This window comes from Apus apus, chromosome 1 (assembly GCF_020740795.1).
Source record: "Apus apus isolate bApuApu2 chromosome 1, bApuApu2.pri.cur, whole genome shotgun sequence".
NCBI lineage: Eukaryota > Metazoa > Chordata > Aves > Apodiformes > Apodidae > Apus > Apus apus.
In genome coordinates, this window is record NC_067282.1 from 202,911,940 (window position 1) to 203,200,297 (window position 288,358).

Below are 288,358 nucleotides of genomic sequence, written 5' to 3' on the forward strand. Positions count from 1 at the left end.
AAGCTGCACTTTAGCAAGACCGAGATGATTTTGTCCCTTGTCTCTGGACACACAAGTCAAGTAGAAAGATATCCCATGGACCCGCATGGTTGTTTGCTCTGTTCCTCTGTCTGAGGGATGTTCAGTCAGTTGGTGGATCTGACACTCACTGCTGCTATTTCAGGTTTCCTCATTGAACCCAGGCTGACTTGTCTTTGCTGGATAATTTCTGCAGTTGGTCACTGTTGAAGAGCACAAGCTTTTGGACTGGGTTGTCCTGGGCACTGAACACAAAGGGCAGGAGGGATCCTGGAGTCTTGCTAATGCTCCAACTCTGAGCATTGGCAATTAGCACTACAGCAGCCCAACTCAATGAAGAAGAAGACAGGCTTGGTGATCTGCTCTGTTGTCCAAAGCCTCCCTTACTATTCTGCATGCCCTTTTATTCTAATTTATGATTTGTAAAGAGGCAGCAACAGAAAGGAACAAGACCCTGGTAGTGCTGCACAAAACCAGGAGCAGGCAATGTCCCTTGTCACAACACTCGAGACCCTCCTGGGCTACATTCTGTTCCCTGAGCCTTGTGTTAGCTCGCTACTGCCCAGGATGAAGGATTTGCATACACATCCCACTGTTTATGGCCTATCCTACAGGTCTTGGTGGACAGGGGACCAGTGGGCTGGCAGAGCTACCTGTAGCAGCAGAACCAGAGTGAATGTGCAAAACTAGCATTTGATTAATTAGGGCTTGCAAAGCATGTTGAAGAGCACAGAAATCCACAAGTGCAGTCAATTGAGTATTTACATGATGTCTTGCTTCCCTCAAAATAATCCCTGTCCCATGTTGCAATCAACTACAAACAACCTGACACTTTTAGGAACTAGCGTATTGCCTCCTCCCCTTGGGGATGGTGACATTAGCACCCAAGAAGAGAGCAGGCACACAGGGTCCAGGTTTGGGACCCAGTGGATCCTGGTCACTCTGGACCCACTGTTTCTCGCATGCTGTGCCTGAGCTCCTCAGCTCTAGGGGTTTGGTGCAGACAGCTCATGAAAGCCTGGGCTGCACTGTGGGTTCCCTAGAAGGAGAGGAGCTGGAGCAGGTTGGGATCTGCTACACCTCTTACTGTTCAGTGCTGTTCATTTTCCAGTGCAGTTTCCCAAAAAAATTGGATAAAGGATGTCTCTAGGATTTTGGGAACCATAACTAAGCCTACTTCCTGACACGGAGATGAATGGGTAGGTGTGTCGGTATTGGAACTGCCACTGTTTAACCTTTTTTTTTTTTGCAAAATGGACGGTGGAATTGAGTTCACCTTCAGCAAGTTTGCCTGTGGCACCAAGCTGTGTGATGTGGTCAACATGCTGGAAGGAAGGGAGGCCATCTCTTTGTCCTCCATCAGTGACTCTAACCAATCATGCTGCCTTTGGTTACCATCCCTTCACCTCTGTCTGTGTCTGGGGAGCCAGCCCTCAGCTGTGGACATTAAAGGCAGCTGAAGAGAAAGAAGGGGGCTGTGGGAGAGGGTGAGCATCCTGGCCTCTGCTCCCTGGAGCTGAGCTGCCTCCTTGCCTGTATCTCGCTCAGAAGCCAAGCTCCAGCTCTCCGGCAGGTCTCCCAGTGCTAACAAACCTTGCTGCTTATAAAGCTGCATGAATGAGACTATGACATCAGGGAAGAAACTGTGTGTGGGAAAAACAGGGCAGGTGGTTTTTGTCCTCCAGCCCCACCCATCTTCACCTCTACCTGACTTCTTCCTTGTCTTCATGCCCCTGCTTTTCATGCTCCCACCATCACCTATAAGCATCCAGTGCTGGACAGCATCTCCACCCCGTCCAGAGCAAAGCTGCTAAAACCCTGGCCTCAGTGTGGGTGATGAGACATCATCTGCTCTGCTACAGCATCTCCAATAACTGCACGTAGCAGCTCCCCTGAGGCTGCTGAAGGATGGTTGTGTCCACCTTGGTCAGCAATGCCTGGCTGGCTCCTGCTTCTCTATTTCTGAGCTCCCTCAGTCCTGCATGCAGCAATGCCCTGCTGCATCCCTCCTTTCCCCATCCATGCCCCACTTCAGTTTTGACCTCCTGCCCTGCTTCTCCAAGAGCCACTCCAGCCCTCCCTGCCTCTCTTTTTCTTGGTGTGGAAAGGAAATTTTATTTCAGTTTAGCATCTCAGCTGGCCCGGGCTGAACCCTGTAGTGAAGGAAAGAAAAGCATATCTGAAAATGGGGTTGTTTAACCTGGAAAAAAGGAGGCTGAGGGGAGATGTTATGGCTCTCTACAACTGCCTGAAAGGAGGTTGTAGTGGGGTGGGTGTTGGTCTCTTCTCCCAAGGAACAAGTGATAGAACAAGAGGAAATTACCTCAAGTCATGCCAGGGGAGGTTTAGATTGGATTTTAGGAAAAAAATTATTCATGGAAGGGGTTGTGAGGCCCTGGAATGAGCTGCCCAGGGAAGTGGTGGAGTCAGCATCCAAGGAGATACTTAAAAGCCATGTAGATGTGGTGCTGAGGACATGGTTTTATGGTGGCCTTGGCAGTGCTGGATTAATGGTTGGACCTGATGGTCTTATAGATCTTTTCCAACAAAAACAATTCAATAATTTTAGTATTCTAAAAATGAAGTCCCAAGATCCCTAACTAACCACAGTACACCTGTTTGGTGCCACTTGTTCTCATGCTGTGCGGTCTATAGGCTCCTAGGCTGCATCTCCTTCTCTTTCTGGGCCATAAAGACCATGGGAAGAAAAGATCTTTTCCTCTGTTCTGCTCACCCTTGACACAAGGATGTTCTAACAGAAGTTTTGGGTACCCCCAAGCCAGCCAGCATCCCTGACGATCAGGAAGGTGATGGTTTTTCAGCCCTCATTTTCAGGATACTTTTGAGCAGGAGCATTTGGAACATTTACCACAGTATTTCTCTTCCTTGAGCAGTGGTAATGCCGGCAGTGTTGGAGGTAAGCTGATGTTTCTTAGTGACTAATTAGTACACTTTTTGAGGTCAGACCATCCTCTGTCCCTTCTCAGCAGGGCTGCTTGGCAAAGGAGGCGAAGGAAGGGCCATTTTGCTTCTTTGCAAGCGGCATCTCCTCGGGCCACCAGATAAATGTACTTTACCCAGGGGAGGGGCCACTAGGGCTGGAGAAGAGCTGGATGTCTGCCCAAGGGAGCAGGGAGGTACAGCTGCCATGTGCTCAAACATCCAGGGCCTCCATCACAATCCCTACGTACCCAGCTCAGGACAAATCCAGTACAAACCTGGGGTGGTATCCGAGTGGCAGCTTTGCCCCTCTGCCCCTGAACCCCACTGGCTGCACCTTCTGTTTTTCGCATCCCCACCAACTCCTTGCAGCGAGGGTTTTTATTTTCCAGCCCTAACCTTTTGTCTCGTTGAGCCCAGTGAGTCATCTCGCTCATTAGCTGAACTTCTGAATATCTCTTTATCCGCTGGATCCCTTTCAAGCTCCGTTCCCTGGCAGCGGAAGCGCCTGCTCGGTCTTCGCTCTGCTCTGGATTGCAGAGGAACCGCCTGCGTTGCTCTTGCAGCAGCATCTGTCTCCCCTGCTTGAGGCACAATAATAAAATCAGAGGGAAGCAGGGATGGATTTCAGGCCTCATGTGCCCCCGGGGGTTAATTGCTAAAAGGCAGCCCTGACCATTTAGGAAGCCCCCCAGGTTTCTGTCTGGTGCTCAGCCCCTGTTCTTCCACCCAACACCTATGTTGTTGCTGCTGTTTGTGTTTGCAAAGTGACAAGGATGCTCTGCAGCTGCTCTCCAAGCTGGTTGTGCTCAGAGCTGGATGCCAGTGGAGCCTGGTGAAAGCTGCCTTGGGGTCCAGTCTCCTTCATGGACCTCTCCAAAAAGTCTAAGTCCTTCTTTAGGTGTTTTCTGTGCTTTCTCCCCCTTGCTCCATGGCCAGACCTCCCAGTAAGAGCAGCGATACCCATGTGGTGAGGGGATGAAATTCAGCTCTTGTGGCTGAATGGACAATCTTAGGAGAAGAGCAGGGAGAGGGTTCGAGTTAGGTGTGAAAGGGCACAGGTGGTTTAAAGGGTTTTGAAGCAAATTGGAGTGATACAGATTACCTAAACCCACTGCTTCTGGTGTGCTCCTGGCTGCTTCAGCATGGGTGAAGACTCGAGGAACCTCTCACCTGATAAAATAAGAGCAGAGGGTGCTCAGTCAGAGGGAGAAACTCCTTCCCCACTGCTCCCCTGAAGGTGAATAGGAGATGAGTTTATCTCCTGGAGAAGACCAACAGCCTTCTCCATGTCCTCAGCTCGTTTTGCTACCAAGTATTGTTTTCTGGTCTCACCCTTTAGCAGCGCTAAGCGCCTTTCCAGATTGCTGGGCAAGTGACTAAGAGCATCTCCTCTGGCATCTCAGCTCTCCTGTGCCTGCTTACGTGCACGCCGGTAATTTGTGCCTCTCCCAGCTGGGAAGCTGGAGAGCTCTTCCCTGTGAGGAGCTGATGATTCATGTCCCCAGAAGAGGGAATCAATAAAGCATGACTAAGGCAGCCCTACATCAGGATGGTGATTAGAGGCTGCCTCCGCATCTTTGTCCAGAGTGGCAATTTACTGATTGTCTTTACGATTTTTGTCTCGCGGGGTCTTTGCCAGGCTTCCAGCAGCCCTTTTTATTTAGTCATTTCTTCATTTATTTTTGAATCAGTGTTTTTCTCAGCGTCTGAGTTTGCTGCCTTCTGCTTTCTGGGGATGAGAAGTCGTGCCGACCTACAAATTTCTTGGAGATCTAGTGAGAAGAGTAATTCACGCTTCCCTAAATCAGCCCAAACAGAGAGATGGGTGTTATCAATCACTGCTAATCCCCTCCCTTGGGGATTGTTTGCCCATAAAAATGCTTCAGGGCAGAAGACTTCTTAAGAGATTTTGATTTATGAACACGCCATCAAATGTGCCGCACACACAGGCAAGATAAGTGCAGGCTGGACATGAAACTAATGATAGGCTCTCTGCAGCCAGCCACTCACAGGAAGGTAAATGAATGCTTGGCCACGAGACAGAGGACACTTTACACCTTTTGCAGCACAGCTCCCAGGGGAATGAGTACACACAGGTAGCCCACAGCCTGGAGATTGGCTCTCATGTGGTTTAATGCCTCAGCACTTCCCCAATCTACTATGTGGTGAAGCCTTCTAGGAGCAAAGTGTGGGTGCAGGGATGTGCCTGGTCACCAAAACATCCCACTCTCCGTGGCTCTGGGAGTGTTTCTCTGATGGCTGTGCTGACCAAGCATGGCCCGGGGAGAGGTTTTCTTTGCAAGGTTATTTTGTGCTGGTTCAGTTCCCTGTCTCATATCATTGCACAGCCCCGCAGCACCAAGAAATTTGGGGGCTGTGGAGCTGTTAAATAGAGAAAGGCAACCTTTGCAACAGGTAATGTGAGGATGAGGCTTGAGGCCACCAGCTGGCACAGGAGGTGAGGCATCAAGGACTTGACTTCTTGCAAGAAGGGGCTGCTTGGAGGACCCTCCATAAGGGTAAGATCCTGGAGGGCTAGGCACAGGGATGGCATCTGTCACCTGATGGCATTTTGTGGGCATCCAGGCTCCAGAGGAGTCATAGGAGTGGAGACCCTGTCTTGGAGCAGTCCTGACAGTCTGCAGAGGTGATGACAGGGAAGAGGAAAGCCAGGAAGGAAGAGATACTTCCCTGCGCCCATGCTGGGAGGATGCAGCATATAGTTCCTGGCACAGAGGTCGCAGTTTCCACAGCAGTTCCCAAGGCTCAGCCTGACCTCCCTAACCACAGGGAACTAAAATACCTCTCTAATCTCTCAAAGCCTGTTATCCTTGCGGTACTGGGGTAATGCTTAGTGGGAGAAAGCACACCCAGGATGGACAAGCACAGGAGGACCAGGACAGACCTCAGCTTAGACACTGAATTTAGGCTCTAATTCATCCCATCCCCAGTCCACTATGGTCCCATCTACCCAAAAGAGCTGTTGCAACATCCCAAAAGGGCAGATTTCTCCCTGCAGCCCTTCAGATGCACTTAAACTTCTCCACCAGCTCATCCTCACTCTTTTTACTATGAGCATTGTTTTTAATTACCTTCATCAACGGTGCGTGGGGCTGCCTCCAGGGGGCAAGCCAGGATGCCTAAATTAGCTATAGGGATCCTCTATAGGTGACTTCAGTCTGCCCAGGAGCGGTGAGGTATCCTGGCAGACACCAAGTCTCCCTGCTCTGCTCAGCCCACCAGAGCCCCTCGGCTCTATTGGTTGTCCTGGGAGAAAGCATCTCCCTACCTGGGCATCTCCCACTGTGTAATTAAGCAAGTAGAGAAAGTATCAGCAGTGCTGAAGCACGTTGCTGATGGAGACCTCAGGTTTTGGTGGTCTCAGTCCCCTTGCTCCCTCCTACTTTCCTCCCAGTTTTGTGACTGCTCTTACAACAAAAATGCAAATAAAATCCAGATCCTAGCCAGGTGTTGCAGGTGTGGGAGCACTGATGTTTGCTTTCCTGCATGGGGACACACTGTGGGTTAGACCCTCTAATCCTGGCTCCAAGTCTTCCTGGGGATGGTGGTGTTGCAGATGACGATCCCACTGGTGACAGCAATGCCACAGCACAGGTGAGGGTCTTCACTGGGGATGGTGATGCTGCAGGTGAGGGTCCCAGTGGTGACAGCAATGCCACAGGCAAGGGTCTTCACGGGGGATGGTGATGCTGCAGGTGAGGGTCCCAGTGGTGACAGCAATGCCACAGGTGAGGGTCTTCACTGGGGATGATGATGCTGCAGGGGAGGGTCCCACTGGGAACACTGATGCCATGGGTGAGAGTCCTGCTGGGGATAGTGATGCAGCAGGCAAAGGTCCCACAAGGAATGGTGAAGTTGGGGGTTTGGTCTTGCTGGAGATGGTGATGCTGCAGGTGAGGGCTCCACTGGAGACAGTGATGCCATGGAGAGGATCCTGCTGGGGATCCCTCGAGCCTTGGCAATACCGCTCCATGCTCAGATGCTGGTCCTTGTTTCAGCCCGCCTGTGAGGCTCCTGCTCCTGGTCAGTTCCCAAAACCCAGTCAGATGACAGGGTTATTTACTGAGGCTGGCAGGAAGGAAAGGCCATAAATTCCCCAGATAAAACGGCTGAGTCAGAGAACAAGACGGCCCCGGCCAATTCCAGTGTGGCCTGGAACAGCAGCTTAAAGGGAGGGGACAGGGTCAGCTGTGGCTTGCGCTGTCCACCACAAACCCAGGAGGTGCCTTGGAGGCTAGAAGGGATGAGATATCAGACAGCAGGTCCCATGGGCTGCTGGTGGTCCCAGAGCTGCTTTCCCCAGGCAGGCCACCCTGAGTTTCCTTCCAGTGCTGGGAGGCAGCAGTTTTCTTTGGTCTCCTGCTCCACTCGAGGATCACAGGTTGGTTGAAAGGCCTTGCAGGTGGCCTGCCCTTCCACCCCAGGAATCACAGCTTCTCTGGCAGAAAAGCAAAAGGTTCAGCCTTCAGGGCTGAAGACCACATAGTATCTTCCACAGGGTTTTTACAACCCCTTGTGTTTTGTTTTTTTTTTAAAGAAAATAATTGCATGCTTCTAAAACTAGCCCTGACTTGCTGCAAATGCAAAATCAACACAATTCATTAAGAAAAAAAAAATCCAACAAACCAAAACCAAAAAAACTAACAACGCCATAAGGAGACATTTGGATCCATTCACATGCATGTCTTCTCCTCTGTTTGTTTGGGAGCAAATTCTCCTGCAGGCTCCAAGCAGCCACAAACCAAACCGGATAAACAGTGTCTCTCTGGAAGGCTTTATCCTGCCCTCTGCAGCAGATGGCCTCCACGTTTGACCCACCCAGACCTTGTCCCAGATAATTTTGTTCCTGGTCCCCTCATCAATTGCTGAATCCATTCTTTCTGCCCTCTCCAGGTTTTTTCCTGCTCCAGCAGACATTTCAAGGCTACTCCTAGGAAGGACTTCCAGCAGGTGATGATGGAGGTGTGTAAGGTTTCCAACCCCCTGCCTGCATCATTTAGGGCTTTGCAAAAGCTCTGGGAATGGCACAATGTGCTGCTTGAGGACTGGAACCCATTGTATCTCCAGAACTCTTGGGTGTCACTGCTGTATTTACCTGCCCTCTTCAGGCCTTCTTTTCCTGTTGTGGTGCTGGTGTCTCAAGACACCAGTATCATGGTGCTGCAGCTCCAAGGACAAGTGGCGATACCCCAACCATGGAATCTGCTACAAGCTGACAAAGACAGGATAGAGAGAGGGTGCTGAGACCTGTTGCAGAAGCCACTGCTGAAAACAGCACATCTCCCGCCATCTCCACCTGTTCCTCCTTTCCCTCTACCCTCAATCCCCAGCAGATCCTGAGAAGGTTGACAGAGGAAGGTCTCCCCTTCCCATCTTAGCTCCTAGCTCTTCCCATTGTTAGCCTGATTGCCTTGCATCGTTGAGTTTTATCAGCAAGGAAAGACAAAAAGTCATGAAACCAGCCCCAGCAACAGCCTGTGTCCTTCTAGCCTGCTGAGAGAAGGCACGAATGCTCCCAGGTCTCTGTCCTCTGATGCTCCCTGTCTCCTGATGGCCAGGAGAGCTCGGCTCAGTGCTCCAGGGACATGGCTTATGCTACTCGAGTGATTCACAACTGTTGCTCAAGACCTCACGGATGGAAAGGTCTTGAGCAAGAGCCATGAATCACCCAAGTAGTGTGAAGAGAAGGCGGTCAAGGAGCATTTAAGGTGCCTGGGAGCATGTAGGCCAGCATGGACCTGGGAGGTTTCTGGTGGAACCAGTTTAAGCCATGCTTGTGGGTGGGAACATCGAAGGCAATGAGGAGATGGGACATGGGTTTGAATGGAAAACACTGTTCTCAGATGGGTTGCTGGGCTGCTCATCACCAGCCTTTCAAGTGGTTTTGGTTGCAGGTGGAGAAAGGAGGCAGGTAGTAAGGCTGGAGAAGGCAGCTCTGTTCACTGGGACACACAGCTGCCATGTTTGCTCCAGAAATGTATCTCTAAATATCAAACTAGCTAAGGGTGAGGAGGGATGGGTCTGCAAAAAGACCTGTGAAAGACACATGTAAGTATATTCAGAGGGTTAAAAAGAGAGACTGAGTGGGCTAAGTGGTGAATAATGAAGATGTCACTCAGCAGGATGAGATCTTCAGAATGCCACTCTGTATTGGATGGAAATTTCCAGGTGTTTGGAACGAAGGAGGATCTAAACCAGAGGAAATGCTTCATTACTTACCACACTGCGTCAACTTCACTATCATCTGTGAATCTCATTCTGGAAGGCATCATCCTTCCAGATCATTAGTATCTGGAAGTCAGAGTCAATAGTCAGACTCTTGTTCTACCCCGATAAACGCGTCTTGCTCAAAGTAGCACACTCTGGTTCAGAATTATTTACTGCACCTCAGTGTGTTTTCAGTTTGTACAAACCACAGTTCAGACCAATGCATTTTTTTCCTAATTTTTTTATTTCCTAAGACAAAGAAGCAAAATACATTAGTCAAAATAAAAACACATGTTCATAAAGGCTGTGCTGTCTTCATCCTCCGGCTGTGCCATTCTGTAACAGCATTCCTCTTTGCACCAAAAAAGAGCTGGAAAAGAAGAAAACCTGGCTGTTTTCTGGGCCCATCATCCCTCAAGTCTGACTCTCGTCTCATGGTAATTTTATTCAGCATCTGGCTTATGCAAAGTTTCTCCCCATTGACACTATTGTGTGGACAGAACCAAGCTCTAAATATTTCATCATGATTTTTTCTTAAGTATTCATTCTATTATTTTTATAGGCTGGTGATTGCCAGAATTGTATTATGTCCTTTTGTGTTTTAAATCACCACTATATTTCCTTTCTTCTGCCTCTCAGGATCATATTGTCCAAAGATTTTAAAATGTAGCCACCCAAGGATCAACATGTTCATTAACTAATCCTGTTATTAGCAGCTAAGAATGAATACCAGGAGATGTCTGCAACCTACACAGACTGATTTCTTAAATACAAAATTTCTCAGGGACCCATTTTTCCTCTTTACCATTCTCCTTTCCTTTTTCGCAGCACTTGGAGGACAAGATTTTAAGGAGCACCCAGAGTACAGTCCCTTTGGGCTTGTCAGTAGTGTTGTCTTCCTCCTCACTCATCTCCCCCTACATTTTTGGTGTAAAAGCCCATCTTAATCCTTCAGAAAAGTCCAACTTGTTTTGCTGCCTGGCTTACTGTCCCCCTCACAGCAATCCTTCACTGTCTCAAAAGGCTTCTGCTTGGTTACCTCCCTCTATTCTCCAGCCATGGGCAGATGTTCACCCTGCAGAGGGCTGTGCCAGCTGGGAATGTCACTGTGTCCCAGCTAATTGTTACTGTCCTTAGCTGGAAAGGACAGTGTCAATAGCAAGTATCACTCTGACCCCAAATCTGATGTGACCACTCCAATGAATGATGCTGTTTCGTGTTAAATGGGCTGAAGCAGCTGTTGGGTGGGGAGGAACAGCTAGAGGGGGAACATGTCCAGTGGCACAGCTGGATCCAGAAGTGCACATCTGTCCACGGCTCCCCATCCTCAAGAAGCCTCTTGAGATTCAGCCTGGGCTGGCTGCAATGTTGGACAATCTGGCATTCAGCCCTGGGTAGATCCTTGCTTGGGATTTCCAGTCTTCCCCCTCACTATTGGCTTTTGCTGTCCCTCCAAGTGTAGATTTAAAAAAAACTAACAAAACAACCAACACATTCCTGCTTTGCTTTCTAGCCCTATGCAATCCTCCCCATCACCCTGCTAAACTCCATTCACAAGCCACATGTCCAAGGTTTCCCATCCGTACGCAGTCTGTAAGCAGGTTTAGGAAAGTCTTCCAAAGCATAACTCATCACATGAGTGCATGCAGCAGACTCTTAACACTGGGATGAGCAGCTGAGTTGGAGAGAAGCTGAGAGGGGGTGAGGATTGGCTGGAAAAATATAAAAGCTCAGTGCAGTCTCAGAGCAGCAAGACAGCACAACCCAGTATTTTTAGGGAGGCTGTGGTGGTCCTTCAGGCTTACAGCAGGAGCTGCCTAGCACTGATGCTGCAGCGGATGGTGCCAATTAGTTATGGGCTCCTTTTCAAAGCATCATGGCAATCTCTGGCTCCAAGGAACTGATGAATCAACCTCATGCCACGCAGCCCTAACCAGCTGTGACAGCTTTGATTCTGCCCGCGTTTGCTGTGTCGCCTCCAGGCTCTGCTACACCAACTGGAGGAATCGGCCCTTGCTGACAGCTTCATCACCTTGGGCTGCCTGCAGCTCTGCGCCCTGACCAGAGATGCTGGTGAGGGCTGTTCCCAAAATAGCAGGGAGGCTCCTGGCTTTGGGTCAGATGTGCCCTGTGCTGGCCTTGTTGTGGAGGACACACTTTGTGCCAGTGTTTCTGCACTCACTATCCATATATGAGTCTATGGAAGGGGGAAAAGAGCATTTCAAGTGCAGAAGCATTTTGGGGGCCCCCATCTTGTGCCTGAATCACCACCCCTGTTACATGGAAAACAAAATAAAATTGGAAAAAAAAAACATTCCACTTTAATCACTACTGTGATTAAACAGGGAACCCACAGTAATTTCATATCAGACTGCAGCCCTGCCATGGGGAACAACCGGACTCGGTGGGCATCGCCTCGTGGGGCAAACAGGAGGGGCAATGTCAGCCTGCAAGCCTTCATCCCTCTATGGGATGGCTCTCGTGTATTTTAGCTTTCAGAGCATTCTTCTTCCATTTCTTTTGTTTTTCCATTCTTCATGTGAATGGATTTCATTGAAAGCAACCCAAAGACTGTGATTTTGGCTGCCTGCACCCAGCGGATCCTGGCGCGCAACGTGCACGAGCTAATGCAAAGCCCTTGAAGGTCTTACTATTTTATCTGCTTATTATGTAGCTAGAGGAGACTAAGCAGTGAGGGAAGGTCACAGGCTTAGGGGAATCTGGGGTTGGCAGGGACAAGCCTGGAGGTTTGCTCACTGCCATCCTGGCCACAGGGCTGCAGAAGACATCCCTGGGGGCAACCACCAGATACGGCCCAAGGCAGGAACTCTACAGCCCTTTTCTCATAAACAAAGCAGTCCTTTCCCATGGAAATACCCCAGACAAACCCCAAACGCCTCATCCCTTCTCCTTACAAACTCAGCCATGAGAGGGACACTCTATTATCTTCCAAATCACAGTGGTTTGCCTTTCCTCTACATTTACCCCATGCCAAGGAGCTCTGTTCATAGAGGTTTATACAGAGGGGAAATGAAGCAGAGAGAAGAAGTAAGCACATTTTCCAGTGCTAGAGCTCTCAGGAGTTGTGGCTCCTCTGGACTTTTCCCCTCATCAGCCTGCCAGGGCTGAAATCGCTGAGAAACAGAGATCCTTGGGCAGAACTTTCCCCAAACAAGCATTAAAACCTCATCCTACCTCCGAAGACTCTTCCCTGCTGCCCTGGGCAAGCCACCAAGTTTATCTGTGAGTCAGAACTAATGACACCTCTTCAGTCAGCAGCGTGAGGGTGCAGAAAGGGGAATATTGCTTAGCAGCACTAAAACCCTAGCACGCTCCTATTAACTGTGGATTTGTGAACCTGCTTCTACTTTGTGAGCTTCATCAATGTGTTCACAGTTGCTGTTTATTTGATAGAATTATTTAGCAGCAAAAGCTTTCCTGGTGGTGTTTTGACATCTGCCTCTTCTCCAAGAGATGCAGATGTGCCAACTACAACCTGTTGCCTGCAGATGTGGAATTGCTGAAGGAGGTTCAGATGAAACAGTTCTGATATGTAGAGCTCTAGGGCTCAATGTACCCCACCTGTATTCTCCACGCTGTAACAACAGTGTTATTTGTACTGAATTCAGTGGTAAAGTTCTCATCAACTCTTACGAAGCTCAATCAAGGCCTACAGATGGCACCGAGCTGAAATATGATTGATGGTTTTGCAAGCACAAGCCAAAGGTGGGTGGAAAATACATCTTGGAAACCAGCTTGGTAGCACTTTGATGCCTTCTGAAGTCTTCCCAGGATGTCAAAATATACCTGGCATTTTGCAGCTGTAAATATGGTCTTCACAGCCACATACAGCACTTCCAGCTGCCCAGATGCTACTTATCTTTGTGTTCTCCTGGAAGAAAACATTGCTTTATTTTTCTCACTTCCAAAATAAACTTCCTTTTCTGCACTCCCACAGAGAATCGCCACCGGGAAGAAAAGCTGTGCAGGGTTTTCTATCCAGATTGCCTCTCTTTTCCCTCTACCCTGAGAACCTGAGAGCAGAGCAGGGCTACTGTTGACAGAAAACTGAAGAGCATTTAAAGATGTCTTGTTTCTAAATACAACCATTTCTGATTGAAAGAAGCTGAGCTAGTCACATGGAAGGAGCTCATTAAAATGTAAGCAGCGTCGCTTTTAATTGCTAGGGCTAAAAATTGTCATTATTTATTTTAAAAGTCGAGGTGCATAAGAATATGTGTTTAATTGCAAAAATAAGGAGGAGGTGAATTTTAAATGTACTTTGGAGATGCTGCAGGCTAAGCTCTGGCTGGTTGTTTCCATGAGAAAATGCAGTGGGCTTTTTCAACCTGCAGATCCTTGGACAAAGACACACAGTTTGTTTTTTAATTTTTTTTTTGTTTCCTCTTTTAACACGTCTGTTTGTTTGGCCTTTCTTTTTTTCAACATCCTATTTCCCACTTTCTGCAGTTCTCCTTCTTGGAGGAGTCTGGAAATCAGTTTTTTGAGGAGATCCAGATCACTTCCAGATCAGTTATTATTGGATGTTTTTCTGCTTGTGCTGGTAAACGGCTCGATTGTGTGTAATTAGTTAAAGATGTGAAGTGCTGACGAAGTGCTAAGTAATGTTACATAATTGTAATGTATGGTAGACACACTCTGCCACAAAAAAACAAACCAAACATGATACTATTTTGCACATAACTAGCACCTTTTTCCCTAGGTTGGCACAGCTCCTTGCCATCGCTGCTGGGGGTTGTCAGCACCCCAGCAAATTAGGTTATTGTTTTCATACGCATTTACAGCTGAGAAAACTGAGGCACAGAGTGTAAGTGCCTTGTCCCTGTTCCTCTGGTGAGTCAGCAGCTGAGTGGCACAGCAAAGACAAGCATCCTGATTCCCACCACTGGATCTGGGTGGGGGTGATGCTCCCTGTCAGGAGCTGGGACTCCATAACCCCTGACTGCACTGTTCCTGCTGTACTGACTGTCATCAAAACCCTGGGGTCATGGCCCGGGGAGAAGCTGGGAGCACTTGGACAGGGGAGGATGTTTTGGATGGGCTCTGCAGGCTTTGCAGCCTTTCAGTGTGTGGGGAAAGGTCTGCTTGGTCAGGGCATGGTCACGGGGGCTGGTTGTAGGTGTGCAGAGACAAGTGGCTTGTGTCCTGAGAAATGCTTGTAGCCTGGCTGTGGGAAAAAAACCCAAAGGATGGACAGCTCATCTCTCCCCTCTTCATGGTCAGCCACTTGTTAGAAAGGCCAATTTCCTTTGATAGTGGCAGGCTTCTGTTTCCAACAATGCCTTTTTGTAGGGATTGCTATATTGAGGAAGGAGAGCAAGAACAGCTTCACCTCTTTCTGCCATTCTCACATCATCTTCCAGCTCATATCCATCCCATGGATGCACACTGGACCAAGCCATCTGTTAACTTGAGGACTTTCTGCCTGCAAAACCCAAGCAGCTGTGCAGTGAGCCAGCACAGGTTGGGAAGTGGTTGAGCCATAGCAGGCCACTGCTGTGTCTAAGGTCACCAGCCAGGAGCTGGGACTTGCCACAGCGATGGTCCAGAGCCATCCATATTGGTCCTGGAGGGCTCGGGCAGGAGGAATATCATCCTCTGCTCTGTCCCCCTTTTGCAGCATTGCTATATTCCCTGTCTCCCTCTTTCTATTGAGCAGAGTCCTTGTAGCTTCTCCCTCCCTCTCCAAAGTGTTCTCTCCAGGCCTTAAATTGTGTTTCTTACTGTGCCCTCTTCAGATTTTCAACATCCTCTGGAAAATTCGATTTCACACTGTATTTGTATGTTTAACAAAAATAATTCCAAACACCCAAAACAAGCCATGCCCTGACTGGCATTACGTGGCATTTGTGATAATTGGATTCTCAGAAAGCCAAGCACTTTCTCCTTTTTAATGAGATTCAAACTTTAATTACTGCATCCCTTTCCCAGGCATGCAGTAGAAGCAGGGAGGAAAATGACCATAATCAGGTCTTTAACATGTTGCAAGAGATGGCCTGATGGATCACGTTTCAGTTGCTTAATGAGGGGCCATTCTTGCCATGCACAGTTGGAAAGCCAGTTTCTCTTGCCTTGTGGCCTACATTTACATCCCTTAGGACTCTGGCCACAAACCACTGCTGCATCCTCCCAGAAGAAGGCACTTCTCCGCTGATGGAAAGCCAGCAGAGATGGACTTGCAGGTCAAGAGGGAGACAAGGACATGTGCACACTTTCACTAAGGTCTTGATGATGATGATAACATAGGGTTATCATGCCCTAGGGCAGGGTCCAGGGTCCCTGTAGGACCAGCATCAGCTTCCTGAAACCCCCTTGCATGGCTCTTCTCCTCCTGCACTGCACAGATCCCAGGCAAATCTTGCCCATAAGGCTAGGATGACTCATTTGCTGGCTTTCTTACTTCCCCGCCTCCATCCTAGAGGATGAGGTGTTTTGCCAAGTCTTATCAGCACTGAGGCTGGATGAATGCATTGGCTTCATGTCTGCAGAGCCATGGCTTCAATGGAGGGATGGGGTCTTCAACAGAAATGCTTAAACTTTTATCTGGAAGGAACCAAGATACCATGTGGTCGTCTGAGAGGACCTATAAATTGCAACATACAGCCTGGGTGATGTTCAGATACAAGAGAAACTTTTTTTTTTTTTTTTTTAAAAAAGGGGCTTTGTTAGACACTACATCAGATTAAGATTCTTCACAAATGACTTGGTATCTTGCCTTACAGCATTCCCACATCCACTCATTTCATTTGACCCTGCTCTGGCAGGGGGGGTTGGACTAGATGATCTTTCGAGGTCCCTTCCAACCCCTAAGATTCTATGATTCTATGATAGAACAATAAGAAATCTCTCCATCTAGGTGTTCTTGATAGCTCCACAGCTCAATTTTCATTATACCTTCAGATGGTCAGAGATCTATGTCATGCCTTGCCTTTCCCCTTGCTGTATTCAGGACCAAATCCAGAATTGCCAGGTAAAAATTTCCAAGATAGCTCTTCTTTCCATTTCCTGACCTCTTTTTCCAAGTTCCCAGCTATCTTCCCAGTTTTCCGTCACTTAGAAAAGGTCATCACTGCTGCCTCTTTTCCTCTCTCAGCAGTCTGGAGTACACGCTGTCCTTGCCTAATACATGCAAGCATTTTCTTGGAATTACCTTCTTTTTAATCGCTGGCTGGTTCTGCATTCAGCCGTGTACTCTAGATGCCTACACAGCGAGATGTGACTGCTTCCTGCTGGCAGCAGGGGAAGCCAAGGTCTGAGGGGGTAGGAGCAGTGGGTGGCTTGAATCACTCTTGACATGAGACAGCCAGGCAGTCACTGTGGGCAGGTTTGACACCTCCAGCCTGCCCGTGGCCACGATCTCCACCGGTTCCTGATGTTATCCAGACACTATCTCCATTGGCTGGGTGTCAGCAACTCATCTGGCTTAGGAAGAGGAAACCCTTTCTCATGGCCACAGGGTTGGCAGGGCAGGAGCTGCATGGAGAGTTCAGGCAAGTGCTCAGGGTGGGGGAGCTCAGTGGGGTCGGTGCTGTGAGGGCAAAGCCTTGCATGGAACCCAGAGCACCCCTGTGGATGTGCTTTTTGTGGCCATCCCCTCCAACCTCACCCAGGCAATGTCAAGCAGAGCAGGTTTGCATCTTCTAGCCCTCATCTTCTGAAGATAGACCTGCCTCTCTACTTTTTGGGCCAGCATTTTTGCAAACTCTTCACCCCCCTTTAACTGTTCTGCAGGATTGATCTCCGGGCTCAGTATTTTGCTGGTGCTCTTCCCCCCACCTAACCTTTCCCCATATAAACCTTGGTTCATGCTTTCTTCTTCACTTGCTTTGCCCTTTTTCATTCATAAAAAGAGTTGTTTTGATCCTTGGAGCTGCATATTCCTGGGGGGGAGCCATGTCTGCTGCCCTCATTTTTAGGGCTCTGCAGCAGATATGGTGATAGGTGTTCTCCAGACATCCAGGAAGCAGGAGGACAGGAACTGTGAGCAAATCTGCAGCTTTGGGACATGTGTAGGGACATATTCAGTGAGGTTATGGCCCACCCTCAAGCTTGTTCCAGTTTTGCATGGAGCCAGATTCCCCATCTTTGACAAAGATGACTGGATTCATAGAATCATAAATTGATGTCAAAGACCATAAGTAAAGGTCTTGGGTAAGATAGGAGAGTGAGCTGGAAGGCTCCCATGGGCTCAGAGCCTCACCTTGCAGAAGGGTACAATCAGCCTTAGGCCCCACTGAGTCAAATCCCAGGAACAAAGTGTCTGCATAAAGGCTCTTACTCTGGGACTTACATAAAACAAACTCCTCTCCCTGCAGTGACCAAAGACCTCAAATTTCTGCACAAACATGAATACATCAGCAAGTAACATGAGATGACCTGAGCAGGAAGAAAAGTCCAGGTTGGAGAAGGGCAAACTGCCTTTTGGGGTAGCCATCCTGTTACACCCAACACCAGGAAAAACTAGGATCTGCTTGGCTTGTAGCAAGGCAGCACCACTTTGGGGCATTAACTGAATGTTGTACTGTCTCCTAGTCTAGATCACCAAGGGGAAACCCATTCTGCATGAGGTTAGGATGTTTCTTTTGGGAAAGAGGGAGTTTGTGTTTTTCCAGTACATGTTTGGTTAATAAGACCTAGACCAGGCTTTTCCAGGTACCTTGTCAAAGGACAGAGTGATGTGATTAATTCTCCTGTCTCTTGCCCTCTGGCTGTGGGTAAGGTATTCTCCATAGCACATCTGGAGCAGGACCCCTCTATCTCAGCTATGTGGGGAGACCCCAGAGCTTTGCAGCAGGTCCATGGATATGGGAGCAGGTCAGGAAAGCAGCACAGACAGAACTTCTGAAGACCACAGCCTTTGGGCTTTGGCTGCTGAGCCTGCACAGATGACTGCCTGTAAGCACGAGTCTATCCCAAGCCTTCAGCAGTCACAGAACCGTTGTCTCCCTCCCTTTCCCAGGAAGCAGATTGCAAAACCACGTAACCACAGAGACTAGCAGTGTCTGAACGGGCTCAGGCACCAATCCACGCCCATCTGTGGCTCCTGGGAAGAAATTCCTTCCTACGGGGTGGGAGAAGCTGAGCTTGGTGAGAAACAAAGCCTCCTGCTGGGTATGTGGCTCTTCTCTCTCCCCAGAAAATGGAAACATTGTCCTGCAATGGATTGAAAACTTCTGGATCTATAGGTAAAAAACCCAGCCCTGTCCCATGTGTCACCCTTCCAGCCTCACCAGACAGCTCTTAAGAGTCAGGCTCTGGACAGAAAAGAGGAGGTCATTTGGGTGGGTTTGCTGCTGGGGCAACCTCTGGACAAAAAAAAAAAAAAAAAGCAGCCTGAGACCCACCAAATTACCTGCACTGAGAAAATATATTTATTCTTTCACATAATATTGTTTTTCTCTTTGGTGGAGGGAAAATTCGTCCCTCTTTATGGAAACACTGGGTCCCACTTCTTTTCCACTTGAGCCTTAGTGCCAAAGAGAGAGTCAGATGGAGCATCTAGCCGTGGCATAGAGGGTGATCTTGATAAATAAGTGTATCATAGAATCACAGAAAGAATCACAGAATCATAGTATGACAGGTTGTAAGGGACCTCAAGGAACATCTGGTCCTTTTGGACTGCTCTACAAAGATCAGGGAATGCAAGTGGTAGAGAGGATCAGTTCCGAGTTATCTGTGTTCCTTCGCTCCTGTCTGTGGAGATCCCAAGTGAGGTGCCCATGCAGGGTGCACCACAGCTGGCAGAAGCTGTGAGGCTGTCTGTGACTGCCTCAACACTGCAGAGGAAAAGAGAAGGGAATTGGAATCATCTCCACATGGCCTGTGGCTGGACACTCAAGAGGAAACAGGGAGGCCCAGCCACTTAACTGGAGAAGTCATCTTTTGCATGGATTGAAGCATGAGACTCTCTCCAGGACAAAAACATAGAGAGCATGAGAAATATCAGCTTTTTTAGAAAAGAGGCAGAGGGATAATGTACTTATCAGACATGGTTGGAAAGTCAAAGAGCCAGGATTGCAGAGGTGGGATAGCAAATCCCAGGGACGGCACTGATGGTTTACTAATTTTCATATACAACAGGAAGAGGTTAAAAACATTTGTTTGCAAATCCAAAGCATAATTAGTAGTGAGTCACAGAAAGTGTTGTTCCAGCTCCTGTAAAAACAAGCTGGCGCTGAAGGGTCTGCTGGTCATTTGAAAGCATCAAGAGCTTCAGCCCAAGATTCCTCTCTTAATTGCACCACTCTTGGGCACTCACTCCAGATTAAGCAGACAGGAGTACAAGAGAGCTAATGCACTGCCCTGAAAGGCAAAGTATTAACCAAAGCATCTCTCAGATGTTTAACTTCAAGAAGGCACAATTGAAATCTCATCAATTATGATCAGTGGACATGAGAAGTGCTTGAAGTTAATCCATAACATAATTTGTAGAATAATACAACTTAAAAGACGTGAAATCTCTTTTAGGTTGTGTTTTCTTCAGTCCCAATGGTGAGTTAGATGGGTCTCTGTGCTTCCCACTGTGCTGCATGCATGCAGTAACTGCAGTGCAAGAAAAGTTTCCCTGATGCACTTTTGTTACTCAAAGGATGTTCCTGTTGAGTATTTACTCTGAAGTCATAGACATAAGCCCTGTCTGTGCAGTCCCAGGCACGTTCTCTGCTTTTGTCTTCATTGGCAGTTTTCTCTCTCCAAAATCCACCCAGCTTTCCTCACAGCTCTTCTGGATCACAAACAGCTCTCTGCTGTCCCTGGCATCCTCTTCCTTTAATCACTTTGCACAAGTCCCCTGCCCTCAGCAGTCTAGTCAATGGGAACAATGAACTTAGGGGAGACTGTGACATTCCCGATTGAAAAACAAGATTGAGTCCTTCACTTCCCACTGTGCTGCTGACAGCAATACCACTTAGCACTCCTACCCTATGACGCATTTACCCAAACATTAGCTAATTATCCTGCCTGACTCCTTAGAAAGTAGGCAATTAAGTATTTAGCTCCGTTCTCCAAATGGGGAAAACCTGGCACAAAAGGAGGTTAAATGGGTAAAGGCTAATCCTGCCGCTGTAGGGTGGAGAGCATTCCTGCTGGTTGGAGGAGCAATGTTGAGTACAGGGCTTGTCTTACCCACCTCAGGTGTCTGCACTAAAGCTGAGGTTTAGAGTTGGGAACGTCAGGGCTATTCAGCCTGGAGAAGAGAAGGCTTTGGGGAGACCTTCCAATACCTAAAAGGAGCTTACATGAAAGATGGGGAGAAACTTTTCACCAGAGAGGGCAGTGATAGGACAAAGGGTAATGGTTTTAAACCGAAAGAGGGTAGATTTAGCTTAGACATCAGGAAGAAATTCTTCATCATGAGGGTAGTAAGGTGCTGGAATAGGTTGCCCAGAGAGGTTGTGGCTGCCCCCTTCCTGAAGGTGTTTAAGGTTGGATGAGGCTTGTGCAGCCCGGTCTGGTGGGAGGTGTCCCTGCTCATGGCCGGGAGGCTGGAACCTGATGATCTTTAAGGTCCCTTCCAACCTTAACTGTTCTGATTCTATGATTCTTCTAGAGTAGGCATAAAAGACCAACACCTTAGGAGAGTGATTCATCCTCACCCAAGACGTGTTCCATTGAGCTGGGCTGAATCAGCCTCTAGAATGAGCACCCAAGGAGTCCACCTTCTCCGTATTTCCAAAGGGAAAGGGAGAACCTGGGAAGGTGAAGATGCCCCAAGCACACAGTGTGAGTCACCCCCAAACCACAGACAGCAGTGTTGCCAGGATCAGTGCTCGAGAGCTCCTGGATCCTGGGAAATGTTTTGCTGGCATCAGTTAAGCCACCTTTGATGTCCATCTTGGAGCACTGCAACAGAAAGCAGGCCGCAAGCTCCATCCTTCCTACTACCAATTTGGTGACCAGGGCTCCATTGCAACCACTAACATGGGCTGTCTTTGGAAGAAGCAAATGTTGAAATCAACTATTCTTAATACAGAGAGAAAGTGTTTAGCAGAAAGGTCTTTAAAATAAAGCAACAGAAGGAGTCCTAATGTAATAACAAGAGCTCTAGCCATTGTGACTAAGTACTCCATAAAATGTGTAATTATGGCACTATAGCAACTGTTGAATTCCAAGGCACAGTTTCCATCTAAAACACAGGACAGAGCATCCTCTTTGGGTGACTCAGAGAAATAATCACAACACTCAAATGCTCCACGTAGAAAAGGGAGAAGCACTGACCTGCAGCGTGCCACGTGTGCCTGGCATGCCAGTGCCATCCCGTGGGAGCAGCCCTGCCCAGGATGAGCCCACCTGCCTGGGGGTTGGGGGGGGGAAGAGCTGAGCAAATATTTTTAGCCTGTGGCCCAGCTGTGAGCATCTCTTTTTGCTTCCTACGAGCAGTCGCTGAATCGTGGAGCGGAGACGAGTGCGGGGGCACATCACACTGGTGGGCCTGGAGAGGGTGGCATGGAGATGACATCGGAAAGACACGTTTTCTGGAAGCATGTAGGGCTCAAGTACGGTTTGTGCCATCATTCCCATCTCAGAAGCTCCTCCTGCCCTTGGGTGCCCTGTTTCAGTTCAGACAGGGCCACGCGTGGAAGGGTACTGAGGAGATCTTCTTTCCTCAGCATGGCTTGGAGCCACTTGCATCCCTTAAAAAGGCATCTTCTGACTCGGATACACTCTCCTCCATTGTCTGGGGCATGTTGTTTTGCAGCTGGAGACTGGTGAATGAAGCTGAGTTAGTGACCTTGATTAGAAAAAAAACAAAAAATGCACACTTGTGCTTTGTAAAAGAAGCCTTTAAAAGCTGTTTTTTATGCAGAGAATTATGCCAATGTGCTTACGGAGGCGCTGGTATTTCAGACCTCTCTCAATCTTCTGGATTGCCAGTGAGCTCTTTCACTGATTTAGGCCTTTTAACCAAAGGACAGATGCTGCAAGAGGTGGTGAAGAGGACTCAAGCAGGTATTTAAGTGCATGGCCTCGGAGCAGATGTTTGGATCAGGGCCCAGATCAGGAGAGGTATTTTATTACATTGAAGGAGGTATTGTTTGACATGTTGTAAGGAGGCACAGATGAACCCTCTCCCCAAATGTAGAAAAATGAAATAACCTGTCCTCAACGCCTGCTCTTACCCCTTTTCAGTGTGAAAATGGATCGAGGCCCTGCGGAAAACGGGGCTCAATCACCTTGGCCACTTTTTTTTTTTCCCATTGTGTCATCAAAACAAGAGATGACGATGAGTAAGGCCACTTTAGGGAGTTTTTTTGGATTTGCCCCAGGTCCCACTCCAGCTTTGCCCACAGGTTTCAGGTAATTTTCTGTGAAGGAACCATGAGAGGGAGCATATGTTTGACGTGGAAAGATGCTCTCCAGCCACTTGTCCAGGGCAGACAGGTGCGTTTATTCCCCCCACACCAGGTACCAAGTTAAAATGAAGCCCTGGCTTTGCAGAGGGAGCTCAGTTAGGTGAGCAAGCATTGCCAAAATCTGGTAGGACAATAGCCTGTCAGTCCAGCACTCTGCTTCCACTCGGAAAACAATAGGAGTTTACACAACTGCAGCCCACTTGAGGTTTTCGCCTTACTTCACGGCTGAGCAATGAGACCCCAAATGTTACGGCTCTGCCTAATGTCCTTGGCTCTGTCCTGCTTTGGAAGGAAACATGCTGTGGCCTGAGCTGCCAATGCTATTTCCTCTCTCTTGTCTTTAAAGGTCTTTTTTTCCAACAGCTGATGGGCTGTGCAGCTCCAGGGAGTATGTGAGATCCGGCTGGCCCACGATCTAGCTGGTATGGCCGCCTGCCATGTTGTTGTTTGTATTGCTTTCATTTTTCTGGCGTTACTTGGCTCCTCCACGCAACTTGTTTTCATCCTGAACTATGTGCTCATTACACATCCAAACACCCACGCAGGTTTTGCATGAGGAAACTCGAAACACACGAGCAGAAGAGGAGCGAGTTGGTGACGGGGAGGGGGGGTGGGATGAGATATTTGTCTCGAGGCAGACACAAACAATTGTCAACCCCCCCGAGCTGCCTGTGGTTGGATTTCAAACTTACTGATGACAAGCATGAAAACACCGTGCGCCCATCCTCCCGGCAAAGAGATGCAGGGGACATCTCTTGTGGTCACCCTGGCCTCTCCCAGCAACTCCAGCTACTGTCCAAGGCACTCATCCAGGGACCTCCTGGCTCTTTGGCAGGCTGTGCCCTCAATGTCAAAGGGACCTATTTCTGCTTCTCGGAAAGCTCTCGCTTCCCCTCTGCGGCCCCATCTTCACAAAGCAGCCAGCCACAGGCAGCATGGATCTACCCAGCTAGCTCAGGTCCAGGAGGCACCAGGTTGTGCTGGATGGTTTCAGTAAAGGTCCCAAGTAAGGAAGTCAGAAATAGGATTGCTCTGCATGGCGTTTGCTTCATAACTGCTCTCTTTGGGGTTTCTTCCCCAAAGTAGCAGGTCTGAGTTGCTGCTGGAGGCAGCATGGGGCAGCATCAGTCCCATTGGGCCCCCCAGGTTGTATGGAACTGGTGTTGCACTAGTGCAGCAAACACAGCACTGCCCTGGACTAGCACAGCAGGGTTCAGACACTCATGCTTTCCAAGTCTCTCCCATTTTTAAGGCCCCACCACCCCTGCAGTTGAGCTTCAGCAGCCGCCCTGATGGGGATGCAGAGAGCTCAGCTGGAGGCTGGCAGGCTGTTCAAACCTGCAGCACACTGCTCCCCTGCACATCATGCTCCTCCACACTCTGCTTGGTCCTCTCAGACTGTGGAAAAAACCCTGTCCCAGTGACTGCCAGTAATTGCACAGCACTGGGGAGGCTGAGCCTGAGGAACCACGGGACTCAGTTTGCAGCTCAGGATAGCTCTGCTTCCTCACCACCTTCCCTGCTGCCTGTGCAGCAGGGATGAATATCTGATGAATACAGATTTTCCAGGGCTGTCACTACTGTGTATTTCACCAGCATTCACTTCACTTGGAGTCCAAAGTGTGCTAAAAATAAGCTGGCTTGGCATCCTGGTCTTGATTCAAGTGGTAACAAGACACTGGGGCAGAGAAACTCCTGGGGTGTTTTCCATAGTGCAGTGGCAAGCAGGGGGCTGCTGGCTTTCCCTCCTCATCCTCCTCCTCTCTACTGCAGAGGTGTCACCCACTGCTTTTTTGCCATCCACTTTTCATCAGATTTCATATTTGAAGGTCACAGGTTTTACATGGCATTGCTCCTTGCGGGCTGCTTGTTAGTGAAGCTCCAAACGCTGAGGTAGCGTCTCTTCCTCTGGGCTTGGGAGCGTATTATTAGTGAGATCCTTAGTAAACTATTTCTTTTAATAATCCTGTGGTAATTTGGGCAGAGGGGATGCCCACAGGCAGAAGTTTGAATAAATGACTTTGTAAAAGCCAAAGGAAGGCCAGGAACTTCAAAAACCTTCACTAGTGGAGGGAGGTGTGGATGTTTGTGCCTCACGCACAGACTTTGCTGCACTGCTGCGGAGCCGCCTGGCTTTGATACCAGTGAAAATGCTGCAAATCCTCCTCCTGGGAAGGCATCCTGAGATGAAGCACTTGTTTCCCCCCCTCTTTCCTTTTGAAATACCCAGTTGATGTTGAGTCTTCAAGGCCGCTGAACGAGTTTTTCATCCGCAGGCAGATTTTGCTGTTGCATCCTCAACTCGCTTTCCTAAAAGAAAGGGGAAAAAAACATCACAAATCTTTGCATTAATTTAATCTAGCCTGGCATTTTCTGTCCTGCCTGGTAATATCTCTCCAATCTGTCATTTCCAGACAGCTGTTGTTTTCGTTTGTTTGGGTTTTTTTTGTTTGTGTTTGTTTGTTTGTTTTTTTCTCCTGGTTTTGAAATACCTCCTCTGCTTCCTCATGCGGCCCAGAGCTGCCCCAGGGATGTCCCAAGCCTCCTTGCTTTGGTAGGGGCTCTGGGTGAAACCACCTCCCTTCTCCAGGAAAAACCCTGCAACAACCTCAGAAAGAGAAACCTGTCAAAGAATATTCAACTTACATACTAGTGTTTGGGGTTTCAGAGCCAGTGTCAGAGCCATGAAGTGAGCCAAAGCGCCGGAAAACAACGTGGCGCAGATCTGGAGATCCCAACAGGAGCTTCCCTCCAAACTGAGCATGGCACTGCAGACCCAGAGAGGAACCAGAGCTGAATTATTCAGCAGCACCAACTGCAAAGGAGGAAATGGTTAAATACAACTTATTCCCTAGAATCCACAGCAAAAGGGAAAAAAAAGGTATTACATATGACAGCACGCAGGACATGGGAAACCACTTGGGTTCCTTCCTGCAGCCCAGACCTCCAGGTTGCCTCTCCATGAAGCATGGAGACAACCTGTTGTACAGACTAAAAAAATGACTGAATGAAAAAACCCCCGATTAATTCTGGTACCCAGGGCTCAATTTGCAATTGGTTTCAAAAGGGACTGTTGTTTAAATGCTAAATCTGGACACTACTCAATCATTCATGTTTTCATTTTACTCACTATTTAGTCTTATTCATCTATGTATTGTTATTCATGGTGACATTAATAGTTTTAACTCCTTCTTGGGAAAACAAAAACAAAACAACAACTCAGCATTTAGAAACTGGCAGAAGTGTCAAAACAAGCTTAGTGGGAAGTGTAAGAATACATGGTCAAATACTTAGTTGATAAAATGGAGCAAGAGAGGGTAAGTGGGCTACACAACACAAGGACCTGGCGTGGGATCAAATCCCACTGGGTTTTCCTAGATCCCTTTCCCAAGTACCCATCTGCAGACAGGGCTGTGGGGCAGGGAAGGGAGATGCCCCCTTTGGAGGTCCCCCAAGGCACCTCCCTTACCTCCACAGCAGCTCCATGGGGCGTTCCCCTCAGACCCACAGCCACCTCGGCCCCATGGGGACATCCCCCTGAGACCCTCAGCAGCGCCATGAGGACATCTCCCTGAGACCCTCACGCCCCCCCCCCCCCGAGCCCCTCAGGACACCCCCTGAGCCCCTCAGCAACCCTCAGGACATCCCCCTGATCCTCACAGCAACCCATCGGACATCCCCCTGAGTCCCTCAGCAACCCCATGAGGACATCCCCCTCATCCCCTCAGCAACCCCACAGAACATTTCCCTGAGCCCCACAGCAACCCCACGGGACCTCTCCCTGATCCCCTCAGCAACCCTCAGGACACCCCCCTGAGCCCCTCAGCAACCCCACAGGACATCTCCCTGAGACCCTCGGGACATCCCCCTGAGCTCCTCAGCAGCCCCACAGGACATCTCCCTGAGACCCTCGGGACATCCCCCTGAGCTCCTCAGCAGCCACACAGGACATCTCCCAGAGACCCTCAGGACACCCACCCCCCTGAGCTCCTCAGCAACCCATGGGACACCCCCCTAATCCCCTCAGCAACCCATGGGGACATCTCCCTGAGACCCTCAGGACACCCCCCTGATCCCCTCAGCAGCCCCAGGGCGCACTCTTCCCCCAGCTGGAGGGGCTGTGACCCCCTGACATCCCCCCACCTCGTACCGGAGCTCCACGGGCCCCTCACACCGCCCGGACCCCCCCCCTCAGGCCGCTGCCCCCCCCAGGCCGCCCCCCGCCCGCGCGGCCCCTTTAAGGAGGCGGCCCCGCCCCCCGCGGTCGCTGCCGGGGCCGCGGCTGCCGCTGCTGACAACAAGATGGCGGCGGCGGGGCCGGCGGGCCCCGAGAGTCGGGTGCTGGGGTACACCCTGCACCGCTGGAGCAGCTTCTCTTCCACCTACCTGCCCGAGTAAGTCCCGGACTCGCTTCCTGACCGGGGCTCCGGCTTCGGCTACGCGTCGCCCCGCGCCGCGGCGGGCTGTGAGGCCTACCCCGGGCCTTTGCCCGGGGCCTGCGCGGGGAGGCCTCGGCGCGGCGGTGACTGCGGCTCCGGGGGGAGCGCGGGGGGGTGCCGGCCCGGGCACTGCCGGTTGAGGGGGCTGGGGAGGCCCGGGCTGGGCTGAGTCCCGGCTTGGTGAGGGGTTGGTGAGGGGAGGCCGCACCAGAAGTCTGGGGGGGGGGGGGGGGGGGGGGAGCGGCGGCTACGACTATGGGTGCAGGAGGAGGTGGTGAGCGGGGTTTTGGGGGGGCTGTGTGTGTGGGAGGGTGGTCAGGAGGGTTTGGGGGGGCTGTGTTTGTGGGAGGGTGGTCAGGAGGGTTTAGGGGGGCTGTGTGTGTGGGAGGGTGTGTACAGCGGGGTTTGGGGGGGCTGTGTGTGTGGGAGGGTGTGTACAGCGGGGTTTGGGGGGGCTGTGTGTGTGGGAGGGTGTGTACAGCGGGGTTTGGGGGGGCTGTGTGTGTGAGAGGGTGGTCAGCAGGTTTTGGGGGGGCTGTGCGTGTGGGAGGGTGGTCAGGAGGGTTTGGGGGGGCTGTGCGTGGGGGAGGGTGGTCAGGAGGGTTTGGGGGGGCTGTGTGTGTGGGAGGGTGGTCAGGAGGGTTTTGGGGGGGCTGTGTGTGTGGGAGGGTGATCAGGAGGGTTTGGGGGGGCTGTGTGTGTGGGAGGGTGGTCAGGAGGGTTTTGGGGGGGCTGTGTGTGTGGGAGGGTGATCAGGAGGGTTTGGGGGGGGCTGTGTGTGTGGGAGGGTGGTCAGGAGGGTTTGGGGGGGCTGTGTGTGTGGGAGGGTGGTCAGGAGGGTTTTGGGGGGGGCTGTGTGTGTGGGAGGGTGATCAGGAGGGTTTGGGGGGGCTGTGTGTGTGGGAGGGTGGTCAGGAGGGTTTTGGGGGGGCTGTGTGTGTGGGAGGGTGATCAGGAGGGTTTGGGGGGGCTGTGTGTGTGGGAGGGTGATCAGGAGGGTTTGGGGGGGCTGTGTGTGTGGGAGGGTGGTCAGGAGGGTTTGGGGGGGCTGTGTTTGTAGGAGGGTGGTCAGCAGAACTGGGGGGCCTCTGTGTGTGTGGGAGGGTGGTTGGTAGGATATGGGTATTTGATGTATTTGCAAGAGAGAGGGTCTGTCCAGCAGGATTTGGGGGAGTCAGCGTGTGTGGGAGCGGGTGGTCAGCAGGGCTTTGTGGCTCTGAGGAGGGGAAGGGCTGGTCAGCGGGGATTTGGGAGCTGTGTGCGGGAGCAGAGCTGGACGGAAGGTTTTTGCGGGGAGGGGGGCTGTGTGTACGAGAGAGGATGGTCAGGAGGATTTAGGGAGCTTTTGAGGGGAGAGGATGGTCCGCAGGGTTGGGTGGCCCTGTGTGTGGAGGAAGGGGTGGTCAGTAGTTTTGGAGGGCTGTATGTGGGGGAGGGTCTGTACAGCAGGTTTCTTTGGGGGGACTGTGTGCATGGGAGGGGGTGGTCAGGAGGGTTTGGGGGGCCGTGTATAGGGGAGAGTCTGTAGAGCAGGATTTTGAGCGGGCTGTGTGTGGCAGTAGGGCTGGGCAGCAGGATTTAGAGGGCTGCAGGGTGGAGGGGGTGATCTGCAGGGCTGGGGGGTGGAGGGGGTGATCTACAGGACTGGGAGGGTGTTTGGAGAGGGAGTTGAGCACCAGCACTGTGGGGGCTGGAGGAGTGGTTGATGAACAGATTTGGGGAGTGATTTGTGTGGGGTGACCAGGTATGGGCAAGGGGGAGATGCATGCAAGGAGGAGAAGCTGGCCCTAGATTTTGGGGGAAAATAGGCACGTTCTGTGGGAGAGGCTGTTCAGCAGGTGAAGTAAGGACAAGTGTAAGTAAACTTTAACCCCAGGGTATTTTCTGGCAGCTGGCCGTCCTGCCCTTGATCTCTTGAACTCTGAAGGCTCACTGGGTTGCCCTCACCTCTTGTGTGTGGCTTTGGAACTTGGGGTTTAGTAAAAGGAAAATATACAAATGTGGACTTATCCTGAACGGGAGACTTGGCTGTGTGGCAGTCCAGCTACAGCTTGTTACATTCCTCTAGTTGCTGAATGTAAATTTTGGAGTGACTATCATGTGCTCTAGGTGTGCTATTGTTGATTCACCTTTTCTATAAGTTAGATTCAATGTCGGAGGTTGGGAGAATCCTTAGGAGTACGGAGCTTGGACACCTTAGTCATTGCCAGCTTTAAGTCCCTGTCTGATAACTGATTGTGCTGAATCTAATATCCTTTGACTGAAGAAGCTTCAAGTCATCCCCTATCAAAAAGTAACAGGATTGCCTTATTTGTTAATAATTAACATAATGATTTATCTCCACTTTCCAAATTGAAGCAAAAATTTAAAAAATGTTTTTCTTACCAAACTCCTAGTTGTCATATCTCCCTGTACATTTGCTTTGTTAGGCATTAAAAATAACTGGATTATTTTCTAGTTTATCATCTTTGGTAATAATTGAGTAATCCTTTTACCTTTTAGTTAAAAGGGCTTGACTTTAACGTGTATTTTTCAGGTCTGTGATCATGCTTGTAGTTATTTTTACCAGCATTTCTGGTTTTGAACATCGTATTAAAGTGTTGGTCCCTAAATAGAAGGGTGACAGTCCATCATTCCTTTCACTGATGAGACATTAAAAGATGATACCATCGTTCTTCTAGATATTTCTTTTCAGGGCTCCTATTAGTTCATTTTGTTATGGACTTGTGTCAGGAATGAATTTTAATGTGGTACCTGCAGTGCTGCCCATAGTCCTTAGTGTCATTGCCTTTTGTGATAAAACTTCCTTTCCTGTAGTAGGGCTGCTGTTTTACAAACGCATGACCTTGCATTTGATTGCTTTTTAAGATGTTGTTTAATGTGCTTATCATCAGTAAAAACAATTTAAATGGCTCTTAAGCAGTGTTCAATAATCCCAGCAATGGGTTTATTCTCTGGCATGCTGACCTTGTTCCAAGGGGTGCTGTTCCTAATGGTTGTGTGCTGATTTCTGTGAAAGTGTTGGTTAACTTTTGAGCCCCATCTTCTGGGAAAGAGTTGAAGTGGAAAGGGGAGGTTTTCCCCTGTGATTTAAGGTCAGATTTTTGAAAACAGAAAATGTATAAAGAAACATATGGGGTGAGGGGCCCGGGGGGGATGAAGATGGAAAACTTGTAAACTGCTGGGAAAGGAACAAAACATACTGAGGGATGAATGTGGTAACAGAGCTAAAAGTTTTCTTGGTATTTAATATGTGGAAAGAATGATGCTTTTCTGCAGTGATATTGGGAATTCTGGTTTTTATTGTAGTTTAAATAACTTTGCTAGTATAACTGGGAAGAAACCACTTTAACCTTGAAGTAGAAGGGGAGCTCTCCCATGATGTATGTAGGGATACACTACTTAATAATGTAGCTTGTTGGGAGCTGTGGTATTGCAAGCAAAGCGCTTGCAGAAAAAGAACAAAATAGATTACACTTGTTCTGTGTCAGCTAAGTATGATTTAAGCACACGTTTAAAGTAGTTGTATGGTTTTAAATGTAAAACAAAGCTATGAAATATAAAACTTTCATCACCACTTTCCAGGGAAAAGGTTAGGTTAGATGTATAGTAACTTGAGTTGCATCTGCTTGTGTGATGCTGAACCAATAACTGAAACTTTTCAGAATACTGAAATCCTCTGATAACTGCTTTTTAATGTAAAAAAAAAAAAATGTTTTTCAAAGACCTTTCTGGTTTAGGATCAGTCATCCATTGAAAAGCACCAGTTTCCTTTCAATGACAGAGAATTTTCTTTTGGTGAATGCCAGCTTCTTTCCTGTTGTGTTCAGTGGTGGTACTAGGGGCTTAGCGTGTGATCCAGTTTCTGGCTGTTTTTCCAAGGCTGCAGCTATCTGCACGTTTGCAAGGACCTTTCCAAACTTTAAATGCAGATTGTCTTTCTCAAGTCTGCCAAAGAATAGTTCCACTGTTTTTCAAACAGCTGGAGTTGTCCTCTATTGACTTGTAGCTACCAGCAGGAAGACTGACTTGGATATTTATTTTAAAAACTCTGTGGGTAGAAGTGAAAGAAGTTGGTCTAGTAGTGGTGTCTAGTTTGGTCTGTGTTGGAGGGGAGGTTGTGCCTTTGGAAAGAAAATTATTCCAGAGGAAATTTTTTCTTGAAACATCTTGTGTTTCCAGAGACAGTCTGCCTGTGCAGAGGCAACAGTGCATTGAGAGGCTTCAGCTTGTCCAACTTGGAAAGTATTCGACTCAGCAAGTTAACCGAGACTTCTCTATCAGATCCCTTCTTCGCCTCTCCGTGCTTCCTCCCCTAAGGAGTAGAGGCACGTGGGAGGCTGCTCCCTCATGTTCCACAAGTGACCATTCTAGGGATTTCCCTACTATCAGTCTCTTCACATGAGCTACACAAAATGAGTACTGGTGTATTTTGACATAGGCTGGGAGATGTGGACTTTATTCCCCTCTCTCCTCTGGCCTTCTGCAGAAGGGGATTAGCTCAGTCACTTATTTTTTTGGACAAAGAGGGAGTAGGGAGTAAACAGTTTATACAAAGTAATGTAACCTTTGTTCAAACTTGGGTGTTTTTTTGGTAAGAAAGGGAACTAAAAGCTATTGCTCTGCATTCTGAGAGAAGCACTTCATACCCTGATTTTTTAATAGCCTGTTTTTGTACCTGTACCAGTTTGAACTGCCTGCTGAGGTGAATAAAAGGTGAAGTACTGTGCTCTGTGCGATGGCAGTCGTGTACCCTTTTCTATTGCCAAATGCTAAATTACTGCATCCTAGGACCGTGGTTTCTACTGGTTGTTGTAGCTGGCTAATGCACTCAGGTCCTTCTGTCACTGTTCTGGATGGCTGAAATACCACTTCAGAGGCTAACGAGTTTTTACTGTGTTTTGTGAGTCATGTAGCTTTGTGATGAAGTTGCATCCCATTTCTGTTGCTTGAATCTTCAGGGTCATTCACGTTTTCCTGTATGGTATCTCTGTAGAGGAAGATCAGTATATTTCCTAGATTTGACTTTAGGATTTTTATTGATATTTTGTTCAATTATTTCTTGTGCAAAGCTAGTTATTGAGAATATAAAATGATGTTGCCTTCTTAGCTGATAATTAAATGTCATTAGCAACCTCCTGCTAATTGGTAGTTGCTTTTTCATTGCAATCCATTTCTATCTGTTTCACTGTAGGGTCCAGTTATTTTGGTAATTCCAGCCTTTTTCAGTTTGGTGTTTTAAGTGGTACTGCATCAAGTGCTGAAGGCTGCGTGGTTCTGTTGTCTCTTTCTTGGAAAATACACTGGAACAGAGAGATCTGGCTAATTGTTACAATATACTTTATATGTGTGTGTTTTTGTTGGTTTTCTGTGTTCCCACCAAACAAGGGAAGTAAACAAAGTGAAAAATACTTTGATGGTGAAGTAGGGGTGACTTGTAGCCATTCAAAGGGAGATTGAAATTGTTCTTGCTTTTCAGAAGAGAGGATGACAGTAAGTCCCTGCCCAGTTTAACAATCCATCTCTTGCTGCATTGTGTTTACTCTGAAATAGAGATGTGCTCTCATGTGTTTTCAAATCTAAGGTATTGCAAAGCATTGGCAAGAAGGTACTTGAGAACATGGGTAATAGACCTTTTGGGGTAAAGTTCATAAGGATTAAAAAAAAAAAAAAAGACTGGAAAATAACCTGAATTCCAGCTGCCCTGTTCTCTCAGACTTCTGTAACAGGAAAAAACATGTATTTGTGGCTAGTGAAATGGAATTCTCAGTTTCTTCTACTACCTGGAAAGTGAGGTTTCCAATCTCTACCTTACAGGTTCATAAATCTTGTTGTAGATGCAATCCAGGTCTCGAAGACTCTCATGTTCAAGTTGAGATCAGTCATGGCTAGTGAAAAGGTTTATTTTTTTCTGTTCTGACACTGAGCTCTTTCCTTGGCAAGGTTGCATATACCTTCTGTTGAGGTCTCAGCATTGTAAAGCTACCTAAACCAGACCAAAGGGTTCTTTAGAGCTTTTCTGGCAACGTGGACTGTGCTTGTTGTCTGCATTTTAGAAGTCTTAGTGATACTGCTTATGTCTCATGGTTTCTAAAATAACTTCAGTTATGTAGCAGTGATGACTTTCATTCTAGTAGAACTGTGGCCTTGGGATTTTTTTTTGTGCATATATGCACCAGTGTATTTTTTTAACTTAAATTGACAGCATTTATAGCTTTACTTGAATGTGTTTTAATGTAGCCAATTCACTTCCCTTGTTTTAATTGCTTTGCCTTTAGCTATAGGAAGACAAACAGGCAGACCTTCTGGCTGTAATTACATGCTTGTGATGTCTTTGCAATATTGGTCAATACTTTTTAAATGTACTAAAATGAGCTGGGCACACAAACACTGGCTAATGAAGTGAGTTGGCTGACTTTCTTCCCTTCCAATGAATCCTGTGTATAGAAAAGTTTCAATTCTGCTTCTCATCCTTTTCAGTATCCAGGGGAAAGTGTTTTTCCCCCCCCACTTGTTTGTGAGGATTTTCTGCATGTTTCTAGACAATCTTATGTCCTGACAGGCATTTTCCCCCTTGCTTTCATCGCTTTTGTAGCCCAGGATTTTTCTCTGAAAGCTAAAACTCAATGCTTAAAAATCACGGTATTTCTGTAGAAAATAAAATTGCCTGCAGATTGAATATATAAGTGCTTCTGTGCTGTCAGATGAGGTGAAGTAGTGAGAAAGAAAAAGGTCAGAGAGTTGGAGGGAGTGAAAAAATCACAAAAGTATGAAGTTGCTCATTCCCAGCTTTGACATTGGAAGTCTGGTAGTTCTTACTTCCCAGGTAAAAGCACAAATGCTGTAGCATGAGAAGAAATTTCTTTAAGCTCCAGTTAGAATACAGCCATTTTTTAGGAGATGAGACAGAGTTTTATTCACTGGTAGAAGGATGAAGGTGAAATGCTAATTGCTGTAGTTCCCTGGTGTGACTAACCTGGCAGAACCTGTATTACTCCAATGTTCAACCTTTTCTGCGACGGCATTTTTGGGGGACATTAAGAATGTAAAATTTTCATAGGAGGTGTTAACATCATCAGATTATGGCTCATTTGTTCTGCATGTGGCTTTATACTCTGCAAGTTTAATAAAGGGTTTTCTAGCTCCTGATTATTAATTACTTGCCTAAAGACTAAAACACTACTTTTAACAGAGCACGGTTTCCTTGGGATAACTTGTTATTGCTGAGACAGCATTCAGGCTTTAATTTTTGTTCATAGTGAAGGATATAGTTTTTTTTCTGCACATTCATCTTTTTTAGGAGCTCGCTGTTAGAATGCATAGTTGGGTTTATTGCCACTATTGATTTTATTATGTGATCATGATTTTTCTGTTTGAGGCTAAGTGGTTTGTGCAGCACTGCTTCAGTCAGTTTTCTAGATGTCAACATTTTCCAAACTTCCAAAGCAAGGCAGTGCTTGACTGGCTTTAACTGCATGTTAATATGAACTTCGAAAATTTAATGTAGTTTTCTTTTATTTTTGACTGCAGCCTGTTGAATTTTATAGGAACAGTGGACTGTAAGTTCAACTGAGTCTGAATTAAATAATGTATGAGTTGCTGGAAGGGTAGGAGGGAAGGCCGAAGATAGAGTGGTTTGTTGCCTTAGGTAGTTGCTATTTTAGTCATGACTTGAAACTCAGTATGCATAATCTTTGAGAAATTATTTCCTGGATCAATTTAAATCAAGGAGCACAACCATATATTTAAGTTGAGGATAACAGCCTGCATGTCTGAATTTAAACTGCAAAAGCAAACTGTTTATTAGCACTTGCTCCTTCTCTGGTGTGTTCTGCAGTTGCTGGAAAGTGATATCATCTTTATAATGGCTGAGAAGTGAGCACAGGTCATTTTGAGTTTGGCATTTTCCTCAGACTGGGTTCATGGCACTCTGAAGCTATGGGAAAGTGCTTGAAAAACACTGAAACTCCACTGAGGACGTTACCTGTATTTTTCTTGAATGCTTTTCTCTAGGTACATACCTTAAGCAGCATTTGGCTCTTCTGGGAACTATTTAAGTACTAATTTGTTAGTCTATTCTACGTTTGAAAGTTGTGTTAGCAAGAGGTGCTGCTAACACAGTGTTAAAATGGAAGAAAAAAATTTTGGATTAGGTCAGTTGAACTGTGAGCAAGGAATTGCTGAATGAGTTCCCACCCTTCTCTTCCATGATGCTGTGGTATTGCTAGCTTTCACATTTTGTCTTCTAAAAAAACCTGCTTTCTGGTACAGGGTTTTGGAAACTGTCAAATGTGAAAGTAGTATTGACTTAGGAACTGGTGTATTCTTTAGCAGGATTTTTTTTTATTGCTGCTAAATAATGAATTATTCCAGAGCATAGCTCTGAGGACAAATATTTCTGACTTGTAACACAGTTCCCCACATAACCAGTCCTTAATGACAAGTGGATATTTCTTTGCTTTCCCAGGTCAGTATTTTGTTTTCTGGCTTCCCTGAGTAGAGCTGTGTTGCACCGAGAGAGAGGCTTAGTTTTGAAGGGAAAGCTAATACAGTGAAAGTTGTCCCACCTGGAACCAGGAGGCAGTTTTCTGAGAATTTTTTGATGAAAAAGCTCCATATCTGATGGTAGTTTGGGCATGAAGGGGCTTTGATCTGTTTTGTTGAATGTAGTCTGCTTTAAATTGTGCTCCAAGCATCAGTTTTTTGGGTGAACTTTTTGCCAAGTGTGAAGTTACAGTGCTAATGAGCATTAAAAGATGTGTTTATAGCTTACATTAGGAATTTATATCTTTGCATGTAGTCACTTAGTCTGTTTTCATGGATTCCTTTGTTGAGTGGGAATATTACCAATGTTGTGGCATGTAAGAGTATTGTTTCAATGTTGTGAAATCATGGAAGACTTAAATCTACTTCCTGGCCTTTGTAAATTTTTTCCATATGTGTTAGTGAAACAAAAGTCCTCCACCAAGTTTGTGATGCTTCCAAAATGCAGCATAAAGTATTTACAGAGATGTGTTGCTAGACATTGCTTTCCTTTAATTTTCTTGTAGTAGGTCTGTCCATTTCTAAGAAATTTATTTTGGAGATGAGAAGTGAGAGCAATGCAGTACTGAAGTGCACCACACCACTAATATTGTGGAAGTTTTGGGAAGTCTTAAGTTCGGTGGCTTTTCTGGCAGTTGCTGGTGGTAGAAATCCCCGTGGTCACACACTGCCTGAATTATTTTCCCAGCAAGATGTGACATGTTTTTAAAATGAAAACTGAACCTTAATATTAAGTAGTCATGGCTGTTGATGTCTTAAACTCTGGCAAATTTTACTGCAATATTTTATTTATTGGCTACAGGTTCAGTGAGCTGAAGAATCTAATACCTTTGTCTTTTTTCCTTGGATGTTAAAGGGTGGAATTCATGCTGCTTCTGCTGGTCTTTCTATCAAACCAGGGATTTATTTCTATTTGTGGAACCTCCTGGAACCTCGCCAAGGCCAGGCTGCATGCATGGCACGTTGCTCGTGTTAGTACTTTGTGGATCACTTAAAAGGCTGCGTTTCAAATATCCTTGGGGCTTACACATGTACAAATGAACACTGAGTGTGAAAAGAATTGGGAAAATAAATTACTCCAGATAATCTTAGATTTGCTAATATCATTTCACCAAGATGATTAGGTGAAGCAGTCTTGAAAATTGCTGACTTCATCAGCATTTTAAGTTACTTTATTTCCAAAAAGTAGTTAGATTGTAAGTACCTGGAAAAGATTTGTATTAGTGATCTAACAGTTCTTAAATTTAAAAACAAAGAAGTACGGGGAGAGAGCAAACCTTGATAATTTTTAAGCTTAAAGTTTCTGCATCACTTACCAGTTAAATTGTATCCAAACTATAGTCCCTAAATATTAGGGCAATTAGGCTGGTAATAATCTGTGTTGTGAAGTTACTGTTACCAGCGTATGCAAATAAGACTTTATTTTTTCTCCAGTTTGCTTTTCTGCTGTGTTAGTGGTGTTGTTACCAACCTGGAGCTGGGAGCTCTTGCTGCTAAGGATTTGGTGCGATACAGTCAAAAGTTTAATCTGTGATTTAGGGTTGTTGAGTGTCACCAGAATAGAAGTTATTTATCTGATAACCTGGTAAGAATTCATTATACTGCTGCAGTTGTAGTCACTATTGGTAACATTTCATTCCTAGTGTGTCAGGAGGAAACACTGATGAATAGAAAATACCTTGTATAAAGAAGTGTTAACTTCTTAAAATAATTGAAAAACTGGTTTTAATGGAACTGTTTCTAGGCCAGAGCTAAGTGATACCTGTTTTCCTATCCCATATAGTCAGCTGTGCTCTGATAGGTGTATTTCTCTAAGGTGATTTCTAAATTCATCAGGATTTTTTTGTACACTGTACTTGCTTAGCTGTTTTACTTTTGATCCAGTGAATTTATAATATACTGAGTGTTTGTCTGAAACTGCTGCTGAGTACATGGAAGCAAATTGGAGCAGTAAGCTGGTGAATCTCATGACAGTACAGTATATAAAATTGCATAGCTTCATACTTGTTTAACTCAAACTTTTTGTTTTACTATACAAGAAGTCTTCCTGTACTTAGCAGTGGGGTTAAGAATTCCTGTGTTTTAAAAAATGAAAAACCAAAAAACAGCACCAGAACACCAAAAAGACCTGATTTTCTGAAAGTATCTGCATACTGCATAGTAATCATGGATAGTTTACTGTCTTTTAACCAATAAATTTTCATGTCTTTGTGTCCTTATATCAATTTAAGTAAAAACATTTTCACTAGAAAGGGAGAGAAACTCTAAAAAAAATATCTAAAAAGTTTATATTTTTTTTAACTGCCGCTTTTTAGCTTTTTAAACATTGTAGCCGAGTGGTTTGAAGTCAGCATTAGTTTTAGTGAATTTCTGGGAGTTGAAGGAGAAAAAAATTCTCTAGTTCTTTCCAGATCCATGAAATAGGGTTTTTTGGTGGTAGGGCTGGTTTTTTTTTGCTGTTTTTCTTGGTTAATACTGTGTGTGCATTCCAGTGTCTAGGCTGGGCAAGAGTATCTCTGTTAATTCATTGTACTGGCTGGTATGATGGTTCCACATGTTTGAAACAGTTGGCTCACCATGTCTTACAGTCGTCTCTGAAGTGGACTTAGTGGAAATTTTAATCCGTGTATTCTAGTGGCTGTATTCTTGCTAGTCTGTTTTGGGATGGGTGTAGGAAAAAAATGAAAAAATTGTCTCATGGGCAAACCTGAAGGAAGTATTTTGTCCATTTTCAGTCAAGCAGTGTATTTGTAGCACTCCAAATGCATTTTGCAGTGTAATGGTGTGATAACTTGTTGGTTTTCTAGATGAGCTGTGTCTGAGTTCCAAGTCTTCTTGGAGATGCTTGTGCCCTTTTCTGCACAGCTGCTTTCTGAAGAGCAATTGGGATATGCCAAGCAAAGCTGGTGTTTTGGATTTGTTTATTCTTAAGGACTTATTCCTGAAGTCACAGATTTCTTTAATAGCAGCTTCATGAAAATATTTAGGTTAGATGCAAATTAGAGCAACCTTAAACCTAATTTGCAGTATATTCTGCAAAGTCATCTTACTTCTCCCCCTCACCCCCTGAGGCAAATTAAAACTCTTCCTTAGTGATGGTAACGGCCTGAAACCACAGAGCTTTTTGCACAGAGGAGTCTGCTGGTAATACCAAGAGTGGGGACATCTCTAATTCCAGCAGAGATCAGCCAGCAGTTGGTACAAGGGATATGACGATATCTGGGTTGGTAAAAGGAAAAATTATCTACTTCCAGCAGTTGAAACAACAGCGTCTGCATGGGTAATAAAAAGAAACTTCCACTGTGTTCTGCCAAGAGGGCTTTCTACACAAAGCATCCAGAACGATCCACTTCTTATTTAGTGGTGGGAATGTTTACAATAAAGGCTTAGCTTCTAATAGTCACGAAAGAAACTAGATTATGGATTTAAGGCACTCCAATAGTGCCCCTGGACATCTTATCGGTTGTGGTGCCAATAAGATGGCTCCTTATGCTTAGCTTTTAGCGTGGGATGGGATTGCCCACAAAGTAGCTGAGGTACCATCAATTTTTTTTTTTTTTAAGTTGTTACTTGCCAGTGGGAAAGTCGTGTTGGCCATGAACACCTCATCTGGATCCAGCTGCTCATCTTTTTTCTTTTTTTGCTGGCACTAGTAATGAGCTGAATTGGAGAACTGAGCTGACTAAAGAAGTTATTTATGTTAATCTTTATTATAGCTGCTGGTGTAGGGAGGGGGAGGATCAGGCGTGAGTGGGTGGAATGGTCGCTCTTGGCAGTGTTGTAGATTTATGCTAGACTAGATTTTCTATCTACAGTTTATGAGTTGTCTCAAACCACATTTAATGGGTTGCTTTTTTTTTTTTTTTTCACAGGAAAACTTGCGTAAAGCTATTTGGTACTTTTGGTAGCTCAAGGGCTTACAAATACCTTTTTTAATGCCTTGTGAAAATTAAGTGGAAAGTCATCGAGTTAATGGAATTTTCACTTACAAAGTTTCTCAGATATTTATCTAGGTGTCATATCTGAAAAGCTGAGCTCCAGGTACTGTGTAAGAGTTTTGTAATGTCCAGAAAAAGGGCTTTACGTGGAAAAAGGCTTCTGTCATTAAGATATGCATTTGATATTTCCTTACTGTCCCATGACTGCTGGAATGCTTGAATTCCTCCAAGCCCATAAATTTTACAAAACCATTACAGTAAATTGACTTTGTGCATATGGACTTCTGTCTATGTTTGTTTAATCTTAGCAAATTAATAACTCCTGTCTTTTAAAACGTATTTAAACTGCATCAACAATGCTTTCTTTACCTTTTAAGTTTCATTTTAGTCTTCATATTGTGTGAGCAGCCTACCCATTTTCTCTGTCTCTGCAGAGGGATTTTTATCTTGTCTAGCTGTACTGATTAAGGTCGTCTTTGGTTGTGGCAAACTGATCTTTGACCTGGAGAAACAAACAAATCTACTTCTAAAAATACGATCTTTGGGATCTGTCCCAGTTATACCTCTTTGCAGTAGGGCATTATCTGACCATGTTACAGTGCCAATTCCTGCAAATGTTGCTTAATGTATGAAGGGCTTATTGTCTAATGTTTAAACAAATGTAATAGCATAATAAATAAAATTTAGGGTAAATTGTATTCTTGCATGCTAGGATAAAGTTCCCTAAAGGATAAAAGCTGTACAGTGTTATCTGATTTTATCTGCCCTAGTGTCCCTTAAGTATTTACTAAAAGATACATTATCTCATTTAAGTTTAGCAATTCTTTCTCTCTACAGATTTTAAAAGGTATTAAGAAATTTCTAAATATCCTTTTATCTTGCCCTTGGCATGGTATAGGGGGATGCAGGTATGATTCTCCTCCAAACAAGTTTGTTTTGGTTTCTAGTGGTGAGTTAGCTTTGAGAATGGCACCTTTTATTAGAACTGTGTGTCTCATCAGTTCCCAAACTCTTCCCTTTGGTTTGGTTGGTTCATTCTGTCCCTGTTGTAATTAAAGACAGGAGCTATTTTTTCTCTTGGAGTTGAGCTTCTTCACACTGTGGACTTAATGTAGTTGGATGTTTAATTCTGCAGACCAATGGCTTGGCCTTTCTTATTTTATAAGATGTGGTTGGAGCGGGAGGGTAGCAATGTCTGTGTGCTGTTAGATGTGTTCTCCCCACTGGGGATGTGTGAATAAACCAGTGGCAGGTTTAGGCCAGTGGTGGCCTTGCTGTGTAAACAGATGCCAGGCTAGGATGGAAACTAGCTAAAGGGAACAATAGTTTTGTTCCTGTGCCGTGTAAAAATCATGACGTGTCTCTTGTAAAGCCTGTACATGGACTAGTCCAGCTCCCTGAAATCTAAGTGTGTTAAGGGGCAACCCTGGTCTAGCTCCCTTCCTCTCCCTTATCAGAGCCAAGACTGCTTGGATACTGTTGCCAGTGCTGTGATTCTGGTTTGCCCAATGTGGAAAAAGCGAGCTAATTTTTCTGTCTGTTAATGCGCAACCTCTGAGTTAACCTCTTTCCCTTCTGAGCTTTTATATGAGTGTTTTTTCTTTCAGTCCTTTGTAGTAATCCAGATGCTTGTGCTCTTTTCCTCCTACACAGCAGATGGAGATGGCATAAGCCTTTTGATGACTGCTTCCTTCTTTTTACATAAGTTTTATGAGCTTGGCGGGTTTGATAGTTGGATGTGGTAGAGCCTGTAAGCCCTGTCCGGCAGGTGGTGCATTGTTATGTCACCAGAGGTTATGTATCTTTTAGGGATTATTTTTTTTTTTTAGTTTTTAGTTTAATCTGGAAGGTGAGATTTACTGCATGATTGTAGAAGAGGGGAAGACAGATCCTTCTTATGATTGTTGTTATAATTGTGTTTCATTTAAAAAAATAAATAAATTTGTGAATGTTATTTACCTAAATGCCGTGCTATTCCAAACTGTAAGAATCATAGAATGGTTTGGGTGAGAAGGGACCTCAATGATCATCTAGTTCCAACCTCCCGGCCATGAGCAGGGACACCTCCTGCTAGACCAGGTTGCTCCAAGCCCCATCCAGCCTGGCCTTGAACACTCCCAGGGATGGGGCTTCCGCAGCTTCCCTGGACAACCTGTGCCAGTGCCTCACCACCTTCACACTAAATGATTTCTTCCTAATGTCTAACCCACAACTCGGAGGTAATTTTGCTATTTGAAGTTCTGCTTCTTCGTGTGTTGTTCTAGGCTTGTATCTTGTATGACAAATACTTGTTAAAATTTGGCATGTGGTAGATGGTCATCTTCTACACTCCAAGATAGCTTGAGTAGGTTAGCAACTCTCTCTCTCCATTCCAGTATCTCCTGTGTAATAAAGGGCAGTTTTTGCTACCAGTTTGCTTCTCATCATTTTAACCTTCTTGAAAAGTTCTTACTTCATTGAGGTGAATGAGACCGTTTTTCCACTTCATTGCTGACTTGGGCCTACATAAATTAATCTGTTTTACATTTGTTTCACAATTTGGATTTTTTTTTTTGTTTTGCAACTTGGAGCTCCATTTCACAACCACAAGGCTCGGAGGCGTATTTTGATGGGTTCAGTAAAATAGCAGTAGAAAATTTTTAATAAAAGAGGGGGAGAACCTTAGTCTCTGCCTAGCGATTTCGGTAGTTGCACAAGAATGGTAATGAACTGCATGTATGATAGATCTTATTGGAGATGTAAAATTTAACGTAGCTGTTACTTAAATTACTTTTGGTTTCTCATTTTTTTAGGAATATCTTGGTGGATAAGCCAAATGATCAGTCCTCAAGATGGTCTTCAGAAAGCAATTATCCTCCCCAGGTAAGCACCTGAATCTCTGCCACTATCCTGTACAACTTAGTGTGTACTGGAGTTTTTATTTGAAATGTAGGCTGCTACTATTTATATTGACAGCCTTTATAGGCTACCTTCTCTGGGTAAAATGCAAGTTGTTTGTACATTAGGTGTTTACATTTCCAGCAATTTAGTTAGATCTTTCAAGAAATGTTTTTTTTTGCAGTGGAAGCTTCACATTTCATCCTTGACAATTGCGGTTGTACTGGAAATAATCTAACCTTATGGTTAGATTAAGCTGCTAATGAGGCATGCAAGTCCCCCTTTGTCAGCACTCCTGGAAACTGTTGTAGATTGCTGGCCTTGAATCCTAGACCTAAGGAGCTTTTATTTGTTTCTCCTAATAGCACATTTAGAAATGTAGACTCTTTTTAAAGAGACATGAGTGTCACCTCTTCTGCTGGTTAAGCACCTTATTAAAATAAGATTTGTACTGATTTTAGCATCTAATTTGTTTTTTTACTATTAATGAGATTGTTAGGTTATCCAGAAATGATCTTTATTCTTTTATTTTTTTCCTTCAGTGAATGTCTCATCCTTCTCTTTATCCTAGTTCTATACCTTATTGCTCTGTTACTGTTTGATCAGCTTCTATATTTCTTATGCTGGTTGTTTTAATTTTTTTTTTTTAGAACATTGATGCACAGCTGAGCGTGTTGCACAGTATCTCTGTCATGCAGAGTTCTGCTTATCTACTTATTTAATCCAAGTATTCCTCATGAGTTAAGTCTCACAGAATTTTTTTCTGGGTAAATCTTGCTATGTTGCTTTGAAGGTGTGTTAAAAATCTGTAGTCTTAGATTGGTGGCTCCCTGAAGCAGTAGATTGTCATCCAGCTTTCATCTTGATTTTTGTGATAGTGCTCTATAATGTTGTGTCTGTAAAAGTGGTTTTTTGTAGGAGGAAAGGGAAAACCGTCCTGTTTTTTCCATTAACATGTTCCATAAACCTGCTTGTGAAGTCTATTAATTTTTAGCCTCTTGATGCCTCTGTATATTTAATGCTCTGATTTTTTTAACATATATGTATTTTTATGAAAGGCATAAGAATTTAATTCATAGCCTGAAGCAGTTTTAGTCTATCTAGGACCTCTCGATTGCAGGGTAATAAATATTGAGCATGTGTTGTATCCCAGTCTGTGCCATCCTCTACTTCCTCTCATGCTGGAAGCATGTGTTTTTTCTTGAGGGTCTCTTGTTGATAAGGCAGAGTTGGCACATGGTGTAGCTTTGGACTGGGTTTTTCACCTGAGGGGTGCTCACAGTTGTTGCTAGAAGTTGCTCTTTTGTTTTTTTGAGCCATCCTGAGTATTTTGAGCTTTTGAAAACCTGATTCTGGATTGAGAATACATCTCCTGTAACTGGATTCTTTAGAATATTCCCAACCTATCCTTAAAGCCAACAAGCTGTTCTATGTGTTATATTCAGGCATGTAGATTAAGCAGGGAATAATTAGAGTGGTGGACTTCTGCCCAAACCACAAGAGTTTGTTAGGGATGTATCTTCCAGTAATTTTATATGTATTGATCATGACCTGAATGAAGGTGCTGCTGCAGAACCACTGAATCCCAACCCTGGAGAACTGGGCATTGCCCCATGTGCAAAACAAGTCATTGAGGTCAAACTTTTTGATAGGAGAGAAATGAATTAACATTATCATAGATACACCTATGTATCTCATCTCTGGATCTATATATATAGCCAGATAACCAGATCTGAGGTCCTTTGATCTGACTTGCAAAAAGTTAGTCTTCATAGTGGCAGCTGGGATTGGCAGGCCAGTATTTGAATTTTATTCTGTTATTTAAAGACAACCAACAGAAGATGTCTGTCCAAGTGGAAGAGACCATCCAGCTGGATTCTTCTTACCCGAATATCTTTATCCAATTGTGAGAATACAAAATGCTGTGTAGTTGCTCATATATTCAGTAAGCCCCATCCTGAGCACTAAGTGAGGGAGATGATGTATTTGTAGTGTCTCTAATATGTACTTTAGCTAATTCTCATGCTACTGACTTGAGTGTTTAATTATTCATGTAAACATATTGTACAGTGTAACTTCTCCTTTGAAAAATTAACTGGAAAGAGGGAACAGGGAATTAAAATTTGCAGAAGAGGCCTGTGTGCAAAGAATGCAGTTTTGGCTATTTCTTTGTATATATAGAGAAACAGATTCAAATTTTCTTGTTTCATACTTGACAGAACAGCTTCAGGTTCGGCTGCATTTTTCTCAAAATAGCTACTTCTTGCACCTTGCCCATTGAAAGACTGCCACATTTGGATTCAAATCAAACTTTTATACAGGTTTGCTGCTTCTCTGTTCTTGCAGATGGCTTAAGTTTTCAAGGTGGATTCTTAGCCTGGGAAACTTCAGTTGAAATAGTGGGTGACCAAATTATAAATGTGGGGAGGAGAAAAGTTACGGGAAAGGAGTTGTTAGCAGCTGGTTATTTCATATTTTAAAAATTATGATAGGTACATATGATGCTTAATCCCCCCTAAAAAAAACTGAAAGCAACATCATGTATCCTATGGAAAATGAAGTAGCAAAACATTTTGTGGCTTGTGTGTAGGCATCACATCAATTGGTCACTTTTGTGGTGACGCACTTATTAAAATGTGTGGGTGGTCATAATAGTCCAGGACAGGAAGTGAACTCAAACTTGTTAGAATAAAGCTCTCCTTGTTTCCAGCTTTGTTAGCTGAAACTAGAGCTAAGACACAAGGGCTAATGTCAGTCATGCTTACTGGAACGTGCCGTGAGGTATTTTAATAAACTCTGCAGCCCTAATCCCTAGTGTTTGTCTCATCAGTGTGTCTCACCTTAATGTCGGGGTTTAGTAATTCCCTGTTGAGGTGGTGGTGCTGTGCTGGCTTAGAGGTAAAAATATGAGTGAGTCCCTAAACATTGATTTATTCCCTTCCTTTATTGAGTGAACAAAACTTCTCCAGGCACTTTTCCTTTCAGAGTGTTCCTCTTGCTAGGATGAGAATGAATCAGAAGAGCATAGCTAAAAATCTGAGAGTGTGTTCAGCAGCTCAACAAAGGTGCATGTTTTACAGTAGTTGTGCAGGGGTCTATATTAAAACTTTTTGAAAAGGCAAAATTAAAATGGAAGCCTAGACACTTGAAATGCTGCCACGTGACTACATTTAGTAAAGGATTTTTTGAGCTTTATGGATATGGTGGAGTTAAATATCTTGTGGCCATGAAAGCCACCAGTTGGTTATGAATGAGTGCCAGTGAAAGGAAATACATATGACAGCTGTTTTTTTGTTTATTAAACTAGATAGCTTTCTTCAGTCTTGAAATAGAATGACCCAGAAATTATATATTCAATAACAAACCTGTTATGTAGTAACCTATTCAGGCAGAAGAGGGCTGATTGTTCTATTTTTGAACTAGTTCTAGGCTTACATGGGAAGTGTGAAGTAATAAAGCTGGTAATGCTGAAGACCATGGCCTTGTCATAAATGCTCATCCTGATGGCTCCAGTGGTGGTATGACTTGGAAGACTGCATGCAGAAGAACGTTTAATTCCTCTGAGTGGCTTGATTAATGTGTAGAACAAAAGGATAAATATTTATTTAGCCACAAGCTTAATTGCTAAAGCAGTGGGTAGGTGGGCAAGAGCAGTCCCTGTTGAGTATTTTGGTTATTTTGTGTTTCTTTGTTGTTTGCTTTTTTTTTCACGTGCAGTACAAGTTTCAGTAATGCCTAATAAAAAAATGTTTGAGCAGAAATAGTAGAGAGAAAGAAGATAGAATTTAACTCTAGTTAAACTGGCAGCTTGCATAGTGCAGTTTGGAATCTGGCCCAGCATATTTAATGTGGAGATGTAAACTTTGAAGAGTTAAAGAGCATATGGATAAAGTTAGTGGCACTGTCCAAACAATCTGTTTCAATTTTGCAGCTGAGAAGACCAGTTTTCCTTTCTTGATTTCCATCCTGCTGTGTAGATTGTATCAGGAACTAATTTAAAGTACATTAATAAAATTTACACTCAGTTGTGTGATGCAGAAGCATGCATATGGTTGTCATCAATTGGTAGCACAGACCAGAGTCTCAAAGAAGTTTGGAATTTTGTTGCAGCTTCCAGTGTGACAGGACTAGATTGGCTTTTTTGGGTGTGCAGTAACCAGCTGTTAAGGTGCTGAAGTGCCATACACGACTTACTCTACTCTTTGTGCGTTTTTGCTTCAAAATGTGTTTAATCATAAAGCAAAAGGTTTACTCTTCTTATGTTTTTCATCGTCTTTTTGGTAAATTTTGGAATTTGAGGTTTAACAGGCTGAAATTTTTGCTCTGCTACTCCGATTAGTGTGTGTGCCATGTCTCTAATGAAAAAAGTCAGCTCATAATTTGGCTTTTTTTGGAATGCCTCTTTGAAGGTTAAGTGTAATGATGTTGCTTATAGTGATAGGATGGCAAAGTGTCAAATATCTTGGTATTTGTCTGAAATCTCAGAGACTTGTTCCCTCCAGGTTTAATAAATCACTTGATCTTATGTAAACTACTGTAACATCTTTTAAAGCTGTAGAGAATAGTCTGTCACATCTGAAGTCCTGGAAGCAGTCCAAAAATAACCATGCAGCCAGCTGTTTGCTGCTCTTGAGGCAACTTTTTCATCTGTGAGGTTTGTAGCCAGTCAGTACCCACAGTGGCAACAGTGTGTATGTTTGCAGGTAAAACCAGAAAGTACACCTACATGTATCGACTTACAATGTGTTTGTGTATGTATTAAAAAAGATATAAAAATGCTTACATAAGTACAGGTATTGAGCAAGAGGCTTTAAAGCAAACATGTCTTTTGTTTCCGTATCAGTCAGAAGATAAATTCATAAAAAGGTTCTCTTTAGCTTTTGTGTTTATATTTTTTTGTTACATTTGACTGACTCAGCTGGCGATGGGATATGTGGAAGGAGGGCTGCAGGGTTCCCTGTTCATAGGTTTAAGAAATCACTGCCAGCCACGGGGAGTAATTGCCATGCCTTGCTCCCTTTTAGGCCTATATGCCAAGATAACTCCAGTCCTGGATTTCTCTCCCCTAATTTAGGGTTAAGAATTGAATAATGCAGGATTAAGTTTGTGCCAAGCTTTTGAAAACCTTGTGCAGCACCTGAGGAAGTATCCTTCATGACCCAAGCATTAGGTTTGTGATTCCAGCAAGATTAAGAATTGCAGTTGCTGATGCTGGTAGCCCTAGCTTCACTTTTTCAACTTTGGGAGAAACCTGCAGGGAAGAAATGGTGGTGTAGGAGGAGTTCTGAGGCGTTGCTGTGTACTGTCTGTTCTGCATGGGAATTTTGGCAGCGAGCTATGCCATATATCAAGTACTGCCGTGCTCATTACAGGGCCATCCTTTTGCTCATCCCTTCCTTTTCCCTGCTTTAGAAACTGCATGGAACTTTGTTCTTTCTGAAGTTTGAGAGATACTTAGAGAGAAAAGCATAGCTTACTCTAGTTAAACTAGTGAGCTTAAAATGGTGTGGTTAAAATGGTGAGTTCTGGCATTAAGATAGATGGTGTTCAAAACTTGAAATTTTTCATCAAGAAAAAATCATTTGGAAAAGCACCAAAGCATTCTTCTGTTGTATTCTAGCAGTGCCAATACTGGTTTATTTTCTTCATTCTGAAAAAAATTTAAGTCGCTGGAAACCTCTTTGGCAGTAAATCTTCCTTACTCTATTAATAATAATAATAATTATTCTATCCAGTCTGCATTACCACCTGTAACTGCTATATGTGCAAATATTTCTTTTAAGATAAGCTTTTTGTCAGTGTAGTGAGAACCAGCTGTTTAACATCACACATTTATCCTGACACTCACTAGAACGATGTCAGCACTGCTCCTAGATTAAGAATTAGTTAATTTATGGAGCCACAACAGAAAGACTTGAGAACTAAATGGATGGGAAAACTTGTGCTGCTTCTTCCCAGAAGATACTCTTCTGGTTTAAGGTTGTCCTACTGATGGAGCATGCTGCATGCAAATACTCTACTTGATGTCAGTAAGGAGACTTGAAAGGAAAGACTAAAAATGTTGAATTGTGTCTGGTTTGGCAGTGCTGCTTCTTGGAGGAGAGGGCCACCAGCAGTGCCTGCAGTGGGAGGTGTCCTACAACGCCTTAGTAATGTGCTTGTACTGTAGCCTCAATCACAGGGTTTTGTAACCAAAACCAGCATGATGAGCAATTTTGATTCTGCACTTGGTCTCATTTTTCTGTGGTGTACTGCTTATTTCTGAGAAGTTAGGGAAGAGAATTAAACACATCGGTTTCAGGTATGAAACTTGATGTATTCTGCAAAACAGGATGTCTCCAGACTCCTCCAGACCCATTTTGTAGAGGAGGGTTAAATAAACTTGATGCTCAGTGGTCCCTGTTGAATGGTGCAAGCATTTCCATGCATATACTCTTCCAGTGGAAGAGATCTCCTCCAGTTGTGGTGGTGAAACTGGTAGCTGGGGCCTGATTGTAAATAATCTGACAATTTGTACACTGTGGGGGGAATGTCTGTTTGAGGGGGGAGCAAATGTTCACAAGGGACAACATTTTCATCGTTTTATGAATAAACTATTTATTACCAGTTAAGTGGTTTGGTTTTATTTGGAATGGTTAATAAGCAGTTGGTTCTTATGTTAGCCACACATCAAACTTAGTCTGTGTTCAGTGGTTAATTAGTGTCAGCCCAGAGAGGAAAAGTAATTTGATGTTCTTTTAGCCTGTGGAACATACTGTGTTTGTCTAATTGTGTATTCAGTTTAGGTTTCATTTCAGGCTGTAGTGGGTGTTTGAATCATCACTCTCTGTAGTTTGATCATATTTGCAAGATTTCAGGAAGTCCTGCATCCAACTTGAAGGAATGTATGTAAGCCCTGAACAGAAGTGGTGGAAATCAGTAGTCAAACTAAAACTTTTTTCCTGGATAACTGGATAAATTAATAAAAAACCCCTTTGCTTTATTCCAGGAACAAAGGGGGTAATATAATAACGGGGAGGAATAATCTTAACTTTCATTCTTTGGCTTTGTAAACTGAATTTTTGAAGGCTGTAGTGCTTCTTCCTTAGTGAGTTTTGCAGCCTAAGCTTTAATGTTAAAATTCACTGTTCTCTCTTCCACAGTATTTGATTCTGAAACTTGAAAGACCTGCCATAGTCCAGAGTATCACATTTGGCAAATACGAGAAAACACATGTCTGCAATTTAAAGAAGTTTAAAGTCTTTGGTGGGATGAATGAGGAAAACATGACAGATCTCTTATCCAGGTAAGATGTTATCTCATCTGCTGTGGTAACCATAAAGGCTGGACCAAAATGCTCTTCCCCTTCACTCCCAAGCAGACCAACAGCTGACAGTGTCATAGAGCTGTGGTTGTGATCCTGCAAGCAGCTGCCATTGTGTTTATGGCCAGGCCAGAGAGTAGCAATCCCAACACTTGCTCCAGGAAGCCTTCCTTATCCTTTTCTAACCACAGAGGGTTTGTGGAGAGCAAACTCTTGGAGATTTGGAAGAGCTGAGAGCAGGGTGCAGTGTTGCTGGATTGCGATTCCTTCCTCCTTTATGCTTGAGGCACAAAAAAAATAGCTCCTTAGGTGGGAGTAACTTAAAGTACCTTTTAAAAGCCCAAGTGACCTGCCTATGTCAAGAACCTTGTTACAGCTGTAAAAGTCTGGACTGGTCAGCTGCTCTGCCATTCTTCAAATGGATAGATAAGTCAGACAAGCACACAGAAAACTGTTTTCCTTTGCTTAGTTTGATTTGGTAGTTGTGCTGTCAGGGACTAATGAAAGAGCCTTTTGGCTATTAAGCTATACAGAGCTTCTGAATAGTTGCAAGTGTAAATTTGCAAGGGCCTTTTAAGGACTTTTCTGTTTCAGAAAGAGAAATTAGATTTAAATATCAAGGAGTACAAGCAAAATGAGTAGCAAGAGCTAGTCTATTTTTGGCAGCCTACAGAAGTAGAGTCAATCTCTGGGGAATGTCTGGGTGTACTTCATCTGTAGTCAAGAAAAATTACCGTGAACATGGGGAGTTCTGTGTTGCAGGTATTCTTCAAGACCATATAGAAACTAGCCAAAACCCTTCCTCCCCTTTTGCCCTCTTTAGATAGACCAGTCTTGAAATTTGATTTATTGTTGCTAGAATTATGGGGAGAGGTCATAGTAGTGTAGTAATTATTGATATCTAATGTCATTTCACTTGTACTGAAGTTTAAGAAAAACTTTCCTTTTGGGACCTGAATTTGCATCTTCAGTAAAAAGGGACTTAAGATTTCTGATAAGTTATACTAAATATTTTATATTTTTTTTGCGAAGTTATGCCCATAAATGGATCACAAAGCACTTTGGCAGTGTGATAATTCTGAGAGCTGGTCCATGGCCCTGTTAGAAACGGAAAAGTGCAGTTCAGGCAGATTGCTTGCTGAAGTCACAGGGCTACAGGTGCAGGTGAGCAGCATTGATCCCATGTCAGTTCCCTCCTGAAACTTCTGGCCAGTGCTGCCTTCTAGGGAGATGAGATGGTGGATAGCAGCCCAGGCTTTGGTCCAGCATGTGTACTTATGATTCATAGTAACGTGAACCAAGCTTCGCATTTCAGGCATGACGTAAATTGCGTTTATTAATTAGCTAGTCCTAAAATACAAGGTAAGATTTAGTAACCTTATTTATTTTTTCCCACAGTGGCTTAAAGAATGATTATAACAAAGAAACATTCACCTTGAAGCATAAAATTGATGAACAGATGTTCCCCTGTCGATTCATTAAGATAGGTAAATGCATTTTTTCAGCATTCTGAGTAGAAAATAATATCTTCTTGTGCCATTCTTGGCACTTGTGACTTCATTGTACCTCAGGCGAAGTATCCACAGTAGCTGTTCCATTTAATGATCTTTTAGGCTGGTTAGATTGGAACACAGTGAAGTCCTATTACTAAGATATAATAGCTTCATAATTTAAGTCCTGGGGAATGGAAGTGAAATACAGTAATTTTCATAAATACAGTTGTTGAGTCAACTAATTGCTGAGAAGCTGCTTACTATCCTACTATAAATTGCTATATAGAGCTTTAAAAAAATAATTAAGGTAAATACTTGTAAAAGTTTCAGCATTGGCAGCCCTAGAGTTTGGAAGAGGTTGGAGTTTTCTGTTCTCAAACACAAACTACATGTTGCTTGCAACACAGAGAGCAGCAGCGAAAGCCTTCCTTGTTCTCTACTTGCTACTCAAATAAGTCTCATCTCTGGCTAAAGTTGACATACAGGGGCAAGAAGAGAACCTTGTCATGTCTAGACTTTTTTCTCTTGTGAAGCTTGCTGAAGAGGGTGCTAATGATGGCTGGTTACTGTGACTTGTGATAGGAGCAGTGAGGATCTCTTCCTTAATTCTTACAGGCCAGAGAGAACAAGTGTCTTAATAGTGGCTGTCAGTGGTACTGGTTGGATTTAATGAAAAAATCTGGAGCATTTCAGCTTTTCATAGCTCAGTAAACGTCTTCCCCTTTCCTACATACTGAGATTGTGAAAGAATGATTGATTTTAAACGTGTTGTTTACGGTTAAAAATAGAGCAAGAAACTAGTTGCTGAGGAATGAGATAAGAACCTGTTGACTAATTTAGATGAATTTAGGAGTGTTTTGTAGTGTTGGGCAATTCCTTTGCCAAGACTTAAATGACAGGAGCTACATAGGGGCTCCCTTTGGAGCCCTTTGCCCTGGTGTCTTCTACACAGCTTTCTGAGTCTCCTCATGTTTGCCTGAGAATTTGAAAGCTTCAGGCTTGGGAATCAAGTAGGCATTTGTGTGCCTTAAACAGTAGTGGTTCCCATTCTTAGAGTAGAGAAATTGGTTGTTCATTTGGTTTGTTTTTGGCTGCTACTTTTGTGGAAGCATCTGTAACATTTGGCTTTAGGACACCTCAAGGGGAGCAGGGGAATAGCTGGAGTTAAAGGCTGACTACATCAGGAAAACTAAATTGATTTTTGAAAAAAAGTATTCTGAAACTTCCCACATTAGGTTTTTGAGAAATGTTATTTTTTCAGTGGCTTAAAAAACAGCAAGAAGCTACTGCATGAATGGAAAGATTAATGGCTACTTCTCTGGATGTATAAATTGTCTTCCAGCAAGAGATGTTTTGATGTTATGAAGTGTAAGTTTAAAACTTGTTAGGAAAGTGAAGTGCTGAATAGTTTCTGCTACCAGTTTTTTTTCTCTGTGTGACATGTAGTATTGACAGTTACATGGCTTGTTTCGTTGAGATGTGTTCCTTATGTTGCAGTTCTGTGTTATATACATCAATATTAGATTTGTCTTTAACTGTCACTTGTTCACTAGATTGAGATTAATTTCCTTTTTAACTCTCTAGCTTTTAGTTTCTTGAAGTTACCTACTTTGAAGAAGTTCCTATGCTAGGACTGAAGTGAAAATGGTATTTTCACCAAAACCTGATAAAACTGCTAGCTGATGGCTAGCGTGCTTTTGTTTATCAAGTTGTGAGAGTGTTTTTTGCTGTGAAACAACTGCAAAACGATGTTACGAAATTCTGTTATTTTTCAGATTCACAGCTTGAATATGTTTCCAGTTTGTTAAAATTTCCAAGCTGCTGGCCAAAGTAACTCAAAATTCGAAATACTGTGCTGTGTTCCTTGTCATGCTGCCAGTAAACACGAGGCCAAAATATGCCCTTTTGGACTCGTGGAGACTGACACTGCAAAGGTTCCTGCTATCAGTGAGGTTTGCATGTTTGGGGAAGGCATTAGTTAGTTCAGAAGTGACTTGCATCAGGCGTTTACTTTATAATTCTGCAGATAAGCATACTGACCTAACACGAGTGAGGTTTATATGGGGGGACGGGGCAGGAGGAACATGATACGGGTAGATCTGTGAGAAAGGAAAATACTTCCTACACCTTCCATTGCTCACGTATGAGAGGAAGTTTAACAGTCATAGGAAGCAGAGAGAGTAACTAGTCTCTTCTTTTGTCAAGACCTGCACTTTTCTTAGTTTAACTAGTTCAACTTCAGCTCCTTAGTACTGAAATGCCCAGTTGTGCAGGTTTTTGACCTACTTGACAAGTAATTTTTACTTTTTGTGTAGTCCCTTGTTAAAGAATTTGAGCAGGGAGAGAAGGTATTTATCCAGATAAAATATCAAGGAATATTCTTATTAGTGTCTGTGAGCTTTGTTTCTGGCTCTGTTTTTATGGTTAATCCAAGCAGAGATTTATTTTGCACTGTGTCCTTGAAAGCAGAAGTGTAAAGACTGATTGTTATGAAAGAGGTTGAAATGCTGGCTGTAATTCCCATGCCAGTTTGTTACTAGCATGGGAGTTACTAACTAGGCATCAAGAATTTTAGGCTTTAGTGCTTATGAGCAATACTTGCTTTATGGATGTTTCCTGCATTTTTCCAAATGTAAGCTGTTGTGTGTGTCTACTGCCTGTAGATGAAGGGCATGGGAATTAACTTGAGAGGGGTCTTTGAAATTAGGTATTTGAAATGACTGTGTTTAATTCCTATGGTACTGTCCTCTCTAGTATATAGGGTTATAGACCTTGTTTAGGTATAGCTTTTGATTGTTGAGAAATATCACTTAAAATCATCCTTGTGTGAGTAAAGAACTGTTTATATTACCTGAATGCCTTCTGCTTCTGTTGAAGGAATATTGATTATTTATTTCTGTGTTTTTTCCTCTGCTGTGAAAGACAATGTGCTGTGTCACCTCTCCCTGGGGAATGACAGCTCAGCTGGTCTGAGCAGTTGTATGTGCTTCAGGATGGATTGCCACAGGACCTGCAGCAGAAAGCCAGGTGGAGGTGTCTTTTTGCTAAAACCTGGAGGAATGCTGTAGGTTAAGGCTTCAGATTCAACACCTTTGATCATAGTGTCTTTCTACCTCAAGCATAGGTGTGTGTGGGAAAAAAACAGCATAGCAAAGAGTGGACAGCCTAAGGTGTGGCCTCTGCAACTGTATTGCAGGATGGTATTCACTGTTTTTCGGAGAGGGACAGTTCTCAGCTCTTGCAGAGACTCTAGTGGGTTTGTGTCTACTTAGGCTGTGGCGTGAAGTCTGAAGTGGGCGAAGGGAAGGATAAATATAAACCAGCAATTGTGAGACCTGAGAAAAGAAACAGAGTTGCACCTAGGATCCTAGACTGCTGTTACTTCTTTGTGCAAAAACAAAAATGAGGTTCCTGTGTCACCGTGACGGGTAATATTTATAGCTGTGACTTCCTGCTTCCTTGCTGTACTTAGTGTTTCCTTCTTCCAGGTCTAAGTTGAATTGTAGCTGCTCTAAAATGAGATTTGTTTAAATAGCTAAGCACACCTGTGGAGGCCTCAGAAATAGAGGGACAGAGCAAAGGATGGGATGTGTTGTCTTTTTGGGACCTGGGAGCCAGGGAAGATGTTAAAAAATGGGGAAGTGCTCTAGTGGGACACTCAGTCTTTCCTAACTGGAACAGAAATCATGTTATCATTTCAACCCTTCTGTTTTGTTTTTTTTCTACTCCTGTGGAGTAGTTTAAAAAGATCAGAATCAGTTTTCTCTGAAATCTGGGGAAGCATTTACTTTGCATTCCCTATACAACTTAATGACTGTGCTTTCCTTAAAGTAGATAACTGCACCATGAAAATCTTGATGTTAAAATCACAATTTCTGGTGTTTCATTTCCTCCTTGTATACAAGACAGCTCAAAGCTCTGAGGTAACTTGGGAGAGAGTGAAAGTGTTAGCAAATCGATGGCTTTGCATTTTTTTGTAGTGATAGCTACACAGGATGCTTACACATGTCCCAGTACATCTTTTGGTTTGTAGCTGGCTACCAAGATAAAGAGGGTGAATTGTTAAATTTTTCTGGGATAAGTTGTTGGTATAAGTTCTGAGAAGAACTGTTAAAAAAGAGGTAGACACCTCCGTGGTTTGTTTCTTTTTTTTTTTCTGAAATGAAGTGGGAGATGGTAATACTTGAGTTTAGTTTTTCACCCAGTAAACTGTTACAAAATTGCCCTCAAGTTCACCATCAGGAAACTTATGGTCTTGGTCCATTTGAGGTGGTCTGTGGTTTGGTTCAGTGTTTCAGAACAAGAGGCTGATGGATAGGCTTTGAGCCTTCATAGTTGAGCAAATGCCAGATTTAACTTCGGTTTGATCTTGGTCTGTGTTCAGGTCAAAGGCGTTACCTTTAAATGTGGTATTTTGTCACTTTGCTGCCTTACTGGTGGGATACCTAGGATTAAATTTATCTGTATACTTGGATTTAAAAGTAATGCTTTATTGTATTAAGGTACTATGTTGGCAGCACTCGTCTTGTTCAGAGGACAAAACTAAGCAAGAGGTTTCTTGGGCAGAGTGTATGCAATGTGGACAGAAGACAGATGACTCTCGTTTTTATTCTGACCAGTTTATTTCTCTCTGGTCTTTATAAAAATGCACCTTCTGCAAGCATCTTGCTCTGTATGCTGAACAATCAAGTAGAAAGAAACTATTTGAACAGGATGTTTGGAGAGCTGTAACATGTGAAGTACCTACTTATAGATATTAAAATCAGTTAAGAAATATCTCTTTCCAAGTGTCTAGATTGTTTTTAAAATTCTCTTCTCCTGGTGACAGTTCTCTGAAGTCTTTACTGATAGGTTTGTAGAAACACCCTTTTAAATTTAGAGAATCATACATTTGAACATATGCTTTGTGCCCAAACACATTGCAGAAAATAATAGATCCAGTTTTAAGTGTAAATACTAAAAAGCATTTAAGAGCTCAGTAACAACTACAACAAACTTTGGTTTTTATTTCCTCAAAGAGTAGGTCAGAAAAACCTTAGTTCAACAAGTTAATTTTAGTGGTATTTTGTAGTGGTTTGAAAGACGAGCAATTTCTCTGTGGCAAAAATAGTTTCTGTAGAAGGGAGAAAGTAGTGAACTCTGTGCTGGTGCTTGTAGCTACTCATTGGTCTCTAATACTGTCTTTTCCTGTTTATCAGTTATGGTCAAATAAAAAGGAAACAAAAGTATTTGAAATGAAACCACTTGATTGCACTGCAGTTTTAGGGAGTCAGAGGTCATACAGTTTTCTGGGGATTGAAGTTGCTCTGAAAAGCAAAACCAAGTCTTAACCTGCAAATTAATCAATAGTTCAGCACCATAGATGTTAACACAGAGTGATAGAGAGGCCTTGGTGAAAGGCTGCACTGTGTTTCATAGGTCATTTAATATTTAAAGTTTGTTCCAATACACAGATAAAACAGTGTTAGCCAAAAAGCTGCACAGGTTTGAACTTAAAAAAAGATATATAAAAAATTTAGGTACAGCTTTTAGATTGGAAACTGACAGTTTTCCCTCCCTCCTCCACAACTTGCAGACGTTACTAATTTAGCGGAAATGAAAACAGCCAAGATTGTTGTCTTCACCATTAGGGAAAATAATTGTTGCTGACAAATGTGCAAATAACTGTACTGTGAGGAGCAAGTGCTGTTGCTAGTATGCTTGTGATTCCCACCCATGTCAAAGCTTGTTGCCTCTGAGCTGTTTTAAATGATAGTATTTTTGCTCTTTTGCTTGTAAGCAAGCTTCTGCTTTGTCATGTTCTGCTGTGTTAATATTGCTTGGCACAGGTTGCTTCACACGACTACTTTAACATGATGCATTTGGTAATTTTTCTAAGCCTACTTAAATGAACTAGAACTTTTGTCAAACCAGAAATACTGAATGTGGTTTAACTGTCAAAAGCATTCTATGTATAGCCTGGTAGGATTAATGCTGTGGTTGGTTGATAATCATGCATACTTTTTCTTCTTTTCCTTTTTTCTCCAGTTCCACTCTTATCCTGGGGACCTAGCTTCAATTTTAGTATCTGGTATGTTGAACTTAATGGCATTGATGATCCAGATGTGGTCCAACCGTGCCTCAACTGGTACAGCAAGGTAGGCCTGCATTTTAGGTGCCTGTTTGTTTGAAGATTTGAAGTCTTGGAATCTTCTGAAACTTTTCTTGCTGGAATTACGTGACCTTCTCATTCCTTGGGTATCAGCTATTAAAACAAGTGTGCATAGTTAAAACTAAAACCACATGGCTGACTTTGACTAAGTGAATCTTTTTGAGTTGTATCTGCTTGTTCTCTTTAAGAAAAAAAACAAAACACCTTCAAAAAAACCCAAAACCACCACCAAAAAAACTCAACCAACCTACAAAAAAACCCCCAAAACCTGCTATGCAGACATCACAAGAAAAACATAAAAGAAAACAACAGTGAGTCAAAGGGGACAATGTTAGTAAAATACTGTTTGCATTGGAAGGGAAATGAATCTTAATGAAACTAGCTTCCATTCTCCCTCTTCTTTCCTTTTGATTAGTCATTCTTTTGCCATACCGGTCCTGTAGAGCTACATGTGAACCTAGAGCTTTTTGGTTTACATATGCAGCTTTTGTTACAGGATATAAAAATGAGCCTTTTTCAAAGAGGATCTGTGTTAGTGTCTTTCCTGTTGCAGCTCCTTGACTTCTGACTCTTACTGTCTCTGCTGAATACTCTGGATCAGAGGGAAGCTGATACCACTGGACTGTGAGATGAGATTTATGCTTTTTGTCACTTTGATAGACAGAAAGTTCAAAGGATTCTAAACATTATTTTTATAAACTGTATTTAATTGAGTACAACAGATGCCTCTCCTGCGGGAGGGAAGTGCACGTTAACAACCAGAATTCATTTTGTTGCTGCTTTTTATGCATACAACTTCTGGAATAATTAATGAAATTCATATTGTGTTGCAGAGGTGTCCTTAGCAGATGAATAAGACTGGGTTAGTGGAGCAGAGTATCTCTGCTTCCAGAAGTAAAGACTTAAAAGGAGATAAGGATTTTGTCTAGTAGTACTGGGTCTCCCTCACCAATTTCTGGTGCTGACAGTACGGTAAAGAAGCGTTGTGACCATGCTCTTTGGCTCATACACAGTTACACCAACAACACAAGCTTCTCCAAGGAGGACTTAAAAACGACAGTAACAGTCGCAGAGAAAGTTGTCTGTAGCTGCTTTATGATTAAAGTGGTATTATGGTCATTAGTCTGCTGATTACTGATGTCCAGTTCTGGAAAGTCCAGTTGGCAGCAGCTGCTAATGGTTTTGTGTGCTCCTTTCTGCCATCTCTGCACATGATGGTGTCTCTGGCATTTTTGACCATTTGTTGCAACCAGGGAGCTCTGATTCAAATGTTTTTTTGGTCAGGAGCCATTTCATGGTGATGTCAACATCTGTTTTGTTCAGTCTTATTCCATGGAATCAACACTTTTTCATGGTCAGCGTGTATGTAGTGGCATCTTCTTCAAGGGGTGCCAGCATTGTTGTTCTAAAGCTTAGAGCCCTAAAGCAGCAAGGGAGAGACTTAGTCATGATCGTTTGGGCTCTGCTAGGATCAGTTGCCAAGTCTTTGGTGATGAGTGCATGTCTTGCTGATGTTCTCCTCTCCCATAGTCCTGAGAAGCCACTGTAGCCAGAGCCATGTAGGAGGATATATGTACTGACCCATGGTAGGGGGAAGGAATAAAAGTTGACCTGTTTCTTTCAGGTCTTTGAGATAATGTAAATATTTTCATGAATGTTTCTTGAAGTTTCAAAGACTTTGAGATCTCCTGCTTGAGATATCAAACAAATTGAAAGCTCTACTCAAAGTCACCTATTGGTTTTGTTGTGTGTGTGCTTCAACCAAAAACCCACCCTTTTCCTGAAAGGAGTGGAGTGGGGGTAACAGATAAGGAATCAAAGCAGCAACCTTGCTCTTTGGTTCCCTCCTTACTGCTTTCTCCTTTCTGTCCAGTTGAGCCTGCAGTCTCCTGATAGCCTTACCTCTGGCTTTTACTGAAGAGTGGGCATACTTCAGCAACTAGGAAGTGGCAGTTTATTGATGGCTATCGCTTGTTTTTTATAATGAACACTTAAATATTTTTAATTCCACTAGTATATTTGACAGTGTTAATACCTTGGTCTCATGCTCATGTTTCATATTTAACTGTAGGAATTATGTACAGCTTCAAATCAAAGCTGTTACTTGGGTTGTCATCTCTTTAAACCTGTATGACAGCATTTAAAAAGGAGCTTTTAATATATTTTTATACACTTTGCATGCAAACATTTTTACGTTTAACTTCTGAAGTACCACTATGGTGTCACTTCAGTACAAGCTTTTATAAGAGTAGGCGGTCAACCTGCATCCAGTCATTTGGTGTTTTATAAGCCCAGTCTTATCATTAATGAGAGGCTCAATGGAAGCATGCCAAGCCTGAATTTTGTCTAATGTCTAAAAAAGAGGAGCTGAAAGTGCAGAAATTGGTTATTACTGGTGTGCAGCTATTCTTTTGCTTGCTATCCCTTTGAGCAATGAAAAATCTAATGTGGGTTTGGCCTTGACTGATGTAAGTGAACATTTGCTTAAATACAGAGTCTTAGGTAGCTCTTACAAAGGAAAAAAAAATATATTTTTTTCCAGTTGTGCTGTAAAACTGTTTTAGCTTTAGTATTCCTTCTCCACAGTATTGCATTTTTATCAGTACGTGTCCTTGGCCTTTTTCATGTGGGCTGGGAACTGATTTTCTAAAAATGCACAGTTCTGGGTATTTGCAGCTGTGAAATACTGATGGATTAAGAACTAAAAATATAGCACATGGCCGTGTTTCTTTTTAGCTGCTTCAGTTGGAGATTCTTGCTATATCTTCCCATTATTTCAAGAGCACTAGTTTTGGTTGAATGTTAGTGTTAGTTCCAGGTTTTCATAAAGATTAGATTAAATACAATAAACGTCACTTTTAACAGTGGTGTCCATTTAAGAATAAAATCTTTTGTCTGTAAGTTGATCAGTCCTACAAATGCTAAAAGTTATATTTGCTTTTTACCATAGTAGATCCATGTTCCAGATGGAAAGTGAGATGATTTTTTCTCTTTCGTGCCTTAGAATTTAGGTTTGAAGAGTCTATTTGAAATAAGTGGTTCTGCTACTTACCAAGTTAAAAATTGGTGTTACTTATGCATCTTGTTAGCAGCTTTGAAAATGCAGTGGATAATTTGGTAGGTTAACAGCACAAGCTGTGTTGCTCTTACTCAGAATTTACTATTTCCTTATGTTTCTCTGCCTGGATGTTTAACCCAGGGTGGGTTTCTCTAGCTTTTCTCACCCCTTCCCAATACTGAGTGGGAAGCTTTGGCTCATCTGTGATAGGAAAGCAGGGGTTCTGTTTCAAGATGCATGGGAAGGTTTGGAAGGTGCATGTTTGGCATCCACATAAATCCTTGGTGCCATTGGTCTGAAACCCTTGTGAACCAGCAGGATTTGGGCTCAGCTCTGCCCTTCTGCCTTTCCCTTGCAGGAGCAGTGGTCACTGAAAGAATTCCACATTCTCATGGCTTTTTTTTTTTTTCTTCTGCTTCTGGAAAAGCTGTGACCTACTTAGTCTTCTGAATTATTTTGTTATGTAAGAGTCATACAATCAAATTATGCAACGCTGATAGCGAGGGCTTTTCCCTGTGCCGTTCTTCATGTAGGCCTTGGACAGCAGAGTCAGGCAGATGGGGGGAGGAAATCATAGTTACTCTAGAGATCTGGGACAGTATGCACTCTTTCTGTGTGCTTGTTAAATCAGAGGATGCAAAGTTTTATAATTTCTATGTTGTTGAAAAGTAAATGCCTACATGGCTTGTAATGTCTTTCATAGAACATTACTCTGTAAGCTTGTGAGAAATTCATGTGCAGCATGTATAAAAGATCCTACTTCTGTCTCCAGTCAGGTTCACGGGTAGTTCTCAGCAGTGGTGGTAAAAGAAAAATCTACATGTCTCATAGGTTTTCTTGTGTTCCAGTAGTACCGTGAACAGGAAGCCATTCGCCTTTGCCTAAAGCATTTTCGTCAGCACAACTACACTGAGGCTTTCGAGTCACTGCAGAAGAAAACAAAGATTGCTCTGGAGCACCCCATGTTGACAGACCTGCATGACAAGCTGGTATTGAAGGGAGACTTCGATGCTTGTGAAGAGCTGATAGAAAAAGCTGTGAATGGTAAGAGAATCTGAGCAGTTGGGTATGTTAATTAATAAAAAGCAACACACAAACATTTAAATGCTTTGGATGTTAATGTACTTAGTAGTAAAATTGATTAGTCCATATGTTATTTCATATCTAATGTGGTGGACTGTCAGCTTTTGGACTTGTATGTGGGTGATGAAAGCTAAAAATTCGTGAAATCATGGAATTGTCAGAGTTGGAAGGGACCTCTAGAGATCATCTAGTCCAACTCCCTTATTAAAGCAGGATCACTTGGAGCACATTGCACAAGACTGCATCCAGGTGGGTCTTGATTATCTCGAGAGAAGGAGACTCCACAACCTCCCTGGGCAGCCTGTTCCAGGGCTCTGTCCCTCTCACAGTAAAGAAGTTTTTCCTCATCTTTAAATGGAGCTTTCTGTGTTCTGCCTTGTGCCTGTTGTTCTGTCAGATATTTCAGTCTTGAAATATCTTTATCACTCTTTTGGAGTCTCTTTCCCCCAGAGATGCCAACCTGGTGCACTTGAGTGGGTAAAGAGAAGTTCTTAACTAAGTGGCTGGCAAGCTGAAGTTGGGCTTGACTGTCAGAAAAGTCACTGGAGTGATGAGCAGGGAAGCACAGAACTTGAGTTCTCAGTAGTGATGTGTATTGTGGTTTCTGATTACCGCTTAGCACCTAGTTGGTGCTTAAGCAGAAGTTTTCAGCTGCATTGAGAGAGAATCCTGTGTTTGCTTATGGGGAGACAGTCCTTGGAGGATGGTGTTAAAGTCACAGTGACTGGATGCAGAGCCTGTCTTTCCTTGCAGAGCAGATGGTTGGCAGCCAGTTTTATTGTAACTTCTATTATTTTTACTTGAAAGTTTTCAGCTTAGAAGCACTTGTGTGTAAACTGCTCTCAACTCCTAAAATAGGGGAGATGTACTTTCTGTTGATAGAATGGAATATAAAAGGGTTGGACTATTGCACTGAACTGTCTTCTAAGACCTTTGCAGTGGTTTTGGGTTGCAATCTGGTAAAACCAAGGTGCTCTTGGGTGTGGGTGTAGTGATTTTTGACTCTTTGCAGTTTTTCTTTATGGAAAACTTGTACTGGCCTAAGAAAAGAACCTTGTGTCTGATGCCAGTAGAGTTAGGGGCTTAGTGGACCAGTTTCATGGATGTCTGGCACCAGAGATCTGTTTTCTAATTCTAGGCTAATCAGTCATTTTATAATACCTTTTGGATAGATACCAGCATACCTTTTTGACTCCATCAGGGTGGTTTGTACCACTAAAGTTGGAAGTGGTTCTTGGGATATGCTAGAAAGGATAGTTTTGAAATCAAGGTTTGTCTTCCATGAAAATCCATTTTCTCTTTGTGAATAAGCTGTTCAACTAAGCATGCTGTGAAGGAGCTTATTGCTTCAGGTTGTCAAAAACTGCAGTAAATGGCTTTCTACAGGTGTTGGCTGAAGGTGCCTTGACTGTGTGGGTAGAACAGTTGAGCCCTGGCCAGTACTGAGCTCCCTGAGCAGGTGCAAGAGTTGAGACTGAGAATTGTCAGTGTTCATCCTCACCCTACTGAGTATTGCCTGGCCTCCTGAGGCAACGTAGTGTTGTTGGCTGGGTTGGCAGCGTGAACGGCTTCCTGCAATGCAGGGGCATTTTGCAGCTGGCAGCTTCCTCCTGAATCTTAAGGGCAAGGGAGGGTTGCAGGATGAGAAAGCAGCAGGGAGTTGTGACTGGCTGCTACTGTCTTTGCAGTGTTTCTCAGACACAAGTGCCTGGGGGGAGCTGATGAGCCCACCAGTGTGAGGCAGGATCTGCTGAGAGCCAGAGGAATGCTATATGCTGATGGTGATGATTTTATCAATGCATCAGTCTGCTGCCTTGGCTGTGGCTGAGTGTCATTGGTGCCTAGAGGCCCTCCTCTTTCCACTTCATTGCAGGCTGTAGTAGAAACTGTTTCTTGAATGGAATTTCACTAGGGCCTAGAATATGCTGAGTAAGTTCTCTCAAAAATGGACCATGTTTTGTTTGGGCACTAATGAAGTGAATGTTTCTGGCCTAATTTTTTTAACTGTTATGTTGATTTCTGTTACTACTTAATATTGAATATATTGTATTTATTTTACCCACTAGTTTTCACCTTGGAATTGAGCTCAGGTAGTATTTCTGTTTCCCCTTGTATATTGAGAGTGGGACTACTATCTCCAGTGCTGAGCTTTCCCAGGTGTGGAAGTACTGGTAAAGGACTCACTTGGTAGAATACTGGAGGTCTTGTATTGCACTGTCTGACAAACTGACACTTGCCTCTTGTCAGATTTGATGTGGATAGTACTGTTTCTCTGGTTCTTGTAGTCATGTCCCTTTTGGGAGGCTGAGGAACTCAGCCTTGCTTAAGCAAACCAGAGAAATGCTTTAGCTTGTCTTATGAGTCCTTTTTTGTTTCAGGGACATGATCTGTGTGAGAATGTTTATATTGCTTCCTTTTAATTTGGCACCTGGCTAGCTGAAGTAAAATGTCAGCGTATACATCTCCCATTGCTCTGTTGCTCACTCTTAATGATTTTGCTTGTTTTTGAATACATTAACCTTCGTTCCCCTATCTTTCTGCATTTCTTTATGCTGTCTTCAGCTTTTGCACCCATTTGAAGCTGTCACCTTCCAGCACCCTTTGAAGAGAAGTGCTATCTATCCTGAGACATGCAGGCTGTATCCCATATTTGCTTTAAGCTGACACAACTTAGGTTTTTTACTAACTGGGTCAATCCTGCCCATACTTAGGACAGTTTGTCCCTTGGCCCCTTGCTGGCTGGCGCTGGTGCACATGCTGCCACATGTCAAACCAGGTCAGGGAGCTTATCAGGCTATGATGGGGGAGAGGATAGGACAAACCTCTTCTGATAGCCACAAAAACCTGAAGCTGTGGCTGGAATTGTCTGGAGTTGTAGAAGACGATGGTTAAATCAAGGTGTTGAATATAGCTGATATTTAGCAGCTGTATCCTTCTTCTTGGTAGGATGGGAATAGATATTTTCAGCCTTCAACACGTTCTCCCATAGTGCTGCTACCATCTGCTCCCTGTGGTCCTCTGCCTGTCCTTTCTCAGTTCTGCATCTCTCTCAAGCTTATCTGCTCATTAAACCGTGTATTTTACCATTTTATTTCTCAGCAGCTTTTGTGTGAAGTCTCCCTAGCTAGCTTCTTAGTCTCTAAGGTGTGGGTGTTCTTACAACTGAACTCCTCTCCGATATGTTGTATTTTTCCAAATAAAAGGAGATTAACTTGAGGCCTGCCTATGGTCTGAGTAGTGTAGTTAATGTGTAGAGTTAATTGAGATATACAAATCCTTAAATTATCCCTGAAATCGTTCAAAGAGCAAACTGTTCTGTAACAGACTGGACATGAATATGTGAACTTCTGACCTCTCACTGATGTCAGAGTTCATTGCCTTAAAGGAAAAAACAGAAGTGCGTGGAGGTTGAGAGATCCTTCATACTCAGTTCAGCCTAAAATATCTTCTGTAGAGGTTAATATTGGAGTGGTAGGTATTGAAAAAAAAGTGAGATGTGATGTGTCTCTCGCAGGCTATTTCCATAGGTTTAGTCATGTAGAAAAAGAGTAGGTGGTCAAGAATTAGTGCTAGCAGAGCTAACTGTTGTTCTTTTGCATTGCTAATGATGAACGCTGTCTTCCACCTCACATCACCAGATGATTTCTTTTGAGAGCTTGGTGGCAGGCAGCCACACTTCTCCCGCAGATTCTTTTGACTTGTGCATTACACTTAGAAAATGGGCAAATGGAAACTCTGGCAGCTGCCTGACTTCCTCTCAAAAATAAAAGGTTCTCTAAATTTCAGCTGGTTCACAGACTTGGTTCAAATGCTTCACATTTGGATTAATTCCTATCGCTTTCAGACGGCCTATATCGTTGAAGATAAAAATCTGCTTAATATTCCTACAGAGAGTATGCAGAATGCAAAGTACTTAGCTGAACTGTTTGCAGTTACTGTAGACATAGAAAGCTGCTTGAAATGGATGAAGATCTGTTAGTTTTGTATTAGTATTCCGGGGATGGAGGTGTTCCTTCTGGCAGTTCTCGTGTCAGAATGTGATATGTGTTTATCTGTTGACAAGCCGGTCCTGTACGCAGAACAAGTTGTGATGCACAGCCTGCAGGCTCTCATGTCTCCCAAAACTTGATGCACAAAGCAGTTGTATTCTTCTGGAAGCTCGAGGCTGACATATATACCTTAATTCTGCCATCAAATATGGTAGGATTCAGTTCTGAGAAAGTATGGATGCTGTTTTGCTGCTTCATAGTACTGCGATATATGGAGGGGAGGGGTTTGCTAAGCCTGGGACAACTAGATGGTAGAGTTTGTATAGCAGAACCATACCTTGCAGGGATTTGGGAGCAAACCTAGTATCCTGTTTCATTTTTCTAAAGAAAGAGGAGTGAGAGCACGTTGCTGCTTTGAGGCTAGAAAAATTAATTTTGTCCTTGTTGCTCCCACGTCTTCAGGAAATTGTCAAGTAGTCGCTGGAATTTTGTCTCGTGTCATCTTTGTTTTCTGCTTCATCTTCTCTTAAGAGGGGTATCTGTGACTGTAAAAACCTCGATCTGCTTGGGTGTTTTGGGTATCTTATCTTTTTTGTTGTTCAAGAAAAATCTTAAGCCAAACAAACCCCAGCACCCAGAAGTTATGGGCTAAATGCCACTCTAAAGTTTATTTGGCCATAGCCAGTGAAGTAAACAGATTTTAGTAATCCTATCTAGAGATGTGTGTTGTCTAAAAAACTTTAACCAACTTTTATTTGTTCCTGATTGGCTTCACCAAGTTAAATATTTTTGTCCACAATGTTTGTCCTAATCCTTTCCAGGTAGCCTGTAATTCACTGACAAAGTGAAGGCTTAGGTTATCAGGGGAGGTAGAATTCACTAAGCTTTAACCACTGTGAACTTCATGTTGTTATATCCAAAATGCGTCACAGCTTGCTGTGAAGGGCTTGAAAATAGTACAAAATAGAAGTACCAGTTTGGGCTGTAATTTTAGAGAGTAAACATGGACATTGAAATGAGAGGCCTCCAGGGCAAAGGGAAAGACTTCCTCTAAACATTTGTACTTAAGGTGGTTGTGTTGTTTTTTTTTTTTTTGTCAACAGGGGTCTTTAAATCATTTTTAAAACTACTTATTCATTGGAAACAGCTGACAAACCTGAGCAGGCCTAGATCTGAACTTCAGTGCCTTGCAGAATCTTTAGAGACCTTTTGGTCAGCAGTGCTAGCCTGGCAAGAACTGTAAGAATAGGGCTGGCATCAGATACAGAATCCACCTAGAAATCCTCCTTTTCTTTTTCCTGATGGTGTCAGACAGGTTGTGATTCAGCTTCCAAAACAAGCTGCTGCTGGTTTGCAGTGCAAGTAGAATGAATGTGGAACTGCTCCCAGCAGAAAGAAACATTTCTGGGAAGCAAGCTGGAGTATTTCCAAACCAATGTCCCATAGAAGACAAGAAGCATTATTAAAAGAGGCTGAAGGCACAGTAGGGGAGAAGTGTCATATCTTGACAAGTGCAGCCTGTGGGTGTTGAGCATAGGAGAGAGGTTAAATTGCCCTTTCATATTGTATGTGGAGTAATTTTGTCTGCTTGAGCTATTTATGTACAATTATCTATTGGCTGCCATAGGGATAAATACAGTTTTGCATTCTGTCTCGAAGACCAAATGCTCTAATGATAACCAAAAGGCTGGATTTCTGTCTAGGTTTGTGGCTAGAAAAATCTGTCTGAGTCAGTATGGGATTTCTTACAACACATGCATTTATTTTGTTGGAAGTTAGCTTTTCTGAATTAGAATTGATGAAATCTCAAGCTTAAAGCCTCTTGCATCTTGTTCCAACTTTAAAAATGGGAGCTAGGAGCTCCAGTCTTAAATCAAAGGAAACCACTTTTCTACATACATGGAACAAACTTTTGACTTTCCTCAGTTACCTAATGCTAGGAGAGAGCTGATGTTTTTGGCTCTAAGACAGGTGAAAGTAAAATCTGCCCTGCTTTCACAGAATATTTAATTTGAAAAACTTGTAGAGTTGGGCTTATGACAGTTGAAAGCAATTTTGTATTTTAAGCCCAAATTCACCTTTCAGCAGCTCTTGAGTGCCCTTATTTTCCTGTTAAGTGGTCTCTAAATAGAGTAGTCATCTTCTCCCAGGAAGTATGTTTTGGGTTGGGTTCTAATTAAAACCTGGATTTCAGTCACGACAAATTACAGGATGACAGGAAACACTTTAAAATATTCTCTAAACATTCTGTCATGCTTAACAAAGCTTTTCACTTTTTTGTAAATAAATAGGGATGTGTGCAGTAAGAATTATTTTTTATCTGTGTGCCTACCAAGGGATTTTCTATAAATAAACAGAGGCATTAATAATCTGTTAAATTCCTACCTCAAAGCCACAATTTCTGGGGTTGGTAGAACTAAAACGTATTAGATGCAACATAGTAATTTCATTTTGCCTTTCTCTGCTGGGGAATGTAAAACTAATTCCTAAGCAAATTTGCCGGGTACCATTTCTAGTGTAGCTGTTGGGTACAGTGTGATTAAGGACCCCTGAATGCATCCTGCATCTGAGCAGTATATGTGCAATGTACTGTTTTAATACAAAACAGTGTAAATCTAGCATCTAGTGATAGGACAAGGGGTAATGGTTTTAAACTGAGAGGGTAGATTTAGGTTAGATATTAGAAAGAAAGTCTTCACCATGAGGGTAGTAAACCACTGGAATAGGTTGCCCAGGGATGTTGTTGATGCCCCCTCCCTGGAGGTGTTCAAGGCCAGGTTGGATGAGGCTTAAGCAACCTGGTCTAGTGTGAGGTGTCTGTGCTGTTAGCAGGGAGGTTGGAACTAGATGATCTTCAATGTCCCTTCTAACCTTAACCATTCTATGATTCCATTTGAGTCCTCACTCTGCTTGCAGTAGTTATCACTGCACTAGTGAGGTAAACTGTGTCTGAACTCCCATTTTTTTTCAGGTAAAGCATAAATGCTTAACAAACGCATCTCACAAACAGGTTGTGTCTTGAGATTGTGGGGTGATGGGTGGGTTATATCCAGGTGAGCATTGTTCAAGGGATCGGCCATCAGCACTCCAATAGTTTGTTGTGCCTGCAGAATGTAAGGTGGGATTTTTCAAGAAGACATTTGAAGAACAATAGCAACAAGTTTCCCAAGTGCTTGGGAAGCTCTTTCCTGACTGAAGAGCGGTCTAGGAGAGTGTGGGTGTTAGAAAACTCCATTTAAAAAAATTAATTTGTATGTCATAGACTGATAGCATGTAACCAGAATTAGGAACTGAACTATTGACAGTCAAGAGATGAAATGTGGTAAAGGTACAGAGGGAGAGAGGAGGGCACAAGGGAGCTTGGGTAGAGTGCTGGAGCTAATGCTTCTTACAGAAGTGCTGCAGTTGGCATATCTGGCCAGTGACCTAATGCGTCTTCTATTTCTCTACTTGCTTAACTCTCTGAAGTGAATGTAAACTATTACTTGGTTTTTCATCCAGTGCTTTGTTGTCCCATATTGTACCATTTAGACAATCTGCTTTTCTTCCTTTTTCTTCTTGGATGAAGCTCTAAGAAGACATGCTGCCTGACCTAGTTTTAACTTTGCATGTACTAAACTAGTTGAATTTTACATGCACCGGCAACTTTATTTTTGCTTAAATAAGGGGGAGTGACTCTATTCTTAATTAAATACACCACACTGGAGATTTATAGACAATTGGCAAGACCTGGCAGGCAAGCTGGGTAATTCTTTATTGGTCTAGTAATGAGTATTCTTATTTGTAGTGTTTACAAGTTTAGTTCATTAACAAGTTGGACAAACTAATCGGCATATATAGATGATTTGTTTAAAATGAAGGCTTTGGAGTAGCATTCTGGGTTGAGTTAGCTAGAAGTTACCTGAGTTAAGTGATTTTGCTATAAAGGTAGTATAAACATCTTATAAAGCAAAATTTCTGTTTTACAGATGGCTTATTCAATCAGTACATCAGTCAGCAAGAATACAAACCTCGTTGGGGGCAGATCATCCCCAAAAGTACCAAAGGTAAGAACATTTCTTAAAATATAACACATGTACTGCCAGTTCTATCATGTTCCTTTGAGAATATTGAGCAAGAAACTGATGCAAGAAAGTCTCCTCTAGGACAGTTCTAGGGAAGGGTTTCATCCCTGAAAAACTTGCATTTGTCTGCAAAGTCAGTGAAATGCAACCTGGTTTCTGGTTGTGTAAGGAACACTGCAGAAATACTAGCTGTAACTTCAAGGGTAGCTAATCAGTTCAGAAACAAATCTCAGAATGTAGGTTAAGCACGAGAGCAAGTATTTGTATGGCTGGATTTAATTCACGGAGTCAAATGTACTGGCAATGTACAGCAGAGAGTGGCAAATAAGTACATTTTCTTAACAGAAAAGTATTTAAAATTGGAGGTGCATCTTTTGAAGTTCTGGTCTGTTAGACAGCAGATCTAAATGGCAGAATATTTTTCTGTTGCTTTCTGCCTTGAGAGGAGACTCAGTGCCAGGTTTGACTGAAGCACAAAAATTGCTGTCATAACAGCAACTGTGGAATTCAAGGTGACAATCCCCAAATGAGGAGCAGTGTACCCAAACCTCTTGGGGAGGGTTATGTGTGAACACAAGCAGATTTCTCATCCAGCCAAATGTGGGTTATCTTTCTATTGTTGCTTCCCATAAATGACACCTGTCCTGAATGCTTAGGAAATCTAAAGTAGTTGGCGAAGTGTTTTATTTAATTGGATAGTTGGAATTCCTTTATGTGAGAAAAATAATTGGTGCAAAGCTGTCTATGGCATATCTACACCATTGCCTATGCTTCCATCCCATGGGTGCATTGCCCTTTCATTTGAGTATCTGTTCTTATTGCTCAGTCTTCAGGCAGGTTTCAGATGGGGAGAGGTGGAAGAGGTGCAAAATGTCTGTGTTCTCACTCGTGTGCACCTGCATGCTTCAGGAACTCTCAAGCTCCTTTCCAAAGCTCTCAGAATTGTAGGGGAGTACTGTATTCACTTCAGCTCTCTGTACTATCAGTCTCCAGATATTTCAATACAAAACTCTGTACAGTACAGTTTTACAATGCACAGAAGACTGCAACTTGGAAGAAGAGTTGTGGTAATGTTTAAAGAAGGGTCAGTTACTAGGTTGCTCTTCTTCAGCATAGTGTTAAGGCCATATGTGATGTATCTTTCTTTGGTTTAAAAATCTTAAAACAGAAAACTCTCCCCTCCCTCTTTATTAAAGGTGATGGGGAAGACAGCCGACCAGGAATGAGAGGTGGCCATCAGATGGTTATAGATGTTCAGACAGGTGAGTACTTGCTAAAATTCTGAACTAATTTAATTATTATGATTTTTTCAGATAAATACGCAGTTAGGTTTTACTTCAGAGACTATCAGCTTCAGGTTTTGGGGGAACTTTCTAATAGTTGGATTAAATACTCTGCTTTCTCTTTGGAACTTTACTCCCGACTGCCTTTCCCACCCCTCCTTCTTTCCTATTAGTTCTCTGTTATGCCTTAGTCATTGTCTTGTCTTAACTAAGAAACCAAGAACAATTGTTTTTAATTTTTTTGTCCCTCCTACCCTCTTTAAGTAGGAGTTTAAACAAAAGAGAAGAGAAATTAGGGATGATAATTTCCCTTATCTGTTACATACTATGCTCTCTGTAGTGCTAAAGCAACGGATCTGACATGTTCAAATATTATTTGTAGTTTTGCTAGAGTGGCCTCTGATTTCCATCCACAGTGTGCAAGACGTTCCTGTTAAAAATAATTTCTTAGGAAACATTTAAAAAAGTGTTTCCCACAGCAATTTAAAGAATGCTTGTTTCGGAGTTTGCAAAGAAAGGAAAGGAGGGATATAATAACAGTTCTGGTGATTGTTCTCCATAATTTTCTGTTGTTTTCTGTTATTTAATCAAGATTTATGTGGTATGTGATTCCTTACCAGAATAAGGAATGCATCTGCCTGCCTCTTTGCTAAGCAAATGGTCTGTGTGGGTAACAGAACTGTTCTTAAGAAAGGAGAAACAAGATCAGGGTGTGAGCAGCAAAGGGGAACACGGGGTGACGTTGAGTGAATTGGCCAAAAAGTTACCCTGGCTGTATCTGTTGTGGTCATATGGACGGGGACTGGAGCATGTGACAGGATAGCACCTTCAGGAGTAATTTGCTAAGTCATAGTGAACAAGCAAAAATGCAGCAGTAGCTGCAGTCCTTGGCTTTTACTCAGAGTGTAGTTACTGCTCTAGAGGAAGCTCTCGAGTTATTTTGTGTATGAGAGCAAACCTTTTCTTTTTTTTTGTTGAAGAGGTTTGAGGTTCATTAGAATAAAAGGCTGCTGGGGGGGTGCTGGTGTTTGCCTACAAAAGAAGCTGTGAACGCTCCCTAGTGGCCTTGGGGAATAAGTAGACAGTGGTTGTTTCACATGCGCCAGGAAATGTGAGGTTTAGCAACTCAGAACCGATAGTCCTTTTAGACCTCCCGAAAATTATATGTTCATGGTAGTGTGAGTCTTTGCTTCTATTCCTGTTGGTTTTCTGAAATCCTAGGAAGTTTATAAGCTCTGCCTTTTGACTTAAGTTTTCACTTTGCTGTAACAAGGCTGTAAAAAGTGTATCTTTTATTATTACTTGCCCAGAACTGACTGGAGAGTATCCATGGAGGTAGAGCCCCGATGTAGGAGAACTAAATTTCCCTTTTTTCATTCTAGTCCTTTCTTGCTGCAGCTCTATCCAGTGGTGGTGGGATACCTTCAGAAGGTTTCTCTCTGGGATATTTGGGAAAATGCCCTTAGTTTAGCTTCTAGGCCCGTCGAGGCTTGTAAAAGAATAAATGTTTTTGCAGTTATCGATGTTGCCATTTTATTTGGCTCATGAACAGGCCAGAGGAGTTCTTGATGCTGTTATGCTTAAAACCAGCTGTTGCCGTTTGCTTCAGTTTTGCTTTTGAGTATAGGTAGTGTTTAATGAGACAGTGGGAATTCAGCCTGTTATGGCAGGATGTGTTTTACAGGCTGGAGCTATAAAACTCCCTGGCTAACTTTGAGCAAATCTAGTGTTAATGGAAAAAGGAGCAGGCAGTGTCCTCACTCCCTCAAAGATATCCTCTTATCCACTGAAGTTGTTTTTTCTGTGTTTTCTCTTGTAACCGAAGAACAACAAGCTTGCTTTGCAGTTCTTTTTAAAAAGGTGATGTAATTTTCAACAATTAATATTTTCTTCAAGTTTATTATTATTTTAGAAATTAAATGAAACACCATCATCATACATATAAAGAGATTCTAAAATTTCATATCACATAGAATAGGTGTTGGAAGCAAATTTTAATCTCTGATGCCCAGACCTGCTGTAGCTATAGCTGAACTATAAATGGTTCTGCTTTTTGATTTGAAGGAAATAATAATCAGTTATTACTGACTACAAAATTGTCACTTTATTTTTAATAAGTTTTGTAATAGTACCAAGTCTGCTGTGTGTTAATGTTAGGACAGAGGATATGGGCTGGTAAGGAGTTGGGCTACATCTCAAGTTACTGATAGCGTCTCGAGTCACTGAGACTGTTTAAGCTTTAAGTTTCAAGTAGAAGAGTTTTAACTTGGTCTAACACAGTTTCAGCATGTGTTATCTTCCAGTTAGGGTAGGCTGAAGGTAACTGAAACAGCATTTCTGGGATCTTGGCTGGCAACCAGTAACTTGTGCTGTACATCCAGTGTTCGTGCTCATAATACCTGCTGCAGCTGGCTTAGAATAATTGCAGAGCTCTTAGTGCTTTGAAAAATTGTTAAAGCAGTTGGAAATGAAAATGTAGGCATTTCAGGATATAGAACAGAGAATGCAGCATGATGTCTTCCTATTATAAAAAAAAAAAAAAATGGGAGTTACTGATTCTGACAATGACTTCTGTGCTTTTAAACATATTAGTACTCAGACTGGAATGATTCTGAATTAGGAAGTTGGGTTTGATAGACATATGCAGAAGCATTAACAAGAGACATTCCCAGTTATACTTGGAAAACACTGTTTCATGTTTTAAAGCATTAGTTTGTAAATATAAACAGAAGACTTAGGTTATTTCTGCTTTTGCCTGCAAGGTGCATGTCTTACGTAGTTCTCCATATGAGACTCGGGAGAGTGTTCTGCACTTTTCTTGAAGGAAATGAAAGCATTTGGGTAGTCACAACCCAGGTGCATAGACTAAAACAAAAGTATCTGTAAAGCACCAAAAGTGGAAACAATTCAAAAACTACACAAAAACATACACAAGTGCATTGAGTGTCAGTTGTGAAAAGCTACTGCTGTTTACGTAGGCCCAGGTTAAATATTCAAGCAGTAAAACACAGGCTTATATATAGCACTGGGTTCCCAATGCGTTAAGCCCTGATGCAGTTTTGGATGAGGTTATAGGCATGTAGCACTGGTACCTTGATTAACATAACTTTGATTATGCCTTCTCAGGCCTTTTTATAGTTCAGGGACGCTGTGCGTTTTGAAATACCAGTGCTCGCTCTGGAAGAAAGTGGGAATAAGTAAGTGGTTTGCCAAATTCAAGTTTGAAGGAATAACATTGTCTGTACTTTAGAGGAATATGTGTACTTTGTTTTGGAGATTAAGTTTATAATGCCTTAATTAAGGTGAAATTGATCTTACAGGGCTAGCACAATTTTAGGTGAGGGACAGTATAGCCCACCAAGCCATATAATTTATTTTAGTAACAGAATTGTAGACTATAGATTTATAGAACTCCTTGTGTTAAAAAAGGACCCTTTTGTTATATACCCTGTTTAAGTGTTCATTTTTTGTTTCATTTAGATAAAGTCTTCTGAAGTTTTCTGAATAAGCATGTTGTAGAAATAAATCTTCCTGGTTGCTTAGCTGTTTTTTTGTCTGTGTTTTTCTTCTCTTTGACAAATGAAACAGTTTTTGAAGGAAAATAATAGTGAAATGGTCTTTATTGGTGTTACCACTGTTCACTCACTGAAATGAAACTACTGTGCAGTGTTGGTGGTACGTTATTTTGCTTTTCCTTTCATAGGAAGGAATTATGTTTACTTCATTCTATTAGATAAGTAAGAACAAATCTGTAGGTTGGAAACAGTGGGAGATCCAGAGAATTGGGTGCAGCACGCCCACAGTGTATATGGGCAACACAGTGGAAACTATGAGGCTGGTTCAAAAGCAGCATGGAGAGATGAAAAAGATGAAGTGAGAGCAGCAGACATGAAGGATGCTGTTTTGCCTGAGGAAAACATTGCTATCCCTAAGATATTTAAAGCCAGGACTTGTGTACAAGATGAAGAGATCTCTCAAACAAAACACAGATGGCTTCTAAGCTCTGAAACACAAACAGATGCTGAATCCTGGAGGTTACTCAACTTAATGGTGCTTTCATATTTGGGAGGAAGACTGTATGCCTGCTCAGACCAGCCCTAGCTGTCTAAAAAAGACATGCAGCTATTGGAGAGTGTCCAAAGGACAGTCATGAGGGTGGTGAAGGGTCTGGATAGGATGACTTAGGAGGAATGGCTGAAGTCACTTGGATTATTCAGCTTGGAGAAGAGGAGGCTGAGGGGTGGCCTCATTGCAATCTGTGGCTTCTTCATGAGAGGAAGAGATGGGGCAGGTCCTGATCTCTTCACTCCTCTGACCAATGACAGGACTTGGGGAAATGGCAGGAAGCTGAATCGGGAGGTTTAGGTTGGATATCAGGAGAAGGTTTTTCACTCAGAGGGTGGTTGAGCACTGGAACAAGCTCCCCAGGGAGGTGGTCACAGCACCAAGCCTGCCTGAGTTCAAGAAGCGTTTGGATGATTCTCTCGGGCACATGGTGTGATTGTTGGGGTGCCCTGCACAGGGACAGGAGTTGGACTCTATGATCCTGATGGGTCCCTTCCAACTCATCATATTCTATGATTCTATAAATCTGTGATTCTAGCTTGAGAAAGCTCCATCCAGCCACCATCTGCATGGAACTGCAACTCAGAAATTGAGTGGTGGGATAGTCCAAGAAAATTTAAGGTCTGGCTTTATACTTGTCCTGTAAGTGCTCCTTACAGAGTGGACAGTGCTGCTTGCAGGTAACTAAATCTACAGTTACTATATTGATAAGTGACATCGTTTTGTAGAAGGCTTCTGAGATACTTTACTCCTAGATTGTTGTTTGTTTTTTTTTCTTCTGAGATGAGGCCTCCTTAGTTCTAAGAACACCAGTTCTCAAATACATCTTCAGCAAGTTTGAGATGATAGCAAATTGGGATGGCAGTGGCTGATGAACTAGTAAATACTAGTAAATACTTCCTTGTGCGACCTGGTTTGTCCCTGAAGTTAGCCCTACTGTGAGGAGTTGAGGAGGTAACTGATGGACCAGCTGACTTGCAGAGATGTTTCAGGTCCATAATTTTTGCATATTCTATGAAGAACTGTTCTAGCAGAGATGTGGAAGTACAGTTTGAGCAAATCGTTGTGTTAAATATGTCACCAGGGTTGGAATGTATTCATTGTCCCCATCCATACATTAGTAGGTAAAAACAGGGATGTTCAGGAAGATGAAGCATCTTTTATCAGTCTGGCTTTAGCAGTTTCCTGTGTGTATATCCTGGTCAGATGAGGAAGACTTGTTGTAATGGAATCCCAGCAAGGATTTCACCACAGTGAGAAGACAGAGTTAACAGAAGAGCTGACTTGGAAAACATATGTGAACTTAGACTGAAACTACCCCAGGATTTTTGTTATTGAACAGGAACTGGAGAAGGCTGCTTTGCACACTCTTTGGAAAAATAGAACCTAGGGAGCGGTTGACAGGAAATATGTTGATTTTTGGAAATGTACATTCTCTAATGATCTGGTACCTTTTAGTCTTCCACAGAGTGAAGGGAGAAAATAATTCAGACATTATAGAAACATTTTTGCCTGAGCAAGCAGTTTAGAAACATTCACAGAACATATTTAATGCAAAGTGTTGATTTTGTATTAAAAATAAATGTTTAGAGGAGGTAAGTTTAAAATGATGGAGGAGAAATTTGACTTCCTAAATGTAGTGGGTAAAAGCTTTGGGTAAATATAACCACTTTCATGTTTTTCATGTTGCCTTGCAGGTAGGTTTGAAATTCTTTTGCTCCGTCCCTAAAGCGGAATAGAAGCTTACTTTAATAAGGTAGCATCGATATTGCTGTGATACATATTGCTTGGATATAGAGGAAGAATTCTTCCCTCTGCCAAAGCAAGATGCCCTGCTTGCATTTTTGGGTTCCCTAGTGCTACTAAAGAAGAAATAGTAATATTGATGTGAGACTGCTGTGCTCCCTTCAAGCTTCCCTGCTCCTGCTGCCTGGGAGTTTGTGGTCTCTTGCCTGTGTTTGCCCTCTTCCTTGAGTGTTTGCTGATACAGTGTTTAGGTGGCAATGCCTGGGAGTGCTGGGCAGGCATCCTGGATGTGTCCTGGTTGGAGCTCTGGATGCAGGGTGAAAAAATAACCTACAAAATTTGAATTAACAAATAGAGCAGAAAGTGTGATAGTGCTTGAGGAGTGCAGTGGAGTTCAGTATGTTTGAAGAAAGAAAAAGAAAAACCAAACAGAACACCAGCCAAAACCCCCCTAATTTTTCTTTACACCACAGGAGAACAATAGCAGACTTTAAAGGAACTATGAAAAACTCTGTTCATGACATTACCAGAAAAAATGCATTTATGTATTAAGAAATATTCCTTGAAAAATACAGAAACTTTCTACAAAAAGTATATAGTTCTGTAAGAACAGTGAAAAATGATGGTGATTCTGAGTCTTGATAGTGATGGAGCCTTTCTTTCATCTGAACTACAGTTTTACATCAAGATGAAAAAGTTTGGCACTAGGCTCTTGTCCACTTGTGTTATCACGGTTGCTCTTGGATGCTGGGGATGCTCATAGTTCACACTAGCTGTATGGCTGTGCTCCTCTTTCAGTGCTTACATGCCACTTAATTCTCTCAGCTCGATTTAGGTAACTTTCAAAATCTGAGTTTTCATCAGATTCATTCAGGTTTGCTATTAAATTTCATCAGAGACAACAAAGCCTTTACAGGCAGGCATGACGTTTTGGCAAGGCTCCAATAGGATACTTAGCTGGTGCCAAGTCTTTTATTTTTCTCGGCTATCAATGAAGCTGTTGTGGTAATGTGGGTTTTGTGAGCTGTGAGAATTTATGCTCACAAAGGGACCTGCTCTTTGCAGGGAACACTGGGAGCCCTGAGTCCAGGAGGAAGGGTAATTAAAGTTAATGAACCAGGGTAACCTTTCCATGGTGATGACCACTATCCTGGTGGTAGGTAAGGGTCAGGGACTATTCCCACTTTATAATCATGCTTCTAACTCTGCTCTTTAATTGGTGTTGGATTAAAAATTGGCCCTTATCTCCATAATAAATCTGGTTTGTGGATTTTAAAGGAGTTTTTCAAAGCTCTACAAGTCTTCAGTGGCTTGTTCTTGGGCTTGGCTTTGTGTTATGTTTTAACACAATCTAAAAATGAAGGGTTTTTTTAGCATTTGAGACCAGATACTGATGTTTTTATAATGGGAGCAGCTTACTTATCTTTTGGTCAGAACAGAGACTTCTTCCTTAAATGCTTCCCATGTTCAGAGGCTTCATCTAGTTCTATTAGCAAGTCTGAGAAGCCTTTAGTCTTTCTGTGCATAGAGTAGTTGTGGGTTTAAAGGAGCAGGCTCTAAAGATGGGCCTGAAACACTGGCTTAAATCTTTTACTCTTCTCTTGACTTGTTTTTTCAGCATCAGGTAAGTTTATGCAAGACATTTCCCTTGAAGAGAATTTCATAGTTGAAGTTTGCTTTTGAAGGGGATGGGCTAAACAGAAAAATATTTGCTGCTGCTATCTCAGAAGTCTTTCTCATCTATGTTTTTTTCACCAAATGGGGTGGAAACCAAGGTGCCGTTGATGGGCTAGTATTCTCAATATCCAAAATTTTAAACATTTTTAATTTGTCTTGAATTTTAATCAGAAGGCTGTGGATTTGATTGCTTCTTATGTAAATATAGAAACAGAAAATCACTCCTTGAGAATTGACTGTCTTAGCAATCCTAAAAATTTCTGTTATTAAACCAAACCACATTTCCTTGTCCTGGTGACTAGTTACATTCAAAGAGGAGCAGTGCTTTCAGTAAGATTTAGTTTCAGTTTCTGTTCTGGTAGTTTGTGTGTTTGTCACAGGTGTTTTGTAGGTGTTGGCCTCTTAAGCAGCTTTCTCTTTTAAAGAAAGAATTAACATGTTCTTCCTTATTTTAACAGAAACTGTTTATTTGTTTGGTGGCTGGGATGGAACTCAGGATCTGGCTGACTTCTGGGCATACAGTGTGAAGGAAAACCAGTGGACCTGTATATCCAGGGATACTGAGAAAGAGGTGAGTTCTACAAACATCCAAATTGTTAATAATATATGAAATCTTGCATAGAAAAATGCCGTGCTTCTGGAATATTTGTATTGATGCACAGTGTGCAGGGAGAGCTAGATATTTCAGGCCTTCAAGTTCTGAAGACTCTTAAAATGCTTACAGTGGGAAGATGTGAGATGGATGGGAATTTGAAGTGTAAAGATTACCCAAGGGGAAAGGTTTATTTCTCAAGAGCAAACTGATCAGCCAAAAAATCAGTTCAGTGGGTAGAACGTAAGGTAAATAATCTAACAGGGCTGAACAGCCAAGACTGACTAAGAAAAATTTCAGACCTGATACTGGTGTTGAGCTTCAGACACAAATAGTTTATTTTTTCAGCTTCTGTCAAAAATGTGAGTAGAAGTAGACAACTAGCAGACGGAAATGTAGAGGACAAGGGTAACTGCCAGAGGCCACACAATCCCGAGAGCTTTTGTGGTATTCATTTGAGCCATTTTTCTTGGCCTGTTTTGCTCAGTATTTGATGTATAAAACCACTGAAATGAATGTAGATTGGGTTACAGGAGGTAACACAAAAAGAAGTCCAAGACCTTTGGCTTGTGTAGTCCATATTATTATATACTGTGAATTGTTTAAGTTCCACGAAGTTGTTGTGAGTTGGTTACTTGCTTGTCAGAGCAAAACTTAGGAAATTCATGCAGCCTCTTCTTGAAGGTATGAAAAGTTTGAAGTTCCACTCCTTTTTAATAAGAGGATTGATTTTCCCAGCTATTTGAAAAAAGTATAAAAATGTCTCATTTCCCAACTGTACTTTTCCGGTTTGTTGTATTTTTCCAGTTTCTTGTCATAGCTTATTTTGTGAGCTTCCGTAGAAGATTAAATAACACTTTAATATTGCCATCTTTCCTGGCAGAGGTGTTCAGAGGTTGTAATCAAGTAGGGCAAATAACCTGAGCTGAAAAAAAATCTCATAGTAAAGCACTTCCTGTAGGCTTCAGATCTGTGTGTGTCATGCAGTTACTGTTCCTAAGATCCTTTGCAAAATAAGCAGTAACAAAAATGAATGTGATATACCAGTTTCTATCATGACAAAGCTGTGTAAAAGTAAAATTGTCCTTACATTTTACATCCTTGAAAGTTGTTTTTTTTCCCTCTTACTGGAAGTTGTTTGTTTTGGTTTGTTTGTTGTTTGTTTTTTTTTTTTTTCACTCTTAGTCATTTCATTCCTGCTCATGGCTACTCGTGTGCTTACTGGTGCAATGCTGAAGCCAGAGTTAGTCTTCTAGGGTCTGGTCCTGTATGCTGAGCTTGCGTTGCTTTTGTATGTCCTGAACCACGGGTTTTACTATTTTTCTCCCTGTTTACCCAACCAATAACCTCCTTAAGGTAAGGAGGGGGGCTGTGATGTGAGTCCCAGTCTCCCCTTGGTACCATCTGTTTTATCAATTATATAGTAAAGACAAACAGCTAGACCTTCCTTTCCTTTGTCTGCCTTTATAAGGAGATTGGGAAAGTGAAGAACAGGGGTAGAAAAGAAAGAACAATGGTTTTTCACTTTTCGTCTCACTTCATATCTGCTTAGTGTGTACTTTTGCCTAGCTCAGGATGCAATGAAATAGGGCCTTCCTGTCAGAGCTGCAGTGTTTTCTTCCTGTGCAAATCAGTGTGGATGGTTCTGGTGTTTAAAGGATTAATTTACTTTCTTGCTGGGATCCTGCCTCATCCAGTTCTGGAGAGCTTGTGAGGCCTGGCTGGGAAGCAAGGCATCAGCAGTGCCAGAAGCAGTGTATATTTTTTCTTCCAAGTTCTTCATGCCTGGCTTTAGCAGGATAAAGCTGTGCTGGGAGAAAGAAGAGATATGCAAAGAAGGGCTGTGGAGATGATGCAGTAGAAGAGTTGTGAGTTCATACAGTAAAGTGACTATAAAGGGATTTGGAGGAAAAAAAAATACAGGGTGCAATGGTAGTAGGTAGTGCAATGGTGGTAGTAGTAGTAGTGCAGTGGTAATGTAATACATTAACATGGAAGATGGGGAGGGTCTTGGACTGAATGGAAACAAGATAGGGGAATTAAAAAAAAAAAAGACCATGAGTTGAATGTATGGGGAATTTTGAAGAAGAAAGATATGTAATAAAGTGCCAAGAAACGTGTGGTTTCAAAAATGAAGTTCTAGAGGGACTCTACATGGTTATAGTCTGCAGTGGAGTTCAGAAGACAACCTGCCAAGGCTTGGTCCAGGATTTTAGTGACTTACTGAGGTACAATGAACTGATGGCTGCTGTACTTTGTAAACCAGCAGTGTTTGGTTTTTTTTTGTGTGTTTTTTTTTCTTTTTTTTTTTTTCCCCTAAACAGATCTGGATAAAACCTGATTTAGAAATGAAAAGGTCAATCTCAGATGTTGAGAAGTAAATTCAAAAACAAAGACTCCAGATGTTTCTCTAATAGGGACATCAACTGTCCAGAAACAAGTTGCAAAAAGGAAATGTCTGTTGACATGGAATTTTAAAAAATATTCAGAGGAGATTCCAGTATAACTTAGTCTTATTTTTGTGTGTTATTGTGCTTATTCTGCTTCTAGCTCTTTGTTGTAATTAATAAGTGACAGTGGTTAAATTAGCCACTGAATAATTAAACTTGGGCAAGAACAGGATATGGTAAAAGTTGCAACTTACCTGGTGTTGTAGGGGTAACAGGCAGTAACGTTTTTGGGATGGAGGTACTTTCATAGCTTCTTCTGTAATGCCAGATTATCATAATTTTCCCGTTGGCATTGCATTATGAAAAGTTTGTGTGACCTTTTTACTAAACTCTCCTTCGGCTGTTTATTTGCCAGTGAGCTGGAGAAAGGTCTCCTTGTCACCTGAAGTTGCATTTGTGATTTCTAACAGACTACCAAAGTTAATTTTCCATAGTTCTTTTTATGCCAGGAAAAATTACTCACAGCACTGCTGGAGGACCTGATCACTTGCAGCCTTAATAAGAGGGTCTAGAAGACCTGCCTGCAGTATTGGGCTGAACCTCCAGTGTATGTACTACAGCTGCAGATGGACAAGCAGATCTGAGTTAGCGCTTCTCACCAGCCCTTCAGTGTGTGGATCCAGCAAGGCTTCTGCAGTCCTTGTCAAATTATCCTCCTCCAAGCCTATTTAATTCCAAGGAGGTGTACCAAGGAGCAGCTCAAGACCTTCCAGCTGTACCCATGACTTCGGTCTCCTCTGTGGAGTGCTGAAGTGTTTAATAGTTCTCCGAATCAGTTGGCATGAGGCACAGCCAAAACATACCAGGTCTAAGAGCCTTTAAGGTTTTTTACCCCAAACCAAGTGGAATGTTCTGACAAATGCTGTTGTCTCCAGGGTTTATTAGTGGTTGTAGATAGCAGACCTTTCCAGGAAACAAAAAAACAAACCTTGCTATTCCTTGGGCATTTTGATCCCAGGCCAGAGTCAGTTAATAGAGAAACTTAACGTGTTTGCTTTGGTGTCTAATATTTCTAGTTTCCAAGCAGCAAATTCCTCTTTTGAAGACTAATTTAGTGAAATTCAGTGCAGGATGACAGTTTATGTGAGCTGTAGGGAAGACTTTGTTTGGTGTAAATGGATAGATGTGTGAGTAACCTGGTCTAGTGGGAGGTGTCCCTGCCCATGCAGGGGGTTTGGAACTAGATCTTTAAGGCCCCTTCCAACTCAAACCATTCTAGAATTTTTAAGTAGGATCAAAATACTGAGGGATGTTGATGCCTTTTGTGATCTCATAAATGAGATTAAAGCAGTATGATAGTGGGCATATTTTGTATATCCCTAGTATTAGTGTACCTTGGTTTAGTAGTTCCTAGATACATGAGATGAGGGAGAAGATCTCTCTTCAAACAAGGCGTTACTGCATGAATTGGGAGCTTCTGTAGTGTATAGTGGAATATATGTTATGGTGACTCATATTCCTTATGGCTGTCTTAGGGGAAAATCCTGCTCACAAATCGTCTCTGTAAAGGACATGAAAATTGTGGAAGTGGGTTAGGTTTAGGTGACACTGTTTTCCTCAGAAACTTTTTGGAGTGTTTCTTGTCAAAGATTCTTAGATAGAAGTGAAGGTTTTGTCATGGGTTAACAGGTTGAGAAGATAAATCATTCCTCACCATGGAGGAACGTGTAGGTCAACAAGTGCCTTCTGCTCATTACATTGAAAATTATCTAGAAATTCAGTGTATTGTAAGGTGATAGTTTGCTGCTAAGGCTAAGTGCTTTTTCAGGATACTGAATGTAAAAGCTGGTTAAGTGTAGAAAGATCTCATAATAGTGAGAGCCAGAGTGAGTTTCACCTGCTAGTGTATTTCCAGTGAAATTTTCTATGGTGTCTGCATGCAATTCTTTGTTGACATGAACTTCACAAATCTTCCAGTGCCTTATTACCACACAAGCATTTTATGCATTTGTAAATGTTTGTGACACCTATGGCTGATTTTTTTTTTTTTTTTTAAGGTGATACTGAAATACCTAAGTTTAATCTATGTAAACCTTTCACCTATGCTGTTTTAAGTATAGGAACCAAACTAGTCTCAAATATTGACTCCTTCCCACAGATGGTGCTATAGTTTGGAAGGTGCTTTAAGTAACTTCAAGGGTTTTATGATTCAAATACTGTGATGTTTATGGACTCGAGATCTGATGTACTGAATCTGCCATGTCTTACTTCTGAGTAGTTCTAGTTGTACAGATGCTCAGTTGTACGAGGTGGCTGGTGCCACAAAAGCACATAGGGAGAAAACACCTGGCCCCAAAAGCCTGCAATAGAAACTTGGATACTGCAGATACACCTCTGAGCCAACTGCCTAAATAGCGTAAATGCCTACAAAAATAGGGACAAAAAAGGCAGATGCCAAAGTGAACCAAGTGAAAGGCATTCTAGGCTGATCCTAAATATTGCATGCTGCTGTTTTATAGTTCTCCCTGATTAGTGGCATAATGGTTTTAAAACATTCTAGCCAGAATTCTTTCTCCAGAATGTTAGAGACTTTCAGATACGCCTGACTAACTTCTCCTGTGGTTTCCACAAAGGCAGCCTAAACCAAAAAGACCCTGTTGAGGGAGGAGTACTTTTTTTGAAAAAGTTTTTAGCTTTTTAAGGTAAAGTCTTACTTGCTCATGCTACCTTGTGTGCCTAAGGAGCTCTGTCCTCTTAACCTTTGTTTGTCTTTTTTGACTTTGACTTTTTCTTAAAGATCTTCTATATTTTCACAGTATCATACCACAGAAACATAGAATGGTTTGGGCTGGAAGCGACCTTAAAGACCATCTAGTTTCAACCCCCTTGCCATGGGCAGGGACACCTCCCACTAGACCAGGTTGCTCCAAGCCCCATCCCACCTGGCCTTGAACACTTCCAGGGATGGGGCAGCCACAGCTTCTCTGCACAACTTGTTCCAGTGTTTTACCCCTCACAGTGAAGAATGTCTTTCCAATATCTAGTGTAAATCTCCCCTCTTCAAGTTTTAATCCATTACTACTTGTCCTCTCACTACAAGCCCTTGTCCTAAGTCCCTCTCCAGCTTTCCTGTAGGCTGACCGCTTCAGGTACTGGAAGGCTGCTATGAGGTCTCCCCAGAGCTTTCTCTTCTCCAGGCTGAAAACAGCTCTGGGCCTAGAGTTAGTCAATTCTGTCACTAGAGGCCTGTAGTTCTTGCTTCCAGCTTGAAAAAAGCACAGAAAACCAGTCAAACTTTAGCTGTTCCTGACACCAGATGTTTTAATGTGTGGGGAGGTTCCTTTCCTCTGTACACTGATACTGAAGTCACTCTTACAGAGAAGGGAGTACTTAAATTCATTATGCATGGTGTTCTGGAGGCTGCAAAGCTTTGGCAGTCCTGGAGCTGGTGCGTGCCAGTCTTCAGATTATATATGGATTTCCCGACCATCATAAAGCCTTTAGTTGCAAAGGATGCAGCTTGTAAACTCCTTTGACACCTTGAGGTAATGCATCATGCATACTTGATTTGTGATGGTCTAATTAAAAATCACCACTTCACATCTAGCTTATTGTGAGATTACTGCTCTGATCTTTGATCTGGGATGCAGCTTTGTTTTACTTATATAACTTTATAAGGAAGTTATTGCATCATCCAGTTCCCTGTAAATTGCAGATGAGGCAGTACAGAGACATGCTAGGGTGGCTGTGACTGCTTCTTGAGGCAGATGACAAGTTGTTCAACTGCTCAAAGTATTACAGAATTTGCATGTAGGGATTTAGTGAAGCGATGGAGGTTGGTATAAGGAAAGCTGACTTAGATCCTTTTAAAGGCACAGAAAAACACACCTGTAAGATGAGCCAGCTGGAACCCTGTATTTCACACTGAATACCTGGGGGGAAAAGTATTTTTAAAGAAATGGTGGAGTATGTGGAGGTAGAAGGTGGGAGGAAAGTTTATCCTCTTGGCAACAAGGTGAAAGTGGCTTCATACACCAGTTAGCTTAGCCTCTTTCAGTCATGCTCTGAAAGACTTCCCTTACATTAACACTCCTCAAGCTGTACAAATACAGAAATCCCTAAAGAAATATCAGTTATCCCAGTATGTAACATAGGGGAAGCATTCTCAAGTAGTATCATAGGCAAATCCTTAGCTAAATTGTCTGGACAATTACGTGCTTGAAAATGTACTAAATGTATGTGAACCTTGCTGCTAATAATGAGTGTATTCTGCCACTGGGTTTGGGAGGTAATTAGGACTTAAGCTTTCTGGACTGTTGAGAGTGTAGACTGGCAGAATGGATAGTGCATTGATATGTTGAGTTCTCAGACCTGAAAGAGCTTAGTTTAATAGGACTTAATCTATGAATTTTCCAGGGACTGTATGTGATGGAGATTTTTCTGATACTGAGCTTCAGGAACTAGTCCTTACGTTGCCTCATGAGTGCTTTGCTTTCTTTAAAAGCTCCTCCACATATGCTTACTGCCATGTTTTGTGCTTACTCTTCTTAATATATAGAAGAGGAGGTTTAGCATGGTTCTTCACAGACCTCCGGTGAGAATACTTGCACTATTTCTTGGCTGACGTTTCCTGTGTGTAGATTATTGCAAAATTGAAAATGCTTTGTTCCTGAAACTATGACACAGCAGAGATGAGCTGTGTGCTGCACATTACCATTCCAGTGGTAATTGATGCACGTCCTGCAGCTGGATAACTAAATTATGTTCTGAGAATAGCTGAAAGGAGATAAAAACAATTTCAGGAGCTACCGCTTTTCTCATCTGTCACTTAGTTCTGAGAAGAAGACATGGCAGTTTTCACTGTTCTGTTTTTTAAAATGCCAAAAATATTCTCTTCTGATACATGTTTTGTTGGGGTTTTTTTGTTTGTTTGTTTGTTTTGTCTTGCCATGTTGCCATAATAGTTAACAGAGCAAGCTTGCATTAAACTGTACTTAGTATCTGTATTCCTGAGATGACAACCCATAGGCATGGGTTAGCTTGAGGGGAAAAATTGTACAGCCACTTTTATGACTTTCTGACAACTCTTGAGTACAAACTGCTTCTCTGTCATGTGTTTAAGACTGTCTTCATTTTCTCTGCAACTAAGAGCCTGTGGCCATCAAAGTGTTTAGACTTACAATTTCATGTTCATTCATCACCAGCTTTTCAAGGAGAATTAGTTTAAAAACCTTAAATTGTAGCCTTGCTGCAACCTCAGCCGTGGCTAAACAATCTGCAAGTGACTAGTTAAATATTTTTAAGCCTGCTAGCCTGTTGGTCTGCAAGTGTGACTGTAGTTGAGCTGAATAGTTTGCCTCCATGGAAAAAAATCTCTCTTGGCTGGACCTTTGCTAGCCATTGTTACTGGTAATGAGAGGACAGCGTGAACTTATCATGCATGAAAAAATGACCTCATTCAACATCCTGCAATTGTTAACGGGGTTAGTTAAATTCGGCGCATGAGGGATGTTGTCCTGAGGGCCCATCTCTGAGCTGGTGAAAGCTCTGGTTCTGTGGTGGGTCGTCTGTTTTATTTCATCAGTGTTACTGAAAGCCAAGCTAAGCAGTTGATGTGTAACAAAGCAACAATTTATTTGTTAAAATTTATGAAGCTACAACTTTATTCATGTTTCATCAGTGTGAGTAATGCTTGGTTTGCAAGTAAATTGTCCCTTGTGTTAGAAATAGTTCAGTATCGATGTCCTTTCACTGCAAGGTTGTCTTGTACTAGAGTATTACTTTGTTCCTTCTCTTGTTTGTGTTTGTAAGCTGAATCACTTAGGCTGGATGACTTATTTTTGAGTGTAAACTATAGCCTAGACAAGACCTTCCGTACCTGTTCCTACCACCTGCTTCACAGAAATGAAATAATTATTTCATGCTGTTTTCATCTTGAAGCTCTGGGAGTTTTTTTTCCCCTTTTCACTCTTCCACTTGCTTGCCTAGAAATTCTCTTGGTCATAGGATGCCTTGATTAACTGCAACATGAGATGCGCAGTGTTATGCATTGTTGGGAGGCCTTGATGCTGCCTTGGTGTGAGAGCATGTAGCTCAGAAATTAGCCAGGAAGGTGGCCCCCTGCATTGGCAGGAGCAGAGGCATGGATTACCCAAGTTGTTTCTGCACTGTGGGTTAACTCATGCAATACAGCTGTCAAAAGCAGAATATCCGTACTTTGGAAAGCTGGTGAGTCAATTCATAGGGCACACTTTATTTCTTGTGTGTTAATTAGGGTTCATCAGAAGCCAGTAGATGATGTGCTAGTTCATTCCTTTGAGAAAATACTCTGGAATTAGTTGTTTCTGCAGGCAGGCCTGTTGGGAGACTAATTCTTAACCAGTAATCTTGTGGGAATAGAACATTAAGCATCCTTTCGTGACAATGTTCATGTGCTGCACGGAGTCCATGTTCCTCTGTGCCATGATAAACCTGCACTGATCCTGTAAGGATGGAGCAAAAGGTCTGCGTAAAGTCCTAGGAGGGACTGAAAGGGATGAGCCCCTCGTGAATCATCAAATCCAGTCCACTGCTGCTATAAGGATCATGTCGTATGATCTCTGAGCTTAATCATTTGACTTATAAGCTCATTGAATAGTCTTTCAAAAATAGAACACCGGGGCATTTATTTTTTACTTCTAGTTTAAGCAGGAAAAGTCTCTTTAGGGAAGGCTCAGCCTAAAGCCATGAAATATCAACAGTGAGAAATTAGGACTATCCCAAATTTGTGCATTGTGCTTTCAGGAAGGAAAAAATAAGTCTTTATCCTGTGTAAGTTTTTGTATTTTACCACCTTAAAGAGATGAATGAAAACTGCGTGCTAAAAGCTGCCTCTGACTTTAATCTGCTCCATCATGGCTGAGTCAGATGCCCAGAGAGGACTTTGCAACTAAATCTATTTAGTTGCACTGCTATAGGAGGGTACTTGTAAGCAGATTAGCCATAGCTCAAATAGTATGTCAGCTTCCTGGCTGAAGGGTATCTTCCTTGTTTTAACTGTGGCTAGACTTCTTAATTATTTGCAAATACTTGTCAGAAACTTTTTGATATCCAAGTCTAACATTTGTCATAAGACATTTAGCTTTTGTGTGTGAAAAATTGTGTAGATCCAAGGCTTTTCAGTACTAGTCCTGGGGAGTTTTAAGCATTGTGATTTTTAGCCAGATTCTGATTTACTTAATTGACTTCACAAAATATTTATTGGCAGAACTTGCATACTCTCTAAGAATATTCCTTATAGCTGGTACAGCAGCATTAAAAGTAAGTTGGAATATCTGTTATCTTTCATAAATAGCAGCAAGAATATCTTAAGAGTGGATATGTGTGGCTGTTGACCTAGTGTAACTCTTAGCTTCAGATGCTATTTTAAGCTTTACTTAAGGCAAATTTGCAGAGTAATTGAATGAATGGAGTGTACATTGGATGTAGAATCATAGAATGATTTGAGTTGGAAGGGACCTTAAAGATCATCTAGACCCAACCCCCCTACATGGGCAGGGACACTTCCTGCTAGATGAGCCTGCTCAGATCCCTGTCCAACCTGGCCTTGAAAACTTCCAGGGATGGGGCATAGCTTCCCTGAGCAACCTGTGCCAGTGTCTCATTGCCCTCACAGTGAAGAATTTCCTCCTAACATCTGACCTAAATCTCCCCTCTTTCAGTTTTAAGCCACTACCCCTTGTCATCTTGCTATATGCCCTTGTAAAAAGTCCCTACCCAGCTTTCTTCTTGGCCCAACATCCAGAGTATGGCTTTTTGGAGCTAGGCTCCCATCTTGTGCTTCTAGAAACATTTGAGAGCCCAGTCGAATCCTTGACTGCGTTTGCCCTGTGTGACATTCAAAGATTTTTAAGTCTAGTGCTAGAGCTGTCAGGTCTTGGACATAAAATGACACTGGTAGCATGGATTTTTGCAATCATACAGATTAGGGATAAGTAGCTGGTATATGCTGTTTATGGGAGGATCTTGCACATTGAATAAGTTCTTGTAGATAGATGGGAGTGTGCCTGTGCTGGGCTGCTCTGGCCATGAGCACTGTCATGATGCTGCTCTTGTGCCTGAACATAGAAGGCCCTTCTCTGTCTTGTGACGTGTGCTCCTGGCACGTGGTTGGTGATTGCATGGGCATTGGAAGCAATACATCAGCCTCCCCTTACTTTGCTTTGTGTTTTGGGCAAGACAAATGCCCTATGCTCCCTTAAAAAACTAAGTATTCAGCTCTTTTGTTAGGTTTCTGGCACCTTAGGTATGAAAAAATCTAAAATGCCTCCTGTGAGCAACTTGTACGGGATGAAAATGTTTTAATCTGCGTATGGCTGTAGTTGTTTCTCTTGCTGAATTTACTACTCAACTAGAGTAAAGCAAATAGTTTAAAGCTATAATGTAAATGTTTGGGGAGTATGCATTAGCTGAAGGCTGGCATTGATAAAGCCCTAACAAGCTCTCATCTTGAAAACTATACAGACTTGAATGAATGCCAAGAATAATATTAATTCACTTTCATTTTCAAGATTGTGGAGAACTTTTTTTTTGGGGGGCAGGGGGGAGGAGGAAATAAATTATACTCTGAAACTGGGAAACGAGAGCCATTAATCTCTGAAGTTGTGTGTAGGCAGGAGGGACTATTTGTTGCATGACAGCTTGCTCTCAGAACTGGAAACAAAGTAGGTTGTTTGTGTCTTTTTATGTCCTCGTCCTAGTTTGCTTTAGGACAAGAGCATTTACCTCATGACGCTTATTTTTGAACTTTATACTGGAGGCAGTGTTCACATTCCATTCAGTCTTTTACAGCACCAAGAAGGGAGAATTAGTCAGCTGTTCTTTGTTTTTATTTCCCTGACTCTTGAACAGGGTCCAGGCTTGCTCCTGAGGTTTTTCATCTGGATCAGCCTGAATAAAACAGATTTTCTTGCAACTGAAAACCCTTTATTCTCTCAAAAGGTTATGATAAGTAAAAGAAGCCAAGTTCTTCCAGTCTTTGGGAGGTGGGATGGGAAGTGGAACTGGCTTCTTACTGTCCTGTTCACATGAAAGTGGGTTCATAGGACATTTGTTTAAAACAAAACAAAAAATGAAAGTTAACCACGTTTGTGCATTAGCGGAATATGTCAGGATGCTGCTGTTCTGTTGATGCATGCTGATCCTGGCATAAACAGCTACTTGAGCAGACCCTACCCTGAGGAGTTGAGTCCCAATCCTTTCTCTCCCCTATAGGAACAAATCAATTATTCGAAGGAGGCAGTGTTGTCTCTTGGTGCTGTTGTGTTGCTTTTTGAAAACGTTTTGTAAGTTAGTCCTTAAGTGGGATAATTGCTTTCGGCATTTGCAAGTTAAATGAAGAAAGCTCTAATTAGATTTTATAAAGTGGCTTAGCATGTTGAGAAGGCTTTTCATAAAGTATACTGTGTATTCACTTGGCATTGCACAATTGAATTTCGTGTAGCACTGACGAAACCAAAAAATCCTATTTGGCCTGGGTAGCTCCTGGGTGCTTAAAGGATTGAAAGCCTGTCTTGGGTGCTCCTACTTATGCATCCTCTATTCTTTTCCATACCATCCCACCCTCATCAGGACATCTATCTGTATTTTAAGACATCAGAGAAGTTGCATCAAGATCAACCTGTTTGAGGAGGGATTTTAGAGTAGGGCACAGAAGCTTGGTATTTTATAGCACTTTAAAATGGGGCCATGGCACATACTGTTTAATCTTTTTTAGCCTTTATTATGCTGTGCTAATTGTATGGTGGTGCTGGGTGGCAGAGAGCCATTTTGTTCAGGTTAGTCTTAGCTCCATGTGGGCACTTACTGAGTTCCACAGAAACTGAACAGAGCCCGTGCTTTGATATTGTTTGGTGTCCTGTAGGTTAGAAATGTGATATGCTAATGCTTCACTATTGCCATTGCGGCCTTGGCATAAGCGGAGAGACTGTCCAAAGCAGCGTAGCACATTGCTTGCCATCTGAATAAGAACTTAGCCTAGTCACAAGCTTCTCACGTGTGGTTTCTGTAGTGTGTGTGCCAGGAGCTTCCTGATGAGAATTGGAAAGAGTCCCCGAAGCTGTTGTTCATGCAGATCATTTGGGCGGTTGCTGGTTGTGACTTAACTGGAGTCTATTTTAACTAAGATGTCTTCTCTTTAGGAAGTAATGCAGTCAATCTGTTCTTGAAGCTTCATCTGCAAAAATGTAGATTCCACATGCTGGCAACTTTGCAGACAGCTCAGTGAAACTGGATCCAAAGAGAAAGCACTTAATGAGAAGTCTTGCACTGATTTGTTAAGACTTCAGATAACGACAGGAGCAGATGATTGCAGACGGCTCAAAACTTTGATTTGCCTTCTGTTAAGCTCAAGACTGCAGCGTGTTTAATCTCCTGTGGTTATCAGTGTACAGGTGAAACTGTCTTTATTAGCTCAGATATGTTTGCGAATGGTAGCTGGTATGCTTAGAAGAGTAGCAAGTACAATAGCTAAACTGCAGACACACAAGAAGTATCTTTGGTGATAATGCCCACATTTGAGTAAGGGTATAGAGATATCTAAGATTCACTCACCTTGGGATGCTGACTCGTGGAACACCAGCCAGCCTATATCCTGGCAGAACAAAAGGTTGTTCTCCTGCTATCTAAGCTTATTTGCTCTCTTCAACTGTAGATTCAAGAGTCATGTCTATTATGGTTGTTTTTTCTCACTTGCTTATCGGTCAAGGTTCTTTGTACACTTCTGGAATCAACAAACTCCTCTTTGAATTTGGTGGGTCACTTTCTCCATGACAAGTTGTGGCAGTGTGTTCTTTGTTGAAGCAACAGGCTTGCCATTGTGTCTGCATGAAGTACACGTCTTTGGATGAATATTTGCAGCCACCCACAGGCTCTCGATTCACTTAACCACATGTGCCTTGGAGTGTTTTATTCATGTTCAGTGCCTGCTCATTTCTGTCACTGTAAATGGACTTAGTGTCCCTCAGTGAAGTATATACATACTACAAGGACTTCTATGGTCAAGTTAAGTAGCTCACAAGTGAACACAAATTTAGGCCTTTTCCCTCTTCTGGCCTCCAATGTCAAATCAGTATGTTCCACTGTTCATTGGGGTTATTTACTCGTGTTGCTCAACATGTAAAATAATTTGGAAACTTTTGGCAGGTTCTATTTGATCTTGTCATTGGTATCCAGGAATAAGTCCAGTTTTCTTTGAGAAAAGGTTCTGAATTGGAACAAGTTTTCTTTATTACAAGAAGGAGTTCATGGTATGGCAGGCTCTGCCCGTTGATGGAAGTTGAAATTCTAAAGTGAACTTAAGGTGAAGTTTCTGTGCCCATGTAGATGAAAATCTCAAAACCTTTAGTAGCCCTTTAAAAAGGCAGATTTTACTGTCTGAGACCTAACCGGTACATAATTCAAGAAAAGATATTGTTCCTGAATTGTTTTCTCATTTTACTATGTCTATACTTAGCCAGTAAAGTACCTCTGCTGTTGATGCCAGTGACTTGAAACTGGTGTTGTATGTGCTGAGTGTCTCAGCCTCATGTCTCTACTCAAATGTCAGTGGACAATGCAGCTCTTCAAGGTAAGGCAGGTCTGGAAATTGCAAACTTGGAGATTTATTCCTGATCGGGCCAAAGACATTATTTGAGCAAATTTGGTAGGATTTATTTTGGCCTCTAGAGCATAGGGAGGTGAGGGAGTGGGGGAAGATATTGAAATTAGTGGCTACAATTAAAGAACTGCAAGGATCTGACAAAGAGGGGAGAGTCAGGCAGCACAGGTATGTCTTAACATTTTTGCCAAGGCAAATATGTGCTCTTTGGCAGGGGAACAATGACATATCTTTAAGTGTCCCAGCTGCGTAACTAGAGCTGGATTTTGTCTACTGAAGTTACTGTTTTGTGAATCAGGGACAATCTTTGTGAATACACAGATGAGTATTTTTCATGCAAAGAAACTACCCTTTGTGTTTAGAACAGGATCCTTTGGAAGATTCTATTTTATATCTTCTAGGAACAAGGTAAAGCATGTTGCTGCCTTTTTTTGTCAGTTTCTTCCATATGACCAGAGGAAAAGAATGCTTTTTTGCTGCATTTTAGGATTTTATGCTAATATTTAACTTCTATCAGTATTTCTTTTTTCCAGAAAATTATCTTAATTACCATGAAGTAACTAATCCTCAAAGCTGTAATCATTGCCAACATAATGCTTCCTATTTGCAAAGTATGAACAATTCATTCCACCTCTTCAGATTGTCATTTGAGTTACTGTTAACAGTTTCTTGTAGCTGTTCTTAAATAAAGAAATTGAATTTAACATGAGTGAAGTGTTGACTATAAAAATGTTTCCTCTCATATTTTATCCAATATAGTGAAACATGTTCCATCAGTGCATTTCAGATTTCAGCAATAATTTCAGTTTGATTCCTTTCATGAAATAGTAGAATTACAGAGATTTGTTTTATGTAAATGCAGTATTTGGTAACACACAGAGCAGATATTGTGCTGATTATTTGGTGTGGTATGACTACTTTTCCTTAAGTCTTCTAACAAATGGGGATTTACATTATGTCTGCATAATCTTTATATTTCAATAGGTTTTAATAGATTTTTTTTTTCCATACTCCAGTCTCTGTACATAGTACCTTTTTTGTCACTTGAAATCTTACAAGATTTCATGCTGTTTTCCAGACTCAAAAAGATAGCTAGCCAGCCTGGTTCTGGCATCCTCATTTATGAATTGCCAACATTATACAAACTAAGGCCAAATAAGCTATATAATTTCTCTATAAGCCTGATGCTAGGGTGTTTTTTTTTCTTTCCTTTGTCTCATATTTTGCAAATAAGGCTTTGCTTATCTCAATTTCTAGTATTATGGAGTACAGGAATATCACTTTCATGCCTCAAGACGAGGCATGAAGGCTCTTAAAATTATCTGGGAGGCAGAAAGGATACTGCTCAGAACTGCATAGCGTGGTTGTAATGTGACTGAATAAATCACTCTATGATTGAGCACTCCTGGATGGATAAGCACATAATAATTTGACAGGGAGCCTCTGTCTTTCTCTTGATAATCATAACTCAGGGTAGTTTTACTTGCCGTGGGAAACTTTCTTGTAGTTGGAGGCTGGAATGGCAGTATCTATTTGTGAAGGACAGGGAGTGCTTTTGTTACCTTAAAAGACCCATTATGGGCTGTGATTGCTTGTGGGAGTGTCTGATTATGATCTGTTAGAAAACAGCCTATTAATAAAACAGGCTCTTGTGATAGAGCACTTCTTAATCTTCTTCCTATGTAGCTATTTATAGGCTTTGACTTCTTAATTTTGCCTCTCATGAGCATCAACTTCTGTTATTTTCAATGATCAAGTAGCTTTCACACACCTGAGAATCACTTCTGGAGGAAACAGTGTTTTCTAAGGAATCTTACAAAAAAACTTCAAGTCCCAAGTTTGTTTTAAAAATGTGTTTAGGTTTTTGCTGGTGACATTATAAAGGACAAAGAAGTTATGAAATGTCCTGTTATATAGATAGTTATGTATTAATCCTGCATTTGTTTGATTACAAGCAGATTTTCTTGAATTCTCAAAGGATATCCCATTGCTGATAGTACTTATTTGCCCTACCTGGAGCAACATTAAACACGTGATGTTCTGTATTTTTCTGGTTGTTTCCTTTATCTTAGAGTGGTCCCAGTGCCAGATCTTGTCACAAGATGTGCATTGACATCCAGCGAAGGCAGATCTACACGCTGGGACGCTACCTGGATTCCTCCGTGAGGAACAGCAAGTCTCTGAAAAGTGACTTCTATCGCTATGACATTGACACCAACACATGGATGTTACTAAGTGAAGACACTGCAGCGGATGGAGGTCCAAAGCTGGTCTTTGATCATCAGGTCAGCTCCATTAATACTCTTAGTCCAAGTGAAACAATCTTGGTTGTAGCCTCCTGCAATTGGGAAGGGCCATACCAGGTAATGTGGCAGTGATGAGGAAAGCTGTGGTTTGCTCTCAGTTAAATTCTAATAGCATTTTTGTCTGATGCCACTGATTACTGGAATTCTAATAAAATCGAGTCAGAAGGATCATAAAAAGCTTTACAAAGCAATTCATTTTATTAAGACATTTTATTAAAGCTCAAAGCACAGTTCAGCTGTTTTTAATCAGTCTTGTTGAGCTGGGTTTGCCGCTCTGCCTATTCAAAGGGCACTTGGGAACAACTTGCAAACCTGTGTATGGTACCTTTGGAAAAAGAGTATGAGCAAGCTGCTGAAATGAGGCTGACAGGGTCAGGATTCTTTCAAAATTTGTTGTCTTTTAAAATTTGTAGAATGTGCTTGCTTTCTCCTTAGGGGAGAAGCTACTAATCTTTTAAAAGCCACGCCTGTCCGTGTGTTTAAACTGAATACTTTTTTAACTTATGTCTTGTTTTTAATTACTTGTGTACTTGAAAAAGGTGATTTGTTCTTAATTGATTCTTATAAAGCACAGCCAAGAAACAGCACATCAGTACTCAGTTTTAAAGCAGCCCATGAACTGCTTTTATTGGTACTAGCTGTTTTGTAACCAAAGCTGTTGTTTGCCAGCACAATGTGTTTCTGCTGACATCAAAAATTAAAGATGTGCCTTGTCTGCAGAACAAAATCCAATAAATCTTTCTGTGCTATTAATAACGAATATCAGTCTCCCAGGTGTTGGGCAAAAGGCAAAAGGCAAAAGTAAATTGTTAGCTGGCAAGGCTACTCTGGGTACCCTGTTTTCCTGCTGCTCAAGTAGTTGCTTTTTGCCCCTGCTGTCTCTTAGGAAAGAATGTCCTCCCTGAATTCTTTTATCAGTCTGCAGCTCTTTCTCTTCTCTCCCTCAGTACCTGCCGTGATAGCAGCTTTTGTTTAACCTTCACAAAAATGTGCTACACTGGAAGTGTTTTGTGTAGGCTTTGCTGAGTAGCATCTCTATCTTACTGTAATCTTGCCTATTTATTTATTTATTTTCTTCTCTGGTGTTTTGTAACCCTCTGTGTTGCACTGTGTCTGAAAACATCACCTGGAGTCAGGGAGTTTTGTTTGATTTGTGCTGCGGTCCATCACTTGTGCCATAACCTGAGTTCAACCTTTGGAAATCAACATATTTCTGTTGCAGAGTCTTAGAATCATAGAAGGGTGAGGGTGGTGAGGCACTGGCCCAGGTTACCTGGGCATGTTGTGGATGCCACGTCCCTGGAAGTGTTTGAGGCCAGGCTGGATGAGGCTCTGAGCAACCTGGTCTAGTGGATGGTGTCCTACATCCACGTCAAGTGGGTTGGAACTGGATGATCTTTAAGGTCCTTTCCAACCCAAACAATTCCATGCTTCTTTTCTATTCATTAGAGGTCCAGGAGGTGTGCAGAATATTGTCTTACTAGGTATCACTTGCAGGGGACAGATGTTTAATCTTAAATCTTCGTGAGTTCAAGTCTGTGTGCTAACTTAAAATTACTTACTTTGTTCCTGCAGATGTGTATGGATTCTGAAAAACACATGATTTATACCTTTGGAGGCAGAATTCTGACCTGCAACGGCAGCGTGGATGACAGCAGAGCCAGTGAACCTCAGTTCAGTGGGTTGTTTGCTTTTGACTGTCAGTGTCAGACATGGAAACTTTTGAGAGAGGATTCCTGTAATGCTGGACCTGAGGATATCCAATCCCGAATAGGACACTGTATGTTGTTCCATTCTGTAAGTATCCAAACCATACTTTGATTCATGATGCCATGCTTTAAGGATAACATCTGGTTTTGATTTTTCTTGCAAGTTTGAAACTTTGTAATCCCTCCCAGTGGTGTGTCTGGATTTTGTGTTCACTGACATTCTGATGCTTCTCTGGTAAGCGCAGGTGGTACTGATTCAAGTCTTGGAGCTTTCATGACTTGAACAGAATAAAGTTTCAAATAAAAAGCAAGGTGAAGTTTAAATACTTGATTTTAATTGAATAGTGGTAAATAGACCCCAAGGGTATGGTTCTGTTTGAATTCTTCTTTTAGAGTTGGTAGAAGAGCTTAGAAGCTTCTGGTCTCGTAAATACCCTGTGTGGTTACTGGAATGGTAAACTTGGCTAGTGCAGGGGCTTGCTGGGTGAGTGTTGAGATGCACAGGTCTCGTGTCCCTCAGTGCTTGAGCACCCAGCTGCTGCTCGTTGTCCTGAGCAGCTGTTAACAGCTGGGCACAGCTGGCATTATGGCCACTTCATTCAGAGCTTGATGGAAAGGCAGAGGGGGCTGTGTAGTACTTTTGTATTGGGTATTAAAAAAATAATAAAATCTTCCATTGCATTTCCAGTTGTGCTCATCAACCATGTTTGCTTAAGTGCAGAATGTGGGTATTTTGGTGACATTAAACTCTGACTTGGGGGTGAGGAGGAGGAGAATTAAAATTAATATTGTGGCATTCAAGTGTTTACTGATACCACCAATTGAAAATGGACCTGTTTGAACAATTTGCTGAGTTTATTTCTCTTTTCCTTTCAAATGAAAGGTCAGAATTTTTATAGTGAATACTGTGCTTTCAGAGCTTTCAATTTAATTTTTGTTTTGAATGGCTCTCTAAAGTGTGGTCAAAAACATGTTGCCTCACAAAATTCTGCACAGGTACCAGAGACTTTCTCAAGTGTGTCTGTGGTAAATTAATGGAGGTTTCTGTAAGCACAGATCATGGAAGTTTAAGACCTTTGCTGTTTTCTCAACCATTAGAAAGAAAAATAATCTTCCTCTTATGGACTTTCCACTTGGCAAAATTGAAAGAGGTAATAAACCTGTTATTCTTGGCTTACTGCTTGCCATTTCCCTGTTCTGAGCTTCGTGAAGTGCTGGTACCTGGATGGTTTCTCTTACAGTCTGTCTGTTGTTCCTTTATTTTTTTTTTTTAATTTTTTTTTTTAAACAGCCAACTTATGATCTAATGGGTTTTAGACATGGAGAATGTTAAACTTGAAAAATGAATTGCTGTTTTAATACTCTGAAGTTACAGCTTGATCAGGCAAGGCTGCAGTAGTTAACTATGTAAAAATGTGCCTGATCAATCTCAAGCTGAAAGTGTGTTGGATCCAGGTTTGTTGTTTTATATGGAGTATGAAAACAAGGTCTTTAACACTGCATGTGTAACAGGCTTTTTGGGGTGGAGAAGCTGTGAGCCCTTAATGGTTTAGCTCTTGAAACTGAGAAATCATTACTACAAGAGTCAAAAAGTTCAAGAATTGTGAGGTTTTTATTGAGTTTGGGAATAATAAAATGCTTTGCATTACTTATCCCTGCTTTGAAGGTATAAAGGTAAATCTTTGAAGAGATAAAGGTAAAAGGTATTTTAAAAAGAAAGATTGGTGGGCTTGATAGTTAAGGCATGATTTTAAACTTTGAAGAAATATATCTGTTACTCTTCAATTCGTTCATGTGTTTGTTTACAGTTGGCCAGCATACTTTCTTGACCTTGGTAAAGACATACTTGTTGTTTCCATTCTAGAAAAATCGCTGCTTGTATGTATTTGGTGGCCAGAGATCCAAGACTTACTTGAATGACTTCTTCAGTTACGATGTAGACAGCGATCACGTGGACATCATATCTGATGGCACCAAGAAAGATTCAGGGATGGGTAAGACTATAACTACATACTCACTTCTTCCTTTTGGCACAATGAGAAGTACATTAAGTAGGTGAAAGGCCAGTCTCAGTGTCTTATGGTATCGGGTTAGCATCCTTAACTAGCCCTGTGTACCCAAGTAAACCCCTCAGTATATAGGTTAAACTTATGCCAGCGCTCTTGTCCTTCCCGTCATTTGACACTCACTGTCTTCAGCACGATACAAATAATTGATGCATGAAACCACATAGCACCTCAAAAGAAGAAAAAAAAAAATCAGCTAAATAAGAACTAAAAATATCTCCTTTGAAACTCCAGCAAAAAAAAAAACAAAAAAAAGACTGAAAAAATAATTCTCTTTAAACCAGGAATGGAGAGAACAGTGTTTTCTAGTTTTCACCAAGTGAAATGTGCCATGAAATAGAAATAATCTGTTTGGGTTGAGATGCAGAAAAGCAGGTAAGATGGTCAGAAACAGAATTGGAGTACAGGGACAGAGGTTTTTTGCCTGGCAGGAGGTGGCTGGAAAGATGAGACTTGTTGTCTTATTCTTGTACTAAATTATTAGGCAGGTAAAAAAAGGTAAGAGGAGGGAGCAAAGGCTTTAGGCCTGTGTGGTTCATGCCACTGGACCTGTATACACAAGGCGTAGTTTTCTATACCAGAAACATCTAAAAACACCCAAAAGCATTGTAACACAACCATAGAAAAACTGATATTTTTTTTTTTACCTCTTTTCCTCAAATGACAGAGAACAAGGTTCTTTTTTTTTGCAAAAGGATTTCTGCATGTATAAGCACATCATTTTCCTGTGTTGCAAATATCCTGATTTTCACCGTGTAGCTCAGAAGTAGATGTTTGTCTTGCAGTGTGTGCTACCATAGGAGAGAAGTTACGAATATTTCTGATATTATGTATATTTAGTCAAGATCTTTTTTTCTCTTTCTCTAGCTATAAAAATCCCAAGAAGTGAATTTATCTTGATTTTTCACCTTCCCTCCTTATTTTGATCAGCCTTCGTTTTTAGCAAGTAATTTTGCCGAGCTTTTGAAGTGAATTATTGGTGGTTGTGAGTTATTGTTTGCTTGTTAATTTAGTTATGCCAATGAGGGAGAAGAGTACCCAAGCTCTTATTCTCTGGAGGCATTTATTTACTTGAGTGCTTCCAAGAAAGAATCAGCTTGTATTGTTGACAGTCTCCTTTATTAAGGTGCCTGCATGTTGCCTGATGTTGCTCTACACACACCCACGCACTGTTTGTTGTCCTTAGAGCTTTTAAAGAATTGATTATTTTTTTTCCCATGTAATTGCTAGTATTCTGCCATTTTGCTCTTCTAGAGCTACACTTCTTTGTAGCCAGAAGCTTTAAAACATGTGGCTTTAAGCTGACACCTATGTCCACTTCAGATTTAAAGATTCTGAGCTTACCTCGTGGCTAGAGAAGACACAAAGCTCTGCTTCTCAGCAAGTACATTAACTGCAACGTTTGATTAGGCAAATGAGACTATAATATTTAGCCATCCTCCCCTGTTCCCACAGGCCCCAAAGTGGTGAATAGTCAACTTTGTAAGAAAATGACTCATTGGAAATAATTCATGAGTAGATTTTCAGTTTACTGCTCTCCTGTGTGTAGAAAACAAACAAACAGATTTGAATGTTTTCCTTGCTTTTGAAAGAAAATGCTAGGATTAATTGCATTTTAACAGGAAGAGAACAAAATGCTTGTGACATTCAGACAGCAAATGCTGACAACACTCTTTTCACCCCCAAAAAAGCAAGTCTTAATTGTGCTCTTGTTAGGTGGTGATATACCATTTTGATCTGTGTGAACAAAGTGATTCCCTGACTGGTTACTGTGAAGTTTAAAGCTGCTCGGTGTGATGAGTCAAGCTGAGAATGCCTGACCTAAATGTTCCTGTAAAATCCCGTGATTACATTTTGTTCCTGGCTCGAATGTGGCATTCAGTTCTATTCTTAGTTGAGCTATTTTGATTTTTTTTTTCCCCTTTCTAGAAGAGCTTAATTGTGCATTTGTTTGAAATTTCCATTAGAGTAGTGAGATTTTAAAAAAATGTAGTAAACTGTAGTTAAGGAGTATCAGTAATATGGAGTTGTTGCAATGCTAGAAAATTATGGTAATGATATGCTGGTTTTGCTGCTCTTGTCTTCTGGATGACATATTTATGCTGTTTAGCATTTCTTTGCTCTTAGTTGTGCTTTTGATGTTGGTCCTGGAACCAGCTCCTTGTATAGGTGATGTGCTTGAGCGAATATTGAGTGATAAGTATCACTTGAATGTCCTTGATTGTGAGTAAGGGGTGATATTCTTAGCAAGTTTATATGTGCTTTTTTCATTCCTGGGTAAAGTTGAAATTTGATCAAGGTAGAATTTCTGAAAGATGGGTTTGCACACAGCTTTGCCTACTAAAAATGTCTCCTGACTTGATCTGCTTTGAACATGGTAAGTCTGGCAGCTCTTCATGTCTGGGAAGTGCCGTTGGCCAGTGAACATGGGTCCTTTCTCCAGCACATTGCATCAACAAACCTGGTCCTGTCTCTTTGCTATCAAAGGAGGGCACTGCAGAAATGATGTTATCTTTCTGCTGCTTCATAACTGTTAGGAGCAAGAAATTTGTTAGTTCAGCTAGAGAATGGACAAAATGGGAGTGAGGAAGAGAGAATGCAGCTGTGTTAATGACTTGGATGTGGAGAAATGCATTGGTGGTACAAATTGGAAGATGTGTAGTACAGTTGGAGAGCTTGTGGTTGGAGGAGAAGCAGAAATGTGTATGTTGATGGGCATACCTTCCTAAAGCAGTCATATACTTTTGTTTACTTAAAAAAAAAAAACCAAACCCACACAACAGGAAAACCCCCAACCCAGGATGCATATGTCAGAGTGTACCTCTGAAGCATACACGTGGTCTAGAGGTGGCACCAGTGTCAGTTGCCTTCCAAAGTCTATCCTGACAGCTTGCCCGACTTGCTTAGCATGCAATCCATGACTAATCATGGGCAGTTATTTCAGGTCTGAGGGAGCTAATGGGAACACTTGTGGTCAAGGTTCCTGTGATAATCCTGTTTGGCCTTGACTCAGGAGCTGTGTTAGAGCTGTTGGTCAGAGAGAGAATTTCCTTCTGCAAGAGAATTGAGATAATCTTATATGCCTTGGCATCAAATAACTTCCAAAGTCTAGTGAGAACAAGCCTTAAAGGTTCTTCTGGCTCCTTTTAGTAATGAAATAGTTCTTATGGGCAAACTGCAAATATTTTTTGAGCTACCAGTGAAATTTCCAGGTCCCTTACTGAGGCGGGTGCTCATTCCAGATCCAGAGCTGTGCACCAGGTGGATGGGAGGTTTCAGGGATAAGCACCACGGACAGAGGCGACAGCCCAGTCCAGGAAACCCTGGTGGAAAACATGATATCTGACAAACAATAATCAAAACAGAAAGCACAGCTAGCCCAACATGGCCACCATCCAACTGAGACAAGCAATCTGAAAATCCTATTTTGATTGTCTTTGTGACACTTGACATATTTTGCCCTTGTTCAATTTAAGAGCTACCTTGCCGAGGGCCAGCATGTCCCTTGCCGAGGAAGCACTTTGTTTTGGGAAGGACCTTACGTGCTCTTCATCTTGTTGTGTCCCTCTCTGAACCAATCTCAAAATTCTTTCTTCCAACTATGAAGTTGAGGGTGAGAGTGGGCAGTCACCTGTTTGGTTTTTTTTTCCAAAATCTTATGTTTCCTGGGAGAGACCTTAGCATTGGACATCAGGTTGTCGCTTTTTGAACATGACAGCCAAACTGTTCAGATGGTCCCTGTAGTTGCTCCTTGGCTGACTGCCAAACGCAGTTTCATTATGAAAAATCCAAGAGGATAATCATTATCTTGCTGTGTCAACAGCTGGCCTGCATGCATCTCTATCACTCATCGAGGTTTGCCCCATTAAAGTTCACAGGAGGTGCTGCTTCAGTTTTGCATGGATTGCACGTAGTGCTATGGAGTAATTTGCTGACCTACCACTTTTTCTTAAATTAATCCATCAGGAAGGTGCCACATTCTAGTGAACAGCCATATCCATGTGATGTAGCTTTTTCCTGTTTTTTAATCACGAGGCATCACCAGGAGGAGGAGAATACTTGCAAATCACTTACAGTGGGATTAGCAATAACGTGTTTGGAGGGTTTCGTAACTAAGGCAGCACTAAAAGTCTGTCAATTAACTTGCTTTCTTTAATTATTCTTCACGAATCCTTCAGAAGTGATCTCTGGAATACAAGTTTTATATCATTGTTTTTTTGCCAGTGCTGTGTTACAAAACATGTTTAAAAACATGCTATAGTATCCCCTCAAATGAGAGAGACGAGATTTAATTTCCCAACTTCTGTCTAGCACTAAGAGAACCACATCTGTTTGAACTCCAGTTTGCTGCCTTGCAAACTGTTGTAAAAAATCTGTTTTCTTGCTTAGATACTGGCAGCAGCCAACATTGTGTTTTAAACAACTATAGCTGTTTACACTTACAAGCCAAAAAAATATTCAGCTTGTTGAAATGGTCACCAAGATCAAATAAGCACCTGTAAGCAGAGACTGTGGTAGGGGAAACATAACTGTTGTAGCATTGCATGTCACTTCTGTAGAAAGTGCCTTATATTTAAGTGGAAATTATATTGTACAGGGTTGCACAGCGTCTTCTCAAAGCTTTCTCAATAATTACTACCTGGTTATGTAACGGGCTGCTAACTCAAGGCCCGTGTGGCTGAATATTGGTTTAAAATATTGAAGCTATATGCTTTTCATTTTCACTATCTAAAAAGAAGTGTAAAAGTTAAATTCTGGAGAGAAGTTTCAGACCTTATTTTCAATTAGTTACTGCCTGCCCTTCTACCCTGGCCTGGTTAAGGAGATTATGGGAGGGGGAAAAACCTTAGTGGCACAAGAAAAGCATTCCTTCTACTAGGCTTGTTAGGATTGTGTTGTGTTTAGTGATGTCTCTGTACAGCTTTCCTCTTCCATCAGTGGTGTCTTGTCATAGGAGCCAAGTTAATAACGCACAGTGACAGGTCAGTGCTATGTTTAAAACAAGCAAGACTGAGCCCTCAGTTGCTGCTTTCTGTCCTTGGAGCTGGCTGCCCACAGCTGGCCTGAGCAATTGCTGGGCCTAGATGCACTCTGAGCAGTGTGGGATCAGTGGAGATTTGCTCCACATTGATTTACATCTTGATTTATGCAGAGAAACAGAAGAGTGAGCGAACTTCTGTGCAGCCATTCTTTCCACTTCATGCACCCCTTGCAGCTAGTGTATTACAAATAATATTTCTTGCATTTCAATGGCCTTATCGTGGCTGATTCTCACCCCTTGTTGCTTATGACTTTGAGTCCTAAAATTAAAAAAATACCTTCTGAGCAATCAGTAACTGTCACAGGTTCAGTTTTGTCTCCCATGCAGAATGAAATTTCCTTCCCAACTTATATTTTGGTACCTAAATATCACAAATACTTTTCACAACTTTTCATCCTGTGTTCCTCTCTAATATGCTGACCACAATGAATTGAATTGGATCCAGCATTTACTGCAAGTCTGCTGCACTTGCAGATGGTGAAGCTCTCTTACCCCCTAGTGGAAGTGTTTGTCAGTCATGAGTATTTTACATAGCCCTTTTGCTTTGTCAAGGACCAGGCTTCCTGGGTAAACATATTTTTGAGGTTTCTGTTGGGTTTAAAATATCACAGTCTTACTGTGCAATAGTTTTCAGGAACTTGTTTACCAAATGTGTGTTGTGTCTTTTTTAATCATTACGTCTAACTTTCTAGTTAGATCTTCTTCTGCAAAAGACTAGATGTCAACTTTGTCTAGCCTAAGGCACTACTTAAAAATGGCTTCTACACTGTTGCTTAGATAGGTCAAAGAGTTTGTCAGTTTCTCTTCATCTTAGGCCCTTACTCAATGTAAGGGTGGTTTTTATATGTATATTATTTTGCTAGCCATTCTGCATTTCGAAGAGTCTCAAGGAGAGATTGATGTACAACTGACTTGAATTTGGTTTTGATTGCACTTGCTGCAGATAAATCCTATTCTTAAAATCAAGAGTGAAAATCAGAGGCACTAAAGTTCGGCAGCTTTTTCCTCCATTGTTTAAATAATAATTTCAGCTTCACGAAATGGAGCACAAACCAGATACAAAATTCATTTATTTAATAACATTTCAGGAGGAGGGATGGAACTTCCACAGACAAGTTTCATATGCTTTCTGTACCAACAGTAATATAGCAAGTGTGTGCCTCGTAATTATAATAATTTTCATTTCAATGAGCCTGAGGTGTTAATGCTCTGAAGATTTGCATGCTTATTTTTCTAAAAACCAGCATGGGCTCCAATGTTCAAAGCAGCAGATAGGGTTGCAAAGACATTTTCCATGTACATTAGCATTGCTGATCAAATTTAGATGACTCCTGCCAGAAATGTCTCAAATATGCCTTGAATCCTTTTGAGTCAACAGTTCAGTCCCTGACTATGCAAGCAAATACACTATATGATAATTTTCAAAAATTCATGATATTTAGTCTGTAATTGTCTTTTCTGTTCTCAATTTCCTTATTGGGTGACTTTCACAGTACTTATTAGTCTTATTTAAAGACTTCCTTGTGGTAAGCAGCTAAAACAAGGTATGTAGTTGTTGTGCCAGCATTGTTCCCTGTTTTTTTTTTCCTCTGCTATGCTACCCATTTGCTTCTAAACTGGATTAGTTTTCCTTTGAAACTTTGTGGCAAAATTTAAGGTCAAAAGAAGCAGGTTTATGCTGATGAGGGCTCCAAAGGCTCTGCCTCCTGCTTTTCCATAAAACCTTAAGCAAGAATTTTGTCAACGGGACTCTGAGAATGAATTATCTGAGCATATTTTCAGTTTCTACTGAAGTTTACATAAGAATCAAGCTTTTTATTTTTTTTTTTTTTTTAAGAAATGTTTGGGCTTTTGGGCTTAGTTAAATGTTTCAGTAGGGGTTAAAACTGTAGAAAACCAACTGCTGCTCAGAATTTTTTTAATTGATGTTTATGACTTTCCTGGCCTACCCAATGGGAAGACTGAAGTACAAGACTGAAACCTCTTACCAAATGGCCTTGCAAAATACCATTTGGTGTCCTCTGAAACAGCAATATTAAATGGTTTATTAGCCCAGGGCTTGTTGTCTAAGCCTTGTGTGCAATTCACAGTTAATTGCAGGGAAGAATTTGCAAAATACAAGAGTTCTGAGAATTTTTCATGCCAAAATCTTGATTGAAGGCCAGGAGCCTTTACCAGCCTTTGTAAACTGACCCAGAAAGAGAAATGAAGACAAACAGGATCTGTAAACAGACATCACGTGCTCTTCACAAATACATTTTGGAAGGGTGGTTGCCTAGGGAAACAGGAAATGGGGAATTATACAACAAACAAAAAGGACTGCCAAACAAATTTGCTGACCGTTTTTCGGGGAATTATGATGAAAACTGCTGGAATCCTCAGTATTTCACCACATTTTTAAATCTGAAGGTGGAACAGAAGAGTATCTTGATAATTATACCACAATTATTTTGAAAATACAAAAAACCTCCTTGACATCTTGGTCCTAAAGGAAGCAATGCAAGGTTGTGAGCTATGTAACCTTGAGTTCATCTTTAATTTTTTTGAGTTTCTTAACTTTTTGGAATTATGCTTTCTGGAATCAGTGCTTCCTTTTATGGATGAGGTAATAACAAAATCACTCCACTCATATCTACAAGGATCATCTAGCTCTATCTGGAGACAATTTGCTCCTTGTTTCTGAACTGGTAGTTTCCCAAATAGTTCTGCCTATGTTTTTCCCTAGGAAACAGCGGCTCTCAGAATGGTTTGTGTGCTTTTCAGGATTCAAAATAGGAAGGAAATAAGGGAATTTGCTTTGGACTTTTCCTTAGCAGGGAAGGAGTCAGACTCTGGGTGAATCTTCTCCTCCTGCCTCTTACCCTGCTTTGAAGGGCATATGCAAGAAGCAAAATGTTTCTTGGTGACTTCTGCAGAGCTCCTGTTTTGATCTAAGTTGTAAATAACGAGTTCACTGTGCCACAGAGGTCACAGAAAATACCAGCTTGGGATCACTCAGTCCCAAGTTTTGGTTTTTGTATGAAAGATGAAGAAGTGAAAGTAATAAAAAGGAAGAAATTGGACAAACCAGGTAGTTACGTTAAACTTAAGATGCTCAGAATTCTGACAAGGTAGTTAGGTAAAATCTTCTGCTTCTCCTATCATGGATAGGAGAAAATCTGCTGAATTGCAGGGAGTGGGAAATGGATGTGTGATGCTTCTGTTCCTTTCTAGATCCTCTGTTGTTTTCAGTGTGTAACTTACTTTTTTTGTCAGTTCCAATGACAGGTTTCACTCAAAGGGCTACCATTGATCCCGAACTGAATGAAATCCATGTCTTGTCAGGGCTCAGTAAAGATAAGGAGAAGCGGGAAGAGAATGTAAGGAATTCCTTCTGGATTTATGACATTGTGAGGAACAGCTGGTAAGTTGATGAAAGGGGTGCTGTTGCTAACATCTACACCGACTTTCTTTAGAAAGGAGTCCTACACAATTCTGTCTCCCAGGTAACTCTGTAACCTCTTATAACCGTGGAGTTGTTGAAGACATCTGAATTCCCTTGAGGCACCTCTTTTTTCATAGTCTTCAGAGACATCATGGAAATAAGTCAGATGAAGGAGAGAAATCATTTGAACTTCTTTATTGGAGGCACATGGAGGGGGTGAGAGGAAGTAAGCCATTGTAAGAAGTTTCTTCTGTAGGAAGTGTTCAAGGCCAGGACTCATCATCAGTGCAGCAGGAGTCAGGAGTTGGACTTGATGATCCTCATAGGTCCCTTTCAACTCGGGATATTCTGTGATTCTAAAATAGTATACTCCATAATTGTAGAATCACAGAATGCTTTGAGTTGGAAGGGACATCAAAGATCATCTAGTTTCAACCCCCCTGCATGGCAGGGACACCTCCCACTAGACCAGGTTGCTCAGAGCCCCAAACACCCTGGGCTTGGAATGCTTCCAGGGGTGGGACTTCAAAAATAATGCATACTGATAATTCTTCTAGCAAATAAGGCAACATCTAAAGATACCTCCAAAGTTTAAGTAAAAACTTTCTAGAATTTTTTCATGTTTGGGCTTGTAATTGAGGACTGTGCTCAGCCAAGACGACCTTCTCTGATTGTCAGATGGGTTTTTTGTAGAGCTAAGAATGGGATAATAAAGGGAAATAATAGAGAGAAGTAAGGAAATCTTTGGTGTTTTATGCTAAGAGTTCAAGTTGACATTGTTTTTCCTTATGGCCTTTCAGTAACTTTTTCTTCTTCCTGTAGGTACTACTAATCATTACTTGCTGCCTTGTATTTCAGGTCTTGTGTCTATAAAAATGACCAAGCAGCAAAAGAGAATCCAGGTAAAAGCCTTCAGGAAGAGGAGCCCTGCCCAAGATTTGCCCATCAGTTGGTGTATGATGAATTGCATAAGGTATGAGGGTCCAGACACATCCATAATTATTTTTTTTTTTAGTGTTATTGCTTTTCCAGTGGAATTGCTTCTTCAGAGGTGGTAGAATGAATGTAGCTTTTTGTATAGTGTTAATGTTTGGGTTAATGTGGTGGGTAACTTTCATTTAATGTTTTATGTTTTGGAATAAGGTGCTAAGCTACCTCTTATGTCAACGTGAAGTAGGCATGATAGTTTCTAGATTAAATCAAAATGCAGACAATGAGATGTATACTAAACCTCTACACAACTGTCAGGCAGCTCCTGACATGACCTGTTTCTCATACTTGAGAACACTTGAAGCTTTGCTCATTATTCTCAGGGCCTTGATCTCACAACCTGTCGCTGATTGTGGAGTAATTTCTTTAGTTTAGCTGCCACATTTATCTCTCTAAATGGTCACAGATAGCAACATTTCAAGGAGAAGATAGTGTGTTTGAATGAACTAATCACTGTAAAGAATTGGCTGTAACAGGTGCCTTAATTTGCCCTACATGTCAGAATCAACTGTCAGTCTGACTTCAATGGACACGTTCATGCTTAGATGTGCTTAAAATTGTTTGTAGTGTATGTGACTGCTCAGTAAACTTTTAGCTTTGTGCAAAGTAATCAATAAAGCACAAACCCACAGATTAGGTTACTGTAACTTCATTAGCCTACGAATTTAAATTACTGTGACATGTTTAATCTTTCACAAATATTTTGCAATTAAAATAAACTTTCTAATTTTTGTTTAGTCTGAAACAGCCTGAATTAAAAAAGGCAAATGTACTTCAGTCTTATTATTCCATGGGATGTTAATCAAATTTGGGAAACCCAAGTAGCCCAAAAGTTGAGGACAGAGATTATTAAGGAGGGATAACTTCTATATGGAGGATTTGTATGGCTTGTCTTCATCACAGGCATTAGGCAGTGACTACTTTTCTGCCTTTAATGACTTATTTCCAAGTGTAAAAGTATGATGAGATTGAGAGAAGTATTTTGTTACTGTGAAGGTTGCTAAATGATGGCAGTTGCCCAGCTTTATCTGAAGAGCTGTTTGATGTGCTTGTTTTGAAGAGTCTTATTTTTAGAAAGCTCTATTTCAATGACCTTTCTAAACTCCACTGATATAAATAAGGAGAGTCTACATCAGTGGGATGCAGAATACATTGTTTTGAGTGATTATTTTTAAAGCCAGGCAAAAAGGTAGCCTGTTGGACTTGTTGAACCTCAGTATTTGAAGACCCTTTGTGGCATATTTAATATCAACAGGTCCAAGTCTGAAATACCAAACATTGTGAACAAATAAGTCCTTTTTTAACACTTCCACTTTTTTTGAGATGTTTGTGTCTCTGTAATTCTGGCCTTGCATTTCAAAGGTGTTTTATCCTGAAACTGTCTGACTGTTAAAGGCTCTACTTCAATTGAGTTACCTTGAACAAAAAAAATGAGTTTTACATACAGGTATACTTAATATTTCCATGATTTGTATTACGATTGCTAGAACTCTTTCTGAAAACAACCACAGTGATGGTTGTGATTTCTGATTCAAGATAAGGCTGGTGGTTTTTAACTCATTTCTTCTAAGCATTTCAGTTTTGGCTTGTTGTTTTACCCTTTATTCAGTTAGTTGTTTCCTTTGTGCCCATGTAGTGTATTGAGTGTCTTGCTGCTGTATTGAGGTGAGATAAATCTGCCCTTCCAAGGACTGTGGAAATTTTTCTCTGCAAGTCAAATTCAGTCTCCCTAGAGCTTACAGAACACCTTGGTCATTTCCCAAGATGTGGACGGACTGGGCTTGTTGTCACTTTACTTGGAGCACTTTTAGGACTTTCCACTCACTTTGCCAGTGTCTCTTGTCTTTGGGGAAGATAATGTTTTTTTCTGACTCAAGGAAAAGGCTGCTTGTATGAGCTGTGGTGCTGTAGTTGTGCAGCTTCACCATCAGTGCTCTGGCTGGAGCCAGTCTAAAAAGTCCTTTTTTTTTCTGAGTCTTCCTTACAAGCATAAAAGTTTCTTCTTCAAAGAAAATGTGTGACTGCTGGAGTCCTCTCACAGGTATATGGGTATAATCTGCTCATCCTAAATTGGAGAAGGGCTTAATACAGGTTCCTTAAGTTAGCCTCTCATGACAATGAGAATTTGGAGTCTTTGAAGATAAGATTGGAGAAAAGGTTGATAATCCATCAGTTTCAGTATTGTTTGCATCAAGTATTTTGAACAGGACAGAAAGAGTTGGCTCCAGTCCTTCTTTTCTGCTCATATCTTACGTGTGTAAGAATTTATCTTGCTCAGGCTTTTCCTAAATAAAGAGAGACCACATGGTTTGTGGTTGTCTGTTTATAAATATCTTGGAAAACTGCTAGAGGGTCGTTGTAACTGTGCAACTTTTTTATTATCTTAAAATGTAAGCAGTTTAAGGGAACTTTCTTCATCTCCTAAGGGACAAAGTAAGGCTAATAGCAAGCTGGAGCAGCTTGTCTAAAAAGCAGAGCTTTCTCTCTCAAGAATAAACCTCTCCAAAGATGCTGACATAGTAAATAGTCTGTGTTGAATAGATGTACACAAACAATCAACTTTGTGATCTGACTCATTTGCTTAGGTTCATTACTTGTTTGGAGGGAATCCTGGCAAGTCCTGCTCTCCAAAGATGAGATTAGATGATTTCTGGTCTCTGAAGCTCTGTCGACCTTCAAAGGAATACCTGCTAAGACACTGCAAATACCTCATAAGAAAGCACAGGTAAATAAAAAAAATTTCACAATTTTCTTTTCCTACGTGTCTATTAAAAAAAAAAAAAAAGCTAAAACTTGAAGATCTTTCAAACTGCTTTGGGATATGTCACTTTGTTTATATGATGGTCTACAGGTTTCTTGATTATTTTTAATTTAAAACAAATTATTTAAAGAATGAAAAGCAGTGGGGCAGGGCTAAATGACAACATGAACTTCATTCTGGTTTTACCAAGTTATTCTAAAACTGGAAAAATCTGGTGCAGGGAGTCGTGGGGAATGTTTAGATTCCCCTTTCACTCTGCTGCTCACCAATGTTTCAGTAGTGTCACCTCCCAAAGAAAGGAGTATGTTTCTGAAACACTGTGCTAGGAGGTAGTAACAGCTCGCAAGGATGCTGATGACGTCTGGGGGCTGGATGCCTTTGCACATCTGAGACTCAGCTGTGGTGAGGTCATCAGAGTTTCCCATTCAGAAGCACTTCAAAGATCTCACTTTTGCAGAATTCAGCCACACTGTGATGATTCTTTGCACTCTGGATGTTTCAGAGCTGCCTTTTATTTGCTATTTAGGGCAGCAGCTTTTCAAAATCAAGCTTATGGTGTCACCTTAGGCAAGAAGTTGCAGTGGTGAGGCAGCTTTTCAAGACCCAGCAAATTATTTGAAGCCAATAAATGCTTTTGTGTTCTTGGTGAGAATACTCTGTTATCAGGTTTTGCCAAGAGTTGGAGCTCAGTTTTTACTGATGGGATTTTACTTCTGAGGCAACAAGCAAATTGCTGTTCTCAGCTCACGATCACTGTGGCTGGATGAAACTTTTTGCAGATTAGCCACGCAATAGGTGTGTGTACCTACAAGAATGAATAAAAGGTCTTTCCCACTAATCTGGGAAGCTTGTTAAGCCCTCATGGGGTTGTATGCAAATGCAGCCTTCAGCCTCCAGAGGCAGCTCTGGTTTGCTTGTTTTTACATGCTTAAATTGCAGTCAGAAGAAATGTTACTGCATATTGTCTGGCAGAAATTTGGGGTTTATGCACAATGCTCCCATTTATTGGGGTCCACATGAAAGAAGCAAACATGACCAGCCAGGGACTGGTAGGGTGGGTGCTTTGCTGGAGTTCACGTGCCTCTCAGGGCTGGAGCTGAACTGTTGCAGAGTCACTTGGCTGTCCATTATCTGCACTCCCTCAAGTTCTAGGTATCAGAACATGCATTGGACTTGCATCATCCACTGCAGCAGCTGGAGTCCTGTTTGCCCTATTAACTTGTTTAGTGACAGTCAGCTATAGTGGAGCCAAGCTGGCCAGGCATAGAAGAACCAGGTGTCAATGGTTCCACTTGTTTAAGATAACTCAGCTCTCTGGACCATGGCAATATAATCTAAGAAAAATGTGTTACTGTTAGGAAGAAATCATGCTCAATTATCAAAGTGTTGTTTACAGCAGGTAACAGACACAGTCTTTGTGCTCCATGAACTGGCTAAATGACTTATATCTTTAGGCAATTTCAAAATTCAGGCTAGGGATGTCCACTGCAGTATCAATAGCCAAGTAGATGGCCCAAATAAATAAAACAATATGATTAAATCTACTCAGTGTGACTTCTTCCCATTTGCCAAGCTATGCCCTGCTAAAGATAATCAAAATATGTAGTGAATAAAGTACCTAGCATTGCTATAAGGCAGTTGATACAAGGCTGTTAAGTAACTGAGAACATGGCTTTTAGGGTCCTCACCTCTGGAATGCGGAATTGTCTGAGCTGGTTTCCTGGGAAATCTTAGTATTGTGTATTGGTGATTCAGAAGCTGGCAGAGTGCAATGCTGCCCTCAGTGGAGAGGTGATTGGGCAAAAAGATTTTAAACTTGACCTGTTGTAGGCTTATGCACCCAACTCAGTGCTGCAGGAAAGTAGCTCTGCTCACTGGGGATGCTGAGCCCAGAATAATTTTTGTATTAACTTCTGAAGAAGTTAGTTTCTGTTCATTAAAAGAAAATAAGAAAATAATGGTAGTGGTGCACAGGTTTTTACATACCTTGCCAAAGGTAGGATATTAAGGCACAGTGTTAATTGAATCTGAGGGATTTTCAGCCCCATAATGTGGTGTCTGGCAGAAACTCCTGTATTTCCAGTTACATTTCTGCACAGTCAGGAATGTAAATATCCCCGAGGTTGGAGTTCTCAAGGCTTGTCTATATCTGAACTGTGCTCCTCACTTGAGGTGCTGTTCATACCTTACTTTATTTGTGGAAAACAAACTCTGCTAAATGTTTTATATGCATGAGTTAAGAGCCTGCTGCCTTTGAAAGTTTTTAGTAAGAGCGTTATACTTCGCTCTTGTAACTCCCATACACTCCTCAAAAACACCCCAACGTGTTTCAGTCTGGCTCAAAAGCATGTACTTAGGCAGATATGAGGCTGAGCTGCCATTAACATTGTTTTATTTGGACATATTTGGCTGAAAGTTTCATTTGATAGGTTTTGCTCTTTCTAGAAATAGTACTTAGTCCTGAAGGAAGTGGTTGTGCTCATGTTTTCTGTGTCGTCCTTTGCAGGTTTGAAGAAAAAGCTCAGAATGACCCTCTTAGTGCACTGAAGTACCTGCAGAATGATTTGTATGTAACTGTGGATCATTCAGACCCCGAGGAGACAAAAGAGGTAGTGATGAACGATCTTTGTCTTATAATAAAATAAACTGTTCTCACATGGAGGCTTTAACCCTCTTAAACCTTGTTACTCAGTTTGGGAGAGCTCTACAGGTGCATGACATTTTGCTATATCTCATATTTCTCTGCACTAAAGATCATACTGCTTTAGAAACAGTAATTTTACAACTGCAGTTCCAGATAAAGTAGCTTTTATACTCAAAATAGTGAAGACTAGGCCTTTGTTTTAATTCCAGTGTACTGGTGTGTATTTTGGGAGCTTTAATTGAAATGTAAACTCTCTGAAATGTCACGAGTCTGTAGTTGGCTGTATGGTAGAAAGTGGCTCTTATTCACCCTGCATTTTGGCTTGTCAATATTAAATAGCTCTTGGGGGAGGGAAGGAGGTTTTTTGCTAGGTGATAAGTTTTTCTGGAGGTAGAATGTGTATATACATTGCTTGCTAACCTTAAACTCTTACTGCCTCTGCCTTTTGAATATTATCCAGTAGGCATGTTCTTTTTATTTATGTTCCAAGAAGTTGTCCCCATTCCCTGTTTTGATTCCATTACCACAGTACATGTCACTTTACAAAAAGGATTAAAGAAATAGTGAAAAGTGTCAGATAAGGTGGTTGATTTGATTCTCCCATTAATTTTCACATGGAATACAGGGCAGCTGGCTGGATGTACAAGCATATGCACCTCCTTAACAGGTAGATGAGGAAGGAGGAGACATTGTTTTTTATCCTCTTCTTGCGTTAGTGACTTTGGAATTGATTTGACAGCTCCTTTTATGAAACTGCAGGAGGAGAATGGGCACTGTTATTCCATGCTGAGTCTCTGGATTAAATCACTTAAGCTGTTGGTTTTAGCCTGTTACTTCAGATAAAGAAAAGATCATTATACAGACACTGAAGTCTTTTGGAGCAAAATATGCTTCTTGCATATGCATAGTATAGAATTGTAGAGTTAGAAAAATTAAGAAAAAATTCATTTACTTATATCAGGATCTTGGAACTGATCACATTTGTTATAATTTCTGGTTTGCCTTTATAAAAATCTGATCCAAGAAAATATTTAAGTGTTCTGCCTGTAAGTTCTCTCTTAGATGATTTATCGTTTAAATTGCTCCATATCAAGTAGTTTCACATCCTTTCTAGCAATTTCTAGCATAGAAATAACAGATAATTCTGCTTTTCTTCAGGTAGAAAAAGAGATATTTTTTTTCCCTGTGCAGCATGCTTCAAAGGGGCTCAGCCCAATTATTCCCCATCTTCCCAGTGTGGTAACACTTTCCTCTTCCTATTTGAACCTGTAACAACATACAAAAACCATTCTGATGCTTCCCTCCCAACCTCCTCCTCCCTCCCAACCACTTATAAGACCATGTCCTGTGTTCTCCCACCTCCCTCTTTCTCCATGTCATACTTGTAGCCCCATCCTGCCTGAGATGGCCTTGTCTCTTTGGCCAGTTACTCCTTAGGAGATGTTGCAGCTCGTGGCTGGCTGTGACTTTTCATTGCCTGGACAGAAAAGATTGGTGATGTGCTCAGCAAGCTCCTCTCCTATTAAATCATTTGCCTGCTGGCACCAGCAGACCAAAGGAACCGCCATAAAGGCTGCACATTCTGTATGTCTGGTTTAGGAAATACTTTGGTTTCCTACATTTGGTTTTCCTAGTTCTGTGTGTAGTATTTAACTTGTCCACCTTGTAAGAATGAAGAATTTAACTGACTGCATGAGCTTCTCTGAGATTTTGGAGGAAAGTTGCTTTATCATACAAGGTAGAAATAGCATAATTTTTGTTTAAATATATCTTTTCATAGAGCTTGCTGGTGTTCTGCACATTGATCATGTAGTGTATGAGCTCAATCCAGCTGACTGAATATATTGTGAATCCTTTCTCTTCAGCCTAATGCCTGATCTGAACAAAACTCAATGGCTTCTGTCTGTCAGATCAATGCATGCTATTCAGCAGAAATAAAGCTGCCATGCCAATGGTTTCCTAAAATCATTTAACAATTTCTGGGAGGCTTTTTTATTTGAGTTTTGGTTGCTAGTGATTTGTTGTTGTTGTTGTTTTTTCTTTTTTTCATAAATTTTGATAGTCAAAAAGCTTTAACTTCCAAAGCTTTTTACAATGGAACAGATCTGCCAGGTATGTGGCATAAAGCCAGCTACTGCACTGGTACTAACTGGGTGTATTTCCAGTTGACGTCAATTCACCTTCCGGTTATCACATGGAGTTGGCTTTTTGCTCTGGCATTACATCTTCAAATAGCTCTTGTGCTTTCCAAAGAACTGACGCAGGCTTTTTGGATCCCATATCAAATTTCAAGCACCAATTTGATTGTGTGTCTAAGCCCGAACACCTACATACTCTGTCTTTATTTGTGGCTGAGATCTTCTTAATATCAAAGGCTGTATATCTGATTGGCTTGATCTGTTCTGGCTACAGCTGTTGAACATTGTAAGGCTTCTTAGTGTGGCAGATCTTAAGGGAATTGGTTTTTCCCTGTTGTGTTCCCCTCTCTCCAAGGCAACTGTTAAATTTGGGAATGACCAAGCTGAGCACGTTTGTCACAACTTTATGCTACAGTTCTCTTAGAGACCGGTCTATATGGTTTGATATGGTTTGATAGATTGAGATATGGATAATGTTGTATAATATTACATGCAGAATTTCACTTTGAGGCAAGGCTTGCTTGCTTTATAGTAGAAGTAATTTCTTCTAACTTTGTTAGGCAAATTTCTTCAGCTGTTTTGAGTTGCGTGCCAAAGAAAATAAAACAGACTGTTCTTGAAACCCACTTTGTCGTTAGTAACCAATTTTGTTTAAAGTAGCACGAATGATTGACAGTCAGAACATACCCCCAGATTTTCATTCCTTCGTTGTGAATTTTAGGGATGTTAATAGGATTATAGTTTTGTTTCTTTTCTTTATATATTATTCTAAATTGAAGTAGATGCCTGCAAGTAACAGCTATTGCATGGGTGCTTGTTTTAGTAGCCACAGTCTGTTTGTCAGCCCTGTTGCTGCTGTTGCCCACAAATGCAGGTCCAGTTCTCTCTTTGATTCTGCTTGAAATCACAAACTTCTTCAGTTATTTCAGGGTTTTCAGATCAGTGAATCTTATTTTACTGTGGATTAATAGCTCTGACACTGTATATAAAGGGAGGTAGATTTGCAGAGCACATGGGTGTTTGTCCATGAATTCTAGTTCATGGAGAGATTTTTGTATAAAAAGCTGACATTTGTTGGCATAAAAATTTCTGGTGATATGGGTGTTCTGTGTCACATAGACACAGTCGTGCATTTGGTGGTAGCTTGGAAGTACAGGCTTTTAATGATAAAAGGATGGTCAAAATAGAAAATAAAAATTAATTCCCAGTTTTGTACTTATGTCAAGGAAAAAGCACGTGCTCTTAAAGCACAGAAACATCAGTAGGTCACATTCAAGAGTAAACGTGTTCTTTGAGCAGTGGGCTATAGAAGAAATCAAGACGACAAAATTGCAAGTGCTGCCCAGGTGAAGGAGGGTAAGATGATTTTGTACATTGAGATTGAGATTCAGTTAAATGATGAAGCTCAATCCCATGATCGCTGTAGAACGAAATGCAAGTAAAACTAGCAGTATGTTTTTCTTGGAGCATGGTAAGAGAAGAAGCAAGGACCTAGAGGCCAATTTGAGGCCTGACTAGCTTGTAGACCAAGGCTGGAGGCCCGTGTTCGAGGCTGCTTCATACGTTCCATTCTTAAGACCTTGTCTTTAATACTTTGCCAGATAAAGGCAGCAGGGCCCAAAAGTATTGTTTCGGTCTACATTAGACTGATATTTCTGGGAAAATTGAAGCCCAAATGGGAAAAATAGTTCTAGGAAAATACTAAGAAAAGCATGCTTTTCTTCTACATGTCCTGCTGTGATTCTTTGTAAAGCCTCAGAGTCTGAGTGCTGCAGGAGCAGGGGCTGTGGAGCCAGGAAGGCTTTACAAAAACAGCGTTCAGCCTTCTCAACTTCAGCTAGTGCCGGCTCCGTCCTCAAAGAATTTGAGTTTCATTTCTGCTTTGAGACTACACTGTGAGATGCCATCCCAACTGAACTGGTCAAAGCCGAGAAAGTGTTTTATGCTGTGAGCTGAGTGCTTGGAGGGCAGACACTACGGAGGAGGACCGATGTCTGATTCATTCAACCTGCTGGGGATCCTAAACAGGAGTTACTCATTTCCCCCTTAGCGTTAACCCCTTGTTGGCACAACAGGCAGAGTTGTGCACTAAGACTTGCATGGGTTGCCACATGACTGAGTTGCTTTTATGCTGAGGGTAGGAACCTAGATAAAGGACACACAACTGATAAAAGATCAGTAATGTTGGTAGCATTAAGGTCTTAATTAGGAAAATGGCAGAATTAACATTACCCTTGTGGCCTTAATTTAGCCTCTGTCTGAATGTGGTTGATAGTATTAGTTCACCTCATATGTGGCCAGCAGGTCAAAGGAGGTTCTCAACTCTTTCTGCTCTGCTCTAGTGAGTCCATAGCTGGAGTATTGTGTCTGGTTCTGGGCTCCCCAGTTGAAGAGGGATAGGGATATGCTGGAAAGAGTCCAATGAAGAGCTACAAGGGTGATTGAGGGACTGGAACATCTGTCATACAAGGAAATGAGACCTTTAGTCTTGAGAAGAGAAGACCAAGAGGAGACCTTATTGATGTCTAAATATCTGAAGGGTGGGTGTCAAAATGGGCCAGTCTCTTTTCAGTGGTGCCCTGTGGTAGGACGAGGGAAAACGGCACCAAGGTACAACACAGGAAGTTCCACCTCAACATGAGGAAAAACTGATTTTTTGTGAGAGTGATGGGACACTGGAACAGGCTGCCCAGAGAGGCTGTGGAGTCTCCTTTTCTGGAGATTTTCAAGACCCATCTGGACACATTCCTGTGTGATCTATCCTAGGTGTTCCTGCTGCAACAGGGGAATTGGACTCAATCTTCAGAAGTCCCTTCCAACCCCTGTGATTCTGTAACTAATAAGCCAGATATATGACTAATACAGTGTTATATGAGTTAAGCAGATACATTTATCTCTAAGGGACCCCTGCCTCCCTTCAGAAGTTGGGTTGGATCTCTCCAGGAGGGAGAAGTTAATTGTATAATGAAGGGAACTGCTGTATTTTGAATGGAGGCTTAATTTGGAATGGAAGAAACTAGGGAGCCAGAGGGATTGGCAGAAGAAAATGGGTGATGATGTGATTAAAGCAGTTGGGTGCTTCTGCTGGATAATTGAATTCTGGTCCTGCCTCTGTAACAGAGTTGCTATGTGACGTTAAGCAAATTGTTTTTCCTAGATGGTCATTAATTGTGTCTTCCATTCTGGCGCCTGATGGGAAAGATTTGAGGTTTGATTTGCCTTCAGGGCTTTGCTCTTCTGGCTGCAAGTGAATTCAGAAGCCATTGCATAATACTATGTATTCTGAAAAATCAGATTCTGGTAGTTTCAAATAGGGGACCCAGAATTAATCAGAATTTGAAGTGCTGTCTGTTATGATAACAATTATTATGATGGAAAAACTGATGAAGAAATCAGTTTCTTCTTGAGAGCAGAGTTTGAACTTCATGAAGAAAACATATTGGGTATTTGCTTTGAACAGTGTGTAATTTCAAAACAACAAACCTCAAAATCAGCTGAAGTGCAGTGATCAGTGCAGTCATCAAGGAAGGAGACAAGATACTCCTTCCCCACAGAAGTGGAAAAAGTTTTCACACAGCCATGAAAATCCATCATACCTAGTGCAGATGAGGTGAGAATACTTGGCAGAAGGTCTTTTCAATGGATTTTTGGTCTCAGTTCAGCAAGTTACTAGCTGGATCCTGCTTCTGTGGTCTCTTAGCTGAGCATTCTGAGACCCTGCCTGAAGCAGGATGGCTGCTGGCATTGCTGGAGAAGGACAGGGAAACTCCTCAAAGCATGTGGCATCTGCTTTGTCCCAGCCTGTCTGGCTTCATGTGCCACCAGGCAGTTGGCAGCAGGCCTGTAAGGCAATTGTGTGTGAGGGGAAGAAGGCCAGGACATGGCACTTGCTATCAGAAGCAGCACAGATTAGCCACCCATTTTATTGGAACTTTTGGAGCTGTTTATGCTGGGCATCTGTTTAAGTACATTGCTGATTTGGAGCCAAGCACCTCTTAGAAGTCAGCTAGCTGTGAAATACATGTGTTGCATTCGAGTCCCTTTTGATTTCATGCAACCAGACCTCTCACTCAAGAGGGTACTTAATCAACCTCTTCCCCCTGTTGTGTAGTCTGTCAATCCTGTATCTTTCTAACCTGTTCTTAAATACCTCCAGTGCTAGTTTCCCGTGATGACCTCCTCAGAAGACTGCAAATTTATTCCGGCACTCTATAGTCCTTGTTTTTCTTCTTGATCTCATGTTGAAATTGATCTTGTTGAAGTATTTGTGTGGCTTCTTGCACTTAATTGTAGTTTTGCCTTTTTGTAGTGGCCTTAACATTTGTGACTTTTTGCAGTTTCATCCTTGGATATTATGTGGAGTTGTTGCAATCCTGACTGCTTTAAACTTTCTTTATAGATCTTGATTTTCAGGCCACTTGATTTTTTTCTAGTGCTTTTTCATCTGTTGCTAATTGATACAGGGCATCCAAAAGTGGTTGCATCCTGAAAGGAGATTGTAGCGAGGTGAGTCTTTGTCTCTTCTCCCAGGTTTCAAGTGATAAGCAAGAGGAAATGGCCTTAAGTTGTGCCAGCAGAGGGTTAGATTGGTTATTATGAAAGAATTTATTTACCAAAAGGGTTGAACAGGCTATCCAGGGAAGTGGCAGAGTCAGGATCCTTGGAGGCATTTAAAAGCTGTGTAGATGTGGTGCTGAGGGACATGGTTTAGTGGTGGCAGTGGTGGGTTAATAGTTGACCTTGAGGATCTTAAAGGTCTTTTCCAACCAAAATCATTCTGTGATTGTAGATGTGACTTATGAGCCTTGGTAACAGCAAGAGCACTCGATTTACTTGAAGATCCCACCCCTTTTAATGCATATTCTAGACATTATTCATTTCTGCAGTAGGGTGTTACTGACCTATTATAACTCCTAAATGCAATGTCACGAAGCCCAAGTACCTTGATCTGGTTTGTATTGCTGATTGTTTTCCTCTATCTTGATTTGAACTTGGCCTTAGTGAATTGCACCTTGATCCATCATTACAAGCTAGATGAAGTGGAAGCAGTCTGAAGCATGTCTGCTACCATGCTGCCAGCCTGGCTGAGCGTGGTGGCAGGTCTGTGGACTCAGTGGCTGTGTCCTGCTCTGTCAAGCAGGTTATCACTGAAAACCCAGAAACAAGCCAACCCTGGGGCACAGATGAATCTCTTCTGATTCATGGCTCCATTTTGATGTCAAACCATTGATGGCTACCCACAGTAAAGTTACTTGACCTATTTGCCACTTCCTGTTAGCTTAATTTAGCCTTGATAATTTCCTATAAATATCACAGAAAAGCATCAGAACTCCTGTGAAAGTCAGAATGGACAAAATCTATTGCCAAGTCCCATCCTAGGGCTTGCTGCCCTGTTGTAAAAGAAATCAGATTGATGTGATACAACTTGTTGCCAAAACCACATTGGCTGCTACTCGTCACCTTCCCCACTGCTAGATGCCTTCAAATGTTGCCTTCCCAGTTTTTCCTTGAAATGGAAGTTAAATTGATGGATACACAATTCCTGACTTTTCTACCTACTCCTTCCCTGAACATACTTGCTTCCCTATTTTTTATTTTTCCTCCCCTTCTTTCCTTGGGGCTGTGTGCTATAAAGACACACAGGTGAGAAAAGATTACAGGCCTTTAAGGGATTGGTTAATTCTTTAAGGAAACATGACAAAGCTTTTTTTACTTTCCTACAGCATGGGTAACTGAAAACAGTAGCTACTGGTAGAGGAAGGTGCTGTGTTCACTGTCTTAGAAGTAAGACATTAAAGGAGAATAAAACCATTAATGTACTACTTAAGATGTTTTTATTATTTTTTCTGATGTTCCCAAGCAGAGTGTTTTGGTTTTTGTGTTTTGTTGTGGTTTTGTTTTTGTTTTTGTTTTTTTAATTTAAAAAGACATGGCCTTAAACTTGTTGTATGAGCTTCTCTGCCAGCTCAGAAATGTTGCCATTAAAAGCTTTCTCTGTGTTCTAGAAGATCATGCTGCACTGTAGCAGTTACCCTGTTTTTGTGCCATCTAACCCTTGCTCACTGAGGCTGTACCACGCTCATCCCTGACAATACTGTTGTGTGGAAGAGTCTCTACCTTCTGTGGTAGCTGCCAGATATCTGCAAGAAAAGTGTATAAAAAAATTAGGTTTTAGGGCTGCCAGTCAAGTGTCTTTCCTTGCATCAATGCTACTCTAATTCTAGGAAGCATCCAACTTGCTTAGCCAAGGTGACAAATTGTATTGTTCAAATGGAAGTGTCTGCTGCTGTTGTTCGTATGTGTGACACAGTACTTCTAAAGGTAGTGCAAAGAAAACAGCAACTCTAAGGCCACTTGAACTTCTTTGAGTATTTTGGGGTTTTTCCTGTGGAGTTAATAACACCTTTTTTTCTTTCCTTCTTCCTTGTCCCCCTACCTCCTCTTCTGCAGTTTCAGCTTCTTGCCTCAGCATTATTTAAGTCTGGCTCAGATTTCACCACTCTTGGTAAGTATTGTGTATCAGAAGAATTATACTAAGTATATTCCCTCTGTTAATTTCTTTTAGTTTCTACTGTTATTTATATCAAATGTTATAGTTCACATGAATATTGTAAGCCCTTTTTGGTTTGAATATGTGAAGTGCCACTGCATAGACATTTGAGAGAGTATTTATAATGACCAGCGTCCAGTGCCTCAAGCCCATATTTAAAATGTCTGTCACTAGTGGTTTTAAACCCAAGTCTCCTGGGATAATTTTCTGTCTCTTATTACATCTGATGCTTCACCGTTACCCAAATAAACAGATGCTTTGGTCAGAATAAAGCACCTCCTGTCATGTCACTTTGGAATCTCACAGCATGGCTACGGCTCTGTTTGCTGTGATAACTGCAATTCCTGGAGTAGTTTGGTTCACTCTGTTCTTTGCAAAACTAGTTCTTTGGGCAGAATGTCAAAAGTGAAGAAAACAGTGGCTTGTAGGGCTGGAAAACAGGAGGTCTGAGCCAAAGCCGTAATTTGTTTCACTGTTGTGTCCAGTTAACTCTTTCAAACAGTTGAGAGATTACTTCTGGGTAAGGTACAGGAAGGCTGTAGGCATAAATTGCATTCTTGTCATGATGTGTTGTCCTCAAGTTGCTGAGCTCTTGCTAGGAGCATGGATGACTTCCGTTTTTGATGAATGCATAAATCCCAGTCTAAGGAACTCTGAGGGAAGGAAAAAGCCCCCTGAACTATGCCTGGCTGGATGAGCAGGCTCTGCTGCGCTATGTGGTTTGGAAGACCTTCTCTAGTTGATGCTGAAGAATGAGGTTTTTTTAAAGAAAGAAAAACCAATTTCAGAAAGGCTTCCCCCCCGCCCCCAGTTTTAAATGTTCTAAATGTGGAATTATTTCTTGACAATATATTTTATTTGGTGGTTGGCTTTACAAATAGGAAGATACATACATTAAGTGGTGTTTCTAAAAGAAAAAAAAAACCCAAGTCCTCCTTGATTTATTAACTTGGTTGACTTTGATTAACTGAAGAGTGAGTTCACTGGATTAAAAACATTCCTTTGAGATACCAATGATTGAAGTAATACAAAGCAGAGGAAATGGTTGTATGTTGCTCTATTGTTCTTGCTGTTGATGATTTAAGTATGAGGATTTGGGTAAACAATTCTTCTGCTGCAGAGTAAACCCTCCCCTTTTGGGAGGTAGCACTTTACAAAACTAGTTGGCAAAGCACCCTTGTGCCAAGATGCAGCCTGAGCCCTTGGTGCAAGTCCAGTGATTAAGTAGCAACTCTGACTTGGGACTCCTACCATCAGCAGAGGTTGTCTCAAGAAAAACTGCAAGCAATAAAAGTACCAGTTCTGGTTAAGACAGTAAGTAGTGAAGGTAATGAGGAAAGCCTGAGGACAGAAGAAATGAGGCACCAAATAAAAATAGCTGCACAGATTTTTGTTTTCTAGGACATCAGAGCAGTCCCCTGAGGACTCTTGCTTCCCCCATTTCTTGAGGACTGTCAGTGAGCTTGACAGCCTTTTGCTTCTTACTTTTTATGGCATTTTGATGGCAGTGTTGGCTTGGGGTGACGTGATCTCTGTGTGTTTACACACGTAGTAGTGGGCCGGGGAGCTGGCAGCCTGGTTAGTTAGTTGAGGCAGAAGTAGCAAATAGTTAATATCCATCCCAAATGGACAACTGGCGTGTTCCATAGCTCAACTGAGCATTTCAGGTAGTAAGCACTGACTTTGTTTCCCCCTTTTCTTCTCCCCCAGGGTTTTCAGATGTTGACCACACATACGCGCAGAGAACTCAGCTGTTTGATACACTGGTCAACTTCTTTCCAGACAACATGACCCCTCCTAAAGGCAACCTGGTAGACCTCATCACGCTGTAACAGAGCAATCACTGGACACATGGAAGGAAGAGTGGAAAAGCATCCATTTTCAGTATTTTAATTTTTTTACTGCATTGATTGACTGCTGGGATGAAGTTATATAGTAACCCCCAGGTGTTCAAAAGGGGTTTTATACTTGTATGGTGAATCCCTGAAGCTTTTCCCTCGGAGTAGGTTAATAAAATGTAACTGACATACTTCTGACTAAATATATATATTTTTTTCTGACTTTGGATTTTGAGTTAGCAAATGTAAGATGAAAAGAGGGGGGAGGGGGGGGGGTGAAGAAGAAAAAAAATTAATAAAACCCAATCATGCAGTGATCTTTTTTGCCTGTAGAGGAAAACTGAGATTTGTGGGTTGTCTGGAATTAAAGTAGATGGGTTTTATTTTGGGTTTTGTGAGAAAGGGGGAGGAGGTTGTTCTTTGCTCATTTGTAGCTAATCATGATATATTGCTTTATCCTACAACCCCATCCTCAGCAGCTGAATAACTTGGCAGCAGGACACTGGCACCCACTGAGGTCATAGTGATGTTTGTGTCTTGAGTCTTGTAATGGCAGTTTTGTCATGTGAAGGGGAGCATGTGTTACAAATGATCTGTCTCATCATCCCAGAACGGGCTGACAGTGTCTAATTGCATCTGATATCTCGTCTAAACCTAAATACCTAAATGGCAATCTTCCATTCTCTGGAGTCTTCCACTTGGCCCTGACGGGTGAGTGGAAACCTCAGAGAAGGTACTGGAACAATGGGGAGTGCAGTCATGATCTGCACAGACCTCTTTTTGGGGTTTGTTCTGTTTTCACTGCCGTGCTCTTCCGATCAGAAACCACACAGATCCTTGCAGAGCTCTGGCAGAACTGGGTCTTCCACCACACACACACCCAACCTCTGCAACCTGTCTCTGGGTTGGGTGTAGGATTTCTGAAGCAGATTGTCTTCGTTTCCATGCACCTATGCTTCTGTGTGCGTTTGTCAATGTGTAAATGTAAAGAGGATTGCTCCAAACAGCTTGTGTCCTTCCTATGCAGCGCAGCTTGTTCATTTTTAAATGCGTTTTAGGCCTACATCTGAATGTGAGGGAGGCCTTTTTAGCATAAATCTCTTTGAAAGCAAGCTGATGCATATGTGTAGAAAATATGCTTCCCTGCTGAAAATCTTCTTTATAAGTAAGGTAAGAGCTTGGTGCTGCACTATGAAGTGGAACGAAGGACACGTGTACCCAGCATTAGAAACTTTCCGCGTTTGGTGTCAGTGAATGTTCAGTACAAACTGGCAAATGTAAATATTTATGAGACCACAAAGCTTTATGTCCAGAAATGTTCATGCCAGTAGGATATCACTGCTACACTCACTGTGGCTACATGACTCCTGTTCAACTTGATGGAAGTCTTGTGTGTGCAAAGATGATTTGAACTCTTGAAATAAAAGAGTTAGTGAAGTGTCTTGTTCAGAGCTCGAGTGTCTGCTTGCTATGATTGCTTTGTATTGCCTCTTTCATGTTCTTTGTGTGACTTTTGTAGTCCTGATATGTTAGAAATAAATTTAAAAACTCATCCTAGTGTTTAATCACTTTGGAAGGAGCAGTATGTTAGAGACTGGGCTTTGCTTGGTCTTCAGGGAGGACTATACAAATAGTGTTTTTAAGTAACCTGTAACTTGAGACTGTTTAGATGCTGTACACTTCAGTGGGTGGCAAATCAGATGTCTGTGGAAGTCTGCTCAGCACAGTGCAGCAAATGAAATCTGATTAAATTGTTTCTTTGAAACACTGCAAATTTTTTTTTCCAGTGACATGGAAAGTTTTACGTCACTGTCAGGCTTTATGATGTGCTACCTTTGCTGAGGCTTTGTTAGCTAGCTAAAGTAGAGCTAGTATGATAGGAATGTAGGTCTCGACAGTGCTGTATCAGGGCAATATTCCAGTTGAGGCATTTTTCCATTGAGTCTGTACTGAGCACTTGTCATTCAACCAGCCACAATGCTGCAGCCCTCTAGTACTTAAAATTTTAGTGCTGTTGTGCTCCCTTACCACTTGCCTGTGTATTCTCCAGCTTCAGTCAGATAATTAATTGCTTTTTGTGACAGCTTTTCTAATCAGCCAAGTTCTTTGTAAACTTTTATGCAGACACCTTGAATGGCCGTGTGTGAGGCTGAACCCAAAAGATACAACTGGACTGAGGAGCTCTGACGAGTTTAGGGAAGTCAAAAACTTTGTCAGTGGTGTTGCTGGTGAGCAGTGCATCATGTCAGGCTTGATTTGTGTTAAAGAAATTCAATCAAAACTCTGTGTCAGGGTGCAATGCAAAGCCTGACAGCCTGGCTCAGTTTTTTTGTAGCGTAGTGTAAATGAAGGATTTATCTGAGCGAGGTGAACATTGCTTCTGCAGGACTGACAACCCCAGCTAATGAGAGCACTTCAGGATGATAAAATATTGACCTACCTTTATCCTGAGCCGATCGATTTCAGCTCACACAAGTACAGTTTATGGATTACAGCTGGTGATTAACCAGCAGAAACTTTGGAGTATTTGTTGAGCAGCAGAGGCACCCTGTGGCCACAGAGGTTAATCCAAAGTGAAGGTTTCTTATGGCTTTGCCAAGGGTCTTTCCTGGTTCTGTGTCCTTAGACATCAAAATTAAAAGGATTTATTTGCATTGGTGTATGCTACACTACCTGATTTAAAAACTAATCCAAAATTCTGAGCAGTAAAGTATAAAATCCCTTTCCATATAAGCCAGTTATTGACAAACAGTTACAGGGAGAGTTTGAATTTAATAACACGCAGATCTTTAAAGATTCTGGTGGTATTCCAGGAAAGTGTTAGATGGGACTATTACAGAAATACTGAAATACAAACAGAGAAGATGTGAAAACAGCCACCTGAACATGTTTCACAGCACAGTGCATGCAGTGTTAGAAAATTAGAAGCCATACATGACAACTCTGAATCTCACTGCTTGCAGGCTGTAGCAGAGACCACTTTTAGCTTAGGCAAGGCAAACATAAGGTAAAGGCAAATATATTTACAAGATGACTTTGTATATGGATTTAACACTATAATCTTTGTACTACAGTTATCTCTAAATTGTGTTAAACTTGGTAATAAGGTCTTGCAAAAGACATCATTGCTTTTCAGAGAGGGACTAATTTATAATGACTGGCATCTTTTAAGACAAAATTACAAGGTTCTGGTATGTTTCTAATGCTGCAGGAATTCAGGGTTGGGATAAACTTGAGACAAGACTTCGGTCCTGATTTAGTTTTTGTTGTGTTTTTTGTTTTTTTTTTTTTATTCTTTTGAGATTCATGGGTTTAGTTCTTCATTGACACTGACCTTTAGAGCAGTTGCTCGTACAGTATTATTCATTAGGTCCTCTCTTTGGAAAACATGAACATATTCTTCATGGAAAGTTGTTCCTATCAAGTGAGACGCTTTCCTAGAGAAATAAAGCCCCTGACATTTGATTTTTTTTTGGTCATTTGATTTAGACAAAGTGGAGTAAGTTTCTTAATGCTTGTCTTATACAACCCCTCACAAGGCAGAAGTCCTAAAGAGTCCTTTCTCCCAAAATGTCTTCTCCAAGCAAGTACTTGTATTGCAGTGTTACCTAACATGTTTTCATGTGGTGGGTGGAAGAAGGACCTACTTAAACGATGTTAAAAATGAGGAGACTACAGCTGCCTTCTTGCTCTTTTTTTGAGGATCCCACTAATTAATATTGAACCTGGGGAGGCCTGGACTGTGATACGAAGGGGTTATTGAAATAAAATTGTAGTTTTACTCTTCTGGCTTTTTTAAGGAGAACATTTGTGACGTATTTATTCTTAAGCATCTCTTCCTTTTGCTGAGTTTAATGAGGAAGGAGAACTTTGTTTTGGAAAAGTTTAGTTTGCCCTTTTGTCTGGACAGCATCTTTTAAGTGTAGTTTTAGGTAGTGATATGCAGTTGTGTGAATAAATATTCAAGATTTGGTTCAGTTTGCCCAGGATGGCTCAGAGGTCAGGCTGCAGGTTCCTACCAGAAGATCAGTTAGCAAAATCATGCTCTCATTTTGAAAAAAACTAAATCTGTGAAGGAGTAAATTGTAAAGATTTTTTTTTTAAAGGCATTTGCCTTGTACAGTAGCAACTGAAATGAAATTTGGGAACTTTCCTAAAGAGCATGCTAAATCTTCCCTTTATGAAGATGGCACTGGAGTAAGGATGCAGGGACAGGCTTTAATTGCTCTTTTGGTCACTGATTGTAATAATGTAGCCTGAAAATGTTGTGCTGGAGGTGTCAGCAAGCAAGTTAATTGGACTCACGTATTTGCAGGAGGCAAGGCTCTTTGCAGAAACATGGGGCTGGTGGCAAGGGATTGTGAGAGCTTCACCTGTGGACTTTTTTAATCAGCAGCCAAAAGTGTCAGGGTCTCTTTAGCTGTTTCTTCCAGAAGAGACTCCTTCCAAAGCAGAGTAATGACTTTGGAAGAGTGTTTTCCATAGGGCTTTGTGGAACAGCTGTTTTCTGAATCATTTTCCTGATGTGCAAATTCATAGAAGGGAGTTTTCTTTGCCACAAAATTGTACCACCACTCTTGTCCTGCTGTGCAAACTTGTACTTGTGAGTGCTACAGACAGCGAGTGATCAATTCAGAGCAGCATTCTGAGAAACACTTGTTTGCTGCTCTCACTGTAAAAAAGATGAGCTTTAATGCTATTTGTTTCAAATGCAGGAGGGTGGCAGGTACCTGTTACACTAATTCTAATTCTAATTACGAATTCTCTTGCTGCCTCCTCCGTTTCAGAATTGAGAAGGAAATACTTTTGTGGAGCTCACAGAATTCAACTTTTAGTATGATTTAGCTCTTTGCAACCTGGAATTTGAATGCTCCTGCATCTCTGTACATGCAGTAATTCTGTGATTGTAATGCTGTCATGCTTCTGGGGAAAGTGGCAAAACTTGTTAGGTACATTTCTGTTTGGTACCTTTGTTTCTAGAAGTGGGAAAATGTCTTGTGAAACCTTGAGTCCTGGTGTATGCTTTGAATTTTAGCTTATTAGTTGTGGTTGGCTCAGAGATAAGGAGCATTTGGCTATTGTCAAGTGAAGTCCTGACAGTAAAAGCAATTCATTTATGTCTCTGGAAGTTCTTGTGTTTTTTTATAGCTGTAGTTATTACAGAAACAGAGGTGGGCTCAGTTAAAAAGAAATAAATTATTGCTGTTCTGATTAGGGAGAAGATTGTAAAAACTCTGAATGAGTTTTGGCTAATTTTAATAAGTACATTTAATAATTAGGAGATTGTGAAAGGAGAGTTTAAGAACTAAATGACTTCTTGATATAGATTGATAGTATTATATAAGCTGTAAATATTGTTGATATATAAATGTACTGTCAGAAGCTTGTTAATGTATCCAAATGCCTATGGGTATGGTAGACCTGATCATATCCTCTCATGGAAAATGTTATGCTGGGAATCTGTGTTGTAATGACTTCTAGGCAAAATCCCTATTTTACTGAAAGCCTCTATTATGATGAAAACTTGGAGTGGAAAAAGTAGGTTTACTGTACTGGAACCATTATAATAGTACATGGCTCAGCACTTGGATAAATTGACTCCAGATGCTTTTATCTTAGGCAGTGGATCCAAACAGTTTTGGAGTGGAAGCCAGTTAATGACCTGCTTATTGCCTTTTGAGTGTCACACAAGAAAACATCACAGTTGATGCCAACAGGTGTATTTTGGCATTTCTTGCAGACATCAGGGAACTGGATGGAGTTTGGGATTGTCCAGCAGTGCTTTGGTTATATATGTAACCCTCTGAAGGGGGTAGTGGTTGTGAGGCTGGTATATAACACCAGCTTGTATGGCTTAGGTGTAGAGGTCTGCAAGGCAGCATCTTCCCCAAGCACAGATCCTAAAGATAACATATTGCTGCTATCTCCTTTGCTTTCATATGTGGGAGCTCGATTTGTTGGTGCTGGACTCCTGATGCTTGCTGTGACCCAGATTCAGTGCTCTGCTTCTCAGTATCTTCAGCCAGACTTCCTTAAGCTGCTGTCAGTGGTATCACTTCAGTACCCTGAAATCTTAATTTATACTCGATGCATACAAAGGTACATGTTGTCTTGGCTTCCAGCTGTTTGCTGTGAGCCAGCACAGCTCTTACTGATGACCTGGAGCCTGTAAGTATCTTGAGTGCTGTCAGAAATGAGTTGACTGTTCAGCTCTAGCATGGCTTTATAGTTCCTTCCTGGGAAAAGTGGCATGAGTAAGCAGCTCAGAACTGACTGTGCCAGGTTAGACTTCTGGTTTTGCTACCAATTGCAAAGGAAGATTTATCACTAGCATATATGCTGTCCCGTTTGATGGTCAAAGCATGGTGTCTGGGGTATTTCCCTGTTTATTCTGACTTTCTTTCCCTGTGTCACTGTTCACTGCTGTTAAATGCTGTGTCTTCAGACTTCCCGAAGTTTAATGGAGAAATACTGAAGAGCTAAAGGTTAGAGCAGGATGGTGGTTATTGAGGCATCAGTTCTCCATGTCACATCATCACACTCTAATTGGTTCCCTTGCAAAACCTCCTTACTGCTGCCTCTGAAACAAGGAGGATCCTTGTGATTTATATTATTCTCCTCAGGAGCTGATTCTTCTCCAGGGTAAGGACAGGGAAGTGTGGGAGCTTATTTCCCAGCAGCAGCACAGTGTGCTCTCAGCAAAATGCTGCAGCAAACACCTATTTTCTTGTGCCCCTCTATGACCCCACGTTCAGAGCTGTGATAAGCTTTCCCTCCTCTCTCAGCAGGGTTTATTTGGGGTGGCACCAAGAGTGTGATAGCTGTTTGCCAGAAGACAAAGACTATTATACCAGCTCTCGACTTCATTTAAATAATAGTCCTAGGTTTCTGCAACCTGATTTTGTCATTCCAAATCTTTCACCAGTGGAGGCAAACAGCAGATGGTTGGGGTGTTTGGTTGGTTTCTGCAGTGTAGCAGGGCAGAGGGAATGGGAGAAGAAAGAGGCTTGGGGATATTTAAGATGTCTGTCTTTTGTGGAAGGACTTTGAAGACTCTTAACAAGTAGGTCTGCTATTTAGAACTAATTTTTTTCGTGTGAGCTGGATTCTCTGGCTCTTTTTTTTCAAATGGAAGTGATGCAATACCAGGATCTTCTAGTCCTGGAGCTTCACCTTGACATTTGGCCTTCCCTGCCCCAAAGACACCAGAGAGACTAATACAATTCTTTTTCTCCCCAGTCTGTCTGCAGTGATTGCAAGGAAGCCAGCTGGGCTTAACACTCTTCTGGAGGTTGTGCAGTGTAAACACCTGTCAAAGCAGCTCTGACAGTCTTAAGAGATTGTTAAAATGTAAAAATGTTCTGAGCTTACTGATGAAAGCTGCCAGTGAGATTAAGGGAGATTAGCTGCTTTTTAATTAATGTGATGGTGGGGAGGCTAGACCACAACAGTGGCTCTGGTGGTTGCAGTCTTCTCCACTTCCTAAATACCAACGGACAGGTTTTTCTCCCCAATGATGAGAAAATACACTTTAAATATCTTTACTTTGTAACTATCTGCCCAAGGGATTGAATAAATTACTTCATATTTCACTAAACAGAAAAGTGCTGCAGCTTGTGAACAGGGTCTGATCATTGAAGAAGTCATTTTGAGGATGAGAAGTCATTTTTTATTATTTTTTTTTTCAAGTCTTTGACAAAAAACTCAGCTCTTAAAAGGGGAAAGTGGCTCTTATCAACCCCTGCTTTCTCAGTTACAAGTCAATGACTTCCCTGCAAATAACCCAGTCTGAGCATCAGCTGATCCTTCTGCCTCTGCTGTGCAGAAGGCGACAGCCTCATTTCTTTCCCCACGCAATGCAGGCAGCTGTACTGGAGAAGACCTTTATCTAACCATGGATGAGATAACTATTGTGCTGCCAACTTGTTTGCCCTTCATCTGCTGTGGTAACTGGGAAAGCCAGTGGAGGCTGAGTATTTCCTTCATTCTTCCTCATCGTTTCTATCCTTCCTCCCTTCTCTCCCTCCCATACATGTTTTGGTGTGCAAAAACACTTTTCACTTCAGAAGCTGCTGGGCTGGGTAGTGGAAAAGAAAACAAACCCCTGGTTATTAGTATCTGTCAGTATTTACTGAAGCTGTATTTTTTGCTATGTCTTCCAGCATACCCTCCTCCACAGCAGGAAATGAGAGAATGACTGTAAACCAGAGAAAAGTGCTTAATTATACAAATAAAAGCATTCATGGGAGTCTTAGAGGCCCGGAATTGTGCAAACCACTTTGCCTAGGGTCAAAATAAAGCCTCTTGGCTCATTGTCAGTTAATAGGAGACAGTGTTCCCATCCTTGTGGGCTGGTGGTGAGCTTGTAGGCTGAGATGCAGAGTGCCTCATTTTAGAAGTGTCAAGCCTCAGTAAACATTTTCCCTTTGGACATGGGACTTCAAAACTGCTAAAACAACTTTCTCTTATAGATGCATTGATGGTGTAGGCAGGATCTGAGTAGCTTGGTGTTGAGCACCGCTAAGCTGGCTGGACACCATCACCTATTTAGGGGTGATTTTTCAAGCTGTTTCTTTGAGCTTTTGCCTCTTAGTGTCATGCTGAACAGCGTGGTGGTTTGTTTGTCTGGACCTTCAGTGTTCGTTGTCTCATCCTTCACACCTTTGTGTTGTCCCCAAAAGGTGGTTATCCCTGTGCAGTGCTTGGAATTGTGAGTGTCTGCTGCCTGTTCAGATTTTGACCCTGTTTTTTTTTTGTTTTGGCCTCCGACTCGAAGCATTTGCATCCCTACAGCAATCCCACTGACTCTGGTGTCCATCTGAGTTCCCTTTGGTGGCTGTCCTGCAGTTGTTGTCTTGGAACCCTGACCACAGGAGAGCTGAACTGAGAGATGCAGACAACCCTGGGCTGGAAAGAAGGATCTGTAGGGTGATGAACACTGTGCACTGTGCTCATGTTTTAAGAATCAAGTCAAATACTGACTAATACTATGTTGAGCCCACGGTGGTTGCAGGCATTGTTCCTGGACTCTGATAATTCCCCATCCTGCCCTTTTCTTTACAGGTAAATGGATGATTTTTGTTCAGCCCGGAGTGTTGATTTTCTTCCTTGGCATAAATCATCTTGGGTAATTTCTGGGTTGATGCATAAACATAAGGCCCATGCTGTACATAAATGAATGAGTGAAATGAGGAATATCTACAATTGTAGTTATGTTGTATGTAATGTACATAAGGAGAGAATGTATTTTGTTCATTTTTTTCTTAATAAAAATGTATATGCTAGCAAGGGTGTTGATTTAAGGTCTGTTTGTTCTAGCATTGCTTGCTTCTGAGAATGGAAGGTCTGTGAAGGTCTCGTAGAGGTACAGAAATTGTGAAACCAGTGGTGTGTTCTGTCTGGGCAGCAGGCACTGTTCCTGCTGGAGGAGCCTCCTGTGTCCCTCTGTTGTGCAACAGCTGAGAAAATAGCTTGTTCTCTGCAATCCTGGATGGGCTGGGTCTGAGTCCCATAAATCCAGCTTGTGCTTAGCAGCTGCAAGAACTTTTACTGGGGAGGGACACGGAGTTTGAACATGGGCAGATGCAAACCACTGACTTTTAGTATTTTAATCACGCCAAATTCCCTTTTTAAAATTTCCTTTCCATAAATGGAAACTTAACCTGGAACAAAGTATTTTATTTTGGTCACTTGAAGGCACATGAGATGCTGAACTGCCCATGCTGCTGCTGACCCTTCTTATTTGTTAGGCTGCTTTGGCTTAAGGGCATGAGGTTTGATTCCCTCCTCCACAGCCTGACCCAAGTGTGAGGAGGCTACAAGTGAGTTAGGATGAAGTGCAGGAATAAGGACAAGCTGCCTCTCCCTTCCTGCCAACATAAACCTAAAGCCACTAAGAGTTCAAACAGGTGCCCTGGCCATGCAGGGGCTGCCCTCACCCACATCAGCTGAGCATCCCACCCCTCTGGGTTTTTTATTTTTTTAATTAAGTGAAGATTTTCACCACTGTTATACTTCCTTTAGGGCCACAAAAATGATCAGAGGGATGGAACAGCTCTGCTATGAAGACAGACTGAGAGTTTGGGTTGTTCTGCCTGGAAAAGACAAGGCTCTGGTGAGACCTTAGAGCACCTTCTGTTATCTGAAGAGGCTACAAGAAAGCTGGGGAAGGACTTTTGACAAGGGCAGGGAGTGAGGGTGAGAGGGAATAGTTTTAAGCTGAAAGAAGGGAGCTTTAGATGAGATCTTTGGAAGAATTTTTTTACACTGAGAACCACTGCCACAGATTGCCCAGAGATGTGGTAGATGCCCCATCCGTGGAAACATTCAAAATCAGTTTGGTTGGGCTCTGAGCAACCTCATCTAGTGGAAGATGGCCCTGCTCACTGTAGGTTGGACTAGATGATCAATCTGTGGTTCTGTGGTTCCTTCTGCATGGGAACAGTACAAGCTCCATGGCTGGGTACTTCTGAAATTCTAAGATGATTTTAGCTGCCACTTTTCCAATAATTTTACATATTCTTGGTTGAGTGTCCAAATAAGCTCTAACCATAGCTAGTTACAACATCTACATCAGGACTAGTCATGGCTCTTGAGCACAAGCCCCCCCTCTCCTTTCACTCAGCCAAGAAACAAGTCTTACATAAGAATGTTTATTGACAGAAATACATGATGCTTTCAAAATATATTTGTAGGAAAATGCAAGAATAATCTCTACAATCCAGTTACTCAGTAAATTCCAGTGTAAATCAGACTCCTGTCCCCGTGAAAGATGCTGCTATACAGTACATAAGAGCTCTAGTATATGTGCAAGGTTCAACGGGTTCCTATGTCTTAGGAAATAAATTCTCCTTCTGCAGTCAGTCCCTTATGGATTATGTCTTCTCCTGTATGTCTTCTGTAGGCAACAGTCACAGTTGGGTCACGGCACTGTGAGCAGGAGATAAATGGCCCTAAAATATTTACACATTCCTCATGAATCTGAAAATAGAAAAGGCTTTTGCAAGGACATCTGAGCTGCTTGTAAAACCCTCACCCAAAGGTAAGGGCAATCATCTCTTTTGTACAACGTGTTGGATGTTAAAGCTGTTTTGGGAGAGAGAAGAGGAGATTGGGGAAGGGAGGAGGGGCAGGGAGGGAGGAAACGCCTGGGTAGATATATATTTTTTTTTAATTTATTTTTGGTCTAACAATTATGGCTACTGTCTACAAAGGGAAGGATTAAGGCCAAAGATGCTCATTTCTGCATTTCCTACCTGTTTTTTTTTTTTTTCTTTTTGCAAAAAGAATGTTCTCAACATAAAAAAAAATGTACTGTTGGTTTGGTTCTTTTATTTTATTTTTTTTTTTTTTTCCCATGGAAATAGTTCTTTAAATAGGGGAAGGAAAATCTACTATAAAATATTAGTGGTTTAAAAATACGGTGTCTGGAAAAATAAATAAATGTACAATTCCTATTCAAATATAAATCACTATAAGCACTTGCTGAGCAGTTAGTGTCTTCACTGGTCTCTGCTCGGAAAGATTTAAGGTTGCTTGATCTCAAGCCTTTGTAGGGTTCTCTGGAAAAGTCTTTGGACCTGATTCATTAAAGCACTTTGGCATCTCTTTGCTGTGAAGGGGGATCTTTAGGCACATTCCCAAACCCGACTGCCTGGAGATGCTCTGCCAGGAGCATCCTGACGGCAATGCCAGCCCCGGCGGCCAAATCCCTGCTGCTGCCCCCTGGTTTTCCTGCCTGTGTTTCCTGGGAAGGACAGAATCTCGAGGTCACCGACCTGCCGCTCGTCTCTCGGGGCAACTGGGAAGCAGACGTGCTCACACAGCCAATTGCAAACGCTGAGACTTGTTTCTTTGAGCCTTGCTGCAACTTGTAAGAGCTGAACTTGATTCTGCCGGAGCAGGGAGAAAGCCGTGGAGTGGGGTTATCCACGTGGGAGGTGTTTTCCTGCTTGGTGGTGAATTTTGATCCCTACCAGACTGGCCTTTAGCTTTTTTTTTTTCTTCTTTTTTTTTTTTTGTTAATTCCCTCCCCCCTCCAAAATTACTCCCCCGAAGTGCAGTGCACAGGTAAGTGAAGTGTGCTGAATACATTGCTAATGAATAGCAGGAATATTTACATACAAAAATACATAGGTTTGAACACTTCAAAGTCTGCCTTTTGATGCAGCAGAGACAGGGAGAAGAGCTAGTCCCTTGGAGAAGATGTATCTTCTGCCAGCTTCTGTCCTGGGGCTGGGCAAACCACCCCACCACTCTCCCATGTGAGTGCTCGACCTGGGTTTCTCCAGGCTTTCTGTTGCTTGGCTCCACTTCTTCCCACGTTCAGAGTGGCCTTGGGAGTGGATCCCTATCGTGTTGACCTGGTGGCAGAGCCCATAGGAAGTCACCCCATTGAGCACTGGTGAATGGATGGTTTGTGCCAAGAAGGGGAGAGGAAAGGCTGTGCTGGGGCACTGCTCTCCATCTGCAGCTCCTCTGCCTTACAGAAGGCTCAGGACCACCATCCTCATCTGTGGGGAGATGCATTCGCCCAAGTGACCTTCTGGTCCCCTCCCCGCCTCTGGTCCTGCCTCTGCCAGGGCTGAGCTCTTTCACAGAAGCCAGAGCAAAGATGTGAAACTCTCCCCATCCTTTTAGAGCATTTAGAAACTGTGATGGGGAGCAGGAAATCAGTCCAACCTCTTTCTGCTTTTGCCTTTTTTCCCCCTTCTAAGAGCAAAGGGAGATCTGGACCAGAGACCAAGGGCTGTGGGGCAAAGCTCAGTCCCAGCCATGCTGCTGAGCTGGAATTTTCTTTGCAGGTCTTTGCTATTTTACTTCTTCAAAAGAAGAGCTTGAGGATGTGAACTGAGCTTACAAACCTTGTGGGGAGGAAACACCAAGGGCAACACCAATGGAAAACCCTGAACACCACCAAGTTATCCTGGCTCCTGCTTCTGTTTTGTCTCTTCTGCTGCTCTTGCAGGAATACATGACCACAAAAATCACAAACCATCACGTAACCCTCAGGGGAAAATGGACATGGGCTATGAGATATTGCTGCATAATTACTAGAAGGCGATCAACACTTCTGCAGGGAAATGCAACAGCAGAGCTGGTCTGTGCTGGACCTGAGCTCCTCCCCCATGGACCCCCCCAACCTCCTGCCTGGGCTAGCAACCAGGCATCACTCTTCATCTCCTTACACCCTTCCTAGCAGGGATGAACTCAAGGAATTACTCTTTTTCCTCTCCTTACCCTTGGCGTCGATACAAGAAACTGCTGCACCTTTCCTGGTCTCCAGCTGGGTGCAGGATCCATCCCAGGATCCATCCTGCAGCCCTTTGTGGCACAACTGACAGTGGCACAGGACAGAGCATCACTTGGCACAGCTACATCCAGCCAGGTCTGGATGCATTTGTTTGCCTGTGGCACAACCTGAGGCTCTTGTGCACTTTGGCCAGAAGTTTATGGGGAGAGGATGGAAACTGGATTCAAAAGGAACAGGCTGTTCCAGCTTTTTCCTCTCAATACCTGGGCGTTTCGTGTCAGGGAGGGCAGAGTGATGACTAAACTGTGTGGGCCAGATTTTTCTAGCTCTAATTGCCAGGTGCTGGTTTGCTGCTGGGAGTTGTGCTCCCCTCTCCCATCCTATTGACGTTTATTCCTTTCTCTTTTTTCTTTTTTTTTGAGTGGCTCGATAGCTGGAGGTTGGTGTGGTTGAACACAGGCCGGGAGGGGACACGCTCAGAGGAGACACCAACAGCTGTTCAGGAGCAAAGCCATCCCATTCTCCAAGTGCTGGTCATTTCTGGTGTGGTAGGTCCTGCTGAGCACCCACAGGTGATAGAGGATGCTCATCCAGATGCAGCCGCTGTGGTGGCTTGTGTTGACAACGTGCACTGGACCTGCCCTCCTGTGTCCCTTCTTCTTCCATCCTGCACCCCCACATGGTGGCATGAGGGTCCATGATTAATTCATTAAGGGATTTTCTGGGGTTTGTTGGGAATTTTGCCTTGTTTTGGAATTGTGTGTAGGGCTTATGGGTTTGTTTGTTTGTTTTGGGGGGAGTGGTGGTGGTTTGTTGGGGTTTTTTTTGCTTGCTTGAGTTCTTTATCCTATAAATGCGTGTCCTCCTCTTCCTCCAGGTCCTCCTTCATGAGGGTGTCGAGAGGAACGATCCAGCTGTCCCCCAGCTCGCCGTTGAGGTTCACCTTCTTCTCCTGCATCTCAGAGGAGGTCTCCATCACCTCCAGCGTGGGGTTATCGTGGTAGCCATTCTCCATTGTCTGCAGCTCCTCGGTCAGGCGCTGCTGCGAGGAAAGAAAACCCAGAAACCCCAGTGAAGAAGAGCTTGGCCATCCTGTGCGTGCCACCTTGGGGCTGTCACCTCCCAGCCAGCTATGGCCACTGCCCCGCATTTAGTAACTACATATAGAAACATTCACGGTGAGATTGAGGCTGGGGGCTGCAGTCAACACCGGTGCAGCGAGGAGATAGCATGGAGCTGGCAAGAGAGAGACTCTGCTAATGATGGGAAGAAGGAAAGAGAGCAGTCAGAAACATATGGAAAACCTCTAGGAGCAGCTGCCACCTTCAGCCTGGCTGTGGACCAGAGCTTCATTCCCCCAGAACCTTGCGAAGACGTCAAACATTTTTGCCATTCCCTGAACCCGCACCCTAACTCCTGCTTTCCCAACTTGACTCCTTTCTTCCCCTCCCCTTTCTGCCTCCCTGTCTCTTTTTAGCTGCTTTACAGTTCGAGCTGCTTTATTGTTGGTCTCCCCCTCAACCTGGGGGCAGCTCCCACCTTGCAGATGCTGCCAGCCCATTTGACCCTTCATAAGCATCATCCTGGAGCCCTATTCTGAAGCTCTCAGTGGAAACCAGGCAGGGAAATGACAGCTTCTCCCACCTTTTTCCCTTTGGCCATGTGTGGCTTTGGCTGATTAATGGATGAATCGGGCACTGCATCACCCTGGTCCTTTGGCAGGCTGTGCTCCAGGCTCTCACCCAGCCCTTCAGCCCCTGGCAGACCCCCATCCTAATTTAGAATTTGCCATGGCAAATTCATCCCATTCCACCCTGGTGGGATCCACTGGGGAGCTGCAGTCCTCGGTCAGCCCATTTTTTTGGGGAGCGTGGGGCTCTCAGTAAGCATCCCTGTTAAAATCTGCCTGGATTTACAGCTTGATTTATTACAGTGCTCCTAATAAATGTCAGGAGACAGGCGTGGGAGGGAATCCATGGAGAAGAAAAGGGATGGAGAAGTGAAACCGCAGGGCTTGGTGCTAGCAGGGGGGCTGAGAAGGTGCTGCTGGGGGGAGGTCCCCTTGGGTTGCATGTGGTGGGAGGGATGCGGGCAAGGATGGAGGGATGCTCAAAAGCAGAGGAGGCACTTGGGCTCTTGCAGGGGCTGTTTTGGCCTGTGGGGCTGTTGGTACAACCCTGTGATGGATGGATGCTCAGGCAGCGCTTTCTCCGTGCCGTGGCAAGGCACCCCCCTGCCATGGCAAGGCACCCCCCCACCGTGCAGCAAGGGGTCTTTAAAGCTGGTCTTTAGTCCTGTTAAAAGCTACTGAATCCTACCAAGCACGGGGGGGTGAGAGCTGGGGGTGTTACGGATGCGGCGCCCGCCCCTCCGATCCCTGTGTCAGAACTCACATTAAAGATCAGGGCCACATGTCCATCATCAAACCCGGGGAGATCAGGGTGGATGTGCTGGTTATTTCCAAGGTAAAACAACAGCAGGGTTTAAAAGGGGGGAGGAAGGGTTGGAGAAAAATAAAAATAAAAATAAAATAAAAAAAAAACAACTTTCAAGTCATTTTTTGAAAAGGAGCAGGAGGAAGACAAAAGAAACCACCCAAAACCAAATCCAGAAAGGAGCAATTACTGTGATTTTCTAAAAACCTATTGCAACTGCTTAGAAAAAGCAGATTCTTTTCCTGTGCTCTGAGCAAGAGCTGTACTGAGGAACTGGCATCCCTTGCTTTGGTTTTGCTACCTCACCCTGTGGCTGGTGACTATTTACCTCCAGAGCCTCCAGCCAGGGCTGGTACCTTTTCTTTTGCACCCTGTTCCTTGAGGAACGTGCATTCCCATTACTAAAAATACCCTATTTCTACCTGTTTTCTGAACCATATGGGGCAAGAGTGTTACTCTGCTCCCTGTCCCTGCTGGAATGTTTTCCACCCCAACCAGAGAGTTTTCACCAGAAGGATGGCTTGGCTGCAAAACCCTGTAAGCTCCAAAGGGACCAGATTGGAGGTCAGACATCTATGGAGTTCTTGCATTCTCCCTCATTCTCTCCTGAAAAATCAAGTATAGTATAAAAACAAGTCTGATGCTGGCATTGGTTTGCTCTTCCCTGCCTCCTGTGTTCATCTCTGTTAAGACTCCAAAGGTTTACAGCAAAGGTTGCCTCATCCCTTGCCTTCACACAGCTCCTGGTACGTGGGCCAGATGTTGGGACCCCCTGGGAAGGATGAGCTGGTTTGGTGGGAAATGACTTGAAAGAACATGCAGGCATTTGCTTTTCCATCAGGAGGGTGGTTTATCTTAATTGCATCATTTAACCTCATCATCCCCCCCCCCTTTTCTGTTTCTGTCTCTTCTCCAGAGCTAAATCTTCAGCAAGAGCCACAGGAGCTGACGCAAACCTCGGGTACGTGGCAGAGCCCTCCCCACCAGTGCTGCACAGCGTGGGAATGGCAAGTCCTTGCAGGTGGATGCTAAGCAAAAATCACCCAAAATTGCTTCCTGAGATAAAAATGATATTATGTTGTTGGTTTTTTGTTTTGGTTTTGGTTTTGTTTTTTTTTTTTCCAGGTCTGTTCTTCCTTAAATCCTGCTACTGCTGCTCTGAATTCTGGCTCCAGCCCAGCTCTCCTAAAGGCTGAGCCGTACAGTGTGGGTGCCCTCCTGTGGCTGTCCTGCCATCCTCCCAACCTTCAAGCAGTCATGAGCTCCCTGCAGCCCTTGGCACCCCTTGGGAGGCATCAGCATGATTCTGGGCACCTAATCCTGTTCATGAACATATTTTGAGAATGTTTTTGGGGGGAGGTTGGGTTGAGAAAGACTTTCTTTTCAAAATAATGACCCAAGCACTCTGCTCAGCCCTCCTGCCTTAGATGATGGCAGGGACTGATGCTGCTCGTTGTCGTATCCCACCATCACTAGCCCCTTGTTTCCGTGATTTTCATCCAGCTTCCCCCCACCCTGACACCCCCAAAGCACCTCCTGCCCCTCTGGAGCATCCACAACACTTGGGCAACCCTTGAGCAACACAGGAAGGTGGTGCCTGCTGGGCAAGCTAGGATGTCTCCACAAACGGGGATGGCAAAATTGATGATTTTCATCTCCCAATGGGAGATGAAACTGTCCCCTCTGGGACAAAAAGGTCTCAAGGTATGTGTCTCACCCCCCTCCCACTTTACCTGGTCCTTCTTCTGGGAGAAACGCTGGTGGCAGCAGCCATAGATGGCTGCAATCAGCAGCAGGGAGCCAGCCAGGGTGATGATGGTGATGATCAGGGGGGTGCTGAACTCGTCGGTGATGACCATCTCCCTCTCCATTTTGTCATAGGTGATGTTGGCGATGCCAAGCTGCCACAGAAGGGACAGGTCAGGCCCCGAGGAGGGTTTCCTGTGACACCCACCTGGGGGAATATCTGCAAGGAAGTTGCACTGCGCCCAGGGATGCACTTACCTCCTCTAACTTGTCCTTCTTCTCCTTCAGCTCCTCGAGGACTTTTTCAGTGTCCAAAGGGACTGGGGGAAGAAAAGAGGCTGCAGTGAGCACGAGGTGGGGGGGCAGGTTGTGCCACCGCCTCCTGGTCAAAGGAGAAGATGTGTGGGCATGAAGCCAACCCTCCACAGCCAGACAAGGAGCAGGGACCTCTTTTCCTGGCAGTGGGACAGCCCTGCAGACCCTAGTCTCCACCATCCCCCAACTCTGTGCTGTGCATGCTCTGATGGGGGTCTCTGCTTTGGTGGGCAATTTGCAAGTGGGACCAGTGAGGGGCTGTGACCAGCTAGTCCAGGCCGGAGTGGTGCAGGATCTGTCTCTAGAGCCTGGCTGCCCTGCCCACGGTGAGGTGCTGGAGGCTGCACCCAGCTCTTGCCCTAATGCTGTGGAGGAGGAGGATGAGGGTCAGCCCTTCCTCTCCTTGGCACTAAGGCAGCGTGATGCCTCCATCCTCCTGTGATGCCTCCATCCTCCTGGTACCCTGGTGCTAAAGGAACATTTGAGCACCTCTGGGCTGAGCAGAATTTCCCCACAGGGCTCCGACCTTAGGCAAGAAACTCCCCTCTGTGCTCCCTTGGGGCAGGATTTGAGCCCTGGGCACTGAGTATTAACCCCCTGGGAGGTATTTTTCCTCCTGGAGTCTGGTCACTGCCTTGACTTATTATGGATGGGAGAGGGACCTGGTGCATTCGTTGGGGAGCAAAGTTCATTTCTGGGGTCATTTTGCCTCTCCCAAGCCTCTGAGCTGAGGCAATCCAAGAGGAAAGGAGCCCCTCAGCCAAGCTCTGGCGAGACCCCAAGGGTTCTGCCAAGCCTCAGGCTGTATCCCCACAGCAGAGTCTCCAAAACCAGTCCCATCCCATCCCCCTGGGGGGCAGGATGGTGGGATCATACTCACGGTGCACGACTGCCTGCACGGCCCAGTGCTGGGAGCGGGGCTCGCGGGAGGTCAGCACCACCGTGCACGTTTCCCTGCTGGCGTTGAAGACGTGCTGGCCCGTCGAGCAGAAGCTCTCAAAGAAGGAGATGTTGGTGCTGACCATCCTCCACTCGGCCTGTGGTGACAGCAGGGCCTCAGCAACATCCTCCTACCCAGGGGACTGCTGAGGAGCATCCTGCCCCATCCCCAGGGATGCTGTGTCCATGCCCATCCTCCCCCAGCCCTTTGCACCACCCGGCTGCTGCCGGCCCTCCCAGGGAACAGGAAAAGTTTCAAAGTAGTTTCTTTACAAGAAGCCAAGTTCTTGGCTGCTGTTCCTCACTGGGGCCCTGCACTGGCCTTATCTGAGGGCTGCAGCTTTTGGTGTTACAGGAATAGCAGGTCCTGAGGGAAGTGGAGGGGGGGGGGGGGGTGCTGGGGAAGGCTGAGGGGCAGGATGATGCTCTGTGGCCCCCTGTGACCCCACGGGCATCTGTGGTCCTCCCCCCCCCCCATATTTCTAGCCTCTGTCCCCACCACCATGGGTCCCTGTCCTCTGTAGAGCTTCCCCACAGCTCTGCAGGGGCAAGAGAAAGTGTTTTCCTTTCAGATAAACTGGAGCATCCCTGGAGAGGTTAGATGAGATGGGGCCAGAGGGATGGTAGAGGGGTGGATGGAGCCCATGGAGATGGATGATGCTCCTGAGGCTTTTTGCATCTGTTTGGTGGTTTGTAGCAGCTGGGAAAAGGTAGAGGTGATCTCCCTCCTGCATGCACAGCTCATATGGGTAGAGATGTTGCCTGCACATGACTGCACAGGCAGGTGCTGTGTGCACAGGTCTTACATGCAGGGAAGCTGTGTCTCCAGCCCTTCAGAGGGCTGAAGAACATCTCCTGTTAAGACAGGCTGAGATAGTTGGGGTTGTTGAGCCTGGAGAAGAGAAGGCTCCATGGAGCACCTTCCAGTGCCTGAAGGGGCTACAGGAAATCTGGAGAGAGGCAAGGGGTAATGGTTTTAAAGTGAAAGAGGAGAGATTTACATGAGATATTAGGAAGAAATTCTTGACTGTGAGGGTGGTGAGACACTGGCCTAGGTTGCCCGGAGAAGCTGTGGCTGCCCCATCCCTGGAAGTGTTCCAGGCAGGTTGGATGGAGCTTGGAGCAACCTGGTCTAGTGGGAGATGTCTCTGTCCATGGCAGAGGGATTGGAACTAGGTGATCTTTTAAGTTCCCTTCCAACCCAAACCATTTTATGAGTCCCCTCACTCCCTTTTCCCAGGGATGCAGCTGAGATGGTACAGACTCAACAGAGGGGTCTGGGGAAGCTCCTCCTCACTCAAAGTGAAAGGAAAGGTGAGAACCAGCAGCCATTCCCAGGGATGGCTGCGGCCTCATGATGCTGAGCTCGCCCTTGTGCTGTGCCCAGGACCCATCTTCTGGCCCAGCAGGTACATCCTGTCTCCCACATATTTAGATAAGATGGGGTGAGATTAAGTGCCTTCCTCAGCTGTGTGGCTTCTGTCTTGTGGTGGAGTAAGTGAGATGCTGGTGGTCATCCACGTGAGCAGGACCTGGCATGGATGGTGTTGCAGGAGGGGAAGGTTTGGGGTGCTGGAGCAGGCAGGAGCAGAGTCCACTCCATTAAGGGCACGTATCTGCCTGGCACCACCCTCACAGGGAAGAATTTCTTCCTAATCTCATCCAAATCTCCCCTCTTTCAGTTTGAAACCGTTCCCCCTCGTTCTGTTGCTCTATGTCCTCATAAGAAATCCCTCTCCAGCTTTCCTGGAAAACCTGCCCTGTGCCAGGGCAGCCCGTGGGCAGCAAGACAGGACCTTGGGCAAGGCAGCGTCCCCCAGAAAGCTCGTCCCCAGCAGGACAGGGAGGAGAGGGTTACAGCTTGGTCGGGGAGGTGTTTTTAACATCTTTGGACGCTGGGTTGTGCTCCCACGCCTTCGATGTCCCGCAGCTGATCAGCTCCCTGCCTGGGCAGGAGTTTCTGCTCGGCAGAGGCACGCAAAGCCTCTCTGCTACCTCCCTGCAGCCTCCTTCCCAAGGTTTTGCCTCAGCTCTGCCTTCCCCCAGCCCTTAATAACCCACTCCGACTACCACCTCATGGGAGGGGGGGAAAAAAAACCCAAAACAACACAACCTTTAAAATGTTTTGTTTGGTTGGTTGGTTTTTTTTTGGAGGGGATGGGAAGGGAAATCAGCTGCTTCAACCCAGCTGAGCACCGAACTGCTTTGCTGCCTGGTGCTGAGCTGTGCCTCGAGCCCTCGGGGGGGCTGAACCGGAGGGATTTACCCTTCTGGGGGCTGGAGAGGGGCTCGGGAAGGCCGGGGCAGCCGGCAGGGAGGCGGTGGCACTGCCTGGGCAGCTCTGCCCTCCCGCCCGAGCCGCCCGAGCCGCTCGCATTCCTTGGCTGGAGTTGACAGGCGCTGCCGAGCAGCTCGAATCCGGTTCCCACACTGGCGGGGACCTAAAACTAACATCCCCGAATGAGGTAACAGCACTTGAGTCAACAAACCACCCCCGCCAGATGGATGGGGCGAAGGGGACCCTCCAGCTGCTCCCAGGACTGTCCTGCTGTCCCCAAACTGGTGGGTGTCACACAGCAAGTTATCTCAGGCACTTGGGTGTGGGTCCAGGTGGTCCCACTGCTGCTTTTGCATCCCCCGGTTGGATCAGGGTCTGGGTCATCCCCAGCATCCTCTGAGTCAGCTCACTGGGGACACCACTGAGGAGCCATGCTGGCCCTCTGGGAGGTGGTCACAAAGTTACGTGGCTGAACTGGAGCCTGGGTACACCAGCTGCCTCTGACATGGTCATCTCTTGCTTCACCTAGTACATTTTGCTGTTGGGATGAGCACCCGCCCATCCATCCATCCATCCATCCATCTGTCTCTCCCAAGGCTGGAGCACCCCAAGGAGCCAATGAAAACCCAGCTGAAGATAGACTTGTGAGCCAGACCCTGGAAAAGTCATCCTGTGTAATGCAAGGCATCAAGCTAATGGACCTCGTTAGGAAACTCATTAAGATCCTGCTGTAATTGAAGGAAAAAGGGCCAAAAGGAGGGGGGGGAACATAGACCAAACTTCAGTGCTGGTTAAAAGCATTCCCTGAAGACAGAGGATGGTGGGAACCAGCCCATAAAGTACCTTTGGTCCACAAAGTGGTGCTAACCACCTCTGGCTCTTTTCTTACTTTTTAAGATTTACAGATGGAGGGTTTTTTAAAATTATTTTAAAATTTATGGCAGCTGGAGAAACTGAGGTACAGCAAAGCACAATGCCTGCAATCCCTGGGTTTGTTCCCAACCATTTTGCTTGTATCTCTCCATCACCAATGCTGCCCTGTGCCCCTATCTCTCCATGGAGGCAGGGAGGGAGGGTCTGTACTGCCCCCCTGCCCTGCCACCTGTGACCTGGACACATGCCCCACTGCTGGGCCCTCACAGCCCTTGATGCTTCCCCAGCTTCTCTCTGGAGCTGAGCTTTTAGCACAATGCTGCTGCAGCTCTGGCTTGACCTTGCAGATCAGGATTGGAGCCGTTTCTGGAACACGTCTCCTTACAACACACACTTTCCTGTTTTCCCACAAGTTGCAAAATGCAAAGGATTTTTTCACTTTGCTGTCAAGATTTGGCCAAAGACTTGTTTACCAGGCCTACAAAGCAGGGAAACCAGATAGTGCCATTTCTCTGTTATCTGCTCAGCTTGGGAGGCACAAAATTTGTTGCAGTTTTCAGGAATACACTGAGTGGAAAGCTAACAGGGAGCAGGTGGGAGGTGTTTTGGCAGCCGAGGAGAGCGATGCTAGGGGAAGATGCACCCTTGCAGTCCTTCTGCAGCTGTTTCCAGGCGTAATTAGCATTTTTTACTAACAATGCTCTGGCTCATTATTATGCTCAGAGGAATCTAAGGGAAACAGGGCAGCAGACTCGTGGGCTCACCAGTTCCAGCCTCCCCGTGGCCCAGAGGAGCGATGGATGATGCCAAGCCGTGATGTCCACCCACCCCTTAGCTCACCAGTGTGTTGCTGTGCACCAGCACTTCCCAGCCTTCCATTCCTATTCCCAAAAAGCTTCCTGGCACAGCTTCAGGAAAGCCACGGCAGGGGGGACTACAGCTCTGTGCAGAGCAGGACTGCACCCAGAAGGAGGAGGGAGGCATTAAACACCAACACGGTCATAAGTTGGCTGGGTGTTTTAAGGTCCAAAATCAGATTGGGTCAATCTGATGAGATATTTGTATATATTCAATATAAACTTTGATGGGATGCTTTCCCAACATGGACGTGGCTGCAGGTTAAGTCATTGCACAAAGGGGATGCAGGGGATGATCTCAGGCAAGGCTGTCCTGGTGTTGCCTCTGGGCCACTGGCACCATGGTAATAAAGTTCCTCCTTGGAGTCATCCTCAGCATTAGGAGCAGCATGACTAAGAACATCATGTTTTCTGCAGGTGTCCAGCTAAGGAGCATTTACACCCGACAGCAGCCAGAGTAGGAAGGTGATGACCATGAGATGGCAGCAGCCAAGTGCTTCTGTTCCTCCAGGAGCACAGTGGGTGCTACCAGGAGGTCCAAGCCCTCTCCAGGGCAGCCAGGCAGGGCCACCACCAAGCCACAGGGAATTTAAAGAGATGCTGTGGTCAGTAGGAGCAATTGTGCTCATCTCAGCAAGTATCTCAAGAGGTTTTATGAACACATAGGGGCTTCACTCTGTGTCTCACCACTGTATGGTGTACTCAAGAGTTGGTCCATTTTACAAATGGTACAGCAGAGATTCATGAACTTGAGCAGCTATTTCTGATGCTGTGCAGCAGAAGCTGTGAGAAGGTCCCTGAAGATCCAGAAACCAAGAGCATTATAATGCCCAAACCCACCCCTGAGCCCTACCCACAGCTCAGATAGATACAATCATTATGTTAAGATCTCACCAGCCATGTGGTGCTGCCTCTACTTCTTTGTCATAAACTTAAAACTTCAGCCTATTTATAAGTTATCAGTGTCTTGCACCTTCCCTATTACAGGAAACTTGTTTCCACAAGAATAATTCTGAAGTTGGGTATCCCTCAGAAAAGCCAGCAGACAGTACCCACCCACCAGAAAAGGGGTCTTGATGTATAGTCTTGGGTTGGGTTTGTCCTTCCCCAACCTTGGCACCACATTTTGCTACTCCCTGATGTTGCAGAAGGTCTGAAACAAATGAAATAGAGGTTTTTTGCTCCCACTTCAGGGCTTTATGAGACCTGAATAGCATTGAGGAGCACAGTGAGTTCCAGGCTCCAGGCTGCTGTGCTTCCCTCTTGCTCTGCAGCTGAATGCCCCCACACCCCAGCTGTGAGGTTGCAAGATCTCACCAAGTACACAACAACTGTGGAGGAATTCCACATTTTTTGCTTGAGTTTTGGGATGAACTCCTGGCCCCTTTCCCATTAGCCTTTGCAGAAGGGAAGTTTCACCCTCTAAAATTTCCCATTGCTCTCTTTCTGAGCCCTAGGAGGCTCAGCTGGTCCTTCTACTAGAAGAAGAAGACCACATGGGCCTCTTCTCCTCCTTCCGTATCCTCCACTGGGTGATGCTGCTGAGTGTGGATTTGCATTTGCCATTTTACATCCCAAAAGTCTTTGCATCTTACTCTGATGAAATGACTCTCCTCTCTGTAGGCTCACATGCTCAGAGTACCACAGAGCTCAGAGGTTCAGAGCTGATCTCCAACAGCAACACAACAGCTAATCCTACAGAGAAGTCCAAAAGGGTGCTACTTACACAGTTCCTAGCTTCTTTCAGGTATATAGTGGTGGGCCAATTATTTTGCATCTGGTCTTCACAGATGATCTGAAAAGACAGAAAGAAAAGCAACTCTCAAATCATTGAAATAGGTTGGAAGAAGAAGTTGGTCACCAATACAACAGACCACCTCAAGCCAGGAGACATCCCAACCAAAGCTCCGATCCATTTTATGGAAATGAGACAGGTGTGGGAGCCCTTCACTCAAGTCTTCATATATGAAAAGGTTTTTCATAGCAAACTGACACAGCTGTTTAAGGGATGTTTGCTCATTCACTTCCCAAACCAGGATTTGAAGTGTGGAGTAAATTAGGAATTGACTCAGGCAGTAGGAATATCCGTGCCAGTGGACCATGATGCAGTCCTGTCCTACAAAGCATGAACACCTCAAAACAGGTTCTCCTTCCCTCTTTACCAGCACTATAGTTATCCTGGCTTGTGTTTGGAAACCCCCCTACACTCCCAAACCATTTTCTGTTAATATAGTCCATGAGAAGTTGATGCTGAGTTGTGGTCTTCGCCCTCTCATCATGTCCAAGTCCACTCCAAGGCAGCTTCTGCTCTTCAAAATGCTTCCCTCTCTCTTCCTAGATTTCATTTCCCCACTCTTCAGCACCCAGACCACAAACCCCATGTCTCCACACTGGAAAGCTATGGGAGAAAGGGGTTTCATTTACAATTATTTTGCTGCCTTGTGTTTCCCTACAGCAGATCTCTCTGACACAGACACAGATTCATAGAATTGTTTAGACTGGAAAAGACCTTTAAGATCAATTCCAACCATTAGCCTAACACTGCCAAGTCCACCACTAAACCATACCCCTCAGCACCACTTCTACCCATCTTTTAAATCCCTTCAGGGATGGTGACTCCACCATTTCTCTGGGCAGCCTGTTCAAGTGCCTGACAGTGCTCAGCAAGAAGGGCTGCAGGTTCTACATCTAGGTGGGATGCCATCCAAATATGAACAGACACCACCACAAAGTGCCCACCTTCCCATAGGGTTTGTTACCTTATTTTGGAAGGAAGTGTTAGGGTGTTGGCAGCCAGGACTGCTGCTTGCTGTCTGGTCCCCAGGGGCTGGAGCTGAAGGCTGTGTACTGGCAGGGCTCTGGTCAGCACTTGAGGGTTTGGTTGGCACAGATCTGGTGTCCTGGCTTCTCTGGTCTGGGTCCCAAATACACAGCAAAAACAAGCAGACAAACACTGAAATGCTGTAGGGGATACAGCTGGCACAGGTCTGTTCACGAAGAGCTGGAAAGAAGTTTTTTGGCTCTAGCCCTGCCTTGAAGCCCTCATTTCACTTTATCTGGGGTGTCTTCCATGGAGATTTCTACAACAGAGGTAGCCTATCTGAGGTGGCTACCCTGGGTCCCCCAGTGAATGGAGTTAATTTTGCAATCCCACTGAGCACTGCAGATGCCTCCATTAGGAGGAGTGAAATGCCATAGCCTCTGTTGGTGGCATCTCCATCAGCTATGGATGAAGCTTAATGAAGCTATGGATGGTGACATGCTTAGAAGTAGAGTGTGGTACTACGGGAGACAGTCTGGGCTGGCCTGCCTGCCTGCTCCTCCAGAAGGTCACATGCCCCACATCTGTCTGCCCCATGCAGGTATCTCAGATACCCAAGATCATCTCAGATACTTTTGTTAAGGCCTGTAACATCTTACAGTTTCCTGTGCAATGGGAGTAGTTCAAGGAGCACAGCAGCCTCCTGCCTCCCCAAATCCTTTTGAAGAGATAGACCTCCATCCCTGGGTTCCTAATTGATCCTTAAATGGTGACAAAGAGAATCAAAACTCCACATTGTGTTCACAGCCTGTTTGCTTATGGGGGTCCTGTCTCTTCTACAGAAAGGATGAGGGATATTTCTCTCCCAGACATGCTCTGAAGGCTCCAGGAGAGGATTAATTTAAAGCCATCTGTTTCTCTTGCATTCTCTCACCTATTTATTACATGTAAATGTTTTTTTCAAGCCTCTTTGTGCTCAATGCTTGAGGTAAAATCTGAACTAACATAATTTCATGTATCATCCTTTACTGGAGAACAGACCTGTGGAGCAGGAGGGGAAGAAATTATCCTTCATGAAGACAACCATTTCACCTCCTAGTTCCTGCTAACATGAACTGGGTGAAGCCAGTGAAGATGGTCTTGTATTAAGGCCTGGGCCTATTTAGTGATGGTGGCAGCAAGGAGGAGCTGAAAGGCTGAGGTGGAAGGAGATGGGGTTTTGAGTTGCTTCTGTATTGCTGGTAGCTGGAAAATGGGTCAAGAACAAGCTTCTCCAGGGGATGATAATGAAGGGTTCAGTGTCATCACACTTTTTTTCAGAGCCAGATGTGAGCTGAACTCACAATCCCACCCAAGTCTGGAAGGCTTCATGAAGCCCTCACAGTCCCACAGTGCGATTACTCCCTGTGAATGCTACCAGCCAAGATGCCAGAGGAGACCCAGGCTGGGCCTCACCAGGACACTTAGGAAATAACAGGGATCTATAAAGCTCCAGAGGTCTAGAGAAAACATGTTCATGGTGTTCAGCAAGATCCTAAACACCACGTGGACACTCATAATGCTGCTTAGATAGACGTCAGCAGCCAAACACCCTGCAGGAATGATGAATATCCCACCTAACTGCTTAGACTCTTTAGAGGTTGTAGACTCAGGGTTTAGCCACAAAATCTCCTTAGTCTTCTAAAGCTTATGTTCTATGCAGGCCCAGACAGCCTTCATGAGGCTGTCAGCCATACTAAGGACCGTCTACAGCCAGCAGTCAGGGCACTGTCAATCTGTTTCACCATCTCTACAATGTCAGTCTCCATCTCTGACCTCGTTGCTGCTGGCTGCCTTTTGCAGTCACTGGAGGTCGAGTCATTGCAGTTGATGGTGCTTCAGGCACAGTTTGGTCCATCTGAAAGCTGATGTCTATGCCTTGCCAGCTGATCCATGCCTTGAATCTCACTAACTGCCTCGACTTGACCTCCAGCAATGACAACAGGGACCTAAACACCCAGTTGTCATCTAGACAACTACACTGGGAAGTACTAAAATGAGACAAAGAGATGACACCCTATAAGGACCATGTTTAGGACAGCCAAAGGAAAATACCACATCAGGGCCTCCTAACCCAAGAAATCAAGGTTCTAGTCTTCTGGTACCTGCTCCAAGAGTCGATGTGGTGGCTGCCTCTGAGACCTTTTTGTCGCCAGGTTGTAAAGTGGTGGGGGAGATGGGTCTGTCAAAAGGTGTAACGGAAATGTTGGTGCTTTCAGGTCTGGTGGAAGTGGCCAGTTCCTGGTCTGGAGAACTGGAAGAAGAGTGAGGCTGCTTAGGGACCGATGTGGGAGAAGAGTCACCATGGTCCTTAAGCCCAGGAGCAAGGCTCACTGGAACTGTGGTGCTCACAGCGGTGCTGGCCAACTGATCTGAAAGTTGGCTTCCCTGAGATTTTGTGCTGGGAGAGGATGTGACAGTGGTCCCTGAACCTCCTGGAGTGGTTGTAAGGTTGCTGGCATGAGCTGGAACGGGATTTGCTGCAGTGGTGGCTGCTGAGCTTCCCGAGTTGGCTGGAGGGTTGGTCTGTTGGGTCGCAGTGGTGGCTGCAGCAGGGGCGGCAGTTGAGGATCCAGAGCCTGGTGAAGAGTTGACCTGCTGAGGCAGGTTGGGTGATGTTGTGGGGGCAGGTGATGGGGTTTTTGGGTTGTTTGTAGAGGTGGTCCCTTGGACTGCAGTAGTTAATGTTGCAGAGGTGGAGGGGGAGTTTCCCGGTTTGCTTGTAGGGGTGGTTCCTTGGACACTGGTGAGTGATACTGCAGAGGTGGTTGGTGTGTTTCCTGGCTTGCTTGTAGGGTTAGACCTTTGAAGTACAACAGGTGATGTCACAGGGGTGGTTGGTGTGTTTCCTGGTTTGCTTGTAGGGTTGTCCCCTTGCACTGTGCTTGTGCCTGTAGTCAGGTCCTGCTTATTTTCTCCTGGACTTGCACTAGTTGTCACATCCTGAGAGCTGACACCTAGGGAAAAGTAAAAATGCCAAGATAAACTTTGAATTAAGGAAACTATCCTTGGTTTCTAGCCAGAACAGGTGTTTGTAGAAATAAATGCTGACCAGAAGCCACGAGTCATTCAGTCAGGGCTTGCCTCATGCTTACTAAACTCATACCAAATGCCATGTTCTGGTTTCACCATGTCCAGCAGAAAGCAGAGGAGAAGGAAGCCTGAGCCACCTTCACAACAAGCATAGTCAAACTCATAGGATTTCAAGGGGCTTGGAGGGTGAGGAGGAGGGCAAGACCTGCTGATTCCCAGAATGCAGGTCTCCCTCAGGTGTGAGACGCACCAGCTCCTGTGCAAAGTGCTGCAAGTCATTCCCAAAATAAAGGAGCAGCCACGGGACATATCAAATGCTGTTCATCCAACACCACTAGGAGGGTCTCTCACATCCCTGAAGTGGTGAGGAACCTCAGGTAAATAAGGCAACACTTCTGACCTTTTTCAAAGTTACTTTCTGCTTGCAAGCTCAAGCTTTGTTTCTTTAATTGCATCAATTTCAACTTAGCTTTTTTCTTTCCCTTTCCAAACTCAGATAATTACTATAAAGCCATAATAAAATAAGCACTCTCACTCAAATCCAGAGTTAAACCATTGAGAGTGGTGAGACCCTGGCCCAGGTTGCCCAGAGAAGCTGTGGATGCTCCATCCTTGGAAGTGTTCAAGGCCAGGCTGGGTGGAGCTTGGAGCAACCTGGTCTAGTGAAAGGTAGCCCTGCCCATAGATGTTCTTCAAGGGTGCCTTCCAACCCAAACCATTCTCTGATTCTATGAGAAGCTGCACACAGTGAAATTCTCCATTGATTGAACTAGGGAAACTATATTTACTCCACTTGCTCTCAAAGAATGGGTCAACACTGGACAGAGTTTGCAAGCAAACACAAAAAGCATTTATTTGGAGCTGCATTATTCTAATTTTAAGGATATTCAGTTCACCTGCCCATTGCAAATCTTATCATCAATCTATAATTTGTACTTATTTTTTTAGCTGATTATTTTACTATTCTGAAAAGCCTCAGAAAGTCACATAAAGATGTTTCAAGTCAGAGGTCACTTTCAAGGGAAACTCTTAAAAAAAATATCCAAGGATGCATTCAGGAAAAAGAGAAACAAGCCAGGAAAATGAAGGGCTCCACCTAGATGTACCATGCAAATCCTTAATGTCACCCCCTGAACCATGAAACTCCCATGTGATTTTTAGCCTGCATTTATCCATCACATAGAAATACAACCTTAATCTTGGGTTCCTAGTTTTTGAGGAGATCCATGAAGTATTTCACTGAGAGTTGACATCACCTAAGTGGGAAAAAAGCCCGGTCTCCAAACAAAGAGGGTTGTCCATTGCTTAGTTATCTCACATACATAAGATCTGCAATTTGTTTCTGAAGAATACTTTACATGTTCACATACTGAAACTGTTTTATAGTGAGCTGAATGATTGACTACTATTTGGGTCCATTTTTCTCTTGGTAATCACTGCAGGAGCTCCATCAATTGCCACAGAGATAATTTCCCCCCATTGCACATGGTAATCACCAGCTCTGGACTCTTCCTCAGATTCACCCCAGGAAAAGTTCAACCAATTTTTCACCTCTCAGGAACTGTGAGGCTACCCTGAGCCACTTCATCCGAGGATCTGGCTGGAGTCCAGACAACAACCTGATCTTGGAGGGAGGAAAGAGGGTTCTTCTATTTGATGGCTGTGCAGGAGAAGGCTATTCCCACCCCTCCCCTCCCCATGAGGAGCTTGTATATTATTTCCAACCCTCCGAAACAGGAGTCACACCTCCAAGGTTTGATTTTTGACTGTGTACTACTGCTGCTCTCCAGAAATCTGCTTCATCTCTCCACGCTGACATAATGGCAAAGTACTTTCTCTTTCAGAGCCTGTTTGCTAGCACTGGTTGTGCTTCAAAGATCCAGTTTCTGAGATTTATACCCCAGGGAAATCTAACCCCACCCTGTCAGGACTCAGAGCAGGGGGGGCAGGTGGAGGTACACTTGATACAAGACCTGGCCAGTGAGTTTTGGGATCCTGCAACAGCTCTGGGATCCCATGGGAGCTGCCTGGAGAGAGGGTGGGTTTGGAGGAGGCAGGAGGGCTCTGACTGATCTCTGGCATCTCAACTGGGGAATGTAGAGCCAGGAGAAAAGATGTGCAGAGCCTCTCCTGAAAGATGGTTCTTACTCCCCTTTCTCCACCAGCTGCCATTCCTGAAAACACCATTGAGATGTGAGTTCAAACTGAAACTTGCAGCATGAATTATTTTAGGAAATCCTGGGCTTGTGAGAAAACATCTCCACTGAATCTGTGGGAAAAGAACATTTGTGGAGAGAAGTCTTATTTCCTAGACTGGCCACTGTCTGCAGGAGGAGAGGTAAGGAAACAAAACACAGACACGGGGACCAAGCAAAGGAAACTCAGGGGCAAAAATCAGATAGATGGGAGGTTTGTTGTAGGGTTTTTTTAATTTATGTTAGAGACCAGGCATCCAGTTGGCCACAAAATGGGTCTGTACTGTAAATAGGGCTGTCAAACAAGGGTTTTGACAACAAAGGAGGTAAAAAAATAAAAATAAAAAGAGATTAAAAAAGCTCCCCTAAAGGTAGAAATAAGACAAAAGAGACATAAATAAAGAAGGGGTTGGAAGGAAGGTAGAGGAAATCCCCCATTGCTTTTGCTTCCTTTTCATGCCCCAGCCTCACCCCAGAGAGGCAGGAAGCAAATATGCACTGAAGGAGAGGTATAAAAGACAATTCAATTCAACTGGGTCCAAAAGAGAAAGGGGGCAGGTCCATGCTTTGGATCTAGGCCAGCCTTTGTGGCCAGCTGGGACCCCCTTCAAGCCTAGAAACAGGCATCCCTGCCCCAGTGCTTCCTCATCCCATCCTGGGGAGCTGCAGCTGCATTTTTACCACTTTTAGGAAAAAATGGGAGCAAAAGTTCAAAGCAAGAGGGTTGCTCTGCTGATGGAGGAAGCTGGTGTGGTCCTCCAGGCTTGCCCTCATTGGTGTGGTAGAATCAGAGAACCATTCAGGTTGGAAAAGACCCTTGGGCTCACTAAGTCCAACCATTAGAAGTAGGGCCTCTTTCAAGGGACTTGGTGATTCAGCCCCAAAAAGCAACTGGGAGAATAACCAAGACTCAAGTTGATGCCCACAAAGGTTGCTAGTGTTTTATCTTTCCATATCTCTGCGTCCACTCTTAGAGCTCCTCTCCTACTAAAGGAAACAGATGTTAAAGATCAAGTTATTCTTCATTATTTAGCCAGGACCAGTGATTTAAGAGGGTTCAAAGCAACAACTCCTGCTTGGAAATGGTGAACCATTGTGCAGGGGGAAGGATGGATGGATTCAATGAGTGCTGTTCACATGGGCAGGTAGGACACCATCCTACTACATGGGCCTGGCAATGCTAGGTGCCACAGAGGTAGAAATCACTCTACATTGGTGGGCAATGATCTACATCCCTCTAGCAGGTGGCAACACAAATGATGACAAGCCAGAAAACACAGGCTGGGGAGGGGATTTTTACAAGGGCTTGTAGTGATAGGATGAGGGGAATTATTTCACACCGAAAGAGGGGAGATTTAGATGAGACATTAGGAAGAAGTTCTTTAGTGTGAGGGTGGTGAGACACTGGAACAGGTTGCTCAGGGAATTTGTGGAAGCCCCATCCGTGGAAGTCTTCTAGGCCAGGCTGGATGGGGCTTTGAGAAACCTGGTCCAGTGGGAGATGTTTCTGCCCATAGTAGGGGGTTTGGAACAAGATGATCTTTAAGGGCTTTTCCAACCCAAACCATTCTATGATTTTTTTTGTGTCTTGCATGGCTGGGCTGGTAGCCAGTACTGCCTGCTGGCTGGCCCCAGCAGAAAAGGATCTGGTTGAAGGAGGAAAAAAACCCTGTAACCACAGACTGGTGGTGATAACAGCCAGACAGGACAGGATTATGTTCAGTGCCCTTTTAGCATGAAAACTACTCACAAAAGATACAGTACATCCTTTTGCAGCCAACAAATGACTCTTTCAGGCCATGAGCCATGGAGATAAAGGGATCTAATGCTATGAGAGAGGAGGAGGATAGAGCAGAGGGGTCCTCTGAGCTATCTTTCCCTCACCTTACCAGGAGGAGATCCTTTCCAAAAGAAAGTTCACTTGAAGTCCCTCACCTTGTTTTCCAGAAGGCAGAAAATAACTGCCTGCCCCTGACTGTCCTGGATGCATTTTGGCAGGGCAAGGCCACTGATTTCATTTCACTTTTTTGACTGTCATCAAGTCCTTTTTTTCAGGGAAAATGGAAGAGATACAGCAGCTACCAGGGTATTTTGACAGCACTGGCTGCAGTGAGTCTGATGCTTTGCTCTGCACTTCTCCTCTCATACATCTCACTCAGAAACCCCCCCAAAACCTTGCAATTCTGTGCTGAGTGTGGGGTAGACCCACAGGAGGAGAGTTCAAGTCCTCCACACTCATCCGTGGCCAAACAGGCCAGAGGAAATGAGTCCACTGCAAAAACATGATTTAATTTCCGGATCTGTGTATCCCATGACTGTGCCTGTGATGCTGTGTCTCTGTGAGGGGGACAACCCCAGAAGGGGCAGAACTTTCCCTTATTGCTAGCTATCAAGATGGGCTTGTTCGGCCTCCACTGAGCAATATTTGGGAGGTTGGAAAGTGACACTGTTGGTCCCCATTGCTGTGAGTGCTCCTGGGCAGGAGGTGCTGGGATGAGAAAAGCTACCCCAAATCATAGAATCATAGAATCACAGAATCATAGAATCATAGAATCACATAATCATAGAATCATAGAATAGTTTGGGCTAGAAGGGGCCTGTCCAAACAAGGAGGGGGCAACCACAGATTCTCTGGGCAACCTGTGCCAGTGTCTCACCACCCTCTCAGTGAAGAATTTCTTCCTAATGTCTCACCTACATCTCCCTTCTTCCAGTTTAAAGCCATTACCCCTTGTTTTATCTTTACATGACCGTATAAAAAGTCCCCACCCCCAATGTAAAAATGTAAAAGGAAAGGTGTGAAGGGTTTGTGCCAGTGCATCTCCTTGCAAGACCAAGTGAGGGGCCACAATTTTCAGCCACGCTGCACCACCACTAACCCTGCCATGAAGTCACGCTCTGGTTGTAACCTTGTCACAGGAGATGTGTGGTATTTTGCAGGCTGGGAAAGATGCTTGGGGGGAGCAGCTTGTTTGGAAAGGTCACGGCTTGGAGCACAAAATAGAAGCAAACCCACACAAAATGCAAACTGAAAGGACATGTCCTGTCCTTCTTCCCCTCAGCCCACCCGAAGCCACCACCTCCGCACGCAGCTCCGCTGATTAATTCCCTGCGCAAGAGCTTCCCGCTTCCTATCTTGGGAACGCCCCCCCTCCTCATCCACCTTGTTGAAAAGAGCTCAGATTGGCTGAAAATCTATTAATAGTGAGAAAAGGAAACTCAAAAGAATAACTTAGGAAATGGTGGGTGACACACCCCAGGCCAGCGGGCTGAGTCCAGCTCAGAGCCTTACGCCAGCCGGCTCCTGCTCCTCCCAAGGCTGGATGAGAAAGCTAAGGAGCCCAAGCAATTCAGAGGAGGGGAAGGGATGTGAGCCAGGCCTGAGGAAGTTCCTATTTGCCTCTCCTTTTTTTGCAGCCTTTCCTGATAAAATATAGGGGCAATAGGCTGAGTTTGTCAAAGGGAAAGTGGGGACTGAGGCTGCAGGGGTGGCCTTTGCTGGAGGACAGCACGTGCCAAAGTGAGTGAGGAAGCTTCTGGTCTTCTCTTAGAGTGGCAAGAGGCTCCTGGGCAAAAGGAGGGGTTTATCCACCCACTGCAATGCAAGTGTCTGAGCTGGAGCAGAGACCAGCCTCTACAGATGACAGGAAATTTGTCATCTCCTTTTAAAAACTGTGAGAGCAATCAGATTGGCAGAATATCACAGAACGGGGTTATTTATCCTGGAATTAAGCTGGGCTACCAGACCAAATGCTTACCTCACAGGGCTTTCAGATTCTGCCTGTGCAGAGGTTCTCTCCCTTCCATCTGCTGAGGGAAAGATGAGCTCCAAACAGCACCCTCCTCCCTTGCTACCAGCTGAGATTTGGGTGAGGGATGTGGTACAAGGATGCTGTGGGCATGCACAGCACCCATTCCCCTTCCAAAGAGACACTCTCCATGTCAGAAGATACACTTCCAACCGGGCATCACCCAATCCCTTTGCTGCCAGTCTCACCATCAACACTGTGAAAAGGCATCACCCAGGCCAAAGACCAACTCGGCTTCCCAGGTGAGAAGATGGGGAAAGGTCCAACAGCCTCTGCCAGAGCATTTTCAGGCTCTCGTCCATCAGTTCAATTAGCCAGGGCAGGGATGTCAGTCCTTTCCAAAATCCTGTCAGAATAAAAACTGCTGCAGAACAGTCTTGATAGAATTGCACTGCAAAATGAGAGCGTGTCTGGACTTTGATTCAAAGCCACTGGGCTTGTTTTTAGCAGGGAACCTCCTTTACTCCACTGTGAAAAGGTTCAATTGAAAAGGCCCTTCAGATTGGAGCTGTTTAGATCTTTCATACAAGTGACAGTGAAATCAAGGCAATAAGACTGACCAGTGTCCTCTTCTCTGCTGAAAAATGAAACAAACTTATAGCCACAGTCTGTGTCCTGAAGGACCTACCCAATAAGCCCTTACTGGCTGGAAATAGAGGGGGAAATGGATGTTATTGAAGCCCTGAGGGGTTTTGCACCATCTCCAGATGAAGAGGAGCGTCCAGAGCTTCCTCCTGCATGGCTGCACTGCCAGCATGGAGATACTTCTTTGCTGGAGATTTGGAAACTGCAGCACCTTCACATCATCCTGAGGACTCTTATCAGCCTGCAGAATTTTGCAGTCAGTCACATCCCTGCAGTAGCCAAAAGCTGCTCTGCTTTAATTCATACCTGGGAAAATTTTAAGTTGTCCCTATTTTACCCAGTGGAAGTGACTCTGAAGCTCAGGGAGCAGAACTTGAACCAAACCACACACAAGCTTTGGCTGCTCCATCCCTCTGTTACATCTGCCTCACTTTATTTTATTCACATGACAAACTTGAAACCTTCTTGATTTTGACAAAGAAACCCATCCACAGCTTGAGATGCTTTTCCTGCCAGGACTGCAACACATCCCCAAAATCCAGGCTTTGATGAACTGGCATTTTCAGATGAGAAACCTGCTTCATTAACAAATTCCCCATCAGCTCTTTCTGCAAGTATTTGAGCCAGCTCAGCTTTGTCTGCTGTTTCATTTGGAAGTATGACAAATATTAAAAATAATCACCCAAGGCACGTCTCACCAGTTGGACACATTCCTCTTTTCCTGCAGCCCTGACATGACTCCTCCTCACTCCCTTGGTCCCTCTAAACACCCCATTTGGGTAGGTCCCGCTGAACACCACATTTGTGGAGGCAGAAATGGGTTAATTTGCTGTGTTAATTAATGACCAGCCAGTGGATGTGAGGGAGAAATATCTCAGCATCCCTCACTCCCATCTTCTCGAAAAACATTGTCCTTGAATTGTTTTTCATGCCACAATTGGACCTCTCCTGAATTTCTCCTTGAATCGTAGAATCATGAAATGGTTTAAGTTGGAAGGGACCTTAAAGATCATCTAGTTCCAACCCCCTTGAATGGGCAGGGACACCTCCTACTAGACCAGGTTGCTCCAAGCCCCATCCAACCTGGCCTTGAACACTTCCAGGGATGGGGCTTCCACAGCTTATCTGGGTAACCTCTGCCTGTGTCTCACTACCCTCACAGTGAATAATTTCTTCCTAAGATCTAATCTAAATTGACCCTTTTTCAGCTTAAAATCATTCTCCCTAATCCTGTCACTTCACATAAGAAGTCTCTCCCCAGCTTTCCTGTAGCTCTTTTGGGTACTGGAAGGCCACTATGAGGTCTCCCCGGAGCCTTCTCTTCTCCAGGCTCTCTGGAGACACTCTACTGACAGAAAATTGTGATCAGAGGCATCTTTCAAGCAAATGGACCCGACTGGTCCATTCCAGGCAGGGCTCCATCCCATGGCCAGCTCCAGCCAGAGGTAAGAAATGCCAGTGATGCAAAAGCCAGCCCAGCCTCTCTTAGAGATAAACATAGGACATATTATTTAGGACTGTGTCTCCACTTGTGTCCCTGTGGGAAGTCTGTAGCTATCTAAGAAGTTAAGGGAAAAGACAAAAATAATCCAAAGGAGACAGGAAGACCAATGTGGAAAATGAAGGCTCCAAAAATCCTTCTCACGAGGTTGTCAAGGAGTCAAACAAACACAGACACAAGTGCACACCTCTATCCACTCCACCCCCAGATGTTTTTTCATCACCAAGTCTGGAAACAGCCTTTTCCCACCAGGGGCTGACAGGATTTGTAAGGACCCAGCTCCAGCCCTGCACCTTGCCCAGACTGCAAAATGGAGCAGGGACTCTTTGCAGCCTGAGCAGAAACACCCCAGTGTGCAGGCAGTGGCAGAAGAGCTGCTGCAGCTGAAATGTGGGGAGCATGAGCTCAAAAAGCTTCACGTCCCAGCCTGACCAGACCCTCCAAAGCACAGAGTGTAGCCACTCTCCTGTCCTTCTCCTGCCTTATTTATGACCTCAGTGTGGAGTTATTGCCAGATAACTGCTTAGAATCATAGAACGGATTTGTTTGGAAGAGACAGTATAGACCATCTAGATCTAAGCCCCCTGCATGAGCAGGAACATCTCCCACTAGATCAGGTTGCTCAGAGCCCCACCCAACCTGGCCTTGAACACTTCCATGGATGGGGCTTCCACAACTTCCCTGGGCAACCTGGGCCAGTGTCTCACCACCCTCACACTAAAGAATTTCCTCCTAAATCTAGCTTAAATCTCTCTTCTAGTTTTGATCCATTACCCTTTGTCCTCTCGCTACAAGCCATTGTAGAAAGTCCCTTCCCAGCTTTCCTGTAGACCCCCTTCAGATACTGGAAGGCCACTATAAGGTCCCCCAGGAGCCTTCTCTTCTCCAGAAGGGAACTCTTTGCTGCTTGGAAGCATGATTTGGGGCAGTACAGCCCACTCCTGTATCAAGCGAGCATCAGTCTCCCATCAGCTGAAGGACACAGTGTCTGGTACATGTAGCACTGAGACCCTTCTATTTTGGCAAAAGTCACCCAGGGACTTTGGAGGAAACTCAAGGCTTACACTGAGTAACGGGCCACAAAAGTCACTCTACAGTAAGGTAAAGCCCAACAGCATCTGGCCCAAAAGAGCAGCAATGGATCCAAATGACAGTGAAAATCACATGAATGCCATGAGACCACACGACTTTGCTACACACCAACCTTTTGGGGTTTTTCCTGTATAACTTCCATGTTATAAGTCTTTATGAAATTCTTTTAGGTTTCTGACCACAACCATGAGTGCTAAAAAAGCCTGTTTTTTTTTTCCTGCATTTTTAAAAAACAAAACAAAAAACCAAAACCAACTAAAACTAAAGAGATTAAAAGCCTCCTTTTGTCTGAATTTGGAGAGGAAACTTAGGTCCACAGGAAGGACTAGGAGAATAAGATTGTTTTTCCAGACTACTAGATTGGCAATGCCACCTTGACTCCATGAGGAGACCAGCCAACTTCACCACCCCTCTAAAGCAAGGGTTAAAGGTTGGCCCATGAGCTGACTTCAGCAGTAAGGAGCGATGAAGCTGGTGGGAAGCTGAAGGTGGTGGGAAGGAGGCCTTAAGAGATGCCAGTACTAAGATCTGCTTGGCCAAACCCACTGGTTTCCTTTTGAGGGCTGAACTGTAACCTCACAGCAGCACCTCTTGGAAACCTGAGCTCTTTTCTTCAACCCACAGCTGCTTCTTGGTGCATGGGGACATCTGAGGGGGCAGATTTATTCATCAAGACAGAGCAGAAGTTCCTCCTCGTCCTTTTCACTTGAACGACAAATCATCCCTTGCTGGCTTTTCCTGGAGGACTACTCCAGACAACTTGAGAAGGAGAGAGGACATGAGCCCCTGAGATAGAAATGATTTTTATTCAGCTTGATGGCTTGTCTAAGCAGAGATACTCAAGAAAATTAATTTAAAATTAAAAGAAGGAATGATTTCAGAGTGGATTAGTCAAAGTGCACACAACCCACCAGGTGGCCACTCTTGTTCAGCTTTAAATCAGCTCTCGTTTAATTTAGCCAGAATGAAGTAGGTTTAATCAAATTAAAGTCTCCTTAGCTCTGAGAGAAGTTTAAAAGAAAGTTAATTCAGGAGAAATCTGCTGACAGTCCCCACACAAACAAGTCCCCAAATGTTGCATTGGACACTGACAGTGACCAAACATCAGGGATGGGTCACACCTGGCTCCCCAGCTGAGGTTGGCCTTTCCAGATTCCTGGACATGGAAAGCTCTGATTGATGTCAGATTTTGTCTTGCCATTTGCTCAGTTTTTGTCATGGAGATAGGACAAGAAGCAGTGCTGTGTCCAGTTCTGGGGTTCCCAATATATGAAGGACAAGGAGCTGTTGGAGTGAGTCCAGAGTAGGGCCACAAAGACAGGCTGAGTGAGTTGGGATTGTACAGCCCAGAGAAGAGGTCTCCAGAGAGACCTTAGAGCATCTTCCAGTACCTGAAGGGGCTACAGAAAAACTGGGGAGGGATTTTTTTACAAGGGCAGGGGTTGACAAGATGAGGGGAGAATGGTTTCAAGCTAGAGGAAGGTAAGTTTAGGTTTGACATTAGGAAGAAATTCTTTAGTGTGAGGCTGGTGAGACATTGGCACAGGTTGTCCAGAGAAGCTGTGGCTGCCCCATCCCTGGCAGTGTTCAAGGCCAGGTTGGATGGGGCTTGGAGCAACCTGGTCTGGTGGGAGGTGTCCCTGCCCATGCAGAGGGGTTGGATCTAGATGATCTTTCAGGTCCCTTCCAACCAAACCATTCTATGGCTCTATGATAAGATAGTGGACAGACCAAACTGAAGAACTGTGGAATGGGTGCAGGTTGCAGAAGATAGTAGGGTCCATCCACTGTCTTCTAGGACAGAACAGGCAAGCAGACAGAGAGGTGAAGTGGGCTTGCCTGTCCACAGCAAGAAACCACCTCGCTGGGTGGCAAGGGGAGACTGAGTTCATCATCTTGCCCTCCTCTCCAGCTGGCTGGTTTCATATTTGGGTTCATGCTGAGCAATGTGAGGTAGCTCTGAGCTACTCATCCTGCTGGCTGAACCTCTGCCAGCTGGCCAGCACCCGGGAAGAGTTGTCACATCTAATGTCACTCAAGTTGGGCGCTGTACATCTGCTCTGTGTCTACACTCTATCCATGAAAGATGAAGGCCACAAAGTTCTCACAAAGGTGCAGGTATCCTGTGGGTAGGTTTTGTAGCCAAAAAAATCCCCACTTTTTTGTAAACATCACAGTAACCCTTGCAATGAGGAAGGGGAGAGGAAGAAATATGTCCCTTCTTGTGGCAGGGACTCTTCCAAAGCCAAGTAGGGACAATTGGCTTCTCTGAGACCTCACAGCCCACCAAAGCCAAACCACAGAGGGGCATTAAAGCTGGAATCTAATGGCCAAAATCTTGCTATCATCAAAACTTAAGATGCCAACCTCATCTGGAGACTGACACTTGCTGGAGGCCTGGCATGGAAGAGGTCCAAGCTGCAGCCTTAAGGTGCAGAAAACGAGAGTCTCCAAACCTAAGGGAATAAGGAGACCTCAGCCTAGTCACAGGGAGCTCCAGGAGTGCAAGAGGAAATGAAATGGAGACGGGTGACTGGAAGGTCAGTTTGTGCTGGCACACAGCACCACTGCAGCATTGCAAAGCCTTGTCCCCTGCTTCTTGCACCTCCCTTTCCTCTCCAGCATCCCCCAAAGATTTACAGCAGGAATCACCCTCCAGCAACAGCCTCTGCCTGCTCCTGCCTCTGAGGCTTGTGGTGGGGTGGCTCCCAGCCCCCCGTGGGGCCATGCCTGGGGAGGATGCTTGCCCACCCCAAGGGCAGAAAGGGCCAGCGGAAAAGCGATGGTGGGGAGGCGATAAGACCAGAAGCCTCACCCTCCTTTGTGAGCCCAGCACCTTGGATGACTCAGAGTCAGCCCAAATCGACGCCCTCCAGCCAGTGACTTTAACCTTTTCGGGGATCTGAGTCACATTGCCATCCCCAGTCCACCCGCCAGCAATCCAGGATGGACCCAGAGATGATGAGCTGAACATGTCTTGGACTGGATGATCCCTATGGATCCCTTCCAACTTGAGATGTTCTATGATTCTATGATCTTTGATCCATGGCTGTTGGCCTGTTCTCTCTAGTGACTAGAAATAGGATATGAGGAAATGGGGTCAAGTTGTGCCAGGGGAAGTTTAAATTGAATATTAGGAAAAATTTCTTCACAGAAAGAGTGGTGAGGCATTGGAACAGGCTGCCCAGGGAGGTGGTGGAGACAGTCTTCCTGGAGGTGTCAAAAAAACGGGTAGACATGATGTTTCAGGAGATGGTTTAGTGGTTGGGGATTGTAGGGCAGACAGTTGGACTTGCTGATCTTGAAAGTATTTTCCAAACTTTGATTCTATGACTATGATTCTATGACCAAGACCAAAGATGCAAAGTGGTTAAAGACACCAGTGATGCCAGCTGATGTAGGAGCCACCTCCAAGAGGCACTGGTGACCTCCTCAAGCATCCCAGCCTCTCTAAGTAAAATTTTGAGTGATTCTTAGCTAGATATCCACTCTCCCCGGTGCCATCTGCTTTGCTACTCATTCAGGCTATAGTGGAGACAAGTTCCTCTGCAGGCATGTCTGTGACACCTAAAAACCTTCACTGCCATAAAAGCGGCCACCTCATCACCCTGCATTTTTGCAGGAGAGTCAAGCTGGATGTCAGGATCCATCCCTCTGCTGCCATCAGTCCCCCCTGACCTTGGCTAGCCAGCAGCCCGAAGATTTCCTGTTAATGCTGTGAGGAGGCTTCCACATTTCCTTGGGATCCTTTGTGTGTCCATGCTATTTCGGGTCCCACCTTTTATTTTTTTTCCCTTCTGTTCCCCACCCACACCTCCCTCAGGGTGGGGTCTTCCCTGATAATTCAGAGCTCTATATATACACATGCATATACATATGGACCTACATGTATTTATTTAGCTGCAAGTTGAGCCTTCGGGCATTGACTGGACACGGGGAACTTGGCAGGAGGCTCGGTGCTATTCTTTAGGTGGGGAGAGCCTAGGAAGGGAAGGACACAGCAAACCCTCCCTCCTATTCAAAACTATTTAAAGACTGTCTGGCACAGAGTTTCTTTCCCACCAAATGGCTCTAGTGACGGTCTGGTTTTACAGGCTGTGTAATCTGATCAACTTCTATTGTCGGCAAATTCATAACTGCCTCATTATTTAACTCTCCTGAAACAGTTGGTTTTACAGAAAAGGAATATCAAATTTAGCTTTTTCTTTCTTTTCTTTTCTTTTCTTTTCTTTTCTTTTCTTTTCTTTTCTTTTCTTTTCTTTTCTTTTCTTTTCTTTTCTTTTCTTTTCTTTTCTTTTCTTTTCTTTTCTTTTCTTTTCTTTTCTTTTCTTTTCTTTTCTTTTCTTTTTTTTTCTTTTCTTTTCTTTTCTTTTCTTTTCTTTTCTTTTCTTTTCTTTTCTTTTCTTTTCTTTTCTTTTCTTTTCTTTTCTTTTCTTTTCTTTTCTTTTCTTTTCTTTTCTTTTCTTTTCTTTTCTTTTCTTTTCTTTTCTTTTCTTTTCTTTTCTTTTCTTTTCTTTCCTTTCCTTTCCTTTCCTTTTTTCTTTTTTCTTTTCATTTCTTTCTCTCTCTTCTCTTCTCTTCTCTTCTCTTCTCTTCTCTTCTCTTCTCTTCTCTTCTCTTCTCTTCTCTTCTCTTCTCTTCTCTTCTCTTCTCTTCTTCTCTTCTCTTTTCTCTTCTCTTTTCCCTTCCCTTCCCTTCCCTTCCCTTCCCTTCCCTTCCCTTCCCTTCCCTTCCCTTCCCTTCCCTTCCCTTCCCTTCCCTTCCCTTCCCTTCCCTTCCCTTCCCTTCCCTTCCCTTCCCTTCCCTTCCCTTCTCTCTTTTTCAAGTGCACCGAGACTTCAGTTTCCATTTCAAGAACTTCTGTTCCTCAACAGATCCTGCTCTTCCTCTCCTTAATATAATACACATGATCACAGGAATCACTGGTGAAAGGTGAAAACAGTGAGAGAGGACCTTGTCCAGTGCTGTCATAGTGCAGGATTCTCCAGCACAGAGTATTTATTACCCAGTGGCCTCTTATATGTAGCTGCGAGCAGCATGAGGTAGGGGAGCCTTAACCATTTTCCCCCAGAGAGGAAGGATGCTCTTGGAAGCACTACGTGTCAGCTCACATCCTTGCTCAGCCACAACCCTCTGAAACAACCTTGATTACATTTTTTAAACTCTCCCTGCCTCAGTTTCCCCTGTCTCTACATGCAAGAGTGGATAGATTTTGGCTAGAGGATCTGTCTTCATTTACGGGCTGGGCCATCACCTTTCTAACCGGGGCCCCAACCTTGGTGAGGTGCCAAAGCAATACAAATAATTACTAATAGTAATCCTCATGGGAGTCTATTACATTCTGGTTCAACTTCCTCCCAAACAATTGCTCCTCTTCCTTGCTTTGTATGTTCTTCAAAAGAAGCGGCTGCGGTGCTTTAGGGCTGGGACACCAGCCGTGGTAAACATACACCCAACGTTCCTGCTCAGCTGGGCCTGGGCAGCAAGAAGAAGACACATCTGATTTAAGACAATCACATTCAGGCAGGAAAAAAAGAGAAAGAAAAAAAGAAGGGAGGGTTGAATGGAAATGGCAACCTATCACTGAGCAACATTCATTCTCGGAAGTCCCTTAGGGCACGTTTAGTCACTGTTTACTGGATAATCTTGTTCAGAGTGGCAATAAGAGCAAGAAAAGTCAAAAGAAGAAGTGTCCACTGGTCTCAGGGCTCAAAAGATGTTCATTCTGAGAGTGTTGAAGGTCCTGACACTATAGGAGCATTTGGTTGAGGGAATCAGAGATTTACTGTGGGCCATAGCTTGCCAGGCACTTGTACATTTCCCTCCTTTCTGCCTACACTGCAGGCACCCTGTCTGCATGACCTGAAAGCTGCACGAAGGGAAAGATGACCCATATATGGGCAGGAAAATGCCCCTGGTCCACACACAGTTCTGGGCTGAAGTTTGCCCATCCACTGAGTGTGTGGGCCAGGCAAATGGTCCTTGTAGGGAATACAGACATCAAAACCACTGGTTTAGGTGCAACATCAAACTCCTATGGGAGGTGGGAACCCAAAATGCCACATGTCCAACGGCAGGTGGGATGGCAATGTATAGAGACCATCCCAAAGTGGTTTGAGCTGGGTCGTGTTGGAGCAGAGTGGGCTTTGGGTGGGCTCTCTTGAGGTCCTTAGGTCCTCATTCAAGCAGTTAGCTTGCTCTGAAAGACATGGTGGTTCATCTCTGAGGAGGTTTCTCCATCGCCAGCACCAGAAATTTAGGCTTACACAGCAAGTAGCAAGCTGGAGTAGGAAGAAGGGTCTTGCCTATTAGTCAGCCAACTGGCCTGACATAGTGCTGACGAAGAACAATGCACATTTTGGTCACCCCTTCCAAGATGAAGCCTGCAACGGCTTTAATTAGTCAGTTAGATGTGGCTTTGTCACAGGAGATGAGACACAACCGGGACCAGCCAGCTGGGTTCTTGGCTGCTGAATGACACTGTCTTTCCAGCCCAATGACCTCATTGTTATGACTCAATGGGGGAACAATGTTGTCCACCCAGCAGCCCAGCAAGGAGTGAGATTCCTGCGTGGTTACAGCTGAGCAGAGGAGCATGGGAAGTGGTGGGATGTCACTGGGTCAGGGATGCAACGTTTTGCACTTAGTGCAGGCAGGCTGGGGTAGGTTTTAGTGGCATGGCTGTGTGCTGAGAAATTCCAGGACCTTTTTTTTTTTTTAAAAAAAATAATATATATAATGCAAATATTACAGGCAACGGTGATCAGATTCAGCTCCCAGAAAGTTCAGCATCTGTTCCTTGGACAGATAGGTTCAGGTAGTAGGTTTGAGCTTGAAGAGACTCACTGATTAAGGATGAAAATGCTAAATGGTATCTAATGGAAAAGAAAGCTTGCAGCACTTATACCCAGGGTGGTCTGGATGGAAAAAAAAACCACCTCTGTCCCTGTCAGCTTTTGAGGTCAGGGCTTTACTGACATCTTTCCCCCACCAAAATCCTTCTCTCCAGGGCAGTGTCTAGCAGTTGGGCTGCAGGGCAGGCCATGGCAGGGCAAGGGAAGGGAGCAAAGGAAGCAGGAAGGAAGAATTAGCTGCATCCCCTCCCTGCTGTTAATCGTCTTCCTCTTTTGCCTCAGAGAGGTCTGCAGACCCCATGCTGGGTTCCCACCTCAGAGGGGACCCAGAGAACTGACCAGAAGCTCTGGATACAGGAGGGGGACATGGGGCTAGGCTTCATGACAATATCCAAATTCTTCTGCTCCCAGGACAGGGGAGACTGGATCCTGCTTTGGGCTCAGCAGGATGAAACTCTGACACATCAGCTTGAACATTTCCTTTAGAAAACTGAGCTGGCATGGCAGTGGGGTGGGAGATGGGAGGAGAGGGCAGGATCTGCAACTTGCAGAAAGCCATTGGCAAAGCAGAGGAGAGTGAGTGAGGGGGCACTGAACTGGGATTCAGTGGGTGCTGTTGGCTGTAACCCTGGAACTGCTGGGTAAGTGTGGAGAGGGCGAGCACAGCAAATGCAGCCCCATGTTGTGGATGTGCTGTGCTGGTGAGGGCTGATGTTATGGGTCCAGCCCTGCCATGTTTGCAAGTGATCACTGCCAAATCAAAGCACAACTTTGCTGCAAAAACTTCCCTATTTTATGAGACACAAGAAAATCAACGTCCCTGATTATAGAAAGGCAGAAGAGACAACTGAAAAATCCCCACGCAGACTTCAATCCACATTTGGAGAAGCACAATTAGATGTACAAAAAGACCCTCCTGTAATCCTGAGCCTCATCTCATCCAGACATGTCTGGAAATTATTATCTGGGCAAAATGGTCCTTGACTCCCATCAGTGCAGCTCTCAGAAATCAAGTCCTGAGCTTACTGACCAAGGAGGCAGGAAAGAGCTGAGGCACCCGAAGCCAAAGGCAACTTTCAGCAACATCTATTGATAACTCTTGGTGATTGATCGTTGTATTATTGCTTTAAATAATTAATAACCAGCAAGCTTAACTACTACAGACACTGCTCTCTGTTGCAAGCCTGCTCCTGGCCCATGTTAGCTGTGGTTGCTTTGCACATGAGCAGCTCTGCCTGCCTATCACCAGTTCCTCCCAGTACCCAAACCTCTCAATGTGGGCAACCGTGTCACGGATGAGCTGAGATGCTCGAACGATGCAAAACAACAGAGCCAGGCCCTTCACCCAGCAAGCTTCTGCACAGCAGCCAGATAAGTAGGGCACACAGGCTGGAAGCCAGGGATGGCATTTTGAGACTCTGTATGCAGCAGATGGCCAAGTCCTTTGCTGTTGTGCCATTTGAACCAGCTCTCCAAAATGGGAACAGAACCATGTTGGAAAAAAGGTGTAAGTGGAGCAAATCCCCATCCTGCAAACAGCCTATGTGCATGGTGGGCAAAATGCACCTGAGATGGAAATTAGTTACAGCACCAGGACATTTGCCACCCTGCAGCTACGTGCACATACAGACTTTCCTGATGCAACCAAATCCAAAAGCTGGTATTTACTGCTACGAAACAAATCCATTATTCCTAATCTATATTATCAAGAAGAGGGCTCCTCCTTTCCCTGCTCTTGGTAGTTTTGTGTTAATAGCCATGGATTGACCAGGCTGGGACAATTTGTAACCCTTTGACTTTGAGGTCCAGATGGCATCAAGTTGCTATAAGAAACCATTTCCTACCTTTGAGGAGAAAAAATATGGGAAACCTGCCCACAGGTGCCTCACACACATCTGTCCATCTCAGCAAAGAGCAGTCCTGTTTAAAACAGGAGCTGAGAGATCTGAGGGTCTTTCTCTGCCTCTATCAAATACATTCCTCTGGCAGGAATGCGTTTCCCTACTTCAAAGGCAGGATATAAGCATTTCTTCTTTCAGATTTGGGCAGAGGCAAAATGTTATTACCTGTTGCTCTCCCCTGTCTCTCAACAGGATGCTTGCCCATGCTCAGACCGAGCCAAAATCCTTGCAGAAACAGCTCGTGGGCTGCACTTCTCTTACCCTTCCCTTCCCCAAGCCCTCCTGCTGTGATGAACATCAGCCTTGAGGATGGGAGGAAACACATAAATAAAGTGGGATCCTAAAAGCACTCTCCAAACAACAAAAAAAAAGCTTCAAAGCCAATTCCCCTGCAGAGGTTTCCTAGCCCTGGTCCCACTCACCCATCCACATTATCAGTCTCCTCCTTCCAGTGCCTCAGGGAACCAATTTTCCCAGCCAAGATAAAGATAAACCCCTGCCCCAACACTGCTTCTGAGCTGGATTATAAGGAAACCTTCCCTAAAAGGCCAGCTGGGCTGTGTTCACCAGCCTGGGGCAGCCCTGCTCCTGGGGAAAGCAGCTTAGTTAGGTCCCTGCATGGCTGCTTCCCCCCCCTCACCCCGGGGGGAGCCCTTTCCTAATCAGATTGGAGCAGCCCTGCCAGACACACAAAACCCTCCCATAGAAGACAAAGTAGAGAGCTGCAACCTTCATCTGCCAGCTCAAACACAAATACAGCCCCAGAATAGCCAGCATTCCTTTGGCATGGCTGTTCCCCAAGCATTTCTCATCAAATCTGCAAGGCACACATGGCTGCTTCTTCTGGTGGGTCCCTATTTTTTTCTTTTTGTTTGTTGTTTTGGTTTTTGTTGTTGTTGTTGTTGTTTTTCTGTGTTCTGGTTTGTTTTTTTTCCAGGTTTTTATCAGGATTGTTGGTGGGATTGGATGCAATACTGAGGGTCATATGTAGTGGGACCTCAGCAACCACCCCACCAGAACTTGGCTTTGGGTCTTGTCAAAATGCACCTGGTCTCCACGGTTCCCCTCCCCTTTTCCACCTGTAACCAACATGCTGGGTCTCTGCACCCATCCTGGTGTCTATCCAGTTGTTCACTCTGAGTCCTGCAATGATGAGAGGTTCTGCACTGGCTGGGGGGTGCAGGCAGAGGGTCCTGAAGGAGCAGGAGCTGCTAACAGGGTCAAGCTACTTTTTACAGAATGGCAGGGTTTTCTTTCATCAAAGATGCTGATGAGATCCCGTCACCTCTGTTTCTAATGTGATCAGGGGAAGAAGAACTCTGCTCCCTCACAGGCTCCCTCTTTAAAACCCCCAAAACTTTACCCTGAGCAGCTGTCAATTACCTCTGGCCAGGCTTCTTAGGTCAGAGCAAAAGAGATGGATTTTTAATTTTTTTTTAAACAAAAAAAATCCAGTGCTTTCTATTTTCAACCTGTCAGTTTGTACCTCCCCATTACTGTCCCTAGCCCTCTGTAAAGGACATTCAGAAAGGACCATACAAAGTACACACTGACCATGAGGTCCCCTACTTCTCTTGCTGCCAACTCAACCTTTCGTACCAATTTTCACCACCCCCTTCCTGCCAGTCCACCCTTCTTCTTGTTGTGCCACCTCCTCTGCCTAAAGAACAGCTTTTTTCTTCCCAACTTGTCTGCCCTAAATCATCTCCCAGGAGCTGAAGCCATGATTTGGAGGAATATTGACATGGGGAACATGGATGGTGACGGGTGACAGGCTTTGTGCCCACCCTATCAAACATCAAACTGCTCCTTGTTGTAAAACCACATAGAAATGGGGGGTTTGGGTAAGATGGTAAATTATAGGCCAGACTTTGAGAACCACTCACCATGAAAAGCTTCTCTGGACCATGGGATCACGGGATATTGCTCCTCCCAACAGCCTGAGAAGGACTTGGCCTGATGAAACACAGAGTGAGGGCTGCAGGATCTGGCCCAGGGTCTGAACAATGATAGTGCATCCTCCACCTTGAGCTGAGCCTAACTTAGCCAACTTTATCAGCCTTCACTGATGTGTCACAGCAGAAGCAGACATGTCCTGACCATGGAGGTGATACCTCAATAGCTGCAATAACTACATGAAGAACAGTGATGGCAGGAGTGACAACTGCAATAATCTTGATGGCAATGATTGCTCAATGGCAGCCTCCTGCCTGATGAAGACATGCTTTGAAAAGGACCTCCTATGGTGAAGAGCTCAAGTCACTGCATCAAGGATGTGTCGGTTGTCAAGACTTCTTTTTTTTGTTTGTTTGGGTTTTTTTCCCCTTCTTTTCACCCTCTGTATTTGTTGCCTTAAAGAGCAATGTTTTGTTTGTCAAACCTGTGGGAGAAAATCCTCTCAGGTAGGGTCAGCAAGGAGATGCATCTAAATAGGCTGGATGAGGGGATCCAGGCTCCACCAGGCTTTGCAGAATTGTCTAGTAGTAGCATTTTACTTTGGAAAGAAGAGGGGAAATTAAATTTATCACTCCCACCTTCCCCAGACTGCCATGTTAGGCATGCAGTGTGGATCGATGGAGGTCTGTCATGATCTACTAGGCTACATTATTTTCCTGGAGACAAGAAGGATTGCTCCAAGTTTGCCTTGTCCCATTGGGAAAGGGTGTGTGTGTTGCCATGTGCCATAATCTGTCAAGGCTAAATCTCCTCCTTATTTTGCCAGATTTTGCCATCTAGCACCAAAGAGAAGACTAAACACATTGCAGCAGGACTAAACCCAACCAAGACACTCATGGCACGGAGGCATCTTGTATTTTCCAACACTAAACAGGACTAAATTTAGATGTGAGACAAAAACTGGGCAGCCAATTAAAGGAAGCCTCATTAATTCTTGCTTTGCTTTCCTTTAATCACTGTCTGCCCACACTATGGGCAGATACCCAGGGTACCCAGACACTAAGCATGAGGTTCCTCTGCCTTCAGTCAGGTGGTCCAAAGTTACACACACAAACCTCACCTAGACATTTAAATTCCCTCTGCAGATCCAAGAGAGACATATTCAGTGGCTCTACCAATAATTACTTCTAAGCTTCAAAAACAACAGGAAACTGGCAGCTGAAAAATAAAATTGCTTTCTCTCCCCTTTTAAATAGCAGAAATGAGTTTTAAGAGAATAACTCCTGTTTATTCAAAGCCCTTGAAGGACATGAAACAATTCATTTCAGTCACTAACTCCATCAAAGATTGACACTTGAGATTTGCTCAATGAATTGCTTAGCAATGAACTCAAAAGTATGTTGAAAAGTTTATGCATGAGGTATCCAAGCCCTTGGTTGCTTGATGTATTTTAAAGGAATTATAAATGCTGGTTTGCATCTGTCAGTTTGACAGAGATTTCCTCTATTGGCAAAGAGTGATTGCCACTGATAAAACCCAAATTAGCATCATTCATCATTACCTAGGGAGACTCAAAAGTTAGAAATCAAAATAAAGTGTTGTCAGTCTATATAACTATTTAGACAAATATGTTCCTATCCTGTCCACCTGGTTGGAAATCAGAACTGAAAAGCAAGAGTGTAAATCTCCAAGCTTCACAATGAGCCACTGAGGAGAATCCACCCTTCTGAACGGATATAGGGATGGATTGTAAATGAAAAACATGATGAAAACCACATCGTTCAAATGAAGACTTTCTTCTTCCTGATTTTAAATTGTGATTAAAATTCATCACCTCAGCCACATCAGTTTAAATCAAAGCACTCGGCCGTAAGATGAGGGTTTGAACCCTTTGTGAGGCTTTCATGAGAAAAAAAAAAGGATGTTCTGTTGTATGAAGTTAATGGGAATTTATTGGTACTGTTCATGGGTAGAAACTATCTCAGAGGCCTTCAAAATTGCATAGACTGAGAGTCTTGAGGGTGTTTTCTTAAGCTGTCTGGGAAAACCTTATGGAAATAAAGTAATTTTCTATACTAGGGTGTTGAAATAAGCTCAAAACTTACTTTCCTGCAATATTCCACATGACTGTTCAGGACAGGAAAATTTATCACTTGTGCCAAAGAGGTCAGGGTCCCTCACTGCTTTTTTGGCATGGGAATTACCCTGAGGCTAGGGTGAGAGTGGAGGTGATGGTGGGCTGAGATTAACTCCTGCATTGTGTCAAACCAGATCAGGAGACTGATCCATCTGAAAACTAAACCAATACAAGAAGGAAAACCAAAAAAAAAAAACACCAAACCCCCCAAAAAAAGCAAAATAAAACAAAAGAGGGTCATTTCATGCATTTACTGTGTGTTGCTGCTTTCTCTGCTTTGCCAAAAGAAATCCATCAATATTTTTATTTATATTTTTATGTATTTGTTATTTTTATTTCTTTAGGCTCCTAAACAAAATCAGGTCGTCAGCAGTTGGAGAGTGGGGAGATGGCTAAAAAAATACATGAATGAGAATGCTGGTTTTGGAGCCATGTAATTGCAACCTGGTTTGAGGGTGCTTCTTATCAGTTGGCCTAGTTCCTGGTAGAAAACTTGCTTCCCTTACCCGTGCTTTCAAAGTTTTTTCTGTTGTTTAATAAATTAAAAATGTCTAACAAGGACACCTTTAATTGAGGGTCTGAGCAACCTGATCTAGTTGTCCCTGCTCACTGCAGAGGGGTTGGACTGGATGACCTTGAAAGGTCCCTTCAAATCATTCTATGAATTACTTATTTAGTGTACATATATTTATATAGAAATGTCCAGGATCTTGGTGATTTGATGCCATTCCAGTATAACCAGTGCTAACTGGATCCGTGCTGGGAGCACAGTGCATCACTTCAACTACTCTGCTTTTTCTCAGAGTCAAAGCATCCAGTATCTTGATAAGCTGCATATACTAGTCACCCTGAGAGCTCTCCATTTTCCACAGGCTGCAGCAGTATCTTTTAAACTTTTCCTTTCCCCCCCCCCCTATTTGTGTAGGTGGAGGAATGTCTTATCTCACCCTCCTGCCTTTTGACTCTGGGGAGGAGGAAAAAGAAAAAAAACACAAAAAAAGTGGTTTTTGCTATTAGGTTTCAAAGAAGAACTTTCTCAAAAACAGTTTCCCCAAACCCTTCTGCAGAGTCTTTCAAGTCCCCTTTGTCAAAGTGAGAAATCTGGCATTTTCTCTTTGCCTGTATCTAGCAGAAACCACTTAGAAGAAATGCCCAACAAGGTTGTCTCCTCATTTCTGTACAATAGATTGAATGTATCTCTAAGTACTACAGCTTAATAATTCTAAGCGAATTTCTGCCTCCTCCTCCAGTTACATTTCCTAAAATCAATTAAGGCTGAAAGAGAAAAATTTCAGCCTTTGCCATTAATAACTAAGGCTTTATTCTTCCACTGCTGAATGGCCCTTCTCCTCCATTTCACCAGCCTCATGAGCCATGTGGCTTAAGACCAAAGCCCCCTGCACACAGAGCTTTTAAGACAGAGAAAAAGCCACTGGATTAATCCAATTTTTATTAAGGATGCTAAGAATATGAGCCAGACCTCCAAGCAACACCTACAATTGAGCTTATTCAGAAATAAAAATTACATTCTCCATCTGGGGGGAGGTTTTAAAGCAGATCCCACCTGCCTGTTTCTAAGGCATCCGTCCCTCACCTGGCTTCAAAAACAAACTTGTTTTTTAAACCCAAAGATCATGTTCTTTTTATCCACATTTCCATTTTGCAGCCTTTAGGGTGTACTCCTGACCCCCTACCAAGAAGTTCTTCCAAATCCTGAAACTCACCATTTCTGACTGTTTTAATTAAGTACAGATATTGTTATGCAACATAAGGGCTTCCATGGGCAGATTCTGGATATTTTTGGAGTAACATCACACACTGTCAGGGACCATGTACAGAGACAAACATTTCTAGAGGCCAAACCATCCCAAGACACATCTAAATTGCCTTCAGAAGATGTCCCTCTCGCTCTCCACTAACAGCAGCTGGATTCTAGGACAGCTCAGCTCCAACCTTCAACACCTTGGTTAAGTACCTGAACCAACATGGCATTATCTTGGATCTTTCAGTGGGAGGAAAACGCCACTTGCTCACACCTGCAGAAGAACTGGCAACACCAGGTCTCCCTGTTTTCCCTTCCTCCACAAGGCAGCTCATCCCAGCTTGCCCAAACAGGGGCCCTTTCCCTTTCTGCTGCCACCCAGCACCAGCACAACATGGGCACACAGGACCTTGGAGGTTACACACCATCTGAGCCATGCTGGAAACCAGATTGCAACCTTCTCACAACTGGTTTGTGGTGGATTCACCCCTAAAAGCAGGTGTTTCAGCAGCACTGGATTCCTGGTGCCCAAAATAAATGCTCATTCTCCTCTGTTACCCCTTCTGCTTCACACCAGCCATTGAGGCATGACGTTGAGCTAATTTTAATAACTTGTTTGCATTCTCCCTGTCTCCTTGCAATATTTTGTCACCAAACTGTCACTGGTGTCTGCCGAGCACTCCTGGCCTCAGGCCAATCAAGCTGCGAGATGGGCGTTATTTATGGGACAGAAAAGGTGCCTGCAACACACAGAGCAGTGTGTGCTGGCAAAGATGCAAAGATTTGCAAAGCAGACAGATTTAGCGATGAGAAAAACTTCAGCAAGAAGACTTTGGACCCAATAAGCAAAGGATCAATGGAGGATATTGGTGCCTTTGGGGTTTAGAGCAACTTCATTGCATCTCTTGAAGGACAGATGGGTTTTTCTCTTTAGGGTGGATGGGACAACCTGGAATTTGCTGGTTCCCAATGGCTTTCAGTAATATTAGGTACTGAAGGCTGACTCTGAAACACACCATGGCTCCAGACAAGTGAATATGTGCATGGAACCTCCAAGAAGGTCACCCCAAGGGGCTCTGCATTCCCAGAAGGCAGTGGAGTTACTCCTGCCATTCTCCAAGACTCCCCCAGGCACTCAATATTTCTAGCACTACTTGCAATTCAAAGCCAGCAGCTAAATTTGAGCTTCATCCTCGAAGATACCTGTACCTCTCCCCAGGCTGTGGAAGAAGGTGAGGACACTGGTACCCATCTCCTGGAAGTTTAGCTAGAAGAAAAATACCTCTATGTCAGCATGGCCCCAGGTGTTCATATTGTGAAGGGGTAAAAATGAGCAGTGCAAAGTCAGCACCCCCTCCTGAACCACAGCACAGAGTTGAGCTCCAAACTAGATGTCAGGATCAATGGCACAATGAGAATGGTCAGTCATTGGAATAACCTCCCCAGGGAAGTGGGGTATTCCCCAACATTGGACACTTCGAAGCTTCAGCTGGACAGGGTGCTAGGCCATCATGACTAGACTACACTTTTACCAAGAAATGTTGGACCAGATAATCCTCGAGGTCCTTTCCTCCCTGATATTCTATGATTTTATGATAAAACCCTCTAGGTGGGACCATGACTTCTCCCCTTGCAGCGTCATGAGGTGTTGTCTGCCTATGGAAAGCTGTTGTTGCATCACAGCGCCCTGCTCACCAGGCCTTCACTGATGCTATTTGTACTGCAGCAACCCTGGAGACCCCAGCTGAGAGCATCTCCCCATCCCTGAACACTGCTTGTGTGGTCTTCACCAAAAAAAGCACGTAGCATAAGCAGATCCATGGAACACAGAGAGAGAAACTATGGCACAGCCACTTTAAACAGCATTTCAGCTCTTCAGCTCACAGCAGATCACGTACCATTTCTGTACAGAAACAAGGGAGATAATTTCCTCCCCAGCTCTGTCTACCTGCTTGGACAGGGCTGCTTAGCTCAAAAGTAACATGATTTTGGATCCAGGCCAGTCCCAGTGCTTAAGCAACTCGAAACTGGAGCTGTGACATGGGCAGAGCTCATCCCTCCTGCCTCCACCTGGTTTCAAGTGAATCTAAATATTCCTCAAGAGTAAAACACCGTGAGGCTTCAGCCAGTGCTACAACAGACAAATGTGCAATTAGAGCTGTTAAAACATGTGGAAGCTCAGATGAGCTGTATCCATCTATCTTAAATAACAAAGAAGCTACAGGAGAAAGCCCCTCAACTGAGGGTGTGGGACATCCTCACACCAGGCAGTCTGGGGGAAATGACAGGGGTTATTTTTTTGGTTGAGCCCCAGTGGCACGTGGAAAGGGCTGTGGGGGGGACAATAGTGGGGCATCCCCAAACCCCACCATGCAGCAGAACCTGCAAGACCCCCTTGCAGAACCAGGCTCAAGCCTGGTTGTCTCACAAGCTGCAAGAGAGAGACTTGGTGGGTTTTCTTGGCAGTTCCCAGACCAAAGGCACTGCTCTCTGCAACAGGGACTGTTTGGCAAAGCCCTGGGGGTTGCTGTGAACTGAGCACGGGTAGCTGGAGAACAATAAATGCCAGATGACTTTGTGTGTCCTTTAGAATAAGAAAAATAGCGAGAAAGAAAAAAAAGTAAGGTTTAGTCAGGAGCAGTCTCTGAAGGAAAGGGCAGGCATTGCAAGAATTCAGAAACAACATCCTTAGGTGGAGATTGGCCAGTTATGGAAGGAGCCGTGCATGTAAACAGACTTTTGACAAGGAAGTTGGCTGAAGCATGTGAAAATGCTTCAGAGGGTTTGTGAGGCTTCAGAGGGTTTGTGAGACTTCACATGCCTGCACACGGGGAATGGACCAAACAAGACCACCTGGATTCCTGCAAAGTTCAAGCCCTCCCATGCTGTTCAGCTCCCAGCAGAGCTGGGGGAGGCCACCTGTCCCACAAGTGTCCTGTTAGGCTGGGAGCTGGATGAAAGGTGAGGGGCTCACAAGGTTTCTGTTTATGTGTTGCTCCTCGTCAGCTCAGGAGCTGGGAGGGAGGAATTTCTGCACTCACCCAGGGTGGATTTTTTGTAATGCACTCAGGCCTGCTACTGCTTGGACCACCTGGAGATGTAGCTGCTGAAGGCGCTTGGGCTTGAGCCCTCATAGCACAGAGCAGCTCTGCTGGGTGATTTGGTGGGATCTCCCCTCCCCAGGGCATCACCCTGGAAAGATGAAGCCCACTTGCTTCATCCTCCCTGACCCGGCAGAGCGTTAAGGGGTTTCTGGGTGCTGTGGTGGGGTCTCAAAGGGGCCACTCAACCCAGCATCATGGTAAAGGGGGCAAAATTCAGGGCCAGTGTGAGCATGTGGGATGGATGCAGACTTGCACCTAAACTCCAGCAGCTCATCTCTGCTCTTTTGTAGTGATCACAGAATCATAGAATCATTGAATGGTTTGAGTTGGAAGGGACCTTAAACATCACCTAGTTACACACCCACCTCCTATGGAGAGCCACCTCACACTAGACCAGTCTGCTCCATGCCCCATCCAACCTGGCCTTGAGCACTTCCAGGGATGGGGCATCCACAGCTTTTCTGAGTAACCTGTTCTGCTGTCTCACTGCTCTCGAAGTGAAGAATTTCTTCCTAATGGAGTGAGGCAACACCCAGAATTACACGGGGGCTACTGCATGGCCTGAGGGATCCTCACTGGCCATTGTTAGTGTCCATCAATCCCCACAGCCTGAGCCCCCAAACACCCCAGTGCTCGTGTTGACAGGTCTAGGTCTTCTAGAGGGTGCAGAAGGGGAGAGAAAATATGTGATTTATAGGGCAAATAATCACCAAAGTGGAGCCCCTGCCTCTCTGCAAATGCTGAGAGCAGATATTTCCCTTCCGTCTCAGCCAACATGAATGATCATCAGCCTCCTCATCATAAGCCTTTAAAGCAACTCTCTGGAATTAAATCAGCATATTGCATGGTTCCAGCTTCTTTCATCCAAGGATCTTCAAGTGCTTTACAAACAATTCTTTAATTAAACCTCCTAAACAGACCCATGGGGTATCGTTACTTTATCTGCTTTGCTACTGGGGAATTAAAAGCATTGCACTTTCCAAGTGGCTTGCAGAAAAGGTTTCAAAAATCTTATCGATGCTCCTCCAACAGCAAGAAGGCACAGTTTGCTTCAGTGCTGATTTTAAAACTCTTTCCTGAACTATTTTTTTCTCCCCTCGTCAACATGGCCCCAGTTGCCTGCTCCTGCCTGTGTCAGGATTAGTATTCAAGGGATAATATGGATTTTAAGAAATGCACATCTCTGACAGCCTGTCTCGGGCAAACACGAACTCCCAGTTCGAAAACAAACTCCCTTGGGAATGAAAAAGGGTGTTTTGGCAACAAGGATTAAAAACCCATCAATCTTTGGTTTGCTTTGAGACAAGCAAAGGGCTGATCTTCCTGCCTTTTCTGCCCCCGGGACAGGTTTGACCTGTGGCTCTTTTTAATCTTCTGAGGATAAAAAGTATCGGTTTTCTCTTCCTGATGCAATTTTTTCCTATCATACCCCCTGTGGGACAGAAGATCTGATATGGGGAAAGAATAAACCAAATAAAATGTCCTGTGAACGTGCTGCAGTGGGTAACTCTGAGCCCCTCGCAGGCTGCTTGAATGTAGAGATGTTATTTGCCCGATGTCTAGTTTGCTGCATCTCATGTACACAAAAGCTGTGCCTTGCCTGAGGCTGGTTTTATTCTGCTTTACACCAGGGGAAATTAGGGGAGGTCTCTGCAGAATCAGGGGGTTGGGGTGAGATGAACCTGGAAGCCACTATATCTAATGAAATAGCTGTAGCCAAATACCTGCTTTAAAAAAACTTCAGCCACCTTTGGCTCAATTCTGCTCTGCCCCACTCACCGTTTTGTCACCTTCTTCCTCATGACACCCAAAACTACGCTCTGAAATCCCAGCTCCTTGCTCACTCACCCATTTCACATTCAACTCAGAACAAACCATGAGGGCTCCATCCCCAATTACTTGTTTTAATTTTAAGATACCAAAAATCTTACAGTTTCACTTACAAAGCCAACACCTTCCTATTTTTTTTTTGGGGAAAGATGAATCTTAGGCTTTGAGTAACTCAGATGTCTGCAGCCAACACCAACCTTAGAAGTAAGCACTGCTGGGACTCCCAGCACAAACACCCAGCAAGGATGGATGCCTGTTTTGGCCCCCGAGGAAGAAAATCCTGGTGCCAATACTCAGGGAGCAACATAAAAGCACCACTAAGGAGCTTATATCAAAACTTAAAAGCAGCACTAATGTCCAAAAACACCGTTTTGAAGGATTTAATAAATAATTTCCAAGAAAAATGTAATAGGATCACTTGAGAGTGCTATAGAAACGGGTCCCTTCTCCATCCTCCTGCTAAAAGCCTGTTTTGTACCAATCCCAGTATATTTATCGCTCTGTTTTGTAAAGCAGGACAAAACCTTCTGAGAAGGCAAAGTCAGCTAAACTCAGCTAAATTCTGGCTGGCTCAAGAAAAATTGCATTAACAGCTCTTCTTTCATGCCAACATTAGTGAGGCTGAGGCTTCGTGAGTTGTAATGAGAAGAGGAATCTTATGTTTTGAAGCCCGTGTGAGCATTTAAGGGAGAGGGGAACTTCACACCTGCTCAGTCACCAAGCCTGGGAATCCCGAGAGGAACAGGAAAAAAAATGGGCAGGCAGGGACTGGAGCCAGACCTCCATGAATTCACCCAGTAGTGAAACCTCCAGGGCCCTGCCCTGCCTCCACTTGTGCTTTTACCTCCGGAGCGTCCCCCAGCTTTTGTTACCTTGAATAAAAGCAGCACATTCAGCCCAGCAGAGGCTCCTCTGGCAGACGTGACCCAGAGAAAGATTTCACTCCGTTTTCTTTCATGTATTGGATTTTTTTCTCCTCCCTCTCCCTCATCTTCCACGGGCACAGGGAAGAAATACCCTGCTCCTCCCAGCCTTGATTAACTTTTACAATAATCAGTGTATTTCCTTTTCCCTGCTGCTTTTCAGTGCAACCCCTCTGACAAAAAAAAACCCAAACAACCAAAACCAAACCAAAACCCCGTTGAAGACCCGGACCTCCCACTGCATCACCCGCAGCCTTTTCCACAACACCCTTAACCCCAGCACTAGCAGGACCCCCGACACCCTTCCCACTCCCACACCTCCCCATCAGGAGGATGCAGCCCCCATCCCTCACGGCTCCAAGGCTGTGTCCCGCAGCAAAGGCTGCCCAGAAGTTTCAACCTGTTTTTGTTGGTTTTGTTTTTTTCCCAACTTCCTCATCAACTCCCATCAGGGAATCGCTGTCTCCCACCAGCTTTTCCCCCCACTCTTTTCCCACTCCCACCAACCAGTGTCTTCCCATCACACGCAGCACCTGGCGCTTTGGACCATTGCAAGAGCTGCTCACACCAAACCGAACCGATTATGTGTGTCCCCCCCTCCCCACAACGCTCGATAGGACCCTAAAAAACGGGTTGTGAGGCTCAGGGCTTTCCTCAGCCGTTTCCCAAGAGCCCAAATCCCTGAGCAGTTTCATTTTGGGGGTTTCATTGGGATGGAGTTTTTTTTTGGGGGGAGTGGGATCTGGGGTTTTCAGCTTCACGCAGAGGATTTGTTTGGGATTTTTTTTGGGGGGGTGGGCGGGGGCTGGAGAGGATATGGGGTTTTTTTGGGGGGGAAGCGGGATGAGGGAGCGAGGAAGCGGCGTGTTTAGCTCAGAGCGTTGCATAAAGAAACGAGCGCTGCGGCTCCGGAGCCCCGACTTGGAAGGTTCGATGTGCTCAGTTTCCAAAGCAAAGGGCTCATCAGCCCGGGGATCAGAAGGCGGGTGGGCACGCAGCATCACCCCCTCACCACCCCCACCCCCCCCCCGGTTTATTTTCCGCCTTTCTCGCCCGCTTTGCTCCCAGCAAAGTGGAAAGTGGGGGAGGGAAAAGGAGAAAAGGGGGGGGGGGGGGGAACCCCCACAATCCCAAACCGACAAGGTGAAGGTAAAAAAGCGGGGCTGCTGATGGGGGAAAAGAGAGAGGGGGGGGGGGGTGTGGGTGTTGATGGGGGAGGTGGCACTTACCGATCAGCAGCAGCGGCAGCAGCAGCAGCAGCGGAGCCCTCATGGTCCCTCGTCGCCGCCGTCCCCGCCGCGGCTGCCGGAGCTCTCTGCCCGGGGGGGCGGCCGCTGCCCTGCCCCGGCCCCGGCCCCGTTCCCGTCCCCCCCCCCCTCCTCTTCTCCCTCTGAAATGGGAGGTGCAGCCAGTCCTGGCCCGCCCCCTCCTCCGCCCCCCCCCCCCCCTCCCCACCCCCGGGCCAGCGAGGGGGTGGGGGGCTGAGTATTTGGGGTGATGGGGTCGGGGAGGGGGGGTACCAGGGCTGGAGAGGGGCTGCAAAGAAAGGGGAGGGTCCAACTGAGCGCGGTGATTTGAGGTTTTTGTCAGCTGGGGGGAGGTTAGAGGGGATTTGGGGTTCCCATCTGTACGGGGAGGGGGTTTTGGGGGTTTCATTGGGATGGAGTGTTTTTTGGGGGGGAGTGGGATCTGGGGTTCTCAGCTTCACTCAGAGGATTTGTTTGGGATTTTTTTTGGGGGGGTGGGCGGGGGCTGGAGAGGATATGGGGTTTTCATCTGTATGGAGGAGGGGGCTTCATTGGGATGGAGTTTTTGGGAGGAGTGGGATCTGGGGTTTTCAGCTTCACTCAGAGGATTTGTTTGGGATTTTTTTTTTTTTTTTTTGGGGAGGGGTTGGTTGGAGGGGATTTGGGGTTCCCATCTGTATGGGGGGGGAGATTTGGGGTTTCGTTGGAACAGAGGTTTGGGGCTGAGGGGGGAGGGATCTGGGGTTCTTAGCTTCATGCGGGGGATTTATTGGAAATATTTTTTGAGGGGCAGGGGTTGGAAGGGATTTGTGGTTCCCATCTGCATGATGAGGACTTTTGGGTTTTGTCAGGATGAAGGTTTGGGAGGGATTTGGGGTTCTTGTCTGCATGGGGTGTCGTTGGGTGGGGGTTTGGTGGGAATTTAGGGTGCTTAAAGATGTAGGTCGATTTGGGGTTTTGTTGGGGATTTAAGGCCAAGGGGGATGGGGGGGATGGAGGCTTGAGGCAGATTGTAGAGTTCTCAACCACATGGGGGGATTTGGGGGTTTCATTGGGACAGGTGTTTGGGAAGCATTTGGGGTTTCCATCTGGCTGGGAGGATATTTGTGGCTATATAGGTTTTCATCTAGATTTGGTTTTATTTGGGATTCCTTTCATGGCTGGGGGTTGACTTGGGGTTCTTATCTGGAGGGGGAGTGCAGAACCCCACCACTGCAGCAGCTAGGGTTGCTCCTAGACCCAGACCCTGGCCATGGTGCTCACACCCAAGCTTAGATCCCACACATTACCACAGTTCCCCTTCCAAAACTAAGCTGTGTGTTCAAATTTTTAAATAAATTATGGGTATTTTCATAAGATGTTTCCTAAGGAAGGTTTGCACCAGTTTGGGAATGTCTCGAAGGTATCAGCATGCTCAAAGTACTAAGGGCAAAATTATTATCAAATCTTTGCATTTTTTGTGGAGAGAGGGAAGAGAACTGAAAGTTTTTTATCTAGTGCTCAGGCAAGGAGCATTCAGGGCAGCTGGGAGGACACTAAAAACAAGCTCAGAGCTTTGCATTAAATCCTCCTCCTTGCACTGCCAGATCCAGCTAAACCATGAGCCTTCCCAGCCTGGACCCAGAGGTGGCAAAAATAACTGTCACTCCAAAAATGATTTTTCAAATATGGTTTTCTTGATGCCTTCTGTTAAAGGTGGAGTTTCTTCGTGTTGCGAGGTCATCTTGAGAAGACCTGAGGAAAGGCTTGGGTTAGCTCCCTCAGCCCTCCCTACCTGCTTTACATGTTGTCTCCAGAAAAGGCTTCTTCTGGGTCAGCACAGCGAGACTTTCTGTGTCCCTCAGCCCATCCTCACCTCCTCTGGCTGTGACTCTGTGTTACACACCACCTAAGAGCCACGAAGCTCGAGCTGCAACAAATGAATGGGTGTGTCAATGCACGTTATTAATCTTGCCAGCATGAGAGAGGCAGTTCCTTCTCTCCCTGCAGAATATTTTTTAATAACAGATTACATTCCCCCCTGACCCAAACAACGTGTTTTGGTGTCAACTGCCAAGTAAAGACGACCTAGGGAAAAAAACCTGAGCTGCCTAACGGTGTCCCTGGGATGGAGATGACAGAAGAGATGCTGAGCTCCTCAAACTCTTTGCTTACTGCAGCAGGTCCCCTAATACACTGCAAAAATATCCTGTGCCACATTGTTTTGGGGTAACAGTGTCTGGATACTGGGGCTCCCAGAAGGTGTACTGGGTGTCCATGGTAGGTGAGGGCAGTGGCAAGAAGTGACAAGAGCAGAGCTCCCTTAGCAGCAACTGAAATACACCTAAAGGAAATAAACGGGGCTGAAACCCACTTAAAAATCAGGCTGGCTTCAATGATTGTACTGAGAGTTGGGAGAAGAAATTAATCTGATTGGTCTCATTAGCAGATCTGGGCTGTGCAGGAGGGCCAGAAACTTCACCCCCTGAGCACTTGATGCCTCAATCTGTTTAGATTGCTGATCTGGGCTGCAGGATTTCTCTTGAATTGTCAGAATAGCTACCCAGCCACTTACACAGGGAGTTTTGTCAGTTCTTAGCAGGGATGCTCTCAGCATCCTTCTTGGAACTCATTTGGCCTGAAGAGACAAGGAGGAGAGCAGAGTCACTGCAAGGGGAGGATGGATGCTGTGCAGGAAGCTTCCTTTGGGGATTTTGTGGTTATTTGATACTCAAATTCTAACGCCTCTGCCATCTGTGCAGGGTATTGCTCCTTACTCACCAGGGCTATCTCCAGAGGTTTCCTGCCTCCTCTCTGACTGCTCCCTTCCCATGCTGCCAGCTTTGGCTGATGGAAATTGCCATGGTGGCTGAAATAACTTCTTGGTAAAAATTATTCCTCCAGAAACACGGTGCTAAACCTCCTTTTCCAGGGGGGCAGCAGGAAGGACCCACATTGTTTCTGCTGTTTTGCAGGGTACAGGAGCTGCCTGCTTGTGTTGGGTCTGAATCTGCCTCTCTTGTCTCTGCTGCAAAGGGGATAGTTACCAAGAAGCTGTCAGATCAAGACAATGAATCATGAGCAGCTGAAGAAGAAAGAGAGAAAGAGAGAAAGAGAGAGAGAGAGAGTTAAAGAGAGAAAGAAAGAGAGAGAGAGAGAAAGAGAGTTAGAGAAATAGAGAAAGAGAGAGAGAGAAAGAGAGAGAGTGAGAGGGAGAAAGAAAGAGAAAGAGAGAAAGAGAAAGAAAAAGAGAAAGAGAGAAGGAGAGAAAGAGAGAAAGAGAGAAGAAGAGAGAGAGAAAGAGAGAGAAAGAGAGAGAAAGAGAGAAAGAGAGAAAGAGAGAAAGAGAGAAAGAGAGAGAGAAAGAGAGAAAGAGAGAAAGAAAGAGAGAAAGAAAGAAAGAAAGAAAGAAAGAAAGAAAGAAAGAAAGAAAGAAAGAAAGAAAGAAAGAAAGAAAGAAAGAAAGAAAGAAAGAAAGAAAGAAAGAAAGAAAGAAAGAAAGAAAGAAAGAAAGAAAGAAAGAAAGAAAGAAAGAAAGAAAGAAAGAAAGAAAGAAAGAAAGAAAGACAAATTTTGTATAACTGCTTCAAAATTTGGATGGCTGTTAAAGCATATGCCTAATCATCAGCTGGGAGAAAAGGTCAGAAAAAGCCCTAACTTGGGAAACTGGATGGTTCTAGGGGTGTCAAAAAGGCTTTAGTGATTCATGGAAAGGGATGAACAGCCTTTTACACTCAGAGACACGCAGTGCTGCTAACTGGGAGCTTGGTCATGAGCACCAAGGAGTCAGGAAATGATGTAAAGGCTTTTGTTTTCAACTCTCAACATCAAAAGATGTGCTTTAGAGCTGCAGAGAAACTCCCTGGAGCATGGTCTACACACCTGCCTGGGAAACAGGAACAAAAAGAATTTACTCTAAAATGTATTATTGACATTATTATTGTTTAAAATCTCCTAGGCTTAAGTCAGTCAGGTGTCTTTTTTAAGCTTGATATTGCTTTGGTAACACATACAAGCTCACAGATACCTGGTTCCTTCTGTCCCAGGCAAATATTTATCTAAGATTGTGAAAGAGAAGGTCAGGGAGCCAGTGATTTTAAGGTATGTAACTCGGCCAGAATGAAACTGTCTCAGGAGGAGGAAGACTTTGCATACCACAAGGTTTCTTTGTGGGGCTTTCATAGTCTCTGAAGGCTGTAGAAACCACATTTCTCCTGCCATTTCAAAATAAACTGGACAAAGGAGAAGAAAAAGTAACGTAGGAGATGCTCTTGTGCCTCATAACACTGGGATATTCCCCCCAAAAAGCTTTTTCTTCTCTCTGCTACCTAATTCTTTCACAGCTCTGTTCAGATTCATCCTAACACTTGACTGATGATTCCAGGCACCCTGGCAATATTTACCTCTTTTCACAGAAAGTGCCCCAGGAAAGCCCACGCAGCACGAAAAGCCCCGGGCTGAGATCCAGCTTTGGATCATTTAACTTGCCAGCAATCTGCTCTTATTGAGTGTCATCACCAATCTCCCTTGTGTGGCAGGGCACAAAGTCATAATGTTTGGAATTTAAATTTGGGGTTAGGATGAGAAGATGAACAGCAGCAAACACTGGGCTGATGCCTCTGGGGTGAGTAACACTGTGACCAACAGCACAAGGGTTCCTGGGGTCATGATCACCAGCAGCTATTTCAGGAAGGAAAGGAAAAATAAAACAAACCCCCACCTACCTTCCCTTAAACAGCAGAAAAAAAAATAAAAATGCCAATGGTCTGATGTCTGCCTGACAAATAGCCTCAAGGATATGGGACCATTGATGGAGTGAAACGTGAAGCTGGAGCAGAAGTGAGGAAAAGTGGCTGCTCATGAGAAAACAAAACAACACAACAAAACAAAACAGGGGTGCACAGGGTGGGAAATGGAGGCAATTTCCATGTATTTCAGGAGATGGAGAGTATGAAGTGCCACGTGGAGGTTCCTTAGCTTGGACCTGGCCCAGCAGGAGGACCTGAAACAGAGCTTGCCATGGGAGCAGGAATTGTCTCTAGATAGCTAAGAACAGCTTGGGATGCTGCTCACAATACCAGGTTCCTAAATTCCTGCAAGTGAAGAAACAAAAATCCTTTTGCAATTGACATGTTAGACAAAAACCTATAAAATTTGTGTTCAGCTCTCAGCTCTGAAATAAGTTCCTGATCCCAACTCTGATCCTATTGAGAGAGTTGGGGCTGTTCAGCCTGGAGAAGAGAAGGCTCTGGGGGGAACTTAGAGCACCTTCCAGTACATGAAAGGGGCCTGCAGGGAATCTGGGGAGGGGCTTTTAACAAGGACTTGTAGTGAGAGGACAAGGGGTACTGGATTAAAAGTAGAAGAGGGGAGGTTTGGATTAGACGTTAGGAGGAAATTCTTTAGTGTGAGGGTGGTGAGACCCTGGCCCAGGTTGCCCAGAGAAGCTGTGACTGCCCCATCCCTGGCAGTGTTCAAGGCCAGGTTGGATGGGGCTCTGAGCAACCTGGTCTGGTGGGAGGTGTCCCTGCCCATGGCAGGGGGGTTGGAACTAGATGATCTTTAAGGTCCCTTCCAACCCAAATCATTCTAAGGTTCTATTACTTTGGTTGCTCCACTCTGCTTTGGACTTGGCCACTCAGAGAACTGTGATTTCTCATTTTCTTGGGTTTAATTTTTGGGGGTAAGTGAGGAACTTCAACTGCAATTTCTCTTTTTCTTGGGTTTAATTTTTTAAGGTAAGTAAGTAACTTTCTTTTGAGTGAGCTGCTGATCCACCTGCAACACTTGGCTCCAGGAATCTCAGTCAGCACCTTGACCAGACATAGATGCACACATGTGCCTGTCTGTGGCTGGAATTGATTCTGGACCAAGCCACCTACATCTGTGTGTCTTTGCCTCCTGGGTAGCTGTAGATAGCTCCATTTGAGGTGGTATTAGAGCTGCCATTATTACCACTGGAGAAGGAGGGCACTGTGCAGTTGAAATGGAACTTCCTGTATTGTAGCTTGGTGCCTTTTCCCCTCACCCTGTCACAGGGCACCACTGAAAAGAGACTGGCCCATTCTTGACATCCACCCTTCAGATATTTATAGACATTAATAAGGTCCCTTCTTAGTCTTGTCTTCTTAAGATTAAACAGCCCCAGGTGTCTTAGCCTTTCCTTGTATCATGGATGTTCCAGTCTCTTAATTTCTGTCCCTGTTCTGAAGAGCCTGGAGAGAACTCACCAGTCTGAAGGAGACAAAGACATCATATCAGCTGAATCATTCTTGACTTGAGGTTCAACTCAATTGCCTAAAAATAGGCTTGGGAAAGGGTCCTGCTCAAACTCCACCTACCTGTCCAGAGTCTCATGTGTCCCATGTCACATCCACCAGCCCCAGAGGGATGTCTCAGATCACCTAAGGGCATCTCAGGTGTCTGCAGAAGGCTTTATCAGGCACCTGAATCTGGGGTTGACAGTGCACGGAGAAGTGCTGCTTTTGGATTGCTCAAGACCCAACCTAATCTCAGCAGAAGCCCATGTAACTGCATTGGCTTAGTGCCTCCTCCTTGAATCCTTTCCAAACCCTTCAGTGAGCCCTGCACAAAGAGATCAAACCTGGCCAAGGCACCAAGACCTGCTCTGCACATCACCATGGCTTTATGGGGGAAGAGAGACAGCTTTCATGAGCTCCATCCAAATGGTCACCTTTCTCCTCTGCTCTGCAGGCTGCATGGCAGCCCTGCTTCAACTATTGACGTGGTGGGGTTGGGATGGTTTGAACACAGGTGCCTGGAGGCATCTCAGATATTGGAGATGTCTTCGTAGCAAGTGGAGATGTCTTCATGGCAAGAAGCATATTCCCGGAGAGGACAAGTGGAGCTGTAACATTGGGATTTAATGGCTATTGTGTGGCAGGAGCATTGGAAGGGGCAATGAGGAGAGGCAAAACTCTCTCCACTGGAGCTAAGGAATGTTCAGAAATACACCTGAAGTTTCCTGTTGCTTCATACAGAGCTGACCTAATGATTTGTATTAAAAGGGAAGGGGGGAGATTCAAGAAAGAAAAACAACCAGCTCTTTAGGAGGGACAGGCAAGCAGCTAGACACATTTTCTGCTGCTAGTAATAGGTACTGGTGGAAACCTGTCACTCTGCATTTCTCCAGCTAAATAGACAGCTCTTCTTTTGAGTCTAGAGTAGAGAATCCTATAATTCCTGTCCCAAAATCCCCTCTGTTCATCCTACCCACCAACTCTGCAGAGGGATATGGGCTGGAAAGGACAAGTAGAAGCCCTCTAAAATAGATTTGGGATTACTCCATTTTAATGTACAATGAACCCACACGATTTCCTTTTGGATGGAGCAGAGGAACTCCTTGGGTTCCCAATTCCTGGATTTCATAAGAATTTCCCAAGATGAACCTTTGGGCCTTAGCGTTGGGTGCAGAGTCTTCTTCCAACCCAAATATCTTCCATGGCTCCAACTCAGGTGCATGCTGCTCTCCAAAAGCCAATTCCACATGTCTTCCCATAGGTTTCTCTACCTTCTCTTCCCTCTTTTACAAGGATTTACCTGAAACACCCTGGGAGTTACCAAGGCAACCTGTGAAAGCCCATCAGCCTGGATCATTGGTCGGGGCTGCAGCCACCCCAAGGAATTCACTATTTGTTTTAGAGATAAAAGCTGCAACTTCCACACATTCTTCCTCAATTTCACTCTCCATTAACTATGTTGCCCTGTCATAACAGAGCTCATGGAATTATTAGAGATGGGGTGAATCATTCAAAGGCTGGAGTGGGGAAAGGGTTGGGGAAAGCTGCTTGGACACAGTTTTTCTTTCCATGAAGGATTTTCCCTCCAGGAAGGATTCATGGTGGGTTTAGGACATGGTTAGGTCTTTGTAGGGATTCATGGGGGATGGTAAGGGTTGTTCTCCTGCTTCCTTTGTGCTTTTTTAGATATGATGGAAAATATAAAGAGCAAAGAGGTTTCAAATATCCTCATGTCCTAGGATAGTTTCTGACCCCTCCACCTCCCACAGTGCTGTCAAGAAACCCATCTTCCTGCCCCCACTCCAGTGGTGACCCTGGGGTTGATGATCCCAGCTCATCTTGAGAGTGGTTTCCCCTGCACCAGGTGCAAAACAGCAAGTTGCTGAGATATGAATGGCCTCAGTTGGCCTCCTTCCCCCCAGAAACTCCTCTCTGGACATCAACATGACAGAGCTGGTGTAAATCCTGCATCTCCCAGGACCTCCCATCTGTACTCTGGCTTTTGCTTGAGGCAGATTATGGGGAGAAATATGCTTTTTTTTTTTTAAGGGGAATTCACATCTTCGGTGGGAACCCAAGCTAAGCCATATGAGTCACTTATTGCAACCAGATGAGGTGAATCCCACTCCTAACTCTCAGTTCTAATGCTGATACTGGTTTATTTCTCAACATGTATTTTTCTCTTCCAGTGCCTCATTTTCCCAGTGCAGGCTGTAAATTGCATCCTGCATCACAATGAGATTAACAAGACAGTGGTGGACTGGGTCTATGAAAGGTTTTGAGACCTATAGAAAGAACATGCAGTAACTATCATAAATGTTCTTATTTCTAAGAATGAATGCTTTCTACAGATAAACTCATTTGTTCCTCTTCTTGCCTAATAGTGGGGATTTTTATTTTTTTTGTACATATTGTATGGAGCTCTCCTGCATCTAAAGTCATGAACGAAAACAAACTGGAAGTTACTTGAAGCACTGTCTCCCCTTTATTTCCCTATTCCTATGTTTTAGGGAAGATCAATTTAAGGGACATTCATCCAGTTAGTGGAAATGTATCATTGTCATCAGAAATAATGGAAATTACAGAAGGACATTGGTTGCACAAAGAACCTCCTTAAATCCCTGTAGCCTAAGAAAGAGAGGTATGAACCACAGCACATTTCAGTTTTATTTGGCTTGGTTAATGGACAACAGAGCTAAGCTGCATTGGTAAGACATGCTGGCTCACTCTTTGGCATGGGTCTCAACAGACTCCTGGCTGGGCCAGTGGCTTTCTGAGGAAGGAGAAGAAATGAAGTCTGTCTTAGATGAATGCAGCATCACCAAAATGCTGATAGGGACTGAGATACATATCTTGTATTTCTCAGTGCAAAGAAGACTGGGAAATTCTTGCTTGCAGCACAGCATATGGCCAAAATACTTACCTCTGTAGTAGAAGAGATCTGAAGCTCTCTAGTTGCAAAATAATCCACCATAATAAAAAAATCAGAGGTTTACTGAATTTAGCTTGTTTATGGGAACAGAGAAAATAGGGACTTGTTGTACCTTGTTACTGGTGCAGTCAGGAGTCCTTCTGCTGAGACCAGACACTGTGTGACATGAAAAGTCCTTCAAAGACTACTTGCACCACGACACCCCATCTATCATTTTCTTTAGGAAGCAACTTCTTCAGGTGCACTGTGTTCCAGACACATGACATGGCTGAACATCCACATACCCAGAATTAGTCTCAGGGGCTGCCAAGCCTGGCTCAGGAGAGGAAGGCAGACATAGTTGACAAGGTTTTTTTTTGCCTGTTCTCTTAATTCCTGCATTCTAATGCAACCCAACTTAACCCTGTCCCTTTGCTAGTGACAAATACAGGCGGAGTGGAACTGCAGGCAGTGCAGTCTCATCCCCTGCCCTCACCTCTGATGGTCTCCCTGAACAGAACTGACCAGCTACTTATTGTGTCAAGTGCATTTGCAAGAAGGCATGTGATGGGGAAAAGGGGAAAGGAAGTGAGGGTAACAGGAAATCTCACTCCCTCACCACCCTGGAGGCCTGTGCAGGTGCCCACATCAGCAATACCCCCATCTTGACACTTTTGCATGATGTTTGCAGAACAGAAGTCATGTCAGAGCCACCCAGCAGCTGGGAAGGAAAAGACCTTGAGGATGTGAGACCCTGTGATCATTTCTCCTCTGCACAGTGCCAGGACAGCCAGTAAAGGGCTGATCTGGGTGAACTTAAAGGAAGGTTTATGATACTTTTCCCTGCTGCAGATGGGTGCTGGCAGTCTGTGCTGGGTTTAACTTTCTGTCTGGTGCTCAGCTCTAGGACAGATTAGGTGGGAGTTATTAACCCAAATCACTCCAAATGAGGAATCACTGTTGATTTGGCTTAAGCCACTTTGAAATCTACCACCTAGACTCTGGAAAATTGTTGCCAGGAAACCTTGTGCAAACATTTCACCCACTTGAGATCAAGCCAGCCTGGTGGGAACCTGCCTACAACCTCATATCAGCAAGAAGAAATTCAGCCTGGGACATCAGCAATGAAATGGGATGTATCAGAGCTAAGTGGTATTACTATTCATTCTAGTATTCTGGATTCATCCAAGAAAGCTCAAATGGATTCAAAGCTGCCTTTTGCTCAAATTCTGTGCAAACAAGTATTGGAGAACATCTCCTGTTCCAGCACAGGATAAAGGCACATCCTCTTGGCTGGGTTAAGGATGCTAATTAGGTACCTGGGGAGCTGGCATTTTGTGATTGCTCCCAGGCTCTGCAAAGGACAATTAGCAGCATTCACAGCACTTCACCCTGGTGTTTTACATCAGATACAACCCTGCTTTTTGCAGCAGGTACCTCTAAGCTCTCTGTTACCTGCAAGAGGAGGGATTCAGATCACAGATGCATGCTGAAGTGTCAGGGGAGCTCAGTTGTCCTAAAAGCTTTATGTTTGGACTTGATGACTTTAAAAGTCTTTTCCAAGCAAAATGATTCTATGATTCTATGAACCTATGATTTATGAAAAATGTCAGTTTTACCTCAGAGATTGAGAAGTCTGGAAGAGGGAGCTCTGCAAATGCATCCCTACACTTGCACCAACCACATACACCCACCCACTCACCCCTGCTCTGCACTGCAATGGACTGCACCTGTACTAAGATAATACAGGAGAGTTAGCAGCCAGGGTAGAGGGAAAAAGAAGAAAATTAACAAATAAGACAATAAATGCCCAGTAATCTGTGGCACGTGGCCTTGTCTTGCCTCCCCTAGGACTCCTTGCAGCAGAGTCCTTGCCAGCTACATGAGGATTACAAGGCAGATGTAGCAACCTGGAAGGATGCACATCACAGCCAACAACCTCCCTTTGCCCTTTGTTGAAAAGCAGCCACTTCTGGGGCACAAGGATGGAGTGTGATTATGTCACCAGCTCCTTGGACGTTCACCTGCAGTGGTAGATGTCCCCCAGGAACCGGAGAAGGTGTATGTCCTTTTGGAGCGGTAGCTGGAAGTGATGGGAGATTCTCTGGGCCATCTCAAATGGGCACCTTATCTTTTGAGGGGACCAGAGAGACATCCCATGTTCCTGGAGGTGAAAGATGTGGCTGCTTTTTTGCTGTTTCTGCAGATATACTTAAAGGAAGCAACCTGTGCAATTGGCACTTGCACGCAGAAGGACAGAAGATCTGAAGACACTGCAGAGAGACATGGAGGTTTTTCAAGGATTCAGCTCAGTGCCAAGTGCAAGGAGGGCTCAGCAAAGCAGAGCTATTTTTCCTGAGTCAGCTAAAATAACAGTTGCCCAAGGAGGCAGAGCCTTTTCTTCCAGAGAAGGGAATAAAAATCACAAAAAAAGGGTTGCTGGTTAGAGAGCCGAATGTCTAGAAGGACATTCCAGCTGAGGTCCATGTTCCACACTGTTGAGATTAACAATAAAAGGAAATTCCGGGAAGAACAGGGGCCTGGGCTGGACCTGCTCCAGTGTGCTCACTAGATCTGTAATGAACACGGTGGGAATGCCCCTTTTGTGGGGAGCACTTTGCAGAAATTTCTGGGATCAAAGGAAGTTCTCATTATGTCACTACATCCTGAACGCGAGCGAGCTGTGGTCCACTGAAGAGAACATCTGCAAAAGATGCACAAGGGCACACAAGACCCTGGCCACTCTTTAGCTGGTTGAGATAATGACAAATCCACTCAAAGGAAACCTTCAGTTTCTCCCCAATAGGCTTGCAAACAGCCAGAGCTAAACCCACCACCAGGGATGACCATCCCAGAGAGATCCCACAGCTCTGATCAAGGTTATGGGTTTGGCACATCAAGCAGCAGGTAAGAAAGAGGGGTTGCTTTCCATGTTTCAGCTGCTTGACCTACCCCATGATTTGAACGAGATCCCAAAGAGCTCCTCAGGAGCAGGGTGGAGCTGGGATCTCTGCTGCAACCTCTTGGTCTCAATTAAGGGGAAGGCTTGATCTTGGTCAGCAGCCACCTAGCAAGTGCTGTGTATTCAACTGCTCCTGTAGGTCTTAGTTCACCAGCAGCTGGCTGTTTTCAAGAAGATCTCTCCGTTCAGGGTCTCTCCAGTCCATGGAGGTGAGTCATCCCCTTTATATGACTCACACCACAGTTCTTAGAAGTCTGCACAATGAACAGAGATGTCAGCATGGAGGTTTATTTTTTCCTGTGGCTAATGTTAAATGAGACATAGTTCTCCTCTCGTGTCCCAGAAGGTAGTGGCATAGTAATGTTTTTGGTATTCGGAGATATTTGTTATTCTAAATGAACAAAGAAAATTATGTTGACTCCTAATGTTACTTCTGAAGATGTTGGACTAACAAAGAGGTTGATGCTGTAACATTATAGTTCACACAGTAAATCACACAACAACATTCTCTCTGAAAACCGTCTATTTGTCCTCTTCAAACTCTGTTTCCTTTATCTCTTTAACATATCTGCATGCGATGACATTAAAGAACATTTAATCCTGCAAAGTGCCAAGCCTACACGTAGTCCTGGAAGGCAAACATGGAAAACAGGTTAGGAAACATTATTAACCAGTTTCTACAGATGACAAAACAAAATATGGGAGACTTGAACTCACCCTCAAACTTAGGTGAGTGGATTCCCAACTTAGATGTATTTTTTGAGTGCTTAACCCCAGATAAGAGAGAACCACAGAATCAAGCCTCAGTGATGACTAACCCAAGTGGGATCTCTCTTGCCTTGTTTCAATGTGACATCACAGGAAACAATGAGAAAGAGAAATGGAAGCCTGATATCTCCTGTGGTGTACTAGCCACAGAGAGTTTCCCCCCTCCCGTGAAGTCTAATCTCGATGTGAGACAGGAATTTGCTGATGGATGAAGCAGATTCTCTGTGGATCTCACTGTGCAGTGCTTGAGCATCTTCTGAGCACGGTCAACAGAGGGACCAGCTGGCCCTTGCAGTGAAAAACAGAAAGAGGAGTACATCAGGAGAGGTGCAGGAGGTGGTGAGGAGCTCCCTACCTCCTTGAGGTCATTCTTGGCAGGAGACAGAAGCAGAAGACATCACGTATTCAGGGACAAATGAAGTTCTTCCTGCCTCAGTCCCTTGGCTGTTGTCACCTCTTGCTTGCCAAAAGCTGAGCTACTGGCACAGCACATGTTCCACCCCATCTACCCTTCCTTAAAAGCAGCTCTTCCTATATTTAGCATTCACCATTTTCCATTGTGTTGCTGCAAACACACGTCCTGCTGGGCGCCCCATGGGTGTGCCGAGGTGGGGCTCCGTGGTTTCAGATGGATGCTCCCTATTTTTACCTATCAGATGGCATGTGGATGTATTGGCTCACTGTAATTCTTTCCATGCAATGCATCTGGACACAGTTTATAGCTCTCCATGATGCAAAAGCCTGTTTTTCCCTCCTGATGCCAGGTGGGTAGAGGAGGGGAGAAAGACCATGAGCTGTGTCCTTCAGGTAGGCTGAGTAAGACAAGATGTCTTCCCCTGAGGACAGTCAATTCAAGCAGAGCTCAGGGGACTATCTCAGTGCTTGGGTCTTACGTTTTTAGACACATTCATCTTCTCATGGGATCATGTGGATTACAGGAAAGCCTCTTGTGGAAATGTTCCCCCATGGCCACCTGAAAGATGTAGGCTGAACGTTGAGAATGAGGCCATCCTGCCACTGTGGGCTTTCTAGCCTCTTTGCCTGGCTCTGTCAGAAATTTGAGTGAGAGGGTACATGGGTCAGATCCAATCTGATTGAACTGATCCGTTTCCCAGGAAGACTACCCTAGCATTGTTACTCACAAGCTGCAGTGGATTAATTAGATGTTCAGTGCTGGGGAACAAAGAACAAGAGTGCATGGCTGATTTTCCCAGTACAGACATGATGCTAGTAGGTCCCAGTCTCTTCTGGTCTTGTTCTGCTCAGCCTTTCCACAGGTGATCTGGCAAAGAACAGTGAAACCAGTAGACATTTATGTGACCAGTAGAGATTTATGTTCAGCATGAAAAGCTGCAGAAGGAATTCCTCCTCACTGCAGAAGTGAGGAGGGAAAGGGACAGTCCACATTTGATGTTGGAACGTGTAAAAGACTGCACATGGAAAACCAGCAGCCTAACCATACCAGGGCCCCAAATTAGCCATTCCCAGGGTGACACCTTTATGTCCCTGGAAAGAGCTGCACGAAATATCATCACTGTACTCAACCAGAGTCCAAAAAGTCAACTGGGACTTTTGAACTTTTAAGAGAAGAATACTGTTAAAAAAAACAACCCCAACCATGGCATTGAGCAGATCTCTGGGTCACTGACCTCTTGCGTGGTGTGTACAATGCTGATCCCCCCACCTCAACAGGATACAATAGAACTAGAAAAGGTAAAAAGCACCAGGAACAATTATAGGCCCTGAACGACTTCTGTGCAAGCACTACCTAGGGAATAGACTGGGACTCCATTGTCTGCAGAAGAGAAAGCCAAGCAGGAGAACAGCCCTTGGGTCACAACATCCGGAGTGATATGGAAGCAAGTGGGAGGAGGCAGGAGCATTTGCTCCTTCCCGTAACTCAAATCCCTCTGTCAAACAAAAGCCAAGCAGGCCTCCAGGTGTGGCTCTCCCTGCCTCAGGAGACTAGAAGAACAAGTAAAGCTGAAACAGGATTAGAAATATTTGTTAAGGACAGGTCTTTCAGTGACTGATGAGCACAATGCTCTGGATAGACATCCTCATGCCAGAGATCCTGGGGAGATGACCTGTTGCTGCAGTTCTCATAGTCCCTTGGAATATTCCTCCATGCCCACTTTCCCTCTTTATCCACCTCTAGTTTTTCTGGAGACATGATGGTGGTTTAGACCAGGCTTTGCTCTGCCCCACGGTGCTGGTTGTTATGTCCTGAAGAATGTGACTAGCTGGGAGCTGACAATGAAAAGAAACAGTGTAGCATCCTGTCAAAAGAGGAGTCAGGGGAGCCCCATCAAATGCATTTATAAAGCAAAACCAGACAAAAATCTGAAGGGATTGAGCCCCCATGGATGTAGGGAGAAGATCTGAACAGGTCTTTCCCGTGGGGATCTAAAAGTGTCAGTGTTATCCACGGAGACGACAGGGAGACCTCAGAGTTCCCTTGAGAGCAGTGTCTTTTTTTTTTGAGTTGCCTCAACAAAATACCAGATTTGTAGGTTTTTTGTTTTTTTTTTTCTTGGAAGCTGACTAGGGAAGGGGATAAAAAGGCTCTTAGTTCTGCCAGTGCAATCCCTTCTCTGCTGGAGGGGGCAGGAGGCTTAATGCAGCTCTGCATCCCTCCCTTTCAGTTCAGCCCCCAGACACAAAGGCAGAAAAATGCCTGGAATTTCCCAGTGCCCTCCCCAAACCCGCTCCCATCTCACTTTCTCCCCCCCTTCGCCACCTCCTCCGGCTGGGAAGGAGGAATACTAATAAGAAAAGAGGGATTTTTAATAGGCCCCTTGCCCAGCCACTTTAAGATTGAATGCTGAAAGGGACGGACGTGACCAACCATAAGGAATGAGGCTTCTTCAAGTCCTCTCATTTCTTGGTTTTTTGCTGCTTTGTTTTGTTTTCTTTTCCCCGGTTTCTCCCCCCTAGCCTCCCCTTGTTACTCTGTGCTGAAAAAAATTCCTCTCTGTCCCTCTCCTCTGTTTCTTTCCCTTGGAGTCAGGCTGCAACTCTAATCACTGCTGGGTGATTAGCATGTGAAGGGAGAAGGGGAAAACAAAATCTTTATTGGTGGCTTGTGGAGCCCGAGCAGCTGTCTGCATGGATGCTGGCTCCTGTGTTATCCTCCTGCCACCCTTGATCCCTGTCATTGTGAATGTTTTCCTGCACGAACTGGCAAGACACCAAAGAAGGGCAGAAAATGGGGTGGAGAAGAAAGTCAGAGCAGGTGGACTGCTTTTCATGGGGGAAGAGAAATAGAATTTGTATTTTTTGGTGTTGAACTTGGAGAGCGTATGGGGGGATGACAGGCAGTTCTGTGCTGTGCCCAGGGGATGAAAGACAGCAGGAATGAAAGGATAATTTGTAGTGCCAACCTCGACTGGAGAGGGAGGCACAACACAGAGCCCTTTGATGAGAAGAGACTGGGGATGGAGGAGGTCGCTGGAGCTGGAGGCTGGGAGGGGAGAAGAGGCAACAGGCAGGCTTTGGGTGATGTCAGGGACAGCAGGGTGGGGGAACTATCCTTTGTAAGCCATTACTGTCTCCTGCAAGAGCAATCATTGATTGGTTTGAATTGGAAGGGACCTCAAAGATCATCTCATTCCAACTCCCCTGCCATGAACAGGGACATCTCCCACTAGACCAGGTTGCTTCATGGCCCGACCTGGCCATGAACCCTCTCACAGCTTCTCTGGACAACCTGTTGCAGGGAATCTTGGAATCTTATGCATAGCCAGCCTTGACCAGCAGAAGATGAAGGGCTGGCAGACAGATTACATCTTTTTTTGCTCCCTCTCTACAAGTCCCTTTACAAGACAGGGCACCTGCAGAGGTGTGATGAGCGGTGTAAGGAGTCTGTAGGCAGCCTGGTGTTGGTGGATGTGCTGGCTCTTTTTGCAGCAATGACAGCTTGAGGATGGACAGTGACTCCAGAGGGACATGCTACTGGAATGGAAAACACTATTTGTTATTTGTTATGAGGCTGTGATGGGAACACCAGTGCCTCTGGGGCGAGTATTCCCTGCAAGCACCAGAGCTGGCTGTGCTCAGTCCCTCCTCCCCTCGCTCCAGGTGTTTCCTTTTTCTGAGCTCGATAATGAAATTTGTGAGCCTGAGCCAGTTTATATTTAGTTTCCATCTTTGCTGGCAGGGTTCTGCTGGTGCTGAACAAACAGCAGCAAAACACTGCTGGTGGGTGCCCAGACCCTGAGGTTTTGGAAATGTCTATGTGGTGAGAGGAAGTAGGGTATGAGTGATGGGGACAGTGGCAGGACAGGGCTCAGCATACAGCTCATCACGGCATTAGCTACTGCTTTGGATTAGTCCCCCACAAAGGTATGAGATCCAGACCGGTTTTGTTTTGGGAACTGTCTCTGGCTATGCAAAATAATCCTATATAATGTCTGGTATTTCTGACCTGTCTCTGCTCCCTTTGTGAAGAAGCCCTTAGCCAGTGCAGGTAATCCCCCATGACACTTGTTCCTCAAGCTGATCTTTACTGTGAACTACTGACCATGCCACCTACAGTAGATGGGATTAATCTACCCAATTATAGATTTATTGGGCCATCTGAATTGTCTCTGTAAGGCATCTGACACATCTGTAGGCTATCTATATCTCACATAGCCTGGAGCATCTCTGCTGATACTACAATCATAGAACCTTAGAATGGTTTGGGTTGGAAGGGACCTTAATGACCATCTAGTTCCAACACCCCTGCCATGGGCAGGGACACCTCCCACTAGACCAGGCTGCTTAAAGTCCAGTTGGAGAGCTCAACTGGGCAGAGCCATAAGTCTTCAGTGACTATGGTGAGAGTTTAGATACCAAGCTGAATTTTGATGTGCAAGTTGAGATTCCATTTCCAAAAAAGAGATGCCCAGGGCTACTAAATCCACCTCCTGTTGCCCAAGATCAATACTCACATGGGTCTCACAGGTATGACATAGAACTTAGAGAAGAGCTGAACTATCATTGGGAAGAGAGTGAAACAGGCAATGAGAAGAAGGGGGGAAAGGGAAGAAGGACACGTCCAGGTTTGGGCTACACCTTGATGCAATTTTGGAAGTATGTCAGGGAAACTTCCATTCTGACCAGACTTCTGAAAAATCTTGGGTCATTTGTGAAAAATTTTGGCCAGACCTTTTCTCCGGAAGTGTTGAAAACCACTGAATTTTGGGGAGGAAAAGACAGCAAAAAATACTTCTCTTGCAGTCCTGGGCAACATGAGCCTGTGCTGAGCACTGTTTGAAGTCTGTCACATCTCACAAGCTCCAGCCCTTCCCTGCTCCACGGAGAAGTTTGGGCAGCTGAATCCCCATCACTTGTGAAAAATGATTAACCCATCTACTGTTTTGACAAGATTTGGGCAACTGGACTGAATGGTCTGTTGAAAACTGTTTCTAGGGCATGTTTTGATTCCGGCCACAGGAAACACTTGATCTACCAGCATCCTGTAGGATATCTTGAGCTCACCAGCCAGGCAGGACAGAACGGAAACCTCTGAGGGCTAGATCCTTACATCTGCTCTTAAATCATCTGCTTGTGGTTTGGTAACTCACTGTCATTTAGGACTCTCTAGGCTTAAATTAGAAACATCATTGAAACTGATGGATATCAGGCAAGGCACTCTTGATATTCCCAGAATATTTGTGGCACTGAAAGTCATCTTGAGTGATAGAAATTAATTGCTGCAACTAAGGTTATTTTTCAGACTCCTCTGCTGGAAGTAAGCTAATGCCTCGTGGTTGCAGTGACTTCTGTCACAGTGGATCCTAAACCAGCCTATCATCTTAGAAATTTGGGCACTTGGTTAGGTCAGAACTGCAATGTACTTCAGAACTCATTCAGCACCTTCTTGGTGACTGGTGATATGAGGCTTGTGTGTCTCTATTTACAGAAAAAAAAAAATATATATTAAAAAATGTGTGCTTGCAGCCCTGAAAGCCAACTGTATCCTGGGCTGCATCACAAGAGGTTTGACCAGCAGGTTGAGGGAGGTGATTCTCCCTCTCTACTCCAGTCTTGTGCAGAACCTCTCCCCCTACAGTGCTGTGTCCAGTTCTGGAGCCCCCAGCACAAGAAGGACATGGAGCTGTTGGAGTGAGTCCAAAAGAGGGCCACAAGGATGATCAGAGGGCTGCAGCAGCTCTGCTCTGGAGACAGACTGAGACAGTTGTGGTTGTTCAGCCTGAATAAAAGAAGACTGTGGGAAGACCTTACAGCGGCCTTCCAGTACCTGAAGGGATTACAAGAAATCTAGGAAGAGACTTTTTACAAGGGAAGGAGTGATAGGACACGAGGTGGTGGTTTTAAACTGAAAGAGGGGAGATTTAGACTGGATATTAGGAAGAAATTTTTTCCTGTGGAAGTGGTGAGACACTGGCACAGGTTGCCCAGAGGAGCTGTGCATGCACCATCCCTGGAAGCGTTCAAGGCCAGGTTGGATGGGGCTTGGAGCAACCTGGTCTGCTGAGAGGTGTAGTTGATCTTTCAGTTCCTTCCAACCCAAGCCATTCTGTGATTCCATGAAAATTCCAACATGGGAGGCAAAACTGTTACGTGTTACCCCTTGTGCCCATGCACCTATGCACTTGCACCTGGCACTTTTTCATGGGCCACAGCAACACTCCTACACTCGGGGGATGAAGGCAGACCCTTCTGCTGCTTCACACCCAAGAGCCTCTCCAGGAGTGGGAGAAACAGAGGATTTGTGGGCAAAAATTCAAGCCTGGCTAAGGGAGCTGCTGTGCTGCCCTGGCAGGAGGGAACCAGCTTGGTGCCAGTGGCTGCAGGAAACTGAGAAGGTGTGATCCAGCATCGTGTTGCTGTGCCAGGCATTGTGGCCAAGCCCTGCAGTTACCTGCCTGTTTGCTAGAATGGGTTGTGAGCCACCAGACAGGGAAAGCCGAGCCCAAGGGCCTTGATATTTTTTAGTGACTGCTCATACAGCAAGTCCCACCTTGTTCTCTCTTTGCTAATGCATGAGGCAGGGATTTGGTCTATAGTGTGTACAAAGTGGATGCTAAAAGCGACCAGGAGACAGGTTCAGGGCAGGAATCTGCACTTTGTTTGCACAAAGGTAAATCAAATAGTCACTGCTGTTATGCTCCTTCCAGGCAAATAGCACACCACTTCCATGCCTCTCCCCCAGGGTGCTGCATCAGCAAAGGCAGGGAGTGAAAGTGCTTAAAGACACTACTTTTTCCCAAGCAGTTGACCATATCTTCTCCAGGTGTGCTGAAGACCCAATTTTTCCTTCACAAGGGATTAATATTTTAAAAGAACTCAAATACTAGATATATTTTCAGACACAAACTTCTTGTGGTGCACCTGGTTTTCTTACCTGAAGCATTACCTGAAAATCACTTCATCTTTGCAGCTGGATCTGATCGAGTTGGGACATGAGAACTGGTCTAAGGTCCCTCTTGGAATACAGAACAGAGATGGCCAACAGCTCTTGAAGAACTTGCATAATATTCAGTGCATCTGAAGTGCATGAGGGGAGTCAGCCTGTGGGATTTGCTGGTTAGAAATAGAGTCAATAGGTAGGGTCAAATAGGAAATAAATTTAAAAGAAAGTGAGATATCTGCTGTTTGGGAGTTCAGTAAGTCTCTCTAGTTGGATCAAAAGCTCTTTTTCATTTTCAAGGTCCTTCCCTGGAAGATCCTGGAGGTACCCTAGATGCAAGCATGCCCCTAGAGGATCATCCACAGCAGCCTGACCACTGGGGTATGTCCCAGGAACTTCGGAGACATTTCTGATTTTGCTTTTGATGCAGGGAAATGAAGTCTTCAATTTTTGTAGGTATTTGCCAAAAATGCCTATCTAAATGTAGATGATCTCCCTTAAGAACCAAGAAACAATGTCCAGTGGTTATCAGTTGATAGTCTGCAGTGAATGGTGGAAAACCATAGTGCCTAAATGGATGTTATGTCTTCATTTTTTGGCTCAGAAGCTACTGTCAGAAAATACAATCAATCAAAATCAAAACACTGATATTGGTTGAACCCAAATGAAATGTTTTCTTGTTTTCTTCTTTCCTTAGAAGAGATGGAAAAGCAAGCAAAAATTATGTCAGGTTGAGTCATCACTTTGATTTTGTCTTAAACACTTCATATTAGAATCAGGTGAGTTTTGGGTTTTTTTGCTTATCCCTGCAAACTCTTACAAGAGGTCAACTTAAATCACAGCCAGTTTTGTAAGTTAACACTCCAGGCTTTTAATTTGGAAATGAATGGAAAAAATACAGTTTTTAAACACCTCTAACTTTAAAAAAACACAAAACAACAAAGCATTATTTTGGAATTCTTGAGAGTATTTCTCTGAGAATTTTACAGGCAGAGCTGGGGTACCCTCCAGCAGTGCCCTCACCAGCACAACTCAGTCTGGAGAAGAATGTTTCTCTGTGCTAGTGGAGCATCTAGATCTGCCAGTCTTCAGCTGAACTTACAAGGAGAGCATATTTTTGTCCCCTCTCCACATAGCAGGTGACTTAGGCACCTAGCAAAGGGAAGTCTGGCAGTATTCAAAGTTCAGACTCCAGCATCATGCCAATGAGCTGCCATTGCCAATTCAAATAAAAAGACACGTTTTTGGACATTGTGGTAGCAGAGAAAAAAAAAAAGAGAAGGAAAACAGAAAATTACATCTTCTAGTATTAAGGGTGAACCCCTAAAGCGTTGTCTTCAGAAATAAAAAAGGGTAATTTAGCCTAATTTTTTTCTGGGGGGATGGAGAAGTGACCAGCTGAGAGATGCCAATCTTTATGGCCAGGTCTACTGCAATGAGAGGGGAAGAGAGAGAGGGGAGGTGGAAGGATGGTTTCCCAGGGGCTGCATCGTGTTTCTGCAGAGCAGAAATAAATCCAGGATGGGGAATCACACCTCAGCAGTGCGACCTGTCTCAGTGAAGTTCTCAAGGAGGTACAAAGACCCTGCTCAGCTGGTAAGGCTCACACACTTTGGTGGGCAGATGACTCAGTGTCCATATCCCAACACAGCACTAAGCTTACTTATTTGTTTTGCACTGTCAGCCTAGCTGTGAGGAATGTGATCCTCCTCCCTCTTTCTTTTTATCAGCACTCTCTGACTCTGGATTTGCCTTCGGAATGGTGACGCAAACCCATCAGATCTCTGGAGTGAATTATTACTTTAACTGGGACACTCTGCTTGGCTCTCCTTCCATGAGCTGATTTCAGTTACAGGAACAAGAGAAATACATTTTTTTGGATAAAACCAAACTGGAGTTCTATCACGATGTCTGTGGGTGTTGGCAGTGTCCTTCACAGTGTTATTCCAACCCAACTCAACCTCTTATTTGAGGGCTGAGACACCTCAGAAACAGCCACAGAGAAATCTTCAGATTTTGTCAGTAGAAATGGAGGTGTAGGTGTTTATGGGTCAGAGATGAAGGAACAGCCAGGAGCTAGACCTTTGCTAGGAGAAGCTAACAGATAAGGTCCATACCACTTGTTGAACATCCAGCCCAGCCTTGGCTTTCATTCAAGGTCCAGTGATCTACATGTGATGACCAGTGTTCTGGCATGGCCAAACAGGATCACCTAGGGCAGGTCACACAGAAACACGTCCAGGTGTGTCTCTACAGAAGGAGACAACCACGCTGGCTAGCCTGTTCCACTGCTCCATCACCCTTACTGTGAAAAAGAGTCACACATCTTACATTTAGAGCAGCACCAACATGGACCTACTGGCAGGTGTTTGGCCCCTTCTGGGCAATGCTTTTCTGAACACTGAGCCTCACTCTTTTAAGAAAGGCAAAAACAGATTTTCAAGACTATTCTGCTGTGAAGGCTTCTATCAAACCTCTACATTACATCTTTGTAGGCTAAGTCCACTGCAAATAGTCTATCCAGCCACCTAAGACACACAGAATTCCAGTTGCTTGCAGTGGGAATCTTCTAGATGCAGGCACTGGGGAGGAATGACATGGGAGGGAGCTGGAGAAATTACCTGCATGCTAAGGAGCTGAGTCATTCTGGGACTGGGTTTAGTTATCAGGGGGAACTGGTACGTGGTGGAACCTTGTTTAAATGTAAAATCCCATCTGTGTCAATGAAGCAGGAGAATGTAAATTATAGGGCGTAGAGAGAGGGGAGGGAGGGTGGCATGTGGGGAGGCAGAGAAATGAAAGGCAGATTTGATTCTGAATTCAGACCAGAGCCCCTGCAGGAAAGGGCTGAATTTAAAGTGCAGCACTGAGGCTGGGGTGAAAGAAAGAGATCAGCACAGAGAAACATATTAAAATGTACCTGTTCTTGTTAGTATTGCCCCATTTTGTAGTGGCTCCAGATGTGGTTCTCTGAGCAAACATGGGTCAGTCCTAAACTTCCTCCCAACCCTGTGCAGACACAGAGCAAGATTCTGCTTCGGGGTACGAGACAGATTAGGATCAAGCACTGAGTTACACCAAAGCAGGAATCTGGTCCTATATAAATAACCAACTGGATGGACAGTCTATGAAGACTGGCTGTGAAAGTGGAGGTTGTTCAGCCTGGAGAAGGCTCTGGTGAAGCCTTAGAGCACCTTTCACTACCTGAAGGAGCTACAGGAAAGCTGGAGAGGGACCTTTTACAAGGATACGGAGTGGTAGGACAAAGGGGGGTGGTTTTAAACTGAAAGAGGGGAGATTTAGACTGGGTATTAGGAAGAAATTATTTAGTGTGAGGTGGTGAGACAGTGGAACAGGTTGCCCAGAGAAGCTGTGGATGTCACAGAATCACACAGAATCACAGAATCTTAGGTGTTGGGAAGGGATCTTGAAAGATCATCTAGTCCAACTCCCCTGCCAGAGCAGGATCACCCAGAGCACCATCCTCGGAAGTGTTCATGGCCAGATTGAGTCATGGAGCAACCTGGTCTAGTAAGAGGTGTCCCTGCCCATGGGAGAGGGGCTGGAACTAGGAGTTCCTTAAGGTCCAACCCAAACCCTTCTATGATTCTATGATCCTGTAACTGCAGCGACATTCCTTCCTCTGCTTTCCCAGCTCAGCTTTCCACTCAGAACATTTTTGTTATACATTGGATTTTATTCCTGAAGCATGAGTTCAGTGGTAACTTTAAAGGATGAGACTCCTTGTCCTGTAACAGTGATGAAGAGGTTACCCTTGCTCTTGCCCCCTATTCAGCAATATCAAGGTTGGCTGGCCTGTTGGTAGAGATCTCTATAAACACAGCTCTGCTAACCCCCTGACATCTGCAGGAGAGTTTAGCACTTATTGAGCACGAAGCTTTGCGCAATATGTGCAAAAAAACAGCTTTAGCTCCAAACCCAGCAGCTGATACCATCATCAGGTATTTCTTAACTCTGTACTAATGATGATGATATTCTACAGAATAGCTGCCCTTAAAAGTCAGTGTCTCTGATTGAAACTGCTGCTGGAAAAGGTCATAGAGGCAGCTGCTTTCTCTGTTGCCACAAAGCTGTGTAGGATAATTTATCTGGAAAAAACAGAGGTCTATAGTGCTTGATTTGTCTCCATATTCACTGGCAAGTTGTTCTCTCAAACTTCTCAGATCTACCTGACTCATAGCAGGGGAAGAGAGACACTAACAAGAGTAGAGGAGGATGAAAAGCTCAACATGAGCCACCAATATGTGCTCATGGCCCAGAAAGCCAGCTCTATCCTGGGCTGCATCAGAAGAAGTGTGGCCAGCAGGTTTAGGGAGGGAATTATCCTCCTCTTCTCCTCTCCTCCTTTTCTCCTCTCCTCCTCTCTTCTGCTCTCATGACACCCCCACTATAATGCTGTGTCCAGTTCTGGGTTCCCCAACAGAGGAAGGAAGTGTAGCTTTTGGAGTTAGTCCAGAGAAAGCCACAAAGATGATCAGAGGGCTGGAGCATACTGGAGCAGCTCTGCTCTGGAGACAAGCCAAGATAGTTGGGGTTGGTCAGTTTGAAGAATGGTAGACTCCAGGGAGACCTTAGACCACCTTCCAGTGCTCAAATGGGCTACAGAAAAGCTGGGGAGGGTTTTTTTATAAGGATGAGAGGTAGCTATTTCTGTCTGAAAGAGGGTAGATTTAGACTGGATATTAGGAAGAAATTATTTCCTGTGAGGGTGATGAGACACTGGCCCAGGTTGTCCAGAGAAGCTGTGGCTGCTGCATCCTGGAAGTGTTCAAGCCCCATCCAGGTTGGAGGTCTAGTGGGAGGTGTCCCTGCCCATGGCAGGGAGGTTGGAACTAGATGATCTTAAGGTCCTTTCCAACCCAAACCATTCTATGATTAAGTAAGGGACTAGCACAGTAAGCTCAATATGTACAAGTCCATGAGACAGGTGAGAGTGCATTCCATGAGGATGAAGGAGCTGGCCAATATCATCTGGAGGTTTTTTGAATGACTGTGGCAACTCCAGGAATTTCTGGTGGAAAAAGACAAACATCCCACTCACCTTCAAAGGGACAAATAAATGTGTCCAAGGAACATAAATCTGGTTAACTTTTCTTCAGTCCTTGGGAAAAAAAATGAAGCAAGTCCCCCTACAAGCCATTTCCAGGCACATGAAGGACAAGAAGGTGACTGTGAACATTCAGCATGATTTACTGAGAACAGACGGTGTTTGGATAACTTCTTTGACTTCTGTGCTGAGCTGATTGGCTCTGCAGACAAGCAAGAGCAGTTGATGCAATTTACTTCTACTTAAGACTTTTGATGTGGTCTCACATAGTGTGTTTATATACAAATTGGAGAGATGTGGACTGATGGGTAGACTATGAGGCTTATGCAGAGGAGATGGAGATGGACTTTGCTCAGAGAAGACACTCCTCAAAGGGAAACACTGAGATGGCAGAAGACAAGTAAAATTGGGTAGAAAAGGAAAATCTGGCTGGATTTAAGATGCAGTTCTTCACCATGGGCACGACTGACCATTGCAACAGCTGCAGAAGCACCTTGTTAGAGATGTTCAAGGTCTGACTAGATGAGCTCTTGTACAACTGAATCTAACTTCGAACTCAACCCTGCTTTTGCAGAAAGTTGGACCAGAGACCTTCAGAGCTTCTTTCCAGGCTGTGATTGTGTGATGGTCTATAGATATGCCTCAATGTACTCTTATCAATGGCTGTCAAAGTCCAATGCTTTTTCTGCACCCTAGCAGAGGTATAAAAATGGTTAAAAAACCCCAACAAACAACTATGCAAAGAATTGTGTGATATAGGAAGAATCACAAGATTTTATCTCCTTGTTCTTGAAGTCTGTGAATTCCTGCAGCTTCCAAAGGCAACCTTCACTGTAGTGTGATATTGAATAGAATGTACATAAGCTCAAACACATTCAAGAGACAAAAAATATGAAGGACCCCACTAATACCCAAGAAGGGTTTAACTTAGTCAAAAAGGGGAAGCTTACAAAAATAAAACTGTAAGAAATGGCAAAAGGTGAAAAGTCTCTCTAGATGGCACAGCAAAACCTGAAGATTCAGATGATGAACATATATCATGTATTTAACAGATTTAGAAAAAGACTAGACCTAGATAAGTAAGTCAAGAGGTTAGTGAAAGAACAGAAGTGCTTGAAGGAAAAAGACATTCCTTAGAAATACTTAAATGAGACAAGATGAGTAGAAAAGTGCTTAATGTCTGGAAGTTTAACATAAAACACCAATAAAACATGATGGAAAAATTTTAAGAACCATTTTACGAAAGAAATGAAATAGAAATAAAACCTCCCTCAAACTTATTGGTGGGAGAATCTACCAGGGACTCTATGAGACATACATAACTGGAGTAAAAGAGATGTGCAAGGAAGTCATGGACACTATGTGCAGCAGAAAGGCTTGATGAATTCTTCTACGTTAACTGTGGAGTAGCTGAGATGGTTCCTATACCACCATTTGTCTTGAGGAGGAAGAGGGAGCAGGTTAATCAAAGGAATGATTTTTAACAGAGGTGTTAGTAAAATAATACTTTTATTATTTTTTAATTTTTTTAAAATCAATGAAAAGAAGGGAAACATGATTCAAGAACTCTAGGTGAAGTGAGATATGAAACTACTGTTTCATTAATGGTAGTATGCAACTTGACACTTCAGACTCAGCTGCAGGGGAATATGAAATAGCAATTGTCTTGTGCATTTTTGAGAAGGGCAACATCAACAATGTGAGAAACTGCTGTTCAGTAATTCTGACATCTGTAACAGCAAAGAATCATAGAATGTTTTGGTTGGAAAAGGCCTTTAAGATCATCAAGTCCAACTTAATCCAGCACTACCAACATTGCTTTTAGAGAAATGATTCCGCACAAATCAAATTGTTTTGAAGGACTTTGGTAGAATGTGGTAGAATTATCCAGGTGGTGTGGTGGAAGAGTTCTCAACAAGGTCTTTCAGTAGAGGATTCAAAAGATGATTTTTTTGGTGGGATGGATTATTCTTATAGAACTATTCAGGTTGGAAAAGCCCCGTGGGATCATCCAGTCTAACCATCATCCCTGCTCTACAAAGTTTTCTCCTAAACCATCTCCATCAACACCACAACCAAATGATCCTTAAACACATCCAGGGATGGTGACTCCACCACCTCCCTGGGCAGCCTGTTCCAGTGTCTGACCATGTCTTCTGTGAATTTTGTTTTCCTAATGTCCAGTCTAAACCTGCCCTGTTGCAGCTTGAAGCCCTTCCCTCTTGTTCTGTCACTAATGACCTGTGAGAAGAGACCAGCACCAACCTCTCTACAATGACCTTTTGGGTAGTTGTAGAGACTGATGAGGTCTCCCCTCAGCCTCCTCTTTCTCAAACTAAACATTCCCAGCTGCTTCAAGCCTTCTTCATCAGATTGATTCTCCAGGCCCTTTACCAGCTTTGCTGCCCTCCTCTGTTCCGCTCCAGCACCTCGAGATCTCTCTTGAATTGAGATGCCCAGAACTGGACACAACACTCCAGGTGTGGCCTCACCAGTGCTGAGGACAGGGGGACAATCACCTCTCTACTTCTGCTGGCCACACTATTTCTAAGACAAGCCAGGATGCCACTGGCTTTCTTGGCCACCTGGGCACACTGCTGGCTCATGTTCAGCCGCTTGTCAATTAGAACCCTTAGGTCCTTCCTGTGGATTATTAATTGTTTAAAAGGTAAGAAATAATTCCTTGGTTTTGATAATGGAAATCATCTCTTGGAGAGTCCTGCTGGGTTTTCCACTGGGGGCTGTGTTCTTGAAAACAGCTTAGAAGAGACTGAAAATAAAGGAGTGTTAAAAATTTGCTGATGACAGAATCACTCATGGTAATTGAAACTAATATTCCCATCAGGAGTTGTAGGAGTGTCTCAGGCTCTTGAGACACCAGGCAACAAAGAGACAGGTGAAACTGAGTATTAGTAAATGCAAAGTAATGCCCATGTGGGAAATGCAGCCCTAAACATTTATACACAGTGATGGTCTCTAGAGTAGCTATTTCCACTCAGAGAAGAGATCTTAGCTTCAGAGCTCAGGGGAACTGAATGTTAGGAATTACTGGAAAGGAATAACAAACCAGAAAGTAACAGTGTGAAGCTGCTTAAATCTGCAGTGTATCTGTATCTTTTTTATGGTATCATTCCACTTTCTTCTTTGAAACCACATTTTAGAACTATGAAAGGTGGATGAAGAATGAAGAAGGTGAGTAGGAAATGGTTAGTCACTACTATTCATAACACAGGAACCAGGAAGCATCAAGTAAAATGACCAGGAGTCAGACTGGAAGACAAATGAAAGGAAATACTTGATCACATATGCCCGTATTAAAGCAATTCCTTCTTTCTGAGTCACTAGGGTGGGATTCATTTGAAAGTTAAAAGTGAATTCAGCCCACTTGAACTGGGTACCTTTTGTGCTGGAAGCCACTTCTCTATCTGGGGACTGAGGCTCCAGTTACAGTCAAGAGACTGTCAGGAGTGGTAGGCATATGATTCACCTCACCCACTGCAGATGGTTGTGTTAGCAAAGGGTGCAGCACACCTTGGTTTCACTGACTGTATTGGCCAGCTGCCTAGTGTGTGCATAGAACCATGGAATCAGAGCATTACTTGGTTGGGAGTGACCTTTGAAGTCCAACCCCACTGCCACAGACAAGGACATTTTCAGTGGGTCAGGTAGCTTAAAGCCCCATCCAGCCTGGTCTTGAACACCAGGGATGGGGCATCCACAGCTTCTGTGGGCAGCCTGTGCCAGTGTCACATCACCCTCCTAGTAAAAAAATACCGTCCTTATAGTCAACCTAAATCTACTCATTTTGAGTTAAAACTATTGTCCCTTGTCCTGTCACCACAGGCCTTGGTAAAAAGTCTTTCTCCATCTTTCTTATAGACCCCCTTCAAGGATTGAAAGGACACAATAAGGTCTCCCTGGAGCCTTCTCTTCTTCAGGCTGAGTAACTCAAATGCCTTCAGCTTTTCTTCATAGGAAAGGTGCTCCAGCTCTCTGATGGCTATTGTGGCCTTCCTCTGGGCTGCTCCAATAGCTCCATGTCTTTCTGGCACTGGGAACTCTAGAACTGGACACAATACTCCAAGTGGGGTCTTACTAGAGAGGAGTAGATGAGAAGTATAACCTCCCTTGACCTGCTGGTCAGGCTTCTTTAGATGCAGCCTAGGATACAGCTGGCTTTCTGGGCTGCAAGTGCATGTTGCTGGTTCATATAAAATTTCTCTTCCACCCGTATCCCCAAGTCCTTGCCTGCAGGGCACAAAAAGACCCTGGAGTGGCTACTTCAGTTGTGTACTTGTTATGGATATCAGCCTCAGATGGCTGAGCCCCAGCAAGTGTGGTACCAGCACAGCAGCTGAGTGGATTTGCCTACAAACAGAGCTCAAAAAACTTGAGATAGGGGCTCCAAGAGGAGGATAAAAAGCAGGCAGAAGTTCCCATTCCTATCCTGATGACAGGCATACCCAACACCTCCCAAGCTGCTGGGATAAAAACAAAGCTTAAAAGTGCTGCTGCTTCTCCTTTTTTTTTCACCAGCTTGACCTTAAAGGGCAACATGCTCCACTGTCTAGTTTGCAGGCAGATAAGAGCCACATCCTGACTCTGGGTGGATGAAGGGGAAGATAAGTTGCTTTCATGGGTATGTCTGGGAAAAGGATGAATTATCTCCTTTATGGGCTCTTTGTTGCTCCTTGCCCGATTCAGGCCTGTGTCTCTGGCAGAGCAAACAGTTGTAACAGAACGAAATGTTGTACATCACAGGGAGCCATTGCTCTTCTGACTGGACTACACACTCTGTACTCATGGAAAGCATCAAGAGAAAATGAATGGAGATGGGAAATACAGAAGAAGAAGGTCAGTGGTTTTCTGCTGCTTTTGATATTGGTAGTAGAAGGGATGGTGAATAATTACACTCACAGAACAGAAGCGTCAATGAGATAAGGAAAACTGGTGCTCGTGCTAACAAGTGTCCTCCCTAAAAATCACATCTCCCTAATTTAATCATGTGCCAGTCCTCCCCTTCCTCCAGCTTTTGATTCTGTCAGCCACAGTAGGCAAGAGAACAAAGCAAGGGGCTGCCAGGAAATCTGGCTTCATCTTCTACATGTACCAATTAAATACTGTCCATGTCTGGGTGTGTCATTTTTTTCTTTTTAATCCTTCTTCTGTCTTATCAGAAATGGACAATATTTTCTTCCAAGTCTCTAAACCTTCCTGGGAGCAATCTTGCTGTCATTATGTTTTCATATATGATGAAAACACTCTCTTTAGGGCTACTAGACAATCCCTCTTTATGGATAGTACTAGTTAGACAAGAAATGCACAATAAAGTAGCAAAGCCCAGTTCAAATGGTTCCCAGAGCTTCCTTCCTTGGACTTGCTCAGCCCAAACCCTAAATCTTCTGTTCCCAGAGCCCCTCTTTCACCTCTTATGTATCTGGATCAAGCAGAGGCTCATTAGTGTGTATAAGTCCGAGCTCAGCAGTGTTTTATCAATGCAGCAGTGACAGAAGGCACACTAACCTTGTGCTATTCACAGTATATTTTTTTTTCTATGGCCAGCTACCCACGGTGCTGGGAGATAGATGATCAAGATCAGCACCTATGGTTTTGTGTGGTTTTTTTGCAGCTGTGTTGGCACCGGTTGTATCTCAAGTAGCCCAGCTCTCAGCAGGCTGTTGTGGCACCTCATCCCAGCCTATTACCAGTATGTTAGCAATGGTATGAACCCAGGTAGTGCAGATCACAGTTAAAATTGAGAGTGTCTTTATGCCTGGTGCTGCTTATCCTGCTGACCACGTGTGGGTAGCACATATGGCTGCATATCCCAGGTGAGCTTTCTCACTCAAAGGAATTCTCCAGTTGTTTTAGGCTGACAGGTACATGTAGATGACCAAGGGACTATGACTTAGAAATTTATGACCCACCAGCTGACCCCCAGGTAAGTGCTCATATAAGTGGTCTGGGACAGCCTGTGTCTTCCATGCTGATGCACTTTGGCAATCTGCATGTGTGAAGACCACAGATTATGGGTAGTCAGTTACTGCAGATCAGATGATGGGTTAATTAAAAAGGTTTTACTCATTTATAACATCAGAGCTCGTAATAGTGACCCCACCCTTCCTCCTATTTTTTAATTATTTTATTTATTTTTGGAAATGACTTCCTCCAAGAAGAAAGCATTCCTGAACACAGGTCCTCCCAGTAACCCTGGGAAGGATGTGTTCCTATTAAAGCAGATGATGATTCAGCCTAGTGAAGGCTCTTTGTCCTCTACATAGATCTTTCTTTCTTAGCCTGAAGAGTGCTTTTAACCAGCTCCTGACAAGATGTCAATGGACAGTGAGAACGATTTATGCCAATGGGCTTGTGTTTTGACCTCCCCATCCAAGCTGCTGAACAAGGACATTTGCAACACTGGTTGGGGCAAAATTCTTTTAAAAAAAAGGAAAATGTTTCAAACTGCAGAAATATTCTGCCATCTGCTCCCTCACAGACATCTCCAAGGGTTGCACTATAAGAAACTTACAAGTTCTTCTTAGGAGGCAAATGAGTTTTAGTCTTGACAAGAAAATGGCAAAGGGTTTGCTTTCCTTAACTTCAGAGTTCTCCACCTGATCTGGTCATCTTTGCTGCCTTGGTATTTAAAGGAGAAGAACAGACAGTTTTAAGAGGCAGTTCCACCACTCAGATTTGACTGTTTTAATACTCATCTTAATAATAATACTACTACTCATATTCATTGCATTCTGGAGTTGCTCATTTTGCTCTGTGCAGGTAGCCTAGATGATTGTCTTCTTGGCCAGGTAAAATTTCATTTAAAGTTATGAAAAATGTTAGGGGTAGTATTGGGAGGAGCAGATTTGTGGGGTACCAGACAGTTTGCTCTTGTCTCGATCTTTGGTAGGAGTCAGCTCACAGGATCACACAATAAAGGTTGAGAGGTACCTTATGGAGCCTCTGTGTTCCTTGTGGCATTATTAACTCTGGAGGTTACTTAGAAAATAAACACTGCCAATGGGCTGAGCTTCCTGAAAAAGGAACATCTAAATTAGTGGAGTAAGTACAAAGGCAGCAAAGACCGGCATGCAAGGTCAGCACTTTTTGGAAGGTGATCTAGATGTTTGCCAATGGCCAGCAAGAGAAACATTCACATCACCAGGAGGTAACGACTTCAGAATAAAAGACAACATATAATCTACCAAGAATATAAAGTGGAGGTCCCCTGGCATGTTTTATTGAGCACTTTCTCAGGCATAATTTTTCTGTAGCCAATGAAAACTAAGAACCTTATGTCCTTGGGAAGAGTTTGGGAAATTTCTATGAAATTCCTCTCTGGATTCCTTCAGGAGCTACTGACTGCTTAACTTAGCACAAATGTTTTTCAAGAGCAGATGCTGACAGCCTTGCCTACACTTGGTAGAACAGACTTTGTTTACACAGCCACAGAAATAGGCTTAAACTTGTGAACTCCTGTGGTCTCTTTGCTTCCATCCGTAACAGAAATTGTTGGCCTGGTGGAGGATCAGATCCAAATGTTCTCCTAGGAGCAGAGTAGAGGAGTGGAGGTCACTCAGCTCAGTCTAGGTCTGGTCTAGCAAGACTACACACACCCTGACCAGAATTATGTTCTCATTCCAGCAAGTGGTAATAGCTCTGCTGAGCTCTTTTATACTGCTATGAGCCACAGAGAGATGTTCAGGAGGGTATCCATGCAGTCTGGAAGAAATTTTATCTGCAAGCTAAACAGTTTTGCAGAGGTAACATCCTCCAGGTGGAGAAAAGTGTGGCATCCTGTCAATGACACTTGGGTCAGCACTGTGTTGTAAGCAGGGGTGAGAAGAAGGTGAGATGTTCAGGCTGTGTTTGCCACCCAGACAGCTGCTGGCCTGCCCCAGGAAAAGATGCCAAGGCAGGTTTAAATATCTGTGCAATTGCACACATGGATTCATCTTGCATGTCTACGTAGATCACTCTGAATGACCATCAGATTTTCTACAACTTGGGAACTGCTGAGCTAAGCCCTTTCCATGGCCCCAGTCTCTGGCATATCTATACAAGTGCCAAGGAAAATCAATGGAAATAGACAAGTGGTGGAGCCAGACTTCTGCTTGAAATGAGTTTTTGCCACTGGGACTTCAGGCTGAGAAAGGCTTTAGGTATTCTTAAGGCTGTGTCATGCTCATGATAAAAGGTCTGTCTTCAGAAGGGGCCACTTTCTCAGAGCCTGACTCCATTTCCTCTGAGTATTTGTTCTTTAACCAGCCTCCTTGATCAGAAACACTCTGTCTCTGAGCTCTTGGCCACCTCCTGATCTGCTTTGTCCCACTGTAGGAGGAGCTGTGATCCATAAGATGGACTTTGGTCTTTATGTAGCAGGAATGGAATCCATTATTTTCATTTGAAAATGATGATTCTGCCTTTCAATTGGCATTGAAAATGGGCTGTCCCTGACTTCAAAAGCCTGAAGGATCTCTTATCTTCAAAAGCTGTGAAGAGAAGACAAGGAAATGCCAGCCAATTTCCTCTGTTTTTGTAGTAATTTGTTTATGCTTTTCAAGCTCTACTCTGGAAAAGCAGTTAGCTTGAATTAATTTGCAGTTTGATTTTTGCTGTTCATGTGTATGTGCACTTTGATTCCTGGAGGTTGCCTCAGACTTGTTTTCTCAGAAAGGATTGAATGTTTATTGATCTTTGTTATTGTTTAGCATTAGTGGACTCGTCTGATGCAAGTTTTCATTTCTTGCTTTGCTGCAAATGAATGAACAATGAAAACCAACCAACCAACCAAAAAAAGGCAAACCCACCCCTTGTATTTCTTATTTTGAAGAAAAGCAACAGCACTGACTCAGGACTGAAGAGAAAACTGAGAATGGCTGTGTTGGAACAGGGTAGAGTTTACCTGAAGGGGTGATGGAGGAAAGGAGCATCTCAGGTCATGCCTACGTTGCTTTGCTAGGGAGAGGTTGCAGGAACATTGCCCCTTCCCACCCCCTCATATTATGTCAGCCTTCAGTTCAAACTAGGTAGCTCATTGTACTTGCAGAGAGGAAAGGATGAGGCTGGTAGAGAATGAGACTCTGTGCATCTTTCTTGAGTAAATCTACCCCTCAAAATTACAATGGAGATGCTTCTGACTTGGTAGCTCCAATCCCTTTCTTGGTACTACAGCTCTTCTCTGGAGGAGGTCACCAATGGTAGGCTAAGGATGGGCAGGATCAGGTTTTCCAGAGGAAGGAAGAAACAAACAGCTACAACCACCCTGTCCTCTGTTAGCAGTACACACTTCTTGCCAAGTCTTGCAGAAGAGGTTGTGTCATTGACATGTCCCTTGAGACCCAAGAAGCAGCTGAGGGGTGGGAGGACAGATCTCCTAGCTGCACTACCTATAGGAAAAGAGAAATGCAGCTGGCAGGTGTGGGCACATGGCTCTGCCTCACGGCAGAGAAACAAGCTTTTAGGAATGCAGATGTTGGAGACCTGGTTTGTCCTCTAGGAGACATCGACAGGACACTAAGGTATTGGTGTGAGTCTCTGCACAGCAAGACCTGCCAACCAGATCAGGCTGCCTAGACACTAAAAGAGATGAATAATAAATGAAACAACAAACTAGACATATGGGAAAAAACCACCATGCATATGCCAGGAAAATATAATTTAAAGTACTGGGTATTTTTGGACAAAATTTTGGGAAGAAAAAAATGAACTCCTTGACTAGTGTTGTCCAAAGCTCAAAATACAAGAGGTTGAAAGCCCATAGGGAAACATCAGAGATAAAGGCCACCCAGACCCCCCATGAAGGGAATCAAATTTCAAGGAGGTATGAGATTTATGGTGCTCTGCAGTCTTACAAGGGCTTAGTAAACATCTTTCTCAGTCTGCTCCATAGCTTATGCTGCTCTCTGCAGACTACCTGTGTTTTTATGCCATGCATTTCCGTGCTATTTCCAAACCCCAAACTTAAATTGCATTTCTTGAGATTTGGTAATGAAGGAACCATTTAATTTTCTCAAGGAAAAAACAAACCAAACCAACAAAAAACCTTCTGCTGAGGATGAGCACAGGCTCTGCTTATGGATACCCTGAGGACCAGCACCAACTTGTACCTGCTAATCCTGTGGGAATGTATGTCTAAGGGCTGGTTTATTTGCTTTGTTTGCTGTCATTTTAAGGACAGGTTTCTGATCTCCAACAGAAGAGCAGTCGCCTTCTGGTCCCTCAGACTTGGCAATACTGCTTTGATATATCACTGTTTTAACAGAGCAGCCTTTTGGCATGGGGAAGCATGGCCCAAGGGCAAGTTCAGTAAGGGCTGCTCTGAGGAAAATACAGATGGGGGTAGATCCTGGGGTCCTGATGAGACACAAGGCTTGTAGGAAGCAAAGGAGTTCAACATAAGGTCTGAGAGAATGAATGAACAGCAAAGCAGAGGAGAGTGATGCATCTTTCTAAAACATTTTAGAGTGTGCCCTGGATAACTCACAGCCAGGGATGTTCGAGCTGTCACAGAGCTGTGTAAGTGAATTCAAGGCTACATTTAATCACCTGGGCATTTTAGCCCACAGCCAGCAAGAAAGAACCCTGGATTGTGCTAGCATTGGGAAAAAAAAACCTCCTACAGGGTGTATGGTCAACTTCACAAGATGCTGCAAACATCCCCTGACCCGTGTCCTTTCTGCAGTGCATCAAATGAGTCAGGCTGCAACTGCTCTTCCAGAAGTTCTTGTTGAGGTCCTGGTTGCTCTTTACCTTCACCTTTTTATTTATACCTTTCTCCTCCAAGGCCTCAGCAAATCCTAGGATCTCCTTGTTAATCTCAGCCTTGGCAAGGGAGAAAACCACAGTGGGAGACACCAGAGGCAACAGAGACATTTTATCTTCCCTTGGCTTGCCAGAACTCCACTCAGGACATTTGTTAGCTTACCAGCTCCTTGGACACCTTCAGGAAGATCTGGGTTTTAAACATTACTTTTTAAATCTATCTATCTGCCTATCTATCTATCTGCCTATCTATCTATCTGCCTATCTATCTATCTATCTGTTTTTATTTTACCCCTTTTTCCTCTAGCTTTCTCCCTCTTAGAGAGGTCTCTTTGGCTTTGGTAGGGCAGCCTGATGCTGTCTGTAAGAGGAAAACCAATGGTAGAGTGGCTGCAAGCAGAACCAAGGGGAGAGGTCCAACCAGGGCAAGCACCTGTAATACCCACCTCCAGGCATTTTTCAGCTTCCAGTTATTTTCAGTGGTTTGTCTGGCTAGTAACTCCTAAAGGATTTCTCTTTTCAATACTTGTCTTCTAAGGTATGAGACCAGACCTCTTAAGTGGAGAGACAACCTCTCAAGCATTCATATTTAATAATGCTTATTTTTTACCTCCATTCAAGCATGATGGAAAGGGGATTCTTTTCACCAAACAGGGTGAAGAGGTTTAATGGAGGCAGACACCAGGAGGGTGACCGTTAGGCAGAGATCTGAGAGGTGTTGACATGTGTATGTTACAGCTTCATCTTTAACCTCTGTCCTCATGGAGCCAGCTGGGAGACAAGGCTGGAATTAACCTTTCCCTGCTGCAGGACACCCACAGATATCTGCTTACTGGAAACTTTTCTCTTTCTTTTCTTTTTTTTTTCCCCCCTTCTTTTTAATTACAGTGATTTCATGCAGCTGTTGGCATCTTCCTGCTCCTCCTGTTAGCATGAGATTCTTAAGGAGGGTCTCTTTTCAGGAAGGCAGCTGTTTTTTCTCATTCCTTCACTTAATTAGGATGTGAGCTTTGACTACAAAAGACGTCAGAAGTCACGTTGGGCTCTCCTGTTGAGAAGTTGTCTGCATTAAAGGTCTACAGGGTAAACAGGTGATGTTTAGGTCCTGCTCAATGATCAGGGTTTGGATTGTGCAGCCAGTTGGATTTTGTAGCAGTTAGACCCTAGAGCACCTTCCAGTACCTGAAGAGATTATGGGGAAGGTGGAGAGGGACTTTCTACAAGGGCATGGAGTGATAGGGGGAAGGGCAACAGTTTTAAGCTGAAAGAGGGGGGAAAAAGTGGTGAATTCTCAACATAGAGAGGGTGTGTGATTGTGGATCTTGATTGTGGGTTGTTTTTTTGTAGGTGTCTTTTTGTTTGGTTGGTTTGTTGATGTTTTTTTTTGTTGATGATTGGACTTGGTGATCTCAGAGGTCCTTTCCAGCATGATGATTCTGTGATTCTGTGATTCTGTATTAAAGACCTGGGTAGGAAGGTGATAACTCTCTGCAGCCAGCTCTGCACCTTTCAATTTGCCAGTGCTCCATCTCTGCCAGTGGAAAAGGATTTTCTGGGAGGGAAGCAAATTTCCTTAGGGAACAATGTCAAAGAATAATTAGATAATGCCTAGAGTCAAGTGGACAAGCTCAGGGTCATGGTTTGTGAAGGTCCTTGGGGAAGATCCAGACTGCAAATACCTTGATGGCAGAAAGTCATGGTAGAGTCACTCAAATGACAGCATTCCCTGGGGAGAAATATGGAGTATCAAGCTCAGGACCATCTTAGGATCATCTGTTATGGTCTACTAGGTGCAAAGGATTGGACTTGAGAGGTTTGCAGGCTGTCCCTGCCATGGCAGTTAATGCAGATAGAATTATAGAATCATTTTCACAGAATCATAGAATGGAACCATAACGCAGAGGTTTTTTTGATTGGAAAGGACATATAAGATTATAAAGTTCAACCATTAATCTAGCACTGTCAAGTCCACCAGTGAACCGTGTTTCTAGCACCACATCTACATGGCTTTTAGATACCTCCAGGGATGGTGACTGCACCACTTATTTGGGCTGCCTGTTCCAGTGCCTCACAAACCTTTTAGCAGAAACTTTTTTGTTAATATTCTATTTAAACCTCCCCTGGTACAACCTGAGGACATTTCTTCTGGTTCTATCACTTCTTACTTGAGAGAAGAGACCAACCCTCCCCTTCTTCCAACCTCTCTTCAGATAGTTTCAGAGAGGGAGAAGGTCTCCCCTCAACCTCCTTTTTCCAGGCTGAACACCCTCATTTCCCTCAGCTGTTCCTCATAAGACTTGTTTTCTAGACCCTTCCCCAGCTCCCTTGCCCTTCTATGGACTTGCTCCAGCCCCTCATTGTCCATCTCGTCATGACCCCAGAATTTGTGGCCTCATCAGTGCTGAGCACAGGGGGATGATCCCTGCCCTGGTCCTGCTGGCCACACTGTATTTCACATCAGTCAGGATGTTGTTGGTCACCTTGGATTTTTCCTTGCAGACCATTTTGCTGGAACCAGACCTGCCATGTGGGCACTATGGGTCATCTGGGACTCTTAAACCTGACGTGTCAGGTGTGCAGAAGGACAGGAGCTGGATAACTGTCTGGGAGGGACTTCCCTGGACAGGGCCAGAGAGGCCGCCTCTGGGATGATTATTGCCTCTTCTTTGCTCACTAGAAGTTCATGGCCTCATTCCTCTCCAGATTTCCAAATAAAATTCCCAAACTGCCAAGGAACAAATGCATGTGCCATGTTCTCTAGGGGAGGATTGTGGGAATGATTCACAGCAGTTATTAAACCACAGGAAAAACTCTGATAGTATGCAATAGAGGTAATATCCAGTGGAGCTAACAGATATGCTGGTTTCCTTCTGTAGATGTCTGCACCTTCATTGTCCTTAAGGCTGATACCAGGATGGTTACCCACAAAGGATGGTTTGGAAGCTGGGATCGTTCCTTTAACACCGGGCTTGATCAAGAGGAGATGACTGCCAACTCCTCCAGATCTCCCTTTTTAATGCAATGGGTTTTCAAAAGCTCTCCTCCTCATCACACAGCCTGATGGGGTTAAGCACCTCTGAGGAGGCTGGAGGGAGGAATGTTTTTAATCCTGTTGATTTATTAAAATCGTCTAAAGATAGCCAGCTGCAACAGACAAAACTGCTGCCCTCTGCACTTCAGAAAGGTCCTCCCTGAACCAGCTTTGCAGGGAAAACATTGGCAATAGCTTAGCAATCTCCAGGACATGGTGGTACCTGCCAGAGAATTGCTGGTCAAACCCAGCTGGGCTGTTTTCTGCCAGCTCTTGCGTGTCCCTTGGTTGTAGGGTTCATGGACAGAGGTGTCATGGGGACAGTGGAGGTAGGCACTGAGCTTGCTGAGAAACTGCTCCCAAATGCATTTTAAGCCTTGGATGACAGCAGCAAGAAGAAGAAACAAAAAAAGGGTCCTGGCAAAGTGAGACTAAGAGGGGTTTATTTTTCCCCAAAGGGTTTCGTTTTGGGTATTTGTGGTGCCTGTGTGTGTGTGCACATGTACACACCCCTCTAGGGTCTCTGTCTGACATCTGAGGGTCTGGAAAACAAAAAATATATTAATGGAGATTTTCCTGGGTTTCAAATCCCTGCTATGACCAGATCTTACTAGTGCTTTGCTCTTCCCCTCCCAGCTGCTCTCCCTGGACCACCAGAATAGCTCTGGACAATAAAGTGCTGTAAAACCTCATCCCTCGAGATTAGTGTTCAAAGCTGGGGGATAAGGCAAAGGAGGGGTCTGAATTTCTACCCCACACCTCTCCTGCCTTTAACAAATGGTTGCAACAAGGCAGAGTTCAGAGATCTTTGCACTCCAGGCCAAACCAGGGCTCTGCAGAATGTGACAGTTTGGATTTGTACCTGTCCAGGGCCTACTGGAGACAAAAGACAGTGTCAAGACTAATGGAATGAGCGTGGCAGGCAGACCCAGCACAGCTCTTATCAGCTGGGGGAGGCAGAGCAGATCTGAGAAGCAGAGCAGACCAGGTACCAGGAACCAGATCTTAAGGTTAAATTCTTCACATACGTGGGATTTCCTGCAGTCCCCACTTAGTTTTCTTTATAAATTGAAAATCCAAAATCTGCAAGGAAAAAAAAAAAAAAAGGGTAATTAATTTCCTGTGCTGTATTAATCTACAAAGTAATACAGTAAAAAGAAACTCTTAGCCCAAGCCAGAGGGAGTGAATTTTTTAAACCCCAAGAGAAGCAATGTTTAATTTAATTTCACAGGTAGCTATTTTGCTAAGTCTCTGAGGGAGGAAACTCTTCTAATACCACCAGTCCAAGAATTTGACACAATATAATTTATACTGCCATCGTACTGAGAGACCTCCGTGTGTTGCACATACACCTGGGCACCCATATATGCCCACGGACAAAACCTCTTGTGAACTTCCAAAATAATGACTCAAAAGACAAAGGGAAAAATAGGGAAGAGAGGTGGAGTTGGCCAAAGTCTCAACACAAGTCTGTGATGAGCCAAGAGCAGGATACCTGGTGTCCCATGGCCCTGTCCTGGCTGTACCCTTGGGCTCATATTGCCCTTCCAGCTGCCTTTCTAGTTTTAATTTTTTTCTTTTTTATAGGACTTAGGAGACAGTCTCTACTACATCTCTACAGAGATGATGATCTTCTTCTTTTCAGTGAGAGTTAACCTACACAGAAAACAAATACTCTTGGTGGCCTGACTGACTGACACAACCATGTCAAGACTGCACAACATTAATGCCATCAAAAAGATGTTGCTCTGCAAGGGGACCTCCAAGTACCATTCACTCCTATTTCAGCTTCTCCTCCCTTCCAAACTTGAAGGAAGTTGCAATGAATATTACAAGGTTTCAGTCTGCATGGACACAAAGTACTGAGAACCTCACCTGCAGCCTGAAGCTGTAGTCCAGAGCCCCAAGAGCTGCAGTGGATCAGTACATTCTGGTAGCAGTTTAATTTCATTAACTCCCCTGAGGTCTGATCTATCCTTAACCCAAAGGGAGGAGAAGATCCTTTTTCACCATGTTATTTCCATCAGTCGGAGATCAGACCTGCCACTTCATGCATGGAGTGATGGACTTGAGGAACTGGCTCCCTCCTCCTCTCCTGCCTTGCCTGCATGCCTTTCCCTCTGACAGCCCACCAGCCAGACCCAGCAGTCCATGCTGAGTGATAATTTCCAGCCCATTTGCATGCTATCAGGATCACAAAAACATAGAATTGTTTGTGTTGGAAGGGACCTTAAAGAACATCTAGTTCCAACCCCCCTGCATGGGCAGGGACACCTCCCACCAGACCAGGTTGCTCCAAGCCCCATCCAACCTGGCCTTGAATACTTCCAGGGATGGGGCAGCCACAGCTTCTCTGGGCAACCTGTGCCAATGTCTCACCACCCTCAAAAGGAAGAATTTCTTCTTAAGATCTCATCTAAATCTCCCCTCTTTCAGCTTTAAGCTGTTACCCCTCATCCTATCACTCCATGCTCTTGCAAATGATGACCAAGAAGGGGTAAGACTGTAGCATGGCATCAGCTGGTGTGCCATCTAACTAAATCCCAGTCTCCTGTAGCCTGAGGAAAAGACACATTTCTCAAGCACAAGCTGGTCCTGCAGCCTGGGGTCTAGAGACCAGACACTGACCTCCCCTGTTACATAGCCCTGTGACGTGCTCTTCACGCATCTTTCACAGGAGCTTCTTGCCAAGATCTGTGCTGTGATCCTGCTGGCTGATTTGGGTCAGGGAGGGACAACCTAGTCCACATCAGTCACTCCTCTGGAGAAGAGATACTCCAGGGACTAAGGGTTTATAGCTCAAGGGCATCCACTTAGCTCAGCTAAGCCCTTTTTGGTTAGACAGCTGTCCCATGGCTCTTTGCCACCCATGAGCCTGTTGAGTGCGAAAGTCTCTTGCTTCACAGCTAGCTTTGCAAAATCTATGTTATTAGGATTTCAAAAAGTTGTTCCTGGTCCAAGATAAACAGAGAAACCCAACAGCCTGTAAGACCTGAAGGGAGAGACTTGAGAGGGCAGATTAAAAAATAAAAGGAGAAAGAAACATATATGTCCTGGCCAAACTATGACTAAGGCGAAGATAGGATAACGGCCTTCGGTTCTTTGAAGAACATAAACACCACAATGTGAGAGCAGATACAGTTCAACGAGATGGATAAGGCCAGGCAGAGAAAAATATTTGTTGTGGGTTAGGAAATGACTTGAGGCCACTGCGGAGGTTATGAATTATTCACGGGGAGGAGCAGAAGCCCTGTGGCTGTTGTCCATCTAACATGGACAAGCCCACGCATGGGAAACATGCCTGGGTGGTGTGGTGGTGGCAAGCTGACCTGAAATCTGATGGGAGAAGCCAGTGAAAGGAAAGGATTGTTCCTCTGTTTTTTGAGTGGTTTCCAGGAGCAGGACTTGATTTACCTGTTATACCCACATAACACTGTGTCCTGGGCTGCATCACAAGAAACGTGGCCAGCAGGATGAGGGAGGGGATTCTCTCCTTCTGCTCCCTTCTGGTGAGACACCCCTGCAGTGCTGTGTCCAGTTCTGGGATCTCTAGCATAGGAAACATATGGACCCATTGGAGTGAGTCCAGAGGAGGACACAAAGATGATCAGAGGGCTGGAGCACCTCTTATATGGAGACAGGCTGAGAGAGTTGGGGTTGTTCAGCCTGGTGAAGAGAAGGCTTCAGGGACAACTCGTTGCAGCCTTTCAGTACTTAAAGGGGACCTATAAGAAAGACGGAGACAGACTTTTTAACAGGGCCTGATGTGATAGGACAAGGGGTAATAATTTTAAGCTAAAAGTGGGGACGTTCAGACTAGATACAAGTAAGAGATTATTCACGGTGCAGGTGGTGAAACACTGGCAAAGGTTGCTCAGAGAGCAACCAGGGAATGCCCCATCCCTGAAAACATTCAAGATCAGGTTGGACAGGGCTTGGAGCAATCTGATTGAGTTGAACATGTCCCTGCTCACTGCAGAGGGGTAGGACTTGATGACCTTTAGAAGTCCCTTCCAACCTAAACTATTCTATGATTCCGTAATTTAAACCCTCTGCAAGCACAGCTTGCAGCTTGCCCAGCTCATCTGAGATACAAACTGTGCAACAGGGCTGAGAGATGAAGAAGGGGTATGAAATCCCTTCTGCAAAGGAATTACAGCTCCATCTACATTTTAAAGAACCTGGTCTCAGGTTCCTGAAGTCTCTGAATGCCCAGAGTGTAACATTTGTAACCTCCCTGGCAGAGCACCGGTCCCTTCAGAACAGAGCTTCTATTGCCAAACAATTCCCAAACTTTAACAGGTCCTTAATTAAGAGGTGCCTCAGAACTGAAAGTGAACATTGCTTTTAAATCCTTTGGTGCATTGCAACAAGAAATCATCCTCCTCTTTGCAGTCCCAGGAAGCCTCAGCTTTCCAAAAGGGCAGATACAAGTTTTTCAAGCAGTACAGAGCCCAACCTGACAGCACATTTAAAGAACGTGGTTAAAACAGGGCCACAGAGAGACCTAGTTTTTGCTTTTCAGCCTATCAAATCAAATAAAGTGAACTTAACACAGAACAAAACCAAAACCCACAGGATCTACAAGCTCTAAAGAAAAATCACCTGGGGGAATCCGTGGAACCTGGCTTCACAGCCAAATCTATGTCTAAGCCCAGGCACCTGGGAGTAGTTTCACTGGGAGAATATTACAGTGAAATTTGTTTCAGCAAGAAAGTCAATGTAATCCTGCAAGAACTAGAAGAACTGGCGTTCCTAAGTCTTCAAATTTGATCAGGGATATGTGGTTTTTTTGAGGTAAAGCCACAGCTGCTGCAATAATGGTGTGTTGTGGGATTCCTAGAATTGCATTGCAGTTGTAACACACTTGATTACAGGGAAAAATGGGAAAGTGTGACAGCTTCTCCATCAGATGGCAAAGAAGTGTCTTGGGCATGGTCTCAGCAGTCTCCTTAAAATAGGCAGGGGCAAAACTTAAACTGGACTTAGAGAAAATGTTGTCCCTGATGTGGGGAACACTGCAGATGAGGATCAGCACCAAGGTAACAAAGTGTTGTCTCAAATCCTGGCCAGAAGGTTTTCCACCAGCCGTCTGTCCAGGCATGAAGATTTGCTTGCCACTTACCAACCTCTTTAATCTTAGAGGAAAGGCAGAGCAAACTGTCCCCGGTGGAAGGAGAGAAGATGGAGAACTCCAGGGTGTTTGGGAAGATGGATCTCCTGTTGTCTGTTTTCCTCTGTGCAATATTCAGCTTCGCTTGAAGGCTATTCCTTGTGGGAGCACAGAGCAGAGCTGTCAGTGCCCTTTGAGCAAGACCTGCAGAGAGGGATGGAGGCAAAGCTTATTGAAATAAAAGATTTGGGGAGACCACAGTAGGGCAATATGTGCTGAACAAAGCAACTAAATAAGGGGCACCCCAGATTAGCCTGGAGATGGGACAGAAAGGGAGTAGAGTTTTATTCTTATTTCTTACCATCAGATTGCTGGGAACAGGGCTCTGGACCTTGAGGGAGCAAGATCTGGGACCACTTTTGCTGCCAGACAGATCCTGGTGGAGACTTATCCTCTCCTAGATGATGACAGGGTTGTGAATTAGGGGCTGTCTGTGGATGTGGGGCAAAGACAGCCTGGAGTGGGTTTTCCCTGGCTACAAAGGTATCAGCAAATCGTTTCTACTTGCTCAGTCTGGGAACAGAGCTGTAGCAACTGCCCTCCCTGAGAGCTGAGAAGTTCTCTGCAGCTTGGGGTAATGCAAAGTAATTCAGACAGCGTGAGAAAAGCCTCTGAGTTACCCCAGAGAGAAGCAGATAACTGGGGGGAGGATGTGGGCCTTCCTTTACTGGAGGTCTTTAAGGGCAGGTTACACAAACATCTGTCAGTGAGGCCACAGATGAGCTGATCCTGCCTCGCGGGGATGTAATGGGCTGTGTGACCTTTGCAGGTCCCTTCCCACCCTCTGAGGCTGAGGGCAGAGGGGGATGGAATGAATCCTTTCTGGTTCTGTGGAGGGATGTGTGTGTGTGCACACAGCTGTACTTGTCTGGGTACAGGCAGCACCATCACGAATGCTTTAGTGTGGGCTGAGACCTCATTTGGGTCCAGTTATTTGGGATTCATCAGTGCCTGAAAGCTTTTTGTGCTTGCCCATCCCTTCTTTGGATGAATTAACCATGAATTTACATCTGGAAAGGCCCTGCTGAGACCTTCACAGATGGAGAACTGAGGCAAGGAGGTCTTAATCTGCAGACAGGCAAATGGAGACCACTGCATCTTTCCTGGGGGCTGTGCTATCTGCTACCTTCCCACCACAGGCTGGGGATCACTTGTGGCTCCCTTTCTCTGAGCACAGAGTCAGAGCAGGACCAGAACAAAATGCAGAGCAGGAAATTAGGAGAAGCTTCCTACAGTTTAGGTGCTGCCACCAAGACTAAATTATTTGACCAAGGTCATGCACAGGGTCTCTTTGGCAGAGTTATGATGTGAACCCAAGTATCTTGCAACCAAGGCTATTTCCCTAAGCACCAGATCTTTCTCAAAGACCCCCCAGATGTTATTGAAGCATTGATTAAAAATTGCCAAGGGTGTTAGAAACCCTTGGCACAGGTGGGTGGGGTGTGTCACGTCTCTAGGAGCACCTATAGCAACTATAGGAGAAACTTCTGCTGGTTTCATGAAACAGGAATTCCCAATTATTGCAGACAAGGGTGATGGCTGTGAGCAACAACACCTCCTCTCCTTCAGCTGGGAGCAGCCCCCATGCAGACTCTACACAGGATTTAACTGAGAATGTCTCCTTGGATGGATGGTATCCGGGCTGTGCGTGTGCTTCCAAGGGGAAGGAATCTGGGGTGGAGCCCAGGGAAACAATCCCAGCTCCGTAGTGGTGATTAAAATGGCCGTTAGATTACAACACCGGATCAGGTCAGATTAAACAATGAGGTCAGATGATGGAAAAGAGACATCTGTGCATTGCAGAGGGCTGGGATCACCCCAGGGACAGAGTGTGATCCAACATCTCGCAGCCTGTCACTGTCACCGAGGCCACTGCTTCCTCCTTGTTCCGTCCCTGCTGCCTCTGGCAACTCCCTCCCCACCATGGCTGCTAGGAGGGCTCTGGAAAGAAATACTCATCCCAAATCTAATCAGTTTCAGATAGGAAAATACCACACACTGTGGAAGCTCCTGTCCCCCATAATTTTCCCTATCTCTGCTTCACCTTTTCCCTGTGGAAGTCAGGGACCTGAAGAAAGGTGGGATGAAGGTCTGAGTTGCTCAGGCTTCTGGGTTGTAGGGGTGGGATTTTCACCACAGCCAAGGCATTGGGGATGGACAGGAGAGGCTTTGGGAGGGTCCATCCTCCATGTTCACAGTGAGCATAGGAAGCACAAAGTTGCAGATGTGAGAGAAGCCTCTTCTCCAGAAACTCATGCTACAGTTCCAGCTGCACTTCTCACCTTTTTTGATGCTGTTTCTATGAGATGCTGCCTGGACTCCTGAGGTCTTTTCGTCACCATCCTCCAGCCCTGAGCACACATCCTGGAGTAAGATGTTTGAATTTAGAGGATTCTTTCTACCTCCAGGGCTATTCTTTGGCCCCAGGCATCCCCAGGCTCAGTTCTGATGGGCAGTGGGGAGATACTCCACGGAGCAGGAGGACACTTTGCTCTGCATCTCCTTTCACTTCCCTCAGCTTGAGTTTATTGCTGTGTTTATCCATCATCCCCGGCCCTTCTCATTTGTTCTCCCTCATTAGTTTCTCCAGTTTCTGTGTCCCCAGAAGAGCTGTAGAGACTCAACCAAGCTACCTTGACAGAACTGTCTGATGCTAATCCAGATGTCCCAAGGTACCTGTGATGTCCATACAGGGCTACCAGATGTGACACAAGACCCATGGGAGACCTGCATCCTTTGGGGTAGCATCTGGAACCCTGGACATCTTCAGTAACCCTAGGCACGTTTTTCTTAGAAAGCTAATTATTTCATTCATTTCTGAATGTATTTTAATATTAAATTTATCAGTTTTAAATTATTTATTTTCAGCATAGATTTTGGCCACCCCAGGAGAAACTGTGGAGAGTGTCAGAAGCTGCAGAAGCAGATATTGTACAACTGACATCTTCCTCCCCCATCCCTCCCATGGTCTAACGTTGATTTCTGGATGTTAGTGACAGCTTAATTCTACATGTCTACAATTGGCAGTTGTCTTCTGTCATTAATCATCACGACTCTTGCCTGCTGGCATGAGCTGATAGAGTGAGGCTGGAGTTTCCCAAGAGCTGTTGCAGGGGTCCCAAATTCTTTAAATCAGCAAAGACAGCAAAAACTCTTCTCTAGAGGACAGCCCTGCTTGCAGAAGGTGCGTGGAGGGGATCAGCCAGGACTTGCCCCTATCGATGGCCACGATTATCTCTGCAGTAGCAAATGCTTTGTTTCCTGAATAAAGACCAAATAAACAGAGTTAAACCATGCACCATCCCCAGCCCCATCCCCCTGCCCCACAGGTCTTTCCCGTTTTCTGCAGGGGGAAGATGTGTGGCTGTTTGCAACCCAGAGCTCTGTTGCTCTGGGGATTATCGACTGCGAGGTGGACTGGAAAAAGCCCTAATCTCTTTCCTGCCAAACTTTGTGCTTATCTGCAAACCAAAAAGGCCATGTTTGGTTGTTTCTTTTTTTTCCTCCTCTCTCAAGACTTTGGTGATTTATGAGTTCATGAGTTACAGCTTTTTTCTTTCTTCATTTGCCACCTCCTTTGGCACTGAGTGTGAGCCAGCTTCTCCTACAAGGAGAATGTCTCTTGTGAGGACTGTGTAGTTTCAAGGTGCCTTTCTATCAAAATGATCTATCAAAATGATATAGAGATGCTTTAGATACTTCCTAAAGCAATACATAGACTCATAGAATCCTAGGGGTTGGAAGGGACCTTGAAAGATCATCTAGTCCAGTCTAGTACAGCTCCATGGGGCCTTGTCCTTCCAGCACACACCTGACCAGGGTGCCAGGATGAGGAAGAGAAGGATGTTGGCTATAGAAGATGAAAAATAACATCTCTGCTTTGGTGGCAGGAGACAAGAGACAAGGGAAACCTTGGCTTGCTTCAAATAAAACCATGGAAATGACTGAGTGTCCGTTCTTCAGCGTGCACAGACATGAGAAGGCAGAGGTGGGAATGGCTCCAGTCCACCAGAGAATCAGAAATAGGCCCTTCCTGACCCTGTCCCACCATACCAACATTAGCAGCTTCCTCCAACTATCCCTTGCCAGGTGGTCGGATGTGTCTGAGGAAGGCTCATGCCACCCATGCCCTGTGGCATCCCAGGGAAGCTGCTTGCTTGCAGGTATCTCCCCACTTCCATAGTGCATGGTGGAGTTTGGCTGGAGGTTAAATCCATCCCTTTTCCCCAAACACCAAAGGTATGGAAAACATGACTTGAGACCATGTTTGCCCTCATTTCTGTGCCCTCACTGCCCTTATACCTTGCAAAATGCACTCTTATTTTTCTCTCTCTTTCAGCTTGTGACACATGGTCTGTAAATAAAACCTCATGGACATTTCACAGACTCCTCCTTGCTTAGTGCTTGGATCTTTAGGGACTGAAAGCCTAAGAGCTTAAAATGCTCCAGATTCTCTCCCCTTTATCAAAACAGGTTTGTCCTGGCTGTTTGTTGATCAAATGCTAAACTTCTGCTCTGCCTTAGCTCATGTTTCTCTGACTATGAGTGTTGATTTAGTTCTTCACTTTGGAGCGAAGCGGTGCCTTGCTCTGGTGAGCATGACACTGTGATTAATTGTGCTAGGCAGAAATGTGAACTGAGATGGTCTCTGCTGCTGGGAATTACTAGCTGGAAGGACAAGAGGCTGGATGCATCTCGTTCTGGACAGCAGGCACCATAGGATGTGCCTTAGATGTGCCTTTCATCAGGAAATACAAAAGCACTCCAAGGGGATGTGCTCTGCTTGCTGCTGGGAAGCAGCCAGCTTTGCACAGGGGACAGCTTTTGAGCAGCATCAGTCAATATCACCCTCTTGTGCAAGGGATTTACTGCTCTCGTGAGAGCACCTTCAATGGTGCCACATGTGTGTATGGACTCTATACATAGCGACCCCTAAGTTTGCAATCAGACAGTCATGTCAGAGATGGAGGAAGGGAAATAGCAAGGGAAAAGTGGACTGAATTTGTTCAAGATCACTGTTCAGAGTTGCAAAAAGAAAACAGCTGGTTGTCAGTCCTCTCTGGTCATGCCTGCTGCTTTCCAAGCTATCACATCTCAGCAGCTGCTCTATACCTGTCAGTCCCTGCCTTCCACTTATGCACATCTTACAAGCACTGAATGCAGGAGAAGACCCCTGGTGAAGCAGGAGCAGCTCAGACCTTTCAGATCACCACGAACTGAGAGGAAGGGCTAATGCACGGGGCAGCTTGGTTTGAACTTGCTGGTGTCTTCTTCAATTCAGCTGTGCTCCCTCAAAACACCTGATACTGCAGAGGCTTTGAGAGACCTTTCATCAAGGCCCTCATGCTGGTTGATGTCCCTCCAATAAAGAACATGAAACTCTGAGCAAGCTTGAGGTTATTTTGTCCCCAAAATGAAAAGAGTAACTCAGAGAGCAGCTACAGAGGACTCCTGCATCCTCTTTGTCAGAGGACACTTCTGCATTGACCCTCAGAGCCCTGTGAGAAATTTTCCATCATGACACTGTAGGCTGAAAGTAGTACTCAGTGCTGTCTCAGACTTGAAGGGACAGCATTAAAAAAAAAAGACAGAAGATTAAAGAAGCCATCCAGAAGCTGCTGTGTTGGGCACGTTTATGAATTGTCCTCTACATCCTTCATGCTGGTGACACAGTGACCCATGACTTTCCCTTTTCTCTCTGACTCTAAATTTACCTGCTCACTGGAGGGGTGGATCTAGCCCAACTTGCATAACCTAGCCAGTGTGATGCAGCTTCTGGGAGCACAGCTAGGTCTCATGTGAGCTTCAGAAAAGAGAAACAACACTTGTGAAATGCTGACTGTGTCCAGAAACCCCTCAGGTATTTCCTCTGGTGTCCCTCCATCACTGCACACATGCTGGTTTAGTATTGCGTTGAGTTTTGCTTTTTTCCACCCCCTCAAATACCAGGGTGATACTACCAGACAGATTTTCTATTGGATCAAGAGAAGTGTTTCTACACAAAAGCTAATCCACACCTGCTGGTTGTTTGCAGGAGAGCTCATATGACTGGTCATTTCCCAGCCTAAAAGGAGTCACCCATAGGGAGGGATTTACTTCCACCAGACTGAAACAAAGGTGCAATGCTTATGCCTGGGGCTGATAAAAGTCATCCAGACCAGACCTTAGGGAGGTAAAATGAGTACCAGGGTGTCACCTGTCCTGTTTGAGGGCACAAACTGGATCAAAGGAAGTGCTGACAATTAACCCACCATCACCACTGAGTCTTCACTCTTACCATGAAGACCTCTCCATGTTGAAGCTGCTTCTGGTTTTAACCTTATCAAGCCTTGAAGGTGGCAGGTGAGACTTTCACAGCTATTCTTTCAGGCTACACAAACCATTCCTGGGGTGACCTAACTGGGCTAATCTGCTTTCAGCTCATGTATCCTTTTCCCTCAGTGTGGTGCCAGGATGAGATGAGAAATCTCTCTGCAATAAACTGCCAATTCTTCTCTTGTATGTTTATCTATCTGTGGCAGTTGCCTGATGAGCTTTTCTTATTTGGATGGATCAGCACCACAATAAACCCCACAGCAGTTATCTTGGGTTTGAAGTGACTGGATGCACCCTCTTTCCCCCTCCTTCTTGCCAACGAATTAAAACTACATCATCTCCTTATCCACAAATGGCTCTGTCAGATATAATGATTTTTATTCCAGGTCTTAATTTGTTTTACATGTTAAGGCTGGTGCCAAATTCACTGCTGCTCTGACACTCAGCCAACTGCTCATGCTCAAGCAGAGTGGGTGTAAATTGACAGTCTTCCTGATTAACATTCTGGGACAGTCTGTAGGTCTGAGACAGTGGGGAATCAGGCTCAAAGTTGGATTTTTTGCACAAATCCAGCTCCTAAACAGTCAAATGACACAATCAGGACTCTGACAGTTCATCAGGTTGGGCTCTGGTCTTTTTTTGGCAAATCTGTGTGTGGGTTGCAGCAAGCACAGGATGATGCTCTGAGCTTTGGTGTATGAAGGCTCAGCTCATGGGAAAAACCCTTCTCTCTCTGGAGAGGTGAAGGAAAATTTCTTCCAGAGGTTAATGGTATACACAGAGCTTAAGCATAAAACTTTGCCAGGGTTCATTAAGGGCACCCCAGGGAGAAATCTGGGACCACTCTTTAAGGAGTGTTCATAGAAAAGAATTTACTTCAGGATAGTTCTTTCTCCAGAGGTTTTGACTGCAAGGCTGGCATCTTCACTCAGGGCTGCCAGCTTGGATACATCAGGGTTATAGCAGAGCTATGACCAATGAAAGAATCCATCCTGGCTCTTTCTGCTGATCTCTGTTCCCTGAAGGCAGCTCTTTTACCTCCCCTGGGTTGTGAATGCACAGATCAAGGGACCAGGGAACAGCAGAAAAGGACACAGGCCAGGGCAAATGTTCAACCCATGTGGGTAACTCAGCCTCTTCAGAGAGATGTTTTCTCCCCATCCAGTGGTGACTCCACCAAACAGCAGCTGATTAATCTGCTGCAGCTTCTGGGTAGCAAAATCAGCTTTTATTTACCTGCTGCAGGTCTTAGTGTAAGAGCTGGAAGGGTCAGGTTTGTGCCTGTTGGAGATGATTTGAGCAGGAAAACAGCATCACACACGCCACTACCAAGCAGTCACAACATTATATTACCCACACACTTTGAGTATTCACAATTTGAGCGGTAGGAATATTGTTTACACCATCCTTAAAAATACTCCTATAGCTCCAGGCACCCTTTTTGGAAGACCTGTGATGACATTTTTTTTATGTCATATTTGTACACCCCTTGTTGAAAATCAGCCAGGGGTCAGTATCACCAGAGCACTATTATCACCAGGGGACTTCCAACAAACTAAAGGACCTTTTATCCTGGATTTGGGATTTCTTTACATGGGAAGCTGGAAGAGGCTGCCCCCGCGTGGTAGTTTTAACGAAATATCCTTTTCTAACATCTGGCTTTCCCAAGTTAAGGGGATTCCCAGGGAAAGATAAACTCTGGAGGTGGCCTCCCTGGGGCACATTTCCATTCAGACCAGAGGCACCGGAGGTTGGACAAATAAATGAAGGGATATCCTTTGCCCAAACATAACACAGTTGCTTTCTAGGAAAGAAACACCTCTCCAAGTCAGTGTTAGTCAAATAAAACCAAACTAAAACAACCAAAAAGCCCACGAAACAAAGCATTGGAGAAGTTTTGTGAAGCAAAGAGAGTTTATATCTCAGCAGGTGTGTGTGATGGGGCAAGCTGCTCAGGTCAGAGGTACCACCTCATGCTCCCAAAGATGCTGAACATTTTGTGCAACCTCTGTCTTTGCTGTTATCTTGTTATGTCCTGGTGAGCACGGTGTCCAGCCTGGACCAGGTTTGTCATCAAGGTGTCACAGGAACTGTCAGGGCTGTGCTACCATTTTATCCTCTGTCCCTGGAACTTTCCTGCAGCAGGAGGACTTGCTTTCAGGAGTTATGCTTCCTTTTACATGCCCATTAGAAAATGCTAAACTGCATTTCCATCAGTCCCAATAGCAAGTGCAACACGGAACCAGACTGTGTGAAGGCATGGCCTTCCTCTGCCTTCTAATTCTGTCTCTCCTTGTCTGTGCTCTGCATTTGACCCCACCAGGGTGGGCAGTGAGGGAGGACTCTCCATGGTGCTGATGGAGTTTGCTGGTGCCGGCTTCTCTGTTCTTACGTTGCTGAGGGCAGAGTGCTGGCTTGAAAACAGGTGTGAGGAAACCCTGAAAAATGCTCCCATGGAGCCTTGGTTTGGAGCAAGCTCAGCTGTGATTCCTCCTCTGCAGAAGCCCAGGCCAGATAGAAAGCTGGGGCTTGTATTGGACCCAAATGGACAATCCAGGTGGCTGCAATGTTTGCTATCAGGTGTCTTCAGCTGCCTGCATGTCTGGTATTACCTCCTGGGAGCACAACCAAACAACGTGGGCAGCAGAGAGGCCAGACAAGACTCCGTTTCCACATCCAGAGTGACCCTTTCCTAACCCATCTCCATGCACAGACATCTGACCACCACAGGTCCTGCTGGCAGCATGACCAAGAAGCTCTCAACCATGAAGGTGCTCGTGGCCAAGCAGTGCTTTGGCAACTTGTTTATTGAGGTAGAGCAGCATTTGTTGCCCTCCTTTGCAGTCCTGCTGCACTTCTGAGCAGTTCTCCCCAGGCACATCTACTTTAAATTTTCTCCTTCCAGCTGTGAGATGTCCAGGGCTGCAGTTAATTCCCACAGGAGGTGGTGTCAGAGGAGCTGTTGGCACCAGGGACATGGCTGCAGACAAACTGATGGAAGCTGTTCCTGCCTCTAACCCATAGCTTCCTTCATCCTGATGTACTGTCCTCTCCACACTGATAGTGCCAGATTAAGAACCTTTAAGGAGAGATCTTAGCTCCTTCCTGCACAGCAACATGCCTGATTTCCTTTGCAGAGATGACTGGCTGGGGTGTAGACAGGATGAACAAGCTACACAACTAAAGGCATGGACACCCTCAGACTTGGTTGCACTGGCTAGGCTGCTGTTACCAGCTCGGTATCAGGACTCTCCATGGCTGACCTAGTAAGGTCTGTGTAGGAGGAAAAAGCATCAGTTCTCTGTAGAAATGGAGAATTAGACTGGGCATGATTCTGTATCCACTACACATCTGGAGTAGGTGAAGATGTGGGACGGAGTTCAAGCTGCAGGACAAGGCTTTTACTAGGACATGCAGTGATACCACAAGAGGGAATGATTTCAGACTTGAAAGAGGGGAGATTTAGATGAGATCTTAAGAAGAAATTCTTCCTTGTGAGGGCAGTGAGACACTGGCACAGGCTGCCCAGAGAAGCTGTGGCTGCCCCATCCCTGAAAGTGTTCAAGGCCAGGATGTGCCTCTGAGTAACCTAATCTAGTGGGAGGTGTCCCTGCTCATGTAGGGAGGTGGAACTAGATGATCTTAAAGGTCCCTCCCAACCCAGACCACTCCATGATAGCACAAAAGGGAATTAAGACAAGTTGGGAATAGGAAATTCTGATGAGATATTAGGAAAAAATAAGCTCAAAATAAAGGTGGTCAGATCCTGACCTGAGGACCCAGGTTGCTTATGGAAACTCAGCTCCTGAAGATTTTAAAAACTTGACTGTGTGGGTGCCTGATAAAGTACCTTCAAAGTTCCCCCCACTTTGAGCCAGAAACCTTGAGATATTCCTTCCAACCTAATATTGTTCTGTCAATACATCATTTTATGCCTCTCCCAAAGTTTCAGAGCAATTACCAAGCAGTGGCTTCAGCACAACTGGGGTGCAGTGCCACTGTGTTCTCAGCCAGTATGACCCAAGGCAAGCAGAGGAAGGTCTACACCAGTACACCTGAAGGTCTGATGGGAACTGGTCATTACCCAGAACAACAGGAGCAGGAACCAGGGGCTGTAACTTTGAGCAAGCATTTGTACTTTCATCTCTTTATCCCAAAGGTTTCCTGCAACTCTTCCCAGACACATGGGAGCTTGTCCTGTGCTTCTCCAGCTAACAAAAGCAACATGAGGAAGGGGGTTTGGTCTCCACTAGTTACCCAGGTATGCCAGATATGATAAGAGAAGCACAATAAAGTCTTTCTGTCACAGATGAAGGAAACTGAGGTAGAGGGAAAAGCTTGACCCAAGAGCTGGGAGGAAAACAAATGAACCCTGAGGTGGTTGTTTGAAGATGCTGTGATTATTGATAGTGATTTTTTACTTTTTTGACTTTATTGTGTTCCTTTTCACTAAACAACCCATGCAAAGCTTGATCATGAAAACCTAAGCTCTCAAGTTTTTGGAAAAACTTAGTATGGCAGAACCCTTGTTAAAGACATTGCTCCAAGAAAGCCTATATTTAAACCACCTTTTAATCATTTAAACTAATTTACATGTGGACCCACAAGCAACCTGGGAGGACCTTGTCCTCTCAGTCCCATGTATCTTCACTCACGTTCACTTTAAAGTGACATGAAACAGGAGCATTTCTATAAAAGTATTTGTGTCCAAGTGACAGTGCAAATTCAAAGTAGTTCATCTCATTAAATGTGTTTTGTGGAAGTACTTTTCCCCTTTCATTCACCCACGAGATGATCTCACACAGTTTAGTGCCCGATGTTCTGGGAGCCCACACTAGACACCACTCTTGTCAAGGGTGATCCACTCAGTTTACCATCAATGTTTTATGTATCAGATTTCTGTCTTCTGAGTTCCTTCTCCATTTCCAATGCTTTCCCAGCTAACTGTAAAACCACAATTAAGAGCTAATATGGATCATCACAGACAACCCATTGTTGAACCCCAGATCTGCCTGTCTCTGATCTCATACTCCCATCATAGAATCATAGAATCCTAGAATCTTTAAAGTTGGAAGGGACCTCAAAGAGCATCAAGTTCCAACCCCCCTGCCATGAGCAGGGAACCACTAGATCAGGCTGCACAAAATCTTGTCCAACCTGGCCTTAAAAACCTCCAGGGATGGGGCATCAACAACCTCCCTGGACAACCCATTCCAGTTCCTCACCACCCTTAGAGTGAAGAATTTCTTCCTCATATCTAACCTAAATCTCCCCTCTCTCAGTTTAAAACCATTAACCCTTGTCTTATCACTCCATGCCCTTGTCAAAAGTCCCTCCCCAGCTTTCCTGGAGCCCCTTCAGGCTCTGGAAGATGCTCTAAGGTCTCCCCGGAGCCTTCTCTTCTCCAGGCTGAACAGCCCCAACTCTCTCAGCCTGTCTTCATAGCAGAGCTGCTCCAGGCCTTTGAACATCTTGGTGGCCCTCCTCTGGACCCTCTCCAAAAGGTCTGTATCTTTCTTGTGCTGAGGGCACCAGAACTGAACACAGCATTCCAGGTGGGGTCTGACCAGAGCAGAGCAGAGGGGCAGCATCACCTCCCTGGCCCAGTTGGCCACACTTCTTTGGATGCAGCCCAGGGTGCAGTTGCTCTCTGGGCTCCAGCACACACTGGCAGCTCCTGTGGAGCTTCTCATCAGCTGCCACCCACAAGTCCTTCTCCTCAGGACTGCTCTCCAGCCATTCTTCCCCCAGCCTGTATTTGTGCCTGGGGTTGTGCTGACCCAGGTGCAGGACCCTGCACTTGGCCTGGTTGAACTTCATGAGGTTGGCACTGGCCCAGCTCTTCAGCCTTTCAAGGTCCCTCTGGATGGCCTCCCTTCCCTCTTGGGTGTCAACCACACCACACAGCTTGGTATCATCAGCAAACTTGCTGAGGATACACTCGATCCCACTGTCCATGTCTTCAACAAACATGTTAAACAGCCCTGGTCCTAGTACTGACCCCTCAGGGACACCACTCATCACCTGCCTCCATTTGGACATTGAGCCATTGACACATCACTGGATGTGTGTCTGTTTATCAAGGCTGGAGCAAAGGACTGCATCAAATGAACCCCAAGGGTTGCCCAGGTGAAGGGTCCTAATTCAAACCCAGCTGATTTAGAGACTTTGGTGATTTTGCAGAACTGGGCACTTGGCATTGCAGTGGGCTGCCAGCTGAGGGCAGGAGAAGCCCATGAATTAGGTGAACGTGTGAATGTATTTATGACTGTGAAGGAGGAGGGGGAGATGGGGGAAGGAAGAAAGCAGCACTGCCTTTTGCACTCCTCCTGCAGCAATTCCTTCTGTTTTAAAGCTCCATGAGTGAGACTGGTCCCAAAAGAAGGCCTCGAGGGAAGCTGGGATGGAAGGTCGTGGTCTTGAACATCCCAGGGCTGGAATGATGGATGAGAAGAGGTGATGAAATTTTGCACTACACGAGTTCCAAGTATGAAAGTGGGTCCCCACAAGCCTCAAGAGACACTGTCCAAAGCCTCTGGGATGCAACATCCTTGCTCATGGAATCAGGCTAGTGGGAAGACCACTGCACCTCAGCAACTGATGGATAATAAGCTCCCTTCAGGCAGGCAGGTGTGAGATTATGTCCTTGCATTTCACAGAATCACAAAATCACAGAATCCTAGAGGTTGGAAAGGACCTCGAAAGATCATCTAGTCCAACCCCCCTGCCAGAGCAGGATCACCCAGAGCACATCACACAGGAACGTGTCCAGGTGGGTTTGAATGTCTGCAGAGAAGGAGACTCCACAGACTCTCTGGGCAGCCTGTCCCAGAGCTCTGTCACCCTCACAGCAAAGAAGTTTTTCCTGATATTCACATGGAACCTCCTATGCTCCAGTTTGCACCCATTGCCCCTTGTCCTGTCACTAGACACCACTGAACAAAGCCTGGCTCTGTCCTCCTGACACTGCCCTGAACATATTTGTAAACACTGATGAGGTTGCCCCCCAGTCTCCTCTTCTCCAAGCTGAAGAGACCCAGCTCCCTCAGCCTTTCCTCATCAGGGAGATGTTCCACTCCCTTCATCATCTTTGTGGCTCTGCCCTGGGCTCTTTCAAGCAGTTCCCTGTCCTTCTGGAACTGAGGGGCCCAGAACTGGACACAATATTCCAGATGCAGCCTCACCAAGGCAGAATAGAGGGGGAGGAGAACCTCCTTTGACCTACTAACCATCCCCCTTCTAATGCACCCCAGGATGCCATTTGCCTTCTTAGCCACAAGGGCACATTGCTGGCTGTTTCATGTATCTTAGGGAAGGAAGGGGTTTTTTTGTGATGGATAACAGCTGTCATTAAGCTGTTCCTGCTGATAGTGTCTATGACCACTCACCATGTACATCAGAACTTTTCCATCCGACTCCCAGGATCTGCTGGGTATTCCAGAACCCCTTTGCAGCATGGCTGAGTTCAGTGTGGCTGTTGAACTCTACAGTACCAGTTTGATCCAGGACCCAGCTACAAATCCAACCCTGCTTTGGTGCTTAATGTCTCCTGTTGATCTTGTCTGCTGCAGCCTGAGTTCTGCTCTCTGAGTCGCTCTTGCCCTAACAGAGCTCTTAATGACTTTTCATCATTGGAAGATCTGAAGATTGCAAGATACGTACCTAACACCACCATGACCAGCTTGGGTGATGTGTTATCACAACCCCAGATCCCTCAATTTCTCCTGAGTCAGGCCAGGACATAGTCTCTATGGAGTGACAAGGGATAGACCTTCACTCTCTGGTGAGTGTCTAGTGCTAGGTGGAAAACCCAGATATTAGAGGAGAGAGGTACTGTTGCAGAGAGCTGCTTGAGCTGAGCACACAGTAGTGATAACTGGTCTCACCCAGATCATCCCAGCTTTACATGCTTGTGAACTCCCTTCTGATGCACCTGTTGACAAAGTGTGTGTTTGAACCCTTTCCTTTAGTACCTGAGGTAACTCACGGTCCAGTGAGTCCTAGCAGCTGGATTCCTATACTCACTATTCTTTTCCTTTTGCTCACTTCTCCATGTTTTTTATCATCATTGTGCCTTGTATGGAAGGCAGACAGGGGGCTCCATGGTTCTCATTTTCTGTGTAACATGTCCCTAAGCACAGACATGGTGTCTCAGAGACAGAGCTCCTGTGCTTTCCCTTGGGGGTACTTAGTGTTGCTTAATTCCTGTCGTTTTTCTTGCTGCAAAATAACCATTAGTGCTTGTGTAGGAAAACCAAAGTACCTTGGGGTGGCTGAACAGTCTGTTCTCTCTTCAGGCTATTTCCATGGTTCATATACCTTTTGCAAACATCTTGCTTGCCTCTTCAGGTTGGATGGGTGGACACAGCTAATTAATAAATGGGACAAAAACAAAACAGAGAAGGGGTGAGGTTTCCATATTCCTTTCTATTCCCAACATGATATACAAGGAAGGTGCCTAAAATTTGCTCTTCTGCCTTTGATTTTAAGCCTGAATGTTAAAGGTTTTTGATTTGTACTAGTATCTTTCTCTTATGCTATTTATTGAATTTTTTTTGCTTTCAAAATGGATTTGCCTAGTCTCATGTTCCCTTAGTTTCTTAAAGTATGTTTGCAGGAGTCTCACGGTTACTTTTTCTGAGTATTTTCACCTTAGCAGGAAGGAACAGCACTTTGAATCTCTGACAGAAAATGCTCTTTCTCCCAGATCCTGTGCTGGGCCTTGTGTTCATTTAAGAAACCAACTCCCATGTGAGAGGTTTAAATGGTATGACCCCAAAGCCATTGAACTACTGCAGGAGTAATTCAATATTTATCTTATGTACTCTTGCAAAAGCATGTTCTCTTGGAAATAACATGTTTTAAGTGCTTCAGCCAGTGTTAATCTTCTCTAATTTTACCCACCAAAAAGCTAAGCAGCTAAATTTCAACTGACTACAAAATTTGCTTCAGAGGAGTGAATTGCATTTTTGGGTAGATTGGTACACATCAGCCCTCCTGTTATCCAGCAAGGGTGATGTGATGTTTGTTAATGGCTAGAAAAAACCAAACAACAGTGGTGATATCTTTATGTTTGAACACTTGATTATGTTTGAAAAACTGGTTTTGGGTTTGAACGAAATATGAAGGCAAACTGCAATGCTAATATAACCATAGCAACACAGTAAGTTGTGCTGGAAATGATCTGTATGGTCAAAAGGAGCAGAGGATCTGAATGTTTTAGCTGGAAGAGCTAAGAAATTGCTATGAAAAAAGAAGGTATGAAGAAGAAAGTTTAAAATGCCGTGGTTGTTGGAAACTTTCTGGAACAGTATTTCTAGATGCTTTGGGGATAAAACCTCAATGGGAAAAAATTCTACGTATTCTAACCCTCAACTTCAACTGAGACAATCCCATGGTTTTCTGTGAGGAATTGCAAAATGACTGGCCCAAGTTACAGCAAGAACAAAATGTTCTGATCCAGTCCTTCAATGCTTCCCTGTTTCTGATGGACAACATCCCACCCAGCAGCCAAGCTGCTGAAGACTGGGTACTTCTGAGGATTCCTCAGCAGTCAGGCTTGGAAATCTCCCCACGTTCTGGAAGAGATTTTTTCCCTAAGTCCATTTGGCTTTGCCTACACCAAGCCCCAGTGTTTTAGGGCATATCCCAGCAGACTGCTGGCAGCCCTGGGAGGTGACAGGGCTCTGCCCAAGTTACCTCAGTCCCCTCCCACCTTCTAATGCCCAATGGACAAACCTGATGCCAGAACTTCCCATGTAAAACGTCCCTGTAATACCCAAGTAAGTGGTGGCTGCCTCTTCATGACCCAGCAGATCAGAACAACCATGTGCCCAGAGCCATCTCTTTGAAACCCCTCTGCCAGACAGCACCCATGGCTGTCTGTCCTCAGGAATTGCATGTCCATCTGTAACACATAGCAGCTGGTAGCCCTCATAACACAGCCCCAAATACCTATGAAGAGCAGCCAAACCACAGGTCCAGAGCTGCTTGCTACCATTTCAAGCACGGCTTGCACTGAGCCTGCATTCCAGGTGTTGTACAGGTAGGGAGAGGAACATCTGCATAATCTGAGTGTGCTTGGTAGGTTAAATCACCTCTGCAAATAATTTGCCTTCTCTGTCAATACAGAACAGCTAATTTTGCCCTCCTTGCCCCAGGGAATCAGCCAGTTGTGTCTGTTAGTGATATGAGACTGGTCCCCACTCCTGGAAATACTGATCTTCAATAAAGAGTTCAGTCTGATCACTGCAGAATGGGTTAAAAAGCAACTGCATTCTTCTCTGCAAGTCCCTTCAAAGATGCAGGGAAATGATTTCTTAGAGCAAAGAGGTTGGGCTTACAGCATGCAAAAATGTAAAGAGATCTGTGCAGCTGGCATCCACAGCATTGGGAGAAACACATGGAAGTGTTTAAAACTGGGGAAATTACCCTTTCAAACAGTTTACCAATGGAGGGCAGAGGAGAAAGGAAAGAATAGGTCCAGGTGGATTCTTGGGAAAGAAAGCCTGGATGTCTTATTTACACAGATCCTCTTGTCCCAAGCTGGGCTCTGGGCTTAATGTCAGGATGCCCAAGGCAAAGCCATCAGGACATGCAACGTGGGAGGTCAGAGAGCATGGTTTGAATATGGGTAGGGGTTTGAGGACTGAGCCTGCAGGCAAAGGGCAAACTGCTCAGATTAAAAACAATAGGGGATTTTTTTTTTTTTCCTTTTTTCGGATTCACTTAAAAAAATTGAATTAAAAAGGAAAACCAGAAGAACAAAAGGGCCAGGAAAGAATGCCTGAAATACAACATACAAGTCTGCCTCTGTTTAGGGCCTGGCTGAAGATGAAACCGAAACGTTTCTGAATTAGAATAAAAACAACAAACTGAAGGACATTGTGTTTTGATGGGTTTCATTTTATCCTTTGATAATTTTTCATTTGTATCCCACAATGACATTTCATTCGGGTCTCTGCCTGACTGCACATTTCATCCTGGAGCTTGATTTCATGCTATTGCTGCATACATCAGTGGCTGGGGCTTCAGTAACTTGGTCCTGCTCCTTAGCAAATAGACATGTTTGTGGTGAGCTTTGCTGTAGATACTTTTACAAGCCATTTCCCCATTGTGCAGGCTCATAAGTATTCCTCTGGCATGGCCTTTTCTTGTATAGGAAACAAACAACAGCAGTGAAACTGAGAGGCAGTAACAACTAAGCAATTTGTCAGTGGCATCTTTGGACAATTAAAAAAATGCTGCACCTCTCCCTGTTTTTTTTTTTTCCTAGTGTCAAGAAGAACAGAGAAAACTGAGGATGAGAGGAAATGTACCTGCTGCTCACCTAACTTAATTGCATTCCAGGAACCTGGGGGGGAAACACAGAAGAACTGGGGGCTTTTAATACTGAGGTTTTTTAAAAAATAAACAACTGATATTGATGTTAGATTGGAACAACAGAGGTATAAAGGATCTTGGTTTTGAGCAGAGGGAACAGTTTAGGTGGTCTTGCCAAATCCCTTTAAGCTCTTTTTTTTTTTTTGCTGATCCTATTTGTTGCTGAGATTTGGGTAGGGGATGAAGCTGTCTCAGACCATGAATGAAGTGCTCTGTGTCTCAGTTAAGCCCGCAAGAAAATGAAGAAGCCTGTTCTTTGTGACGCAAGGAGGTAGTCAGGGTTCAAAACCCCACGCTCTCTGTCCAAAGGGAGAGGTTGAGAAGGGTGTGTTCAATGCACAGCATTGGTGGTAAAGTGGGTGTACAAGAGGCAAAGACTCACAGGGGATGCTTTCTGTTCTTGCAGTTTTCCTTTTCTACAGGAGCCCAGGAGCTCTCTTATGTTATTATCAGGATTCCATTCAGAAGAAGTTATTTCTTCAACTCTCCTGGTCTGTTCTGTGGAATGGAGAACTGCTGAGGTTGTAGATCCATAGAACTTCCATGGCCCAGCACAAGGGTAATACTGTCTGGAGGCTCAGCATACTGCCTTGGCTCTGGAAACACCACTTCTGAGGGATGTAGTTGGTTGAGAAACACATCTCCTTGGCCAGATTTGTCTACGCAGTGGAGTATCTGCTGTGTTACAACATTCAGAGCCAAGAAGGGGAGAAAATGTTAGTGGGAGAGGAGCAAAGCAGATAAGTAAGACATGGGAAAGAGCTGTGCCTTCCTGCTAATGCAAAGGTTCCATTCAACATGTCCCATAGCATTTGGCCTCCCTGAAGTTGAAAATATCTCCAGGAACAGCTGCTTCCAGAATTTCCCTTTGAAAACAGCAATGTATCCAAGAGACTGTTTAGGGAGCTTTTCCCAGCCACCTAATATTTTTATTTCACACTGTTGTTCATTAACCTGCTAACCCCTTTCATTTTTTCCTAAGTAGCCCCACTTCCTCTGTCCAGCTCACACCCACCTCATGCTCAGCCACCATCATGACGTTCCCTTGGTCATTCCCATTTGACCAAAGAACATCACCTGATTCTGCAGGGATAGAAATATGGCTTGAATTTAGGATCTGTCACTTCAAATTATCTCCCTTTTCCACTAAAATTGATCCAAACCAAATCTAAGCTTGAGCTCATCATTTCTATTTCCAACATGAAGAACAGATTCTGTGCCCAAAGCATGTTCCTCTTTTAGATACCAGGATTGTGCTCCTTCAGAAAAGAGCCCCTCCTAACAATAGCTCAACCATCCCTGTTACAAACAGTGTGGTGACAGTCACAAATGGCTAATGGCAAAAAGTGAAATTCCTTTTGGGGCAAAGTATAAAGGATGGTGGTTTTAGGCCAGTGAGTGGTGTGTTTTGCTCTTGTATTTCAGTTGATAGTATTCATTGTGGCTGTGCTTTATAGTCTGCTGACAGGTGTAGCAAGGTTACTTGGTGTTGTGTTGTCCCCAGAAAGGCAACCTGTGCCCCAAAGATATGACCATCTGAACAGAGCAGCCAGTCAGGAAAGAGGTGAATTATTTATCCATTTTGTAAAAAAATTAAGCCCCTGGATTTGTGTAATGAATCAATGCAGGACATGCTGTGAGCCTGTTCCAGGCAGGGATCTGAACCCAGGCCCCAGCCCAGTGCTGCAGTCACAAAGCCTTCCTTCCTCTACTCACCCTGCCTTAGGAAAAGGTCTTTGTGACCTAGAAGGGTCTTTAAACGACTCACTTTTCAATCTTTCAGTGTCCTCTTTGAGGGGAGGAGGGATGGGGTGAAAGGCAGAGCTTTGGTTATTGTTGTTTTCCATCTTTTTAATTTGCAGCTACACTGCTTGTTAGTCTAAAAGCAAATTGAGACAAGGCTGAAGTAACTATCTCAGCAATAAAAGCTCTCTGCTGAGACAGACCAAACACCCCCTGAAAGTTTAAGCAAGAGTGAAAAATTGGCGGATTGAGCTAAACAACTGCTCAGGTTGACTTTCAGAGACACTCAGGGTCTCCTGCCCTGCAGGGGACATACACACAATCATGTCCCCTTCCTCCCCCTTTCCCACCTACCCTTAGAGTCCCTTTCCTGCTCTGGGACCCCATGTGGGACACAGGTGGGGGACCCCATCCATCTTGTACTGGCAGCAATATTTTACCAGGTGTTTTGTCTAGGGTAGGAGAGGGATGCTGGGCTGCTCTGGTCAAAGAAGCCCTAATGCTTCCAGGCAGGATATTTCCTTGTTCTGGGGCCTGAGGGAGACTATCCTGATTCTTCTAACAAGTACCCTGGATGGGAACCCCTTCTTGGGGGCAGAACTGTAGTCTCAGGAGTGAGTGAGCCAAAAGATTTTGGTGAGAGCAGCCACTCCATAGGATTTATGACTAAAGTAGAGGAAGATATCAGTGGTTAATAATTAAACTTCAACACATACATGTTGAAATATCCACTATAACCACAAGAGCTAAAAACTTGAAAGGAAACACAGAAAATCTGAAAGTATGAAAATATTCACATGACTGCAGAAGGAAAGACTTTCAGAAAGCCACAAGAGCCATCAGCCATCAGAGTAGGCAGCATTGCCTTTAAGCTCATGTGTCCCAAGAAGTGTGACCCCAGAGAGGATGCTAGAACTAGAGTGATATTTTAGATGGAGCTCTCCATAAGGAAACAGTAAATATGCAAGTGAAAGGGTGAAAGAAAGACCCCATGAAGAACTTTGTGGCTCAGCCAGAAGAGCTCACTTCCCTGCAGAGCCATGAGATGATACCAGACCCACTTCTGTGTTGGTGTCAGGATCTGCTTTTCAGCTAGAGACTTCTGTTTAACAGCCATTTCTTGAGTATAGGTTGCATGTCATTATGTCTTTGAGCTTTTCCAGACTTATCTGTACTGAGCCTCCCAAAGCTCCCTGCCTAAAACCTTTCTGTCTAATGAAGTAATTGGATTAATAAGTAAACAGCAAATCAGTATGTTTAATTGAGGTTCCCAGGTAAATCAGCACAGGTAGAGCTCATGTCTAAGGGTTGTTTCTGAAGGAAGAGCAGGACTGAATTAAATCCTTTTTGCAGTTTTCTTGTGATGTCTGAGAGTGATGTGAAAGGTTATGATTTTCTCTCCATTTGCCTTTTGCATTAGAAATAATTTTCATCACTCCTGTCCTGTTTGTATCTGTCTCATACTCCTGGAAGACACCATGGGTGACTGGAAAACTGATGGGGCTGCAATATTGAATACTGAGAAGTGTGAATATTAGGGATTTATTTAGGGATGAAGAGTTTTTTTTTTTTCTTAGCCCTGGTTTAGTTTGCACTCTTCATTTACCTGCATGTAACTAAAATGCCTGTTGAATGGTTGGGAGAAGAAACTTTTGCTACAAACCCCCCATGCTGGCTCTTTGAATTTAGGCTGTGCAGGCATCAAAAGCTTCTGCCTTTGGCCTTCCAGGCTAACATCCCCCCAAGGAGGAAAGAGCTTCATGCCATCCTGCTCTTCCTCAGGATTAAAAATGCAAGGAAAAAAAAAATAAAGTCACAGATATGAAAATAATGTTGTTAAAAGGAGAAACAAATACTCCAGGCTCTTCAGATTTCATTTCCAGCTCATTGTTACAGGCACAACACTGCTGTGCCTGGTCCAAAGGTATTTTAAACTGGGGGACATCATGATGCATTGATTTTTCAGAGACTCTGGATTCCACCACAGACACTGTCCTCAGAGGGAGGGAAAATGTTGAACAGGAAGGGACAGTGGAAAAGCAAATCAAACATGTAAGAAACTGGTTTATGAGCTGAGATCAGAGAGAGTGAAGCAGAAATGACAGGGGAAGGTCTGGGAAGGGTCTTACTCACTAGAATTTACACCTTCCCAAGGACAGGGCAAAACTCTTTGGAGAAATAGTATGATACTGGAGGACCTAGAGGTTTCTACTGTGTGACTGTAGACTGTGTGACTAGCTTCATTGTTTCTAGGTACATTTTAAACAAGCCAGGGTGTCTCAGAGCCTTCCTGAGAAAGGACACAGCAAAACTGATTGGCAGATCTTTCCCTCTTCATTCTTTTTGATTTAGGGCAGGATTTTTCAGGCAGTCCCTCACCTACCTCTCTAAGAACCCCAAGTGAAGAGCTGACCATGTCCCTGTTTCGGGGAATCCTTCAGCATTTCTGCAGAGGTGCCTTGGTGTCTGTTCCCCACACACAGTGTCTCCCTCTGAACTCAGGATGGCAGCAACGTGCTGCCGCAGAGCACAGCGAGGAACAAGGTGGTGGCTTCCCCCCCCCCAAGAAATTCAGCATCTTTCTGAAAGATCCTGACCCTTCTCTGGGGCACACTGACTGGCAACACTCAGCTGGCAACTGGTCCTCTCCCAGGGACTGTACTACAAAGCTGAGGTGGGTGAGAAAGGCAGCACTGGACAGAAGATGGGTCCCTATTGCTTTGCTTGGACCTATGGCTCCACCAAACAGAGCTTTTTGCCAAGGACCTCCCCTCTACCCATTTTCAGGATGTACCCAAGGGGTTCCTGTCACTTGGCCCCTGCTTTTTATCAGTTGATAAGCATAAGGCAGTGGGTTGCTTTGTTTGCAACAGCCCTTGGAAAAATGGTGGCAAGACACTGGGACAGGTAGCCCGAAGAAGTTGTGGATGCCTCATCCCTGGAAATGTGAATTGCCACGTTAGATGGGGCTTGGAGCAACCTGGTCTAGTGGGAGGTGTCCCTCTCCATGGCAGAGGGGTTGAAACTAGAAGATCTTTAAAGTCCCATCCAACTCAAACCATTCTATGGCAAATGTCACATTTGGGAACTTCACAGTTAAGGGAGGTGGACCTCTGGGACAAAGATACAATTCCTCCTGCACCTTTGCTTTGGCAAGAAAGGTGGGTGCCTGCTTGCAGCAGGAGAGGGCAGCAACTCCCTTTGTCTTTGCTCTGACTTCTATATGTGCTCACAGTTGAACACAAGTTCCTGGAGTTTTATGCTTTCTGATAGTGACCATGGATAGCAGCTCTTCTTTGGGTAGCAGCATCAGACCCTGTAGAGCATCCTCTTCCACCATCCTACTGCACATACCTGTTGGCTGGCACAGCAATGGGACCCAATGTCATCTGCGTTGGGAGGAGGAGGAGGATGCTGGGGACACAGGAAAGTTGTCTTCTGGCCTTGCCTTTACCATGGTCTTTTTACCTGGCCTTGCACGTGCTGTAAAACCTTTCCCAGTATTATTTGTGAAGACTGTGAGCTCCCTTGGAGGGCTGGGGCTGGAGTTTGGGAAGGCTTTGAGCAGCATTTGGCATAAGGCAGGAAGGGCTTTCTGGGGAGTCCAGGCAGCATTTGAATACAACTACATTAAATCAATAAAATATGTCTACAGATTTACTTCCCTCTGATCTGCTGTGGAGGTTTGTCTGGCCCTGTGCTGAACCAGTTCAAGAAATTAACCTGGTAAAAAGCCAAGGCTTTTTGTTTGTTGGTTTGGTTTGGTTTGTTTTGTTGGATTTATTTTATTCCTCTATGGAAAGATGAACTGGCACACTGAGATTTTGTGCAAGAACCAGATTGACACTAAGGACAAGTATGAGTGAGAAAAGGGCAAGGTCAACAAGTGTTTGGACTGGTTCTATTGGGTTTGTGAAACTACACTGTCTGGGAGGGCAAGGTGCTGTTGCCTGGGGTCATCTCCAATGGTTTGTTTGTCCCTGAATGCTCAAGAGCAAAAACAACTCCACAACTGCATTACATGTGAGATGAGCTGGTTAGTGGAATGCCATCCCTTCCCCCCAAATAATGGTGTCAAAGGCTATTGGTGACCTCCCATGCATCAGAACTCTCTCCCAAAAGACATGCAGAAGTTTCCCAACTTCTCCTTGTGAAGGAGCCTTAAATCACAGCCAGAGACTGTCACAAACTGCCCATTGATTTCTTGCAGCTTGTGAGTGTAGCAAGTGGCACAGAATTGATACTGCAGATCCATAATTAATGCTTTGTGATCCCAGATCTGAAGGCCCTTTCACAGGCAGAGGAACTGCTGAACTGCTCCTGAAGTTGCAGGGTGGAGTTGTGGAAGGGATTAACAACCAAGCCAGTAATGAACTCAGAAAAACACAAGCACGGGAGATGAAAAAAAATAATCCAAGCTGGGAGCGAAAAACATTCATTTATAAAGTGCATTTCATGCAGAAGATGGGTGTTTATGAAGCCACTTGAAACACTGATATTCTTGTTCCTTGTTTGCCTGTGAAGCCTGAGTCAGACAGACAGTTTGGAGCCTCGACTTCCCAAGGTGTGGTTCATCCAAGTCAAGTTGGAAGAAGGTTTATGGGTTGATACTCTCTATCCAGACTGCTCTCTAGACTGGTGGATTTATCATTGAGTTTGTCTTACTGAGAAGGTCCCACTGGTTCTTTCTTATGTGCATTAACAAATGCGTGGGTGACTGTTTAGGTATTGGGAGAAGAGAGTAGAAACAACTAGTGCAAGGGGCTGCATGAGGACCAAGCACTTGGAGTTGCACAGGATAGGATCATAGAATCATGACCTTTAAGATCAAGCCCAGCCATTAACCTAGCACTCTGCCAAGTCCACCACTTAACCATGTCCCTCTGCACCACATCCACACACTTTCTTAATACCTCCACGGATGGCAACATGACCAGTTCGATGGGCAGCAAGTTCCAGTACCTGACAACCTTTTTGGTAAATAAATTGTTCCTAATATTCAATCTAAACCTCTCCTGGTACAACTTGAGGCCAGGCATGAAAGGCCCTGAGGTAGCCCCTTCCTGCTGGTAACTCCATGCCCAGTAGAGATGGAGGTAAGAGCTCCCCTGCAGGGAACGTGTGTCTAGAGGAGCTGTTCCCTAGTACTTCTGTTTCATCCTACTCCATTTCAAAATGCTGCACCCTGTGGTGTTGGAACCCACTGTGAATGCACCCACTGAGGTGCTGGTGCCCATTCTGAAGTGGCAGATGGGTCATTTTAAGTGTCCACTCCTTACCAAGAAGTTTGGTAGTGTCAGAGCTCCAAAGACCTGGTAATGGATAATCAATGGCCTTAAACAGAAGATACAGACATCTATTTTCTGATAATAACATACAGGCAACAATGCCAATATTCTCATATACACTAGGGTAAAAAAATCCAAACAGTGAGAGCCAGAGGAGAGATCTAGAGGACAGATGAAGGCTGTCTCCTGCTTAGGGATATTGGCTGTCTACACATCTTGAAAAAGAGCAATTTAAATCAGCTGGAACCTATAGGTAGATAAAGAGCCCACTTCAACAGGAAAAAGAAGCCATTATCCATAGCACAGTTAGCTTATGAGAATGAAAAAAGAGCATTTGGAGAAAATATCTGCCCATTAAATATGAAGTTAAGAGCTTGGCTTAGATTCAGAAGGGAAAAAAAAGGCTTTTGATTAACCAATAAAGCCAATGGTGATTTTGAGATTATTCAGAGCTTATTGCTTTTATGAAAAGATAAAATAAAATGGGAAAAAAAAAAAAAGTAAAAATGAAAAGGAAAAAGAAAAAGAGCAGAAACAAAGGATGATGTGTTTTAGGTTTGTTGGGGCTGCAGTAGATTATTCTTGCCAGGATAATAAACAGTAGCTTGGATGCATCATGCAAGGCTGGTTATGAAGATGAAAATATGTATCTCTTTGGGTTTTAAAATGGTTAGAGGCATTTTAGATAACAACACAACCTTCTGATGCCTCCGTGGAGGGAAGACTGACTAAAAGAGCCTTGCTTGTGGCTACAGTTCTTCTACTTGAGAGAGCAAGAGGAAACTTGCAGCTTTGTTGTGGCATTCAGATGGGCCCATTAGAAAGAATCAAGAGAACAGTGATCCCAGGGCTCCCTCTCCTTGAGGAAAAGTGGGAAGAGTGGTTTGTCCATTGAAGAGGGGCCATGACACTAACTTTTAATCTGCAGAAGGCTAGCACAGAGCAGAAAGAAATTCACTTTTCTCCATAGGGTGAGACATGAAGTTCTATGATAAAGTTGATGGAGGATCAGATGAACACCTGGGAGATGTCTCCTCATGTGACACTGTTTCCAGCATGACTGTTCACTTGGAGCTCAATGTTGCTGAGGAATTTCAGGGCTTGACCTGGTGGGCTGGCTGCTGCAGCCCTTTCCCGTTGCCCACAGCCTCTCTCTAATCTCTGCTTCCCTTCCCACTGGTTCCCTCCAGCCATCAGCAAAAGCAGGGGCTGTATGTGCTGCGAGGATAATGAGAGTGCTGCAGGGTGCTTGGTATGCAGGCAGTGGCTCTGCTACTGCTCAGGGGAAAAAAAAAGGGTAAAGAAAAGCAACTGAAAAAGCCCAGTTGCCCAAGCAAGTAAAAAACCCCACTTTTTAAACTCCTGATTCTCCCTGATTCTCTCTGCTTTAGCAGAAAAATCAAACCTCTGCACAGAGGCCCTTCTCCTGGCTGCCAAGGTGGGAGAGCTGTCTGTGGAGGGATCACCTGGCGTTGTTTGGCCCTGCAACAAGGCAATGCTGGCTGCTGATGGCTGCACAAAGAGTGGCTCCACTCCTTGTCTTCTGCCATGGAGGAGACTGCAGAATCACAACGGAGCAGATGGGGAGGATCTGTGCTCCCATTAAAAGTAAGGTCTGTGTCGAGGTCTGGTGGAGATGAGATGTTCTTTGTGCAATGCAGACATGATAATCTCACGGTGTCTTCCATCCTACATGTGATGGGATCCAGTTCTGACATATTTGGCATGGGAAGAAGAGGAAGAAGGTCTGAAGTAGGATCCAGACACAGTATCACGGGTGAATAAGGAAGGAGCTGTTCCCAGTGACCTCATCCTTTTCAGGAAATATAAAGGAAAACTACCCCTGATTCACTCTCCTCCACGCTTCCATGATGAGAGTGGAGATACAAGTATGACAGGCCCCTCACCAGGGAGCATTTCCACAGCAGATGGGAAGCACAAGGCTGGAAGCTGTGTGGATGTCCTTGTTTAGGTAGGGAACAGAGACCCAACCCTTGGCCAGCACGGAGCAGTTACCACCTGCCTACCTACCTACCACCCACCTTCCATTTGCAGTGCCCATAGTTCTCCTCTGTTCCCATCAGACACTCTTAACATAAAACCTGGAACTTGCCACTAAAAGGGGCTGCTTTTCAGGCAGGGCTGGAAGGGTTAAACATTTTCCTTTATCCAAGCCACATGCACAGGCAACAATAGTAATGGGAGAGAATACAGCAGCACTTCAGAGTTTCAGGCACGACTGAAACACAGCACCAGGCACATGAAGGAAGTAGGAAGCATTCCCCACCTGAATAGCCTGTAGGACAAGAGAAGGGGCTGAGAAAAAAAGGACCTCCTCCTTCTTGTTTCACAGGGAGGGAGATGAGGCACAGAGGGGTTCAGTGACGTGGTCCATGAGCAGGCTGTGGCAGAGCAGGTTTCACATCAGGGCCAGGTAAGAGTTTTACTCACAGGGCTGTTATCTGCAGTGGTCTGCTGCAGACCTTCTGTTTCTCCAGTGTGAAGCAAGCCTGGGTACAGGCTGAGTTGTTCAGCACCTCATAGTCACGGGTGTCCAGGTTCTCATAGTCACAGCAGATCCTGAGGGATCTCAGCATCCCTGTGTATCCTCACAAAACCGAAGGATCCAGATTAACATAAGCCAGGAAAAGACCTTATCCCACTGCCTTGTACCAGGAACCCACTGGAGCTCTCCCCAGGTGACCTACAGTCACTGTTGCTGTGGTGAAAATACTGCTACTTGGGATGCTTTGTCATTTTGGATAGTCCTCCAGTTTTCTGGCCTTGCAGCAGCCCAACCAGAGCAGAACACGGCTGATATCCAGAGATCCAAACAAATGTCACAGTAACTGCACATGATTGTCTCTGCACATGAGATAGGGTTCACTGAATAGATATTAATTCACTATATTGGTGAGTGTGCAGGTATTGGCAGATACACTAACCTGCTCCAATACAAAAGATACTCCTGTTTTCCTAAGAGCATCCTCCAAAATTTCACAGCTTGAATGAGAGGGGGATTTTCCTGAGGTCAGCCACCCTTGCTGCAAATTAAACTAAGTGACTTGACATTCTTGGACAGCCTCAGGGACAAATGAATTGTCCTTCTTCTAGCTGCACCAAATACCTTTGCTGAGAAATCTTGCAATGTTCTTCTTTGTATCTCCCCAAACAAACTTGATTTTACTTTATTGAATTTCAGCCTCTGAGTGCTCTTTGTTGGTGCTCCTAATTATCTTTTCCAGATTTCTGCCTATCCTGTCGTTCCCTGTTTAGAGGGAATTCTCTTTCATGAGTTTAGCAGCTTACACTGGCACTGAGGAGGCAAAACAAACAAACAAATAAATAAATAAAACCCATGAGCTGTTTCCCTGGAAGAGGAAAGGACACACTGTGATACCTGATGAAAGCCATGTTGAGTCTGTTTGGAAGCCAGTGTATACAAGCAGAGCACAAACAAAGGGGTGGATCTAAACAAGGAAACTACACCAAAGGAGCCTGGGCAGACCCACCTTCAGGTGGAAAGTTAGAGAAAGCCCAAGTACATCAAGGAAGTAAAGCTGGTGTTAGTCTGGAACAACCAGACCTTGCCTCTTGAGGATATTTCTATGAGATTCATGTATGCAGAAGGGACAGAGCCTTCATCAGAGAGACAAGCTGTCGAGAGGTGAATTAAAACATTTCCTCCAGCACTGGAGAGAGGATCTTCTCTACTTTGTATGGCATGAGCACATTTCTAGTAGACAATAGCTGGAACAAAATAAGAGGTCAGTGCACCTGGTCTGGCCTGGCACTGCACACAGTTTATTGGTGCTTGTTACCATTCCGTTGCTGTTGTTTTAATTTATGTTGTTCCTCTTGACTTCAACTGCTGAAGCAATCAGTAATTATCTCACCAGACAGAATTCATAGCAAACAGAAGGAACAAGGGAGGGAAAGAGGCTGAGGGAGCTGGGGTTGTTTACCCTGGAGAAGAGGAGACGAGGGGGAATCTTCTCACTCTCTACAACCACCTGAAGGGAGGTTGGAGTCAGATGGGGTCAGGCTCCTTTTCCAGGCAACCAGCAACAAGACAAGAGGGCCTCACCTGAAGCTGCTCCAGGGGAGGTTTAGGTTGGATATTAAGAAGCACTTCCTCATGGAGAGGGTGATTAGACATTGGAATGAGCTGTCCAGGGAAGTGGTGGCGGCACCATCCCTGGAGCTGTTTAAGGAAAGACTAGATGTGGCACTTAGTGCCATGGTCTGGCTGATGTGGTGGTGTTAGGTCATAGGCTCAATGTGATGATCTCAGAGGTCTTTTCTGGCATCAATTCTGTGATTCTGTGGAAAACTTCTTCCCAAATAAACTGTGCTTTCCTGAATCAAACATCCCCAAGTGTCTGGAAAAGTTGATTTTGAGTCCAGCCAGGCTTGGCATGCTGTCCTGGGAGTGCTTAACTGGAGATGGAGCAGTGGACTATGTGTGATTCATATGTGGGGTCAACTTTTATTTCAGCTTGCCCCACCAGAGAAAATCTTTAGAAACCTTCAGATGTTTTTTTCTTGCTCTGAGGAGTCCTGTGCTACACAACCCAACTCAGTTCACCCTGCAGATCTTCCGTCTGGTGTCTGTGGCTGATTTTTAACCTGTTTCCAGCAGTTTGGTCTCAGCCTCCTTCCCTAATAACAAGGCAGTTAGGCACACTGGTTGCATCTAGCCTGGATCTGAATGATGGACTCTGGCACCAGAAGCAAAAAAACCTCAGGTCTGTCTTTCAGAAGGACCTGGGTCTTCCTTCTTCGTAGACTATATGATATGGCCACAAGATGGATTAGAGGGGGCTCTCTGCCAAGCCTCAAAAACAGGGACTAAGTAAGTCTCCATAGATTCAAAATTCCCTTGACAGCTGGATCCAGCTGCTACCCCCATCACCAGATGCTGGATGTCCCCATGGATGAACCCAAGGAAATTCCTGCAGGCAGGTATTGTGGATGGCAGGAGATCTTGTCTTCCCACCCTGCACAGACCTGTTTCAGAGCTCCAGCCCATCAGATGAACAGCTGCCAGGACACGTGCTGACGTGGTGCTGGGGGCCTTGAAGAAACCTAATGGAGAGGAAATCCCAAGGGACCTAAAAATAAACCCACTGAGAAATATTATAGACAGGTTATAGGACACAAAGACAAGGTGTGCCAGCAGCTCCTGTGTTGGAGCAGAGTGTGTGATACACAGCCACATAATTGCTCAGGTGAAGGGAAAATGGACAGACTATTCCCACCCTGCACCTGACTGTGAAGGGTGATTGCAAAACCTTTTAAATCAAGTTTTCCTCCCTCTCCTTCCCTCCACCAAGTATTGAGTCATGGTGAGTCACTTAGCACTGTGGGTAGCTGTGGGATTTAAGTCACTCAGCACATTTTCAATGGGTTTTCCTCCAGCTGAATGCTTTAAGGGGTGTGTGGCACAGTGGATAAGGCTGTGAATGAAGAATCAGGAGAGTCAGGATCCTTTTTCTCGTGTGTCTGTTTCTCCCTAAGCTCAAGATGATTTAACAACTTGTGGCAGCCCAGCAGTCATGATGGTAGCTGTGATGAGGGCTTGGCCTCTGATGGTGCTTTATCCCTGGTATGAAAGTCTGTGTTTGGGTGTGTAGGTCCCTATATCCTTGTTGCCATGACTAGGGGAGTGAGGTATTTGGGTGGAAAATGATGTTGGGCATTTGTCACAGGGTGGGCTTTGATGGAGAGGCAGTGACTGATTTTTCTGGTGAAGCTAGAAGATTTTGGATTACAGGACTTGAAAGGAGAGTCCCTTCTCAGCTGTAGGGAAGCAAAATTTCTAGTTTGAGAAAGTCATCTTGGCTGCCTGGCGAAGGCAGTAGAGACAAATGCATTTTCAGGGAAGATTTTGTCCTACCTCTCTCCAGCTTCTAGAAGAGTCTGCCTCTGTTCACCTGCTATCAAGGGACCCCAGATGTAAATGCCAGCATTAGATGATATTACTGGGCTGGAAATTAATGCCTCTTTTCCTAATAGAAAATCCAGTGAGGACAGGGATGACTTCAGTGCTGGAGACCTGCAAGACAATGGAGAACTTTTTTGGGTGTTAACTCTGGAACCTGTTAAGGGAGAAGGCAGTCATCCAACCGGCCAGAACATTAGATTCTGAGAAAATTTCCTCCCCTTTTCAATTTGCTTCACATCCTGGTATACAGCAAAATTCAAGGTAGCCAGTTGCCTTTCCTGAGAATGGCTGGTGTGATGGAAATGAGAACACAATCAGCTTCAGAGCTTCATATTCTTCCTTTCTTCTGCTCCCCCCAGTCCCTCTTGCAGCAGAGAGTTGTTTGAAATCTGTGCTGAAAAACTCCTTTCTCTTCCAGCACCTTAACCCACCTCAGCAACTCTAACAGGCACGTGCACACGTGCCACAAAGGCTACAAAGATCTTTGTTGCTCTTGCTGTTGTTTTGATGCTGAACAAAAGGCCTGGCTCCTACCCCCCTCCTTGCTGTATCACCTTCAGGATTGTGTGTCAGGAATCAATGCTACAGATGTTGACTTAGCCACGATGCTGGCAGGAGACTTTTAATACATTTCAGATACAACAAAAAAAAGCAGATGCCAATTCATGGGGAAGGAAGAAAGATGTTTTGATCTGGGTTTTTTGGAAATGAATTTTCATGGAGACTTTATTTTCAATTTTATAGTTTCTTCTTTTTCCTGGAATGCATATTAAATGCTGATAGCCTGTTATCCTTGACCTTTAGAGCTTGTGAATTTGAAAATCCAATTCCCTGTGAAAAGCAATGCATACAATATGGACTTTGAAGAAAATGCCAGTAAGTGTGTTATTTTCTTTTTGGCCCTGCAAGGGCCTACTATCAACAGAAAAAAAAGGCAAGAGCACAACTTGGGTGGAATACCATCAACAAGAAGAGAGGTTTCTCTAACTCCTCGAAGGCTGTGGGTTTTGTTCTCCCAGTGGGATGGGGAGACTATTAAGCTGTTAGGAGAAAGAAGTCGTTTCTCAGAACTCCAGTTATTATGCCCTTTAACTCCCATTGTGCCAGATGGGCTCAGAGTATCTTGGTAGGACATATCTCCAGAAGTGCCACTGTGTCCTGGTGGGATTTACTTTAAACACTGCCCGATAGTGCCGGGAACATCATGATCACCTTTTATTTCTGATGCACTGAGAGCATTCCTGTGACCTCCAGTGGTGTTGAGGGTATCACTTGGAAGCTGCCTCCAGATGTGCTGGAGATAGCCCAAGGGAGTTTTCTTCCAGCTGTGCTGGGAAAATCCCTGGGGAGTTTTCTTCCAGATGATGGGAAATAGGTCAGGATATTATTCCTCCAACAGTGCTGGTGGACATGTACAGTGCACTCAAGCAACTGCAGTGCCAGGTAATTCCCTTCTTCTGTCCTCAGCCAGTTACTACCTTTTTAAAACTGCATTTACTTGGGCACTGGAACTTCCACAGTGTGCTTATAGCAGGTAACAGCACAATTCTCCCACTCTCTAGCTTCTGTTCAGGAAGCTTTTAAGTTGTGCTGGGCTCCTTTATGGGAAAAGGCTGGGGTCTGAGTTCAAGAACTGTTTAAAGTCATGAGTATGCTTACCAAAGACTGTTGGACGGGCTGGGTGGGGTGGAAAATCCAGATGTTTTAAGAGAAAAAAAAAGATACAACACACATAAAAAGATCATTTATTAATGTCAGTCCCACAGACCTGCTGTCTCCTCTGGGCATCAGAAGAACACACCGACACCAAGGAGCAAAAGTTGGAGTTTCCAGCCTTGAGGAATCCAGATATGATCCCATTACTTTTCAAGCTATGGGCCCTTAGCAGATAAACAGGCCTTCTGCAGCCTGAAAGTTTGAAAAGCTGATCTCTCTTCTTCTCCATGAACAGTAAGACAGGCAGTGTGGCCCTCCACCACTTGGTTGGTCATCACCTAGCACCATGGGACTTGGATGCTTTCATGGTGTCACTGAGAAGGGGCTGCAGGAGGAATAAGCCCTGTACCCAAGAACAGTAGCCCAGGACCAAGGCAAAACACAAATCCTTTGGGACTGGGTTTCATCATTTTTGTCAGGAAGACAAACTTTATATGAAATCCAAAGGCTGGAAAGTTTTGTGGACATAAACTCCCCAAAGTCATGGGCTTTCTGAATAATTTTAAAGCCTGGTAAAATTTGTCTCAAATAAGACAGAGCTCCTAAGCCCCTCTATATATTCAGACCTTTGTGCCCTGCCCAGGCTGAGGTAGACAGTCTGTGGTAGAGCTGGAAAGGAAGCCAAACCTGTCAAACTCCAGGATGGGGCTGTGATCACCAGACACCTTGCTCCTGGCTGTGCTGCCTATGAGTGACATGAGATGGATCTTCAAAGGCCTATGCAGATCCCCTGCCTTCTCTCTTCCCTGGGGTGGCCAGCCCCTCAGTCTTTGCTTGCAGACAATGGAACTGCAGGATGGTGGGTGCACACAGATATGTTGTGACACGCTTGACTTCTCTCATTTTTTTCCTTCCCCTTCTTATTTTTTCCCCACTCCTTCTAATTTAGAGCTCTAGATTCAATTCAACTTAATTAGAAGGATTATACATCTTATAAATTTAATATTTAATATGCAAGCATAGGCTTTTATTAAAGGTGTCCTAGGAGGAATGGTAATGAGTTATTGTACAATAAATAGTTGGATGGAATGAGCGTGATAAAGGCTGGAACTCCTGGAGCAAGGGAGGGGTAAAGGGGATGTGGGTGCTTGGGTAACATCTCTGGTGACTGCTCAGAGGGCTGCTGTCATGTCTCTGCTGTTCACACATCAACTTAGCCAAAAGCAAGGGGAATTTTCCATCAGGCTAGGCAGGAGAAGAGATTTGAGAGGCTAGGGAGGACAGTGGGGTGGGAAGGACAAGAGGAAGGTCAGGAACTAAAACTATTTGCAAAGAGAAGAAAATCTGAAGCAGAGTCCTCACTGAAAGTTGTGTGCAGGAGCTGTGAACAGCTCGGTCACTGCCTCCATGACCACTGGAGGGAACAGTCTGGATGTGGTTGGAGGTCTTCACTGCAGTGCCCATCCATGCATTCTTCTGCTTTTGGGAGCAAGAGCCAGGGCCCAGCTGTGTTGGGCCAGGTGTCAAGAAGACCCTGTTTTTGTGCTGCCTCTTTGAATTGAGAGGGTGGAATTAATCTCTTCAAGTGTCTATAATGTGGGTGTTTTATAAGCTGGTGTCCATAGACAATGGAGATCTAATTAATGCTGTCAGCAGGATTTAGGGTGTGAGTCACTGAGCTGTGCGTAGGTGTTTGTTTCAGGATGAAACCCCTTTCACTGTAAATTCTGCACACTGCACAGGTGAGGTGTCCAGTGACTACAAGAGATCAAAGGCTATGTTTGTGCTAGTAAATGAAAAGGACCAGAGATTGCTCTTCAGCCTTGAGGGCAAAGGGACCAGTCTGATTCACACTCAGTACTTTCTGTGAGGGTGCTGGCAGGTCCCTTCATCAGGGTCAGGGTGCTTAACAGTAAAACAGCCTGGACTCTGGTGTAGTGCTTGCTACCATACCCAGTCCCACTTCCCAACACTGGTGTTTACACTGAAGGCACTCAGAGGAATCTTTCCCATCCTGTTGAATGATCTGTTGCAGGAGGAGGTAATTTTTATCTCCTGTTGCAGAGCAGCATCCCAGCCTCGTAAAGCTGCATGGCTTAGATGACCAGTGTCCTCACAGCAGCTCCTGGCAACCAGTGATTGTTGCCAATTAGCTGAGGGGTGGTAACTAGGTCTTCTGGTAGTAAAACTATGACTAGGAGTTGTGCATCCTGTGTGGGTGCCAAAGCAGAGCTAAGCCAAGGTACGTCTGGGGAAATGGGGTTGGGAAGGTGATATTGGCCATCGGCCATGAACCTCAGGGAGTGTCTAGTATCAGGGTGGAGAAAGGAGATATCAGCATACAATTGGGGTCCCTGTTTGAGGGTGTGGGGAGCATTAGGAAAAGGTTGGAAGCATATGGTGGAAGGATGGGAGCTGGGTGATGGAGAAATGAGTCTAGTGTGTTTCCATGCAAGCTGGTGCAGAACTGGGCCCACCATGGGCCATGGGGTAACTGAGATGGGGAACCACTTGGCTGGTAGTTTTGTAACTGATAGACACCCTGGGGTCAACACTGCTGTGGTCTTGAATGGCCAATGAGAGGAGGAGGCATCTCCTCATGGAAGTGAATTTAAACCAAGGTTTTGGGGAGGCAGAACATCCTGTTAAGGCAGTCCTGTTACACTTCCCACCTATGCTTTCAGGGATCTTCCTCTTAGTGTGCCAAGTCCTTTCCACAGTTTTCTCATCTGGTTTTACCCAGCCAGACTGAATAATCTTTGGCACTACCTGTGTGTATTGCAGTGTGGAAACTGCTCTCTGGAGGGTGTTTGTGCCTGAATTCAGGTCTCCCTGCCCACTCTCAGGAATCATCTCAATCCCAAATCAATGCATGTATTTCTCTTTGGCTCCAAGGGATGCACAGATCATAGACAAGCATGCCACCCATGGGATTGGCAATCCAGGCTTCAGGACTTGTGTAAAGAAATACCTTATTTTATTTTTTTTTTCAAGTCAGGGCAGGGAGACTGTCCTTGACAAGAACTGAGTTAAGTCTCCATATAAATACACAATTTCAGGCCCTTTGGATTTATGCAATGAAGCTGGCAAATGTCTGGAACCATCTCCGGTTGCTCTGGTCAGCAAACAGGGCAGTTGTTATCTCTGCACATGGCCCCCATGCCCCCCCAAGTCTGATATTTGTAATTAAAAACAGGGATTATGCAGGAAGGAGATGGAATCAACTGTGAAAGCCCAGCAAACAGCAGAGGAGCTTAGGCACTGGCTGGTTCCTCACTGATGAAGGCAGAGATAGTACCAAGATATGTGAGCAGGCTTGGGATGCATATGTCAAACCTATGGGGATCCTGATAGAGGGATTAAAACTGAGCAGAGAGGAAGGGGAGAAACATCTGATTAACATTTTTGATGCATGCCCAGGCAAACACAGTGTGTTAATGAATACTGCTGTAGTAGCAAGGCTTTCTTGGTGCCTTCTGCTCCCGATAGCCTCACAGTAAAGCTAGATGCAGGCAGAATTTAAGTACAGCTAGAATGGACCCTTTGGAATCCAGGATGGAAGGAGGGGTGCTTTTTCTGGGACAGGAGTACTGCAGGAGGATGGAGGAAAGAAAACTCCCATTCTAATGTCTTTTCTCCCATGCGTAGTGGTGGCAAGATAAGGAGAGCCCCTGACACCCTTACTTGGATATTTGATGACAAGGGATGTCTAGATGGATGGTTTCTTGTCCAGGAGTTCCAGGAGCCCTGAGGACGCTGGGCACTGAATATCTGAAGCTGTTGGGAAGGTAGGATGAGGGAGATATCAGAGCTGGGAGCTGTGCAGAAACATTGAGGTGGGAATGGTGCAGGGACCTTGTAGAGACACAGTGTAGAACCCCTCCATGTCCTTGGGAAGGTGAGATGGTGGAGTCAGCAAAGAGTTCTTCCAGAGACCAATGCCAGTCACCACCTTCCAGCTTTGGGATGAATTTTATCTCCCTCATCCCCTAGAGGAGCTTAGTGGAGATGTCAACCCTTACTCATGCCCTGAGGGTAAAACAAGGACAAATTCCTAGGGCAGCTATAATCTGTTCCTGCAAATAACTGGAAGTCCTGAACTACTATAGGATTAGTAATGCTCATAGGAAAAGGGACATCCAAATCTTTCTGCAGGATACGTGCTACAATTGATGTGCTTGTTATGGTCATCTAAAAAAAGAGGGCCTTGTGGGACCAGGCACTGCATTAACACAGAGCTGGACAGTGCTGCCTGATCTCAGAGCACTTGTGTTGCTCCAGACAAATGGCACATCCCTTAGGATGGAGACACCTGGAGTGCTGCAGTCTTGGCAGGGACTGACTTCAGCAACCTGTCTGAGAAGGTTAACCCATTGTGGATAGCAAGAGCAAGTAATGCCCCTTGCTGGACTCAAATGAAACTCACAGGCCTGCCCTGCCCTACAGACAGCAGCAAATTCCCTTCTTCCTTCCTTCTCTCAGTTCCCTGTGCAGAGGATTGGGAATTCATTTTTGACCATCAAAACAGACAGAAGGTACCAGTGGTGACTCTCTCTGATATCCCTTTTTGTCAGAAAGAGAGGAAAAAATCTATTGTGAAAGGAAAGAAGGAGAGAGGAGGCAGACCCTGTTTGGGTTCAAGTTGTGTTTGCAGTTTTCTGCTTCATGTCTTTTTATGAAAGCATCCAAACAAGACAACAGGAGCCAATGATTCAATAAGGCTGGGAGACAATGGGAGGAAGGAAAACAAACAAAGCAAAGAGGATGCTAATAACCATTCATTGAGGCTGTAATTAAATCTTGGTTTCTGTTTGGATAACAAGAATCTCATTTTGTGTGTGTACCTGGTTTCCCCACCACAACTGCACCCATGTTTTCTTGTGGGCAATAACTGAGCGTGCTGAGAGCTGATTAGCAAATACAGGTGTGCCAGGCACTGTCTCCTGCAAGGGAGAAGGAGAAGAGAGGACAAGGACTTTATTGCCAAGCTTGGCACCAGCCCTGGGCAGGTGGGAAACAGGAACCTTCAAAGAAGTCGTGGAGACAGCCTGGAACTTCTTCAATGTTAAATAGAGTTAAGGAAAGGGTGTAGAGAGAGCAGGAACATGGGGCTGCTCATCCCATCTCAGGGATCCCCAGCCAGTGTGATTTGGCTTGGAGGGGGATTCAGTCCCTGTGTGAAGGCAAGAGGATGCTGAGCTGGTATCAGCACGGGAGTTATGGCATCAGGTGTGTTGCAGACCATATACGTTCCATGTGGACTAAAGAAACTTTTCATAGATGTGGGTCTGTCTGTAAAAATAATGGAGCCATGAAGATAATCAGAGGGCTGTAGCACCTCTTTTATGGAGACTGGTTGAAAGAGTTGGGGTTGTTCAGCCTGGAGCAGAGAAGGCTCCAGGGAGACCTTGGGACACCTTCCAGTGCCTGAAGAGACTACAGAAAAGCTGAGGAGGGACCTTTTACAAGGGCATGGAGTGACAGGATGTAAAGGGACAGTTTTAAGATGAAAGAAGGTAGATTTAGATTAGATATTAGGGCGAAAGTATCTTTTGTGAAGGTGGTGAGACACTAGCCCAGATTGCCCAGAGAAGCTGTGGCTGCCCCATCCCTGGCAGTGTTGAAGGGCAGGTTGGATGGGGCTTGGAGCAGCCTGGAATGGTGGGAGGTGTCCCTGCCCATGGCAGAGGGGTTGGAACTAGATGATCTTTAAGGTCGCTTCTGATCCAAACCATTCAATGATTCTATAATGAAACAAAAAAGAGCATGTGATCTGAGGCTGAGGGAAAGTAGTACAGTTATTTAAGTCCACATATCTCCCTTTCTTCTCCGTTATATGACCAAATGAGCTGTGTCAATGCACAGTGTTAGCTTCTCAACCTTACCAGGACTTTTTCTGAGGGTGCTGGTGGCACTGGCCATAGCTCTGCTAGCAGCTGTTCCCCTGACCCTGGTTCATGTGCTTTTACAGGCCTAACTTCAGAGGGAGATGCTTTTGTAGGGGGATGAAGAGCACTGAAGAAGCACAGCCTCTTTCATGAACAACCATGTCAACAATGGGCCAGCACAGAGCTGTGACCAGACAGTGGGAGACAGAAACACTCACAAACTCTCCAGATGAATATCCATCCTAGAGAGAATACAGTATTTCACTGTTTCCCAGCAGCTGTCTTTCCTCTTCTTGATCTCCCAGCCTGACAAAATTCAAGGAACTACTGAGGAAAAACCTACCCAGCTGAGCCAGGCTTTCTGTGGGATTAAACCAATACTTCTCCTTCTCAAAATCTGCCTGCAGGGCTCATTGTCTGATTTCCTCCCTGCTCATTAGAAATCACAGCAGTAAAGCTGCTGTGTTCACTGCCTCAGAGCCCTTCAGCTCCTTGCATTAGTTCTGCTTGCTAATTGCCAGGACCTGAGCAGAGGGCTGCTCCTGGTCTCAGCCAGAGTCTGCCCAGGCAGAAGGGCCTTACTTACCCTTCATTTATACTGCAGAAGCACCACTCACTTAGCAGCATCTCCTGCCATCAATAAACCAATGCAAACAGAGATAAGCCAAATCAAGTGAAAGCAGGTCTCTTCTGCAGCACGATGACATCCAGCTTGGTTATTTCTTACCCAGACCTACAAGTTCACTCTCTCTTCTATAGTGGAATTTCTTTCCTCTTCCTCCTTTTTACTTAAAGTTGATAGGGAGGCATGGAAAGGCAGATATGAAAGTCTCCTCACAGCTGTCCCATGCCTCAGGTGGAGGGTATCTGGAGATGATTGTTCTGCAGCTACACAGTGGAGGAGTAGGTGGAGGGTTTGATATCATTCACAGCCTCTTTAAGCTCTGTGTTGCTTTTCTACCGGTTAAAGTCCAGGAAAGGTGCTTCATGCTGTTTGCTGTGGAAAGCTGGCTTTGTTCCTCTCAAAGACACACCTTCTTCATGTGTAGGTCCCATATACCCTGCTGTGTTCCTGGAAAAAACATAATGACTGAAAATCCCTTGGTGTTGGCTCATCTTCAAGCCTTGATGTCAACTTCAGGCCACAAACTTCCTCTGGTAGCAAGATAACGTTTCCTTCCCAGTTGCCTATTATATCATTAACCTCTTTATCAAGAACCTAAGAGCTGGTTAGTGTCTCATAAAATGTCAAACTTGTATCATGTGATGGCAATGGCTTCCTGTTGATGTACCTGAGTCCAGTTTTAGGCTGGTAGTATGTAGGTGAAAAGCTTGGTGACATAACCATAATCACCTGAGCCAGACAGGCATCTAGGTTATGTGTGATTTAATTGTTCAAAAAGATCACTGCTCTTTATTGGTTGATACATAAAAGTGCTGTTATGAAAGTATAAGAACCCCTGGAGATGCTTCAAGACCTTCTAGCACTGCAAAGAAATATAAGCATTAGCTCAGTCTTGGATGATCTCCAGAAAACAAGACAAGTAGTGATGACCCAGTGCTCTTTTTTTGAGATTTCTGTAACCGTGTCTTCATTAGCCTAAATGCTGGTGGGAAATACATCTTAAGACTTCTTATTGAAGTGTTCATTCTTTAAAAAAGAGATTTAAAAGTGACTCTCATCCATCCAAGAGAACAGAAATGACATCATAAAAGTTATGTGTTTGGTGTATCACCAGCCTGAATGGCAAATAATCTCTTCTTTGTGATAACTCCACATTGGGAAAGATATTAATGACAAAATAATATGATAAAATAAATAAATCTCAGAAAGGAAACCCAAACCAAACCAAACAAACAACCTACTGACAACTATTCCAAAAGAAGAAAATAAGTCAGAATCAAATAAAGTTGTTTTGGAGTGAACAATCCACCAAGCTCCAAATGCTGCTGGTAAGCAAGACAGAAACCACTGGATGGAGCACCCAGATCTCAGTTGCTTCCAGGCATGGGCCTCTCAGGGATCATTGGCATGTCTGTAGCATGGATACCAAATTTATTTGTACTGATAAAAGTATTTTGCTTGTCTATTGAGCCTAGTTCAGGAGCCCAACTTCTCCTAAAAGCCTTTCTTCTGCCTCTCCCAAACAATTGCCCCTTTGATGTCTGAAGAAGGAGGAGTAGACGGACAGAGTAGCCCCTGATGAGAAGTTTAGAAGTCCTTATGAAGGCTCTGAAACATGAGTAGGTTCTGAATGCTCCTTCTACTCAGAATACCTTGATTTATGCTTCTTTGAAGTACCATCATCCCTTCTGCCACTTCCTCTGAGAAAGTACCTTGTGCTGCTTAGCTAGAAAACTCTCTTTCTAGAGCTGCTGCCTCCAGCTTCTCCCCCTCTAAATCTCTGTATTTATTCTTAAGGGAAGCTCAAATTACTCACTGTGTCTGCCATTACCTCTACCCTGATCAGCCATATGGAGAGATGCTGAGCATTTGCAACCTGTCCCCATCATTAGGAAGAAATTCTTCAGTGTGAAGGTCGTGAGACATTGGCACAGGTTGTCCAGGGAAGATGTGGACACCCCATCCCTGGAAGTATTCTTGGCCAGGTTGGATGGGGCTTGGAGCAACCTGGTCTACTGGGAGGTGTCCCTGCCCAAGGCAGGGGGATTGGCACTAGATGAATCACAGAATCACAGAATCATAGGGGTTGGAAGGGACCTCAAAAGATCATCTAGTCCAACCCCCCTGCCAGAGCAGGATCACCCAGAGCACATCACACAGGAACGCATCCAGGTGGGTTTGAATGTCTGCAGAGAAGGAGACTCCACAGACTCTCTGGGCAGCCTGTCCCAGGGCTCTGTCACTCTCACAGTGAAGAAGTTCTTCCTGATATTCACATGGAACCTCCTATGCTCCAGTTTGCACCCACTGCCCCTTGTCCTATCACTGGACATCACTGAACAAAGCCTGGCTCTGTCCTCCTGACACTCACCCCTTACATATTTGTGAACACTGATGAGGTCACCCCTCAGTCTCCTCTTCTCCAAGCTCAAGAGACCCAGCTCCCTCAGCCTTTCCTCATCAGGGAGATGTTCCACTCCCTTCATCATCTTTGTGGCTCTGCCCTGGGCTCTTTCAAGCAGTTCCCTGTCCTTCCTGAACTGAGGGGCCCAGAACTGGACACAATATTCCAGATGCGGCCTCACCAAGGCAGAACAGAGGGGGAGCAGAACCTCCCTTGACCTACCAACCACCCTGTTTCTAATGCACCCCAGGATGCCATTGGCCTTCTTGGCCACAAGGGCACATTGCTGGCTCATGGTCATCCTCTTGTCCACCAGGACCTGCAGGTCCCTTTCTCCTACACTGCTCTCCAGCAGGTCAGCCCCCAACCTGTTACCAACTGGTACCTGTTGATTCAGTGATTCCCCATTACATGTAAGATCTCTCCTCCACCCAGATGAGCTCCTAGCTAGCAAGAATGCAGTGGAAGTGTTTCTGTAGTCAAAAGCATGGGAGAGAGAGGATGTTGCTGGTTTTGCATCTTGCTCCCTCTGTTTCCTTGGCTTCATGGCTAGGCAACCACGTGCAACAGAATTAACTGGGTGACCTTCTGTCTGAAGCCTCTGTTGAAGTATCAGACCTAGCAGGGGTCAAATAACTTGTGTAGGGAGCTGAGACACGAATTCTTCCTTGGCACTCTGTGACAAGTCCTATCTGCCCACTCAAATCTCTGCCGCTTGTCCTTCATCCAGACCTGCTGCTCCCACCATGTTTGCCATTATTAAAGGAGCCAGCAGGAATGCTTGTCTTGTCACATCCCAGATTTGGTACAGTTTCATCTCTGCATCAGGTTCATCTGTTCCTGCTTTCTCTGACACTGCTTGGAAATCAGGCTCTGCCAGCAGCACGCAGCATGGCACGTGTCCTGTCTGGCCTCCTCTGGAAGCTCTTCCATTTTCCTTGTATGTTAATATGACCTTAATGGCCTCATTAGTTTTAATTTGTTTGGTCACCAGATTCAGATAAGTATTCAAGTGACAATGTGAGACCTGGAGAGAGTAAACAGTGGCTAATGAATGCGACTGAAGTTACTGCCTAGGGTGGCTGTTGAGGAGGAAGAGGGTGCTGGAAAACATGGATTCGTGCACCTGGATGCTGCTGGCACAGCTTTTGTCCTGCAGACACTTGGAGCTGATAAACAGCATCTGCAGCCAGACCTTGAGAGAGGTCAAAAAATTTCCCCAGAAATCCCAGGCACAGGGGCAGCACTGTTACTGGCACAGTGAGTACTGAAATGTAGGGATTGATCCAAGGGTCACTGATGGAGGTGAAGTGTCTCACTGCCCAATTTCAATGGGGTTCAGACAAGTCAGTTTAATGGGCAACTGCCCACATAAGCTGCTGCTAGACAACATCCTCCGTGTCAGCACAGAGGGAGTTTCCACCTTCAGGTGCAAATCATAGAATCATAGAATGGTTAAAGTTGGAAGGGACCTCAAAGATCATCAGGTTCCAACCTCTAAGCTATAAGCAGGGACACCTCCCACTAGACCAGGCTGCACAAGCCTCATTCAACCCAGCCTTAAACACCTCCAGGGAGGGGCCATCCACAACCTCCTGGGGCAACCTGTTCCAGTGCCTTCCTACCCTCATGGTGAAGAATTTCTTCCTGATGTCTAACCTAAATCTCCCCTCTTTCAGTTTAAAACCATTACCCCATGTCCTATTACTACACTCTCTGATGAAAAGTCCTCCCCAGCTTTCCTGTAGGCCCTTCAGGTACTGGAAGGCCACTGTGAAGTCTCCCAGGAGCCTTCTCTTCTCTAGGCTGAATAGCCTGTCCTCATAGCAGAGCTGCTCCAGCCCTTTGATCACCTTTGTGGCCACTCTCTGGGCTGTCTCCAACAGCTCCATGTCTTTCCTGTGCTGAGGGCTCCTGAACTGGACACATTCTCCAGGCACGGTCTCACCAGAGCAGAATAGATGGGAAAAATCCCCCCTCCCCTAGTCCTGCTGGTCATACTTCTTTTGATGCAGCCCGGGATGTGGTTGGCACTCTGGGCTGGGAGTGCACATACATAGGTGAGGATGAAGCAGTCCCAAAAGGATCAGGTGGTGACCAATTCATATTTCAATATTCAGAAAAATGTGGGAAAATAGCTCCAAATGCCTCCTCCTTTGCATACCTCTGCTCTGCCACAGTCTCACAGAACAGCATAGGGAATGCTTGTTCCAGAAGGGCACCTCTGAGCAGAAGCAAGAAGGTGTTGAAAGCTGATGATTAGAGGTTTGATTCCACATTTCTCCTGAAGATGGGTAAAAGATAGGCTTCATGCCCATGCTGTTCTTCACTGAAGGGATAAGAAAATCATCTGTGTGACAAAGACACCCTGAAAGTGGAAATGCAGGAGGGTGACTGACAGAGAATGAAGAAGATGTGAATGGTTACAAGTCTTTGAGCACAGACTCAACTGGGCTCGGGCTCTCCCTGTGGTTTTAAACTGGGGAAGGCTGAAGTAGTCATTAGCCAATGGCATAATGAAACTTGGAATTGCTTCAGAGCCAAATCCCATGATCCTGCTTGTAGCACAGATCCTGCTGCAGTTCACTCTCCCTTTAAATTAATTTGTATCAAACCAGGGACGCTAACAGCAAGTGATATATCAAGAATATGGCTTCTGTATTAATTAAGTAGAGGTCAGAGCCCTCTTGCAAGCTCAGACTCAGTACAATAGCAGACTAGCATGCTTTTAGACACTGATGCTGCCTGAGTTCCTGAAGTACATGAAGGGATGAGTGCACACACGAATGTGAAAGCATTTGGGTGTGTCCAAGCCCTTTGTCTTGTGTCCTGGATATATTAGGTGTGGACATGACGGACACATCTCAGTCTACTTAACCAGAACATACACTGGCTGTGGTTCTTCACCCCCACATCTGGAAATCCTGGGAGATGCATGGTGTAGTACCCTGTTCTCTGCACCACCCAGACCAGGGACCTGACCAGAGCACATGGCAGTTTGCTTCCATCACTTGAGTCCCCTTGCATACCTGGAGGTTCTTCCAAAGGGCGTCTGCACAGGTGATTTTGGTCAGCACAATGTTGCATGGACAGGACACTGCATTCTCTAAGAACATGTTCTCCAGCACACAGTCAGCTCTGGGAACCTGGATTTAATTCTGCTTCCCAGTTTGAGCCCTGACTTTGGCAAGGCTGAGAGCCAGCCCTGTTGAGAAAAGCAGACTGAGCACAAGCAGGATCCTCAGCATTCTGCAGTCCAGACACATCCTTAAGTTACCCACGGTCTCTGACATCTCTCCTGCACTGTTTGGGTCCGTTCCTCATCAACTGGGCAGTAGAAAAATACCCCTAAAATTACCTGGGTCCAGTACTGAAGCACAGCTGCCTAACCTGGTACCTTTACACTCTTTTTCCTACCTCTTCCAAAGGGCAGAAATGAGATTTGCTTTTGCAGGAGACAACAGCAGCACTTGCTCTCATTAGGTCATAGTTACTGTCATTAGCTGTCTGAAGCACAGCAGGGGCCCAAGTACAGATCAGCTAAAGCAGGCCTGAGAAAAGTGCTGGAGGGTTCATTACAACCAAAGATCCTGGGGAGACAAGCACCTCAAAAGACATTGAGGTTGAATTCATCTGAGCTGGTTGTCTAGTTTCCTGCTTTCATTGGAGAGAAACAGGTGCTTCCAGAGTGTGATTAATCTCATTCTAAAGTAGACATCTCAAATAGGTCAAATGACTCACATCCTGGCAGGGCTTATTTCTCTCTGCAGACTATAAAGAGAGCCGAAGGTGACCAGCTTAGCTGCAGACTATCAACGTGGTAGACATCTAACATCAGGTAAGATGAATCCCATCCCAGGAGACAAATCAGAACAGTGGACTTTGCACACTGAGAGAAAGAAGTTAAAATTGTCTGGCCAGTCAAGGCCACTGAAAAGAGCCTCTAAGGGAGGTGAATTTAAGGAGCTGTGGTATCAGGCCAAAGAGCAAAATCTTCTTGTGTACGTGTTGTCAATTATTGTCCCAGGAATTGTATTTTCAACAGAAGAAGAAAGGAAAACTGAGGACGAGGGTGAAGCAGAATCAGCCATGCTGAGAGCTGTGCAGGGGGCTCTCAAGAGGTCACTTTCCATCTCCACCATGACTATCAGAGTCATAACAGGGTAAGGACTGAACTGCAGATGACCCTTGGAGAAAACACAGACAGACTAGGGGCAGTAGTCTGGCAAGGTGAGGTAAGGATGAAACAGGATTAAATGCTTCAGGGCTTGCAAATCCAGCCTCTTTATCCAAGGTCAGGGCTTGTGTTGTCCTTCAATATCAGCCTACATGCCATATGGGGCAAGGACACAAGAAAGGAGGGATGATGACCTGCCATTCTTGTCCTGTTTAATGAGTAGACTCACCCTCCTTCTGGGGATGCAAACAGCCCTTGAGGTCTGGGACAACACAAAACGCTGCCCGCGCAGGTTGACTCTGAAAGTGCACAGGACTGGGTGCCTTTAGCAGCTTGGATGCATCTCCTTTCACAGTTTTGCTGGAGGAAGAGGGATCACCAGAATACCTTACACTGTCTGTACTCTCCCTGTACTCCTGAGAGTCTTCTCCACATGAGAAGCCTTCCTATCTGCTGGAGTACTGACCTGTGTGCAACCAAACCAGTTGGCCCTTCACCTCCAGGGATACTGATGAGATCCTGTGCCAGCATCTGCTCCTCCTGTGCTGCTCTGCAGAAGAACCATGACTCAGTTGTCCTTGGTGTGCAGGAGGGAGCCCAGATGTTTCGGGCCAAATTTGTTCCAATTGCGAGCCATGGCTGCTGCCAGGAAATCAGCTCCAGTAGCTTATTTGACCATATGGAAACCTCCTGGAGTGTCTCTGGGGGACACCTTTGGATTCTTGGCTTCAGAGGATTCTCTCCATCTTGTGGCCTGCCATGAAATCTCACAGGAAGGGGACTACTGGGGGAGCCTCATATGTATTTAAGGCTGGATAAATTGTAAGATTGAAATCCAAAACGTGCACCACCCAAACCAGAAGTTGTACCTCTTCTTGTTTTTCTTCTTTCTTTCTTTTTTATTTTTTATTTTTAAAAATTTTGAATACCCAGATTCCATCTGGCTCCCAAAAGATTTTAGGATCTGATTCCCTCAATGTGGGGAAAGGGTATGGGGTAGACCTTCCCAGCTAACCTGTGAGGTTATTGAGGGAGATGGCTCTGATGGCTCCAAGAGGGCTCCTGTTTCTTTTAGTGCTTGGCAAAGGAACAAGGAAAGATATTCTCTGTTTAACACCTGAGCATCCTTCCCCACAAAAGTCCAGCCCTGCTGTTGTCTGGGCACGTGTCCCTTTTGGAAGAGGAGCTATTAGCTCCTCAGGAGCCTCTTTCTCCCAGGAGGAGGTCTGGCCCTCTGAGCAGAACTGTTGGTTAGCTAAAGCTGCCTATTTGAGAAGTTTAAATGCATTCTACTGGGTTGGTAATTGCAATTCATACCAAGGAATCACTGTGTCAGCTGTCACAATAACAAACTGCTTAATAGATGTACACTGATGGGCGGTTGCCAGAGCCCGAGAGAAAGACTTTTGGCTCAAAGGGAGATGTCATTCCTGGCTTGACAAGATCTAAGTAGTCACAGGGATTGCTGGTCCTGATGTGCAAGTATTTCCAGGGCTTCACCTGAGCCTTTGTTGGCTCTTTCTTGACATCTGATCTAAGTTACAATTTTGTCTGACACGCTCATCATAAATCCTGCTCTGTTCCTTCTCCTCCAAAATTTCCATCCCAAACCTGTCTTGATTCTCCTTCTACACCTGCAGATGAAGGTGAACTTGAATACCAGGTGCTGTATGTTTGTGCTGAACAGGAGATACCAGGCTGGTATCATCAGGCCATGGTACAAGGAAAGAATGTTCTTATTGTTGTTATGCAGATATGTCCAAAGCAACACAAGTCAGGCTTGTGATGACAGGCTTTATAGCAGCCTTCCAGTACCTGAAGCAGCTACAGGAAAGCTGAGGAGGACTTTTCACAAGGGCATGGAGTGATAGGGTGAGGGGGAATGGTTTGAAGCTGAAAGAAGCTAGATTTATATGAGATTTTAGGAAGACGTTATTGACTGTGAGTGTGGGGAGACCCTGGCCCAGGTTCCCAGAGAAGCTGTGGCTGCCCCATCCCTGGCAGTGTTGAAGGGCAGGTTGGATGGGGCTTGGAGCAGCCTGGAATGGTGGGAGGTGTCCTTGCCCATGCAGGGGGGTTGGATCTAGATGATCTTTAAGGTCGCTTCCAACTCAAACCATTCCATGATTCTATGGTTGTATGAGAGGGTATTGTTTGAATTGCAGCATTGCCTAAACCCTTCTGCTGAGAGGAAGCAGAGGACAAAAACATACTGATAGTCTGACTGAGACAGGGAGACAGGAGGTGGTGGGTGTTGCTTGCAAGGCAAGCAGCAGCATGAAGCTGATCTTCCCTGTCTATCCTCCCTGGTGTGAGGGGCTCTGGGAACAGCTCTCCCTCTGGGAGAGGCTGTCAGGGAAAAGGAAGAAACTAAGGATTTGGGAGCATTCAAGTAATATTAGGAATTCAGCACTACAGGGGAGACCTTGTCTGGAGAGGCTGAAAAGTTAAATTTATACAGAATGTTTCAATTAGAAGTTAATTTTCTGTGTAACTTCGAATGGAAGTGTTATGTACACATTGGAAAGGAAACCTTGTTACTGTGACCAAGGATGCTCCCAACCTGTCTGCTGCAGGGGGGGCAGAGGTCTCTGAACCAAAGTGGATCTAAAGCAGAGAAGGGGTAAATTTCATGGAGATAACTTCACTCCCTGACAAGACCACTCCTTATGCCCAGATTATCTCCAAACAGGCTTCTCAGCACCTCTGTTTCACCCTACTCTGTGCCAGGTGGAATGGCAATGCAGAGCTTACCTGGAAACCAGTGGGGTATGAACCTTAGAAGTACTAGGAGAGACATCTCCAAGGCTGGTGTAGCTCACCACCCTGTGCCACTGTATTTTGACCACCGTGGTGAGTGCAGGAGATCTTGCAGGTTCTGCACTGAGTGGTTACAGAACCAGAGAGAGCTCTGTAGATGTGTGAGGTTGAGATGACAGGTTTGTGGCTGAGTGAGAGGGATCTGCCCAGATCTGAAGTCAGCAACTTCTGAACTGCACAGCAACACCAAGAAGAGACACAAACTGTTCCCTCCAGGGATTGTGAGCACCCTGGCCAGGAGTCCAGTCCACACCCTGCACAGACACTATCTGGCCTTTTATGCAGGTGCTATGCAACAAGAAGGATGTCTGAGCATGCCAGAGGGAAGTGACTACTGGAGGTCTGGGGACTACTTTGGGCCCACAAAGCCATGAGCTACCATTGTAGGGAAGGGGTTGGAAACACTGGAGTGGTCTGTGAAGTCTCTGTGGATTTCTGCTATGGAAGAATCAGATCCTGAAGGTCTTTAGTAGGACAAAGGCCAAGGCTTTCAGCTACTGTATGCAAGAACCATCAGCCACACCCAGGGTGTTACAGGGACTGGCTTTACTGGGAAGAGAATTGAACCACATGGGGATAATTGGAGGGAAAGACAAGGACAAACGGGAGGAGACAGGGATATCTGGCTCTTTTCTACAGTATCTACAATGTGCCACTTTCAAGCAAGCCACCTGAACACTGCTGTGCCACCACAGCCTTAGCTATTGTGGTCACAGAGCAGCTCTGGCAGAAGATACAAGTCCCTTCAGTATCTCCTCTATTAAGACGTGGTCCTGGGTCTTGAGTGCTTTTGACAGGTCTCCACACTGATAAAACAAAGCAGCTGCCTGGTTCTGCCTGTCTGCACACTGGGGGTGGGGGGAGGAGGAGAGTGGAGCTGTTCCTTCACACCTGAAGGGACACGCTGGGCACCACACACTTCTCCTGACAGCTGCATCCTCAGCCTCCTCAGAGGAAAATATCCTTCCTTGTTCCTTTCACCTTTCCCACTCTTCCCATGGGGAAAAGCTCTGCAAAGTATGGGATGCCATACTGTGGAAAATGACACTTGATGGCCTTAAACAGGTTGTCACATCAAGACATCACAGGAGAAAGGAGCCTGCAACTTCCAAGCAGGGCTGCTCTCTTCAGCAATTTACAAGGCCTCCTTTTTGGAGGACTAGTCTACTAAGGTCAAAAGGGAATGGAAAAGAGCAAAGTTGGTTGTCTTGCCCAAGTGTTTCAATTAAAGAGGTCATCGTCTTGTTTTATTTGGAAGTGAGACTTGGTGAAGGTACTTTCTGCAGCACCACCAGACAGTGCATTGCAAGTGTTACCATGAGTTTTATTTGGTATCTTCACCCCTTTCTCCCTCACATATCTGAGGGACAATTTCCTGAAGAAAAGCTCATTTCCACTTTGTAGGAGAAGCTCAGGCTTATCCCTACTTTCAGCTCTAAGCACTCAAGTCATAGCTGGTTGCTGCCTGAAGGTTGCTCTGGGGAACTGGTACTCTAGAGTTGTCACCTGTGGGTGACATTTCCCTGTTTGAACACAGAAGCATGACACTGAAAAGCCACCATCCACAAAGCTCACCTCCTCTCCAAAGGATGCTGAAGGCTGAAAGTACCTGAGAGCAAGAGCCTTGGTGAGGGGCTGCCACCCAGGTTTTGGCAGGTGCTGCCTTCCCTCTGCAGATGAGAAGCTGGGATGTGCAAGTAAAGTGACTTTACCCAAGTTTCAGAGTGGAGTCAGGAATAGAAGTGATGTCCCTTGGCCCTTTTTGGGATGAATCATCCTCGTAAATCCTCTTGCCTTGACTGATCTGGTAAATATAGGGTGTGAGAAAGGGTGATTAAGCGACTTATCTGAAGTCACATGTGGCATTTATGGGATTTGGACACAATCCTAAACTGGCTCCACTGCTTTAACCACTCTGCTTTCCCTGCTGTAGCTGTGACCCTGAAAGCTTGCAAACACCATCATGTGTTGCAGTAGCAAAGAATAAATTTGCAGCCAGCCTGGAAAATCAGCCCCCTAAGGAAATACAAGATTAATCCCATACGGGAGAAGATGCAATCTAAAACAGACTGTTAATTAATTATTATTATCTTAACCAACCCAAGTATGGAGTCAGGGACACAAGTAAGGTTACAATTTTTGACAGATGCAGATTGATTTCTTAGAGCATCCACACCAGGCAGAGCAGCTAATCTCTTTCACAAAGGTGCAAATTGTTAATCTGATTTGCATGCTTGACTGGCTGCTTTTGTCCCCCAGATTAGTTTAGAAGTCACTGACCAGTGACAAATAAATGAGAAGTTGTGACTGGGCTTCCTCCTGAAATGAATTTCTGATTGACTTCGGAAAGCATCTCCCTGGGGCTGCTTTCTGTCTCCTGAAACAACCCAAAACGAAAGGGAGGAAGGAGGTAGGTGGAAATGGGGAGAGAAGGAACAAAATTAAACAAAGGGCAGCTCTTAATAAAGGCCTAGAAGCACATCTGAAGACACTGACAGGTGGTAGCTGGCTTTAGTACCTTGCAAGTCAACTCATTAAAATCAGCCTCTGCCTGCATTTTTAATATCTGCAAAGAAGGTGGTTGAGTCTCTTCTCTGAGGAGAGCAGATCTGTTTAGGATTATATTATATTTAAAGCACAGAGCCATGCTAAAATTTGGACTGGAGCCCTGAACCTATTGAACCAAAAGCTACAGTTCAGTTTGCTAAATGATGCTGCAACTTATAACAACCCATAGTTTTCCTCTTAGGGTCTTTTCTGTTGTTGGTAAAAGTTTCCCTCTCTTACATCTTTTGGTCACAGGCAAGTTATTGTATGTGAGGAGTTACTAAGTTTCTAGCTATCTTCTAAAATTGCTGAATTCAGAGGGGAGGACAAGTCACCTGAGCCTCATGGGCCTACAATTCAGCATTCAGGTCAAGGCATCTGAACGTCTACAGAGGGGTGTTGGAGCTCCTACTACACTTAATACCATCACAGCCAGATTCCACTGACTGCATCAACCAGATCTCCAGTACCTGTCCCAAGAACCCAAACAAGCAGCTCACACAGAGGCACTACAGAGAGAGACACCTAAATGTGGGTGTTTCCATATGGGAGCCAAATCTTCTCCCTAGGTCTCAAAACTGCAGAAACTTACAAATAAGCTTTTCCCCTCAGGCTCCTTTGATAACCAGTCAGATGTAAATTCCAGTCTTTTGGAGTAAATTTGTTATTAGTTTTGTTGTTTGCTTTATTTGGAGGGGAGGTGACCTGAACCCAGTGGTGATAAAAAGGCCTGAAGGAAGCAGATCTGTGAGCTAAGCCTCTTGTGGCTCCCTTGTCAGTGAAGAAGCCAGGTCAGAAAAGCACCAAGGCCTAATGTGGGTAGGGTTTTCATGCCATATCCAGACAACTGGACTGTTTGTGCCAGTGCTTCTGTTTCCTTGCATGCTTTAAGCTCCCAGAGAAGAGTGGCACACTCAAAGAGTTGCCAAATGCCTCAAGTATTTCACTTCAGACCAGGTGTTTGGTCTGGTCTTGCCTGTCTCTGTGAAGTATCTTGCTGCTCATTTTCTCCTGGACACGATTTGTGTTAAATTATCCTCTGTGACATCCCACCCCCAGAATGCCACAGCAGAGGATATTTGGTAGCTATTTGGTGAATATCTGCCCATTCATCCCTTTTTCTACATTTCCGTGACCATCTCCTGGTTCATCCTGTCTTCTTTGCTTCACGTCTTGCTGTCTTACCATCTCTTGGGCTTTGCCCATCTCTTCAAGTACTTAACATCTTAGCTGTTCTTCCAAATAGGTAAAAGCTACTCTCTGCATGTCATGGATGGACAGCTGTGATGCACAGCACCTCTGCTCTAGTAAGTTGAATAGTTCTTGCCCATGGGTCTCAGCACTAGGAAGCTCAAAGACTATTTGTGACAGTCACTTTTGGATGAGGAAATGCTGTTTTGGAAGGTAGGAGAGTAGCAGTGTGAACATAAGCCCACAAGTGTTCAGTTAGCATGTAGCCATGGATTTCCCACCAGGATGGTCACAGAGGCATGGGAGGGCAGATCAAAGCAAACCATTACAGTTAACAGAGTGGTCAGCATCAATTTGGCTACAGTCTGTCCTTGAGGAGCTGTGCACATGGGTAACTTCAGGCCAAGTCCCCGTGGACTGAATTGCTGGTGGAGGGTTTGCACCCAGCTAGACTTAAGAATAGGCAGTGACACATCAAAGTCTGGGTGAACAAAGGCAGGCAGATCCTTTTGAAGGACCTACAGCACCTTTCAAACTGGGAGGAGCCTGGCAAACCTCACGGAAGTTCAGCCAGCTCTGGAGAGGAGCAGGGTGACTCTTGAGCAGGGCCAAACCCCTGGGGCTTCAGCCTGCCCCAGTCCTCAGAAGCCATTGAGGAAGCATGGAAAGGTACAAATATCTTAATTGATTTGCCCAAGACTGAGCTTGAGATTGCTTGCAGAGGTGAGAATTCAACCAAGTTACAATCCCAAGCCATGGATTTTTCTTCCTTCCCTGTGCAGATCCAAAGGTCATGTCTTTGTGAGATACAGCAATTAATCCTGTAAGATACCTGGCTACTGCAGCAAGTTTGATGGCTGCAGTTGGTGACACTCAGTTACCCAGTAGTGCTATCAGCTCTGCAAGACAATTTACAAGAAGTCACCATTAATTAATGCTAAGTTATGAAGCACTTCTAGGGAAAGTGACACACACCAAATCGACATCAGTGCAAGAGGAGTTCATTATGGCTAATGTTACGACAATAAAAGACAGAGCAATTAATGATGAATTCCAATGTTAAGTATCACTTTTCCAATGCTTTAATGCATTGTCTCAGAGAGGAAGGAGCACTTGGAGAGGAACTGGAAAGGAGCAGCACCACTGTAGCTTTGGGGGAGAAAAAAAAGCAAGTATATTCTTCAGCTGAAGCAGATACTGTTTCTCCTAGTTCTTGTCCTGCTTGACCTGACCAAGTTGGTGGCAGTTCATTGATGGAGTTGGGTTACTCCTCAGCTGTAGATTATCCCTGCTGTCCCTCAAAGGCCACAGTTACAGAACTTAAAAATTCAACTAAAACTTTTGCTATGCCAGAGTAGTCACACAGGCTAGTTTGGAAGATATGAAACCCAGGAATTCTCAGAAAAAAAAAACAAACCCTCAAACTAACATTTTACTGGAGTAAGGCTGAGAGTAAGTATGACAAGTTCTACGTCTTCATACCATTTTAGAAAAGAAATTAAACCACCTGAAGGGCTGAGCATTGACTAACAAGCTATTGCAAAGAAGTACACACACATACAACTCCAAACATTTCTCATGCCATCAAGAACTCCAAGAGAAATTAGTCCCAGGGATTAAAATTCCAATATGTTAAAGCCATCAGTTTTATATTAAGGAGAGAGGTTTTAGGGATCCTTCATTTTAAATTCTGTTTGATCTGAGCTTACCTCTATCCCTGCTCCCTTAAAATTGCAAACCCTCATGCCACTGTCATGAAGAAACTCTTCCACAATGGGCTGCAAAACCAAGCCAGAGCAAATCCCTCAGCTAGTCAATATACAAAGTGCTGCAGCAGTTCTGATCTCAGTCAAAGCAACAGGTATCACCCTCTTCACAATGGCCTGTGAGATCAAAACCAGAAATTGAATAAAAAACCCACACTCCACTCCTGCATAGCTGCACTTCTGAGATGAAGCAACACGGATACTGAAGTGCTTGATGCTGACAACCCCAGTGAGCAACAAACACACTTGTGTCCTGGGAGCAGGTCCTGATGATAATAATAAAACCCCAATATGCAGGGTTTTGGGAAGATCAGATTGGAAACAAGGAGCTGGGGTTGTAATGGATCAGTGTTCAGGTACCTCACTTCTGCAGGCTTTATCTCAACAATGAAAAACATGATGTCTTCCATCATCTTCCTTCCAAGGACACAGAACCAGAAACTCAGAGATGAATGACTGTAATGGCTCATGTCTCAGGAAGAGAGCCTGAAAGAGAAAAAAACAACTCCTCAGTATTGTTCCAAATCTGGTAGGATAGGAAGAAAGGCCCTTTCTCAAATTATCTGGAAGAATAAGAAGGGGAAATAATCTCCAGATAAAAGAGAGAAAGAGAAAAAGAGAATTTGTAATTTGATTAGTTATTTATTTATTTTCAGAATCATCTATGGTAGGAATAGCTGAATTCAAGACTAAAGTTCTATCACTGAATTAGATGGGAATGGTGGGGTGGAATGGGCATCTGGATACCAATAACTGATTGTACAACTTCAGACAAACTTGCCTTTTTGGCCATCAGATTGATCAAATTGTGTTGTTTCTTTCCCTGGTAGGTATTCTGGACATCACACAGAGTAGCTCTAACCTCACATGTCCCCCTCCTAAACTCTCAGAAATTCTCTGGCCCACTGATTTGTATCCCAACACCTTCCCAGTCCTGTAGGACACCTCCACAATCCATAGGTGATCCACCATCCTAATCTCCAGTGATAATTCTAAAGGTGCTGGGCATTGCAATGGGTGACTGCCAGGTAGCATCTCACAGGGATTTTCTTCCTGTCAAAATTAGTAGCTGAAAAGTAATTAAAGCTGGTAATGATGTATATAGTGGTACTGGTGGGTACAGGAGAAGTATCATTCAGATACTATTGGACATGAGATAACCTAGCCATGGGACTTACCTCTGTAGGAAAACAGACTTTATGACTTCTGTTCACAGAAATACTTGTCAAACTGTATTAAGATTGGAAGCTCAGTGACATATTAGGGCAGTGATTTACCTCAGTGAATCTGGAGGCATTAAAAAAGTATTTTCCTACTTTGGCTTTATTTTTCCTCCTTTCCCTTGGTGTTTTGTAACCTCTTGCTTTTGTGTTAAGAGGTCAGGAGTGCAAAGAAATCCCATCTCCCATCTTTCATACCTGTACCCAGGTGTATCCCTTGGGAGGATGGTCTGAAGCTCTGTTGTCCTTTCGAAAGAGCATGTTTGGTCTCTTTCTAAACCTCCTTGGCAGTTATAATATACTGTATCAGCTATATTAACATCCCAACTGATGACACACAACAATCTTTTGGTTTGTACCCACTCCAAGACCTCTTCACTCCACTCTCATGTCCTTTGACCACACTTCAGTTCCATTGATGTACTTCTGACCTGTGTACTGCTGTCCACTACACATCTCTGCATCTATACAGACACCCATACCCACACTTGCACTGCTACAGTGGCAATGAAATGGAGATTAAAGCCACTAATTGCACATAAACAAGTGATTATGAGGACAATTGTAAAGCACACCCCACCACTGCACTAATTCTTCATTCCCTGCATGGAGTAATGCCCTTCAGTTTCCCTGGATAAGTTCCTAATGATGTTAGGGGGCATCTAAAGAACATGGTGTCACCAGGGTGAGGTCATTAATGAGATTAACCAAGTTCCAATTTAGATGAAAAGGAGGCAAGGCAGGGAACAAGGCCTATTTTTATTTAGCATTACAAAAGACAGGGTTGGGAAGCAGAGAAGCATGGAGGCAGCAGGCTGAGGGGTGGGCTGGGGACCTTATGTAGGGTATGACAGCAGTTGTCTTACTGAGTCATTCTCCTGTGCTTCTGTCCTAGACTTGCTGGAGCATCATACGATTATTCAAACATTCAGGTTTAGGTGAGATATAGGGAAATTTCTATGTTACCTTTTTTGGTGATTTGACTTAGCTTCCCTAAGAATTTACTAGGGCTTGGTGTGGAGCTGCAGCCTGTGGTGGAGTTCAGTGTGCAGACTCAGTGAGGAGGAGGACAAATGAGACATAGAAATGTTTGGAAGTGACTGGCAAATTTCTGAATCAAAACACACTTCTGGGGCTTGGTTGCAACCAATGCTAGTTAGTTGATAGAGCAGAAGGTTATAGGGTGTCTCAGCACAGTGAGGAAGGAGTCTCAGCCTGTCTGCATGGTTGTGCTGGAGAATCTGGAGTTAGCTGGTTTTAGCTTACAACAGCTTCTTATTTCTGCTCCCACGGGAAAGACAACAGGGATATATGAAACTCTCATTTGAAGCAAAAACAGTGAGGAGAGATCTCTCACTACGCTCCCACTCACCATGACCATTGATTTGCCTTTTCCTGCCACATCCCATTGTATTCTCTATTCTCCACACATAATCCACCCCAAACCCCAGTCATCCCTTCCAGCTTTTCTTCTTAATTCTCCCCTCTGACTTTCCTCTCTCTCTCTCTCTTAGTAGGAACTCCTTCTTCTAGCTCTGAAGATCTTTCCTTCTCCTTACCAGCACTCATGTTGAGATATTTGCTTTGGCTGCTGGAGAAGCCAGAAGCCAGAAGCAAGAGAGAGTGTCTGGATGGAAGGTTATAGTCTACAGTAAATCATGTGGTTCTTCCAAGGTGCAGGGTCAGAGAAAGTCCCTAATCAGGGTTTTAGGCAAAAAATGATGGCTGGTGGCCCCAGGACCATCAAAAAACCTGTCACCTGATGATGACAGACAATGGTTTGTAAAACACGGAAGTGAGATAATGGGCTGTTGAATTTTGAGTGAGCCAGAGCCTCTCTCTGCTTATTTCCCTAATGCATCTGAATTTCTTCTCCTCAGCTAGCACTGAGGATCCTCTCCAGAGTGAGTTTCAATGCCAGATCAACAGAATGTGTCATATCTTCTGTTCTGAGTGAGGTTCTGTCTCTGAAGTGCTTCTGGCTGGGGAAGTTGCATTTACCTGCAGCTTACTCACACCAGGACCTCCATGCCAGCCTATATGAGGCCAGCCAAGCTTGTTGCATGGGGGCTTGGAGCAGAAAATAAGTTGTTACTTTCAGATCAATATCTCTTTTTAGAAGTATTCCTTAAAGGAAGAGGGCAGGACCATCTGCTTTCCTATCTCTGCTGAAACACAACTCAACTTCCCAAAACAAACACCTATGACTTCTGTCCTAGCAGGCTTTGCTCTCTCTATGCTTTCCTTCTTGTCAGCTGGGGGGGCTTGTACCCTCACACAGATCTGGGGTGGGTTTGTTAAATCATGTTGTCCCCTTTGCTTTGAAGCACTCAGAATTTGGACATGAAGAAAGAAGTCTAACCTCTGTCAAATTGTTCACATTTGACAGATTTCTGAGCAGCTCGTTTAAACACTTGGTAGTTGAAGAGTGGGATATTTGAGAGACCCACCAGAATCAAAGCTCTTGGGAACCACAGGAGACAGGGAGAGGGAGAGAGAGGTGTTAAACAGTACTTTGCCTGCACCTGCAAACCATGGTTGCCAGCAGAAAAAGGAAGGCCTCAGGAGGTGGTTTTATTTCTGTCAATTGCTGGTTCTGAGTCACTTCTTACTTTTAATGGTTTTCAGTTAACTCAGGCAGAAGAGGCTAACAACAGAACCCTGAGAGAGGAATCTGAAGAGCACTTCACACTGAGCAAACATGAAATCTAGGAGGGAAAGATGAGCCATCATCTCCTTTTTGTGCCATGAGAAAGGACAAAGAAGAACAGGAAAATGGGGGAAAGATGGTGATTTGCTCATATGAACAGCTGTTTTTGGGAGGATATAAATTCAACAATGGAAGTGTATTGCACAGGGATCTGGGACTAAAAAGACCCTTAGTAAGAGCATCCTACAAGATCCATAATTATCCCAAAGCAGACGGAAGGAACAAAGAGGATTTTCATGGTCCAAAATGGAGATGGTTAATTTAGGCACCTCTGAGACCAGGCAGCATGAAGTAGACCATCAGACTCATGCTCCAACTGTTCTAGTGTCAATAAACCCCTAGTTTGTCCAAGTGATAGTGGCTGTGAAAACAGGCAGTGAAGTGCCTAAGAAAGATGCGTGCATGTGTGGAAGGAAAATTGGTGACCACCTCCAACCCACCTTTGCTTGAGATATTTAGCAAACTTATCACTTGCTTGTAGGAAACAGGCTGCCTCAGCCACTGGTGCCAATGAGATCGTCCTTTTCCACCTCCTGGTTTCTGTGACCAACAGCGGTGTTGGCAACACATCCTGGAATTCACCTGTTTCCTGCAGGCTGTCATACTCCAGAGTTTACCCAGGCCATGGGAGGACTTCCAGTGGACCAGTGACTAGAACTAGACTGCCACAGAAAAGGAAAACCTGGCAATCCTCAACAAGGGGAAGGAAATACTGGAATTCTTTTACCAGCTGTGTCTTATGTATTTTCCACCTTCCAGATGGGCTGCAAATATCATGGACCAAGCTGGGGCAGCACTTGAGGTGGAGATCAGCTGGCAGCTCAAACACCCTTTGCAGTCAGATTAGCATCAGTAGCTGCTCTAACTATAACCTCTACATCCAGCCATGGGAAAACAATAAAGTCCTGGTAGTAGTTCTGTCCCCTTTGACTCCAAGGGGCTGTGGGAACCACAGCATTGCAGCAATAAATCTGAACTACACAGATGGAAGAAACTTCCTTTGAGGCTGACATTAATTTTAAATAAGCCTCTGTCTTTTTCCTTCTCATCTTACAGACATATTGGTGTCTACAAACTTGATTTATTTTCTTCTAGAGCTATTTCACAGGACAAGGGCTATGGGAAGGGGTAGTTGGTTTACTGGGAGGTATCTGTCTTTTTCTGCAGGGAGCAGAGAAGGTTGTGAAGGGTGTGTTAGATAACAGAGGTCAGTGTGGATATGGAGCTTAAAGGCATGAAGTGCACTGCATTGATTTTTGTGTCTGTGCTTGTTAATGGCACCTGTATGAGTGTGATGACTTTGGCCTTTGCTCATGCCATCTGTCTGATGATATAATATTTCTTGCCTGGAATAAGGAATGAAGATCCTCTGTGAGGTTAGTGGTATTGATGGAGAGATGACGTCCCAAGGAGGTTCAGCAGAATTTCTGATGACCCTTGAAGCCCCTGCAAATCTCTGTGTTGATGTTAGTAGGAACTGGGAAAAGCTGTAAAGGATTTGTCTGTATTGGTAGAAGAGATGGGAATAACTCAAGGTCTATACCTTAGCCCCAAAATCATCCATCTGCAGAACTGCAGGGGACAAACATAATTTGTAGCATGAGTTTCTCTCTCATCTGGAGGCAGAATCATCCCTTCAAATAATGGAGACATTCCTCTAGCAGAGCTGCTTCAATGTCAGAACAAATCTCAGCTGGGAAAATTTGTCAGTTTCTGTTTCTCTTCCTGTGGTTGCTGCTGCTCCCAAATCAAATAAAAATCTTGAAGACACATGCTCTTCATGTGCCAGAGCAGACTTGCTCTGAAAAGCATGTGAAAAGCAGACTTTTCACCTCTCTACAAATGGGACTTTTGAAGAGGAATGTAAAGCTGTTGGGGCAAGGGCTTGATGTGACTAAATGTCTGTTGGAATGAACAGTCTAGCACAAAGATGTCCTGGCATTTATGGCTTGAGGGTGATGCTTGGTGACTACACTACCTGCAGCAAGTAAGATTCCAGCTCCCCATAATCCCTGTGTTACTATCTCTTGTACCTGAGTGGTGGTGGGTCATGCAGTATGACCCATCTTCAGCAAAGAGAAGGAAATTCTATTGACCCTGATGAGCCTTAGACAGAGTGCATCTGACCATAGATAGACACATTAGAGTGGTTTTAGAAGACATAGCCCCTGCTGTTGGAAGAATCTACCTCTCAGGCGAGATGTGACCTCAGCCAGTGGCAATAAAAAAAAAAAAAAGAGGGTCACCACAGCCCCTGGAGAAGCCTGGTTCATTTCTCGTGGTGGTTAAAGTTGTGTCATGGAGAAGCACCTGTATGTGGTTAGTTATTGTGTCACATTTGGGTATATTTGTCTGAACCACTCTCACATCTTCAATTAACTTTAATTGTTTGCTTATGAAGGTGCTCTAAAGCAGTGAAAAAAACAAAGCTGAAAGCCAGTACAGTCATGTTAGGTTTTGAGACATAACTTGTCCTGCTTAAATTGATGTCAAGTCTCCCTTTGGCCTGAAGGCTTGGACTGGAGATATGATTCCCTGAAGAAAATTCTTTCATTGCTGGTGTGTCCCCTCTTCATACAATGTTGACACCATTCTCTACAAAAGTCTCAGCTTGTCTGATCTGGGTAGTCCTCCACCCTGAAAAGTACCTTCACTACCTCCCCCTGTCCCTCAGAGACAGCCACA

The 288,358-nt window shown here is 44.4% G+C and overlaps 2 protein-coding genes across 5 annotated transcripts; one reads left to right on the plus strand and one right to left on the minus strand.

Annotated features, from left to right (window-relative positions):
* The first annotated feature begins 26,840 nt into the window (after positions 1-26,840).
* Positions 26,841-124,547, plus strand: MKLN1 (muskelin 1). Its single transcript, XM_051615645.1, has 18 exons — positions 26,841-26,956; positions 42,276-42,345; positions 49,503-49,645; positions 51,062-51,150; positions 57,184-57,293; positions 61,217-61,409; positions 69,406-69,483; positions 70,698-70,763; positions 78,731-78,843; positions 94,962-95,174; positions 96,771-96,992; positions 98,769-98,898; positions 107,267-107,414; positions 108,294-108,408; positions 111,011-111,150; positions 113,693-113,795; positions 122,419-122,473; positions 124,229-124,547. The coding sequence occupies exons 1-18, from the start codon at positions 26,865-26,867 to the stop codon at positions 124,348-124,350; spliced, it is 2,202 nt and encodes a 733-aa protein (XP_051471605.1). The 5' UTR covers positions 26,841-26,864; the 3' UTR covers positions 124,351-124,547.
* A 10,447-nt stretch (positions 124,548-134,994) lies between these two features.
* Positions 134,995-183,811, minus strand: PODXL (podocalyxin like). 4 transcript variants are annotated; one of them, XM_051628567.1, is made up of 9 exons: positions 183,703-183,811; positions 151,957-152,808; positions 149,811-149,965; positions 148,778-148,846; positions 142,985-143,141; positions 142,048-142,109; positions 141,777-141,944; positions 140,002-140,058; positions 134,995-138,647 (listed from the first exon to the last, which is right to left on the minus strand). In XM_051628567.1, the coding sequence occupies exons 1-9, from the start codon at positions 183,743-183,745 to the stop codon at positions 138,456-138,458; spliced, it is 1,755 nt and encodes a 584-aa protein (XP_051484527.1). In that variant the 5' UTR covers positions 183,746-183,811; the 3' UTR covers positions 134,995-138,455. The 4 variants fall into 4 exon arrangements, with proteins under 4 accessions (XP_051484527.1, XP_051484519.1, XP_051484544.1 ...); XM_051628559.1 differs by having other exon boundaries at positions 134,995-138,650; XM_051628584.1 differs by lacking the exon at positions 140,002-140,058.
* Positions 183,812-288,358: the final 104,547 nt, after the last annotated feature.

What these genes read in the sequence shown, in the direction of transcription:
- MKLN1 (XM_051615645.1), top strand. Translation starts at nt 26,865, where the DNA reads ATGGCGGCGGCGGGGCCGGCGGGCCCCGAGAGTCGGGTGCTGGGGTAC. An exon ending in CAAGAAAGATTCAGGGATGG is followed by an intron (nt 98,899 to 107,266) that starts GTAAGACTATAA and finishes TTTTTTTGTCAG; the next exon opens with TTCCAATGACAGGTTTCACT. An exon ending in TGTATGATGAATTGCATAAG is followed by an intron (nt 108,409 to 111,010) that starts GTATGAGGGTCC and finishes TCATTTGCTTAG; the next exon opens with GTTCATTACTTGTTTGGAGG.
- PODXL (XM_051628559.1), bottom strand. Translation starts at nt 183,745, where the DNA reads ATGAGGGCTCCGCTGCTGCTGCTGCTGCCGCTGCTGCTGATCG. An exon ending in ACACTTCCTTCCAAAATAAG is followed by an intron (nt 148,847 to 149,810) that starts GTAACAAACCCT and finishes CTGTCTTTTCAG; the next exon opens with ATCATCTGTGAAGACCAGAT. An exon ending in CGTGCAGGCAGTCGTGCACC is followed by an intron (nt 142,110 to 142,984) that starts GTGAGTATGATC and finishes TTCTTCCCCCAG; the next exon opens with TCCCTTTGGACACTGAAAAA.